This window comes from Trichosurus vulpecula, chromosome 8 (assembly GCF_011100635.1).
Source record: "Trichosurus vulpecula isolate mTriVul1 chromosome 8, mTriVul1.pri, whole genome shotgun sequence".
In the NCBI taxonomy this organism is placed as follows: Eukaryota; Metazoa; Chordata; class Mammalia; order Diprotodontia; family Phalangeridae; genus Trichosurus; species Trichosurus vulpecula.
The window spans coordinates 211,766,634-212,054,991 of NC_050580.1; the positions used below are offsets into that span (position 1 = coordinate 211,766,634).

General features: G+C 37.5%; 2 protein-coding genes and 1 pseudogene across 2 annotated transcripts; 1 reads left to right on the forward strand and 2 right to left on the reverse strand.

Moving 5' to 3' along the window:
* Positions 1 to 88,186: 88,186 nt before the first annotated feature.
* On the reverse strand, positions 88,187 to 89,455 carry LOC118830280 (annotated as a pseudogene).
* Positions 89,456 to 113,318: 23,863 nt separating this feature from the next.
* On the reverse strand, positions 113,319 to 178,209 carry EXOC5 (exocyst complex component 5). The gene is made up of 18 exons (XM_036735556.1): positions 177,911 to 178,209; positions 164,738 to 164,832; positions 163,793 to 163,940; positions 156,649 to 156,843; positions 146,422 to 146,486; positions 145,875 to 145,903; positions 139,181 to 139,290; positions 138,395 to 138,439; positions 138,150 to 138,290; positions 137,091 to 137,173; positions 135,869 to 136,078; positions 134,000 to 134,147; positions 123,894 to 124,002; positions 123,386 to 123,506; positions 118,743 to 118,829; positions 116,587 to 116,695; positions 116,186 to 116,401; positions 113,319 to 115,475 (listed from the first exon to the last, which is right to left on the reverse strand). Exons 1-18 carry the CDS (start codon positions 177,935 to 177,937, stop codon positions 115,287 to 115,289), a joined length of 2,127 nt encoding a protein of 708 aa, XP_036591451.1. The 5' UTR covers positions 177,938 to 178,209; the 3' UTR covers positions 113,319 to 115,286.
* Positions 178,210 to 178,348: 139 nt separating this feature from the next.
* On the forward strand, positions 178,349 to 206,023 carry AP5M1 (adaptor related protein complex 5 subunit mu 1). Its single transcript, XM_036735620.1, has 8 exons — positions 178,349 to 178,775; positions 183,743 to 184,382; positions 187,077 to 187,304; positions 198,180 to 198,319; positions 200,018 to 200,103; positions 200,187 to 200,305; positions 202,953 to 203,049; positions 205,240 to 206,023. The coding sequence occupies exons 1-8, from the start codon at positions 178,702 to 178,704 to the stop codon at positions 205,320 to 205,322; spliced, it is 1,467 nt and encodes a 488-aa protein (XP_036591515.1). The 5' UTR covers positions 178,349 to 178,701; the 3' UTR covers positions 205,323 to 206,023.
* Positions 206,024 to 288,358: the final 82,335 nt, after the last annotated feature.

The following is a 288,358-nucleotide window of genomic DNA, read 5'->3' on the forward strand; positions in this document are numbered from 1 at the left end:
AAAAAAAATTAATTTATGTGAATTGATGGATTCCAGCTCATTGTGTTTTACTCAGACAGATCTGGGTAGAAGTGGATTCCCTCTTTTGTCTAGATCACCCTAGACAGGATGATATGGATATAAATAAATCTCTTTGACCAAGACTGAGTGATAGGAGTAGTGGCCACCAGACCTTCATTAGAATAAGCTCACCTCTCATTATAATATTCATTCTCTCATTAATTGCTTACCAGTTGATTGCCACTCTCAGCAATACCAAATCTTCCAAGAGCATTTAAATGTTGAGTGGGTTCCATAAGGGGTCTTTGGCTAGTATGATTAATAAAATGATTAATTACCCAGAAACTATGCCTCTCAAACTCGTTATATGTCACACATTCAACATTTACTTATTGGCCACCAGTGGTAAGTCATTTTTTGTCATGAAATTTAAAAAACATTCAAAGATACTCCACCCTGACTCCCACCCCATTAGTAGTGCTAGGGAAGATTTAAGTCCCACCTTTTTACTCTGGGATTAAACATATCTTCCATATATCTCACTGTAGTTCTGAGTGAAATGAATGTACCTTCCTTAAAATATGAAACAATTTACAATTCTCAGAGAAATGAATTTGCCCTGGTAATCTGACATACTGACTGTGTGACCTCTAGCAAGTCCCTTATCTCTCAGTATCATAGACAACACTCTAAAACTATAAATTCCAAAGAAGGTATTGTAACGGGGGTTTTGGACATGCCAGATAACCCAACATGGGGGTACCCTGGCTCTGGGAGAAGACATCCTGCCTTTCCCTATCACATGGGTAGCAACAGCCTCTTTCCATTGGCTGTATAACCAGAACAGGCTGCATCTTTAAAACGGCCAGACTGGGACAGTCTCTCTCTCTATTTTCCTGCTGCATTGAAAAAGGGTGAAGGTCCATGTTCACCCATACCAAGGCCATCATGCACTGGCTGGAGGAAGGACTGTCTTTCTCCCCCACCCCCACTTTTAGGAGCTGTAGCTCTGAGAAATGGGCTTGGGGTTTGGGCTTGTTCTGTTTGATTTGCCTTTTACTATTCAAGGCACAGGCAGTGGAATTCCCACCGGCCTCAAAATGGAGCCACCGAGAGCTTGGAGGTAGCATCTCAAGTGTGATATTGCAGCCAGCCAATCAGGGAAGCCCTAAGCATCCAGGATGCCCAGGACTTGAGCTGAAGGTGGGCTTTGGACTTGGGATTTGGTAGAAATGTCTTATGTATGAACTGAGAAAAATTGTAAATCTAGTCACTCTTCCTCTCCCCAGAGACTGAGATGGTTCAAGAGGGGACCATGCCCCCAGGTATTGGAGGGCTATTTATAAGTTTATTCTTACTATGCTTTTAAAGTAAATATTCCTTTGTAGAAGTTAGTCCAACTGTTAAATGGTTAAATGGAACTGGGGTGCAGGAGATGCCTATAATGAGGAGAACTCCATCAGTCTCTCCATCAGAGAGACCAGACAAGCCCCTCCCCCCATCTCTATTAAGGATCCTAGAGAACCCTGGGGGAGGAGGAGGATCTAAGTCACCTGATGTTCAAGACGTGAGGACCAGAGTAATCACTGTTATGCCTTCATAGGAAGTCTGGGAGATTTTTATAATAGAAATCACAGGTCAAGTCCCTATCCCTATTTCAATTTCTAGTTTATTTATAGAACAAAGCTGATTTCTGCCTCTTCGCTTTGCTGGCTTCCTTTGAGTCTCAGTCAAACTCTCTATTTCTACTAGAAGCCTTTTTGAGCCCTCCTTATAAAACATCCTGTCTTTACCTCACATATACATAGTTGTTTTCATGTTGTCTTCCTGGTTAGACTGTGAACCACTTCAGAGCAGGGTTTGGGTTTTTTTGGCCTTTCTTTTGTATCCCCAGAGCTTAGCACAGTGCCTGGCACAAAGTGGGTGGCTAATAAATGCTAGTTGACTGACCAACAGTTATAAAGCTAGGTGATAAAGCTACAACCTTAGTTTTCTGCAAATTTACGCAGAGATAACTCTGGATACGGAAACTGCTTGCCATTCAAAGAGAGACATTAAAGAAGTAATCAGAAGTATACCCAAACTAACATCAGCATTTATTCCTAACTCCTATTTTTTCTGATTTCCTGTTATACAAGCACATCCGAGAATGATCTCTCCTTTGTGGGAAGGATAAGAGCTATACAAAAACATTAACATTTTTAGCATTATTTCATGCAATGTACAATTGAAGCTTCTTTCATAACTTTCCTAATCATCCTCGTATCCACTCTATCCCACCCAAAATAATTAGTCTTATCTAAATTAGTTATCAGTTTACCAAATTGCCTCCTTCTTGAAAAAATCTTATTGCAATATTATAGGTGTAGCCATAGACAGTACCAGAACTCTTTGCATGCAGGCATTTTGAGAGAGATAATATTCTTAATCCTAATTAGAATTCTCCTCCTTTTCTACATGAACTCCTCAGACTCGGTAGTGACCTTATTTTCCTTTGGATAGACACATTGTAAGCAGCTGAATTTCATTTTGGACTATAAATATTGCACCTCGAATTCAGATGCAGACAGCAAGATGTGCTGGAAAGAATGCTGAACTTGCAGTCAGGAGATACCTGGATTTGAAACCCACCTCTGACATTTATTCGCTCCGTGATCTTGAGCATGCAGTCTAACTGCTTGAAATCTCAGTTTCCACATCTATAAAATGTAGATAATACTTATCCTCCCTATCTTACCAGGTCAATGTCAAGAAGGTACTTTATAAATCTTGAAGTGAAATAGAGAATGTGTTTTTATTGTTCAAGCTCTGAGTGCTTTTCTAGCTTTTCAATTTTTATCTCTCCTCTACTAATCATATGTAACTGTCATGGAATCATGGGATCACAGGTTAATAGATGCTAGAGCTGAAAGGAACCTTGGAGGGCATTTAGTCTATTTTATAGAATAAACTGAGTCCCAGAGAGGTTAAGTAATTTGCCCTAGGTCAATAGATAATGATCGATGAATTGGCTCCTGGTGGCTGATGCTAGAAATCCCTGATACCAGGAGGGTGGAGACTTGTGGATCACCATGATGTAAGGCTAAGCTGTGTTATGTCCGTATAAATATGGAGAGTGTACTGGAGCACTGGGCCACCAAGCTACCTACCTGTGGAGGGGCAAATCAGCCCAGGTCAGAAACGGGGCAGGTCAAAATTCCCATACTGGGCCAGACTGCAGAGACTGCTACATCTTCAGCCTGAAGACTCAGTCTATTCTCCCTCTCTCCCAAATAATAATAATAAAGGACAGAGACCAGATTTCTACAACATACAATCTAGCACATTTTAAGGATTGATTCATAGTTTTGAAGAATCAAATTCTCTTCTCTGTTTTAAGTTTTATAGGTTGTTGTTGATTTTTTTAACATCATAGTAATTTACAATATGCACCCCCAATCCCTAGACCCCTCTCTTGTAATAAAGGAAAAATAGTCAAGCAAAATCAAACACACAGCAACTCTTCTATCACTATATGAAATATTCTGCATCTACACCCTATCCCTACCCTTCACAAGGCGGGGGCAGGGGGTTCATTTCATTATCTGTCAACTGGAACCAGTACTGATCTTTGCATTTAATCTAAGTTCTGCTGCCTTTTAGTATCTCAGATAGCAATCCACTCATGCCTGAAAATCCTGCAAAACTCTTGTAAATGTCTTTCTGTATGTTCACCCTGGGGGGGTCTGCCTGATGTGCTGGAGGCCTTGCTTACTTTCCTTTAATATTTTGAGCATACCATGGAGGAGTTATGCCAGTGAATGGCAACTCATTAATAAAATTAAGCATATTAAAAACAAAAACATCTCAAACCACATGATTATATCAATATATGTAAAAAAAGCTTTTGACAAAATACAACACATTGATTTCTGCTGAAAACCCTAAAAAGCACAGGCATAGAAGAATTTTTTTGATACAATAAAAAGCATACATCTAAAACCAAAAGCTACCATTAAAAGGAATAAGGAAAAATTGGAAACATTCTCAATAGACATGGAAATTGAGGATAAATATACTGGGAAATGAAAGTTAACATCTGCAAATATGACAAAAATTTAAATTATAATTGTTGGAGAGATTGTAGGGAAACCAGTCACACTAAGGTATAATTTATGGAGTTATGAATTGATCTCGCCATTCTGCAAAGTCCTTTGGAAATATACCCAAAAGGACACTGACTAAACCCTCTACAGTCTGGCTTCAGACTCAACTGAATAAGCTTTCCAAAGTTTCCAATGACCTCTAAGTTGCCACATATTGTCTTTTCTCAACCATCATCCTCCTTGACCTCTCTGCAACTTTTGATTGAAAAAATTTGATTGAAAAAACCCTATAGGTTTTTGTGATATTACTCTATCCTGGTTCTCCTCTTAGCTGTCTGACTGCTCCTTCTCAGTGTCTTTTATTGGATCTTTATTCAGGTCACATCCAAAAACTGTAGACATTCCTCAAATGTTTGTGCTCAGCCATCTTCTTTTCTCCCTGTTTGCTACCTTACTTGGTCATCTCGACGGTCTGCGTGATTGAACTATCTCTATGCAGGTGATTCTCAAGTCTGCTGATCTAATCATAACCTATCTCCTGAACTTCAATTTCACATCACCAAACTGAATGTCTCAAAGGCATTGTGTCTGGAACAGGTGCTGTATAAATCTTAGTTATTATCATTACTATTATCTTGCCAATCCATCGGTATCAGGATTTTTTCCTTTGATATATTTTGGAAATTTAAGAAACAATCTACCAATAAACAGAGTTTCTTTCTTGAATAGCCTGTTGTGCCAAGTATTTGTGAACATATAGATATGAGCAGCTTTTCACTCAACCATCCTTTTGTTGCTTCACAACTACTCTGGGAAAATCTTGGAAATCACTGTTGCACATGACTCTGAAACTCAAATGAACAAAGACATTTCAAGAAATACTTGCGGAATAATAACTTCAGAAATTTATCACAGTACCACTCCCAAACATCCATATAGTGCTCAGGAGAAATATGGAAATTACTGATCTTATTTCATTCCCCTGTATTGATACATAATGAAGTTCTACTGTGCACAGTGCTTGGCACATAGTAAGTATTTGATAAATATTTATTGGATTGGATTTATTGGATTAGATGCAAAAAATTAGGCATCATGTTTAAATGTGGCACATGGAAGACGGTAACAAATGGAGAGAAGTCAGAAGCACCCACTCTTGTTGTATATTTATTTTTCAAGTAAGGAGAATGCATTTCAAACTGGGAAGGGAAAATCAAAAGTGGCTAGCCAGGAACTGGGATCCAAGAAAAATGAGAGGGATAAATAGCATCTAGTTGTCCTCACTGAGTTCATTAATAATTATAATAATCCATTTATAGATAATTTTTTTTATTTATAACTCATTTTACTCTTGGCAACTCTTAGAGATAGAATTTTATCCCCATTTTACAGATAAGGGAGCTGATGCTATGAAAGGTTAAGTAGCTTGCCCATGAACACAGTTGCCAGGCCCCAGCAAAAGCTTTACTATTTCATGTAGTTAAAATGATCTATATTATATTTTGTGACTACCTCTATTCTTTTTTTTGGTTAAAAATTCATCTTCTAGCTATAGCTGAGAAAAGTATATGATCTCTTTCTCAAGGGTGGAATATTGGATATATGGTTTGATTTTTTCAATATACTGAAATAATTGAAGATTATATTGCTATTTTTCCTATCTTCCTCATTTTTGCTTTAAAAAATACTTTGTTATAGGCAATAGATCTCTCGGAGGGGAGAAGGGACATTAAAAGAAAAGGTCATATATATAATATGAATTATATGCATACATATACAATGTATATGTATGTGCATGTGCATATGTATATGTATGTGCATACATATACGTATACATGTATGTATATGTATATGCATATGCATATGCATATGTATATGTATATGTATATGTATATGCATGCCAGTGTGCCACAGCACTCCAGGGGAAAAAGCTTACTGCATCCACAACAGATAGCTAGTGCTGTGGCAGGCAGTGGTTTGTGTTGCAAAAGATCTCTGCAGGAGAGGACAGAGGAAAAGGGGTAAGACACATATTTGAACTTAAAATAGAGCTCAGAACCATACCACATCCTTCTTCTCTCCTCCCAAAGCCTCAAAGATGTAAACTACAGAAATGAACCCTGCAATATCAGCATGGCAGCTCTCTGAACAAGCCAGACAACTGAGGAATAAAGGGAGTAGGACAGGATGCCAGAGCAGGTCATTATGTTTGTACAGGTTCACTCCACTAATCCTGAAAGAAAAAGCTAAGCATCCACATGACAGCAGAAGAAGCAGGAGAAAGGTGGGGAGAAGAAAATGAAAGGAAGAAAGAAAGAAAGAAAGGAAGGAAGGAAGGAAGGAAGGAAGGAAGGAAGGAAGGAAGGAAGGAAGGAAGGAAGGAAGGAAGAAAGAAAGGTCGTTTGGGGCAGAGACCTAGGCTGGTGAACCATGATTAACCAAGTACGGGAGAAGGCTGAAAGGCTTTGAGATTCATCCCCCAAAGAAACCACTGTCAGGGGGAAGGGGTCAAAAAGTGAACAATAATGGGGATGGGGAAGGTATTTGGGGTGGAGGAGAAAGGTTGAAATTACCAATGATCTCAAAAAAAAAAAAGAAAGAAAACTCAAATACCTTGAAAAGGCAGATAAATCAACAGGGAAAACGTTACCCACAGAAGGAAATATGGCCTCTAGATCTAGTAAGCAAGATATCTTATGAGTAAATACTGCAAAACAAAGAAAAACAATCCAACATTTGATGAGACAAAGGGCCCTGTGGAATGCAAGGAGAATTTGTTACTACAACATGTTATTTCTGAGTGGTTCAAAAGATAAATGAAAATTATGAGAAGAGAACTTACAGCCTGCACAGCAAAAATAGTAGACACAATAGAAAAACTGGAATCTGCAATGGCAAGTCTCGCCAAACAAAAGAGAGAACAACAGAATAGGAATGCAAACACACAAAAGTGAAGGACAATCTAGAAGAAAAAAAGCAAGACACAGTAATACTAAAAGAAAATATTTTCACTATGCAAGCAAATCATACTGGCTTCAAAGACAGTATGTGTAGACAATCCAAGGATCATAGGTCTTCCAGAACATAACAAGACAAAAAACCTAAACACTACAATGGAAGAAATAATACAGGAAAACTTCCCAGAACTTCTGAACACAGAAAATGAAATACCAATTGAAAGAATTTTTAAATCACCTCCATGAGCTTTTTTTTTTTGAGTCTTAGGAAGCTCATTTATGACCTGTTCAATTTCTTTTTCTAAAATAGATCCATTTAGACATTTTATTTCCTCTTTTGCTAATCTAGGCAATTTATATTTTTGTAAATATTCTTCCATTTCACCTAAATTGTTAAATTTATTGTCATGTAATTGGGAAAAATAACTCCTTATAATTGTTTTAATTTAATCTTTATTAGTGGTATATTCACCTTTTTAGTACTGGTGATTTGTCTTTTCTCTTTTTTAAATCACATTAGCTAATGACTTATCTATTTTATTGGGTTTTTTTCATAAAACCAACTCCTAGTTTTATTGTTAATTCAATGGGGTTTTATACTCAGTTTTATTACTGTCAACTTTAGTGTTTAGAATTTCTAATTTAGAAAAAAAAAGAAAAAAGGCTTCAAATAATAGCAACAATGATGATGATGATAATTAATATCTATATATGCCCTACTACGTACCTGTCACTGTGCTAAGCACTTTACAAATATTATCTCATTTTATCCTCGCAACAACCCAACAACCTAGGTAGGTACTATTATAATCCCCATTTCATAGATAAGGAAACAGGTTAAGTGACTTACCCAGGGTCACACTATTAGTAAGTATCTGAGACCAGGTTGCAACTCAAGTCTTCGTGACTCTAAGCCTGATGTTCTAACTACTTTGCCACCTTAGCTGCTCCATAATTTTTTTTAATTTATTTAATATACTTAGTTTTCAGTATTGATTTTCACAAAAGTTTGAATTACACATTTTTTCCCCATTTCTACCTTCCCCCCACTCGAAGGTGGCGTATATTCTGGTTGCCCCATTCCCCAGTCAGCCCTCCCATCTGTCACCCCACTCCCCTCCCATCCCCCTTTCCTTCTTCTCTTGCAGGGCAAGATAAATTTCTATGGCCCATTGCCTGTGTATCTTATTTCCTAGTTGCATGCAAAAACTTTTTTTTGTTGTTGTTGTTTTTGAACATCTGTTTTTAAAACTTTGAGTTCCAAATTCTCTCCCCTCTTCCCTCCCCACCCACCCTCCCTAAGAAGGCAAGAAATTCAATATAGGCCACATGCGTATCATTATGTAAAACCCTTCCACAATACTCATGTTGTGAAAGATTAACTATGTTTTGCTCCTTCCTAACCTATCCCCGTTTATTGAATTTTCTCCCTTGACCCTGTCCCTTTTCAAAAGTGTTTGTTTTTGATTACCTCCTCCCCCCATCTCCCCTCCCTTCTATCATCCCTCCTTTTTTATCTTCTTCCTCCTTCTTTCCTGTGGGGTAAGATACCCAATTGAGTGTGTATGGTATTTCCTCCTCAGGTCAAATCCAATGAGAGCAAGATTTACTCATTCCCCTCACCTCACCTCGTCTTCCCTTCCTACAGAAACACTTTTTCTTGCCACTTTTATGTGAGATAATTTACCCCATTGTATCTCTCCCTTTCTCCCTCTCTCAATAGATTCCTCTCATCCCTTAAATTGATTTTATTTTTTTAGATGTCATCCCTTCATATTCAACTCATCCTGTGCCCTTTGTGTGTTTATATATATGTACATATATATATACCTACATATATACATACATAGACACACACATATGTATATATATATATATGTATACACACACACACACACACACACACATATATATATATATGCATATTCCTTTCAGCTACTATGATATTGAGGTCTCATGAATCATACACATCATCTTTCTATGTAGGAATGTAAACAAAACAGTTCAACTTTAGTAAGTCCCTTATGATTTCTCTTTCTTGTTTACCTTTTCATGTTTCTCTTGATTCTTGTGTTTGAAAGTCAAATTTTCTATTCATCTCTGGTCTTTTCACTGAGAAAGCTTGAAAGTCCTCTATTTTATTGAAAATCCATATTTTGCCTTGGAGCATGATACTCAGTTTTGCTGGGTAGGTGATTCTTGGTTTTAATCCTAGCTCCATTGACCTCTGGAATATCATATTCCAAGCCCTTCAGTCCCTTAATGTGGAAGCTGCCAGATCCTGTGTTATCCTGATTATTTTTCCACAATATTCAAATTGTTTCTTTCTGGCTGCTTGCAGTATTTTCTCCTTGACCTGGGAGCTCTGGAATTTGGTGACAATGTTCCTAGGAGTTTTCTTTTTGGGATCTATTTGAGGAGGCGATCTGTGGATTCTTTCAATTTCTATTTTACCCTCTGGCTCTAGAATATCAGGGCAATTCTCCTTGATAATTTCTTGAAAGATGATATCTAGGCTCTTTTTCTGATCATGGCTTTCAGGTAGTCCAATAGTTTTTAAATTATCTCTCCTGGATCTATTTTCTAGGTCAGTGGTTTTTCCAATGAGATATTTCACATTGTCTTGCATTTTTTCATGCCTTTGGTTCTGTTTTATAATATCTTGATTTCTCATCAAGTCACTAGCTTCCACTTGCTCCAATCTAATTTTTTAAGGTAGTATTTTCTTCAGTGGTCTTTTGGACCTCATTTTCCATTTGGCTAATTCTGCCTTTCAAGGCATTCTTCTCCTCATTGGCTTTTTGGAGCTCTTTTGCCATTTGAGTTAGTCTATTTTTTAAAGTGTGGTTTTCTTCAATATTTTTTTCAGTATTTTTTGGGTCTCCTTTAGCAAGTCATTGACTTGTTTTTCATGGTTTTCTTGCATCATTCTCATTTCTCATCCCAATTTTTCCTCTACTTCTCTAACTTGCTTTTCTAACTCCTTTTTGAGCTCTTCCATGGCCTGAGACCACTTCATGTTTTTCTTGGAGGCTTTTGGTGTAGGCTCTTGCACTTTGTTGACTCCTTCAGGCTGTATGTTTTGGTCTTTTGTCACCAAAGAAAGATTCCAAAGTCTGAGACTGAATCTGAGTGCTTTTTCACTGCCTGGCCATGTTCCCAGCCGGGGTATAACTGCTTGTAGAGCAAAGAGTACTTTGTTCCAAGCTTGAGGGGATGCCCTGTTGATTTCAGAGCTATTTCTACAGAGCCAGCTGTGCCACCCCAGCACTCCTCCTTCCTCAAGAACCACCAACCCGGACCTGATGCAAATCTTCAGCAGGCTCTTCACTCCTGCTTTGATCTGCCACTTAATTCCTCCCACCACGTGGGCCTGGGGCCGGAAGTAACTGCAGCTGTAGTTCTGTAGCTGCACCTCCCCCACTGCCCCTGTGGCGGTGGCCGAACTGCGAACTCTGTCCCCTGCAGCTTTTCCCACTAACCTTCTCTATTGTCTTTGGTGTTTGTGGGTTGAGAAGTCTGGTAACTGCCACAGCTCACTGATTCAGGGTGCTAGGGCCTGTTCTACCCAGCTTGTGGTCTGGCTGGTCCTGCTGCCTCCCATGCTGAGCTCCGCTCCCCTCCACTCGGTGCGCGATAGACCTCATCCAGCGACCATCCAGGCTGTCCTGGGCTGTATCCCTGCTTCCCTCTGCTATTTTGTGCGTTCTGAGCTGCTCCATAAATGAAAAAAAAAAAGATGGACATTCAAAAATAAAGAGGCATCTAATACATTTTTAGAAAGAAAACTAAAACTGAAGAGATTGCTTCTCAAACACACCATACAAAAGAAATGCAGTGAATAAATGTACAAGGGGATAGGGGCAAAGGCAGAAGTCTGAAGAGGTGCATTTGAAGCATTGTGCACATAACTTGGCAACACCATGTGTATAGGTAGATTTCCGTTTTGTGTAGGACTAGAATACACAAATGGAAGATGAATGGAAGGAGGGGAGGGAAATATGGGGGTAGAAAGGAATGTGTGGTGTACCTGGGTCATATTAAAGGCTAGTAATGAAAGGAAGGTGATCCTTGCAGTCTCAAGAAAAGGAGCCTTCAGGGGAGTGGGTGAGGAGGAGGGGGAAATGATTTAAAAGCGGTGGGGAGGAGGAAGTTTGATTTGCTTTGATGGTGAGAGGAGATTCCACGGATGAATGTTCTTATGGGTGTTCTGTGAAAGGAGATGAGAACCTTGCTCTGGCTGTGGTCTGGGGGATTTAGTGCTTGAAAAGGAAAACAAGACACTTGTACTTCCTCAGGAAAGGAGGAAGTTATAACCTGTGAGAGCAACTGACTTCTGGAGGAATAGGAAGACAAGGACCCCCAAAAAAGATTGAGCCAAAAAGGTGGGGGGAATGTAACCAGAAAGAGGCTATAGATCAGTGGTGGGCTGCATAATTAGGAAATGATGGGAAGGGTGGGGTTAGCTTGGAGAAATATCTTCTCTGACACCACCCAAGAATTGGCATTGTTCTGGAAGTGGGGCACAATGGAAAAGTAAAATCCCATTAAAAAACTACAAAATTCATAAAATATCTGGGGGTTGACCTAACATGAAAAACACTTTTATAGATTCAATTATAAGGTGTTTCTTAGAGAACCAGAGAAAAACTTAAATAGCCAGGGGAATATTCATCATTCATATCTGAGTCATGCCAATATCATAAAAATGACCATACAACCACAGTTAGTTTATATTTTGAATGGTGTACCAATCAAATTACTAAGAGCATATTTTCTTTTCATTTTATTTTTGTTTTCAGCTTTAAATTCTATCCGTCCCTCCATCCCCACCCCTCCCATTGAAGTGGTAAGAAATATGATATCCATTATACACAGGAAGTCATGCAAAACACATTTCACATTAGCCATGCTTCAAAAGAAAAAGAAAGGACATAGACAGACAGACAGACAGACAGGTAGATAGATAGATCTAGATCTATCTGTATATGTGGTTATATTATATACACATACATATATGTGTGTATATATATGTTTCAGTCTGCATTCTATCAGTTCTTTACTTGGAGGTGGAATAGCATTTTAAATTATGAGTCTTTTGAAGTTCTGGTCAATTATTGTACTGATCTGAGTTTCTAAGTCTTTCACAGTTGATAATCTTTTCAATATTGCTTTTACTGTATATATTGTTCTCTTGGTTCTGCCCACTTTACTTTGCAACAGTTCATGTAGGTCTTCACAGGCTTTTCCAGAACCATCCTGCTCAAAATTTCTTATAACACAATAGTATTCCATAACATTCATAAACTATAAATTGTAGGCATTCTCTAATTGATAGGCATTCTTTTAGTTTACAATTCTTTGCCACCCTAAAAAGAGCTATGAATATTTTTGTACATATGAGCCATTTTCTTTTATTTCCCTGGGGCATAAACTTAGTATTGTTGGGCCAAAAAGTACACAGTTTATAGTCCTTTGGGTATATGTCCATATTGTTCTCCAAAATGGTTGGAGAAGTTCATAGCTCCAACAATGCGTTAGTGTACCTATCTTCCTACAGTCCTTGCAGCATTTGACATTTTCTTTTTCCACCATGTAAGCCAATCTGATAGGTGTGAAGTGTGGTTCCTCAAAATTTTTTTAATTTGCACTTCTCTGATTATTAGTGATTTAGAGCATTTTTGTATGACTATTTATACCTTTGATTTCTTTCTTTAAAAACTGCCTGTTCACATCTTTTGACCATGGCTTCTATTTTTATATATCTGGTTGAGTTCTCTACATATTAGAGAAATGAGAGTTTTATCAGGGAAAATTGCTGTAACAATTTCCCCCAGTTGTCTACTTATTTTCTACTTTTGACTGTGTTGGTTTTGTTTATGTAAAAACATTCTATATAATCAAAATTATCCATTTTGCCTCCTATGAACCTTTCTGTCTCTAGTTTGGTCATGATTCTTCCTAAGGGGATACTTTATCAAATTTAATAAAATAATAACAATATTCATTTGGAAAAACTAAATATCTAAAATACCCAGGGAAATGACAAAAATAAGTGAAGATGAAGGGGGTATAGTCCCTTCAGAAACTCAAACTATATTATAAAGCAGTAGTGATCATAACCATCTAGTACTGGTTTAAAAAGAGAGATAGTTCAATAGAACAGACTAGACAAGGGAGAATAAAAAACAATAGAACTCAATAAACCACTTTGATAGGTGGAAAATATAAATTACCTAGGAAAAAACTCCTTATTTAATAAAAATTATTGGGAAAACTGGAGAGCAGTATGGTTTACACTTAGCGATCTAAGATTAGAACAACATCTTATGCAATATTCCATAATATATTCTAAATGGATATGCAATGTTAATATTAAAGATGATACAATAAAAAAGTATAAAAGAAGCAGAACATATACCTCTCAAAAATAAGGTAGGTGACACATTCTGAACCAAACAAGAGATAGAGGCAATTAATTACAAATGATAAAACAGGAACCTTTGATTACATGAAACTAAAAAATTTCTGCACAGTCAAAATTAATGTAACCAGAATAAGAAGGGAAGTAGTCAAATGAGGAAAAAAAATCTTTGTATCAAATTTCTCTGATAAGGGCTTAGTGTCCAAGATTATAATATAAATATATATACATATGTTATAAATGTATGGATATGTGTGTGTGTACACACAGCTACTTCCCAATAGAAAAGTAGTCAAAGGTTGTGAACAAACAGTTCTCAAAAGAAAAATCACAAGTATTCACAAGCACATGAAAGAAAGCTCCAAATTGCTAATAATGAGAGAAATTCAAATTTTAAAAGCTCTGAGGTTTCAACTCACACCCTGAAAATCAGCAAAGATGACAGAAATTGCAATAGTCAATGTTGCAGGCATTGGGGAATGATAGGCACATGATATATTTGTTATTTAGCTGTGAAATGGTATGTTTTAGAAGGCAACTGCAAACTGTACAAATAAAGTGACAAAAATGTCCATGGTCTTTGAATCAGAGACTCCATTACTGGACTTATCCTTTAAGGAAGCCATTCATAAGAAGAAAGTCCCCATATATACCAAAAATATTTATAGCAACACATTTTGTGATAGCAAGTAATTGGAAACAAAGAAGATGTCCATCAATTGGAGACAGCTAAATAAATTGTGGCACATGAATGTAATGGAATATTATTTTCCTTTAAGAAATAATGCATGTAATAAATAAATTAAAGCTTGGGAAAACTGACATGAACTAATGCAGAGTGAAGTAAGCAGAGCCAAGAAAACAATATACACAAGAACTACAACAATGTAAATGTAAAGAACTATACACCCCCAAAAATCGAAAGTTGAAGGTAACAAAACTATAATTAACAAAATATGACTCAAATGAAGAGTTTTGAGAGAACACCCTCAACCCACCCCTATGTGGAGGTGGGAGTTTCACAGGTATCATATGTTTTCTATTGTGCGTGTTTTTGGACTTTTTCAAGGCATTGATCAGTTGTGTTAATTTTTTTCCTCCTTAGGAAATATTATTTGTTATTTAGGATGGCTATATGGGAAGGGCAAGGAAAGGGAAACTTGGGGTAACTGGGATGAAGACACTAATAAAGCTTATTTAAAAAATAAATGCAGCATTTCTATATACTACTAATAAAATCCAGCAGGAAAAGATTAAAAAGATAAATTCTATTTAAAATAACCACATAGGATGCTTTCAGAAAAACCTGGGAAGACTTACATGAACTGATGCAAAGTGAAATAAGTGTAACCAGGAGAACATTGTACAAAGTAACAGCAACATTGTAAAGATGATCAACTGTGAAAGACTTAGCTACTTTGATCAAGAAGATAACCCAGACAATTCCAAAGGATCTATAATGAAATATGCTCTCCACCTCCAGAGAAAGAACTGGTGGACTCTGAGTGCAGATTGTAGCATACTTTTTTTTTAACTTTTCTTGTGTTTTCTGTGAGTGTGTGTGTGTGTGTGTGTGTGTGTGTTTTCTTTTGCAAGATGGCTGATATGGAAATATGCTTTGCATGACTTCAAGTGCATCATTGATAGTATATTGCTTGTTTTTTCAAGTAATGGGGGAGAGGCAGGAAGGAAAGAGAATTTGGAACTCAAAAAATTTTAATGAATGTTAAAAATGCTTTTACATGAAATTAGGAAACACTTAATGAAATAAAATATATTTAAACTGAAAAAATGAATGAGCATATAGCTTTTGTCATGACTCCAATTTGATGGTATGAGATGGTTTCACAAAATTGTTTTATTTTGAATTTCTTAATTATAAAAGTTGAGTTTTAAATTTGTTTTTTTGACAATTTGTCTGATAAGGGCTTAGTCAGGAGGACCCAAGTTCGAATCCAGCCTCAGACACTTGACACACTTACTAGCTGTGTGACTTTGGGCAAGTCACTTAACCCCAATTGCCCTGCCTCCCCTCCTTCAAAAAAAAAAAAGAAAAAGAAAAATTTGTCACCTCAAAACCATATCTATTATCAACTATAGACTGGATCACCTTTGTAGTTTTTGATAATTCCCTTCTTATGATAGACATCAATTTTTATTTGTCATATCTTCCATAACTGTTTTTTCCAATATTATTTTTCTTTTAAATATACTGGTTTTTTCTTGTAAAAAAATTTTTATTTGAATACAATTAATCAAGTCTAGCTTCTCCTTAATAATTCCTTCCTTTTGTTAAGTAGAAAAAAGGAACTTTACTCCACAGTGAAGATAAATTATCCAATATTATGCCATCTTTCTATGTTTAAATCTATAATCCCAATCAAATTCACTGAGGTAATTTATCTGAGATGTAGTTCTAAACCAGTTTCCCACTAAATTACTAATCAATTTCTCAAGAGCATTATTTGTTAAAAAATGATTCCTCTCACAAGTTTTTATTTTTATAGATTTATCAAAGAGTAATATTACACACATAGTCAGACAAATGTTTAATATATTCATTTTATTCCATTTATTTATTCAGGAATAGATAGTTTTCTATTCAGCAATAGTTTTGCTCATAGTTGATTTGTAATAAATTTTAAAGTCTGGGATTGCATTAAAACTTTATTAGGTTTTTCTTTGGTAGCATGTCCTTTGTTATTTTCTCACATTTTTTCCCATATAATTTTCATGATGGTTTTGTCATTTGTATTTTTAAGTCTTTCACATTTTTGGTAATGAATTCAACATGTGTGTGTATATGCACATACAACATGTATACTATGTATATATATAATTTGCATGTATGTAAAATTGTAAATATGTATATATAAATATATAATTTAATGGGTATTATAATTTGTACTACATTATCCAACCTATCCATGAGCATTGAATGTCTCTCCAATTTTTTAGGTTTTCTTATATTTCAATTATTGGATTCATTCATTGCATCCATTTTCAAGACATAACCTGTCCTTGCTGAATCCGTGCTGTCTTTTTTGATCACTGCTTCCTTTTCTAGATTTTCATTAATAATCCCTTTAATAATACACATTAGAATGTTTCCAGGAATTTAAGATATGGTTACTAGTCTATAGTTTGAAGGTTCCACTCTCTTACTTTTTATTGAAAACCGAGGAAATATTTGCCTTTTTCTAATACTTTCCCCACAATCTATTTAAAACACTAACTCCTCCATTGAATCTGCAGCTCCCCATTATTATTCTCATTGGAAATGTTGCTCTTCACGTTTTCACAACTTGAGAGCTTCCTGTCTCTCCCAGCTCAATTTACCCAACGGAAATTTAGTCCAGAGGATCCTACCTATATTTCTATAAATCTTTTGAAATTTTCACCACCACCACCCCAAAACTAGTGTATGTGTCAGATGACCCCTGACTTTTGTCTCATCTCTAACATGAATTCTAAGATGAAACAGTCGCTTCCTTCCAAACTTCCCATGATTTTCACACATACCCTTCAGCAACCAAAATTCTTTTTTATGGCTGAAAATCACCTCCAGAAACTTCATTTTTTGGTTAAACCATTATTTGGAAGAACAAATTATCATCTCTTATTTTTGGTAGAGGGAGCTCCAGTAGATATCTGGATAACTGAAGTCCTCCATCTTAACATAATCATTTGGTATGACAAATGTGTGATATGTTTCCAAAAATGTTCATTTAATTCTTCCTTCTGCCCAAGAACTCTGTTCATTTATTCAAACATTCAACATCCTTTACTAAACACCTACCATGTGCAAAGCCTCCAGAGAAAACTGATTAACTCTGAATGCAAATTGAAGTAAATTTTTTTTCATTTTAGTTTTCTTGCTTTTTTGTAATATGGCTAATATGGAAATACGATTTCATGATTTCACATGTATAACTGACATGTTGCTTGCCTTCTTAATGGATGAGAAGGGGAGAGAGGGAGAGAATATGGAACTCAAAATTTTTTAAAATGTTAAAAATGCATAATTTAAAAAGTAGAATAATTCAGCTTAGATTTTGAGAGCTCCATTTTCAATTTGTAAATGTGTTTACATATGAAAGAGTCAGGAAACATAACTGAGGATTGGGAAAGGCAATGGATTTGACCCTGCTTATAGTTTGCAACTTATTGTATACTGGCATGAAGTAACTGAAATGACATATTGCACACACACACACACACACACACACACACACACACACACACACTATAAAATATAGGTAAAGATAAAAAGAAAAAAAATATATCCCATAGTTCAGGATACCATTCTTATCTTCATACTCTCAATCCCAGGACTCTGGGCTCACATTGGCTTCAATCCAGTCATGGGGACCTGACCCCAAAAGATAAGTTTCTCTCTTTGGCTCACTTCTTCCACCTCAGAATAAAACTCTAAAACAATCTAGGTATGGCTCAAATATGGATAATAGGATCCCCAACTGCCATATACATATTCAATGTATAATATTGGAAAAGAGTATTGGACAACCCTCCATAAAAATGCATATGAAATAAAGGATTCTCAAGTGCCCATGAAGAAATAAAAAAAAGCCATAAAATCTCTAATGGTCCGTTAGACTCTCCTCAGAAGGTAAAGACATTTCATGGGAAAACTGAACAAACATTAATCCAGTCGCTTCATATCCCTACAGTCTTAGCAGCTAGTAGTAATTTCTGGGCTTTTTTGTTTGTTTGTTTGGTTGGTTGGTTTGGTTTTTTTGGTATGTGTGTGGAAGAATCCCAAGATTCAGTTGTCCTCGTCTGGTATCCAGGGAAATCCTCTGTGAAAGTTCTTTTTCTTCTCTGGGAAGCACTCTTAAAGAAATCATCTCCCTCTGGGACATACGTGCCCATCTCTCAAACTCAGGATCTCTCAAACTTTGTGACTTTCAAACTCAGGAATCCCAAAAGCTAAAAGCCTCTAGTCTCAGGATTGATCATCTCTAATCTGTGCTCAGAAAACAATATAGAATCACAAAAGGCATCCAGAAACCAGGAATTGAGAAACTCATCCCTCTCAGGCTTGCCTGGACAAACACAGGTTGTACTGTAAGTACTTCTCTTAAAAGTCACCATTTTCTGTTCTGTTCCTGGGAAATCTACACTTCTCCTCTACCCCCGCCCTCAATGTAAATGAATTGTTTTGGAAGTTAGAGGGATAAAAAAGTGCAAAAAAAAAAAAAAAAGAAGAAAAATAGTCTGGACAAATGTTTGGTTTCTCCAATAAGAATCTATCCCCTGACTCTTAGTAGCCAATCATCTTGGAGGCTTCCATAATCACTGGAGACCAATGAAAGGATTAGCCTGTTCACTCTGAAAAAGGTCTATGCTACATGCCTACCTCTCTGAGAAGTGCCCCCTTTTAACAAATGTCCATGCCCTGGAATTTTATCAAATTGATGGAGGGGCATCATATTTTATAAGGGATTCCCTTGCTTATCCTTGCTTCTCACTTATTAATACATGCTGTTCTGTGGAGGAACATTTCTATCCAAGTCTGAGACTTCTTGGTTCTTGAGTAGAAGTTGTCATTGTGCCCTCAAGAAAGAAAAGAAGGAATTGGACATAGCTACCACCTTTCCATTTTAGGGAATAATTTTGTAGGTGAAACTGCTTATCTACCAAACTTTTCCTATTACAGTCCCACTATTGAAAGCATCTAAAAATTTAGCAGTGAATTTCCCAAAATTTCAGATGCATAGAGAAAGAAAGGGTCTGGGTTAGCATAATGTTTGTATGAGATAAAAATTTAAAACTGTCTATTCTTTTTAAAAAATGAAATTACCCAGCATATACCTAACTGACTGCCAAAATCCGGAGATGTAGGTTTTGTCTTCCTTCTGACTGCTGATACCAGCTTCCTTCAAGGCAATTCAGGACAGCATCTGGCTTACCTTGTGGTTCCTTGAAATGCAACTCCTGCAAAGCAGCCTAGAGATGACATTTAGAGAGAACTAACTGTTCTATGGAAAGAAAGAAGGGGAGGAGGAGAAAGGAGGGATGGCACAGTGGTGTTAATGCAAATGTATTCCCTGGGTTTATTAGTTGGCAGAGAAAGTAGACACCCAGTTATCTGAAACCAGGCCAGAGAGTTTGGCACATCTCTTACTGGCAGGGCACAAACCTGGTGCAGCATCCTGCCGCTATTGGCATCTATACAACTGTCTTTCTTCATCTTGCTCTTCCCACTACAGCAGCCGACTCAACAGGTATTGCCAGAGACACAGTGTGTTTGGCAGCTGTACACCCTCAATAATAATCTCTGGAGTGTATCCCTCTCCATCTCTTTACCCCTTTTCTGCCTAGCCACATGCCTGCTCCAAAGAAAACCCAAACCCAGCAGCATTTGGGTCTCTTTCAAAGAGAACTGTAAACCCAGGATGCCCCCTGACCAATTGGAAAGAGAAAGTACAGGACAGCCATTTTTTATGTGTGCTACTGTCACAGTTATCTAGTTAGTAATCAAAATTTATCATAATTTATTTCCATTTTGAAGCAATTACCCTCTTTCTTTTTTTCTCCTGATCCTATTCCTTCCATTTCAATTAGTTCTTTCTTCTTTCTTATTCCCTGTCTCACTTTTAAATGTATCTCATTATTCCTGGGTCTCTAACATCTAGAAGATTATAAAGATTTTGTGATATCCCCCTTGAGGTAGGTTTTCTATGTGCTGGATTCTCATTCACTATGTCCAGAGAATGTCAGTTTCATAGGCCTACGTACACATATCTTTTAAAGAAAGAAGTTAATCCTGTAGAGACCAATATAGGAATGTCTTACGGGTAAAAGAGACAATGAAAATAAACTTAATTTAGAAACTGAAGACTTTCAGATTAATCACTCTTTTTTATGCAGCACATCCTTTGGGTTATTGCCTTCACTTTTATCTGCCAGTTGGGTCCCAAGAGTACTGTGGCTGGTACCCTAGATTTCTAAGGGTAACTCTGTGGTTAGCTAATCCTAATACTGTAGTTCTTGAGCCCCCACCAATGTGTGTCTCACTGACCACCAGCCAGTAGATTAATTAGTTTTTAGCAAAGATATTTACTAAGATAGTATTAATAAGAGCAGTTGATATAGAACTTTCCCCCAAAAGTTTAGGATATTTTCCTACAAATACCCAAAGTGACCATGGGAAAATGAGACTCATACTTAAAGTTCAGAGCTAGTGGAGTGTATGTGTAGAATATATATCTGGCAAAGAATAACTCACAACTTCTGGTACAACATGGTCTAGAAGTCCTTTCTCTATTTGTAGAATCATCATACAGTTCTCTGTGCCTACTGTCTTGTATTCGGCGAGCGACTCATCTGGACTACCAATGTATTCTCTTTTCTTGAATCTGTAGCCAGTCCCTTCTCTGATGAGAGGGATCATGTTCCTTGAAGCTGTTTCCTTCCATGGATGAATGTCTCTCTACATCCATGTTTGAACTCTGATATGTGTTTCTGAAGCTGGATAGAACTACTGTCTCCAACTGGTTTGGTAGGACTTATAATGAAGTCAGTGGGGGGGTGGGGTGGGAAGAGAGTAGAAAGAAAATCTCCTTTCCTTCCCCTTGAAGGTATAAGGAAAGGGGTTTACCTCTGCAAAGTTCCTGAATTCTTCTCTGATTAATGTTTTGTTTCTTTTATAACTAAGATAATGTTTGTAAAGCACTTAGCATAGTGTCTCAGCAAGTCACAAGATGTTTCTTATAGGCTGTCAGTTGCCTTTATGAAATGGACATGGCCCAATAATCTTTTTAAGTTGATTAAGAAACTTATCCACATATTGTTGCAGAGTTTTAAAAAAATTCTTTAGTACCTACTTTATACTTTGCAATTATATTGTGAACCCTCTGTAACCACATTGGTTTGGATGGGGAGAAAAAGCCCTTCCCTTATCTTTACTTATTGGTTTGTCCTGATCATAAGGCTACCTTCTCTGCTAATTTGGTTTGATCATGAATTCTAAAAATGTTATAAAATAATCACAAAATTTTGAGCTATAAAGGATAGTAAAAATCATACCTAGGAACTATGTGAAACTGGGGTAACACGTTTCTTTTCAATCCCAATAACGAGCCTGGTAGCCACACAAATAAACTTGAGAAAAGAATGAAAAGGCCCAGTGGAGTCAACAGAGCTGAAAACCTCCACTTTAGCTCTTTGTCTTCCATTCCCAAAACCAATAAAATATATGATTGCCCTCGATAAAGATGAGAAAACTGAATCCTCAAGTTTAGTGACTTGTCAAAAGTTGTACAACCACTACAGTTAATGGCAGACCTGGCACTAGAACCCAAGTTAGATGATTCATTTACTGAACCACAATACTCTCGGAAACCTTAGAATACCCTTAGAACCCTTCCTGAGCATTTTAGGATTTTTACATTGTTGCTCATCCTTCATTCTCAAAGAGAACCAATGACATCATGAGAGCGATGTCTTGACTTGCACACGAATTGGATTTGAGTGAGGCAGAGCTGTGCAAAGTCATCAGCCTCATCTCCTCCAGTCATTGGAGTCTAGTAGCAAGACAAAGGTCAACGTGAGTCAGGATTTTTACCACGCAACCTTTGAAAGGAGAGGTTTAAATGGTCTTATAATGTGGTTTATTGCATGCTTAGGAATAAAATGTAGACAGTGTTTTTCTGTAGGTCAAATAAAAGTACAATGTGCGTGTGTGTGTGTGTGTGTGTGTGTGTGTGTGTGTAGTGTAATGAGTACAATGAGGATTTGCTCCAGGGGTCTAAATGATTTTTTTTCTTCTTATATGTAAATCTCTTTAAGAATCGCTGTTCAGGATCAATATTAGCCCTAAGCAGTTAGGAAAAGTTCATGGAACAATATGTTATTCTCATTTTTATAAAAAGGTCATAGCTATATACTTATGGGAAATAAGTAAGCATTCATAGATCCTCTTGTGTTGGATCCTTATAAAATGGTAATCAGACCAGGACAGCAGAAGCAACTGCTTTATTATGAAAACCTACCTTAATACTGTAACAGCCATCTTCCCACTCTCTAATGTTGCCATTAATATGTAAAAGCTTAAGCTTGCTAAAGGGATTATTGCACATCCTATCTGATTGTAAACTGGCATTCCAATGATTACATGTATCTTTTTGTCATTTTCTCATAAAACATCTTACTCTTGAACAGTATAATTGGACTCCTACTAATGTTCAATGAGTGATTAAATCAGCATAAATGCAACATAGGACTCCAAGTGGAAAGCATGCTTGCAACCTCCAGGGAGATGGAGGTTAGACATGGACGTTAAAATTCTACTAATAATATGCCCTTCTATCTACACCGTGACTTCTCAATATAGCATGAGGTGGGGAAGAAGCATATCTTAACTATTGGACTTTTATTTTCTTCAACTAGCTTCTGCATTGATTATTGTGAAATTGGCACAGGGTTCTCAAAGTCTATGCTGGCCAAACCTAGGATCTTGTAAGTCCTACCTTGACTGAAAAGCTTCAAGTGCAGACCTGGTGATGGTTTCCATGTCAATTGTCCAAGAGCAGTTACACTAGGTATGGAAAAACTAATCACCAGGTTGATTATAATGTTATGAATCTTATAGATATATCTACTTTTATTGATCATCTATCTTATCAAGTGCTAGAGGCACTGTGATCTGTGTTGGTGGTGGTAGCACACACACTTGGGAAATTCCTAATATTTAAAATATTATGCTATACAAGATTTGTATATATATATGTATATATATATATATATATGCATATATAAAACTCTGATAAAAATTCTTGTCATGCTTTTTCAACAAAGGCTATCATATATTTTCAAAGGATGTGAATAGTTCTCCAAAAAATTACCTTCAAGTGTCTCATTTTATTCCATTCAAACTTAAACTATCTGGGGACTGCCTGAGTCAGGTCTAGCCTTACAAAATAGACTTAGTTATGCAAGATTGCAACAGAATCATCTCATGCAAATGTGAGATAGACAGTACAGAGAAAACATGGCCTCTATACTTCTGATGATACCTCTAGAGATGCTAGCTGCTTAATAAGGTGTCCCTCATCTCTGGGAGATTAGAAAATAAACTATCTGTGACCATTCAGCAAGGAGAGATTGATGCAAATATATTCTGTATTATTAAGAATCACTCTGGATGGGTGGTCGTACAAATCAACAAGATGGCAGACTAGATATTTTCTTTGATCCTTACAATCACTCAGACTTCTACAAAAGAGAAATTCTGTACTAAAGATAAAGCAATACAAGTTGTCTCCATGGTCTAGTACTCCTGGAACCCAAAAGAACTAGGAACTAACACCTACCAAGAGATCACTTAGCACCCTTTCCCCACTACTTACCACACTACGAATCCCAAGACTTCACTAGCTAACCTGTTCATGAGCTTGCAATGAAACCCAATCCCATATTGTGGTCCCTCCCTCTTTTCAGTGCCATGGAGATCCAGGCAGCAGAAATTTGCTTGGCCTTCAGTGACCAGTGCCTCGATAGCATTCTGTATTGCAAAAGATAGGAGAGCAGACAGAGGGAAAGTCAGAATATATGTCTGGGTTTGGAATAGAGCTCAACACCACCTCAATTCTATCCCCTCCTCCCAGAACATTGGAGATCCCAACTTCAAACAACAAAAATTAACCCTAGTTCAGTGCTGTGAATTACTAGGTCAGGGAACTGAGGATAGAGAGAAACCTCCCTATTCGGGGTGGGGGAAAGGCTATGTAAGGCTGTGCAACACACTATTAAAAGCCTAAAGGAAAGAGTATAGCATCCAAAAAGAGGTAGCTATATCCTTCTGCAAAAATGACACTGGTAAAATAAAGAAGGGAATGGAATAATGCAGAGCAATAGAGATCATGATATAGCCCAGAGTAACCTACACTAAAAATTTGAGCTTAATCATAAATGAAGAAATATAGATGTTCAATAATAAAGAGACATTTGAAGTTTTCTTAGAAAGAAAACCAGCCCTGAAAAGAATATTTGCTTCTCGAATACTCCAAACAACAGAAATTCAGGAGGGGTGAATGTATACAGCAGCCAAGGTCAGCAACTGCAACAGAATGACATCAGAGTGACCAACAAGAGACATTTCTAAATGTACACAAGGAAACAGGGATGAAAGTGGGCATCAGGGAGAGGTAATAGTGGAGAGGCAGACCTAGAACTTTAAGGGGAGAATCTTAAAATATTTTGCCTACAGGGTAATCAGTGTATTCTTGTCATTATTGTTTTGTTTGTGGGACTACTTTACAAAATGGGAGAATGCAGGAAAGGAGGGAAGGGAAGAGGAAGATAGGAGGAGTATGTGATGTGCCTGGGGCAAATTGAGGACTAGAGATGAGGGGAAGGTGACAATAGTGACAGGATACCATTAAGGAATCCCCTGGCTTTGAAAAACCTAGATGTTGGTGCTTCTCTCTCTGGTAACTACATATGCAATATCTTGGTCAGATGGCTAGAAGCCTGTCTGTTGATTTGGGTTATTTTGCTCTGTTTATATAATTTCTGCTTGTAATTTCTGTTTCTGTTTTCTCTGAAGTTCAGGGTGCTGACTTTTTCCCTTGAACTATGTGAATGATATATGTATGTTTAATTAGAGTGAGATTGTTAACCCCTTAAAGTTGCTTTCCTTAGAAAAGCAGATCAAAGAACCTGTGCTAGTAGTCCTCTTGTGTGCTGGTATTATTGTCACAGTAGCGACAAGTAGCATCGTTGTTACACCAAGTTGGTTGACTTTTCTTCTGTTTTTCCCTCTTTCCTTCCATGGTGAGCAAAAACTCACAGATTCTGAATCCTTGTGATCAGGCTGTATCCCATGGGAAAAGGAAGTTAAACTTTTATAGACTCTACCACTGAGGACTATACAACCAAGTACTAATCTAATCCATAAGTATTAATACACTGATTGGATACAATTCTCAATCAATAATTAATAAAGAATAGAAAATAAATTGGGGTATCAATATTCAATTTCACTATATATGTATATGTGGGTATATCTGTGTGCATGCATGTGTGTGTGTATGTGTATATGGTGAAGCAATATGTTTAAACTCAACAGAACAAGGCAGGACTGGAAGAGGGGACAGAGGGCTGTAAGAGGAGGACAAGATGGGGAAGGGACATTTACAAGTAAAGCAACTTTTAATTCAGAAGGTGAATAATAAAGAGAGTATTAAAAGAAAATAAAGTACAAGAACTAGTGACAAAGGCTTAGGCAAAGGGAAGAAAGAAAGGGTAATGAAGTGGAAGTAAATAACTTCAATTATGACAGCTAGTATTAATCACATTCCTTCTTTTCAACCACTTTCTTCTGCTCTTTACAGAGGAAGATGAGAGGGGAAGATCAGATATGATGTAGCAATCAATTAACAATTATAACTATGAATATAAATGATATGAACTCACCCATAACATGGAAGAAGATAGAATGGATTGGAAAGAAGAATCCAACAGTATATTTTTCAGGAAATATACTTGAAACATAAAGTTTTACAGAGAGTTAAATTTGTGGACTAAAGCAGAATTTATTATACTTCAAGTAAACTAAAAAAAAAGGGTAGCAATCATGACCTCAAACAAGAAAACAATAAAAACATACATGATTCAAAGAGATAAATGAAGAAATTACATAGACCATGAAATAATATCAGTATTTAATATATAGGTACCAAATGGCATAGCACCTAAGTACTTAAAAGAAAAGCTAATCAGATTATGGGGACAAATAGTCAGAAAAACTATAACACTTGGTGAAATATTGGTGAACTATTATGTAGTTGGTGTGCCCTCTTCAGACCTGGACAAGTTTAACAAAAAGAAAAATAAGATAGAAGCTTAGGACATGAATAGAACATTAGAGGGTTAAATAGCATAGATCTTTTGTGTCTATTAAATGAGAATACGTGTGTATACACATAACATGAATGTATGTATGCATGCATGTATGTATATATGTGACAGTTAGGTGGCACAGTAGATAGAGCACCAAGCCTGGAGTTAGGAAGACTCAGCAAAATAGATGGATATAAAAGAAAGCCACGCTAATCATTAACGTTTCTGCATATTACTGTCAAAACATGGCAGAAAAAGAAACTCCATTCAAAATAGCAAGTGTATCAATTTATAAAATATTTGGGAGACCACTTACCAAGACATATGAAGGAATATTATGTTAATACAACTAGAAAACCCTCTACTTTTTTCCCCTCTTTTTAAAATAGTATTCTTTTATTCCAATTATATGTAAAGAACATTTTTACATTCATTTTTACAAAATTTCAGTTCTAAATTTTTCTCCCTCCCTCCCTTCCCCTCTTCCTATATAGATCATATGTGTGCAATCACATGTATAAAAATTTCTATAGTAGGCATGTTGTGAAAGAACAAACAGACGAAAAGGAAACAATCATGAAAAAAAGTGAAAATAGTATGCTTTGATGTGCATTCAGAGTGCATCAGTTCCTTCTCTGGATGTGGATAGCATTTTCCATCGTGAGTCCTTTGAAGCTGTCTACATCATGTACCCATTTTACCTTATCTTTGTATGCAATGTAAAATATTGATCTATACCTAGTTTCTGACATATTGTTTTCCATTTTCCCAGCAGTTTTGTCAAATAGTAAGTTTTTTATGCCAGAAGCTAAAGTTTATCAAACTTTGGGTTTAAAAAACAGTACATTACTATGGTCATTTACACTGTGTCTTGTGTACCTAATCTATTCCACTGATCCACCACTCTGCTTAGCCTGCACCAGATAGTTTTGATAATTACCACTTCATAATATAATTTGACATCTTGTACTGCTAGGCCACCTTCTTTTAATTTTTTTTCATTAGTTCCCTTGATATTCTTGATCTTTTATTCTTATAGGTGAATTTTGTTATTTTTCTAGCTCTATAAAATAAATTTTGTTCATTTGATTGGCATGGCACTGAATAAGTAAAGTAGTTTAAGCAGAATTGCCTTTTTTATTATATTGGCTCAACCTATGCATGAGCAATTGATATTTTCCCAATTGTTTATACTGACTTTATTTGTGTGAAAAATGTTTTGTAATTGTGTTCATATAGTTCCTAGAAAGCCCTCTACTCTTTATAGAAATAGACAGACTGAAATAATTGAAGAATATTGATTGCTGTGCCTTTATAACAAAGATGAGAAATTCACTTCTAAACTAATCAAACTACCAAAGGGCTACTTTATACATTTAGAAAAAATAAAATCTGGAGGAACAAAAGGTTGATAAACTCAAGGATACAATGAAATTTTTAAAAGTGGGAAAGAATAGGACTTACCAATAGCAGTTCTCATAATATGTTATAGAGGAGTACTCATCAAAACTATTTTGATATTGGTTTTAAGATAGTTTTTAATCAGATCAGTGGAATAGATTAGGAACCCAGAAACAAACGAACATAGTAGAGTAATGTTTGATAAACCCAAAGACCTCAGTTACTGAACAGGAAGCTCAGTACTCAGCAAAAATGTCTGAAAAATTGTAAAACCACATGGCAGAAATTATTTCCACTAGTAGTTCCCACCACGTACCACACTAAGCTCCAAGTAAACAAGTGAATTAGTTATAAAAAGGTCATATTATAAACAAATTGGAGGAGCAGAAAAAGAGGTATTTTGCATAATTATTAATAGAGTGGTCATTGATCAAACAAGGGATTGAAAGGACTGTGAAACATAAAATGGTCAATTTTGCTACATAAAATTGAAAAGATTATACACAAACAAAATAAGTGAAGTTAAAATCATAAAGGAAACAGGGAAATAAAAATTTTTCAGTGAGTTTCTTCGATAAAAGTGTGACATTCAAGACAGAGGAGAAGCAGTGCGATGGTGGATAGCAAGCTGGCTTCAAAGTCAGGTAGACTTTCCTTCAGGTCCAGTTTCTCACATGTACTGGCTTTGTGATCCTGTGTAGAGTCACTTAATCTTGAAGTACTCTAGGCAGCTCTCCAAGAATTTAAGTTGAAGAGAATGTGCCAACCTAGACTGGTAAAGGGACCCAGAATTTCCTTATACTAATGAAATCATAGGTCCAGGCCCTATCTTATTCCTGTCTATTTTATTTGATCCCATGGGGTATATGGGATGTTCAGGGAGGATGAGCACCCCTGGTGTGAGGGTTTGCCAAGCTCTTTTCAGGGTTGCTTATCCACCTTTGGTGTCCACCACCTCCCACCCAACTCTCACCTGTGGCTCCAAGGATCTGTAGCATGTGCAGCAGCCACACTCTAGCAAAACCATCTTGGCAGGCAGGCTAAACCAGGTTGAGGGTAACCTGTAGGCCTCAAAACCATTGATGAGGTAGAGGGATGTCTACCCCAAGCATGTAAAGAATTTCCCTGGTGGAATGGGTGGATGAGAACAATTTGTCCCAACAGCCATGAAGGTGGCTAAAGCAGGCTCTGTGGAACACACTTAGAGCTTGGACTGAAGATGCCAAGGTCGTCTATTGCATGCCCAGCTATCACCAGTAATCTTTTTGCTATGGGATTTCAATGACTTTGGAGGGGAGAGTGATGCTGATGACTATTTAACTCTGCCTTGTTTAAACCCAATTTATGTGTAAGTCAAGACATTATCCATGATGTCATTGGTCCCTTTTGAAAATGAAGGCTGAGCAACAATTTGATCTCATGGCTCAGGTCAGAGCAAAGACCCAGGTTCAAAGATTTACAGGAAATTGGTTCTTGAGAAGCTAGCACAAAGTATGAGCTTTATTATGATGTGGTGCTCTAAGTAGACTAAAACAACACACATGCGTATACATGTATGTGTATATATGTGCATCTATATACACACAAGCTCTCTGTGTGGATATATACATACATACACACATGTGTGTGTGTGTTATCCAGACAGACAGAGATTTATCCACATATAGAGCCCTGGTCACTCACTTGAGGGGGACATACTATGGCAAAGATCTCGATGGGAGAATGCATTCAGAGTGGGGTCTAAACCAGAAAATTTATTAAAAATGAGCTTGGGTGAGAACAGGTAATCAATGCCAGATATGAAAAGGCCATACCTAGTCAGATCGGGATATGGTAGGGAAATTCTGAGTCACCTATCAATACCAGACTAGGATGGGGGTGTTTCATAATCAAGACCAGAAACTGGGTGAAGATTCAAATTGGTAATTAGAGATTCCAGGAATGGGTACTGGCACACAGCTGCTGCTGTTAGTCAGGAACCTCAGCTAATCAGTAGCCATAGTCACTTACATGTTTGCCACAGGGTCAGAATGACTCAGGACAGTGGAAAAGTACAGTCTGCCTGCCATTGCTTTTATGATTATGGTCATAGTGATCCCATAATGAAATTCTAGCATTTATAACCATAAAATCAAATAATCTATTTCAAAAATCACAGTTGTCACACATTGTCTAAGATATATAGGGAACAGAATCAGCCATAGGAGAACACTCCACAGTAGATAATTGGTCCAAGAATATGAGCAGGTAGTTCAGAAAAGAAGAAAAACAAGCCATACATAATCACATGGGAAAAAAGATATGGGTGACTAACAATTAGGGAAATACAAATTAAAACAACTCTGAAGTTGCATCTTATACAATCAGGTGGGCAGGAATGACAAAAAAAAGGAAAATGACAATTGTTAGAAGAGCTGTGGGATACTATGTAAAGGCGTAGGGGTTGGGGTGCTATGAATTAATTTACCAGTTCTGGGAAGAAATTTGGAACTATATCTCCCAAATCACTAAACTATGATTTAGAAATACCAGACTTACACCCAATATGCTAGGTTTATATCCAAAAGAGTTAAAAGAAAGAAGTGAAAGACCCATATGTACAAAAACGTGATGACACTTTTCATTGTAGAAAAAAATTGGAAACTAAAGAGATGTGTAGCAATTGGGAAATGACTGAATAAATTATAGTAAACATACAACTGAATATTATTACACTATAAGAAACTGATGAAAGGGAAAGATTCAGAAACAATATGTTTAAGAGCATGCGTTTTAGGCTACAGCAAAGCTTCAAAAGGGGCAAAGAGTCAGCTAGGTGATGGAGTGTATTGGCAACCAAAAATGGGCTCCTTAGCACTTAGTCAACAAGTGCCCTTTACTAGTTTGGCTTTTTCCCCCTGAACTGAATGCTGTTTGTATGTTGGACTGGAGTAAGCTTGTCGGCCCCTTCACCTTGCTTCCCTTGCTTAAGCTGATGGAAAGAACCTGTGCTTTCCCGGTCAACCCCTTCACCTTGCTTAAGCAGATTGAAAGAACCTGTGCTTTCCCTGGCGTACCTTACACCCCCGCAGAAGCTGGATGGTTAAAAGCAGCTCCCGTTGGAGCCAGAGGCTGCTATAGCTATAGCCACAGCCGAAGCAGGAGCTGCCAGTAGCAGAGCTGACCTACGGGAGGAAGCTGAACAAAGACTTCAGGCCAGTGGGTAATCTTTTTTACCATAGAGGGGGAAGCATGATTTTGCTTTACGCAATCATGCTTCTCTGTAGCCTCCTGGTTACTCTTTCAAGGCGTACTTATTGGGCCTGGAAGCTTTTGATCAATATATCAAAATGGGGTTGCTGGTTCATGGGTTGGTTACTGTGGAGCCTAAATATATGTTTTGATTCTTTTGCCTTCTACTTTGAGAGTTTCTTATATCCGGTGGTTTCGAACGTTTCAGACATGTTTATGATCCTCTTTGAGATTATAAACTCTGCCCTCCTATTACATTTGGCGACGAGGATGGGATCGCTAGGTATAAGATCTCTATTTAGAAGCAGAAAAATTCCAGAGGAAGAGATGAATATCCCAGGATGGGAGGATCCATTTTATTCCTCCCTAGCAAAAGAATTGGCTAAAAAAGCTGGACCCTGTGAAAACTGGGAACCAAGGCTACGGAGAGGAGATCCTAGGGATTTGGAAAAGTGTTTACGAGAAGTTGGGATTCAGTCAGGGGCATCACTATCTAGGCAAAGCTGGATAGTGTTATCAGCCTACCGGCTAGTATACGAAAGATTGAGATTAAGTGAAAGACATGGGGGCACTCCTACCCCACAGGAAGAAGGGGAATCTCAGATAGCAGGAGACCAAACTGACTCAAATGAGAACTTTTCTATTAATGTGGCTAAGAGCAACAGGAGACCAAAAAAGCCCAGAGTGCATTTCAACCCAGCCCAGAAAGAGCCTGACTGCCTGCTTCGTCCTAGCCATGGTGGCAGAGGAAGTGAGTGGGGGGAAAATGAGACAATGTTAGGGGCTGAGGCACAAAACACTACTGGGGTTCAGGATGTGCCTCACACAGAGAACAGGAGATGGTTAAATGATCAGACAAGGGCTCGACCCATACAAAGGAGGAAGACAGAAACCCGAGGTGAAGATTCATTTACAAGGGAAATTCAGGAAGATTTCTCACCGCAAGAGGTCACAGATATTTTGAGTAGATTCAGCCAAAGAATAGGAGAACCATTGATATCTTGGATGGTAAGACTCAGTGATCAAGGTGCCAGTGGAATATCAGTAGATAGGACAGACTGTATGAGATTCATAGGTATCAGCCATGATCCTCTAGTTCAACAAGCTTTTAGGGAACATCATCAGCAAGGAGATGGTGATAGCAGGACTACTCTGTTGGCATTAGCCGCTGTGGGATGCAATAAGAGATATGCTACTGATTCTATGTGGCCCACTGAGCACAGACCCTGGTATTCACTTAGAGATTGTATCATGAGACTAAAGGAGGAGGTGATGAAGACTGCCATTATGATTGGAACCGCAGACAAATATTACAATGATCCAATGGGACTGCCTCATAGGAATTTAATAATTAGGACAGCTCCCCCTGCTTATAAACAACTAATTTTGAATTTATTACTTGGAGAAGTAGGGAGCCGTCTTACAACAGTGATAAATAAGATTTTACAGTTACATGACTTAGGTGACTGGGGAAGGGATAGATCTCCTCGAGAGAGAAGGGTGAATAACCAGCAAACTTGGCGCCAAAGGAGAGTAACAAGGAAAGAAATGTTTACTGCTCTATTGAGAGCAGGGGTAGGTTTTGAAATGATAGATGGAATTCCAACCAATGAATTATACAGAATGTATAGAGGACTTGATAACACGAGAAATAGGGAAATAAGAACTGCTCCTGCAAGCCCACAAGCCACTCAGACTGAAGGTGACCTTGTGTGATTAACGGATGAAAACTTGTACATCTGGGGAAAGGCTGGGAGGACAATCCTAGTCTCTATCTAGGATGGGATCCTCTTAGTTTAATTTTCCCATTGTGTTTCCTTGTACATCTGGGGAAAGGCTGAGAGGACAATCTTAGTCTCTATCTAGGGTGGGATCCTCTTGGCTTCCTCATTATGTTCCTTTTGAAAAGAAACATTTCCCACCTGAGTTTGGCTCTGATGTTGGATCTTTGCATAATTGAAATCTCAACCAAACTTGAGATGATTTTATTTGAAGAATAATAGTCCATACTTGTCTACTCTTTTTGTCCTTTGTTTTGGCTAACGTTGTTGCTAGTTCTGTTTCCTTTAGGCTTAAGCACCCTGCACTCTCTGGTGACTGCCTAAGCACATAGCATTCTTGGAATTCCTGCCAGCTCGTTAAAGAACTGACCTCTGGAATGGGACTTTTTGGGGGCAGGGCCATCTCTACATCCAATTTCAGCATGAAGAAGCTATGGAAAATGAGATCTTCACCCCTTGCCCCAAGATTTTGAGCCCCAATCGTTCAAGGGGGGTGGGAATGATGAGAGTGTTCTGTTTACTTATTTTGTGTTATCCTTGCTGTGTTGTTTTATTGTTATGATATTATTGATCCTATGTAATGGATACAAGGATCTAGGGGTGGACATTTGAATTATTAATAATTATTTTTGGGATGATTGATTGAAGAGATTATCTTGCTGGGACCTAGGGGTGGATCACATTTGAATCATAAACCAATATTTAGGAATGTCACCAAATGATATGTTTTGCTTTATAATGAATAATATGTTTTAGTTTCCTTTGTAATTGGATCACGATGTATGTTCTAGGATACATGGCTGATTAGATTATGTATCCTATAACAAGGGGTGGAGTGTATTGGCAACCAAAAATGGGCTCCTTAGCACTTAGTCAACAAGTGCCCTTTACTAGTTTGGCTTTTTCCCCCTGAACTGAATGCTGTTTGTATGTTGGACTGGAGTAAGCTTGTCGGCCCCTTCACCTTGCTTCCCTTGCTTAAGCTGATGGAAAGAACCTGTGCTTTCCCGGTCAACCCCTTCACCTTGCTTAAGCAGATTGAAAGAACCTGTGCTTTCCCTGGCGTACCTTACACCCCCGCAGAAGCTGGATGGTTAAAAGCAGCTCCCGTTGGAGCCAGAGGCTGCTATAGCTATAGCCACAGCCGAAGCAGGAGCTGCCAGTAGCAGAGCTGACCTACGGGAGGAAGCTGAACAAAGACTTCAGGCCAGTGGGTAATCTTTTTTACCATAGAGGGGGAAGCATGATTTTGCTTTACGCAATCATGCTTCTCTGTAGCCTCCTGGTTACTCTTTCAAGGCGTACTTATTGGGCCTGGAAGCTTTTGATCAATATATCAAAATGGGGTTGCTGGTTCATGGGTTGGTTACTGTGGAGCCTAAATATATGTTTTGATTCTTTTGCCTTCTACTTTGAGAGTTTCTTATATCCGGCGGTTCCGAACGTTTCAGACATGTTTATGATCCTCTTTGAGATTATAAACTCTGCCCTCCTATTACATGGAGTGGACAGAACACCAGGCCTGGAATCAGAAAGACCTGAGTTCAAATTCCACCTCCAACATTCACTAGCTGTGTGATCCTGAGCAAGTCACTTAGCCCTGTTTGCCTCAGTTTCCTCATCTATAAAATAAGCTGAAGAAACAAATGGCAAATCACTCCAGTATCTTTGCCAAGAAAATCCCAAATGGGGTCATGAAGAGTGTATACAACTGAACAACAACAACAAAGGGGCAAAGACAGACAATTAAATGTTAGGGTGAGATCCTTTCAGATGGTAAATAATTCTATGGCATATAAAAAGTCCACTAGACTGAAGGAGCTTACCTTGGGGCATATACTGCCTCAGTAACTTTGTCCCTAACAATTCACTTGCATAAGACCCAAGAGGAATCTGGGAAATGTACTGGGTAGTCATAATAATGTTCATTGGGGTAGAGTGTCTAACTGAGCAAACCCAATTCTGAACCAAGAACAATGTTCCAAAGGAAGGTCTATACCTCTCTCATCTCCTGCCTGAAAGGGGAAAAAAAACCAAAACCTTAAGGTCATGTACCTGAGGGAATAGAACAGGACAGAATTCTGCTAATTCTAGGCTAAGGGTCTCTGGGCATTCTGAAAGAGCACAGCAACACTCCAACTGAAGAGGGTAATGTTAACACCCCAAATGAATGAGCATAATAATGCCTGGCTGGGCTGAGACTAGAAGCAGTCAAGATTATAGCTGCCCGTTGAAGAGTAAGTCCAGGGAGCCCAATGGATAGATTTGTCCAACATATTTAACACAGCGTGTAAGCAACCATCAGAGCAGAACAAAAAACCTCTCTAGTACAACATGTCCAGCCAAGGTGAGGTGTCCTGTAAGTAGCAAGCCCAGTCAATCTAGTTGCCTAACTGAAATACTATGCCCTCTGTAAAGCCAACCCAGCCTAGCAGTGTGATGATTCATAGCATATTCTACAGGGAACTTTCTGAGATTTTCCAGAAAGAGAAAAGATAGTGACTAATTCTGGAATTGTGAATTTCCCTGGCCACGTGTGCTTCTGATGTGTTCTCACTAGATTAGATTAAATTCATGCCCACTCTCCCCACCCCCAACTTTGTGTATCTTTGTGGGAAAGTGTTTCCTAGGTTGTTTTTTTTTAAGGAATCCTTTGTAACTACTGTTCTTGTCATGACTGCTGAGTAAATGATTTTGCTCAGAACTAATTGACTCTACTGACTGGTTGTTGATGGAAAGCTTGTTAGGAGTAGACATCCACAAGATAACCCCTAGAACTTGACTTAGCATTCATACCCATGGTAGGCAATCCAACCTTCTAGCGAGATTGTATATTGGAGGATTGAGCCCAGAAGGAATGCTACACCTGGGAGGACTTGTATGAACCAATGCAGAGTAAAATGAGCAGAAACAGGACAACAATTATGCAAATAAAAATTTTGCAAAGAAAATTCTGATCAAAGCAATGGTCAGCTATGATTCCAGAGGACTGATATTGAAATATGTTTCTCACCTCTTGATTAGAAGTGAAGAGACAGTTTCAGACATGGCCAATGTAGATTCATTTTGCTTGACTTTGGTTGGAAATGAGAGTAGATAATTAGAGGGAATAGTGCAGGTAATAATTGTGATGAAAAAAAATTGATTGGAGGGTGCCTCTCCTGAAGTTTGCCCTGGGCACCAGAATTGCTGGCTAGGGTTCTGTCTATTACCTACCTCAAGGCTATGCTAATCTACCATGAGGTTTTTAACATGTGTCTTCTCTCTTGGCCATCAAACAAATCAAAACAAAAGGAAAGAACACTACAATGTGGTTGTTGAAATCTCACCCAATCCTATTAGCCAAAGAAACAGATAAAAACAATTTTCTTGGAAAGACTATGAATAGAGTCATCCCAAGACTTGGAAAATGTATAGGGAGTATTATATTTCACGACCTCCTGAACAAGTGTAATCAGGCTGGATACTTGACCTAGCCTGAGAGTTACTGCCAGTCAAACTGAAACCCTCCAACATTTCTCAGATTATTCACATGTCAATTACTTTTTTTTGCCACTCAAAGTGAATTTAGTTAGCATCAAGTTACCCAGTTGGGAATGGAAAAAAAATCAGGTGCTGTCAAAGGCTAACTTCTTCAAAGGGAACTATCAAAGCTTGTCATCTTGTTTGGTTTGCCACAGGACCAGAAAACTAAACTTACAAATATGTTTTGCTTCCTAACTCCTCATAGCAAACTAGAATCAACACTTGCTTGAGTCGCTAGCTTGTGGCAGCACGCTTATGCGGTGAAGCTTAACCTCAGCTGGAGAAAAAAAATAAACAAATGGAACTTAAAATAATTAGCATCCGTGCAGAGCAACTCTGTCCTTAGAAAAACTGCTTTCAGCATTTCTTTTAGCTAAATAAATAGGTTAGTGGGCAGGAATAGGAGTTTGAGATACAAGTCAGGAATTTCCAAGGATTTTGAAAGGCCAAACTGAAACAAAAAGATCATTGCAAGACTCACTGACCATTGGAAAATAACGTTCAAACCAAACACTCATTTGCAGATATGAAATTTACTGTGTTTTCTGGGATCTTTTATCTAACTCAGAAGAGTGGTTTGGTTGGCAAATGCTTCTCAAATAAAAATGTTTTGTTTGATCCCCCTGATGAAGGCTGAGCGTTTATTTTGTTGCTGGGGGATAACTAAAGATTTTGGCAATAGTTTTCTTGGGCTAGCTTTGACTCCAGTCTTTCCTATTAGCTCTATTGTTACTTGGTAGTAGTTAGGAGATTTTAATGGTTAACTGATAAACATATTTGCCACAAATAAATATTTGTTGTGGTAGTCAAAGAGAACAAGTATACTTTTGCCTCACATTTGGCACAGGTGCATCATCGGCTGGTTTACGTAGGATAGGCCAGATTTATTTTAATTGCAGAAAAAAGCTTATCATTGTTACTCTTCTCTCTAATTTGAGTTTAGTTTTAATCTTTGTTCTGACATGTGGGTTTTCTGACAATATAGATGTAGATTATAGATATAGTTACGTAGCAAGTTACACTGGCCCCAGGGACCTGGGGTGACATCATAATGTAATGGATATATTTAGATAGCTATAGACTGCCCCACCTGATGTCTGTCAGGAGATGGGATTTCCCTTTATGTGGAGAGTAGAAGGATGGCCATGGCTGGACAATTACTACCAGTTTCTTATCTTTAAAAGGGTGTTGGGTTAGAAGTATATCTATCTATTGCACATTAAACATTTGCAGTCTAGTAGTACAATGCTCTTCTGGGGTTCAGGATAAAAGCCATTTCCCCTAGTCACTCCAGGTGGGAAGTAATCCCATCTCATGCTGGGATGATAACAGCTTAATCCCAGGCAGTTTAGTTCTCCTTCCACCAAACACTCATTACACAAAAGACAGTCACAGATAGTAAGCACATTTATCAAAGCAAGAAGTCAAACAGAAATTGGGGAAAGACTACACAAGAGTAAAGGATCTCTGTGACTCAAGATTAAGATGAAAAGTCAGCTCAACCAAGGAGAGAACAATATTAACCAAAAATTCTGCACTTAATAGTCTTGGGGGGTACAGAAATTGGTAGCCAAGGGATATATTGGAGTACCAACTTTACCCACATATCTGTGGTTCTTGGGAAGTCTTCCATTTGCAACTCAAACCTCACATCTTCCTCCTCTCATCTTCTTTCCCCTTCTTCCTTCTCCTTCTCCTCCTCCCTCTCCCTCTTCCCCCTCCTTCTTTCTCTCCCCTTCTCCCATTGCCCCCTCCCTTTTTGCTCTCCCTCCTCCTCCTCCTCCTTCTTCTTCTTCTTCTTCTTCATCATCATCATCATCTCTATTCATTTCTTTATACATGATGTCACCCCAGGTCCCTGGGGCCCAGTGTAATTTGCTATATAACTATATCTGTCTCTGCCTTATTCTCTTCAAAAGGGTACCAAGACCTAATATTTATGGATGATATAGGAACTCTATGATTTTAGCTATATAAATATGGTATTATAGTTATTATATTTCATGTCGCATATTGTTTTGTGATCTTAAAGATATCATCAAGGACCATGTTTTATACAGCTTTTTTATTCTTAGACCCTAGCATAGTAGAACATAGTAGGTGCTTAATAAATGCGCTTTTTAAAGTCCTCTGAGAAAACAAGTGCTGTTGGGATCACAGAATCATAGAAATCTTACAGATAAGAAGAGCCCTAAAGATTATCTACTTTAACTGCTAAATTTACAGGCAAAAAAGAAAAAGATAAGGCCTGAAGTATGACTTGCTCAAGTCCACACAGCCAATTCCAGGCAAATTTGGAAATAAAACCTAAGGAGGAAGGAAACGTCTTTCCTCTTTCCACTCCCCAGTTGGACATATCATTGGAGGTTAGACCAATGGAGACAATGAATCAAGCCACAAACCAAGAGACTAGCTAGGAAAAGAAGGATGTGGAGAGATAGTCATCTAAGGGAGGACATAGTTTGGAGGAATGCAGCCTCTCATGGTAGAGGGAAGTTCTAGTTATGGACTAAAGAAAATAGTCAACCCTGACAATGTGACATGGCAGTCCACTCAGCAGAGAGCTACACCTAAGAAGAACTACATGAAGACTGTACGAAGAAAGAAAGAACTTTCAGCACCAAATGTTATGAATTGCCTTTTGCATCGTTCTCTCTCACTCTCTCTCTCTCTCTCTCTCTCTCTCTCTCTCTCTCACACACACACACACACACACACACACACACACACACACACACAAACGCATTTGTGTGTGTGTGTGTGTGTGTGTATCACAAATCTGTATGTGTTTGTGGAAGAATAAACCTTAAGTTTTTGAGGATAATGTTTGATACCAGTTGAAAACATCTTAGTAAATTCCTTTGCTAAAAGTTAACTAAGTCTATTTTTAATGGGAAATATAGGAAAAACAGGGAAATACAGGTGGAAGATCAGAAGCTACAGTGTCAGAAGTGTAGCTTCATCTGGCTACCCCTAGAACCCTGAGGTAAGTAGTAAAAGTAAAAGTAAGAGTGGGAGTTGGGGAATAATTGTTTATGTATGCTCTTTATATCTCTTCTTTGGTCATGAATTCTTTCCCTATCTATAGATCTCACAGGTAATTTTTTTCTATGCTTCACTAATTGGCTTATGATATTACCCCTTATGTCTAAATCATGTACTCACTTTGAGGTTATCTTGATATGTGGCGTGAGATGTTAGTCTATGACCAGTTTCTGCTAAACTTCTTTCCAGTTTTCCCAGTAGTTTTGTCAAATACTGAGTTCTTACTCCAATAGCTGGGAATTTGTGTTTATGAAACAATAGGTTACTACACTCATTTGTTTCTGTGTGTGGCGTATTTAATCTTTTCCACTGATCAACCAATCAATTTTTTATCCTGGGTGGACTGCCATGTCAGATTCTCAGGGTTGACTATTTTCTTTAGTCCATAACTAGAACTTCCCTCTACCATGAGAGACTGCATTCCTCCAAACTATCTCCTCCCTTAGATGACTATCTCTCCACATCCTTTCTTACCTGTCTCATCTCATGGTTTGTGACTTGATTCATTGTCTCCTATTATCCTAACCTCCAGAGATATGTCTAAAACAGTCCTGTTTTGATAATTATAGCTTCGTAGTATGGTTTGAGATCTAGCACTGGTAGGCCTCCTTCCTTCCTATTTTTCTTTCATTGATTCCTTTGATATTCTTGAGCTTTTATTCCTTTATATGAATTTTGGTTTGGTTTGGTTTTTTCTAGCTCTAGAAAGTTGTTCTTTGGTAGTTTGATTGGTATGGCACTAAATAAATTATTTTAGATACTATTATATTTTTATTGTATTGCCTTGGCCTACTCGTGCAAAATTAATATTTCTCCAATTACTTATATCTGTACTTGTGTTTTGTAATTGTGTTCATATAGTTCTGTGTGTATCTTGGCATAGAGACTCCCAAGTATTTTATACTGTCTGAAGTTATTTTAAATGGAATTTCCCTTTCTATCTCCTCCTAGTAGGGTTTTTTGGGGAGGTGGGATTGGGAGAAGGGCAATACATAGAAATACTGATGATTTGTATGCTTTATTTTATATACTATAACTTTGCTGAAGTTTTTAATTGTCTTGGCTCAATGGTTCTTTAAGTAAATCATCATATAATCTGCAAAAATGTTATTTTGTTTTCTTGTTTATTGTGCTTATTCCTTCAATTCCATTTTCTTGTCTTATAGCTAACATTTCCAGTACAATAGTGAATAAAAATGGCAGTAATGAAATCTTTATCCCCATTGCAAACAATGTTTGTTCTTGGTTTTAGTTATTCAGTCATGTCCAGATCTTTGTTATGCCAGGGACCATACTGTCCATGGGGTCTTCTTGGCAAAGATACTGGAGTGGTTCACCATTTCTTTATTGGATTTAGATAGATACTATTTATCATTTTTTAAAATTCTCCCATATATTCCTATGTCTTCTCGTGTATTTTTTAAATAAAGTTTTAAAAGTATGCTTCAATCTGTACTCAGAGTTCATCACTTCTCTCACTGGAAATGTGTATAATTTCTAATCATGTGTCCTTTGGAATTATCTTGGATCATTGTCTCATTCAGAATAGCTGTTTTTCATGGTTGATCATCACTAAAATACTGCTGTTACTGTGTACAATGTTCTGGTTCTGCTCACTTCACTCTGCATCAGTTCATATAAGTCTTTCCAGGTTTTTCTGAAACCATTCCTTTCATAATTTCTTACAGCAAAATAATATTCCATCACAGTCATATAATGCAACTTGTTCAGCCATTCCCCAATCGATGGGCATCCCTTCAATTTCCAATTCTTTGCCAGTACAAAAAGAGTTGCTATAAATATTTTTGGATAAATAGTTCCTTTTTCCTTTCCTTTGATCTCTTTGAAATACAGATCTAGTCATGGTATTGCTGTGTCACAAGATATACACAATTTTATAGCCCTTTAGGCATAATTTCAAATTGTTTTTCAGAATGGTGGGACCAGTTACAACTCCACCAACAATACATGAGTGTTCCTATTTTTCCACATCCCTCTAGCACTTATCATTTTCCTTTAGCCATTCTGATAGGTGTATTTCATAGTTGTTTTAATTTTCATTTCTCTAATCAATAGTGATTTAAAGCATTTTTTTCATGTAACTATTGACAGCTTTGATTTCTTTTACCAAAAACTATTCATATCCTTTGACCATTGACCAACTGGGGAATGGCTTGTATTTTTATAATTTTGGCTCAGTTCCCTAGATACCTGAGAAATATGATCTTTATTAGAGAAATTTTCTGTAACTTTTTTTTCCAGTTTCATGTTTTCCTTCTAATTTTGGTTGTATTGGTTTTGTTTGTTTAAAAAAAACTGTAAAAAATAAAACCAATATTTTTAATTTCATGTAATCAAAATTATCCATTTTACTTACTATGATCTTGTCTACCTCATTTAGTCATAAACTTTCCCCTTAGCATTTGCTGTTTTGCTTTGTTTTTCATTTTTTCAAAATTTCTTTTATTTTCAGTTCACAGAACAAAACAAGCATTTCCATAACACAATATAATAAAAAAGATGATTGCACATGAAAGTGCAAATCTGCCATGTACAACTTGCTATTCCCTCCAAATATACAACAAAGTTACCATATAAATTTCTTTTTTTCTTCCCTCCCTCCACCCTCACCATAGAGATGGCCTTCTAGTATTTTTAATAGGGATGAAGATTGTATTTTATGAAAAGCTTTTTTCTGCATTTCTTGATATGCTCATATGATTTTTGTTGGTTTTGTTATTGATATGGTAAATTATATTTGTAGTTTTCCTAATGTTGTACCAGATCTACATTCCTGCTATGAAGCTAGCCAGGTCATAGTGTATGATCTATGCGATATTTTGTGTTGTAATCTCCTTACTAGTATTTTATTTAAAATTTTTGCATCAATATTCACAAGGGAAATTGGTCTAAGGATTCTTTCTCTATTTTTACTCACTCTGATTTAGATATCAAGACCATGTTTATATCAGAAAAAGAATTTGGTAGAGCTCTTTCTTTAGCTATTTTTTGAGTTTATGTGGTATTGGAACCAGTTGTTTTTGTTGTTCAGTCATGTCCCACTCATCATGACCCCATGGACCATAGCACACCAAGTCTTTCTATGTTCCACTATCTCCCAAAGTCTGTCCAAACTCATGTTCATTGCTTCCATGACACTATCTGTCAGTCTCATCCTTTGCCATCCCCTTTTCCTCTTGCCCTCAATCTTTGCCAACATGAGGGTCTTTTCCAATGAGCCCCATCTTCTCATTACATGGCCAAAGTATTTAAGCTTCAGATTCAATATTTATTCTTCCAATGAATAGTCTGAATTAATTTCTTTAAGGATTGGCTGATTTGATCTCCTTGCTGTCCAAGGGATTCTCAGCAAATATGTAAATAAAATGTAAATAATTCAATATTAATAAGTCCCTTATGATTTCTCTTTCCTGTTTACCTTTTCATGCTTCTCATGATTCTTATACTGTCAAGTCCAACTTTCTATTCAGCTCTGGTCTTTTCATTAAGAATGCTTGAAAGTCCTCTATTTCATTGAAAATCCACTTTTTTGTCCTGGAGTATTATACTCAGTTTTGCTGGGCAGGTGATTCTTGGTTTTAATCCTAGCTCCTTTGACCACTAGAATATCATACTCCAAGTCCCTAATTCCCTCAATGCAGAAGCTGCTAGATCTTGTGTTATCCTGATTATATTTCCACAATACTCAAATTGTTTCTTTCTGGCTGCTTGCAATATTTTCTCCTTGACCTGGGAACTCTCAAATTTGGCTATAATATCCCTAGGAGTATTCTTTTGGGGATCTTTTTCAAGAGGTGATTGGTGGATTCTTTCAATTTCTATTTTATCCTCTGGTTCTAGAATATTAGGGCAGTTTTCCTTGATAATTTCTTGAAAGAGGATGCCTAGGCTCTTTTTTTGATCATGGATTTCAGGCAGTCCAGTAATTTTTAAATTATCTCTCCTGGATCTATTCTCCAGGTCAGTAGTTTTTCCAATGAGATATTTCACATCATCTTCTATTTTTTCATTCTTTTGGTGGTTCTGTTTTATAATTTCTTGATTTCTCATAAAGTCACTAGCTTCCACTTGCACCATTCTAATTTTTAAGGAATGATTTTCTTCAGTGAGCTTTTGGACCTCCTTTTCCATTTGGAAAATTCTGCTTTTTAAGGCATTCTTCTCCTCATTGGCTTTTTGGAGCTCTTTTGTCATTTGGGTTAGTCTATTTTATAAAGTGTTATTTTCTTCAGTATTTTTCTAGGTCTCCTTTAGCAAGCTGTTGACTCATTTTTTGTGATTTTCTTGCATCATTCTCATTTCTTTTCCCAATTTTTCTTCTACTTCTCTTACTTGATTTTCAAAATCCTTTTTGAGCTCTTCCATGGCCTGAGGCCAATTCATATTTTTCTTGGACGCTTTTGGTATAGGATCTTTGACTTTGTTGTCTTTTTCTGGCTATATGTTTTGATCTTCTTTGTCACCAAAGTAAGATTCTGTAGTCTGAATTTTTTTATGATGTCTGCTCATTTTCCCAGCCAATTACTTAATGTTTGAGCTCTTTGTCAAGATACGACTCTGCTTCCGGAGTGGAGAGTGCTCTTTCCCAAACTTCAGGGGGTTTGCGCAGCTATTTGCAGGGCTACTTCTAGGCACCTGTAAATTTTCAGTTCTTCTAAGATAGTATGATCCAAGGAGAGTTGTTTCCTCCTCTTTTAGCCTGTTCTCTCATCTGTGAGTGACCCTAAGCACTCTTTTCTGCCTTGGAACTGCTAGGAGGACTCCCTCTCCACAGCTACCACAAGTTCTGCCACACCTGTGCTCCTCCTTACCCCAGGACCACAAACCAGGACTGCGACCCAGATCCAAGCAGGGGAAAGCAAAAGACTCCTGCCTCAGCACCAGCAAAGAGATCCTTGCACTCCCACTCTGATCAGCCACTTGATTCCTCCCACCAACTGTGGGCCTGGAGGTCCAGAAGCAGCCACTGTCACTGCTGCTGCACATGCCACCATTGCAGCCACTGCAGCCACCTGCCCTATCTGGGGCCGGGGCTAGACCATGCCCTTCTCTCACCCAGGTCCAACAGAGTTTTCTTACTGATCTGTTACTTTGTCCTTGGCCTTTGTGGATTGAGAAGTCTGGAAACTGCCAGACCTCAGTGATTCAATGCCCTGAGGCCTGCTGGCCTGGTCTGCTCTGGCCAGGTCAGTGCTGGCACAGCCCACACTAGGCTGCACTCCACTCCCAGCATGGTGTGACAGACCCTTCCCAGTGACCATCCAGGATGTCTTGGAATGGAGATTTGTTGCACTTTGTCATTTTGTGGGTTCTCTAGCTCTAGAATTTGTTTAGATTCATTTTTTACAGGTCTTTGGAGGGATTTGAGGGAGAGCTCAAGCAAGTCCCTGCTTTTACTCTGCCATCTTGGCTCTAGCCCCCCAACAAGAGATTTTTTAAAATCCTTCTTCATCTTCAGCCCTCAGAGTGCCATCATCTGCATATCTGAGATTGCTGATATTTTTCCCAGCAAGAACAAAATCTTAATTGTTCTTTACATGCTTGATAGAATCCATCTGGTCCTGGAGATTTTTCTTAAGCATCTCATGTAAAGTTTGTTCACTTTCTTTTTCTTAGATAGGATTATTTAAATATTGCATTTCTTCTGTTAATCCAATGTTTAATTTTCATAAATATTCATCCATTTCATTTAGATTGTCAGTTTTATTGGTATATAGTTGATAAAGAGAGCTAATTTATTTTATTTTATCTGGTTTTTGAATTCACTCTTTTCATTTTTGTTATGGGTAATTTTGCTTTCTTCTTTTTAAGTCAAATTAACCAATGGTTTATCTATTTTCCCTTCAAAATAACTCCCAGTTTTATTGTAGTTCAATTTTTTACTCTCCATTTTAGTAATTTCTCCTTGATTTTTAATTTGGTATTCAATTAGGGATTTCTAATTCATTGTTTTTCAATGTTTATAGTCGCATGCTGAACCATTGATTTGCTCTTCCTTTCTTTTATTGATGTGTTTAGAGAAATAAGTTTTCCCCTGAGGCTGCTTTGGCTGCATTCCACAAATTTTCTTATGTTATCTCATTGTTGTCATTATCCTTAATGAAATTATTGCTTCTATGATTTGTTCTATAACATACTCATTCTTTAAGATTAAGTTATTTAGTTTCCTATTAATTTTTAACCTATGCTTTAGAGGCCTTTTAATGAATGTAATTTTTATTGCATTATGGTCACAAAAGATACATTTAATATTTCTGTGTTTCTGAATTTGTGAAATTTTTATCTCTTAATACATGGTCAACTTTTGTGAAGGTGCCATACTCAGCTGAAAAATAGGCATATTTCTTTCCATTCCCATTCAATATTTTCTAGAGGCCTAGCATATCTAACTTCTCTAAAATTCTATTCATTACCTTAATTTCTTTCTTGTTTATCTCATGGTTAGATTTCTCTAGGTCTGAGAAGGGTAAATTGAGGTCTCCCACCAGTGTAGTTTTACTATTTTCTCCTGTAACACTTGACTTTTCCTTCAAGAATTTGAATGCTATACCTTTTGAGTGCACATGTAGTTAGTATTGATATTAATTCATTGTCTATGACACCTTTTAGCAAAATGTAGTTTCCTTGGCTATCTCTTTTAATTAGGTCTGTATTTCTTTTGCTCTGTCTGAGATTAAGATTAGTATCCTTGCCTTTTTCACTTCAGCTGAAACATAATAAATTTTTCACTGCTCCAATTATTTTAACTAAATACATATTTTTCTGTTTCAAGAGTATTTCTTTTAAATGTCATATTTTTGGATTCTGATATGGCTCCCCTTGGTTTTGGTCTATTTCCCTAGTTTATTCCACTGCAGATTAATATGCTGGACTAAAGATAACAACTGAGTCCCCCTACCACTCCTCTGTTCTCAGGCTCAGAGCTATGTTGCTGGAAGTTGTTCCTTGCTCCTTTCAAAGATAGGGCCCTGCAACCCTCATGATCATAACCACTCTTCTCTACCCTGAAATTGTGACCTGTAATTAGATAATGGGTAAAAGAGATGCCAGATAATACCAGTTACTAATACAAGGGTTTCCTGAGATCTCTTTCTGCCTAATTATTCAATCCCCTTCTGATTTTAGATAGGCCATTTCTTCAGTAAGGTTTACCACTTTCTCTTTTTACTTACTTATTCTTCCAATTCTTTTCTACAGACCTTTTATTTCTTTTTTTAATCTCTTGCTTCATGTTTTTCAAGGCATTCATGAAGTCACATGAAAAATCCACTTTTTCTTTGGAGTCTCTGCTTGAATTTATGGAGTAACTTATTCTTTATTTGAGAAAGGGAGAGTAGATTTCCAGATTTGCAATATTTTTTTAATGATTAGTGTTTTCTTTAACTTACTCATCCTTCCAGTTCTAACTTCCAGGCACAAGTTCTACTCCATTCTTCACTGTTAGTCTAGTCTCATCTCTTCCTGGGTCCCCTGGGTGCTTCTACTGATCTATACCACCTGGGGTTAGATTCCTAACCCCACTGGGTCTTTGCAATTCAGATTAATGGATCATCAGGACCCTCTCTATCATCTCAGAGCAAAGTGTTCAAGACCTCAGAGTTCCTGGGCCTGGGCTATCCCTGTCTAAATACTGTGGCACCATGCTTGTTGCTAATTGCTAATTGCTGCTGTCACTCCCCAAAGTATCTGAGGCCTCCCCCTTAGGCCTGGAGATTTCTGATCACTCTGGGCTTTCTGACTGCCCTAGGGATTTCTCATGGGAGATTTCCATTCTGGCTGCCTTTGGACACAGTACTTTGTATGCTACATATATAGATCCATCTCTGATTGCAACAGGAAGTTGTCCCACACTGGAGCTGGCTTTGCTTGTGCTCTACCTTCCTATCATCTAAAGGCATCTGGATAAATTTCTGTGCATTTCTGAAGAGGAAGAAGTCACATATTGTAGCATGTAACCTGAGCCAGGACAAAAGAGAACCAATTAGGAGGCCATTATAATAATGTATATGAGAGGTTATGAGGGCTTGAAATGAGGCAGTATCTGTATAAATAGAGAAAAAGGAATAGATGAAAGAGATGTGTGATGAGGAGGAAGTATGTCCCAGTCATAGAGTGAAGGTAAGGAGCAAATTTTCAAACATATTGAATTTGAGATGCCTCTGGGACATCTAGTTTGAAATGTCTAACAGGCAGTTAGTGATGATGGATTGGTGTTCAGGGGAGAGACTGGGGCTAGATATGTAGATCTGGGTGTCATATGAATAGAAATAGTAATTAAAATCATGGTAAATGAGAAGACAGCCCAGGAGAGATCCTCAGACACTTACAGTTATGGGCCATGATATGGATGATAAGACTCAGAAGAAGCAGTTAGACAGGCAGAAGGTGAACCAGTGGCATGAAACCCCAAAGAAAAAGGAATTTTCAAGAGGGAGAGTATGGTCAGCAATGTCCATTTCTTCTATGTTTTCATTCTTTGATTTTATTTAACTGATTCTTGATTTCTCATAGAGTCATTAGCTTCTACTTGCCCAATTCTAATTTTTAAGGAATTACTTTCTTCAGTACCTCCTTTTCCATTTGGTCATTTCTACTTTTAAAGTAGTTTTTTCTTCAATGGATTTTTCCCCATTTGGCCAGTTCTTTTTTTTTTTAAGGAGTTGTTTTCTTCAGTCAATTTTTGTGCTTTCTTTTCCAAGCTATTGACTCTTTTTTTCATAATTCTCTTGCATAATTCTCATTTCCTTCCCAAGTTTTCTTCTACTTCTCTGTTGCAACAATTCAGCTAGCAGCTGTTGTGGGGGTGAAAGACCAACACAAGCTCAACAACAAGAACGCTGCCAGCACAGGTTCTTTTGATCTGCTTTACTAAGGAAAGCAATGTTAAGGTGTTAACAATCTTACTTTAATACAACATATACATATAAACTCACTTAGTTCAGGAGGAAAAGCCAGCAACCTGAACTTCAGAGAAAGTACAAACAAATTACAAACATACACAATATAAATAGACCAGATCACAATTCATAGTTACCAAGAAAGCATCAACATCTGGGTTGACAAGCCAGGGAGCTCTTAACAATGGCTGGCCCAGAGTCACGCACTACTCTTCCTGTGGCTCAGAGCCCCAAGTGAAAATGCCAGCCTCTGGGTTTATATATCTTGTTTAGGGTCAAAAGTGAGTCACACATGCGACTCACCCATGTGACCTAAAAGTGTCACAAAAATGTTACTTAAACCCATGTGGTCTAAAAGCCTCTGATATCACAAACATATCACTCAAACACGTGTAAACTAGGCTTTCCCTTGAGGCAAGGAGGTCATCAAAGACTCCTAATTTAATCAAGGAAACAAAGGCCAAACTCTTCAAGGGTTCTTGATTGAATAAGTGCTAAAAGCCCATCTTAATTACCAATACTTGATTTTTAAGATCTCTTTTGACTTTTTGGGCTTTAGACCAATTCATATTCCCCTTTGAGGCATCGCGTGTAAGCATTTTGACATTGCTGTCCTTTTCTGAGCTTGTGCTTGGATCTTCCCTGTCTCCATAGTATCTTTTTCTGGTCAGGCCTCTTTTTTTTTGTTTTTTGTTCATTTTTAAAAGTTGGGTACAAGGGGTACTGTCTCAGACTTCTTGCACTGGATGTCAGGAGCCTGGTCACTGGCTTTCTGTGTCAGGGCCTCTGGGGCTGGTGGCTTGCCCACTGCCCTAGGGTGGCCTGGCCAAGTCATGCCTGTTTCCCTGGGTTCTAAGGCTGGCCTGTTATGCTGGGCCTGGAACCCTTATAGCTGGCCTGCTGAGCCAGTACCATGGGGCCTTACGTGCTGATTTGTGCTGTGGCTAAAAGCCTCCCACTCCTGCACTAAGCTCCATTTCCCTTTTGCCCAAGTGAGACAGACTTTTCCTGAAGTCCTTCTATATCTTGGGCTACAAAATTGTTTCACTCCATCTTTTTGTGGATTCTGTTGCTCCAGAGTTCTTTTAGATGCTTGATTTAATGTTGTTTCTGAGGGAATCTGGAGAGAGCTCAGGCAATTTCCTGGCTTCTCTCTGCCATCTTAGCCCCAGCCCCCACCATTTTGCCAGCAATGTCAAATGGAGCAGAAAGGTAAGAATGGTAGAAGACTCAGGGGGAAAAAAATCAAATTTGTCAATTAAGGGACAACTGATAACTTTTGAAAGAGCAGTTTCAGTTGTGGTGAGAGCAGAAGCCAGATTGCCAAGGACTGAGATGTGAGTGAGAGGAGAGTACATGAAAGTAATGAATAAACAGGATTTTTTTTTCTAATTTGTCAGAAAAAAGGAAATAGAGGCATAGAATAATTATTTTGGAGCACAATAGGGTCTAATTCAAATTTTAAAGAACAGGGAGAGGTTAGATTGTTAAAGACACTAGGGAAGAAATCAGTAGAAAGGGAAAAGTTGGAGATTAAAGAGAGGGAGAGATGATTAAATCTACTAGAGAAAACGGGAGAAAGGAGCATCAAAAACACATGGAGAATTTGGAATAGACAAGAAAAGAGACCATCTCATTATTGGTGGCTGGAAGAAAGTAGGAGCAAGGGATCATTTTAAGGAGTTTTCAACAAAGAAAAGGGAAGAAGAAGGAGTTCGTGGCAAATCAAGTCAATTTTCTCAGTAAAGTAAGGACTGAAAGTGGGGCAGGGGAAGGTTTGGTAAGCTTAAGGAGGAAAAAATAAGATTTGGAATAGCTTCTGTTGAGAGTAAGATAGGGAATCAAAATAGGAATTTATTGCTTACCCAGTCAACATGGTTGTGTAACTTCATATATATCCATCTAGCAGCAGGAAAGTAGAAGTAAAGAAGCCAGATGCTGGGAGAAATCCAGGGCTAGTGTTTGGCAACGGATGAATAAAGATAGGAAGGGGTAAGTAATTTGAGGATAGAAGACAGTGTGAGGCTGGATGGGTTAACTATATTATCAATTGTGGGATGTTAGAGAAGCGAAGTCATAGTAAGGGAATGGCTTAAGAGAGTGAAGAGGAATGGAGGAATTGAAAGTAGAACTGAAAATAAAGAATAGACTTAAAAGGGGTGAGGATGCTAGAATATTAGAGTCAGAGAAATGACAGAGGTTTTGATTAAGGACATGGAAGACTTGTGGGTAATAGTGAGATCTATGGTGCGGTCATCCCTATGCATGATATAGGTGGAGTGAAGGAAATCATGGGATTGAAGGACATTGGAGAAGTGGGAGGTTAGGAAGTTTGTGGGGATATCATTATGTGAGTTCAAATCCCTATGTAGAAGGGAAGGAGTTGGAAAAGTAAGAAAGATAATGATCCACATGCTTAACTCTTAGAGAAAAAAGGGAGAATGACCTAAAGAGTTGGCAAACAATATTCACTACAATTTGATTATCACTGGAAAATTTTGATGCAGTGAGTTTCCAAAGCAGAGTGATGATGGTAAAAGTAGAGTTTGGAGTTGCAGTGGGGAGCAAGGAATATCCCAATTCCCCCTCTAGTTTCAGTGTGTCAGTGAAGATATAACCCCAATGTTCAAATGGACTATTTGTGCCCAACCTGTGGTAGAACATTCTGAGCTCATATTGGTCTGATCAGCCACAATGGGACACACTGAAACTTGACTCTAAAATAGTGATGTCATTTTCATCCTCTTCCAGGATGAAGGAAAACAGCCAACCAACCAATTAACCGAAGCTATAAACAGTGCTGATTAAGGGAATTTTATTCACTATGGAACTAGAATGACAGAGGGCACAGAGGAATAACTGGGCAGTATTGGAGGGGTATACATGGGTGGAGTAAGGTTGAGGAGGATGAAGATGAGAAAAAGGGAGATGGGAGTTGGAGACAGTTTGTTCCTATATGGTCAGCAATCAAGTTATATAGAGATAAAGAGAGTCAAAGGTGGTGGAAGTTTGCTAGGGTAGAGGTAGTAATTATAATGCTTATGGTCTCAATGGGGTATTGTTGCTAGGTTAGGGATGGGGTTTAGGGTTGTAGTCACTCCACCTGCCACTCTGGGCTGGATGGGTATTGAGTAGAGAAGGACGTTGGTGGTTTTGCATCTAGGCCACAGAAACAAAACAAAAGAAAATAAAACAAAATGCTGGGAAACTTAGAACACACTCAGTGTACTGGAATCTATTTTTCAAATGATGAATGCAGGTTACAGAACAGCATAACAGCACCAACGAGCTATGTGCTTTTCTGTACACATGGATATTCAGACCCTTTGTAAAACAAAACAAAATTTAAAAAAAAATCTCGTGCTGAAGCATTTCAATTAACAAAGTGGGATGGTTTACCTGATAAAATGCTCCCTGTGTGAGTGTAATTACGTATTTATACCCCACAGAGATTTTTTAATTTCTGTTTAGTTTGTTTGCCTAGAAAGTATTTGTCACTTGAAGTGTTCTTGATGTATACTTTTAAAGCAGTAATTAGCCAGCTGCACCATTTGTTTTCATTGTGGATTCATTACACTTTGAAGATGACACTTGGTTTCCATACATAGATACACAGAATTGATCATTCAACCAGAATGACAATTCATCAAAACATAACAAAAGAAGATGATTCAATACCAGTGTTTTCATTCTACCTTAATATATTTTTTTAGTCTATCAGAAGTCTCAGGGAAGTCCCCCTCCAATGTTTTATCACAGGGTAGAAGTGACCTGGAGTACTCAAAGGCTCTACCGGCAGAACACAATCTCTAGTAGATCCTACAAAGTTGAAAAGGCTTTCAGTACAGATCCAGACTGTATATTTATTGTCTGAATACTTGCCTAAGAAATGTCGAGAAGCTCATTTCCAAGTTGTTTACAGCAAGATTAAACTTTTAGCCATAGTAATTCTTAAGCATTCTTTCAGTAAGTCTTAAAGGAATTGCAATCTGTAGAAACAGAGGTATTACAAACACGTGATCTTTGAAGGTCTTTCCATTCCATCGACAAGCTGAACATAGGCAACACATATGGACTTATCTATGCTACATCACACTTTTCTTTTTTTTAATTAATTTATTTAATATTTTTAGTTTTCAGCGTTGATTTTCACAAGAATCTGAATTACAAATTTTCTCCCCATTTCTACCCTCCCCCAACTCCAAGATGGCATATATTCTGATTGCCCCATTCCCCAGTCAGCCCTCACTTCTGTCACCCCACTCCCCTCCTTCCCCTTTTCCCTTACTTTCTTGTATGGCAAGATAGATTCCTATGCCCCATTGTCTGTATATCTTATTACCAAGTTGCATGCAAAAACTTTTTTTTTGAACATCTGCTTTTAAAACTTTGAGTTCCAAATTCTCTCCCCTCTTCCTTCCCCAACCACCCTCCCTAAGAAGGCAAGCAATTCAACATAGGCCACGTGTGTATCATTATGCAAAACCCTTTCACAATACTCATGTTTTGAAAGACTAACTATATTTTGCTCCTTCCTATCCTATCTCCCGTTGTTCAATTTTCTCCCTTGACCCTGTCCCTTTTCAAACGTGTTTGATTTTGATTACCTCCTCCCCCTATCTGCCCTCCCTTCTATCGTCCCTCCTTTTTTATCTCCTTCCTCCTTCTTTTCTGTGGGGTAAGATACCTAATTGTATGGTATTCCCTCCTCAAGTCAAATCCAATGAGAGCAAGATTCACTCATTCCCCCTCACCTGCCCCCTCTTCCCTTCCTACAGAACTGCTTTTTCTTGCCACTTTTAGGTGAGATAATTTACCCCATTCTATCTCTCCCTTTCTCCCTCTCTCAACAGATTCCTCTCCCATCCCTTATATTGATTTTATTTTTTTAGTTATCATCCCTTCATATTCAATTCACCCTGTGCCCTCTGTCCACACATATATATGTATATTCCCTTCAGCCACCCCAACACTGAGGTCTCATGAATTACACACATCATCCCTCCATGTAGGAATGTAAACAAAACAGTTCAAACTCAGCAAGTCCCCCGTGTTTTCTCTTTCTTGGTTACCCTTTCATGCCTCTCCTGATTCTTGTGTTTGAAAGTCAAATTTTCTATTCAGCTCTGGTCTTTTCACTGAAAAAGCTCGAAAGTCCTCTATTTTATTGAAAACCCATATTTTGCCTTGGAGCATGATACTCAGTTTTGCTGGGTAGGTGATTCCTGGATCCAATCCTATCTCCATTGACCTCCGGAATATCATATTCCAAGCCCTTCGATCCCTCAGTGCAGAAGCTGCTAGATCTTGTATTATCCTGATTATGTTTCCACAATACTCAAATTGTTTCTTTCTGGCTGCTTGCAGTGTTCTCTCATTGATCTGGGAGCTCTGGAATTTGGCAACAATATTCTTAGGAGTTTTCTTTTTGTGATCTTTTTGAGGAGGCAATTGGTGGATTCTTTCAATTTCTGTTTTACCCTCTGGCTCTAGAATATCAGGGCAGTTCTCCATGATAATTTCTTGAAAGATGATATCTAGGCTCTTTTTTTGATCGTGGCTTTCAGGTAGTCCAATAATTTTTAAATTATCTCTCCTGGATCTATTTTCCAGGTCAGTGGTTTTTCCAAGGAGATAGTTCACATTGTCTTCCATTTTTTCATTCCTTTGATTCTGTTTTATAATATTTTGATTTCTCATCAAGTCACTTGCTTCCACTTGCTCCAATCTAATTTTTAAGGTAGTATTTTCTTCAGTGGTCTTTTGGACCTCCTTTTCCATTTGGCTAATTCTGCCTTTCAAGGCATTCTTCTCCTCATTGGCTTTTTGGAGCTTTTTTGCCATTTGAGTTAGTCTATTTTTAAGGTTATTTTCTTCAGTATTTTTGGGGTCTCCTTTAGCGAGTCATTGACTTGTTTTCCATGGTTTTCTCGTATCATTGTCACTTCTCTTCCCAATTTTTCCTCTACTTCTCCAACTTGCTTTTCCAAATCCTTTTTGAGCTCTTCCATGGCCTGAGACCAGTTCATGTTTTTCTTGGAAGCTTTTGATGGAGGCTCTTTGACTTTGTTGACTTCTTCTAGTTGTATGTTTTGGTCTTCTTTGTCACCAAAGACAGATTCCAAAGTCTGAGTCTGAGTGTGAGACCATTTTCACTGCCTGGCCATGTTCCCAGCCAACTACTTGACCTTTGAGTTTTTCATCTGAGTATGACTGCTTGTAGAGTAGAAAGTACTTTGTCCCAAGCTTGAGGGGATGCACTGTTGTTTTCAGAGCTATTTCTATACAGCAAGCTCTGCCACACCAGCACTCTTCCTCCCCCAAGAACCACCAACCCAGACTGTGACTCAGATCTTCAGCAGGCTCTGCAGTCCTGCTCTGATCAGCCACTTGATTCCTTCCACCACGTGGGCTTGGGGCCAGAAGTAACTGCAGCTGTAGTTCTGTAAGCAGCCTCAGACCTGCACCACCTCCACTGCCCCCAGGGCAGTGGCCAAACCAGGAACTCTTTTCACTCTGTCACCGCAGTTTTTCCCACTAACCTTCTCTATAGTCTTTGGTGTTTGTGGATTGAGAAATCTGGTAACTGTCACAGCTCACTGATTGCTAGGGCCTGTTCCACCCAGCTCTGGTCTGGTTGGTGCTGGTGCAGCCCATGCCAGGCTGTGTTCCTCTTTGCTCCCAGCTCCATGTAATAGACCTTACCCAGTGACCTTCCAGGCTGTCCTGGGCTGGAGCCCTGTTTCCCTCTGCTATTTTGTGGGTTCTGCAGTTCTAGAATTTGTTCAGAGCCATTTTTATAGGTGTTTGGAGGGTCCTAGGGGAGAGCTTTAGGCAAGTCCCTGCTTTCCAGCCACCATCTTGGCTCCGCCCCACTGCATTGTACTTTTCAACCATTTTTTTGACATCCTTGCTTTAACATAAATCTAACTCTTCCCTGAGGACATCACATTTTTTGGAACCCTCTCTACTAAGACTGGGCAGCTAGGTTGCACAGTGGTTAGAGCACCAGGTTGAGAGTCTCAAGACCTGAGTTCAAATCTGGCCTCTGATGCTTACTAGCTGTGTGCCTCTGGGCAAGTCACTTGACCTTTTTTGCCTCAGTTTCCTCAATTGTAAATAAGCTGGAGAAGGAAACGATAAACTACTCCAGTATTTTTGCCCAGAAAACCTCCAAAGGTGTCACAAAGAGGCAGAATGACTGAAAATGACTATCATTGCCTCAGTCTCCTCATGTGTAAAATGAGCTAAAGAAGGAAATTGAAAACCACTCTAGTATCTTTGCCAAGAAAACCCCAAAAGGGGTCACAAAAAGTTGGACAAGACTGAGCTGACTAAACAACAACCACTAAGACCCCTCATTCCATTCCTCCAACTCTCAGATCCAGGATGGTTTTTAACTTCCTTTAATCACTTCCAGATCATTACTCTACCAAGAGCCCTCAACAGTCTTTCATCTTTTTAGAAATATACAATCTAAACTACTCAATGGCAACAGCAACAAATATTGATGACCCTTCTGGAAACCATACCACGAAATTCTGGAACTTTCTGTTCCAATGAACTCCTCCACTTGATTTTAGTCATATACCAACATGATCACACCTTAGACCACATCACAACTCTCCATTTTACAGAATTGCACCTTCTCTGAGACCAAAATATATGAAATATGATTTCCATCAAAAATCCCCTTTTCTCCTACTTTGTTCACTCTGATTCTAAATCTATGCTTTATCCTCAGCATGATTCCTAGTACCTTGATTCATTCCTTTTCTATAAGTTCATTTCCCTAAATTTTAGCTTTATATATTTCTATGTCTTGCCTTGACTACCTAGCCTGCCACTTTAATTTGCTTTTAAATTTTCATTTTTTTATTCTCTAGTCAACAAATATATTTCAATATACAAAGAAAGGAGAGCTGCATATTAAACTACAAATCTCTTTTCTGTACAGGTTATATATATTTTAAAGCATATGTATTAGTTTTGATGAACTATATTTTTCCCCCTTGTTTTTAATTCTTTGTTTAGAAAAAGTTGCTTCTTTGGAAAGAGAGATAGAGAAGTAGATTGTCCCAAAACTCTTACTGCAGTTATAAATTTTCAGACATCCTATATGGGGAAATATAGGCAATGGAAAAACAAAAGATTTTAATAAAAATTCGTAGTGTAGTGTCTGGGCTCATCAGGCTTCCACTACATTGGCAAGCTACGTTTCCGTAGAGAAGAACATTGTTGCTTCCCTCAGGGGTCTAGGGATAACCATCCCTAAGGAATTGTAACTTCCAATACTGTTGCTCATAAGCTTCCATCCAGTGTGCTCCCCAATATTAATCAATGGATAGAACTCTATTAAATTCTTAAAAAGGGCATTTACTGAGAAGCTACATCAAGAACAATAAAATCTCCTCTTCACTATAGATAAGGTATTGAGGAAACAAAACTCAAATTTAAAAGTACAACGGGAGTAAAGTGCTGATATCAGGAACTCATGCCACCAAGAGGCATTCCTGAACTCCTGTCCCTGTAAGTATTTTTTCTCCCTTTGTGGAGTCCTTGGAGACATAGCTCTCTGCAGGGCTCCAAGGATCAATACCATTTTAGAGTTCATAGTCGATAATTAACTCTGTCACAAAGGGTCATAATCCTGGAAGTTGCCATTGTCCTTAGGAGAGTGTCTTTCCATTTCTATCAGCAGGTGCTTCCTTTGTCATCATTCATTACCACTCCAACAGACTCTGACACCAACTGCAGCTGTCTGGGCATTGCCTTCTCAGAATATTCATTCACCTTTTACGTGCATACTTAGGAGAGTCCAAGCCTCTCCTGAATCATCAATCCTTTTGGCTCTAAAGCCAATTAGAAAGCTTTTTGTCACCAAACAGTATCAAATCTTTAATCACTCATGGCCAGAGATTGGCACTGCAAAGTTCCAGAGGTTGGATTGGAACCAGGCAATGAATATCTGCTACATTCTCTATATTCCACCAAGAAGGGCAAATTCAAGCACATTCTAAGGGCTGGATCCTCATTGGCCCATCTACCAATATACTTCCTCACGTTAATACTACTGCTGAGGATGGCCCATCTTGGAGAGAGGCATTGGCAAAAAACCAAAATTATAACTGAATATAATGTGGGTTTGGAGCATATTCAAACCCCAGGAGATGGTATTTCTCCACATGGTAGATGCTAATGGGCAATTCTATACCAAGAGAATGATGGACACAAGAAACCAGTTGTGTTTGCCAGCAGAGGCTTGAGTTATAATGAAATCTATTACCCCATCCAAAAGCTTGAATTCCCAGCTTTGAAGTGAGTGTGAACTGAAAAATGCAAAGACTATGTGTTTGAAAGAAATTTTTAAGTGTAAAATGACAATAATCCACTGACCCATATTCTGATCAGTGTCAACCTAGATGTAGTCTGTCATAGTTGGGTGGCAGTACTAGCCAACTAGGAATTCAATATACATTACTGATCAGGGAAGACTAACATGGATGTTGATGTCCTGTCCTGAAATCTATGTAACACTAAAGCTGCTTATAATCATCTAAAGGAGTGAAGGCTCTCTGGGATATCCAAGGAGAAAAATTATAAGCAAATGGCAGTACAGCTAAAAGTTTGGAACTCCCACCAGACTGCTCGCCAGCATCATGTATAAAACTTGTCGCATCAAATTAACCATGTTTGCCCCAGTTGTCTGTTAATAGTGAGATTTGTGCTGATTGTGTACAAAATATTGCTGCTATTACTGTCACCTCTATTGTGATCTCTCTTTAATTCTCTTCTCATGTCTCTCTAGAGAGCTTTTGAAACTTCTAGATGCACCGGAAGTTCTTTCCTCCAGTCCCGATTCCTTCTCAGCCTTCTTCCCAACCCTGCCTAGCCAAAGGTTATGACTGGAGTGAAAGTCCTTCCTGAAGGGAGGAGTCAGGAACAGAGTGGCAATTACCCACACGAGCTGGGAGAGAGGTCTCAGAAAAAGAGAGTGGATACTTCTCTTCTTCAACTAAATATTTCCTATCCCCAGAAAACATATAAGGATGGGCTCTCCCTCTACTGATGTAGAATACGACCTCTTTACTTAATAAATGGTCCTTGGAGGAATCAGTGTAGCCAAACAATCATGTCCTTGCAGCTCACATGGGGACAGTCCTCTTTCAAATTTAGACTTGTCTTTGGAAACATATGCAGTTCATCTGTGTCACCTGCCCCAGTTCAAAACCTTCCCAGTTTGGTAGGACATACTAGAGTATATGTTCAGCTAGGTGGTGCAGTGAATGGAGTGCTGGTCCTGGAGTCAGTCAGACTCATCTTTCTGAGTTCAGATCTGGGCCTCAGACACTTCCTAGCTGTGCCCTGGGCAAGTCAGTTTCCTCATCTGTAAAATGAGTTGGAGAAGGAAATGGCAAACCACTCCATTATCTTTGCCAAGAAATCCCCAAATGGCTTCACAAAAAGTCAGACACTACTGAAATGACTGAACAACAACACTAGAGTATCTGCTCTTCTGATATGACCTTAAACCAGAGTAATCTTCACAACCTGGGGTGGGGGTGGGGTTGGGGGTGGAATCAGAGCAGGATTATGGTGGCAGAAAACAGAATTCCTAGACTAAGGCATCCTAATAATGAGATCATTTATTCATTGGCTTATAGATCATTGAAAACATAACCATATTTTTATTCCACTTTCATACCCCCAACTCATTTTGCCTGTGTACCTTCTCTATTTGAAAGAAGAAAAAATGTCATTATCTGAGAAAAATCTAAGTGGAAAAAGTATTCTCTTTGGAGTCAGAATCATAGGTTCTAATCCAAATATATAGACATAGTCATTTTTGTAATGGCCATTCCTCTGCAGCCCTAATCTTTCTTGCCGTGAAGTGCAATGGGCTGGAAAAAAGGAAGGAAGTGATGGACATGTGGGTAAATACAGATACACACAGGTAAATACAGGTATATGTAGGTAAATACAGAAAGCTGCTTACTTGAGGTCAAAGTTTGAGAGGGCTGCTGGGGGGAATGATGGCAGTATAGCTTGTTTCTGCAACTGGCTGTCATGTGTAACCACCCTGCTCCATGAGAGGTTATCCAAGGCGAGCACCCAGTGACCAGACAGCTGAGATGGGGGATAGCACCAGTGCTCACTAGATCCAGCTTGCATCATCATGCTTCAGAATTCCATTCTCTGGGCTAAGCCAAAATCCTGAGTCTAGAGTTTCAGTCTCTTTATCTATTTGCTTACCTTGCTGCATACATGAGTCAAACTTTTTGTGGAAACTATGTGGTTTGAAATCCTTTACCCAACCAAAGGAAGATTCTAGAACCACCAGATCAGAATGATCCTGTGCCTGGGGACTTCCTAGGTAGAGCACAGTTGTGGGCAACAGTAGTACCCACCTAGTCATTGTTTAATAATTCATTATTTTCTTATGTCTGTTTGCTTACTAATTCTATGTTGAGTAAAACCAGCTCCATATCTTATCTAAGCATGATCACTCCTATGAAGATCCAACTCCATTAAGCTAAAGTCACATGACTAGGGCCCACTGAAATTTAGCAAGATCAAAAACTGAGAGTTTGGCCAGTAGGTGGGGTCTCAGAACTTATTCTTATCATCATCATCGTCATCATCATCATCATCATCATCACCACTATCATTATTCTTAACTTAAAAAAAACTAACAAAATGAACACTTCCATACAACAAAAGAGGATTAGACATATAACTCCAAATCCCTATTATGTATAGCTTGCTTCTCCTTTTAAGTTTGCAACAAATTCAACTTATAGCTTTCAAAGCTCTAATGCTTTCTTGGAACTCATTTCTGACTGGGCATGTCAGATTAGAACAGTACTTGAAAGTTAAGTTACTGGATCATGTTTTAAGTATGTTTTTGTCAAATATGTGCATGAGTGTTGTGTGTTTAGTATTCATTTTGTGAGTAGGAAATAAATGACTGTCCCAAATCTGACAATGGGTACCTCTTTAACTCTCCCTTTGGGGGAAACCCTAAATATAAGCCTAAACCTAAGTTTTAAGAAAATCATCCCCAAGATACTGGGGTGGGGATTAATGAACCAAAGAGTAAGAAAAAAGGATTAGATACCCTGCCCCCTTCATTAGAGGCCAGCATTCCCAAGATGGAATCTGGCTCAATTATGTACATGAGTCCAGAGCAGAGGACCTTTAAGAAGAGAGAAAGTGGCTCTAAAACCTGTATGCCAGAGGCTTATTAAGGTTATACTTAGCATTCAAAAAAACTCAAGATTCTCATTCCTATATTTTGTGTTGGGGGGGGGTGGGCAAAGAAAGCATACTGCTGAGTCTCCTAAGGAAATTACAAGTGCAAATGTATTGGCTGTTTGTAAAGAGTCCAGAAGCTAAGACAGGTAGTTGTTATCAGCAGTGTTTGAATGAAATTGTAAAATCTTTGTATTTAAGTATATTTATTTAACCATAGAGAGTTTACACAGCTATTGTGTAGAATTATTATGGAAGAAATTCAATTTCTTTTGCAGCTTCCTCCCATTTCACACCTGCCAATTGTCCCAACTTCAATCTTTCAGGGCTTTAGTGATGCTTAAAAAGATTTGAAAGCAGTCATTCAACAATAACAGCTGACATTTGCATAGCACTTTAAGATTTGCAATGCACTTTGAATAAATTATTTCACTTGATATTCACAACAAATCCATGAGATAGGTGCTATTATCATCCTAGTTTACCAATGAGGAAATTGATACTTAAGGAGGTTAAATGATTTGATCATATCTACCCATGATCACAAAGATAGTAAGCTTTAAAAGCATCCTCATTTCTTTTTTGTTAGAACCAAAATTCTTCGAATCTTGTAATAGTAATCTTATAATAGAATCTTGTATAGTAATAGAAGAAACCCTATTCAATGATCCTCTAATAATAAATGTAATTTGAAGCACAAAATTAGAATATCTGTTGCCAAAGGTATTCCCCAATGTGATGGAAGTGATCAAGAGAAGATCCCAGAACAGTGAAATATTCCCTGGGGATAGTGAGCTCCTCCAGATGCACCTGTTTGTAGATGACAATATTTTGATTGTGTGAAGTTCCAAAACATTGTAGAGCCTCTTGAAAGAGTTGCATAATCCTGCAAAGGAGTTTGGTTTGGAATGGTTACTTAATCCTGCAAAGGAGCATCTCTCCACAGAAGAAAGATCAAGTGGAAGAAGAATGTCCAGATTTCAACATACCTTTGGATGGAGATCTTATACTGTTTGTACAGTCATATATATGTATAAATGTATATGCATATGTATGTGTATATATGTGTGTATGTGTGTGTGTATATATACATGCATGTGTGTACATATATACATATATATACATACATATATATGGGGTGGCCGTGGGGGGTGGGGAGGTGTCTGATACAAGCCAAATGGACAATTTGGGTTGGACCCAGAGTTTAAAAGGACAGCAGTGAACTTAATGGTTGCAAAGCTCTTTTGCCCACCTCAAGCTTCTCATGAAAGCAAAGGCCCATATTTTCAATAATAACACTTTAGTGGATGGATTGGAGTTGCTCCAAATACCCAAAGATAAATACCACAAGGAAGGCAATGGAGAGAGAAACATGGTGGGTGTGAGATGGCTGTAAAAGCAATCCACTTCACAGTGAGGGTGCTCCACTTGTACATTGGCTATATTGGGAGAAGAGATGAAAGCTCTCCAATATGTTTGAGGATCCCCTCCTCGGCAGGCTTTTGGGAGGACATGGACAAGAGTCATCCAAGATTGGCAAGCAAGGGGAATTTTTAATCTGCCCTGTTGGAAAGAGCTACAAAATCTGTGACTTCACAAATCCATTTGGACACTGGAGAGAACTAGGGAAAAATGCAGTGGATTTAATTAAGTAATTTCCTTCCTCTCAGCTCTTACCCCTACCACCCAGCATAATGCTCCTTAAGGAAATTTTAGAAATCAGGCTCATGCTCTGCCTTTACCTGGCAAGTAGAACACCAATAATTAGAAGGAAATCAAAGTCAACAATTCTGGTTCCCAGAAACACAATCTTCTGGAAACATGAATCTCCCAAAAACATCCCTGCCAAATGGTCACTCCAGTCACTGCTTCAACTATTTTAGGGACTAGATTTCACTTTCTCGCTGAGTTGCATTCTTCTTTATTAACATCTCTAATTGTTAGAAAGTTCTTTATTATTCTAAGGCAAAATTTACCTCCTAACACACTGGTCCTAGTTCTTTCCTTTGGAGCCACATAGAACCAATATAATCTAATTTCAATGAAATAGGGCTCTGGCACATATGCAATCCCCACTAACTTGCTCAGCTAATACAGTATCTCCAAGTCGAGGACACTAGGGAGTTATTTCTGGAAGAATCTTGACTCTGTGGAAAGGAAGTTCCTTGGAGAGACTAGGGCATGCACAGACATTCTTTACCTGGTTCCAGTTGGTTAACCACATAGTTAAGAGGAGGGTGTTGGGTTTTTTTATTGTCTGTATAGATGGAGCTGTCAGCATATTTAAAAAGTCAGATTCAGCTGCTTTGTCTTTGCTCCATTTATGTCTGAAGAAGCTCAGTGATTCTTTCTCTCACAGCATCCAATGAGAAACCATATGTTGAGGAAAGGGCTTTAAGAATTTTCTCCTCTTTGAGGCTATTTGGCTCCCAAGAAACATGTCTCAGTCCTTGGGGAAAAGAGAGGAGTGTTATCCTACCAATCTGAAAATAATTTTTTGAGCATTCCGCCAGATCTAAGATTTTAGATTCTATGATTATCTCATTAATGCTATTAACCAATGAACTATTGTGGGGAAATGGATCCTGGGAAGACAGAGCAAAAAAAATAGATATTCTTTTATGCAAAGGATCAAGTTAGGGGGAAAAAAATCAGAGAATAGGTTGCTGTCTAAGTATGGCAGACCAGGGAAGATGTATTAGAGCGGGGGAAGGAGCCTGGGCAAGCCAGAGAATAGCATCAAGGGGGTGGGGAGTCCCATAAGTGGGAAAAGGGACTTTAAATATGAAAATAAAAGTAACATTGAAGAAAGCTTTGCCTACTCCACAATCTTTCCAATATTGTTTTCTCCAGCCCTACTTCCCCTCCAGTATAGTCTGGAAGTAGAGAAACTAGTGATTAATTTGGGACTGATTCTAATTTTCATACATCGTACCCTAAAGGATAATAATAACACAATGTTATGATTTTCACATGTATATAGAGTCAAGGTTGTGTGACTTGGGCTCAGTGAAATATAACTAACTCAGGAAGAAAATGGAGTTTTAGTCATGTGGGAGCTCATACCTATTCAGTTTGAGTAAATCAAGATCAAACACCAAGTTTTTTGCATTTCCTCTGTACTCCCTGTTGGTAGACTGGAGCACTCAACCACCGGAGTGAGCATGGGAATACCAAGGATTGGCCTTTCTTGGGGAATAGGAAGAGATTAGTGACTAGCAATGCCTCTTCATTTCCTGACTGCACTCTTGGACCTCTCCATCATATCCTTCCCCCAGTACCTTCTCCCTACTTTGTTTTTCAGTTTCTTTTTGTCATGCCTTTCCTAATGGATGATAAGCTTCTTGAGGGCAGCAATCATCTTTTGCCTTTCTTTGTATCCCCAGTGCTTGGTACAGAGTCTGGAACATAGAACTTAATAAATGTTTTTCAACTGACTGAATAATAATTCTTACACTACCTAACTCATGGGATTGCTGTTAGAAGATTTTATAAATTTCAATATATATGTGAGTTATTGCTAATTCATTCTTTCTCATCAAGGACAAATTTATCAAACAGTTATTTCAATGAGTACCAACATAATTTACAAGCTTTTAAATGTTTTGAGATGCTCTGGGAACATTCATAACCAGCTTTGCACTTGGATATACTAATTGCAAGAGGCCTTGATGGCCCTGGCAAAAAGTTAATTTCTCCCAATAGTCTGCGGGGGAATTTATCCCTTTAACATTTTTGCAACAAGAGAAAGTATACTTGACAATCCTGCCTCATAACTTAGCATTATGGAAATTTGCAGACTGTAAGACCCTGCTCAACTCCACTAATCTTTGTGAATATGATTGCCCCTTCTAGGATCTAAATTCATGTAATCTAATAGTATCTCAAATCCAGAACCATTGTTCAATGAGTAAAAAACATGCCTTAATTCGTGGGAACCAATAAAGAATAATTGCCTAGATTTTACCATAATACTTTCTGTTGCCACATTACCAATAAGATGATGAAAACCTAGCAAGTTCTACTTCAATATTTCAAATATGGATTTATCAAATGGATGAACTTTCTCTATCAGCATATATTGTAGTCCCTACTTATTTCAGTAGAAGCATTTAATGAATTGTTGTAACTAAAAATAAAATCATCACCTGGTGGCCAGCCTTCTGGTGTTGAGCCTTTCTAAACTTAGCTGTGTTTGTTGGTCCTCGAAAAAAGACACAATTTTTCACAGGATCCATATTCAAAGCCTTTCCATCATGGTAGTATCTAACAGAATTTTTGCCCTTCTTGCATAACCTTCAAGAACCCATTTCCACATAAACACTATAATGAGGCATCAAAATAGCACTTTTGTGGGGGAAGGGATATGTTATACAGAACAGCACTTAGCTACTTGCCGGTCAAGGGGAACAAGCAATTGGTAAGTGCCTACTATGTGAAAGATGCTGTTAAGCACTTCGAAAATATCTCATTGTGTACTGAGGGCTCTGTTGATGAGATTGGGGCTTTATCTATCGTTCACATTATGTTGATTCATTCTACAGTGCCCCCAGAAGACAATTGAGTAGTTTGAAATAAGCACGTTTATACTATATCAAGGTCAAACCTTTTACTTGATGTACTTAACTAACCATGCAAAATATTACATCAGCAAGCCTATGAGGCACTTAGAGATATATTCATATTTGCATAATGTCCTCTGTAAGTTAGTCTTTGGTCCTTAAGGGTGTTTAGAATAACTGCATGCAAGAATATACTTAATCCAATCTCATTTTAGCTTTTGCTCTTTTGAGATTTCAAAATTAATAAATCCTCCTGATACTCCAAATTACCGTGAGCTTTTATAAGCATAACTTTGTAACTTTAACCCATTTATGAACATGCCCTACAGGCATATGTACTAATGAATAAGAAATAACATTAGAAGTTTAAAAGATGGCCTCTTTATGAAGTAATGTAAGAAAATCCTGTTAGCTGGATCAAGTACAAAAGTGCAATTTCTTAAAAATAGAAAATCCTTCACAAAATTACATGTAATTACAATAACCAAAGGATAAAAAGTAAGAATAGTTTAAGTACTATGCATTATTTAACTTAGTACATGTTATCACTTGTATGCATATGGATGAAAGCAGGAAAACAGAAACCTGCTGTAAACTCTACCCTGGGGCTATACGGATTGTTGTATTTGGTACATGACTCTTGTATGTGAATACTTGACCAAAGGCCATCAAACATCCTTATAGCTAGAATACGCTTCCAGCACCTTCAGTGAATAATATGCCACTCTGCTAATACCCCTAATTTACTGCATACCTCCTCTTCACAAGGCTATGCCTTTGAATAAAGGCTTGTGCTGTCTATTTTTATCAACTCTTCAAGAACTGACCAAACCAGCCTGGTCAGCAAGCACGTACGGTCTCTGCTTCTCAAGTCAATGAACTTACTCTTGGGAAGTTATTGTCACTCAGATGTTTGCATAGGGACTCTTATTTTGTGACTTATTTTAGAATTACCTTTATTTAATGACTAAATACCAAACTATCAGGGTTAGTGGTCACATGAATCCCTTGTTTATGGGTGGGGAGAGTGAGGTATGGGGAGGATAAATTATTTGTCTGATAGCACATGGTAAGCCTGTGAAAGAGAAGAGATTATAATTCAGAGTCACTGAGATTCCAATCTCATTTGGCTCACTGAGCTAACATCAAAAACGAAGATAAAGTGTTGCCACTGACAAATCTGAAAGAAAGAAAATCAAGAGCAAGAAATAATACTGCCAGATAAGGCTTGGAAAATGGAAATCGTGCCTGCTTAGCTTAGTGTTACAGAATGCTCCACTGCAGAGCTAGAGGCCATCATAAAAAATATCAGTGTTAAAGCCGAACATCAAATGCAGTAGTACCTGAAAGCTATAATTGAAAGGATTGGGTTGTCGCTGAAGGAAAAGAAAGAACGAATAATTTGTTTTATTCTCGGGTTGCAAAAGAGAGGGATGATTTCTAAGGGAAGTCGGAATGCAAATCCACATGTTAGCTGACAAAACTGATCAGTCAGGTAATTCAGCTCGACAAACATTTATTAAACACCTACTGCATACGTCAAAGGCACAGTTCTTTTAACCTACCTAATCTTCTCCCAGAAACAAGGCCTATATTTCTAACTCTGAAATTTGTAAGTTGTGGGTTTCCCAAAGCAGAATGAAGAGATGTATAGTGGATGTAAATAGACTACAGAATTTTATCTATAAAAAGTTATGTGATGTTAAAGACATTATCTAAGAAATGTACAAGTAAGAATGAAAACAAGAACAAGGTATGATCCACAGTCAGACTTGTTGAATAGGATGAGGAGCAGATAACTATCTCCATCACTGGTCAGAGTACCTACGTCCATGAAGCCATAGATCCAATAAAGTCTTGTACGTACCTTGATGGTCTGTATTTTCCAAGCCAAGGTAAGTACTAGGAATACAAAAATGAAAAATTACCCAGTCTTCTGCCCCCAAGGAGCTTGTAGTCTAATATGAAGTGATATATAATATAACTTAGGAAGAGAGAATAACTTGTATAGTATTTATTTCTTAGTAAATACTTAGGATTTACTTTTTTAGTTATATTTTAGTCAAGACTTCAGAAAAAAGAGAGGGGATTATGACAATGTCATAAGGGTGATAATATAGCTGACAATAAGACAATGATATAACTGGAATTGGAAAGGCAACTAGGTGGCTCAGTAGATAGAGTAATGGGCTGGGAGTCAGGAAGATCTGAGTTCAAATTCAGTCTCAGTCATTTACTAGCTGTGTGACCCTGGATAAATCACTTGATTTCTGTTTGCTTTAATACACTGGAGAAGGAAATAGCAAACAATTCCTTTATCTTTACCAAGAAAACCCCGAGGACAGTCTTAGAAGCTATGGACCGTAGGGTCATGAAGAGTTGGACACAGTTGAACTACTGAACAACGATGTAACTGGAATTAGAGATTCATGTTAGGGCGCAGTAGAGGAGATTAGACAATTAATATAGAACCACATCATGGAAATCAGCTCTGAATACTGGGGTGATGCTTTTGAATTGAATCCAATGACAAATCAGGAGAGGTATCATAGCTTTTAAAGCAATGGAATGATGTAGTCAGACTGGTGTTTCTGGAAAATTAATCTGGCGCTGTTGTGTAGAATTAAGTGGAAAGAGGAGAGATTTAAGGAGGTTAGATTATTTCAATCATCCAGTCTTGAAGTAATAAGAATCTAAGCAACAGTGATGAAAATGGTAACAGAGAAGGGGAAAATCCACAGATTATTTTTAAAAAGACATAATTTAAGAACCGACTAGACAAAGAAGACCAAAGAAAGGGAGACATCAAAGTTAACTAAGATTTCAGACCTTGAATATTATGAACAGAAGTGGGGGAAATGGATAGGGAAGCTAGATTTTTCTTGCACAAAGTGTATCAAGCGTATATTATTTTGAGGACTCAGATAGTGCTTTGTGCCATGGAAAGCAGAGATTCAAAATCAATCTTAAATACTAACGTTATTATCAAAAATAATGATCACTTTGAATGTGGCGTATTCTGCCAACACCTCGGAGCGTTGGATTTGGGGTAAAAAAGCAAACAAACAAAAAACTCTGCATCCAAATCCTGTACTCTATCCATTGTGCCACCCAGCTGTTCTTAAATGACTTGTTCAAGTCATACAGCTAATAAGCGGCAGACCCTGGATTCAAACCTAGGTTCCCTAGAGGGAAACAAGCCTGTGTCCAATAAGAGAGACTGAAAGAAACAGAGACAGCTACGGGGCGCAGGGAATAGAACTCCAAGCCTGGAGTCAGGGTGACCTGAGTTCAAATCTGGTCTCAAACACTTACTAGCTTTGTGATGCTGGGCAAGTCACTTTACCCTGTCTGCCTCAGTTTCCTCATCTATAAAATGAGCTGCAGAAGGAAATAGCTACCCACTCTAGTACTTTTGCCCAGAAAACCCCAAGTGGGGTAATGAAGGGTTGGACATGACTGAAAATGACTCAACAACAACAACAATAGAAAACAGGAGCAGGAACCAGGGCCAAGGTATCAAAGCACCGAGAAGTCAGTCAATCATGGCAGGAATCAGAAGGCAGGTTCTTGTCCTGCCAATGATTTAATTTTCAAGATCATTTTCAGGATTTTCACATTAGCCTCCCTTGCACCACACCTCCCTCTCAAAAGACCAGCTTTCTATATCTAAATTTCATTTTCTTAGAGCTGGGAGGAAGTATCTCAATTGAACACTCTGTGATGTTTCCACGTGCTATTACTTGAAAGTACCTCTCAAATGTAAGTCAGCAATACACTAATCTAGCCAGATTTTGGCTCACTAAACATTTCAAAGATGGACATTTGGGGTTGTACACTAGTATCTCCCTCTCTCCTCTCCCCCGCCCCACCCCGAGGAACAAAAAAAAAAAGGCATCTAGTATTTTGGATAGGTCCATTGGATTTATGGGAAAACAGGGAGTCATGGAGGGAATACCGACACCAATGAAATCATGAAATCCTCGAAATGCCCAAACATTTCAAAAAACTGTAAATGCATTTTGAAATACCTTTCCATCCCTGATCCCATCTCCACCTTCCCATTTCTCCATTGAAATCTATTTATATTCATTTATTGATTGATTACTTTTGTTTTTTGCATCACAGCATTGTAATCATTATCTGATATACTCCATCCCCAAAGAAATAATTAAGCAAAAGCAAACAGTACCATGTTAAGAATATGCAACATTCTCTGCCCATAGTCTTTCTGTTCTCTCCTGAGGGGAGGGAAATATGTTGATTTTTGCATTTAATCCAAGTTCAGCTGCCTTTTAGTAGGAGTTTCATTTATTTTAGCTTAGTCATTATGTGTCTTGTTCTCCTAACTCTCCTTTTTTTACTCTCCAAGAGTTTGTTGAATTCTTCCTATGTTTCACTGATTCCCTCATATTAGCTGTTTTCCACCTGTAGTTTAAAATAAAAGAGTGCACACATTTGCTTAAAATTCAGTCACATTCAATGATGTTGCAAAGGCTAGTTAAAATCCAAGACATCCAAGGATTTCCCTTTGCTGGTCAGCTCAAAACCAGTAACCAAAATATGTTCGACTCCAAGGAACTATCTATGGAAGGAGCAAATACCCCATATAAGGGAGGGTGGGGGTGGGAGAAAGGTTTACCACTATGTCTTCATGAAGAATAGCTCAGGTCTAGGAGGAGTCAATCATGCCAACTATGTAGAGAAAATCCCTTTCGGTCTGTAGAGAGGGTTTACATTTTGGCCAAATAGTCACTTGCTTAAAGAATCGCATATGGCATGGAGTCATTTGGCTTTGTGGTGCCCCGAGTATACATTCCTCTCACCAAGCAAAGCCACAGAGTTTGCTGTGTTTCAGGTGCTGCTATGAAAGGAAGCCATCCCTAAGAGACCATTGATATCTGCTGGCAAAGGCTGAACATGAGTGTCACGCATGAGTAGTTTCCTTGCTAATGTTTTGGCATGTCATGATTACACACTGCTAGGTCTGTCAGAAAGCTACCTGTTGCCAATATGTGTTGTACATGCCTGTTTTTATTAATTTTCTTTTTTTTCTTTCCACTATAGAAATCATGATCTATTGTCTTTAATAAAAAGAGAAAGCAGGAACACTGGGGGTTCCTGACAAGCCCATTTGTGTGCAAAGGGGATCAAGGGAGGGGAGGAGGAGGAGCTCCCATCCAGACTCAGAGAGAAAAGTATATCATCACAGCCTTTGAAATTTGTGTCATGTAGCTTGATCACAAGAACCTAGAAACTGAATATTTTATCTTCCTGATCAAGACTAAGCAATATAGCTAGTGAATAACTTTAAAAAAAATTAGTCCCAAGGAAAACACAACATTTTCACACCATATTATTGCTTGATTTACTTAATGTCCCAGAGGTTCAAGGGGGTTTACGATCAAGTGGTGAATAGGAGCCACAATCATCTTTATTTCTATATTGATATATCTGGAGCTGTCACTTCTCTTTAAAATCCCAGCTCTGAAAATATTTTCCAATGGAATCCCAGACAAGTCTGTGAGCCTCTCCTTCCGCCATCTACAAAATGGGAAAATTCTGCCTGAGATTAATTCTGGCCTGCATAGTACTTTAAAGATTAAAATGCACTACACAAAAGAGCTAAGCATTAACAATACTGAAAGAATTGGGAAATATGACCAAGTGCAGAGCAATAATAATTAATGAATACACTAGAAGATGAGCCTTTTCTAAAAATAGTCTAGCTATGTGGTTGATATAAACTTTCAGGTTAATGTTGAATTTTCTATGATAATCCCTAAAGGATCTATGTACTGGTTTACCTGAATGTGGACTCTAGCAAAAAGCAAATGGCTTGACAATGACATGGTGCGTTATATAAAAAGAGGCAGCTCATTTTAAAAATTAGAATAATCCAAGATGGTGGGCATGAATATCTTAAAGCATAAAGCACCATTCTCAGACTGTTTATGGTTGAGACTACCCCAGTTGTTTATCTTTGCTTTTTAATCTGTCAATCACCTCATTAAAGTCAGCAGACAGTATGTATCGTGGACTCACTTTTTGGGTTATGACACAATAGCCTAACTAGTGTTGCTATTGTAACAGGAGAAGTGGACCCCAGATGCATAGAGAAGTCCACCATTGGTGAGGGCTGTCATTGTGTAACTCAAAGGTAAGAAGAACAGACTTCCCATCTTCTTTTCCTCTGCCCCTTCCCCAAAGGAGACTTTAATTTCTGCCTGTAAGCCGAAGGTTGGGGCCAGAGGACACTGCTCATCTCAGAGAAAGGAGGGATTGGGCTAGAAATATATCTGCTCCCTTAAATATGGTTTGTCAAGAGAATATAATTATATTTGAGCTAACTCCTGGTTGTTTTGTCATTTCTGGGAGTAAGAGGAAACCTTTCCTACCAAATACCAGCTCCACAATGAAAACACAATTACTCAAATGGTAGGGAAACTGAAATCAGAGAAGGTATACATAGGAGAATATATACCAGACAATACTGAGAGAAAGGGCTCTCCCATTGGGAGTCAGATAACTTGGTTCAACCAAGAGAGAGTATCCTGGATCTCAGCCAAAGAGAAACTCCTTTCAGTACAGCAAGCTGGGAATAGGGATATGACAGAGACTGCCAGTTCTTATGTCTTCCTAGTCTTTTCCTTCAGCAATCTGAAATGGGGTTGGCTTCTTCCATTTTCTCTTTCAAAACTGGATGCCAGATGTGACTTGAGGAAGAATCTCCAAGGGGGACTGGTAAAGTCTAGAGCTCTCTCACCTTTCATGTAGGGCAGGGCCTTTATCTATAGTATAGACTCTAGGAGAAAGTCTCATATAAATGGGCCTTGAGACAGGAGTTATACTTTCCTGTTGAAGGCGAAAGGAAGAAGGCCTAAGAATTTTCTACCCCTAAGAGGGTACTCCATGCATGTAAACTTTCAACTTCTGGAGTTTGAGATCACTATTATCCAACATTCTCTGAGAGTTATAACTAGAGAGAGGTAATCAGGCCTTTGCCCCTAGGCACCTGAATTTAGAAGATGATGACAGCACTTGTGCTCCTTCAAAAGGTAGAAACTGAGTTTAGCACCTAATTAGCAAAAATAGTTATTTAAAATAGGAAGCTTCCATTGCCATTTGGCACTCCATCCCTACCTCAAGCATTTGTACCCTGAAAGATCTCCTTCTCTTCCTAGCTCTGCCCCACTCAATCCCTTGCGTCTCTACAGTAGTCACCTAGGTCTTTCCCCTTGTAGGCCTTTTGTCCCAAGGCCTCCAGCATCTTGCCAGAGTCTCTTCTCGCCATCTGAATTTGTTTTCAAAAGCTGATTTGAGGGTGCCGTTCATGCTGTTTGCACTAGACACAGTATTGCTTACTCCATAAGCCAGTGTAACAAGTCTTTGTTTTGCATTCTCTCCAAAAAGACAAGAGAAGCAGACCTTGTGATAATGAGACAATGGAAGGTAGTCAAACATAAGGGTTGGGATCAACCATTAGTAATCAGCCATGGGGCATGGGATAGGTCAAATTCAGAAGCAAGAGGAATGAGTACCAAGAATAGACAACCAAGAATCAGAAGAACCAAGAATAATCAGAAACAGAAAAATCAATCAAATGACATGAAGCTTGGGCAGACATGACAAAAGAAATGGGTTGCCATGCAAGTGAATTGGAAAATACAGGCTCTTTTCCCTCTTACATCCTAAAAGGACCACCTGGCTAGGATTCAGGAACTGAACAGACATGACTAACACCAGATTCTATGCTCTCTGGACTGTGGTCAGAGATTAAAGAAAGACTTCAAGCTGTCTAGAAAATGGTACAAGACTTTATTTATGAAACATGTTTTTATATCTATTGTCCAGTCTGCTGCCTCATCATTCCAAAGGGATGCCCAGTAGTCTGCTAACACACCTTACAGAGATGTCCTGTCTCAAGAAGGAAAAAAATCTCTTAACTTTTGTTCTCACAGAAAGCTGGGTGAAGAGGGGGCAGCCTCAGCATGCTCTGATTAGTCGAGGGATTTCTTTTACCTGTGTAGTAAACCAAGATTGAATGAAAAACAAACAAATAAACATACATACATCAGTTTATATCCACCACATGGATCAATAAGTTAGGACTAAGGATAGGAGAATGGAACTCAATGACCATTTTTTCTTGGGCATAATTTATTTTGAATAATTCAGTTAAATTTATCTATCTGTCTTTCTATCTGTCTGTCTTTCTATCCATCCATCCATTCATCCATCCATCCTCTATCTCTCTCTCTATCTATCTATCTTTCTATCTATCTATCTATGTTATTCAGTCATTTCAGTCACATCCATCTCTTTGTGACCCCATTTGGGATTTTCTTGATAAAGATACTGGAGTGGTTGTCATTTTCTGCTCCAGCTCATTTTACAGATGAGGAAAGTGAGGCCAACAGGATTGAGTGACTTGCCCAGGGCAAGTGTTTGAGCCTGGATTTGAACTCGGGTCTTTTTAACTTTTTAACTCCAGGCCCAGAGCTCTATCTATTGTGCCACCTAACTGTCTGTCTGTCTGTCTATCTATCTATCTATCAAGACAGTCAAACAGAGAGACAGAGAGAGATAAAAAAGAGAGAAATAGAGACAGAGAGAGATAGAGATACAGGGACAGAAGAGGATGAAGTAGAAGGTCTATATTTTTTTAGGTGAAAACTGAGATGTGGATGATGAAATTATAGGAAGACTTTGGACCTGTAAAATGTAGGGAATCACCAATCTAATTTCTGCAGACCAAGAGCAATAATAAAAGGAAACTTCCTTGTTTCTGTCATGTTAATAGTTGCCAGAAACTGTCAACCTAAACCTTTCTCTCCATACCCAATGCCCTGCTTTGATCATCACTACTGGTCTCTTAACTATTGTCCATTCATTCATTCATTCAGAATGTATTGGGTCTGTTATGTGTCAGGCATTGTGCTAAAGTTGAAACAGTCCCTGCCTTCAAGGAGCTTACAGTAGACTTCAAATTGAAAGACATCATTTTTCATAGAGCATAAAGTCTTTCGAGATCATGCCTGAGTAGACCAACCTGTGATCAGATTTTTTTTTTCTATACGGCCTGATATGTCCAGTGATCAAAAGCACTTTGGCACTGTAACATCATTAGGGAAATGATGTCTGCTATGCCAATACCCTCCCCACCTCCCTCCAATTGTCCCAGTCCCATGCATCCTTTAGGGCCTAACTCACAGAATCACAGAATTTGAATTATAAAGGACCTCAATGGCCATCTAATTTAGGAGTTGGCAGACTATGATCTGTGGGCCAAATCCAGTCCACCACCTTTTTTGTACAGCCTGCGATATAAAAATGGTTTTAAAAAAACATTAGCTTTTAGTTCATGGACCATGCAAAAGCATGCCATAGTCTAGATTTGGACCAAGGCCATAGTTCGTTAATCTCTGTTCTCATCCAGCTCATACCTAAAAAACAATTACCACTATAAAATACAAAAAGTAGCAAAAAATGATATTATAACAGTAAGATTTGAAGCCAAAGCCTGTGTTCAAATCTGGCTCAAAGCCTGGATAAGCCATATAACCCTGCTGGTCTCAGTTTCCTCATTGGTAAAATGAGGGAGGTTGGTGTAGATAACACCCAAAGGGTCCTTCAAGCCCAAAATCTATGATCCCATCATATCCAACAAATGGTTCTGCAGCTTTTATTTGAAGGCCTTCAATGAGGGGGAGCTACCACATCATGAGGTAGTGCATTCTGCTTTAGGATACATCTAATTGTTGGAAAGTTGTGTTAGGAAGCTTAAATTAGCTTCTTTGCATCTTGTACCCATTACTCCTGGTTCTGTCCTCAAGTTCCAACTCCAACTACTGGTCAGTTTCTCCTTTGTATGATCTGTCACATTTACTATCTGTAAAATGCCCTTTAGCACTTGATTGTTTATTCCCTTATACATCAAAAGCCCAGATACTTCATCTTTCATCTCTTGGATCAGATTGTGAGCTCCTCAGTGACAAGGACCACAATGTATACTTCTTTGCATCTCCCTCCCTCACCCTTCCCTCTGCCAAGGACTTAGTTCAACGCTAGGCATAAGATCCTGGGATCATAAATTTATAGCTAGAAGGAACCTTGGAAATCATTAAGTTCAGCACCCTTATTTTATAGATGAGGAAATTGGGGAAAGATTAGGTGACTTGTGCAGGGTCACACAGCTAATGTAAGGCAGGATTTAAACCCATGTTTTCTTGACTTCGATCAAGCCCAGTGCCTCATCTGTTGTGCCATACTCCTTCTCAGTATTCAATACATGTTCATTTACCTGGCTTAGCAAAATGTCTTGATCAAACTATAATTACAATAGACAGTAAAGGAAGATACATCACTTCCACAGAAGACAGTGTTGAAATAACAATAAAAACTTCTTGATCCTCCCCCTTTTCTTAACCCAAATTCTTTTAACTCAAATAATGAGTTATAAGCATGATTTTTTCCTTTTTTAGGAAAAGATCCCAGATATTTTTTGAAATCTCGGCTCTTAATTTTTGTATCTAGAACAGATGATTTGGGGAGAGAAAAGAACATGCAGAGATGTACAAGTCGTATGTCCTTCCCAGGAGGGGCCAACCAGCATAAAAGTCTGAAATGCGCTTGGCTTGGTAACCATCACAGCAAGGCATTCAAAGTACTGGATTTTGTGTTGTGCTTCCACAGATATAAAATTAGGCCGACAGAAGTCTGGATCTGGGCCCTTCCTCCATCCTGCTAACTTGTAGAGCACTGGTAGCCAAAAGCTTCTGGAACAGTTGTCTCTCCCTAGATGCTGCCATTCATTTCTGTGGGAATAGGACCACTTACATCTAATTACAGTTTCTGCTCAAATTTCCTGGACAGATATGACAGCAAAAACTTCTGGCTAACTGGTGGGGAGACCTTTAGCTGACACAGCTTATGAAGTAGCTGGCTTTTAGTAGAGTAGCATCAACTTTTAAAAGCAATTTAAAACTCACATGATTACATTCTGCAGTATGTAAAGGGGAAAAAGAAGCAAGAGAGAAGGAAACCAAAAAACTACAGAAAAGAGAATCAAGTGGCATATGTACGAGATTGTTTGAGAACTTATGTATTAATACTATGGCAGTTTTTTTTAAAGCATGATGGTGAGAGACAGAATGGTTAGAGCAAGCCTTGAAGCCAGGAAGACCTGTGTTCAGTTCACACTTCTGATGTCTATTGGCTGTGTGACTTTGGGCAGGTCACTGAATATCTTACTGCCCTGGGGAATTATTATTAAATTATGGAGACATTGCCAATCTTCATTAGAAGATATTTCCTTATCCAGAGTTCCCTGTGCCAATGAAATTCCAGGTATGATAAAAAAAAAAGACAATAGCTCAGAAGGTTTTGTGTTTCTTCCTAACCTCTAGGGAGAATATATGAGCCAAGCTAGGAACCCTCCACCTCCAAACAATAATGACTGTTGGCCAGCTAGGACTTCGCTAAAGCTGGTGCGTGTAACTCCAACAACAGAACATGCCCCAGGTGGCTGTGGTGATCATGCCACCCCAAGGTGCCTTGAGGCTAAAAAGCAGTGGCTTTCTAGTCTACTGATAACATACTTTTTCTCAGTTCCCCTTCTTATTACTGAGTCAAAAGAGAAATAATTCTAATGTAGACCATAAGCTTTGAGCGTGTCAGGTCTCCTACAGCAAGACTACCTTTCCCCTTAAAGGCTTTAAAGGTACCTGTGAGGGGTTGGTGACAACTTCTCTAATGCTATCAGCTTGAGTTGACATTAATTAGTGTTTATTGTCCAAGGGTCATTTAACCAACTAACTTAAATTAGCTTTGCAAAGGGATAGTTATTGTTAATGTATAATAAGAATAGAAGTCACAAAATATTTCCACCCACCACCTGGGAGCACATTCTCTCCTGTATCACCTCAATCCCTGGAAAGAATGGGACCAAACTTAAGAGAGTTTCTACAAAGCATTTGCCTTATCAAGTTTACTTTTAAATTAAGCATAGCCAATGGATAGAGTTGCTGAACTGCTTCTAATACCTGTTATCTTGGCTTTGGGGGTCAATCAGCTGCTGAGCTGTTCTGTCAAACCAGGTTTGCCTGACTGTAAATTCCGGAATGGATTCTAGATCTGGGACCTCTGATGACTCACCATTCTAAACTTTAAAAACTCTCAAGGTTGTATCTTCATTATACCTTCATCCAAAATTGGGAAAGGACAAATGCAAAGAGACAAAGACCAGAGGAGCATATTCCTGGGCCACATGTCAGCCCAGCTGCATTTTTGAATGCAACCCAGTTCTAGTTTAGCAGCCAATCAAATTCAATTCAATAAACATTTATTAAGTACCTACAACATGGCAGACATTGTGCTAAGTGCTAGAGATATAATTTTTAAAAAAAGATAGTTTGTGGCTTCAATGAGCCTACAATCTAAAGTGAGATGCAACACAAAAGAAAGCAAGAAAGTATGTTGGGTAGGGAAGAGATAGGACATCAGGATGTATATATACCCAGAGTTGGGGTTTCTTGTTATATGGTGCTGAAGCCAGGCAGGGCAGCAGATACAAGATGGAGTGATCTGAGAGTCCAGTTTCAGCCCTCTAAAAAGGAAGGCATTGAGCGGTGTTTAACACTCCACCCTCTAGATTTCCAAACAGAGTGGAAAGGAAGCTAAGAGAGGTAGGGTAAATCAAGGCTCAGGTTAACAACATGGTGGTGAATTTAGAAGCAATGAGCTTATTCTGAGAGGGGAATCGTGTTCTGTGGAATTGAAACAAATCCAGGTATTAGATGCATGTTGGAGTGGCCATTATTCCAATGATACAGAATAGAGTCCTAGGGATGCCCCATCCTGACCCTCCACTAACCACCATAGTGCCTACTCTATGGCAGCCCTCTTGACTTCTTCCCAGATGTTTAAGGCCAAAAATAGTGTGCCCAATTAACATAAATACCTTCATCATCATTTTTCCATTGCAACGACCATGGGTGAGACAGAGCCAGGTTACGTTCCTTTCCAGAGCCAGAAATTTTGCAGTCCCTTACAAATTCAACTGAGGTATACTTGACACTTGTCAATAGACATCACCATTATCAAAATAACATTAACAATTAAAATAATGAGGTGATTATCCCAACATCCCAAGTAATCATCCCATTGGTACCATTTACAACAAAGATATAGTAATATTACATTGCATCATGCTGAGCATCTCTGGATAGGCCTCTTCAGTAATTAAATGTCTAAATTACAAGCAAGACATATTTCAAGTATACTTCACACCAGCACATGCAAATCCAAAGTACACAAAGAAATAAGCATAAACAGCAACAAAAAACTCTAGCAATACTATTAATAGCCCTATGTAAATGCAAAATGTATAAGCATTAGTGTATATGCAAATAAACAGCAATATAATACATAGGTAAAAGAAAGACTTCCTAAACTAAATAAATAACATTGTCACAAAAACAAACATGAACGAAACAGAAGTATAATTCAGAATACACAGTCATTAACACATGCACCAATTTGTTGTTTTTGTTCAGTTGTTTCAGTTGTGTCTGATTCTTTGTGACCCTATTTGGGGTTTTCTTGGCAGAGATACTGGAGTGGTTCACTATTTCCTTCTCCAGCCCATTTTAATGATGAGGAAACTGGGGCAAACAGAGTTAAATGATTTGCCCAGGCTCACATAGCTAGTATCCGAGGCCAGATTCGAACTCAGGAAGATGAATGTTCATAGAAGGCTAGCATCTCTGGTAAGAGGGCTTGCTACAGCCTTTCCAGGACTGCTTATCTCCCTTTGGTGTCTATCTTCATCCCAAGGCTCCTTTGCTACTCCAAGACGTTGTAGCATTCACAGTGGCCAGATCCCAGTAAAGCCCTCTTGGTAGTCGGGCTAAACCAGATTGAGGGTAACCTACAGGCCGCAAACCCATCCGTGGGTTAAGGAGATGTCCACCCCAAGCACGTAAAGATGTCCCCTGGTAGAATGAACCAACGAGAACGATTTGTTCCAATAATCATGGAGGCAGTTGAAGCAGGTGCTGTGCAGCAGTTAGAGCTTGGTCAGACATCAAAGATGCCAAGGTCATCCACTGAATCCTGGGCCATCACCAGTTGTTCTGACTTTTATCTTGCTGCTGGGCTTTGATAACTCTGGAAGAGAGAGTGAGGATGATGACTGTGCAACTCTGTCTCACTTAAATCCAATTTACAAACAAGTCAAGACATTACCCCCATGATGTCATTGGCCCTCTTCAAAAAAATGAAGGATGAACCACAACAACAATAAATACATTAAATCACATGCAAGGCAGCCATTGCATGGGCAAACATTAGCATTGTCATCTGGCTACATGTTTTAGCTGTGACATTATAAGTTAGTCTGTTCGTGTACAGCATAGACCTAGCCCTCTTATGACCAGCTGAACTGAATGCCTCTAAACTGATCTGATTGATAGTGTATGATGAATATCTTCATCTGATCTACAGGCTTCCATTACTGAACCTGAACTTCTCAAAGGCTAAGATTGACTACAAAATTTTCTAGGCTCTGGAGAATGTCTTTGCACCTTCAGAACTCTGTACTTAAAGTTCTAGGTAGGAGAGGTGCTGCCTCTGGGTTATCCAGGGGTGGGGAACCTGCAACCTTGAGGCCACATGTGGCCCTCTAGGTCCTCAAGGGTGGACCTTTGACTGAGTCCAAGTGGAGGCAGCAGGTTCCCCACCCCTGATTGGACTCTTCTTCCCTAGAAGCATCATTTTCTGAGTCAACTAACTCTTATAACTGGTGGTGGGTCTTTTTTACTCAGAATCTGCTATGTAAGTTGTCCATCACTTCTTTCCTCCTGCTCATCAAAGAGTACAATTAACTGCATGGGCATTAAGCAAGATTGTGATTAGTTTTTCTTTACAGGGTCCTTGACACTCTCTTGAGCTGTTCTATAAGTAGGTTATCTTGTTTCTCAACGATTCAGTAGGAAGTAGTTTTACATTAATCTGCTAACTTGTGTGCCCCTTAAACACAAAGGTCTCTCAGCAAAACTGTTTCTTTGTTGAAGGTCTTAACAATGAACTCAATCAAGGGGTGCCCATTTGTTCTGTCAGAACTCTTCCAGGTTGTAATCATGCCTAATTGGTAAGCTTCCTTCAACCTCTCTCTCAGCTGAAATATGTACTGGTTGTGAGTTCTTGAATATTCTCCAATTTGGAGACTCCAGATGACACAAGTCAATAGGTAGGAATGGTTCTTAGCCAAACAGCAACAAGTATGATAAAAAAAAAATGTGGCATCATTCCTGGTAGAATTTTATGCATGTACTAGAAATGTTATGGGATGACTCCGCTGAAATTTTTTCTTCTGGTCTCAATATTCCTAACCCGTTCAGTAGTGTATTATGCTAGATGTCTCCTTGGGGGTGGAAAAGTATAGTTATAGACTTCTTGATGTTTGCTAATGCTAGAATTTCCTGAAGTGGTTTGTTCAAAAGTCTCTTCCTTGGTCCCAATGGATACTGGTAGGGGTTTACTATGCTGTAATAGTAATTAAGGTGGGACTTTTTGCTGTTCCTCTCTTAAGTGCCTTTAAGGATTCTGGCCTTTGTTTGAATGGGGCAGATAAAGTAGGATTTTGCCTTGGAGTGTTTCTCAGCATTAAGAAAATCAGAGAGTCATTGAATTGTATATGAGGTGATACTGAGGATGGGGAACTTTCACACACCCATGGGGTGAGGTCAGAACCCTCAGGGCTCTGAACAGGATATAATTGAGAGGAGCTTAGCATCTGACTTTTAGGGCACACTCATGGAAGGAGAGTTGAGACTCTGGGCAAGCTGCAACTGCCCCCCAGCTTCGCAACCCAGATATTGGTGTTTCTCTGGTAACAATGAATTGTGATTTGAATCAGACAAGGTCTGTCTGTTGATGTTTGTAACTTCTGTTTGTATTTGCCTTGAAGTTCAGGGGGCTGATCTTTCCCCCCTGAACTGTGAATGATATTTGCATGTTTGATTAAACTGAGCTTGTTAACCCCTTAAAGTTACTTTCCCTAGTAAAGCAGATCAAAGAACCTGTGTTGGCAGCTTTCTGTGCGCTGAATTGTGGTGGATCTTACACCCCTACGGCAGCTGCTAGCAGATTGTTGCTACATATGCTGAGAATGACTTAGCTTTCTAATTCCTGTCTGTGTATACCTACAGTATACCTGTCAGTATAGCACTGACAAACAGGACACTTTTGAAAGTGCCACGCATGGTACCAGAAAATAGTCAGTGTTTCCAAGCACACATTACTCTAGGGCCACAAAAGCACTAGTGACTGCTTTCTTTTTTTAAATTTTTGTATTTAGTTAATTTATCTATTCATTTATTTGTGTTTACTTATTTATTTGTTTATTTATAATTTATTCATTTAGTCAGTGAATCCTTTCTAGTAGCAGATATGGGATTGATGAGGGTTTGGGGTGAGGGGTGCTAGACACCCCAAAGTACCGACACACCGGTGCCCTCATCAGGATCAAGCATAGTTCAGTACAATACTAAGGTGCCTAGCTCTAACTTCTGCCATTGTCTCAACAGAAAGATACTTTTTAGAGATTGGAACATGGGTCATTTAGCATTTTTAAATTTGTTTTTTATTCTAAACTTGAAAGGAGGGGGGAATATCCACATACACAAAGAAAACAGAAGAGTCTATATGAAAGCATGACTCTACCATGTGCATTTTGTAAACTATACAATAAATTCTATAAGTCACTTTCAAAAGTGTCTTGCTTGTCTTTATTTTCTTTTGAAAGTCTTCCTATTCTCTTTTGTGGGTTTTTAAAATAATATTTTATTTTTCCTCAATTACATGTAAAAACAATTTTTAACATCTGTTGGGTTTTTTTTTTAAGTTTTGAGTTCCAAATTCTATTCCTCTCTCCCCTCCCTTCTCTACTCCCTGAAATGGTGAGCAATCTGATATGGATTGTAATTGGGCAATCATCTAAAACATTTCAATATTAGTCATTTTGTGAAATAAAGAAAGAAGGAAGGAAGGAAGGAAGGAAGGAAGGGAAGGAGAGAGGGAGGGAGAGAAAAATAGAGTGGATGGAAATAGTATGTTTCAATCTGTATTCAGACATCATCAGTTCTTTTTGTGGAGGCAGATACCATTTTTCATCATGAGTCCTTTGGGATTGCCTTAGATCATTATATTGCTGAGAATGGCTAAGTCATTCACAGTTGTTCATTGTACAATACTGCTGTTACTGTATACAGTGTTCTCCTGGGTCTGATCACTTCACTCTGTAACAATTTATGTAATTCTTAACAGATTTTTCTGAAACCATTCTGCTCATCATTTCTTAGAGCACAATAGTATTCCATCATAATCATATGCCACAACTTGTTCAGCTATTCTCTAATTGATGGGCATCCATTCAATTTCTAATTCTTAGCTACCACAAAAAGAACTGCTATAAATATTTTTATACAAGTAGGTTCTTTTCCCTTCTTTTTTTAAAAATCTCTTTGCAATATAAACCTAGTAGTGGTACTGCTGGATAGTTCCAAATTGCTCTCCAGGATGGTTGGATCAGTTCACAACTCCACCAACAGTGCCTCAGTGTCCCAGTTTTCCCACATCCCCTCTAACATTTATCATTGTCCTTTTCTGTCATATTAGCCAATATGATAGATAGAGGTGGTACCTTAGAATTATTTGAATTCAAAATTGCCTGTTCCTATCCATAGACCATTTATCAATTGAGGAATGACTTACAAGTCATTCTCATAAATTTGACTCATTTCTCTATACATTTGAAAAATGAGGCCTTTATCAGAGATACTTGCTATAACAAAATTCCCCAGTTTTCTGCTTTCCTTCTAATTTTGGATACATTGGTTTTGTCTGTGCAAAAACTTTTTAATTTCATATAATCAAAATTATCCATTTTACATTTTATAATGTCCTCTATATCTTATTTGGATCCTAAATTCTTACCTTGTCCATAGATCTGACAGGTAAACTATTCCTTGTTCTCCTAATTCTTCTGTGCATTTTAAAAAGTATTATAATTGCTTTGTAATTCTTGACATCATTGCTATCTTCTATTTTTTCCCAATTTTTATGACTATGTTTTCATATTCCTTGCTGTCTAATGGAGATGCTTTCTCTTCTAAACTGCTTATTCTCCTTTCAATTCTTTTCTCCAGAGCTTTTATTTCATTTTTTAATCTCTTGTTAAAGGGTGTTAAAGTCTGAGAATTATGGCACTCTACTAGTTGCTGGTTGTCAGCTGATTTTCCCCAGGACTCCAAAGTTCCATACCCTGGGTTCTTCTGACCACTCTTAGGCTTTCTCAGGGGAACTTTCTGTTCTTTCTGTCTCTGAACATAGAGCCTTATAGGCTAAACATTTCCCATCACTGCTTATGCTTGCTTTGCTTCAGGTGTCCCATTTTCTATGACCCTTAGGTTTCTAGCTGACTTATGCAGTTCTAGCATGGAAGAGATACTCGTTGTTGTTTCTTATTGGATTTTTTTGTCAATATTTGGTCTGGTGTGAAGTTCAAGTTTTTGCTGGAGTAGGTACAGGGGGAGCTGGGCAGCCTATCTCCCCTTCAGGTATCCGTCTTGGCAGAAAGTCCCATTTAGCATTATGTATTTTCTTAACTGGGGCAGGTAGGTGGCGTAGTGGATAGAGTGCTGGGCCAGGAATCAGGAAGACCTACATTCAAATGTGGCTTCAGACACTCACTAGCTGTGTGACCCTGGGCAAATTGCTTAACCCTATTTGCCTCTGTTTTCTCATCTGTAAAATGACCTGGAGAAGGAAATGGCAAACCACTCCTGTATCTTTGCCAAAAAATCCTCAAATGGGGTCATGAAAGTTGGACACAACTCAACAACAACAACAACATGGTGGAGAAGTCAAAAAAAGTCCCCAAGTAAAGCACTGAGGTGGGAAATGAATGGTGTGTTTTGAAATTCATGACTGCACTCTCCAATCAAAGGGGAAAGAAGGTAGTAATGAGGTGTTCTAAAGAGCTCAAAATTTCCAAGTGAGCTCTCAATAACCTTTCCCAAGAGTTGGCGAGCAGAATTTTCACACAAGAAACACAGAGAAAAGTTCACAGGAACACAAAGTCATTGGGATAGGATTAGACCTTGGACTATATTAGGTGCATCACAGATTTTAATACAGAGATGGAATCAAGAATCTGTGACTTGTTATCAATATAGTGGTTGAACAAAGATAATTGATAAATAGTATATATTAACTGGATGAGAATGAATGTTTACAGAGAAGTCAAATCTCAAACTATCCAAAAAGCTATATAGATAAGTAGTGTTTACTTATCAGCTGAAAACACCATTTTTGCAAAGGGGTTGATCCTTTAAAATAAAACATTATGAGAAACGAGGTCCATCCAGATATTAACTGGGACAAAGGAGACAAAAAAAGAGGATGGAAAACAACTAGGTGAACATGCTAATGATGAGGGGGGTGTGGTGGGCTCAGGAAAAGCTGGGGTGGGAAAACTGCAGCAAAGCATTCCTTTTATTCCTCCCTAATTGATTCCCTCTCTTGCTCTCCACAAAGGTATTCCACACTTTCTCTTCCTTGCTCAAGCCCACCACACCTCCCCTCATCCCTTCTTTCTGCTAAGAAACTTGCCTTTTACCTTACTGAGAAAACTGAGGCCATTCTAGTTGAGCTCTCTCTTCTCTCTTCATCTTAAAGCCCCTTAGCGTCATCTCCCTCTTTCTCTTCCTTTCCCCATATCTTTGACAAAAAGGGCACTTTTCCTTGTCAAAGCCACCCCTGTCCACATGTGCCCTTGATCCAATTCCCTCCCATCTTTTCCAGCAGATTTTATTTTCAATCGTCTCCTTTGTCAAATCATCAACCTTTACCTACTTACTGGTTTCTTCCCTACTGCCTTTAAACGGGCTCAAGTCTGCCCTATCCTTAAAAGTCCTTCACCATCTATCTCCTCAAGCAACTGTCCTATATCATTCCTCCCTTTCGCGACCTTGAAAAGATTATCTACAATCACTTCCTCTACTTCCTCTCTTCTCACTCACTTCTCAACCCTGGGCAATCTGGTTTCTGATCTTATCATTCAAATGAAACTGTTTACAGTTGCCAACTGTGATTTAATTGTCAATTCTGGGGGTCTTTTGTCAGTGTTCAGTCTTCTTGAACAATTAGCTATATTTGATATTGTTAACCTCTCTTGCCAGATATTTGCTCCTCTCTGGGTTTTTAATGGCATTACTCTCTCGGTCCTTTTCTGTCTGACCCTTCCTTCCCAATCTCCTTTGGTTATTTACCATCATACCCCATAACTGAGAGTTCCTGGAGGATCTGTGCCAGACTCTCTTCCCTACATTCTCTTTCATAGTAATCTCATCAGCATTAACTATCATATCTATGCATTTAGCTTAAAGATGTATACATATGTGAATGTGTATATAAGTATGCATGTGGGTAAATGTACATGTATATGTCTACATATACTTATGTATATGTATGTATATGTATATCCAGTTCCAGACTCTCCCCTGAACTTTAATCTCATACCACCAGTTGCTTATTGACAATTCAAATGATGTTCTAGAGCCATTTTAAACTCAACATGTCCAAGCCTCAACTCATTATCATCACACCCCACCCCAACCCTCCATTCTTACATATTTCCCTATTTCTGTCAAAGGAACTACCATTCTTTCAGCCTCCCAAGTTCATTACCTCAGTGTTATCCTCACCTCCTCACTTCCCATCATTCCACACATTCAATCAATTGCCAAATCTGCAATTTATGCTTCTAAAACCAACCCCTTCTCCCCATGCAAAAAGTCACTACTTTAGTTTATTCAGTTTACTTCTCACCTAAATTTCTACAATGTCTCCTAACTGATCTCCAACTCAAGTCTCTTACTTCTCCAATCTACCCTACACATGGCTGCCAGTGTGATTTTTCTTAAACAGAGATCTGACTGTGTCACTTCCTCATTCAATAAATTCCAATTGCTTCCTATTGCTTCAAGGATAAAATATATACTTCTCTGCTGAGCTTTAAAAGCCCTATACAAAAAGATCCCATCTACCTTTCCAGGTTCACTGGGGCATCATTCTCTGCAATCACATCACACTCTGCAATCTAGCCCAACTGGCCTCTGTTTCTCACACAGGAGGCTCCATTTCCAGTCTCTTTATCCTTGCACTGGCCACCTCCTATGCCTGGAATGCACTATCTCCTTGCTTCCTCCTCAGAGTTCCTCTCTTTCTTTAAAATAGAGCTCAGATGCCATCTTCTGCATAAAGCCTTTCCAGCTTTCCCCCAGCCTCTAGTACCTTCCCCACAAACTACCATATATTTAACTACTTTGTATGTGTTTGTGTTTATTCACTTTAAATTTATATTTATATTATTTATAAATAGTGATTTATACATGTCTTTTTGTCTCACCCATTAGAAGCTCCTTGAAAGCAGTTCGTCTGAACACCAAATCTCAATTATCAAAGAATACCTATATGCTTGTCTATAACTAACTTTGGCCATTACTGTTTTCCTGGAGGTGATTTTCAATGGCCAAACTCGACAAATTCTTTCCAGACAGAAATTCCTGCACTGAAACTTATGTATGTAAAGAGGATATGCCATGGGCAACATCCCCCACTGCAAAAGTTCCTATGTCTAATAGCCAAAATTTAGGACAGATGAGATCTAATAACAGACTTTCTTCTAGACATTTTTAGGGCCAAGTTATAAAAATCGAACAACCATGAACATGGAAATATTTTTACTTTCCTAGACATTTTTCTGAAATGAGACTAACCTGTCTCCGTGTCAGGGTCCTTCGACTTTAACTACAAGGGTCCCAGATCCCCTGACAGCAATGTCAAAAAACAATCAAGATCTCAAATTGTATGGTCAAGAATACATCTGTCATTTAATTTATGACCCAGAGCCTACTGTTTCTTTGTGCATATGTGTGCATGCACACATGTACATGCACCTAAGTTTACATCAAATACCAACAAACGATTTCTCCAGGGAAACATAAAATTCAGGATATGTCAACCGGGACAGCAGAACTATACTGGCCCTGCCCCAAAAAGGCTTCACATAGTTCTCTTGTTTGCCTTTCTTTCAAAATATAATGCTATGTTACTGCAGTATAATTGATCAACCTAAACATAGGCCCAGAAGTTTGTGCTCCCCTTCCTTTTGTATGCTGTTCTCTAGCTAGGCATCCTCCAAGCATGAGAGTCTGTAACCTTCATTAGGGATATTACCAATAGGTGTTGCTTTCCTGCCTTTGCAGAACTACCTACTGCCTTGCCTCCCAAACTTCGGGGTTAAATTGTAAGTAAGATCAGTCTTCTTTATTCACAGAGTTACAGCCTAATGAGACTACATATTTGCAAGTTTATTTAAATAACCAAGAATATCATTTTTATACTAACCTCAGGGGTGGTTTTCCTCACTCTCCAATTCTTCCAGGGAGGAGAGAGAAGAGGAAAGAAACAGTAATTAAAAAGCTTTTCTCTTCAAAAGGAAACATTCTCTATCAGAGAAATGTTATGTTATCTGTGCATACTGTTAAGATGTATACAGAAAGAATGGCTCCATATCTTTATTCATCTCCCTAAAATCTTGGCCAGGCAAAGAAATTAATTCTAAAGCATGCACAATAATAAAAGTGAAATATACTCATGTTTCTTTAAACCTAAATAGAGTAGGAAGAATGAGCTCCGAGTGCTTGTGCTATATTGGTTTTGGGAGAGGAGAGAAACTGGAAGCTGTGAACAACTTATTGCTTGTAACTATGATCAATAGCTCTCATGTCTTTATGCACAAAGCACCAAATGTGGCCTCTCCTTCTTTGCTTTTTGTTTTTTAAAATAGAATATTTATTGTGGAATACAGCATAGCACAGTAAAAAAAAAAAAAAAAAAGGACTCGCATAGCTCAATGAGTACCCCACTCATCCTATGTGAGTAATATGTTAATAAAAATCTTTGCTCATAAAGGCCTACTAGAACATGTATGCCCTTCAGTTCTCCTGGTGTTATTATTTCAGGGGGTCTGGAAAGTTCCCACCAACTCTCATGAAAGCAACATGGTTCATTTAGAGATAGAGTCCATCTGCGTTGCCTTCTAATTTCTTATAAAGTACATTTTCTTTAGAAATTTTTGTGAAGTCTTCATTTGTTACTTTCATTCTGCATTCTCTTAGGGCCATCAGACTAGCTTCTGCACAAACTACCTTGATGTCTGCTCCAGACAAGTCATCTTTAACTATGATCAAATCATCTTAAGTTACATCATCCTCCAAAGTCATTCCGCTTATACGAATCTGGAAGATTAGTTTCTTGGTCTTTTCATCTGGTGGAGGGAAGTCAATCTTCGGGTCACTATGCCCGGTCTGATAAGTTCAGAATCTAAAGTTTCTATTTGGTTTGTAGCCACAATCACTTTCACTCCTTTTCTAGAGTCAAAGCCATCCAACTGGTTCAGCAATTTCAACATTGTTCACTGAATTTCTCTTTTTCCTCTTGAATTTGAATACCTTTTGGTTCCAATGGCATTGATTTCATCAATGAAGACAATTGATGGAACATGTTCCTCAGGTACCACGAACAATTCTTGAGCAAGTTTGAACCCATCTTCTAAATATTTCTGTATAGGCTCAGAGCCAAGAATTTTGAGGAAGGTCACTCAAGTCTGGTTTGCTACAACTTTGGCTAACAAGGTTTAATCTGTGCCAGACAGGCCATAGAGAATGACTCTTTTAGAAGGCTTAATGCCCATCTGGATGAGAGGGAGGAAGTTCCACAGATGGCTTAATTTCTTGAACCTGCTTATCCAATCCATTAATATCAAGATATGTCTTCTGTGAGGCTTTCTTTACTTTCATCACTGTAGTGACAGGATCTGCATCATCTGTCAGAACTCCTATCATAGCATGAACCTTATGGTTGAGGACAGAACGTCCTAGTTCTAGCAGACCCTTGTCTACAAATGATAGAATGCTGACTTAATGCTCATATCCCACTGAGGTCCCCCAATGCCATGATTATCATCATTGATCTCCTCCAAGGTCCCTACAGACATTGGGGTCCTTCTCAGGTCATCTACCTCTGAATTTTCTTCCTCTTGCTTTTCTTCCAGTGGTTTCATTTGTTCTTAATTTTTCCTCTCTCCAATTTAACAATTTTAGCCTGCATTGTCTGTGAAGTGCTACCACTGGCAATTTGCTGGCTGCATATGGTCATTTTGTTTTCTTCTTCTTTTTTCCTTCCCTAGTCAGAGCTGGCAACTCATATTTCTTTTTTCTTGTCCTTGTCATCTTTCTCGTCACCCCCAGGACCCGTGCACCACTCTGACTTTGACCCATGGTGCTCCCAGCTCCCTTATGGTCTCCAAATGTGGCCTCTTCTAAGCCCGATTCTCAGTTTATTCATTTACTTTCCTAAAAAAAAGCAGTTTTATACGGTTTTAGCTAATTATAGTTCCTCTTACCTCTCTTAATATTCTTACTATAGCAAAGAAATACAGTAAATCTTAAATTTACAACAGGTCTCAGTTTCTCTCTTTTCCAATCTTCTCTGCCTACTTGCTTCCATTTGTTAGGTGCCTGCTCTGTGTAATGCCATCCAACATTCATTTTTCATGACTCAGTTTGAAAGAGCATGGAAGCTGTACCTTGGTTTTAGTCCCAATCCTGTGATTGGTCACTAGAGTAACCTTGTCCTTGGCTGTTTTGTGTCTCAGTTTCTACACCAACATGGAATAATAGTCCTTGTCCTATCTGCTCCACAGTTTTATGAGATTACAATAATTTAACAATTATAAAAACACTCTGAAAAACTAAAAGCCGCCTACAAATCAAGTAACCAAGGAATGTCATTAAGTGTCAGACAACTAAAATAAAAAAGCAGAAGAGTAGTTAGAAAGCTTAAAAACAAAAAGAGGGAAAGAAGTGGAAAGTAGATGACCACAACATCTCACAGATTCTAGCGGCAATACTCTTATAGTAAATGGCAAATATTTGGACTGGCAGGGAAATAAATGCAAGGAGATAGCAAAATTTGGATAAAGGAATAAGTTCAGGGGCATTATGGTAAATGTTTGAAGATGAGGTGTTATTTATTTTTAATGTACACAGGATACATTTTTAAGTTTGATCTGCTTTAATAACACTCTCAAGTCTAGAAATCAATAAAGTGATAAATAAAACAATCAACAAATTAAATTATTTTTAGTCAACTGTAGCTCTGCTAGGCTCCAACCAACCCTATGCGGGAGATTGAGCTCCTCTCAGACCCCCTGGAAGGCCACCTTCTTTACCCATCCCTTGAGGTACAATTTACTTGTATTATGTGCTGACAGGAATACTGGTGGAAGGGCCCCAAAGTGTGCTTATGCTGCCCCATCCTGTGTCTCTGTGCAGTGTCATATAGGGGACTGACACTATCACCAACTACTACTCTGATAGGTCAGGGCTAAGATCCCACCCTTTGAGGACCCATTTACCTGACTTTGTACGGTCTTCTACCTTGCCCCATTTATATCCCTCTTCCAGTATTGTACAGTGCTGGACTGAATGAGAGGGATTGATGGCCTTTCTCTTCCATCTACTGCCCTTTAAATCTTTGCTAGAGTGTGGTTGGGAAGGCTGGTATCCTCTAGGTCCGGATCTTTTATGTCATCAGCTAAACTACGTCGCCTCAAAGTACTTAAAAAAACCAAACCAACCAGAAACAGATCTACAACCCAAATTGGGGCAATATATGGCCAGTGTTCTTTCAGTAGTCACTCAGTTAGCAAAAGAGAAATTGATGGAAAAAATAATTTTGTTTCAGTCCTAAAACTGTCCCAATTTAAGCTACTAATGAGCAAATAGAAAGACTGTCTAAAATTGATGGGCTTAGAGGATTTTTTTTAAGTTGTCTGCAGGGCTATTCAACCTGCTTGTCCATTTCTAGTCCTACTGCAGTTTACAAACAGACACATAAGAAGTCACAGAACAAAATTCTAGTTTCTTGAACTTGGGTCAGAGGAGAAAAGCTACTTTCCTGCTTCTCTCCAGGTCAGTTAGCAAAAGATACATTTCCAAAGGATCTTTGGATCAATGTCAGTTCAGAAAGTAAGAGAAGCAGAAGCCAGGAACTCCATGCAAAGCTCTGAGAAATCAGCTGTCTCAATGGAGATCTTAGAGTTGCTGAATTTGGCTGTTTTCAGTTTGTAGTTCAGTAAGTAATTCTTCTTTCACTGGACACTTCAAGCTCTAGTCACATCTGTTTTTGCTGCTCTGAGATTGGCATTCTCTGTTATACTGATGAAAGCTAAAATGATGGTGCCAACCTTCAGGACAAAAGCACCACTTTCAGGATTTTCTTCCTTTCTTTTCCTTGATGCTTACATGTACAAGTTTCCCTAGACAAAAAAATGATAGAGTTAGAGGAAGGGGGGGCAGGATTGAGAAAAAGTGTTACATGAAGTAGCTGACAGCCAATTGAGATCGATGAAAAGTGCTAGATGAAAGTGAAGAACTAAATATTACAGAATGTTAGAACTAGCCATGATCTTTGCCATTATCTAATTCAACGGTCTTAATTTACAAATGAGGAAACGGAGGCCCAGAGAAGTTAATTAATTTGCCACACACACCATACATACCTGCCATACACATACACCATACATACCTGCCATACACACACACCAAGAAGGGGCAAAACCAGGACTAAAATCAGTCCAGTTCTTTCCACTGCATTGCTCTCAGAAGTGTTAAGAAGGCATAAACAGGGATGTTGATGTTCGGTAGATTTTAGTTGTGTCTGACTCTTCATGGCCCCATTTGGCATTTTCTTGGCAAAAATACTAAAATGATTTAGCCATTTCCTTCTCCAACTCATTTTACATATGAGGAAACTGATGCAAGTAGGGTTAAGTGACTTGCCCAGGGTCATACAGTGAGTAACTAAGGCTGGATTTGAACTCATGAAGGTGAGTCTTCCTGATTCCAAGATCAGTGCACTAACCACTGTCCTACCTAGCTGCACATAAATAGAAATAGAAAGTGAATAAAATTCCCTATGTAGAAAAATAACTTACGTTAAAATAGGCTATCATTGTTCCATTTAATAATAAAAATAACTAGCATTTATATAGAAATTAAGGTTTGCAAAGCACTTTACAAATATTATCTCATTTTATCCTCACAACAGCCTTGGGAGGTAGGTGAGTCAGACAAAGGTTAAGAGAGTTGCCCAGGGTCAAATAGCTAGTAAATGTCTGAAGCCAGATTTGAACTGAGTTCTCCCTGACTCCAGGTCCAGTGTTCTATCCACTGTGCCTCCTACCTATTTCCATATAGTACATCCCCTACCTAGACTCCAACATTGATTTTCAGTTACTATTCCCATCCAAGCTCTGCATATATTTCAGCCAGCTCTCCTACAGTCTTCAATAGCCTAAATATACACAGAATGCATCATTTTCAAATATTTCCATGCATTCCCGATCAGTTGCTCCTGTTTGTTTATTTTTCCAACCTTGTATGCAGCAAAAGCACAAGGTACTTGTTATGCAGACTGTTTTCCCCACTCACCCTGACTCCCACCCCAGTTCATGTCAATCCCCTGCCACCAGAGGTGCTGAAAGCTGTCATTCATCGTTATACTCGTGTCCACTTGAAGCAAAGACAAGGTTACTAATTTCAGCGACCTTGTACCTTTTCATCAGTATAGCAGATTATGCCAAACTCATACCAAATGTGGCTTCCCTGGTACTGTGGCAATGAGTCACACCTGGACAATTTTCTGGAGGTTTCTCTTTCATGCACAGCTATGGTAGGGTCAACTCCTAGAATCATTACTTAGAACAAACCGAGATGGAAACAAACGTCACACCCAGCATGTGCCTTTACATGGTAGAGACGTAATAAATATTTGTTGAATTAAAGTGAACAGGTGACCGCATCCTCCACAAGCCATTAGTATATTCCTAGACAAATATTAGGGGCTTTGGAGAGGAATGAATAAAAAAATCGCTTAATTTACTTTTCTTTCCTAAGGAACTCCAGAAACCCTACCTAATTTCAATCCACTTTGGAGAAGCTGTGTAATTTTGTGGGTAGAAAATGATGCTTCGAGTCAATAAGTCCTGGCTCAAATCCTGCCTTTGACGCATGTCATCTGTGTGGCCATAGATCATAGACAAGTCATTTAACATCTTAATTTCCCAGGAAACTTTCTAAGACTAGACTTTAGAGGCTAGTTTTTGATCTGCATTTGTAGGAATTTCTGCCTTGGGCATTTCTTACACAATTGAAGGGGGCAAAATATAATCAGTCAGTCAATTAGTCGACACATACTTATAAAGCTCTTACTATGTGCTAGGCACTGCACTAAGTGCTGGGGTTACAAAGAAAGGTTTAAGAAAAACCTATAGTCTCTTTCAATATTCTAACAGGAGACAATATATTATGAATAACTAGGTGCATGCAAGAAAGATCCAGATGGAAGTAATCTAAAAGTTCCAATGTCACGCTGTGAGGACCAGGGATTCCTTCTGTAAAGAGTGGGATTTGATCTGAGTTTGAAAAAAAAAATCCAGGGAAAATAAGAGGCAGAGGTGAGTGAGCAAAGCACTCCAGGCATGAGGGACAGCCAATGATAAGGCACAAAATCAGAAAATGGAGTTTCCAGTTTGAGGTATTGGAAGTAGACCAGTAGAGTTGAAGGATAGAGTTCATGGAGGGGAGTGAGGTGTAAAAAGGCTAGAAAAGTAGGAAAGGACCAATTTATGAAGGTCTTTAAATATCAAATAGTCATTTATATTTTATCTTAAAGGTAATACGAAGCTGCTGAAAATGATTGGGCAGTGGTATGGGTTGTTCTGTGGTCAGACACAGGTTTTAGAAAAATCACTTTAGGAGATGAATGAAGGATAGAGTTAAATGGGGAGAGATTTGAGGCAGGATGCCATTACAGTAGTCCAGGTAATATGTGAGGGAACCTGAAGTAGGGTTGTGGCCATATCAGTGAGGACCTGACTGGAGCATCTATGAAATTTTGTGAAGGTAGAAATGACAAGATTTGACAACGGATTGTATATGCAGGGTGCATAAGAAACCAAGGATGACACCAAGGTTGCAAGCCTGGGTGACTAGGAAGGTGATGGTGCCCTTCACAGAATAGAGAAGTTTGGAAGCAGAGAAGTTTTGGAGGATTTAGAGGGAGGAAGACAATAAGCTGCATTTTGGACTGCTCAAGTTGAGATGTCCAGTCCAAGATGTCCAAAAGGTAGCTGGAGATATATGTCTGTAGCCCAACAGAGAGACTAGGCCTGGATATATAGATCAATCACATAGAGACACAGATTATACCTGTGGGAATTTATGAGATCATCAATTGAGAGAATATAGAGAGATAAGAGGAGACCCAGCCTAGACTCTTGGAGGATGCCAATGGTTAGTGAGTGTGATGTGGTCAAAGAATCAGCAAAGGAGAGCTTTTTTTCTTCCTAGGCTGCATTCAGGTGAAGAGGGAGTAAGTACAGTAAGCATCTTGGTAGAGAGAAAATACCATCGGCTTGCTCTCTTTACCCAAGCCAACATGAAGCCAAATGCATGACTCTAATATTGACTCTGTGCTTGTTTTGTTTATTTCTTTCCTGCCTTCAGTGAAGAAATTTTGAGCAAAGAATGGACTAGGCTATGACATCATGAACTTGGAAAGATCACAACACTGCCAGGGGTTCAGGAACTGGAGTCCATTCCAGAGTCTGCAGACAGCCGGTGTTGGCAATGAATGAAGCCCCTAGTGGTCTGCATGACCCAGCCTACATGGGATACTACAGTGAGACACTGGTTTCTGCAAAAAAAGGGGCAACTTCATCTATTGGGTACTTTGGGAAGTAGATACCCCATTTTACAGATGAAGAAATTGAAGCACCCTGGTTAAGCAACCTGTCCATAATTACACAGCTAATAAAAGTCTGAGGCTGAATTCGAACTCAGGTATTTCTGACTTCCCTCTAGCATTATATCTGTTGTGCCACCTAGAGACCTGCCTTCAAATGATTAGGGTTGCAATTAAGTAGACCATAGCAGGTAGAGAATGCACCAACTGGACAATACAACTGTTCTCTAACTTGCTTATTGGTTCTCTTTTCTCATCACAAGCTTATAAAGTGGCATTTTTTTATAAATATAAAGTATAAATCAGTCACTTATGAGTTCGATTAACATGAATCAATTCAGGAAAGGCTTATCATCCTTTAGTAAATTTATAAAATTGAGCTTTTGAAGCTTATTGAGCTGAGGACCCAGATCTTAAACCTGCAATGGGTACAGGGGACAGCAGCTCCATAAGATCTGACCTGACCCAGCCAGTTAATCTTATACATTTGTGCTACAGGTAGGTTTGAAAGCTATCCACATCACAAACACTACATTAGACTAATATTAACTCTTTCCTACCTACATTCTATAATGCACAGACAGATGCTTATTGAAAGTATATGATGGTGGCCTAGGAGAAAGGATTTTGCTGTGTGTGTGACAAGGTCATGGAGTATCCTCTGCCCTTCCTGGTAGGGTCACAGAGTGTGAATAACATGGGTGCTAGATTTCCAGTCCTGCTTCCAGGACACCACATGGAAGCTTGGGGGTAGGAAGGGGCCCTACTTCCAACCATGCTCAGGGTCTTGAGTTTTGTGGCAATGAAGAGTCCTATGATTTACTACTGAGCTAGGAGAGCTGATCACCCAGGAAACCTTTCCAAAGAGGAGCCAGCTTCCAGCTCCAGTCTCTTGGTTGTGCTCTCCAGGCAAAAGGATGAAATTTAATAGAGATAAATGTAGTCCGGCACTTGGGTACCAAAAAAAATCAACTTCATAAATATAAAGTGGAGCAGACATAGTTACACAGCGATTGTCCTGAAAAAGATCTAGATTTTAGTGGGCTTAAAGTTCAATCTGAGTGAGCAGTGTGATGTAGAAACCAAAAAAAAGGTAATTCAATCTTGAACTGCATTAGTTGGGACAAAGCTTCCAGGAATAGGGAGCTGATAATCCCACTGTACTCTGTCCCTGTCACACGTCATCTGGAGTATTGTGTTCAACTCTCGGCTTCTTTGTGGTTTAAGAAGGACATAGATAAACTGGAGAGTATCCAGAGAAGGACAATCAGGATGATGAAGGGTCTTGAGCCCATGTCCTGTGAGGGGTGGCTGAAGGAATTAGGGATCTTTAATCCTGGAAAGGGAAGATTCGGGGAGCAAGGGGGACAATAGAGCTGTCTTCAAGCATTTGAAAGACTTTCATTTAGAGGAGGGATTTGATTTGTTCTATTTGGTCCTGGAGGGCCAAACAAGAAGCAGGGGGCAGAAGCTGCAAAGAGGCCAAATTAGATTCAATGTCAGATACAATTTCCTTGCAATTAGAGCTGTCCAAAGGTGGACTAGGCTGCTTTGAGGTGGGGGGTTCCCCCTTTTTGGAGGTCTTCAAATAGAGGTTAAATGGACACTTGTCAAGTATGTTCTATAGGGATTCTTTTTTGTGTTAGACTAGGCGGCCATTAAGGTCCCTTCCAACTCTCAATTTTTTTTGATTCTGTTACCCCAAGTCAAGAAATCTTGGTTTGGCTCTGACAGTGACTGCCTTTGGGTCACCTTGGGCCCTCTACCTCTCTAAGACCCGGTATCCTTGTCTATAAAAATAGAGATAATAGGAACTTATATTTGGAGTTGGAAGAGGCCACCTAATTCAATCCACTTATTTCTCAGATAGGGAAACTGAGGCCCAGGGAGGGTGTGACTTGTTTAAGATAATTCAGGTTATAAATGACAAGGATGGGATTTAAACCCAGATACTATGATTCCAGAGCCAGTTCTCTCTCTGTTTTATAACAATTTCCCATAATAACTTCACTGTCTCAGTCAGTGTTGTAAAGAAAGTGCTTTGTAAACCTTAAAAACAAGAAAAAGATGTGAGTTGTTCCTCCTTACATGCTGATTCAGATTCAAACTTTATATTTTTTCATTATTGTCTTATAAATCACTCGACACTTGAAATACCAAAGAAATCTAGGTTTTGTGCTTCTGCTACTGAAAGATGAACCACCTTTAAGTTTATAATCTTTAAGTTAGGAGTATACCTCAAAATTGAAGGGTCACTTCACCGTATAGAAGCAAAATCCGGCTGATGTGGTTCAGAAAGCAGTACTTGTAACGGAAGCCTGCACAACCTCCCCACCAGTGAAGCTAAGGATTTTCCCATGCAGCATCCTGCCTGTCTCTGCCACAGCAGAAGAAACAGAAAAAAAAAAAAAAAAACTTCTACTAACATCCTGTCCATTCTCCACATGGCAAGATCAGCTGCTAACACAGTTTATTTCTTGTGCTCTTGTGTATGTCTCTTTGCCCTTCTGTCTGTATCCCAGCCTGGCTTCTTCTAGAACTTTTCTTCACTCCTCACAAACCTGCTTCTCTTGGACAGGGATAGGTTTATGCAGTTCTGGTGAGCAGAATTTAACTGCCTCTGCCTCTTAGTCACACCACAAGGAAAGGGTCAACTTTTGAACTGCCCACTTTAAAAGTTTTCAATAATTTAATCAATGATCCCTGGTGTTTTGTGGTGATTGCTAAATTCATTTTTAATAATATTCTTCCCTGGGTTGTAAATTTGTTTTCCAGAATTTACAGAATACTTGAATTTTAATAATATGAATTTTTAAATCTGCTTTGCAATAATGGTATGAGATAAACAGTATAGGAGCAATAAAAATAAAAGAAAGAATTGTAACTATCTCTTTATTTTCTTCTTACATCAGGCTGAGTCAAGTCCCTATATCCAGAGTAGGAGACTTGAATTTGGTTCACTAAAATTTCACTGAAGTCCTAACATCATAATGAAAAATCACAATGTGAGTAAAGGGCAGCATTTTGATAACTCAGAAATACAAAGATATTGTAATGATTGGATGAAGAACAATATAATCTTTCAGACTGCTTCTTTTCTGATAAGTTAAATTGCTTTTTAAAAAAAGTTATCCCTTGGTTGTAGTCTTACTCAGCAAGAATTTCAGTACTAAATTTGCATTTTAGCACCCTTAAATTTCAAAGAGATAACAATGATTGTGGATACTGTGTCCTCACGCATCTGTAAATAGACTGCCCATCCAGGAATCACTTCTGAAATGTGGCATCAATTGCATGGGCTCCCATTTAGTTTGAGATGAATAAAAGCCATACTAGATATACAAATAACATCAAACTTGTCGGTTTAAAGAAGGGCACCTCATACTCAAAATCATGATTGTCAATCATCACCCAGGATTAAGGGATATATTTTAAAAACCTAAAAGCAAGCACTTCCTTTTAACTTCTGCCTACTGTGCATTTTGGATTATTGCCCAGAAACAGCATTACTTAAAACAAGACTGCCTCCCTCCTACCATCTATGAGAAGTGCATTGTTACCATCTGCTGCCTTCTATTTGGAATAAAAGTCAGCAAGTCATACAGTTTAATTTAGGGTTTTTTTTATGGACTGTATTTGTAGAATTCAACTTCTTGTTTAATTGGAGATGATTTTAAGGTTGCTTTCCCTCCCCCAGGACATTGATATCTTTCCAACAACAACAAAAATTAAGTTAGCTTTAGGTGTATCACTGTTTATTTTTCATATAAAGTAGAAAGTTTCTAAAGGCATAATCTGGCAAATTCTATCAATTTATCTTTCTTATTTTATATTTTCTCTTTATAGACATCTTCATTATTTTAATATAAGAGGGCATGATTTAAAAGGATATGTATGTATGTATGTATGTATGTATATATATATAACTTATACATACATATTTGTATATGTCTATTCTTTATTAGTTACACCTGAGTTGAAATGGCACAAATGACCCAAAATATTTAATAATGTATGTTTCTCTTCGTTTAATTGAAATAGGCATAATACCAAATAGATTATATGACTTTGAAGGAAAATGAATACTAGTTCTTTAATCAAAATTAAAAAAAGAAAATAACCCCACAACATTCCAAGGCTAATCTTATCAACATATAACCTCTTAATAAGATTACCGAAACCTGTTAATTTATGAAAAGTTCAACATTCTATTAAATTACTAACAAAACACTGAATTACAACCCAACAGGTTGCTTCATTGAATTCATTCAACCACTACTGACAAACATTCCAAATTTGAACTTAATTAATATTCCTACTTCTGGTTTCCATAGTTTCTTTTTAAACACGAGTACCAGCAGAAACTGGCAGTAACTTTGCCCATATTCTCAATAATAACCCCCCTCTGACTGTCAATATGTATGAAAAGAAAAAAATTTTGCATACCCAGAACAGCCTAGCATTTTCATGTCTTTTGTTTAAAAAAAATGCTGGTAACATTTTTTCCCCTTTCCCACCCCACCCCTATTTTTTTTTTGCTTGAGTTGTTTATTTCTCTGGCTGTGTTATATATATAAGGTTCAAACAAAAAATTAATGACTAAACTCAAGAGTATACCTGTGGGTTACCATTCTCAAACTATGAAGACTTCAATCTACTTTCCCATAATCACAAAACCACAACAGAATAATTTTTTTTATTAGGAAAGGATTTTGGTGGATGGAGCACTTCTCCTTTTCAAATGATCACAAAAGTAAAAATCAGGGGTGTTGTGAGACTCAGAGGAGTTAATAGATGTAAAGCACTTTGCAAAGCTTAAAGTGCCATATAAATGCCAGTTATTATTAGCCTCCAGTCACCAGTCCTCTAGTCTGGTAACAATAATAGTAATAAATTGCATTTATATAGTGCCTACTATGAACTTTCTAGCTATACCAGTCAGTCAGTAAGCATTTATTAAGTGCCTAGAATGTGTCATGCCCTGTTTTAAATGCTGGGGATATAAAAAGAGGCAAAGGAGAGTGCCTGCCCTCAATGAGCATATGGTCTAATAGGGGAGAGAACATGCAAACAACTATGTACAAATGGGCTATAAACGGGATAAATAACAAATAATTGATAGAGGCAAGGTCTTAGAAGTAAGAGAAATTAGGAAAGACTTCCTGTAGAAGACGGAATTTTAGTTGGGACTTGGAGGAAGCCAGGGAAGTCAGTAGGCAGAGATGAGGAGGAAGGGAATCCCAGTCATGGAGAAAACTCCTGGAGCTGAGAGAGGGAATGTCATGTTTGTGGGACCACAAGGAAGCCAGGGGAGAGGAAAGTATAACAAGACTGGAAAAATAGGAGAGAGCTAGTTTGTGAGGGACCTTGAACGCCAAGCAGAGGATTTTGTATTTGATCCTGGAGGCAATAGGAAACCACTCGAGTTTATTGAACAAGAGAGTGATGTGGTTGGACCTGTGCTCTAGGAAAGTCACTTTGGTGACTGAATGGAGGACGGATTGGAGTGGAGAGAGACTTGAGGCAGGCAGACTTACCAAGGGGTTATTATAGCAGTCCAGGGACAAGGTGATGAGGACCTACCCCAGAGTGGTGGTGGTGTTAGAGGAGAGTAAGGAGCATATCTGAGAGATATTGCAAAGGTATAATTGACAGCACTTGACAACAGATTGGATATGGCGGTGAGAGATAGTGAGGAATTGAAACCGAGGGATGGGAGTATGGTATTGCCCTCTACAGTAATAGGGAAAGTAGAAGGGGAAAGAGGGTTTGGGGAACAGATAATGTGTTTGGTTTGGGGCATGTTGAGTTGAAGAAGTCTCCTGGACATCTAGCTCAAGATGTCTGGAAGGCAGTTGGAGATGCAGGATTGGAGGTTAGCAGAGAAATTGGGGCTGGAAAGATAGATGTGAGAATCATCGGTATACAGATGATACTTAAATCCATGGGAACTGATGAGATCACCAAGCAAAGCAGTATAGAGGGAGAAGAAAAGAGGGCCCAGGACAGAACTTCGTGGGACGCCTGTGGTGAGAGGACTTGACAAGGATAAAGATTCAGCAAGGTAGATGGAGAAGAAGTGGTTGGAGAATTAGGAGGAAAATCAAGAGGGTAGTGCCCTGGAAACCTAGAGAGAAGGGAATGTTAAGGAGGAGGGAGTGATCACCAACATTAAAGGCTGCAGGGAGGTTGAGGAGAATGAGGATTGAGGACAGGTCATTGGATTTGGCAACGGAGAGACCACTGGTAACTTTTGAGAGAGCAGTTTTGGTGGAAGCCAGATCATAAGGGGTTAAGAAGAGAGTTAAAAAGGAGGGAAAGTGGAGGCACCTGTTTTATATATATATGTGTATGCACGTATGTTATTTGTATGCATGCATGCATGTATATACATACACATACACATATGCATATACATACACATATACATATACACATACACATACACATACACATATACATATACATATACATACAGGGTGTCCATAAAGTCCATGTGCAATTTGCAATTAGCTGTAAGTTTAAATTGCACAGGGACCTTATGGATATATATCCATATGATATGATATGATATGATATGATATGATATGATATGATATGATATGATATGATATATGATATGATATTGTATTATAATATGCTATGCCATGCTATGCTATGCTATACTACACTGTACTACACTGTACTATATTATACCATATTCTATTCTATTATATATATTATAGGTGACCTTTTCAAGGATTTTTGCCACAATGGGCAGAAAATATATAGACATATAGGATGATAGTGGGGACTGAAGTATCTGGTGAGAGTCTTTTTGAGGATGGGAGAAACATGGGCATGTTTGTAGGCAGTAGGAAAACAACCAACAGTAGGAGGGGAAGAGGAGAGAAGAGGGGCTCACAGCAAATAACTTCGTTTTTTTTTTTTCTGTAAAATATGAGGGAAGATTCTCAGCTCAGAGGGGGAGAGAACCATGGAAGGTTTGAGGAAGAGTAAAAAGGTTTGAAAGAGCCATTGTGGAGAATGGGATAGTGAGTTGATAAGGGGGGTGTAGCAGGATTGCCTAACAGCAGCGAGGGCCCAGTGGAGGTTGTATAACGTACCCAATCAGAATGGTTGTATGATTTTCTCCATCTTCATGCAACAGCACATCCATAGGAGCAAAGGGGATAGAAATTTTAGGCAACTAGAAGGACAATATGGCAAGTTCTATTTTGCCTCAATTCATGTCCTACCACATACAATGATTAGTGACTACACAATCTTGGTGTATATAGTATAATATGTTTGCTGTGTGTTTTTTCCAACTATTATCCAACCTAGAGTATTGTTAATGAAGAAATTTATTCCTTTTCTTCTATAAACGGAGTCAGGTTGCATTACAAGCTATGAAAAAATATAGAGACACACAAAAGTTATTGTAACAGCCTTTTCCAGGTTATATTGAGTATCTCCTCTACTCAAACCCTACCTAGTCCAATCCCTCATTGTGGTGTAAAGGTGCCCTAGGTCCTTGAAGGCTGTACAAGGCAACCAAAAGCTATGGCAACAAACAAGCATTTATTTAGTATTTTTTTCCTTTTAAATATATTTTTATTTCATTAAATATTTCCCAATTACATGCAAAAATTTTTTAATTTATTTTTGAAATGTTTCCATTCTAAATTCTCTTTCTCCCTCCTGATTATATATGTGAAGTTACACAAAACATATTTTCATGTTAATCATGTTGGAAAAGAAAATGCAGACCAAAAAACCAAGAAAAAGTTTTTTAAAAGTGTGCTTTAATTTGCACTCAGAGTTCATCAGTTCTTTCTCTGGAGATGCATAGTATTTTCATCATTCATCTTTTGGTATTGTCTTGGATCATTGTCTTGATCAGAGTAGCTAACTCTTTCATATGATTATCCTTACAATATTGCTGTTACTGTGTACAATGTTCTCCTGGTTCTGCTCACTTCACTTTGCATGAGTTTATGTAAGTGTTCACATGTTTTTGTGAAACAATCCTTCTCATCATTTCTTGTATCACAATAGTATTCCATCACAATCATATACAACTTGTTCAGCCATTCCTCAATTGATGGGCATTCCTTTAATTTCCAGTTCTTTTCGACTACAAAAAAAGAGTTGCTATCAACATTTTTGTACATATAGGTCCTTTTACCTTTTCTTTGATGGCTTTGGAATACAGACCTACTAGTGGTATTACTGGGTCAAAGGGTATGGGTAGTTCTAAATTGTTCTCTAGAATGGTTGAACTAGTTCACAACTCTACCAACAATGCATTAGTGTCCTAATTTTTCCATATCTGCTCCAGTATTTGTCATTTTCCTTTTCTGTCACATTAAGACGATTTGACATGTGTGAGGTAGTACCTCAGGGTTGTTTTAATTAGGATTTCCCTAATTAGTAGTGATTAGAGCATTTTTCATGTGACTACTGATAGCTTTGATTTCTTCTCCTGAAAACTGGCTTTTCATATCCTTTGACCATTTGAGTAATGGCTTTTATTTTTATAAGTTTGTTTCAGTTCCCTATACATTTGAGAAATGAGCCCTTTATCAGAGAAACCTGCTGTAAAAATTTTTTCTCCTGTTTTCTGTTTTGTTTGTGCAAAACTTTTAGTTTTCATGTAATCAAAATTATCCATTTTACTTTCCATGATCTTTTCTATCTTTTGTTTGGTTATAAATTCTTCCCTTATCCATAGATCTGATAGGTATATTTTTTTCCAAAGCAAGTATTTATTAAGTACTTACAATGTACCAGGTGCTGTGCTAATCTAAGGTCCTGGCATATTTGAGAGGTTTTGAGATTATGTGTCTGTCAACTAGGTCCATCCTGTTTGGATAGTCTTGTCCCCAGAGGAATGAGCACCAGGTGGTGGATTTTTCTTTTTTGCCATAAATACACATTTATAAGATGCGTACCCACATGAGTTAGTCAGTTCATAGAGGGCATTGATAGATATCTGTGGAATCTTCTCCACCTTTCTCCAAGTCTTTGCTTTCAGGGGAGCAGGAAACAGGTCACAAGGGTGGATATGCTCTTTTCTCCAGTTTCTTAGCTGAGTACTAGACTAGAATTATATCTGTTTGCCCCCTAAATATTGCTGGTCTAGGCACACGACTTTTAAATTTGCCCTAAGCTTGCACCTGTTGGCTTGGCCACTTCCCACCAAACATTGGTTACACAAAGACTTTTTTGTTGTTGTTTAATTGTGTCTCTTTGTGACTCCATATGGGGTTTTCTTGGCAGAATGGTTTGCCATTTCCTTTGCAATTTCCTTCTCCAGTTCATTTTTACAGATGAGGAACTGAGGCAAACAGGGTTAAAGGACTTGCCCAGAATTGTACGACTAGAAAGTTCTGAATTTGAATACAGGAGGATGAGTCTTCCTGATTCCAGGCCTGATACTCTATCTATTGCGCTACCTAGGGTTATACAAAGGACTCACAAATAACACATGGTCAATAAACCCATTCATTCAAGCAGATAGAAAAGAAAAATCATAGGAGTTATACCAATTAGAACATATCAGAAAATAACCAGAGTCAATGAGGTCTCCATCAGGAAGTGAGATATCTCCATTCAAACCAAGAAGCCCCAGTCTCATATAAAGGGAAATTTTTCAAAATCTCTAGGGAGATGAGAGAAATCGGGAATATGTTAAGAAGTAGGCTTCCTTGACACATCTGCAGTTTACAAAGTCTTTTTTTCTTTCTCCATGTCTGGAGTTGGTCCCAAAGAGGGTCTTATACAATGCATAATGTTTCTCAAAGAAACAATATCGCTTCTCTCAAAAGCTCTTGAACCAACCCCACCATTTATATGTATGGTTGAGATAATGAATGCAGACTCTCAACACCCTAAACTACAGTTACAGCATGTATCTTGTTCTCTGGTCATGCTCAGCAATTTCTATGTCAATCTGGAGCTACTGAAGTAGCAGCAAACAAAACATATCAGATTTGGGTGGAAGCCTGGTTGTAACAGAGACTCTTGAAACCTATTAAAGCTTGGAGGAGTTGTAATTTTCATAGAAAGAAAACTCAATGTAATGAAATCTCAAGTTTTTGAAATATTAAAAGATTGATGTAGTCTAATTTTAAAGTGGCAGGACCCTTAGATTAGATTGTGAACTACTTGAGGGCAGGGACTGTCTTTTGCCTTTCTTTGTATCCCTAGAGTTTAGAACCATGCCTGGCACATGGTAGGCATTTAATAAATGCTTATTGACTATTGGCTCATAAAATAAGAGTATGCATACAATTACATGTAAAGAAAGTTATTTTTATCTGATAATTTATTTATCATTCAAGTTCTCTTCTCAACAAAGCATAATTTGAAATACTTGTCTGTTCCCATGACTATGTATCATATGTGTATACGTAAATATATATGCAGAAGAAAATCCATTTCTTCAGTTTTTAAGCCACAACTCCAAACTCAAGTGACATTCCGTAGACAATTAAATGAAGAACATGGTTATTTCATATGTTTAACAATTGATTCCATGTAAATGCATTTATCCAGTCAACATTTGAAAGCCTACTATATAGAAGACACTGTTCATCCTCAAGAATGCCCTTTTTTTAAACAAATGGCAACCATACATTTAAATTAGCTAAAACACTTGACATATGAACCGGTTTTTGCATATTAGTACCTACCTCAAATATTTTGAAAACTTTCAAGTATTCATTTAAGCTAGATACAATGAAATTCACTTTGAGTTCTTTGGTTTTTCTTCCAGAGAAGATATCTTACAGTTTCCCGAATCTTTCTAAATTGTTTGATATGTATACATGCATATGTATATATATATGTATATATATACATATAAATTTTAAAGCAGAGCAAATCTTTAGAGAAGAAAAATGCCAGAGAACTCCAACTACATGTTTTGTTTGACACCTTGAAAAAAAAACTTAGAAAGAGCCACAGAATTCACCTTATACACAATGCAATTTCAATGCTAGGTGTCTGAAGTATCTGCCACCCCTATAGAAATAAAGCAGGAGACAGAACATTTTGTCTAAGAGAAAGGAAAAAGATGCTTAGTCATAACTGTAGTTCAGGATGTTGAGTTTGCATTCATTATCTCAGCCATCCAAGTCAGATTTTCTTGATCTCAATCCTGAACTGGGTCAAGTGAAAATAATTCTTGAGTAGTTCAATCAAGGTGGGGGTGGGGTTCTTCTAGCAGAGAAAATTTGGGCAAAACTGTCTTGCTGGAGAATACATTTTGACAGAGGATATGGGTAAAGAGTGACTGAAAACTTTAGAATGGTCAGCACAAAACAGCCAGGATTGGGCATGTTCATAAGCATACACGTTAAAGAAAACAGCTTGTCTTGCTTCAGTGATGGAGTTCAAGCACAGTTCAATTAAAACATAAAGATGTTTTGTTTATATCACCAAGAAAAAATCTATTGAAAAATACTATTACACAGATATATGTAGAAGTGTAAGCACTTTTTTCTCTTGCCATGACTGCTCTCATAAGCTTATTTGACTAGGGAAAACACCTCAAAATGACATATTTTCAGAGAGAAAAAACCCCAATGCCACATAATTTGCTATAATATTTGTGATTGGGGTTTATTAAGAACTAATACTTTCTTTTCCTTCCTTCCTTCCTTCCTTCCTTCCTTCCTTCCTTCCTTCCTTCCTTCCTTCCTTCCTTCCTTATTTTCCTTCCTTTTTTCTATCCTTCCTTTTTCCCTTCCTTCTTTCCTTCCTCTCTTTCCTTCTTTCTTTCTTTCATAATGGAATCAGTTCTCCCCTTGCTCAGCCCAACCTGGTGACTACAATGCAGAGAGAGCTCTAAAGGATTCTCAGAGTTCTGTGTGTGAAGCTCTATTTCACCTGGTCAGAAATCCACATCGTAGCTATCTCCAAACTATATATTCAGAGCTTGTGATGGCTTAGAACAAATTGAGGAAACACATAAGATGCTTTGTATTCCCAGCACTTAGCACAGTGTAAGCACTTAATAAATGCTAATTGGCTGATTGCTCAAGGGTTGATGGATTTTTCATTTTGGTTTACTCCAGCTTTGTGTGATTTTGAACAAGTCTTTTCACCCCCTATGGGCCTTAGTTTCCTGATCTGTGAAAGGAGAGAGTTGGACTAGAATGATCTGTAAAGTACCTTGCAACTCTAAAATTCCATGATTCAATCGACTTCTGGTAAGAGTGCTTCATAAATAAGGTTGGGGAGAGAGGGACCTTTCATGAGGTACCAGTGGCGTTAAGAGATATAAATTGAATTTACAGGAAAAAAAACCAATGCTGATCATGAACAGTCTTCCTAATCTTTAGCTTTCTGTCTTAACTTTAATTGTTAATAATCCACAGTGACCATCTAGTCGTGTGGAGAAAAAGTAGCAACTGTGGACGACAAAAACAGAGGCATAGCTATCCAACATGAACTTGCAAATACCCCAGCAATGCATGTTTTAAGAATCTTTCTCTTTTTTTCTGTAAAAACCGAAGCACCTTAAGGAGGGCAGCTTCCACTATAATTATAGTATGAATGAAAAAAATTCAGTAAGAATTTGTTATGTACAAAGCACCACATCAAGTGCTGGGGCTGCAAGCAAGGTGGTCTTTGCTCTCAAGGAACACACATTTTAATAGGGGAAAGAACGCATATAAGAGATTTCAGCTACAAATCAAATAGAAAGGTCCCATGGTTCTTAGGGTGCAGATGGTAATATATCTTAGCACAGTGTCTGGCATATTTATTGTTCAGTTGTTTTCAGTTGTGTCTGACCCTTTGTGAACCCATTTGGGGTTTTCTTGACAAAGGTTTCCTTCTCTAGCTCAGGTTATAGATAAGGAAACTGAGGCAAACAGGGTTAAAGGATTTAACCAGGGTCACACAGCTAGTAAGTGCTTGAGGCCAGATTTGAACTTGGGAAGATGAGCCTTCCAGACTTGAGGACCAGCACTCTATCCACTGTGCCACCTAGCTGCCTCTTTAGCACAGTACCTACCATATCATAGGCACTTAATAAATGCTTATTAATTATTGATTGATTGATATTATTTCCACAATAGAATCACATCCATTTCTGATGTTAAACTATTTAACTGTGGACGTTGGTGGTGAGAACTTTCTTTCAAGGGTCCAATGTTTTATCACAAAGTAATCATGGGTTCTCAAAGATAAAGCCTATGGGTTGGGCCCTCAAACAGACATCTACCATTTGAAGACTAGTCCAAAGTCAAAGAAGCTTGTCACTAGAAGCATCATCGGGTGATTTTTTTTCCAACCACAGAAACTCAGAAAGACTATCTATCCATGAAGGGGTAGAGGAGAAAGTAATCTTGCCTAGGGGGTGGGAATATCCACCCAGACGAACTCAGAGTTTTGTCACAGTATTAAAGATGAAGAGGAGGATGGTAGTTTGTGCTCTCTCCACTCTAGCATACAAGAAACCTTCTACAAATTGACACTGAATTATAGATGAACTGAAGGCATGGAGAAGAAAGGTATATATATATATATATATATATGCCACGTCACTGCTCCTGGAAATGATTGGTAGCAGTATTCCTCATGGCCTGGTTGGTAGAGATTTCTTGGATGTATACACACACACATGCACATATGTGTGTGCATATATATATATATATGTATGTATGTATATACACCCATGTGTCCATATACACACATATACATATATACACACAATACACATATATGCATGCATTATAAACATACACTTTTTGGGGGAGGGGGGTGTCTGTTCTTACTTGGTTCAAAACTTCTCTGGAATTGTGTTTTTGGAAGGGGCATTTTTCCCTGCTGCAAATCACTCTCTTCACTCCAATGGCAACCCATCACAATCATAGCAAAATTGAATCTAACATGGGGTTGGGCATTAGTTCTCAGGTAATTAAGAGCCTCAGATATCACTTTGTTTCCTTGTGCCCATCTACTTCTGGTATTGCTATGAGCTCTTAATACAGTCAGTGTGTTTTCCTGAGGTGCTTGCTGATACGCTCCACATCAAAGAATCCTAGAATGTTGGAGCTGGAAGGGACTTTGAAGATAAGCCTAGTGCCAACCTCTTCATTTACAGATGAGAAAGATGAAGCTCAGAGATGGTGAAGTAAATTCCCACAAATCACAGAGGTAGTAATAAGTAATCCAGTTTGACCCACGATGCTGAACCAAATAGTGAAATGACCAAAAGGCGTTGCTCTTTAAGTCAACAGAATATAAATATTATATCAATGGTTAATAAAATAGCTGGCGCATATGTGTGCATTAAAGTCTGCAAAAAGTAATTTACATACATTACCTCCCTTGATCCTCAGAACTGGGGTAAATACTAGATACTGCAGTATATATAGCCATTTTCTACACAGTGAAACAAGCTCAGACAGGTGAAATACCACACAGCTAGTATCTGAACCCAGGTTTTCCTGATTCCATGTCCAATGCTATCCACTAAGTCCCATGATAAATATTTTTAAAAATGAATTTTAGGGATAAAAGCATATGAGTAAAAGTAGACGGGTAAAGAATCATGACATTTATATAGTATTGTGATGTTTACGAGGCGCTTTTGCTAACTTCTCATTAGATCCTCATAACAATATTGTGGGGAAAGTTCTACTGAATTATTGACCCTGCTTTCCAAAAGAGAAAATAGGTCCTGGGACTCAACTATAAGTCTTACAACTAGCACCAGAGGCATCATTTGGATCTAGGTCTTCCTAGTCTTCTAGCTCAGCATACTTTTTTTCCACAATGCCACCCTGCATCTTAAAACACATACAAATTTTAATGGTGTCCTCAGGAAAAAGTTCCTTAAAATTACACTCATTTTTTTATTGTGATATATTTGGAAAAATCTGCTCCAAACAACTGAATTCACTGGAGTTAACACTATCCAGCTATTGTTCTTGGTATGTATGTTGTATATATGCACGGGTAATCTTAAAAACTGCCATAGTTTGTGTTGAACGTTCTGGCTATTGTTTGATTCTCCCCTTTCTTCCCACCCCCCCAAAAAAAAGCACAAGAAGATGAACTGCTAGAGAAAAATCAAGACACCGAGAGGAGATGGCACACAACAAACCTAAAATATTTATTATTTTGTATTATTTATATTATCATAATGATGATTTTTCTTGGTACAAAAGCAAATATGTACTTAAATTTACTTTAGGTTAATGATGTGTCTGTTGGTAAACGATGTTGTGCTTCATGGGGTTTTTAATTTAAAAGAAACTTCAAAAAGGCTCTAAATTAAAACTTAGCATATAACCATAAAAACCTAGTAGACACACAAATTCTCCCCCTGGTGGCTCAAAATGGATATGCATCAGAATTTACAATTGTACAGTTTCAGAACTGCTAATCACCCTGTCTTCAATATTTCACTTAATATAGTTACTCTGTCTTTCACATCCCATGTAGAACCCACATTATCTAGTTCTAAATGTCATGTAATGTGGGCAAATGGTGGACACTCAAGAAGCAGCATTTTCTGTCATTGCAGGTCAGGCACTATTCAAACACACACCTCCGAAGGTCCACTTGTTTTAAGTAACCTACAACAACAGAAAAAGAGACTATTCTCAACAAATGGACTGCTTATCCGTAGATGCTTCTGGCAACTGCCTACCTGAGGAGAATTTATTGGGCTATCTTTCTCCCACTCAAGCCCCTAACCTCTTCCCAACTGGCCAGTCATGAGGCCTTTAATTCGATCATTGAGTTAAAGTAAGTTGGTTTTGAAGAGTTCCCAATTAAAATGCAAATAGCCCTGGGAGGGGTAAGATTCTAAGTTTTGGCCAGCTAGTAACAGCTTGGTCATAGTATTAATCAGGTGAGCCTGCCAAGTACTTGAGAGCTGGGACTTGTGTTAATGGGATGGTCAAGGGGATTAGAGGTAGAGGGTATGACAACAGAGTTGGGGTAGGAGGGGGGAGGATATGAGCAGCAAAGGAACGATGAGAGGATTCAGACCGGGGAAAGGATATTCAGGGAGTAAGTTACTTGGGCAAAGGAGCACTGCATTGTAGGACAAAAATGGAGGTCCCTCCCTGCCCCTCCCCCCCTCCACTCCTGTCCCACCTGTTGCCAACTATTGTTAATTCTATTATCAAGTGATTGTCAGGTCATTTTGAAGGTAAAATTATTTCTGCTCTGAAACTTTTGAATTAAAACTAGCTCAACTGGATACTGTCTATAAAACAGATATATAAATATTACCATCTTAGCTGAAATGAATTGACAATTTAATACATGTTACACAGTACATATTAATATAGGAAAGTACATTATAATCAGTGTAATGTTGACCAAGTACTAATCCATTCCACCTACTCAAATATTGGTGCAAATAATTATATATTTGTAATGCATCATTGCTGCCTCATTCATATCATGCCTTCTGAATAAGTGCTTTTCTTCTGAAGTTGTTTGCTAGTTTGAGTATGTTATATATTCATACTTGAATTACTTTGGATAAAGTAAACTACACAACCTTTGAAACTCACTTGACAAAGCCTTACCAGGTAATTTTAAGGAACCATGGATCAAATAAAGTTATTAAGCTGTAAGAGCTAAGGTTAATTGTTCCCCTCAGCCAACAATGGTAAAGAAATATATGAAGAGGAAAAAAAAAGTATTTTGCATGACTGTTGTCAGCTTACGATGCACACACACACAGAAATTGGTTTATGAATCCCTTCAATATGATTCTCTCTGTGCCCAAAACCTGATTCTTCTAGCTTGTGTTCTGAACGAGGAAGAAACAAAATTTAACCAAAAACAATTTTCAAAGATCCTAAAATGAGTTTTCTCGTTCACATACATCTTCATTATCAAAATGGGCTTTTGTCTCACATTTTAGTTACAGGCCCAGTCCCTATATAGTAGCTTTCATTTATATACTGCTTTAAGGTCTACAAAATGCTCTCTTTACAACCACCATACAAGGTGAGTAGTGAATGTAGTATCAATCTCAATTTACAAACTCAGCGACTCACAAAACGTAAATAAGGAAGTCAGAGCCTGAACACAAATCCAATTCCAAATTCACTTCTATTTCCCCTCCATCACAATTGTCTCTTTCTACCTGTTGCTAATATAGCATCTCACATAAGTGGGTATTTTCTTTACCTGATAAATATAGGGATTCCAAACTGGTTTCCTTGTGTCTTCCAAGTGGATGTTTATTTTAAGTTATACCTTCAGTCAAAGCTGGGAGGGAAGCAGCTGATAATGGATAACAGAATCAGGATCCAAAAAAAAAAATCTCAACATGCTGTAATGACGAACAAAGCCCAGCAACACAAAATTCAACAGGGAGAAGTTTGAGACTTAAGTTTGTTGATTACTGTTGAACTGAACTGAAAAAATCAACTGTATAAGTACAGGATGGCTAGATCTATTTCACGTAAAAAAGACCTAAAAGTTTTTACTGGATTGCAACTGAGCCAACAGTACGAGCCAAAGAAGGTGACAGAGTACTAGGGTTTTTGTTGTTTCTGTCATGTCTGTCTCTTCATGACCCCATTTGGGTTTTTCTTGGCAGAGATCCTGGAGTGGTTTGCCATTTCTTTCTCCAGCTCATTTTTACAGATGAGTAACTGAAGCAAATGGAGTTAAGTGACTTGCCCAGGGTCACACAGCTAGTAAATATCTGAGGCTAGATTTGAAGGCATGTCCTCCTGACTTCGGGCCTAGTACTTTATCCACTGTACCCACCTGGTTGTCCCCAAGTACAAGGGGTATCCCTGTTGTATTCTGCTCTGGTTAGACAACTGTGCTAAGTTCAGTTCTGGGCATTACACTTCAGGAACGAATAAGTGTGGGTTGGTTTTGCTGAACTGCCTTTCCCTACCCATTCCCCTTTTCCTTTATTTCTGTGTTACAAGGGATAGTATTCTATAGAGATGGTAAATGAGGAGAGGGATATGCCAGGAAATGAAGATAATTTTAAAACAAAAGATAGCTGTAACAGGAATATGTTTAAAACAAATGTAAGATCAATGGGAAAATAGGAAAGATATGTGGAATGTGATGGCTGTAAAAGATGACAAAAATTGTCTTGAGTTTTAATTAGTTAATGAATGTATGTTATTTGCATAATATGGATAAGACAGTATTTGGAAGCTGAATTCCCAAAGACTGGAGTATGTCTGGAACCTGACTTTTGGATGAAAGTTAATATTAGGAGAAAAATTTAAGCTATGAAATCTAAAGGAAAAAGTACTTTAAAATTTTCTTTAATAGAATTTATCAAATGGAATATGAAAAGATTTAAAAGAAGAGAGAAATGAAATAAAAAACGAGTTTAGGGAATCTGTTTATTGAGCAAGGATGTTTACATGTCTAAATTTTAAGCACTGTGGGTTTTCTGTCACTATCTTTATAATGGATATAATGAAAATATTGCACAGAACTCAAACATGGAAAATATAGCTAACAAAATATTTAAACAAGTATACATTTTACATCTTTAAAATGAACTCAAACATACAAAATAATTTTGAAGCACAGCTATGATTTGAAGTCTTAAAATAACATCTAATGTTTTATTTAATAATTGAAGTGTTTACAAATTGACACAGCATACAAAGATTTTTAAGTGGCCATTAAAGCCAATGCTTTAAAATTGTTGGCTTTAAGTAACAGAGGTATCATTTGAATTCATATCAAAGCTTTCTAAAATGGCAATAGTACATTTATGTGCCTTTTTCTAGTATCCAAAACTTGCTGTGGCTCTGTCTTCGCTAAGAAACAGAACTATACAGCTGTTTAAAGCTGCCAGTTTTCCAGAATGATTTCATAAAATCTGGCATGCTTTATATTTCCCTTGCTTACCTTGATAATACTGTGCTAAGAATAAAATGAAGACAATCCAGTCAACAGTGACTCGTATTATATCTATCCCCAGGATTTAGAAATTTCAAGAATTCGGGTAAGGACAAATGAATGTTAAGAAATAACAGATTTTTCAGAAGATAAACTATTTCTAAAAATAGAAAAGAGAAGCCTGCGGTTGTTTTAAAAGATATTAGCATAAGTTAAATATTGAAGATGTTCTATTCCTTAAAGACCAGGAACAGGATACAGAGATTAGTAAAAGAAAAAGGCCAATATAGAATGTTTTCTTACTGCTCTTAAGCAGAGCAATCGCTCAGCTATATTCTAAATTTCCACTTGGTGGCAAAGCTATCCTAAGTATCTTAATCTACTATTACTACATTAGATTGGCTCAATCATCTGTCCACAACAGGAATCCATTTCAGAAAAACCTTAAGGAAGGAGACAGGCAGAAGTTGTGGGGTCTGGGCCACCAGTCTTGGTAATGAATTTGTCTAAAAGATTAGTTGGCTGGCTGCATATGAACTTTCAATTCAACTACAAATGGAAGATAGACTTTCTGAATATTCATTCACTTTTTAAAGATAGAAATCTTTAAAACAGCACTACTCCTAAAAATGAATATTTTCATGTGTTTAAATTATATCTCATCCTTTTATTTCCCTTATAATTTTAAAATAAAAAAGTAGTCCTTTCTATAAAGATACCCCCCCACCTTATTCCCTAGAGTAACAAAATCTAAAATGGGGTGGCTATATATATGTATTTCTTGATAGGACATGTTTAATATTTATGTACCAAACAGGATATTGTAAACCTTCTTGAGTTAAGCCAAAAGCAAATACACTGTTGAAGTCCCCTGACTAATATCTATATAAAAGAGCTTCACCAATTTAGCTTATTACAGTGTTTTTAGATCAGTGTTATGTTATATCTCAGAAAAATTGCAGAAATTATGCAAAGTAGGATAACATGTTAGACGATGGAGAATTAGTTATGAACACCTAAAAGAATTTGATTAACAATTGGCTGTAGTGAAGAAATCATTAAAACCGATGAACAAATGTATTTTGGCATCAGCTTTAAACCTGTGCTAAGCATCATAGTTAAAGTCACTAAATGGAATCGGATAAAAAACAAAGACAAACGCTGGTAACATCTTATTTGCCTTCCCACATAAATAACCTGCATGGTGAAAACAGTGACAAGAAATTTACAATACAAGGTTTGGCTGAAATCATTAGAGAAAAATTGCAAAATGTGACTATCAGTCTCCATTTCCCCCAATAAAATCTCAAGTTTAAATATGGCTGCCATATTGTTCCGAAAAGTCATTTTCCTGTAAAAATGTGGCTATTCAGTAAGGAATACTCTGTGCTTTCTAATAATCAAGGCTTGGGCAAAGTACATCAAGTTTCTCTTTCAAAATCAACCTCAGCTGAAGTGCCGGGCCAGGCGGGCAGATCGATAGTCAGCCCGGAGTTGCACAAAGGAGTGAAGTATGTTCTTGTCCAGATTGGCAAGTTGTTCTCCAGAGCAGACCTGCTTTAAATTATCTGGGGCTACTACCAGAAGGTTGCAAAGTGCATGCAGCGTATCAAAAAGCTGTAATACCAGTGGAATCTGAATTGAGAGAGAAGAAAAAATTATTAAATAGAATAAATATTAGTTTGATGAGAAGACTGAAAAACTATTTTCAATTATTACCCCTCATAAGAAGGTTACCCATCAGGGTTTTGTTTGTTTGTGGCAAATGAGAATATTTAAAAGCAACTCAAACTTCAAAACACAAAGCTTTCTAACTAAATTTTAATTCTTTGCAAAGACTCACAATTAATATCAACCATAATCATTCCCAGAAATATGTTTACTGAATAGGACTAGTTATGATTAAATGTGCCCTTTCCCTGACTAAAAGGAAATATGAATTGAAAAAATTTAGTTGAAAACTTCATAAGAAAATGATTTTAAAATGTACTGAAAAGAAATTAAAAGATAGGGAAGAAATAAGGAAAAAAAACACTAACTAAATTACGGATCTTTTTCTGATGCATAATACATACTGTATGCCAGTCAGGCCTATCAGCATGGACATATGGACCTGAAAAAGGCTAGGCCTAAGTGAAATCAAGTATCCAAACAAAATATTCAGAAAATAGGAGCCAAGAAACCAACAGTCTGCTTCCTTAAGGCCATAATACCTACTGTAATGAAATTCATATCATCAACAACATGCATTATAATGATCAGAGAAAGTAACACAGGCTAAAAAAGATTCTGTTGGGCTGAAACACTTTGGGAACCCGTTTGCAAGGCTTCGTAGCCGTGCTCACCTTGAAGTCTTTGGCACATTTCCTGTATTCGGCCACATCACAAATTGCTAACATGCCACCCATACAACTATAGGAATATTGTTGGAGATGTTCATAAATAAGTCGATGAAAACGGACTCCAAATTCCATCAAAACTGTGTCCACATTCTTTCCATCCATGGAATTTCTTATCTTTTCCACTTGCTTCCTGACATAACCACAGACTTTAACACATGCCTGAAAAAATTTTGTACAATTATAATAAAAAAAGTCTATCAGATCAATTAAAAAAAAATACAGGCTCTAATTTCAAATAGGAGAAAGTATTATAGTAAAACAATATTTTAAAAACATGTATTATCTTTCAAAAGTATTTCAAAGCACCTATAATCATTAACAAAGCAAAAGTTGACATCACTCACATTAGTATACTGAATCAGAACATTATTTTCATCTTCTGGCTTAAAGTCAGTCTTCTTTTGTTCTGCAGTCAAGATATGCTTCATCTGACCAACCATACAATTCAATGTCCTTCAAAGTTGAAAAAACAACATGTTTGATTTTTTAACTAGAGTTCCTTACAACATTAAAACTATTTTAATTTGAATTAGATAATTCCGCAATATTAAATTATCTCTGCTTTATTATTTGCTTGCTTTAGAAGAGAGAAAAAGTCATCATTTACACAATATTTTAAGACAACTGTCATATAATTCAGAAAACCATCACTATAGAAAAGGAAAGAATTAGGCAGAAAGGATTAAAACACTTCTAAATAGGGAACAATTCATTCCCTGTCTTTCAAAGTTAGAACTTCCCTGCCCTTGTTCACACATCCTATTCATGAAAACAAAATCTTTTTATTTCAATTTTTTGCTGATAAAATCATACTAAAATGTCTACTTTTCTGTCTTGATAAGTACAGTTTAGTAGCTGTACAATAACTAAATCTCTCTTTGATGTCCTGTGATTTGTTTCTCACCTTAGCGAAGTGATAAAACCAAATTCAATTAATGAGGATTCTGGTTGATTGAAATTTAACTGTGCATTGTGAGGCAGTACAGATCAGTGGAAGGGGCATATAAAACCAGGATCTAATTCTGGCTCTGCAACTAACAAGTGACCTTAGTTAAGTCACTTAACTGATCTAGACCTCAGTTTCTTTGTCTGTAAAATGAAATTAGACTAGACGAGACTTTAAACTTTAAATTTCTGTGAGTCTGTACAGCCAAATATTCAAAAGAGATGGGGCAGGCAGAAAGTACTGATAATGAATATGAAATTGTATAGGCAATTAAAATGATGAGACAAAGTCTCCCAATATAAGGGTCTTAGAAATGAATGACAAATTAGAACGAGGCAGCATCAGGCTTTTGAAGAGAAGAGAATATTTACTTGGGAGACATATGGAAAGACAAGGCAGAAGAGAAAATATGGCTGATCAGCATTTGCATAAAAAGAATTTTAGTTGATCAGGTCAGTACCAATGAACACAGTGATTCAAGCTGTACTATAAGATATAATGTCCAAAAGAAGCAATACTTTATATCTGATCATGAGAGTTGCATTTGAGTAGGGATGCTGACTAAGAGACACTGATCCTACATATGATCACCCTGACCACTACTTGGAGCAGATCCTCTTAGCAGGCAGACAGCAGCTTAAACAGCTTAGTTTTTAAATGTAAACGGCACAAAAGGGTGAAATTTAAAAGCATGCACACATAAAACCGCATAAAAGAAACCAAAACAATTAACATGATGGAGAATAATACCTATAGAAAAAGCTTGTGAAGTAGGATTACTTATAGAGAAAGATGGCTGGGAAGTGACTTAATAAATTTTTTTACATATATAGGAAAAATTGTTACATAAAAGATAACTACAGTTTGGTCTCTTCTAAGAAGAGGAAAAAACTTCAGTTGTTAGTTACATGAGGGCTTTAGTTTAGACCACAGAACAATTCTGTCCGGGAGGATAACTCAAAACTGTAAAGTTTACATTACAGTACCACAGTTTCTCTTAGATTTGTTATGGTCCAATTTAAAAGCAGTAGACTGAACTAGGTTATTTATAAAGGTTCTTCTAAGCCAAAATTCTGTCAAACTAATGTGGTCTATTTGTCCTAAGCATAATTTCTTACATCTTTTCTTTGATGCCAGATGTTATGTGGTATAAAAGAGACCACAAGTCTGAAATTTAGTTTGGAACTTCTTTTTGTTCTCTCCTCTCTCCTCCCTCCCAATTACCAAACACACAGGATGCTTTTAAGGAATTCATTTCACTGGTTGTTCAAAATACATATAAAAAAATCCTAGAAATTTAAATTGCAAATTAAATCATCCTTTAAAAAATGTTGTAAAGGAGGTTTTTTGTTTTTGTTTTCTCTGAAGGGGAGAGGAAGATGTTCTTAGAGGGACACCTTAGAAGTAGCCTTTAGTAGGAAATAAAAGATAAAGAGCTTTCAACTGCAACTGTTTTAAAAATGAATTCTCAACAATTTTCCAAAATTAAAAATAATGACATCTTACGCAAATAACAAACACTTCAAGAGTAAAAAAACTGTCAATACAACTTGCCTATCAATACCAGTATCCAGTTTCATCTCCATTTGTTCAATTATGTCTTTTTTCTTCTGAAGGCATTCAGATAACTTAGGAGAAGAACTATTAAATATTAAAAGAAAAAAATTCAATGTTATTATTTATTTGAAAAATCTAAAATCTTGTTTTTTAAAAATAATCTAGCCTTAGCACCCAAACAGTGAGCAAACGCGATGAACATTCTTTCCCATTCACCAAATTAGGGCATTTACAGAGACTACGGCTAGGTACAAGGCTCTATATAACTCAATAACAGTAAATGAATATGAAATGAAATGAGTATGAAAATATCTAATTTCCAAGAAAATAGCTATCTAGGTATAAATATCTTATGAGAGGTAGTATACTATAAGTTATACTACCAGTTAACATCTCAAAGATGTACCACTCAGAGTTTCAGGATCACATTCTGAAAAATCACTCCTAATGTTAGCACTAAAGAGAGTCTCTCTTCCTGTGATAAGACTTGTTTAAACCATTGGACCAAATAACCACACACCCCACTGCACACCCCCCCGTCCCATAAGATTTTGATGAGATGTGATGTATTTTCCAAACTGAATTCCAAATTAAAAGCACAATCATTCAAAAAGCAGTAGATTGGTGCATGGTGGGCATAAAGTAAGATGAAACAATCCCTGAAACAATCCAAACAAGAAACCAGATAAGAGAAACAACATACTATCACCAGAGAAATGTATGACAGGGAAAATAAAAAAGCTAATAACATAATAAATATTATATATGGTGTCCTCTGGCCAGCTTGCAATGCTACAATGATATGTACACAATGTCAAGCAGGCTGGAGAAAAGCTTCTAGGACACTAGTTGGACTTTTGGGAGACCACAGGAAAGAGTCTCATGGAATGGAAAGGCTTATCTCTATTACTGAAGAGAATAAATACCTACACATTGACCTATATAAATAAAATTGCAGATTCATTATCAAAATAATTTGGAAATTACCAGAATGATTTGGTCTCACTCCTAAGACAACTAATTCGTGAAACAAAAAATTGTGCTATATTATTCAAAAATCAAAGAAAATCACTAAGTTAAATGAGACTAAGAGGTTGGCATCAGAAACTGGATTCACTTTGGAAAAGGGAAAAAAAAAGACTTGGCAGTTATAATTCCCCTATGAGTTACCTACATATACATCACATCTCATCAAAATCTTACGGGACTCGGGGGGTGTGTGGTAGGGTGTGTGGTTATTTGGTCCAATGGTTTAAACAAGTCTTATCACAGGAAGAAAGACTCTCTTTAGTGGTAACATTAGGAGTGATTTTTCAGAATGTGATCCTGAAACTCTCAGTGGTACATCTTTGAGATGTTAACTGGTAGTATAACTTATAGTATACTACTTCTCATAAGATATTTATACCTAGATAGCTATATGAATATATGATGCTCTGATAAAACATAATTGAAGAATCAATCTTCTTTTTAGTGCCAAATCAAAATTAATACTACTACCTGACCCCTCTGCTCCCCCCTTTGTTGCACCAATAAAGACACATGGGGATTACTGGATCTTTTGCAGCTCTAGAATGATCTGAACCATTAAAAAGTGTGTCATAAATCTAGCACTTAAAATCTATTCATTAGATAAATCATGTATTCTAATAATACAGAGAAGAGCTAGCTCATTTACTGGTGGAGCTATCATTGTAATGTGGCATCCGGGCTAGGAATTAAGGATGAGTAAGACTTCTATAAATCTAGAAGCTGGGCTACATTAACTCCCATAAACTGCCAGATTCTTTTCAATCTAAGATATTATGATTTATAAATTTTTTTTTGCCTTCCTCCTTCCCAACCCCTCTCCTGTGGGAGGTGGGGAATTCCAAGTATAATGAATAGTATGAAGGAAAGCAGTACAGTTTTTGTTTAGAGTATAAGAGGCAGAATACCATGAAAGAAGGCTGTTAAGGTAGCTTGGAAACAGATTATATAAGGCTCTGAATACTAACATGGGCTCTTATTTATTATATTATGTATAAACACTAGATATTTTGAGCAGTGGAATGATGTAAGCAGTTTTGCACTGAAAAGATTAAACTGATTAGGGGAGGGAGGATGGTACTGGATGGCAAAGACTGTAGATGCAGATAGCAGTTAGGTCACTGTTACTATAATCCAGATAATAGGGACTGACGGAATAGGTCAGGATTGTGGCAAAGCTAACAGCAAAGAAAAGATGGATCCAAGAGTTAATGGACAGGAATTCACTACGTATGTGAGGAAGAGAGACAGAGGGGAAAGAGGTGAGAAGAGGGAAAAAAGAGGCAGGGGGAGAAATGGAACTTATCTGATCCTTGTAACATCCTGGTGGGGTATGGCAAGTACAACTATCCAGATTTTATAGGTGAGGTTTAAAGAGTGTAAATAATTTGCTCATAATCACAGATACTAAGTGGCAGAGCTAGGACTCGAACTCAATTCTTCTGACTCTAAGTAGAGTACGCTCTCTTCCAAAGCACAATGCCTCTCAGCTAAAATATCTCCAGAAATACCAATGAATAAGCATTTATCAAGCGGCTACCACATGCCAAGTTAGTGGGACACAAAATCAAGAACATCAAAATCCCTGTACTCCAGGAGCTTACATTCTATAGGGAAAAACAACAAGCATACAAACTGTGTACAAAGTAAATATGAGGTAATCTGGGGAGAGGGAGGAGACAGGCACAAGCTTCAGGGGGAGATCAGGGAGGGCCTTGATGAAAGATAAAGGGCAGAGGTAAGGAATGAGGTCATTCCAGGTGTGGGGGAGGCTGCGGGAGAAGGCAGACTGTGTAAAGGCATGAAGATGAGAGACGGGACTACTGCCTAAGACCTATTGGCTGGACTGTAGAGTACGTGAAGGGGAGTTATATATAATAAGTTTAGAAAGGTAAATTAGAGCCATATTATGAAGGGCACTAAATGCGAAACAAAGGGTTTGTATTTGATCATGGCAGCAACAGGGAGCCACACAGCTAAACTCATGTTTTAGATATATTAGTCTGTCAGCTATAGGGATGATGGATTGGAGAGGGGAACGCTTTATGGTAGAGAAAACAATTAGGAGGTTATTGTAACAGTCCATATAAGAGGTGACAAGAGCTTGAACTAGGGCAGTGTCAATGTGACTATAGAGAGGCAAGCACATGTGAGAAATGTTACGGAAATAAAACTCATAAGAGTTGTTAAATGACTGGATATGGTAACTGAAGAAGACTGAGCTGAGAATCAATCAAGAACATTTATGAACTGCCTTCTACGTACTAGAAACTGTGCACAGAAATACCAAAAAAAGAAGAAAAAAAATACTCTCAAGGAGCTTAGTCAAATGCGAGAGGCAGCAAGCATCTAAGTATCTAAAGAAAATAAAGATTAAAGAGATACAAGGACATGAGCAGTTGAGGGGAATCAGGAAATGCTTTACACAGAAGGTAGTGCTTTAGCTGCCTCTTGATGGAGGAGAAAGGAATTCCCTAAGGTAGAGGGGAAGAGGTAGTGCCTTGAAGGCATGGCGGAGGGGGACAGTCAGTTCAAAGAAAGAAGGGAGATGGAGAAAAGAGGATGGCAGCCTGAGAGAATGGCAGGATCTAATGAAGGTTTTTTAAGGAAGGGGAGACTCTGGCATGTCTGAAAACAGTACAGAAGGAACCAATGGATAAAAGAGAGGTTGAAGATTAAAGATAGAAGAGATGTTTGAGAGGCAATTTGCTAGAGAAGATGTTATCCAAAGGAACATACAGAGGGACTGATCTTGGCAAAGAGAAGGGTCACATCATCAGTCTGCAGGACACGAGCAAAGAAAATGGCATAAAAATTTTTTTGAGATGAAGAGAAGGGGAGAAGGAGGAACTTAAAGGAAATGGTCTAGATTCTTTCAGTAAAGTAGTGAGGGTCCTCAGTTAAGAAACTGGAAAAAGGGGAAATATGGAGAACTGGGGAGAAGAGGTTTGAAAGAGCTCCTATAAAGAGTGAAGTGATAAGGAACCAATCAGGGAGGAATAAAAGGATCCCTTTGCTGCCATGAGAATACAGTTAACATAAATTATGAAACCAGTCTTCTAGCTCCATTCAGCAGAAGATAACAGTAGTAATCCAAGGCTTGGTTTCAGCAACTGAAGAAAAGCCACAGGAAAAGGGAGTAATTCAAGAGTAGAGGAGAATGTGTAGCTGAAACAGTTAACTAGGGGGTATAGAGGGTCTCCCAAAAGTCTTAGCAAAATTTTAAGGTTTAGTAGTTTAAAACTTCACTAAGACTTTTGACTTTTGTCTCATATACTATGAGGCTGGGATTATGAATATGGTAATGGGAAGGATGTAGTACCCTTGACAGAAATAATAAAATTAGGGAGGCAGGTTTCAGAGAAAATGGACTCGATTTTAGATATATTGAATTTGAAATTCCTTCAGGTCACTCAGTTGCAAACATTCTTTAGGAAGCTGATGATAGGATCTGACAATATGGGAGAGTAGCTTAGCTGTGGAGCTACAGCTGAGCACAGAGATCAGCACTCATAGGATCAAGATGTAGAGCTGGACACCTTATCTATGTAGAAATAACTGAACCCATCAGAGCAGACAATCACTAATATGAATTAAAAGATTTGACTGACCTTATCAGTGGCATAAGGTGATCATTAAATTGCTTGTCAAAAAGGTGAAAAATAGTGTTGGCCTGTTGTACAACATCCAAAAAGTAGAGATTTGCATTTTTAGAATCTGAAGAAGGAATTCCTAAAATGTAAGTGAATGAATATTAAAATCAGTTATTAAGAGAAATGAATATCTTGCACCGTTATAAATGTGTCTACATAGTTGATTAAATAAATATGTATTAAACACCTACTATTTTAAGTAGAAAGAGTAGTAAATCATCCTTTTTAAGATAATACAGAAAACATTATTAAAATTAAGATCATTAATCATCTTATAAGACATTTCAGATTTAACTTACACTAATAATTTTTAAAATTACACAATTTTGATAATTTTACTTCTCAAAAATATTTTAGCATACTGCATTATCTAAGTCTAAAAATACAGATTTTATATATAAAAATGTCTATTATTTCCAATACTTTTGGTGACTATTATGCACACATTAAGACAAGATATACTTACCAGCAAGTCCTGTTTCCAAGGCATAATCAATATGCTCAATACACAAAAATTCCACAAGAACAGTAAAAATTCTAAAGGCATTCCTTGGCAAATCAGATGGGTCAGAAAGCTTTTAAAAACAACAACAAAAAATATCCACATCAGCTTAAAATGAAATTAATTCATTTAACATTACTGGACAGATAAAGCCTTATGGAGCTTAAAAATAATAAAACAGTTCCTTCGTGGAACTTATGATCTAGTAAAGGTAAATAACACAAGGAAGCATAATACAAAGTATTACAATAACCAGTTACCATTATAAATTATTTAGTAGTTGAAACAAAATTATTTAGTAACTTCATAAAAGTAAGAAGAGTAAAAATAAACATATACAAACGATTGAAATAATATAATAAAATGAAAATCAGTTTCAAAAACAGAAATAATGATTTCCACCATAATACACATGCTATTTCTGTGATGCTCCAAATCTGTCTTGCCCTTGAGTGAATGGCTATAGCTTTCCTGACTTGGACCAGGACATCACGGAAAACCCAAAATAAACTCAAGTATATGACTAGCAACTGCTAGTTACTGCTTTTCTAGCTACTTCAAATACTACCCAATAACAAGAAGTAACTATGGGTGCCACAGAACATACAAGACTATTATAACTCTTTAATGCATGATAAGGATCTCGGGCAGTCAAAATAGCTATTATAAATGAATTTCTTTTTCCGAACCCATTTCTTTTCACCCCATACAAACCTCCAGAATAAGGTTTCCTATTATTACTATATTATCCATTATGTTCATTTGGTCTCTAAGTGTCAAAGTATAACCTACTCCTACCCCCATCCACCCTGTATTTGGGGATTCAGGGGAAAAGGTCAATATTTATCTTAAGATTTTTGGCCTTTGTCTTTATAGAATATGAATTCTAATCCAGAAATCGATACTTGGGACTTAAATATTAATTAACAAGCATTTATTAAGCACCTATTATATGCAAACTGCTGTGTTAAGTAGACGAAAAGTACAAAAAAAACCCCAATCTCTACTCATAAGAAGCTTACATTTAATGGAGGCCAGAAGTACATATATAAACACATATATAATAAATATAAAGTGAATAAGTACAAGTATATACAAAGTACTTAAATACATGTATTTGGGAGGAAAAAGGCACTAGCAGCTCAAGGGGAAGCCCAAAAAGGTTTCACATTAAAGATGGTGCCTAAGTTTCATATTAAATGAAGATACTCTACGAAGCTGAGATGAGGAGAGACCTCACTCCAGGCAGAATGGATAGCCAAAGCAAAGGCATAGAGCTGGGACACAGGAAATTATGTGTGAAGAACAGAGAGAAGGCCAATATCAGAAGAGATGAAAATATTGCATGATTTCATGTCCTCAATTCCAACCAAAATTAAAGGTTAATCTTCTTTATGACAAAAGTAATTTTTATGTACTTCACTCACATTTTGATTTCATTATTTAATTCAAACCTTTATTAAATTCTTAGAAAAATTTTATCATATTCTGAACTTAAGAAATAAAAGACTGTACATGAAACTGCAAATCTATTATTTACAACTTGTTATTCCTTTTAAATATATAAAAAAGTTATCATGTAATATATTTTATTTCCTCTCCTCCTGCCCTAGAGATGGCTACCATTAGACACAAATGTGTACGTGTATAAATATCCTCACTCATACCTACATACACATACATACATACACGTACATATACGTATACACAGACACACACACATACGTATATATAAGTTTTTACAATGTGCTAAAGCACTAAGCAAAGCACTGAAGAAAGATAAATTTTTAAAAATTTACTTTTAGTTTTCAACATTCACTTTTATAAGATTTTGAGTTTTAAATTTCCCCCCCTCCCTCAACTTCCCCTTCCCCTTGACTGCATACAATCTGATATAGGCTATACATGTATGATGATATTAAACATATTTACATATTAGTCACGTTGTAAAGAAGAATCAGAACCAAAGGGATAAACCATGAGAAAGAAAATATCAAAAACAACCAAAAAAAGAGAAAATAGTATGCTCTGATCTGCACTCAGACTCCATAGTTCTTTCTCAGAATATGGATAGCATTTTCTATCATAAGTCTTTTGGAGTTGTCTTAGATTACTGCATTGCTCAGAAGAGTTAAGTCAAACCAATTCAGTCATCACACAATGTTCCTGTTACAGTGTACAGTGTTCCCCTGGTTCTGCTTACTTCACTCAGCACCAGTTCATGAAAGTATTTCCAGGTTTTTCTGAAATCTTTCTGCTCACCATTTCTTATGGAACAATAATATTCCATTACATTCATATACCAAAACTTGTTTAGCCATTCCCCAACTGATGGGCGTCACCTCAATGTCCAATTCTTGGCCACCACAAAAAGAGTTGCTCTGAATATTTTTGCACATGTAGGTCCTTTTCCCTTTTTATGATCTCTCTGGGATACAGACCTAGTAATGGTATTGCTGGAGCAAAGGGATACACAGTTTTGTAACCATCTGGGCACAGTTCCAAAGTGTTCTCCAGAATGGTTGGATGAGTTCACAACTCACCAACAATGCAATAGTGTTCCAATTTTCCCACATCTTCTCCAACATTTATCATTTTCCTGTTTTGGAATGTTAGCTAATCTGATAGGTGGAAAGTGATGCCACAGAGTTGTTTTAATTTGCATTTCTCTAATCAATAGTGATTTAGAGCATGTTTCCATATGACTATAGATAGCTTTAATTTCTTCCTCTTAAAACTGCCTGGCCATATCCTTTGACCATTTATCAATTGGGAAATGACTTGTATTCTTATAGATGTGACTCGGTTCTCTATACATTTTAGAAATGAGGCCTTTATCAGAGACACTGGTTATAAAAATTGTTTCCCAGCTTTCTGCTTCCCTTCTAATCTTGGTTGCATTGGCTTTGCTTGTGCAAAAGCTTTTCAATTTAATGTAATCAGAACTGTCCAATTTGCATTTCATAATGTTCTTTATCTCTTATTTGGTTATAAATTTTTCTCTACTCCATAGATCTGACAGGTAAATTATTCCTTGCTCTCCTAATTTGTTTATGGTATCACCCTTTATGTCTAACTCATGTACCCATTTTTAAAAATTTTATTTTTTATGTTTAGTTTACAACACTCAGTTCCGTAAGTTTTTGAGTTTCAAATTTTCTCCCCCTTCTTCTCCTTTCTCCTTCCCCCAAGACAGCATGTAATCCAATATAGGTTCTACATATACCTTCACATTAAACTAATTTTCACAATAGTCAAGTTGTAAAGAATTATTATAACCAATGGAATGAGCCATGAGAAAGGAGAAACAAAACCGAAAGAGGAAAAAAAAGAGAGAGAGCAAATAGTTTGCCTCAATTTGCATTCAGATTCCACAGTTCTTTCTCTGGATATGAATAGCTTTTTCATCATGAGTCTTTTGGAGCTGTCTTTGAACCTTGCATTGCTGAAAAGAGCCAAGTCTATCAAAGTCAGCCATCACAGATACCATGTATCTGTAATCGTGTATAATGTTCTCCTAGTTCTGTTCCTCTCACTCAGCATCAAATCATGTAAGTCTTTCCAAGTTATTATGAAGTCTGTCTGCTCCTCATTTCTTATAGCACAATAGTATTCTATTACATTCATATACCACAACTTATTTAGCCATTCCCCAATTGATGGGCATCTCCTTGATTTCCAATTCTTTGCCACCACAAAAAGAGTTGCTATAAATATTTTTGTACATAAAGGTCCATTTCCCACTTGTGTGATCTCTTTGGGATGCAGCCCTAGAAGTGGTATTGCTGGGTCAAAAGGTATGCACATTTTTATAACCCTTTGAGCATAGTTCCAATTTGCTCTCCAGAATGGCTGAATCAATTCACAACTCCACCAACAATGTAACAGTGTTCATATTTTCCCACAACTTCTCCAGCATTTATGATTTTCCTGTTTTGTCATGTTAGCCAATCTGACAGAAGAGATGTGGCACCTAAGAGTTGTTCTGATTTGCATTTCTCTAATCTATAGTGATTTCAAGCATTTTTTCATATGACTATAGATTGCTTTAACTTCTTCCTCTGAAAACTACCTGTTCATATCCTTTGACCATTTATCAATTGGAGAATGACCTGTATTCTTATAAACTTAACTCAGTTCCCTGTATATTTCAGAGACCAGGTATTTATCAGAGACACTGGTTGTAAAAATTCTTTCCCAATTTTCTGCTTCCCTCCTTATCTTGGTTGCATTGGCTTTGTTTGTACAAAAACTTTTCAATTAATCATAATCAAAATTATCCATTTTGCATTTCATAACGCTATTTCTTGTTTGGTCATAAATTCTTCCCTTCTCTATAAATATGACAGGTAAACTATTCCTTGCTCTCCCAAATTGCTTACAGTATCAGCCTTTATATCTAAATTGTGAAGCCATTTTGACTTTATTTTGGTATATGGTATAAGATACTGGTCTATGCCCAGTTTTTGCCATACTATTTTCCAGTTTTCCCAGAAATTTTTATGGAATAGTAAGTTCTCATTCCAGAAGCTGGACTCTTTGGGTTTATCAAAGAGCAGATTACTATAGTCATTGACTACTGCATCTTGTGTACCTAACCTATTCTACTGATCCACCACTCTATTTCTTAGCCAGTACCAAGTAGTTTTGATGATTGCTGCTTTATAAAACAGTTTAAGCTCCGGTATGGCTAGGCCACCTTCCCTAGCATTTTTCATTAATTCCCTTCATATTCTGGACCTTTTGTTCTTCCAGATGAATTGTGCTATTATTTTTGCTAGCTCTATAATTTTTTGGTAGTTTAACTGGTATAGCACTGAATATGTAAACTAATTTAGGTAGAATTGTCATTAGCTTGGCCTACCCATGAGCAACTAAGGGGTTCTCCAATTATTTAGATCTGACTTCATTCATGTGAAAAGTGTTTTGTAATTGTGTTCATATATTTCCTGGGTTTGTCATGGCAGGAAGACTCCCAAATATCTTATATTGTCTACATTTATCTCAAAAGGAATTTCTCTATCGCTTGCTGAGGGGCTTTGTTAGTAATATATAGAAATGCCAATTATTTATGTGGGTTTATTTTACATCCTGCAACTTTGCTTAAGGTAATTATTTCAAGTAGTTTTTTTAGTTGATTCTCTAGGGTTCTCTAAGTATATCATCTTATCATCTACAGAGAGTAATAGTTTTGTTTCTTCATTGCCTATTCTAATTCCTTCAATTTCTTTTTCTTCTCTGATAGCTAAAACTAACATTTCTAGTACAATAATGAATAACAGTGGTGACAATGGACATCCTTGTTTCACCCTTGATCTAATTGGAAATGCTTCTAGCTCGTGTGTGTGAGTGTGTGTGTGTGTGTAGGTACCATGTACTGCTGAGAAAAAGGTATATTCCTTTCTATCCCCATTTATTTTTCTCCAGAAGTCTACCATATGTAACTTTTCTAAGATTCTATTCATCTTCTTAACTTCTTTCTTACTCATTTTATGGTAAAATTTATCTGGCTCTGAGATGGAAAGGTTGAGGTTCCCCATTAATATAGTTTTACTGTCTATTTCCTTCTGTAATTAATTTAACTTTTCCTTTAAGATGATGTCTAGGCTCTTTTTTGATCATTGCTTTCAAATAGTCCAATAATGCTTAAATTACCTCTCCTCAATCTATTTTCCAGGTCAGTTGTGTTTCCAGTGAGAGATTTCATTTTTTTTCCTTCTATTTTTTTTTCATTCTTTTGATCCTGTTTTATTGTTTCTTCATGTCTCATGGAGTCATTAGCTTCTACTTGCCTAATTCTGATTTTTAAGGAATGATTTTCTTTATTAAGCTTTTGCCCCTCCCTTTCCATTTGACCATTTTTGCTTTTTAAGGAGTTATTTTCCTCAGTGAAGTCTTGTACCTGTTTTTCCTTTAGGCCAATTCCGATAATTATCAGTTCTAATAAACCAAAGGTTTATCTATTTTATTGGTTTTTTCATAAACCCAGCTTTTAATTTATTAGTTCAATAGTTTTCTTAATTTCAATTTTATTAATCTCTCCTTTGATTTTCAGAACTTCTAATCTGGTATTTTATTTAGTTGGGGATTTTCAATTTGTTCTATTTCTAGCTTGTTTAGTTGCATGCCCAATTCATTGATCTCTTCTTTCTCTATTTTATTCATGTAAGCATTTAGAAATACAAATTTTCCCCTAAGAACAGCTTTGGCTGCATCTCATAAATTTTGGTATGTTGTCTCATTACTGTCATTCTCTTGGATGAAGTTATTGTTTCTATGATTTGTTGCTTGACCCACTCATTCTTTAGGATTAGATTTAGTTTCCAATTAATTTTTAGTCTACTTTTCCACAGCCCTTTATTACATATAATTTTTATTGCATCATGATCTGAAAAGGATGCATTTAATATTTCTGCACTGGATTGTAAGGTATTTAAGCCCTACTACATGGTCAATTTTTGTGGAGGTGCCATGTACCACTGAGATAGAGGCATATTCCTTCCTATCCCCAAACAATTTTCTCGAGAGGTCTACCATTTCTAACATTTCTGAAATTTGATTCACCTCCTTAACTTCCTTCTTGTTTATTTTGTGGTTAGATTTATCTAGTTCTGAAAGGGGGAGGTTAAGGTCCCCCACTAGTATAGTTTTGCTGTCTATTTCTTCCTGTAACTCACTTAACTTCTCCTCTAAGAATCTGGATACTCGGCCACTTGATACATAAATATTTAATGTTGATATTACTTCATTGTCTATGGTACCTTTTAGCAAGAAGTAGTTTCCTTCTTTATCTCTCTTAATTAGACTTATTTTTGCTTTTACCTTTTCTGAGATCAGGATTGCTACCCCTGCTTTTTTTTAATTTCAGCTGATGCTCCAGCCTTTTACCTTTATTCTGTGTGTATCTCTGCTTCATATGTTTCTTGTAAACAACATATTGTAGGATTATGGTTTTGAATTTACTCTGCTATCTGCTTCCACTTTAGGGAAGAGTTCATCCCATTCACAGTTGATTACTGTCTTTCTATCCTACTTCCCCTCCCTCCCTGTTTATATTTTTTGTTCTCCTTTCGCCCTTTCCTTCCTCACCAGTGTTTGCTCCTGACCACTGCCTCCCTTAATCTCCCCTCCCTTCTATCAGCCCACTCCCTTTTCTTTCCCCTTCTGGCTCCTACCTTCCTAAAGCAACCAAATGAACGTGTATGTTATTCTCTCCGAGTCCTATTTGATGAATTAGGTTCAAACAATGCTTGCCCCCCTTTTATTCCTTTACTGTAATGTAATTTACCCTATTCTGCCTCCCCCTTTCCTCGTCTCCCAGTACAATCCTTTTCTTTACCCTTTTATTTTTATTATCACATCAAATTCAACTTATTCCCACACCCTCTATGTATACCCCTTCTAAATGCCATAATAAAGACAGCTCTCAAGAGTTACAAGTATTATCTTCCCATGTAGGGATGTAAACAGTTTAGCCTTACTGAATAACATCTTTTTTTTTCCTTTCCTGTTTACCTTTTTATGCATGAGTTATGTATTTGAAGATCAAATTTTCCATTGAGCTGTTTTTTTTTTAAAAATCAGGAATGACTGAAAGTCTCCTATGTCATCGAATAGCCATCTTTTCCCCTGGAAGATTATACTCAATTTTGCTGGACAGTTGATTCTTGGTTGTAATCAAAGCTTCTTTGCCTTCCAGAATATCATATTCCATGCCCTGCCTTTCTTTAATGTAGAAGCTAAGTCCTGTGTAATCCTGACTGTGATTCCAAGATATTTAAATTGTTTCTTTCTGGCTGCTTGCAATATTTTCTCCTTGGCCTGACAGTTCTAGAATTTGGCTATGATATTCCTTATGGTTTTCATTTTGGGCGTCTCAGGAGGTGATCAGTGGATTCTTTCAATGACTATTTTATCCTCTGGTTCTAGGATGTCACAGCAGTTTTCCTTGATACTTTCTTAAAAGACACTGTCCAGGCTCGTTTTTTTGATCATGGCTTTCAGGTAGACCAATGATTCTTAAACTATCCCTCCCAGATCTATTTTCCAAGTCAGCTGTTTTTCCAAAGAGTTACTTTACATTTTGTTCTATTTTTTTCATTCTTCTGATTTTGTTTGATTGATTCTTACTGTCACATAAGGATCATTAGTTTCCATGTGCCCAGTTCTAATTTTTAACGAATTATTTTCTTCAGTTAGCTTTTGTACCTCCTTTTCCATTTGGCCAATTCTACTTTTTAAGGAGTTTTTTTCTTCAGAGGGTTTTTCTTTTTTTTTCCATTTAGCTAACTGTATTTTTTTTTTGGCTTTTTGGCAGGACAATTGGGGTTAAGTGACTTGCCCAAGGTCACACAGCTAGTACATGTGTCAAGTATCTGAAGCAGGATTTGAACTCAGGTTCTCCTGACTCCAGGGCCGGTGCTCTACTCACTGCGCCACCTAGCTGCCCCAACTAACTGTATTTTTTAAGGAATTGTTTTCTACATTCAATTTTTGTCCTTCCTTTTCCAAGATGTTGACTGTCTCATGCATACCTCTTATTTCTTTTCCCAATTTTTCTTCCACCTCTCTTATTTGACTTTTAAAATCCTTTTTATGCTTTTCCAAGAAGGCTTTTTGGGCTTGAGACCTGTCCCTGGGACCTCAGGTGCTGGCTACTGGAGGATATAGGGTTCTGGCAGCTTACCTGGTGCTGAGCTGGGGTCCTAGTGTCGGTGTCTGGTGTGTACTGATGCCAGGTGGGGTTTTTCTGCATTTCCCCAGGGCTGGACTTAATCATGGGGAGGTCCACCTGCTGGAAGATGCCTGCCCACCTGGGGCAGAGCTGAAGCACATGGAGGCCCCCTGCTGGAGGATAACTGCCCACCTGGGGCTGCGCTGAAGCACAGGGAAATAGCTGCTGGAGGACAACTGTCCGACCTGGGCTGGACGCATGGGGAAGTCCAGCTGCCAGAAGACGTCCTCCCAGCCAGGGCTTCACTGAAGCATGGGGAGGTTTGGCTGCTGGAGGGCACCTGCCCACCCAGAGCTGTGCTGAAGCACAGGGACCTTCTGCTGCTAGAAGATGCCAGCCTTCCTGGGGCTGCGCTGGTGCACATAGTGGTTTTCCCAGCTGGAGTATGCCAGTTCCTCGGGCTGTGCTAAGGCACATAGAGGTTCCTGGTGTTAGTATTTGCCAACTCCACTGCTCTGGGGCTCAGGATCTCCCACTGTTTTGTTGAAGTAGAGCCTGAACTTGCTAGAACACTTCCTGTCCTGGACTGTGCTCCCTTTTTACCCGAGTGATATGGACCTTATGTGCCAATCCTCTAAGTCTCCTGGATCAAAAGACTGCTCCACTCCACCTTTCTGCTGGCTTCACTGTACTAGGATCTGTTTTGAGGTGCTGTTTTTATAAGTGTTCAGAGATGAGAATGGGAGAGGGACAGCAATCTACTGCTTACTCCACCTTCTTGGCTCCCAAAGTCTCCTCTTGAAAGAATTTGTTTTTTTAAATGTACAGGTCTAGAGTTTAATTTAAAATTATAAGAAATGTCCTATAATGTAAACTCCTAAAGCAATTTAGCATTAATTTTTTTCTCTAAAACAATGTTACAATTTATCTTCAGGATTAGAGAAAACAGTTTTTTTCTGTATTTGAGAGCAGAGATATTTATGCGGCCTATTGCATGGAACACTGTAATTTCCAAAGAAAATTATGGATAACACAAAATGAAGTGGAGAGATACACAGTGTGTGTCAGCAGGTTATAGGATATGACAGATGGTACAACAAGAGGCTTGAATATATCAAGGAAGTATGTAATTAGTAAGAATGGAAAAATAACAGATGAGACAGCCCCAGAGCTGCAATGGCATCCATAGAATAAATGTTAAGAGACCTAGAGAGGAAGGTCTTCAATATGTAGACTAGATCCTTGAAGATGAAAGATTTATAGAAGAACCTGTACAAGACTTGCACAGGGTGAGGAGGTGCAAATAGCTATATCAAAATAGCAAGCACCCACACTGAGGAGCTAAAGGGGCCACTGAAATATAGTTTGTGCAAAATTAATCTGCAATCATTCTTACCCTATGACATCTTTCAAAGGCTTGCTTAGTTTCCTGTAAAAGATTAACTACAACTTCTTGGGAGAGGAAGGTTTCACCATGTGTATCAATACTGGGCCCAAGAGGTAAATTGGTCCGTAGTCTGATTCTCTCTTTCAGATCTTGAATACTAGAATAGCATATAACACAAAGATATTTCCATTAGACACAGATTTTAAATTGAGAACTACAATAAATATGCTACTCAATAAATGTGATGGGATGAAAAGCCTTAAAGAGGGAGTGAAAAGCTCTGGATTCTACTTCTGATTCTTCCAGGAAGGAAGGAGTTGTATGATCAAGGGCAAGCCAATCAAGTCTCTCTAGGCCCCAGTTTCCTTATCTGTAATTCAAAAGCATGCAACAAGGTGCTCTCTTAAGGTCTCTTCCAGGTCTAAAATTTTGATATTGTAACTATAATACCTCAATTACTGAGCATCTCTGAGGAATGAGCTACCCAAGTATATTACCAGCCAACACAGTATTTTAAGTCCTCAAACTTATTTTGACTATTTAGACCTTTCTAAAAAATGTGTTAAAGTTCTCTGCCTTCTTAAATACTTACTAACCACCATTCCAACTTATCTCTAATTACAACTGTGATGCAATGATGCCTTCAAGGGCTACTGAGAAAGGAAAAGCTGTTTAAATGGCCTCTCCACTAAATGTCCTCAGACTGCTATGCATATTGTATCTGTTCTTAATTTCATCTCTGGTTGTTAGAGTATCAATCATCATTTATTCTTATTGTCAATGTCCCTGTTTACAGCATCTCCTGATGCATGCAAATTTCTAAGATACACATATCCTTTAATCTATTATGTGCTGGGAAACAAGATGATCAACTTTATTGAGTTTCTTTTATGAATAAAATACATAAGCTTTACTGACAACTAATCTGCATACTCAAAAGTCTTTTTTTTGCTTTTTCCTTGAATTTCAGTCATGTTTCAGGTGGATCAGACTGCCAGATAAATGAGGTATCACTGTAATCCTAAAGTTTATACAAAACCATTTTTTCTATGAGATAATAATCTAGCAGTGACTGGAGGCCTATTATAGCTGCCATTTTATTTACACAGCAATTTTATAGCCAAAAGTCATTACAAATCTTATCAACATGAAGACTACCTTGGTATAAAAAATTCCTGAAGGCTTATTCAATCCAACACATGTTAATTACGCATTTACTATGCATATAGCCCTCCACATCATTCCTGCTCTGATGCTTCATCATGAACTGGAGAAAGTGGCTGAAAATCCAAAAGTCTCCTAGGTCAGTATAAGCTATGGAAGAAAGGGCTCTTTAGTAATAGGTCTAGCAAGGTACTTTATATCTATTTTCTTAGGACTAGCCTCGCTATGTTTAATAAAGCTCATTACCAGAAAATTCATTATCAGGAGATAACTGTCATCTAGGGTACGCAGCTATTACATTTCAAGAGGTTTTATTTGCCTACTAGTACATCCAAGTAAGTGTTACCAAAAGAATTCTGTAACACATGTTTTCAATGAATCAATATTATATAGAAACCTCTTTTTGCTCAAATATAAGTTTAGAGGCTAACAGAATAGAGAGGTACCTTCAGTGTCAGAAAGACCTGGAATCAAGCCTTGCCTCAGACACTTGTTTGTCTTACTGGCTTGTGTGACTCTGAGCAAGTCACTTAGCTTTTCAATGTCCTGGGCAATTATTTAATACCATAAGTTGCAAAGAGAAAATGGCAATTTGCATTGGTAGGAAAAATTTTTCAGCAGAAAATTTCTACACTATTCTACACTAATAAAATTACAGCCTCAGTCCAAAAAAGAAAGCATTTTTGTATGTATAAAATTCATTTTGAAACTTACCCTCCTGTGCCAATGGATCTCTTTTGATGATTTTTTGAATCATAATAGCGTTGTAGGATCATAGCACTTCTGCTTTTCAAATAACCAATCTCCACCTCAATATAGTTCTCCAAATAGGAAATGAAAATGCATTTGATAAGCTTAGACAAGAAAGTCTGTTTATCAGTACCTAAGTTAAACTCCATCAACTTGCTGGAAAGATTGGTAGTTCTTTTCATAGAAGGAGGAAGGAAAAAAAAGATTAATGTATGTTTGGATATAGTAGCAAAAGTAAGGACTATCTATATTTCTCTAAGTAATTTTGGTGAATTATTTCACACTAACACTTCTTATAGCTGGATGGGGTGGATTAGGTAGTAAGTAATCAGAAGTTCTAAATGGTGCACTTGAGGTAGGATGGACTATCAAATACAAATAATCTGACACCAGCAATTGTGATTTCTAGGAATCAAATTAGAGAGCCAGAAAGCATACTAAACGGGGAGGATGATGGCAGATATCTCTTAATTGTTCCACATACATGACACCTAAGATAAATACTAAAAAGGGACTTCAATCAAGAGGCTAACTCCACTTTCCCTATAGGTCCTTCCCCTGCCTTCTTTCTCAGCCTTCCTCTAACTGCCTCCAGCCTAACCTTGTGCTGTTCACTATCCTTCCTGTCTGATCCATCTCATGAAGACGCTCTTTTGCACTGCTGTAGAAATTATGGTAATGGTGGACAAAAGACATTCTGATCAGTTACTTCTAGAGAACTGGCTTCTATATGGGGAATTATCATAAGGAGAAAATATTTAATGACCGTTCTGAACAAAGTTTCACTCATCATAAGGGTAGCAATGACCCTAATAATAAAAGAGGAGAAATTTTCATAATCAGACCTAAGACTGTCCTTCACCATAAATACGACACTTTCTTATTCAATTTCAAAGATTTTAAGCAAGATATACTTTTCAAATACAGTCATACAGCAAAGTGTTTTTTAAAAGGCACCTTCTACATAAATTAGGAGGGAAAATCTCCTATTTTATATGAATATGAATGACACCAAGATCCTTTCCCACAAGCACCTTTAATGCTACTATCAACTACTTTAAAAAACAGTAAATAACACTGCTACTCCCTGATTTAGTCTGCTACTTTCTACGTATTGCCCTCCCATGACAATACCCACAATTTCCTTTATATTATAAAAAAGTATAGAGATCATATATATACATACCTTGTATAAAGATCATAGAGATTTTTAAGATATTGTTCTGCATCAGACTTCCTACATTCTTCTAACTGGTCTTTCACAAAACTCTAGAAAAAAAATTATACATACAGAAACCTAGATGTAAAGTATACAATAATTTGGCAATTTCTTTTTTCTCAATAACTTTATTTTATCCAATTACATGTAAAACTAATTCTTAACATTTTTTTTTTAAATTTTGAGTTCCAAATTCTCTTTCTCCTTCCCTTCCCTCCCCCTCCCCCCTTAGAAGACAAGCAATTTGCTCTAGATTATACATGGGCAGAAATAAAAAACATATTGCTACATTAGCCAATATGGCAACTTCTTAAGATAATTTCTCCTAAGAAATTACTAATTTGTGTTTAATTTTCTTCCTTACTCAAAAATACAAAACAGCTATATAGAAAAGTAACTGATTATACAAAAGAAGCAACAATATCATTTTCAATTTTTTTTCAAAATTTGCAATATTTCAATTTTGTTAAAACTCTAATAATTCGCTATATTTTTGAAGATTTTGAGAAAACTAAGAACTCAACAATCCACTTTTCATTTTAAAACAATCTACACTGCTTCATAAAATACACCAACTTTTACAAATCAGAACTGATTGATTCAATTAAAGTATGGTTGTTAATGATATCAAGATCACAAATTCAATTCTCAGAGTTGTTGTTAGCTTCACACTGAGAAAAATTCTAGTCAAAAGTCATAGGTTGCAATTCTAGCTTGCCAACTTCACAAAAACCAACACTGGCTATGAGAGTAAAACAACAACAAAAAGGCGGTGGATACCTCTGTATCATCCATACCTATTACTAGAAAACAACTCAATGCATATATCTTTCTGACAGTGTAAATTTACAGTAGAATGATAACTGGTACTTTATTTTTTTTAAATTAAGTAGGAGGTGACTATGTCTAAGACTAGTCTCCAGTACGCATAACTTTTATAAGCTACAATCTTCTGAATCAGAGAATATTTCCCCTCATAATATACATAGTAAAAGACTATTTAACTTATGAGTGTTTAAAAATTACCTGCAGTTTGATTTCAAACACATTTTGTATAAGTTTGGCCAGTACTGTTTCTGGACTACTAAATATATCTCCAACTTGCTTATTTACACGTTGGCAGAGTATTGCTGTATCTTCAAATATATCACTTCTCAAATTAGCATTCTAAAGAGCAGAGCAAATTAATAGTTTTACACATCTTTAAAGAGCACCAATTAACATGAAATACTACAAAATCCAAAAAAAAACCCAAAACCCTGGGATATTACCTCTTGGCATTGCTTTATATATACATCAACACAGTGAGAATAACCCTGAGAAAGGGAAAAACAAGGAAAGTATGATATCTGGGTAAGATGAATTTTTATAACAGATAAAATCTCATTACAAGGAAGGACTCTACATAAATTCATTAACCCTAAAGACTCTAACATTTTTCAAAATCAACTCAGAACTATCCTCTCAACCCATCCAACAAATCAGAACACCAATTCAAGAAAGACTCAGGCGAGTGGAGGAAGGCTGGCTTGATAATATATGTTTGGTACCTCTTTCCTTCCTTTCCTAAATTTCAAAGCACTAATTTCCATTTGCTAATTTATTACAAAGACACCGGTCTTCAGAGTTGGCCCCTAAAATTTGGAAACATGATTTATTTCTATCTACATGTTCATTCTTAAACTTGAATGTCCCCTTGAATTCATTATGACTTTTGCCCACAGCAATCATCATATATACAGAGAAATTAAGAAATCTAAGCAACACACATTTTGATCACAAGTCTATAAAAGGTATTTAAAATAGCAATTTATTATTTCTTGGTGCCTGATATTTAAGATTATTACTGCAAAAGACATAGTACATATTCTCAAATCACTGAGAATTCAAAATGACCATTCTGAAGCACTTACAACTTAAATGAAAAAAAAAAAAAAAACCAGAATGTTTTATGACCAAATGAAATAAAAGATTTCAGAAGTCCCAGAGTTCAGTCTTAAAAATATACAAACAATTAATTTAAAATGTTAAGCTTTTTGAAAAATTTAAGTATTTACCTTAAAGTGAAGTAAAACTGCTGCCACTTCTCTCATTCTGGAGATTTCACCTCTTTTCTGAGCATTGGTAAACTCCTGAATAAGTTGGCATTCTAAATCATGGTACTTACCTAAACAGAAAAAAAAAAATCAATCGGCTCTTCTTAGTTAGATAAGTCGTGCAAAGAGTTAAGTATATATGCTTCATAAGAGTGATAGTGAAGACAGATATAGCCCTATTTTAATGAATATTAAAATTGGAGAATAGAAAAAGTATACATTATATAAGTGTAGGGTAAAATTAGTGTATCTACCATATAGAAAAGTTGATGTTTTAAGGTCAGAAATTTTCCACAAATCAAACATATACCACATAGATTAACAACTGAGTCCCTGGAGCCCTGGCAAGAGGAAGTTGTCATAACCTTGCCAGAAAGGAGGTAGAGAAGAGAGAAAAGAAAGAAATAAGAAATGGAGGGTTTCTGTATGGAAACAGAAAACAATGAAGAAGAAAATGATGTTTTTGTCTGAACACTTAACTGATCTGATCAAAAAGGCTTTAAAACTAGAAAGGAAAGAAAAGGGAGTAAAATACCTAGATATGGCAGGTAACAGCAGACATAAGAGGAAGAATAAAATACAAATATTCATTAATTTATAAGATACCAAAACCAGGAACAGGAGAAGAAATAAGACTCATGCCCTCATAGCCAACAAGACAATTATCAGCACATGGGAAATAAACAAAAATGAACAGCTATCAGAACAAAGAAGCAAATATGACCTCCACTGACTTTTGTTTCATGATAAGAACATGGCAGGACAGGTTCATACCGTTCAACCAGAAAAGATTAAGTAAAAAAGGAGGAAGAGTGGAAGTGTACATAAAATTATTCAAACCTATTGAAATACATGAAACCTGAGGAGGGAAACACAGGGAAGTTTTTAGATGAAGACAAAAAAAGGGAAAAACAAAAGTGATATTGTGGTAATAACCGAAAACTAACTACAGATCATCCAACCAGCTGAATTTCAGAAGCAGACCTAAAAGCTGACACAGAAACAGTAAAAATGTTTGCTGAACTGAAATTAATATAGTTGTGGTGGAAAAGCTGGACATTTATGAGGCACCCCTTCTGCTAAAAGCAAAACATCTAATAAATTCTTGATTGGCCTTGCTCAATTTCAAATTTCAGGAGGAGGAGGCAACAAATAGAACTACTATTCTGGACCTGATGCTGCACAAGGATGAATTGCTTGGTGATCCAGAAACGACAGGAACTTTGCCAGGTGGTAACCACATTATCATAGTCAGCTGTAGGTAAGAAGCACCAGACATGCATGATCAGATGCGTGGTATAGCATGGTAAATTTTTAAAGAGGTGCAACACAGGACTGAATGGCCTCACACTTTAAATAAAAGGGAAAGCATAAGAGCACTGAGAAGGCATCAAAAATGACACAATAAAAAATTACATGGAATAAAGGGGAAAGCCATTTAAAGACACCAATGTAGCTGGAAGGGAGTTAATGAACAAGCTCAGACTCAGAAAGAAAATGAACAAATGACAGAATTCAGGACAAGTAACTGAGAATGAATATTAAAAAGCATTATAGTTCTGTAACAAAAGAGTCAGAGAAACTGCGGCTGGCAACAAAAGCTACGAACAAAGAGGATTTTGTATGTATTTGTTTTGGTCATGTTGGAATTAAGAGGAAGATCAAAAAAGGATAGCACTCTTGCTTGCAGTGTATACAAAAACTGTAATGGATAATTGTGGGAAGGAACTAACTCCAATTTTAGTTGTGTTGTTTATACAAAGGAGAGTAATCTTCAGAATGGAGATAATAGAACACACATGGCTAACAGGGAACCGGACCCCTGGATAAGTGAAGATATTAAATCACAGATCTGGATTAAAAAAAAAAATCACACATGCAACAATATGTGATGAAAGGTAAAAGAAAAGAACTAGGCATCTTTTCCTGAATGGTATTCTACAGCAGACCAAATCTTTATAGTCGTACAACTGTATGAAAAATGTAAAGAACATAAAAATCCATTAGTTTTTTTTTTGTTTGTTAATACAAAAAAAGCAATTTACTCAATAGAAAAAAATGCCACCTTAAAGGCAATCCTCTAACAAAAGAATGTATTAAAATCATAAAAGATAACCTTGAAAATTTTAACAACATCAATAACTATTTTTCTATGGTATGCTGATAAATAATGTCTACTAAGACATTAAGTCAGGAAGTATGCCTGCCAAAGGGATTTGCTGGAGAACATCTAGCACAAAGTCCAAATCAAGAAAATGAGAATCTCCAGATGCTCCTGTCTGTAGATGACACTGCACTAACTTTAAGCCCTGGAACAAGAGATATAATCATTTGGTCCATCCATCAAGGAAAGACCAAATACATAAAGAGGGTTTACTGTCTAGATTTCAACATGCCTTTAGACAAATACCATATAGATTTTGTCCAACAGTATACGAGTGTGTGTCTGTATTTTTTTTAGATAAATAATACAGATGGACATGGACAAGTTGGGCCCAGAATGAAATGGGGGAACAGACTGGAATGCTATAGAGAATTTGAAAAGTTCTTCTACTAATCCCAAGCTTCCCATGAAAGCTGGCCCATCTTTTTATAATATTTTACCAGTGTTGCTATATGGGACACCATGCCTCCAAAAAACTAAATATAAGTAAGTATCACAAGAGAAAGCAATGGAGAAGTACATTTGCAGGGAAGACAGGCACCAACATATAACTGAAGAGGAACAGGAGTAAAGGATATCATCAAGAAACTGTATGATAGAAAGAGAAGATGGGTTGGTCATGTGGCAAGAGTAAAGGATGATAGCTGGATGGCCAGTGTTCAGCTGGTACCCTTGAGATGGTGGGAAAAAATAAGGAAGACCTCCAGAAAGTTGGGAAGACCTCATGGCAAACTTCTGGGGAAAACATGGACCAGCATTGCACAGGATGTGCTGCTGCCTATGTCATTACGAGGAACTCCCAAATCAATGAGAGCACAGAACCACTTGAATATCAGAGATGCCACATGGCTATAAATCAACTACAATCTCTGAAGAACTAAAGTTGTAGGCCATTCAAAAAACAGTGGAGAAGCATATGGTAGGTGTTAGTATGCTGCAGCGTATCACCAATGAAGAACTTCAAAGAAACAGAACAAAGGATATCATCAGAGAGATGCATGACCAGAAGAGGAGTCAGAGCAATCATGTAGGGAGAGTGTGAGATAACTGACAAGAGAGCCCACATGGACCACTGGTAACCATGTAATGTGAAAAGAAGCCCTGGCACACCGAATAAAGTACCTGCACAGGAGTTACAGGGGGATATGAACAAAAGTAAATGGGAATGAAAAGGAAACATCTGGTTATTAGAAACTCCCTCCCCCTTCAGAATGCTCTTCCCATCTCATCTTTCTGCCCCTCAAATGTGAGTATCTTATAAAATTTTGCCTTTGGTCCTCTTCTATTCTCTTTCTACATTCATTATTTGATGGTCTTTACCTACTGTTATGGCTTCAATTATCATTTCTATACAGTTTATTCTCAAATCTACATCTTCATCCTAAATGCTCCCAAAATTGTAGTCCCATGCTTCCAAGTGTCTACCGAGTATCTCTACCTGGATGCCCCAAAATGAAGTCACTATTTTTCCTGTAAAGCTTGCCTTTCTCCCTAGCCACCTATTTCAAATGACAATGTGAAACCTGTAATCTCAGTATTATCTTTGGCTCTTCCCTCCTATTCATTCCCCATATTTAATGAGTTAGCAAATTCTAATTGATTCTACCTTCATCATAATTTCTAGCACCTTTCTTTTCATTAACACTGAAAACAGGCATTATCTCTTCTCACCTAGACTATCTCAATAATCTCTTCACTGGTCTTCCCACTAGCCTCTCCCTTCACCAATTTATCCTTCACATCACTGACTGAATAATGTTCTTAATGTATGCTGATTACTTCAAAAACTTTCAGGTGGCTCCAGGAATGGTCAATTTTAACAAACATTTATTAAGTACCTCCTACCTTCTGGATGCTGCAGCAGGTGTGGAGCATATAAGTACAAAGAATGGGATAATCCCTCTGCAAAAACTACTTGTGCTCTTCCAGTCACTTCAAAATAAAATACAAACTTCTGATCATACCATTCAAGGCCCTTTAACTTAACGGCTCCTGTTTATGTTTCTAACCCTATACTATGTCCCAACAAAACTCAACTGCCCTTCATTTTCCTCCTGCCTACACTCATTTGTTGCAATTACCTTCCTTCCTGTAAAGTTAATGGAACAGGAAGATCTTCCCCATCCATTAACAGGCCTATGTAACAACATGTGTTTAATCACAGATGTCTTGCTGCTTTGAGTTCTGGCCCAGTCCACAGCTGTGACACATCCTGAGTCACACAGAGCCCATTGTGGGATGGACTTGCCTAAGAAGGAGCTTGCTTAGGGGAAGGCTTGCCTGTAGGAAGGCTTTCACACCTTTTGGTACTAAGCTGATTAGGCAGTGAGTCAGGAGGGTTGTGATGCCTTCTGGCTCTGAGAAGTGTATACATATTCTGAGGTTGGTATTTTGCTTTGGGGGTTTGCTTATGAGAAGGACCTTTTGATTCCCTGGACCAGACTCTGAGTAGCCATTTGTTCAGATCCCTCCCAACTACTCAGATGTATCTGTGTTCCCCTGATCTGGTGGTGTATGTGGGTGGTTGTATTACCTTGTTTAAACATCTGGAGCCCTGTCTGTTGGTCTTTGTGCTAATTTTTCTGCTCATATTTTCTCCACATTCAGGGTGCTGATCTTTCCCCTGAACTAGTAAATGTAATTAAAGTAAGATGCTGACCCCTTTAAAAGCTGTCTTTCCTTCAAAAGCAGATCAGAGAACCTGTGCTAGCAGGCCATCCTGGACGTACCAGGGTGCTTGCTGTTACACTTCCTCATCTCACCTTCTTTGGTTCCCTCTCAAATTTTCCATAGCAATTTGCTCAGACCTCTCCTTTGAATTACTACATGTTAATCTAGTATCAGTTAGTTCTGCACATATACTTTACCATCACCATCACCACCACTACAAGCCCCTTAAAATCAGAGACTGTGTTGGTTGGTGCCTACCTTTGTAAACACGGTGCTTTGCACATAACAGATTCTTTAAAAATGATTGTTGATTTAAAGTTTACCCAGAAAAAGACCTTTATTGTACTAACAGAACATTTTCCTTTTGACTGTCTTCTTTTCAACATTGCAGGATGAAGGTACATACATGAAATGTTTATCAAATCTGTGGATAACACAAAGCTAGGAGACAGCCTAATGTGCTAGAATGACAGACCAAAGGAAGACAGCTGGTAAGGCAGTGAGTGTATAGAAGGCTGGGCCTAGAGGCAGAAAGAACTGAGTTCATGCTCAGATGTTTACCAGATATGTGACCCTGGCAAATTATTTATCTCTGTCTACCTCAAGTTTCCTACGCTGTAAAATGGGGATTATAAAAGTTCCTACCTCACACATTTGTTGTGAGGATCATATGAAATACTATTTGTAAAATACATTGCCTGGCACAAAATAAGTTCTTCATAAATGTTTATTCCCTCCTTCCTAACCACTCTAAACCTACAGAGCTGATAATTAAATAGCACTGTATGATTTACAAAGTAAGTTACACACAGTACTTCACTTGATCTTTGCCATGACCCTATGTGGCAGATATAACAAGAAGTATCATTTTTTCAAAGAAGGAGAAACTGAGACTCAGAGATACTAAGTGACTTGTTTATGACTACACAGTTAATAAAGGATAGGTAGAATTTGAACACAGGTCTCTCACTTGACTCCAAGTACTTTACTACTCCACATTACATGAAATTTAATAAAAATAAATTTTACAGTACCATACTTAGGTAAAAAAAAAATTGCATACATATATGATGGAAGAAGATATGCTCAAATGTTTATTAAAAATTTTTAAAGAAATTTAGGGAACTTTAAGCTCAATATGAATCAACAAGCGATTTTTCAATGCAAAAGTCAAAATATGTAATGCAATCTTATGCTGCACTGACAGAAATATAGTAATTAGAAAGATACTGTATCACTTCTACAATATCATAACAAGTTCTGAGTACTATATTAGTTGGCATTGATGAGTCTGAGCTTATTCTATTGTTATAACTAATTTAGAGCCCATTATATGGTGAATTTGATAAACAATACTGCTGAAGTTACTAACTTGATAGGGCTTGGCATAGGACTGATCCAAGGAACAACAAAGTAGACCCTGATTACCAGAATTGTCTCCCAAGGACAAGTATGTGGTTTCATTGTTCTTTTATGACCCAATCAAATAGTGACCAGGTTATAATGCATTAACACATGGTATCCTGGAAAGCCAATCCAGGATTGACTCTCGGTTAAAATCAACCATTAAGACAGAAGTTAATTACTCTCAGAAATGTAGTGAGTCAGAACTTTTCAAATGCTCTGACTTGCTATGATGAGCATCTTTATATAGGGAAAAGAGTACTGGCCTGGACATCTAGAGACAAGGGTTTAGACTGTGTCAACCACTGAAGGTCTCATTTTCCTCATCTGTACACTCAGATTAGATGATCTATAATGTCTCTTCCAGGCCTAAAATGCCATGCTTCTAAGTAGAAAAAAACAGTGACTTTCACTTACTTGCTATTTTTGATTTTACTTCAGAAAATCTGTAAAAAAGAAAAAACAAAAAAGAGATAAATATTAATGCATCACTAAATGGGAAGACCGAAAAAATTAAATACTTACAGGGCAAACACTTTATATCATTGGAATTACAATCAATTCTCAAAATCTATGGCACTGAGGGAATGAGAGATAACAATATGGCCAAACAACTTGTAACTTTACCTCCTTTTGCTCAAAAACTGACTGACTTAAGTTCTCTCCCTTTGTGTTATACATAGACACCTTTTGGTATCAAAAGAGATAAAAATCATAAAGAAAGGAATGAGGACCAAAAGATCTAGAAAATCCCAAACTATAATTGATACTTAAATTTTGGTCAATTTTATCATTGAAATATTCTAGAGGATTTTTTAAAAAACTTACCTAAATAGTTGCATAAGTTAACAAGAAATTTTAAAATACTGTTACTTACCTCAGTTTTTTAAAAATCACATAGGAAAAATTATAGTTTACAATAAAAGTTCTTATATCCACTGTAGGCTCTGACAAATAAACTTACCTATCAAAGGGTAACTCCTGAGCAATTAGGTGTAACTTTTGAATAATGTCAGCTGCCTCCTTTATCTGGAAAAAAAAAACAACAAAAATTCATGTATTTCAAGAAAAAACTACATATTTACATTACACAATCTTATCCTATAAAAATACCTTTAAAATTATTTTCAAAATTCAACATATAAAAGCCTTCTAGGCAACCAAATATTTATAATTCAAGCCTAGAATTATCTATACCTATTTACACCAGGACCTCACCATTCCAAGCTTAAATTTTGGCTTGTTATTTGACCAAAACTTTGGGTTTCTTAGGCTTCCACAGCAAAGGTATGCATAAGACATCTAAATTATTCTGTCTCACCCACTGACAGAACTAAATTTAGCCCTCACATATTCTTCTGGCTAAATCTTATAAGCTAGTCAGTATACTGTATATAAGTTGGAAGGAGATGAGAAAAGAGATAGGAGACAGAGGAATGGAAATGAAGAATGACTTAAGTAATTATATGATATAAGACTTATATGTATCACAATTGTAATATTAGGTTATCTTACACAAGTCTATCACATTAGTAAATAACACATACAAAGGGAAGTAGGTATTCCCTGTGAGAATTTTAGGATATATCCTCATTTCTATAAAATTGCAGAGAAGTAGGGATAATTTAATTCTACAGGAAGCCTTGAGTTTGTTACCTTTTTCACAATACCAGTAAAGATTTTATCATAGGAATAGCGTGTCTGTGTCTGTCTGGGTGTTTAAGGGGAAGAGAGAATGTGACCAAAAAACATGCAGAGAAACGAAAGTAAAAGAAGGAATTACATATTAATAAATAAATCTTACTATAAAAATCTAAGTGCTCAACAAATGTTGATGACAGATTGCTACTGTGGTTCAGTGATGGCAGAAAATCTGTAGTCAGATAGTAACAAAAATAATTTCTGGTTTTTTCATTCCAGGACAGCTTAGAAGAGGTAGATTTCTCTGTTCCTTATGCCCAAATCTAAAAAAGTTTTTAATGATCTGTATGTCAGAGCTAAGAATCTTTCTTTAGAGATTCTTCTCTCCCATACATATTGACAAATTTTGACAGTTTAACATGAAAGTAAATGTAAATGTCCTAACAAAATTTAGTAATTGAGAATGAAGACCAAAAGAAGTGATAAATCTATCTCAGAGAATACAATTTTAACCAACATCAGAGTGAAAGAAAAATGAATATACGTATGGGAATTCAAAACACTGACCTCTAGTTTCTTTGGAAGCCTTGATCATGACACAAGGTAAGTGTTAATTTGCTAATATTTAAAAATAAGATTACCCTTAAAAAATACCAAGAAGAAAGAAAAACCAGGTTTCAATGCTTGTTAAGTCCTATGCATAATGGAAGCACTAAAAATTTGATTCATTCTTTCTGTATGAGCCCAGACATTAAAAATATTAAAGCCAGTAACCAGATAATTAAAAAAAAAACACTTCACGGTACTAAATATAGACAAAGAAGTTTTAGTATTGTGATAACTATTTCAATATAATTGTGTTTCCTTGATAATCCTGTGCATTGTATTTTATGCATTTAAAAATATTATTCTGAGACAGGGGCCATAGTCTTCACCAGACTGCCAACAGAGTCCATGACACAAAAAGATTAAGAACCTCTTGCCCTATGGGTTTCCTTTGCTCTGCCACCATTAAATCAAAAAGTTTAACCAAAAGGTAGGACTTATCTACCTGCCTAGGAGTAATTCCTAGAATGGGACAAACACTAACATTTCCAATTCATAATAATTGTTTTTAAAAAACTGTGATGAACCAAGATTTTGAACAAAGTGTTCTATTTGTAGTCACTTGTTAGATAATGGCAAAAGTAGCTAGAGGTCATAATCAGGGGATGGTGAAGTAGACAGAATAAGCATTTCCAACTCTCTGTTGTGGAAATCATTTCAATTGTGTGCTTTAACAGCCTTCTCACAGATAGAACGTGCAATTGTAGTTCACCTTAAAGAAATAAAAAGACCACACTTGCTCAAAGTCAAAACTACAAGATCATTCTCAATTTAAGATCCTAATCTGGAAAAATGGTCTTTATGAAAATGTTTCTGGTGATACATGGTAGGTGTAATGAGATAGAACTATGTCCTGTATTTTATTAAGTACACAAATGTGTAGTATCTCTTATGGAAAAAATAAATAGATTTCAACATAAAATTGCTGACAAAGTATGGCACAGAAATTTATGCATTTATTTAAGTTTTCAAAATTTAGACAAGGATTCTAAAATTATAATTTAGGAATACTATCGATATATTAGGTGGTGTTCATTTTTATGTTTCCAATTAGTACTATGAAGTTATTTTATTGCTGTTCAGTCTTTTCACTCATGTCTGACTCTTTGTGACTGCACTAAGGATTTTCTTGGCAAAGATTCTCAAGTGATTTACCATTTCCTTCTCCAGCTAATTTTATTTTTTTAAAAAGAATTTTATTATTTATTTAATATTTTAGTTTTCAACACTGATTTCCACAAGATTCTGAGTTACAAATTTTCTCCCCATTTCTACCCTCCTCCCACTCCAAGATGGCATATATTGATTGCCCCGTTCCCCAGTCAGCCCTCCCTCCTGGCACCCTATTCCCTGCCACATCCCCTTTGCCGTTATTTTCTTGTAGGGCAGGACAGATTTCTATGCCCCATTCCCTATATATCTTATTTCTCAGTTGCATGCAAATACAACTTTTTCTTTTGAGCATCTGATTTTAAAACTTTGAGCTCCAAATTCTCTCCCCTCTTCCTTCCTATCCACCCTCCCTAAGAAGGCAAGCAATTCAACACAGGCCACATGTGTATCATTATGTAAGACACTTCCACAACACTCTTGTGAAAGACTAACTATATTTCCCTGCATCCTATCCTGTCCCCCTTTATTCAGTTTTCTCCCTTGACCCTGCCCCTGCCTCTTTTCAAAAGTGTTTGCTTTTGATTACCTCCTCCCCCTATCTGCCCTCCCTTCTATCATCCCCGCTTTTTTATCCCCTTCTCCCTACTTTCCTGTGGGGTAAGATACCCAATTGAGTATGTATGGTTATTCCCTCCTCAAGTCAAATCCAATGAGAGCAAGATTCACTCATTACCCCTCACCTGCCCCCTCTTCCCTTCCAACAGAACTGCTTTTTCTTGCCACTTTTATGTGAGATAATTTTCCCCATTCTATCTCTCCCTTTCTCTCTCAATATATTCTCTCATGCCCTATTTGTTTAGGTATCATCCCTTCATATTTACCTTATCCTGTGCCCTGTCCGTATGTGTGTGTGTGTGTGTGTGTGTGTGTGCGTGTGTGTGCGCACGCGCCTGTGTGTATGTATTCCTTTCAACTACCCTAATACTGAGAAAGGTCTCATGAATTATACACATCATCTTTCCATGTAGGAATGTAAACAAAAGAGTTCAACTTTAGCAAGTCCCTTATGATGTCTCTTTCTTGTTTACCTTTTCATGCTTCTCTTGATTCTTGTATTTGAAAGTCAGATTTTCTGTTCAGCTCTGGTCTTTTCATCAAGAATGCTTGAAAGTCCTCTATTATATTGAAAATCCATATTTTGCCTTGGAGCATGATACTCAGTTTTGCTGGGTAGGTGATTCTTGGTTTTATTCCTAGTTCCTTTGACCTCCAGAATATCATATTCCAAGCCCTTTGATTCCTTAATGTAGAAGCTGCTAGATCTTGTCTTATCCTGATTGTGTTTCCACAATACTCAAATTGTTTCTTTCTGGCTGCTTGCAGTATTTTCTCCTTGATCTGGGAACTCTGGAATTTGGCTACACTATTCCTAGGAGTTTTCTTTTTAGGATTTTTTTCAAGAGGTGATCGGTGGATTCTTTCAATTTCTGTTTTACCCTCTGGCTCTAGAATATCAGGGCAGTTTTCCTTGATAATTTCTTGAAAGATGATATCTAGGCTCTTTTTTTCATCATGGCTTTCAGGTAGTGCAATAATTTTTAAATTATCTCTCCTGGATCTATTTTCCAGGTCAGTGGTCTTTCCAATGAGATATTTCACATTGTCCACCATTTTTTCATTCCTTTGGTTCTGTTTTGTAATGTCTTGATTTCTCATAAAGTCACTAGCTCCCACTTGCTCCAATCTAATTTTTAAGGTGGTATTTTCTTCAGTGGTCTTTTGGACCTCCTTTTCCATTTGGCTAATTCTGCCTTTCAAGGCATTCTTGTCCTCATTGGCTTTTTGGAGCTCTTTTGCCATTTGGGTTAGTCTATTTTTTAAGGTGTTATTTTCTTCAGCATTTTTTTGGGTCTCCTTTAGCAAGCCATTGATTTGTTTTTCATGGTTTTCTTGTATCTCTCTCATTTCTCTTCCCAATTTTTCCTCTACTTCTCTAACTTGCTTTTCCAAAACCTTTTTGAGCTCTTCCATGGCCCGAGACCAGTTCATATTTTTCTTGGAGCCTTTTGCTGTAGGCTCTTTGACTTTGTTGACTTCTTCTGGCTGTATGTTTTGGTCTTCTTTGTTACCAAAGAAAGATTCCAAAGTCTGAGTCTGAATCTGAGTCTGTTTTTGCTGCCTGGCCATGTTCCCAACCAACTACTTGACCTTTGAGCTTTCTGTCAGGGCATGACCACTTGTACAGTAGAGAATGCTTTGTCCCAAGCTTTAGGGTCTGTGCTGCTGTTTTCAGAGCTACTTCTATTCCACTGTCACCACAAAGTCTGCCACACCAGTGCTCCTCCTCCCCCAAGAACCACCAACCAGGATTGTGACCCAGATCCAAGCAGGGCAAAGAGCTCCTTGCACTCCTGCTCTGGTCTGCCTCTTGATTCCTCCCACCGTGTGAGCCATAGACTTCAGAAGCAGCCACAGGAGCTTCTTTCTGCTGTTGGCTCCACCGTGCACCACCTCTACCACCCCCAAGGCTGGGGCTGGACTGCTTTCTAACCCCATATAGCAGTTTTCCCACTAAACTGCTCCATGTTCTTTGGTGTTTGTGAATTGAGAAGTCTGGTAACTGCTACAGCTCAATGACTCATAGCCCTAAGGCCTGCTCCGGGCAGACTCCCAGTCTGGTCTGTCCTGGTGTGGCCTATGCTGGGCTGCGCTCCACTCCCAGCACCGTGCAATAGACCCTTCCCAGAGACCATCCAGGCCGTCCTGAGCTGGAGACGCTTCCCTCTGCTATTTTCTGGGTTCCACAGCTCTAGAATTTGTTCAGAGCCATTTTTACAGGTGTTTGGAGGGATTTGGGGGAGAACTTAAGCAAGTCCCTGCTTTCCAGCCACCATCTTGGTTCCTCCAGCTCATTTTATAGATGAAGAAACAGGATTAAGTGACTTGCCCTGGGTCACATAGCTAGTTAGTGTTAGAGGCTGGACTTGAACTCAGGTCTTCCTGATTCTAGGCCTAGCGCTCTAGTCACTGTGCCACCTAGCACATTTTAGCATATACAATAAACATGTTAAAAGCATGACTATGAGAGAGGTGATACTAATGGTATCCAATGGTTCTGCTGCTTTCCTTTTAAATGTTTCTTTTATATTTAAAAATAATTATTTCTGAGATTTGTATATAACTGATATTTTTACTGAGTATTCATATGACATCGAGTAAACAACCAGAAATGTCAAATGCAGGGCCTGGCGCTATTTCTCTGTTCTTCTCACAGACAACATAGCATGTGTTTGAGTCACTGACTCTTCGGCAGCTCTGTGAATGCTGTTTCCCAGCAACAACACTTGTGCTTACACAGTTCATGGAAGTATCACTTAGCTCCAACATAATGGTTAAGCCATGGCTAACCACTGTTGGGAACTATTATCACCTGCTTTCTTCATAAGACAAGCACAATGACAGATTACTATAAACACTGGCACTGAATGACTAAACTCCTCAAAATTCTATATTGGTTATTTTGTCTTGCTACTAAAAGCTAAATTTACCACACAGGATTTACTGATATAATTTATCTAAAGCTGAATATGACTGGTTAACATGTATAACTAATCACAAATTAGATTATTTCTGTGTTGACATTACTGTTCTCAACCTAATGGTTTGTCTTAGTTTAAGGGATCATTATTCCAAATATTAAATGTTAGCAAACGTACTGCTTGCTGAATCTTGCAAAGTAATAAACTATGCTTGCTCTTACTTAAGTTCTGTTAATTAATTGCCACTTTAATGTCTAAAGCATTGGAATTTATATAGTGACAGGATGATAGATTTGGAGCAGCAATGTAGCTAAGAGGCATCTTATTAGAGTGAAAAGAACAGTGACTGGAGCTGGAGGACCAGAGTTTTACCTCCTATGTTTACTAGCTATGTGACTTTGAGCAAGTCACCACCTCCCCAAGCCTCCGTTACCACTTCTGTAAAATGAGGGAGGCAAGGGGGAGGGAGTGTCAGATGAGATGGCCTCTGAAGTCCTTTGTGACTCTAGGCTAATAGCTTCATTCCAAAGATTTGGAAACTAAGACATAGATATGATGATTGATTTGCCCCAAGGTCACAAAGGTAATAAGTAGCAGGCATGGAATTTGAACCCAGGTTTTCTGAATCCAAATACAATACTTTTTCTGTAGCACTGTACACCAGAGATGCTATATCATCTCGAAAGTCTATTTATAGGGCTAAAAAAATCTACACAAATACAACATACAAAGAAGCATGGTAATGGTCACATGGCACTCTGATCGTATCTTACCATCTAAATATAAATCAAGTTCATAATAACAAACTTGCTGGAAAATATAATAGAATCTTTTTTTTTAAAGGAAAGACTTGCATATATTTTTATTTTAACAGAAAGAGGAGTGATCAGAATAGGTTTAATTCAGATTAGTGGTTCAAAAATACCTTTAAAAAATAAGACTTTAAAAAGGCAGAAATTGCTGGGGAGTAAGATGCAAAAGAAGTGAGATATATTAACAGTTTCCTGACTGTCCTTTTTGTTTTCCCTTATATCGATCACACACACTCATGTCAGCATCTTCAGCTATATGGATAACTTCTGTTTTCCTTTCTTTTTTCCTAAACAGTGGCTGGTACACAGCCTAGGAAATGCCACAGCTATCTGGCAACCTAATATGTGAACTCTTGAATATAACAGATTATGATATAATCTGAGCTGGGAACAATCCATGATCAGCCACTGCCAATCTAAAGTTGGTGGGAGAGGGAGACAGAAAGAGAAAGTATAAATGATAAAAGGGAAACAGAGAAGCAGAAGAAAAGAATTGGGGACAGGACTGAGGACAGGTAAGCTACAGGGAAAAATGGCAAATCAGTTTAATAATTCTGCATAGCCTACACTTCTCAGGCACAAAGCAATTAAGTGAATCAATCTAATCAACAAGCACTTACTATGTGCCAGGAACTATGCTAATTGCTTGGAATAAAAGAAAAAGGAAAAACAACAGCTGCCCTAAAAGAACTTACCTTCTAATGGGATAGACAACAGAAAAATAAATTAATATATGCAAGAAAAATACAAAGTAAAGGGCAGAAAGGGCTTAGGGGACCAAGGAGGGCCAATGGTAAAAATGGTGCTTGAGCTAAGTCTTAAAGGAAGCCAGGAATTCTGACAAATTGGATATTAGGAGAGAAAGTATTCCAGGACAAATAGGGCAAAGGCAAAGAGAATGGAAAGGGAGGAAAATATGCAAGGAACTGCCAAGTAAGCCATAATGGTTAGCATGGAGGAAAGTAATGTATTAAAAGATTGGAAATAAAAGACTGAGACAACAGAAAGAGGCCAGATTGTAAAGAGCTTTAAATGCCAAACATAGGAGTTTATATTTGATCCTAAAGGTAACAGGGAATCTCTGAAGTTTTGTGCGTGTGTGTGTGTGTGTGTGTGTGTGTGTGTGTGTGTGTAATGAGTGGCTGGGGAGCAGGGGAGCTCAGTGTGTGTGACATGATCAGACCTACCCTTTAGAAAAAATCACTTTGGCAGCCATGGGGAAGACGCACTGAAGAAGGGAGAGATTTGAGTAAGGTACTCCATGTAGAAGACAATTGCAATATTCCAAAAGAGGTGTTAGTTACCAGCCTAAAGTAGAGTGGTAGCTATGTAAATGGGAAGATACATAACAGATACTCTAGAGAAATAAATGACAAGATTTGCAAATGACTGGATATGTTAAGTGAGTGAGAAAGAGGAAGAAAGAGGATACTAAAGTTGTGAACTGGGGTGACTGGAAAGATGGTGGTACCACTGACAAAAATTGCCAAGTTCCAAAGTGGGGTGAGTGTCAGATAATGAGGTCTGCTTTGGACAGGTAGAGATTCAGACACCTACAAGATATCAAGTATGAAATGCCCAACAGGCTGTCAGTAGTAAAGAACTGAAGCTCACTGACAGACTATGTCTGGATGTAGAGGTCTGTGCATCATCTGTACAGAGAAGATGGAAGCTATTGATATCATCAAGCGAGAGGGCATAGAGGGAAAAGAGAAGAGCCTTGGAGGTGATACCTACACTTAGTGGGTATGAATTAAGATTCAGCAAAGGGAGACTGAGAGGAGCAGTCAGAGGAGAGCTGAGAGGGTAGAGAAAGGAAAACAGAGGCAACAGGGCCAAATGCTCCAAAGAGGTCAAGAAGAATGATGATAGAGAAAAGCCTACTAGATTTGGCAATTCAGAGGTCGCTAGTAATTCCGAAAGGAAGTGTCAGCTGAAGGATGTGATTGGAAGCCAAACTGCCAAAGGTTTAGAGAAGAGTGAAAAGGACAGGAAGCATAGGTGCTGAGTATGTGAGACAATCATCTAGGATGTGCAATTAGAATGTAAAATGCTCACTTCTCTTTTCACAGAGCTCTCCAAAGATTAAAGAGGACATGTACACAATATTTAGAACTTCATGATTTTTGATGGATAATAAAAAGATTAAAGGAAACATAATTAAAATTAAGTTAAAACCTTACAACTTAATCCAAATTTGATCCCTAGCATGAAGCCATAGGACCTGCCTCAGCTTGATATGCCTTCTTTCTTTAGCTTTATTCTTTACTGGATGACTGTTCTGGCCTGCTTGCAAGAGGCAGGCCGGTTCACATTAGGGAAGATGACTACATCACAGATATAATGGAATATATGCACACAGAAACACGTTACCCTTTTATTTACCGTATAGAATTAGTTTTATAAAGTTAAAACCCCACATTTAAAGAAAGTAGCCTGCGCTACTATCTTACATGATCACCAAAATACTTAACTTTTCTTCTAATCTAATTCTACTATCTTATTTTACAGATAATACGATGGGAATTACACATATTAAAGGTCAATATGTCTACAAAGATATGCACTCACATATAATTGGCAAGGCATTAATTTTCTGATTTTAATAAATTGTCAATTTTATGGTTTTATATCGCCTACACATACATGGAACAAGAAGACAGTTTTGCTGACACTGAATTTTACTGCCATTTAGATAAAAATCACTCCAATATTTTTGGTGACAAAAACCACCCCAACACTCACAGGGTACATTGGAACAATTCATTAGTATTGAATTCAAAATAAATTCTTAGGAAATACTTTTGCATGCATATGCCATCCACAAATGTGTTCAAGTTTTCATGCATTTTGATTCTTTCCCTGAGGGGAAAAAAGTGAGCTAAATTTACTTTCTTTTCAAGACTGTAGAGCAGCCAATACCATGCACCCTTAGACCAGGATTAAGTGACTAGTGCCATGAAAAGGATTAACATGAAATAGTTAATTGAGATTTTTCATTTTCCAGGGTCTAAACTCTATACTCTTAATTCTTTATAGGATCCCTTTGGTTAGAAAATGAAGTGTCTTGGACCAGATCTCTGAATTATATCAGTTTAATACATAGAAAAACTTTCCGATTATAAGTTATCTTGCTCATACCCCTTCCCCTCATCCCTCCAGGAGGCCATATTCCAAACACAGATGAATTGTGGAAGAAGTTTATGGGAAAGGACTGCATTCTAAAACTGACTGTATCAGCACTTCTAAAATCTCATATAATTTCACAAATGAAAAACGTCAATATTACCATATAAAGAATTACTGAACATAAATGCTTTATCAGCAATCTACAGTAAAGTGTTGATTTCTACTTCAGAACAAAACTTTTCATAAGTCAGTCACTCTTTGGTTTGAAGTCTCACCATTTAAAGTCACAATAGCTTGTAATTAGGGCTGTGCTGTTTAATGAACTGCTTTTATCCTGCTGACAGCTCTTACCTTTTCAGAGTTTTTAAAAACATCAGACTTCAACTCTCCATCTAGAAACTCATTAAAGTATTTCATCAGTTTCTGAGCCTCCACAGCCCGTTGCCGTGGTGTGTTTACCCCCTCCAGCTGGTCACCAAGGTGACAGACCTTAGTTGCTACATAGCTGATATGCTCATCTAATTCTTGGAAATGTTGAAAGGCAACCTATAAGGAAATATTGGTAAAAGCAAAAAAAAAAAAAAAGGTTATTATTAAACAAGTACATAAACTAAATCTTTATTCTATTTTCCTAATTCAGATGATTAAAAAAAATTTTAAAACAATGTTTCAAGTATTCTATACTAAAAATAACCCAGAGTCAGGAGCCAAGATGATGAGGTATCAAAAACAAACATAGCAGAGTTCCCCTCAAATGTCTCTAAACAGATGGGAAAATGGATTAGACCAAGTTCTGACTGGGAAATTCAAAACAAAACTCACAGCAAGTCATTTTTCCAGCACAGGCCAACAAAGGGAGACAGAGAGGATCATGGATGCTGAGGACAGGGGTCTAGCCAAGAAGGGCCAGAAGGGAAAGGCTATGCACCAGAGCAATAAGAGGTTCCAGACTGAGCACAGAGAGGCCTGACCTTGTCAAGTTGTAGGAATAGATGCCAAATGACAATTCAGTGTTCACTACCCAGTTCTAGGTCACAAATCCAGGGCTGACTGAAGAGGGGATCCGTGCCTAGAAGTGGCAGTCCAGGGTAGGATAAATTGTAGTCTCTAAGCTGTGTACCAAGAATGAAGTAAGTTCAGAAGCAAGCCACAACTACATGGCTTAGATCCCAGGAGCAGAGTAAGGTCTCAGTGAAAGTTTCTTAGTCTAAAGTCATTACTATAATTATCAGGTCAGAAATCTCAAACCTGAACCTGCAGAACATAATGACTGAGTCCAGCAGCAAACTATTAGAACATCAACTGGGGCAAGCTCGCAGGTGTGCAGTTCAGAGGCAAACCCACGTCAGCAACCTGAAAACCATAAAGCCAACTCTGTCCTGGATAAGCCCACTTTGAGAGCACTGAAAACTGGCAGGTCCTGAGTTGTCCCTGAGATCCTAGAATAACTTAATACTCAATACCCTCCCCCCAAGAAAGCAGCAGTAGGATGAACCCAGATATTTCCTCCATAAATGTGTAGAACCTGAATCTAATTTAAGAGTCACCGGACAACCTGAAAGCAAAGATAAAAAACCAAAAAAAGAATAAAGACAACATAAATGAAAACTGCCCAGAACTCTTAGAACCAGAGGGCAAAATAGATATGGAAAGAATTCACCAGTCACCTCCAGGAACTTCAAAATGAAAACTCATAGGAACATTATAGCCAAAACTCACAGTTTTTAGACCAAAGAAAAAAATACTACAAGCAGTCAGAAAGAAAGACCTCAAGTACTAAAGGAACTACAATAAGGATCACACATGATTTCATAGCCATCAAGAGCAAAGGGAGCTTAGAATATGATAATCCAAAAGGCAACCAAAAATAATCTATCCAGCAAAACTGAATATAATCCTACAAGGGAACAAATTGATTTTTTAATGAAAAAGACTTCCAAGCATTCCTGATGAAAAGACCAGAGCTGCATGGAAACTCTGAAGTGCAAACATAGAAGTTAAGAGAAAAACAAAAAGGTAAACATGAGTGAGCAATCTCAAGAGATGAAGAAGGATGAACTGCTTACATTCTAATATGGAGAGATGATGCATGTGTCCCTTCAAGACCCTAATATCATTAGGAGGAAATTTAATTAGACAGAGGGCCTGGGGGTAGTTCTGTTATGTTTTGATGGTCATAAAATAACCATGCAAAGGGCAGGGAGAGAATCTGAAAGTGAGGAAGGGAGAGGAAGGATGAGGAAAGTCATATGTACAAGCAGAAGTCTATACAAACAAAGAGGACAGGGTAAGGGGTGCACTTGATATTTCTCACTCATCTGAAGGGGTCAAAGGAGAGAAAATGCACATACACAGATGAATAAAGAAAGGAAAAAAAAACCATTTTAACTTAAGAGTTAGCCTTGGACCCAAACAGGAAAGTCTCTCTCAATTAAAAGTCAAGTGTTCTCCAGATTATTGCACAGGTAGTTAAAATAACTGCTTTATTATAGTTGAAAAAAAGTATTAAAATACAAACAAATCCTTGGTACAGCTCTAGTGGTAAATAGGATAACAAAGATGATATGTACCTTGTATTATTTTTGCATAACTTTAATTTCTATATATGCTGAAAACTTTTCATTCTCAGAGATTATGAGCATTTGGTATGGCAATCACCAGCACGATAACAATCCGTCCCAGGACCTTTCTACTTGAACCATATTGAAAAAAGATAAGATGATATGATAACAATGACAAAATAATAAGAAAAGGATAGCAGGAGGATAGTGACTTGTCCCAGGACTGTTTTTAACTGAAACTCATCAAAAAAGATGAGAAAAACAACATTTCCAACAAAAAAAGAGAATGTAATAATAGCTAATGTTTACATAGTGTTTACATAATATTGAAAAATATTTTCTATCTATTGTCTCATTTGATCTTAACGACTATGTAAGTTAAGTACCCTAAGTATTACTATTATCACTTTATAGACTGGTATGGTAAAAGCAATATCCCAGGCCCTACCCCACACAGACTAGGTTAGTTTTTCCCTAAGATTTTTAAAATTATTGGCTCAGGAGCCTGAGGCTCAGATTGCTTATGGAGCTTTCTAGTAGCCTAGATCCAGAAAAATCAGATAAAAAGAATCAACAGCTACTCCCACACTCAGGATCCTGATGAGCAAACCAGTGTGGGCAACACAGAACAGGCAGCTATACCTAACTGAATCAGTGTTGTTATCTTTACTGAATCTTCTTTCCCTGCTATGATTAAAGAAACCTTTAGTTAACTGTCAGATGTTTTAAGAATTTTTATTTCATTGCAAAGACAAACCTATTCTACCAGACTGACCTGAATCAAGCCTGGCTAATAATTACATTGAGGGAACTAGGACTCAGAAAGATTAAGGAACTCAACTATAGTCACACAATTGTTAAGCACCAAAAGCAGGATTTACACTTAGGTCTACCATGACTCTAATGCTGTTTCTACTCTACCACACTGTTTTTCTCAATCAACGAATTACAGTAGTAGAGAAAACCTTGCAGAGAGCCCCAGGACAGCTAGTGAAAAGGGAAACAGCACCAAAAAATCCAGATTCTGGGGAAAGTAAAGGAGCCTAGATATCCAGGCTTTGTAATACAAGGATACAGACCTGCCAAGCAGAGGCTGTCCTACAGAGCTTGCTTAAACAGACAGGATCTATCTGTAATTACTGCTTTAATTAAATGCAAATAGGGCAGGCTTAGAGGTTTGAGGTACTATTTTAAGTAGACTAAACATTTCTTCCACAATCTTAGCAAAACTATTGTGATGAAGAACACAGTACCTTGCATACAGGCACTTAGTAAGTGTTCATTATATTTGAATTTTCAATACATGAAAGTAAAATCTGAAGTAATGAACTTTTTATGTCTAAAAATATAAGAACTGGGGGGCAGAGTCAAGATGGCGGCTGGAAAGCAGGGACGTCCCTACAGCTCTCCCCCAGGACCCTCCAAACATCTATGAAAAATGGCTCTGAGCAAATTCTAGAACTGCAAAACCCATGAAATAGCAGAGGGAAGCAGGGCTCCAGTCCAGGACAGCCTGGATGGTTGCTGGGTAAGGTCTATCACACACAGGGCTGGGAGCGGAGGGGAGCAGAGCACAGTGTGGGATGCACCCAGACCAACCACACTGGGAGCCAGGCAGAACAGGCTCCAGCATTGTGAATCAGCGAGCTGTGGCAGTTACCAGACTTCTCAACCCACAAACACCAAAGACAACAGGGAAGGTTAGTGGGAAAAACTGCAGGAGACAGAGTGAAAGGAGTTAGGGTTCGGGCCACTGCCCCAGGGGCAGCGGAGGAGGTGCAGCTATAGAACTATAGCTGCACTTGCTTCTGGCCCCAGGCCCACCTAGTGGGAGGAATTAAGGGGCTGATCAGAGCAGGACTGCAGAGCCTGCTGAAGATCAGAGTCACAGTTCGAGTTGGTGGTTGTTGGGGGAGGAGGAGTGCTGGTGTGGCAGAGCTTGCTGTGTAGAAATAGCTCTGAAAACTACAGCACAACCCCTCAAGCTTGGGACAAAGTACTCTCTACTCTACAAGCAGTCACACTCCAACAAAAAACTCAAGGATCAAGTAGTTGGCTGGGAACAGACTCAGATTCAGACTCAGACTTTGGAATCTTTCTTTGGTGACAAAGAGGATCAAAACATACAGCCAGAAAAAGTCAACAAAGTCAAAGAGCCTACAACAAAAGCCTCCAAGAAAAACATGAACCGGTCTGAGGCCACGGAAGAGCTCAAAAAGGATTTGGAAAAGCAAGTAAGAGAAGTAGAGGAAAAATTGGGAAGAGAAATGAGAGAGATACAAGAAAACCATGAAAAACAAGTCAATGACTTGCTAAAGGAGACCCAAAAAACACTGAAGAAAATAACACCTTAAAAAATAGACTAACTCAAATGGCAAAAGAGCTCCAAAAAGCCAATGAGGACAAGAATGTATTGAAAGGCAGAATTACCCAAATGGAAAAGGAGGTCCAAAAGACCACTGAAGAAAATACCACCTTAAAAATTAGATTGGAGCAAGTGGAAGCTAGTGACTTAGTGAGAAATCAAGATATAATAAAACAGAATCAAAGAAATGAAAAAATGGAAGACAAGGTCAAATATCTCATTGGAAAAACCACTGACCTGGAAAGTAGATCCAGGAGAGATAATTTAAAAATTATTGCACTACCAGAAAGCCATGATCAAAATAAGAGCCTAGATATCATCTTTCAAGAAATTATCAAGGAGAACTGCCCTGATATTCTAGAGCCAGAGGGTAAAACAGAAATTGAAAGAATCCACCAATCGCCTCCTGAAAAGGATCCCAAAAAGAAGACTCCTAGGAATAGTGTAGCCAAATTCCAGAGTTCCCAGATCAAGGAGAAAATACTGCAAGCAGCCAGAAAGAAACAATTTGAGTATTGTGGAAACACAATCAGGATAACACAAGATCTAGCAGCTTCTACATTAAGGGATTGAAGGGCTTGGAATATGATGTTCTGGAGGTCAATGAAGCTAGGATTAAAATCAAGAATCACCTACCCAGCAAAACTGAGTATCATGCTCCAAGGCAAAATATGGACTTTCAATAAAATAGAGGACTTTCAAGCTTTCTCAGTGAAAAGACCAGAGCTGAATAGAAAATCTGACTTTCAAACACAAGAATCAAGAGAAGCATGAAAAGGTAAACAAGAAAGAGAAACCATAAGGGACTTACTAAAGTTGAACTGTTTGGTTTACATTCCTGCATGGATAGATGATGTGTATAATTCATGAGATCTCAGTATTAGGGTAGCTGAAGGGAATATACATACATACATATATATACATACATATATACATACGCACGCACACACACACACACACACATATATACATATATAGCTAGACAGAGGGCACAGGGTGAGTTGACTATGAAGGGATGATATCTAAAAAAATAAAATCAAATTAAGGGATGAAGAGGAATATATTGAGAGAGAGAGAAAGGGAGAGATAGAATGGGGAAAATTATCCCACATAAAAGTGGCAAGAGAAAGCAGTTCTGTAGGAAGGGAAGAGGGGGCAGGTGAGGGGGAATGAGTGAATCTTGCTCTCATCGGGTTTGACCTGAGGTGGGAATAACATTCACACTCAATTGGGTATCTTACCCCACAGGAAAGGAGGAAGGAAATAAAAAAGGGGGGACGACAGATGGGACGGCAGATAGGGGGAGGAGGTAATCAAAAGCAAACACTTTTGAAAAGGGACAGGGTCAAGGGAGAAAACTGAATAAAGGGAGAAAGGATAGGAAGGAGCAAAATATAGTTCGTCTTTCACAACATGAGTATTGTGGAATGGTTTTACATAATGATACACATGTGGCCTATGTTGAATTGCTTGCCTTCTTAGGGAGGGTGGTTGGGGAGGGAAGAGGCGAGAGAATTTGGAGCTCAAAGTTTTAAAAGCAGATGTTCAAAAAACAGTTTTTGCATGCAACTAGGAAATAAGATATACAGGCAGTGGGGAGGCACAGAAATCTATCTTGCCCTACCAGAAAGTAAGGGAAAAGGGTATGGGGGGAGTGGGGTGACAGAAGGGAGGGCTGAATGGGGAACAGGGCAATCAGAATAAATGCCATCTTGGAGTAGGGGGAGGGTGGAAATGGGGAGAAAATTTGTAATTCAAACTCTTGTGAAAATCAATGCTGAAAACTATAAATATTAAATAAAGAAAAATATAAGAATTAATGAAATCTTTGCATTAATGCTTAAGAACAGGTTGCTCAAAATTTAAGATACAACTATGGCACCAAAGCTAAAGGATGTTCCCCATCCTCAAATCTCAAAGGTTAATCTAGGTCCAGACAAGTTATGAAATTGGTCTGTGAAGGGCTAAAGGGTCTTCTCTGGCCTAAAGATAATGCAGGGGCTTGATTATGTTCTAAATTATGCTGACCTAAGGGGGACAATCCTTCCAAATATGTATTCCCTAGACTTTAGACAGAAGTTTCCTAGCTTTGAAAGAATGAAAAGGAACATAAATTTTTCTGAGACAGATACCTCTCCCATCAGTTTATTTCCCAGACTGAGTTTGCTTTAAGTGAAAAGGTTATCAGGAGACCCCAAAGCAATAAAGGTCAACTACAAGGCCATCCTAAAGTCTTGGATCTGTTTAAAAAGAAAGGGCCAGTTCACTGGAGAAGTCTTACTAAAAACTAAGGACAGCTCTAGGATTAATCAGCTTCCTAGGTTAGAATATGTAGTCTGATTTGGCACCAACATTCACTATTAAAGCCAACAAGGGTAACTGATTCCAAGTCAGCAATTTTAGATCACTACTTTTTTTTTTTACTTCGCAAGCAGGAAAATATCAATAAAAAAATAATCATTCTCATTGTATTAAGTTTTTTTTTTTAACTGAGCATCAGAAAAAATATTTTTAAAATGAAGTACATGTCTACTTCTTTATCCTTTAGACAACTTATCCTAATTTTTACCTGATTGCTTTTCTGGAGTTCTTGTACTTTCTTAGCAAATTCCTTGGCTTCTTTCTGACACTGCTGTTCTAGTTTCTCTACCCTCCTCTGAATCCTTTCATCCATTATCTGAAGTTCTTGAATATGGTTTACAAATTCTTCTAACAATCTGTCAAAATAAAATTATAATAAAGCACAAAAACAGTTATGTCCAAACAGAATCGACTAATAAATCAATTCACATATATAATCCAAACCTAAGTAAACTCCACAGGATATTTATTTCTTTACAATCTTCTTAGGAAATTATTTTTAACAACAGTATTTAAATCTTCCCACTATTTCATACTTTTTTTTTGGCCTTGTTCAGGGCTTAAAACCTTAAAAACATGTATGTTATTTTAGAAATACATCTGGTTGTTGAAATGAAAATTATTGTTCCATAGATAAATCATGCTGAAAGTTTAACTCTGGGCCCAACTGCCCACCAATCATGAGATATGCACCCAGGAACTACAAAATAATTTTAATATAAGTCTAACGAAAATCATCAGGAAGATAAAATGTGTTGCAAATCATATAATACATTCCAAAATGCAACATATATTAATTCTTGATGACTTCTACAATTTGCAATGCTCAAGTTTGTTCATATCATTGAAACTGATTGTATTTAAGACATGTTTAATATATTTCTGTTTTAGAAAGGCAATATCTATAATATAACTTATTTTAAGTTTTCGTTAAATGATCATGTCAGTAAACCAGATGAAAGTCTTCAAAATGAAGTCATCACACAAATTCAAAAACACTGACCATTTAAAAGAAAACATCTCACTTCTGAAACACTACAGATTTTGTTTATGTTTGGTAAATTTAAGTCAGATAGAAATTTTATTTTGAAAGCAAAAAGCAAAAATGTAGCCACACCAAAAGATAGACTGATGTAGAAAATTTTCACTTCACCTTTTGGGATCAAAAGCTTCAGGTCCTCCTCGAGAGCCTCCTCCAGGAGTTCTCCATACCAGACGTTCAATGTACTCATCTGCCACAAAAGGCTCCTAATTTGTAAAATAAATATTTGTTGACACAGCTCCAAAGAGAGCAGTTTGATAATACTATTAACAGGGTCTTAAGAGTTGGATTTTGAGAGTTTAAAAGGTAGTTAAAGGAATGCGCAATAATTATATTACCAAATATTTAAAACATAAATTCTGGAAGAACCTGTTATTAAAATATAATGTTTTGGGGCAGGTAGGTGGCACAGTGAGTACAGCACTGGCCCTGGAGTCAGGAGGACCTGAGCTCAAATCCGCCCTCAGACACATGACACACCTACTAGCTGTGTGACCTCGGGCCAGTCACTTAACCCCAACTGCCCGGCCTTCCCCCCTCAAAAAAAAAAAAATACAGTGCTTCAACAAAATGTGCACACCTACTAACAACATCTGAATCAAATATATAACTTTTGGAAAGAGGACTTGTGAACTATTCTATCAGTCTAAGTTAATGCTCAACCTCAGCTTCTATACCTTTTTAGAATGACAGTACCAACATGTGTCCACATTTCTGTACTACTGTGTATATATGTATACACTCACCCACTATTCCTGGTCCTGACCATTTGGAGTTCCTCTTTCATCACAAATAAAAGCAACATTAAAAAAAAAATCTGTGCTGATGTATTTCATTTTCCTGTCTACTGTCCTGTTTTCATTTTAAAATGCTGTTGGGATAATCTGATTGAAGTGGATTCAATGCCAAGTTCTTTGTAGGCTCATTTGTTGTTATTTTATTACGTAACACTACACACACACACACACACACACACACACACACACACACACAGAGTTCCCAAAATAATAATAATCATCTTTGGACTGAGAATAGGAAAAAATGGCTAACAGAAACCTAAAGTCCTTCGTTTCATCTCCTATCAATGTCCCAAGGACACCAATGTCTCTTCTTTCCTCTTATCCTCTAGCGTACAGATAAGGAAAAAAAAAGCCTTTTTTGTTGTTTTTAGCATTCATCAGCAGGGTCATTTGAGCTTCAATGGTAGAGTTTTTATTCTTTGAGATTCATAACACTCTTGTGTTCATACAGAGTTACCTCTCCTTGCTTCAATCTTCCAAACATGTCTGTTTAAATTCTAACTTAGACAACAAATTCTCTACATATTAACAGTGTCAGTTTATACAGTCCATTCTCTTCATCCGAAGCACTTGTATTTGTCTTCAGAATTTCATTTGTTTCAAATGTTTCTTTGCTCAGTAAATTGAGATAATATCAGCATCTCAGTTTTTTCTATTTTTTAAAAATGTTTTAACGGCAAACCATGGATACAGTGACCAAATCTAACAGTGTATTCAGTAGAGAGAAGGGAAATATTTTTCAACATTAGTTCAATCAAGACAGGTCATTACACAGATCTGAATTTTGGTGTGAAATTCAGTGTTCTTTCTTTTACTCTTTTGTTCAGTATGCTGTATATGTTGTTCTCTTAATTTTAGCTACTTCATTATGAATTAGTTCCCAGAAATGTTTCTGAACATTTCTGAATTTTTTCATATTTATCATTTCTTATGGCATAATCATATTCCCTTACCATATACCACAATTTGTTCACCCATTCCCCAATCAACTGGCACCCATTTTCCTTCTGGCTTTTTTGGTATCACAAAAGTTATCTCACAATTGCTCAAAAATGGTCATTATCTGACAAGCTTTTTGTTTGCTTATGATACGTCTGAATGCATCACTGAACCTTTTAATGTTACAAAACAAATCCTCTCCCAAGCTGGTGTGAATTGCTGTACTTGTAGCTGAACCTTAAACAAGATAGCTTCTGAAGCAGCTCCATATGCCTGCTGTTTACACAGTTACTAATGAATGGAGATTAATAGAGGGTTGGGTAGAAACCAAGGCTGAGATAATCTAGGACAAGGGTGAACCTCTATCATAAATACAGGTTAAAACTCTAATTTAACCAAGGTTTAATTTTCTTAGATCAAATCCTTTTTTCATTTTTAAATTTTTATTGACATTTTTGTTGGTTTTTATACCATTTTCATTTCCAAATCTTCCTTAAAACAAAAAATAACAATTTCATTCTTTAGAATATTCCATTCTTTTGTATACTTTTTTTTTGGAGGGGGTAAGGAACGGCAATTGGGGCTAAGCGACTTGCCCAAGGTCACACAGCTAGTAAGTGTGTCAAGTGTCTGAAGGCGGATTTGAACTCAGGTCCTCCTGACTCCAGGGCCAGTGCTCTACTTACTGGGCCACCTACCTGCCCCTCTTTTATATAATTTTGTCCCTGGGATCTTACCCACTCTTTCTCTGAAATGTTTAAAATTTGCAGTCCTCAAACTTGAGATACGCATCAAATTATGCCTAGCTTTCATCTACTTATCTTTAAATTACTCTAATCTTTCTAATCCTAATAATCAAATCCTTCCAATATTTCCATTATTTCTATTCTGACAACGAGTTCCTCCTTATTGATCGCAAATAAGTTAAGGACAAGCAGTTCTTCATGTCATTTTGATGAATGAAATTATAATGGCAGGAAGTCACTAAAATAATAAGCACCTTAAGAGCAAGGGCTGTTTCATTTTTTTGTCTATATTCCCCCTGACCACTACAGTGTTTAGCACATAGTGGGTGCTTAATAAATGCATAATAAATTGAAATGAAATTTAAGAATACATCAGTCGCTCTTGCTTTTTAGCAGAAAACTCCAGATTAATCAACACACTTTTACTAAGTGCCTACTTTGTGCCAGTTCCAAATGGCTGAAGTCCCCTGTGACTACTATCTGTGCAGAAAGTTTGATCAATTTCCTGAACTCATCATCTATGTCTTCTGGATAGGCCATGTATAAGCTCCCCATACAATATCACTTCCTTTTTCTCTGCACTGATCTTAGTGTAAACATTCTCTACCATTGTTCCCAGATTTCCTTACATGAGCACCCATTCCTGATATGTAATGATGCTGCCCCTTTTATTACATATGTTCCTTCTGAATAAGGAATAACCATCCATTCCCATAGTCTAACAAGGAATCATATTTTACCAAACGTCCATGATTAGAGGCTTGAATTATAGTTCTTAAGCGATGATCAAGTGCATCTTATTACCTATATTTTATGCATTTTTGTACAGATATATGGGGTCATAGGTTTGATTGTTACCTCCCTTTAGATAGAAGCCTTGGTAAATTATCAGCCCTCTCTACTGACCTTCCTATGTTGCATTTGCTACTCTTATTGAATCTGGTTTGTTAGTTGTATGTGTGTAGCTTTTTCCCCTCTGATTTCCTCTGCCATTTTCAATTGATGCTATAAACAGTACTTAGGTCACTAGATCAGCCCACAAAAGCCAAATTAACCCACAATGTTTCTTAAATATGATACAAATCCTCCCTCTTGCCCAATAACTAAAATAGCCCTTTTCACTGTCCTTAGCATGCATAATTATCCTCAGCTTACTACGAGCTTTAGTGTTCCTGTTACTTAAGTTAACCCAAGTTAAAGTTTCTATAGAAAAAGGTCATAAAGAGTTCCAACTTGGAACACCAATTACATTCCCACTGAAATGAGATTATGTCCTTCCCTTTTTCCTCCTTTTGCCTGGCTCTGGGAATGGAGTCCCAAGCTATTGGTGATCACTCTTATAGATTGGGCAGATTTTGGCAAAGTAAGAGCAGAAATCTCTCAAATCAGTATAAATACCTGGTAACAATTCTTGGTCCCAGAGAGCTTTCTGTTCATTCCCCTTCTTTCCAAGGGTCTCAAAAATTGGCCTACCAGTTATGAACTGAGCCAGTCATTCTGGAGAGCAATTTGGAACTATGCCCAAAGGGCTATAAAAATGTGCATACCCTTTGACCCAGCAATACCACTTCTAGGGCTGTATCCCAAAGAGATCACACAAGTGGGAAATGGACCCATATGTACAAAAATGTTTATAGCAGTTCTTTTTGTGGTGGCAAAGAATTGGAAATCAAGAAGATGCCCATCAATCCGGAAATGCCTAAATAAGTTGTGGTATATGAATGTAATAGAATACTATTGTGCTATAAGAAATGAGGAGCAGACAGACTTCATAATAACTTGGAAAGACTTATGTAATCTGATGCTGAGTGAAGGGAGCAGAACCAGGAGAACATTATACACGATTACAGACACAGGGTATCTGTGATGACTAACTTTGATAGACTTGGCTCTTCTCAGCAATACAAGGCTCAAACAGAGCTCCAAAAGACTCATGATGGAAAAAGCTATCCATATCTAGAGAAAGAATTACAGTCTGAATGCAGATTGAGGCAAACTATTTGCTCTCTTCTTTTTCCTTCTTTTTTGGTTTTGTTTGTTCTTTCTCATGATTCATTCCATTGGTTATAATTCTTCTTTATAACTTGACTACTGTGCAAATAAATTTAATGCGTAGAACCTATATCAGATTATATACCGTCTTGGGGAGGAGGATGAAGGAAAGGGAGGGGGAGAAAATTTGGAACTCAAAAACTTGTGGAACTGAGTGTTGTAAACTAAAAATAAAAAATAAATTAAAAAAAGAAAAGAAAGAAGAAAGGAGAGTACAGGGAGTAAAAAAAAAAAATTCTGGCCTACCTAATTCCCTTTCTATTGCTACCACCTATTGCTTCTGAATGGGGTTTCTCTTCCCCCAGGTTACTAAAGTCCAGCATATACCCTAATAACTTTTCCCCTATTTTCCTGTCACTAAAATAAACACACAGTTTTGGAGGGTTTTTTAATATTTCTTATTAGTAACAATGGGGAAATGGAATAAAAAGCCTCCAAGAGGTAATGAGGGGGAAAATATTCCATATACAAGAAATAGTCAATGAAAAAGTAGGGGCAGAACATGTAAGAAACAACAAGGCCAACCAGGCTAGTATGGTGGAGGATAGGGAGTGTAAGGAGACTGGAAAAGTAGGAAGGAATCTGATTCTGAAGAGTTTTAAATACCAGAAAGAGCTTACTTATATTTGATCGGAGAGGTAATAGGGAGCCACCACACTTTCTGGGTGGCCACAGGGGGTAGGCGGAGATGGTGGAAAGAATGACATGAACAAATAATAAAAGCACTCGAGTGCTTACTACGTTCAGGTTCTGTCATAAGATCAGAACTGCATTTAGGAAAAGTGCTTTGGGGCAACTTTTTGCAGCGGCAAGGGGTTAGAAATCGAGAGGATGCCCATAAATTAGGGAATGGCTGGACAAGTTGTGGTGTATGATTGTAATGGAATACATGGACTCATGATGAAAGGTGCTATCCACATCCAGAGAAAGAACTAAAGGAATCTGAATGGAAATCAAAACATGCTGTTTTTCACTTTTTAATTTTTGTGGAGGTTTTTTGGTTTGTTTTGTTATGTCTTCTTTCACAGCATGACTAGCATGGAAATATTTTTTGCATGATTATGTACATATAACAAATTGCTTACTGCCTTGGGGAGGGGAGAAGGGAGGCAGAGAATTGAGAACTCAAATTTTTTTTAAAATAAGTATGAAAAATTGACTTTATGGACGTGGAAAAATTGAGATACTAATGCACTGCTGGTGGAACTGTGAAGTGATCCAACCATTGTGGAGAGCAATCTGGAATTACGCTGAATTATGCCCTCTGACCCAGCAATACAACTATTAGGTCTTTTCACCAAGGTGATTGGGGAAAAAGGAAAAGAATTTATATGTTCTAAAATATTTATAGCAGCTGTCTTTGTGGTGGGAAAAAACTGGAAATTGAGGGGATCCTCTTCAATTGGGTAGTGGCTAAACAAGCTACGTTATCCGATTGTGATGGAATGCTGCTGTGCTTGGAGAAATGATGAGCTAGTTGGTTTTAGAAAAACATGCAAAGACTTAACAGGAAATAATGGAGAGCGAAACGAGCAGAACAAAGAGAACATCGTATACAGTAACAGAAATATTGTTTTAAGAACAACTGTGAACGACTAAGTTATTTTGAGTGTTATAAATGCTCAAATAAATACACCTCTGGAAAAAGAACTGATAAATTAGAATCATGAATAGCAAGGCTTTCCATACACACACACACACACACACACACACACACACACATATATACACACACACATATCTGTGTCTAATGGTGGCTGTAATGGCAAGCGAAGTGGGACTTTTTGCTTTTTTTTTCTTTTGGAGTGCTTCTCAGCATTAAGGCAATCAAGTGCCTTTGATTGAGTCTTGCCTTTGAATCAAAAGTCTTTGATTGAATCAAGAGTCCTTGATTGGAAACAGTATATATACTCTGAGGTTAGCATTTTGCTTTGGGGGCTCACTCATTGGAAGAGTGTTCATGTGATTTGGCCAGACGAGACTCTGGGTAGCCATTAAGGAGACCCTGGCTTTGAAAACCCAGATGTTGGTGCTTTTCTCTCTCGTAACTATGTATGTATTGCTATGGTCAGATAGTTAGAAGCCTGTCTGTTGATTTGTGTTATTTTCTCTGTTTATAATTTGTTTGTATTTTCTCTAAAGTTCAGGGTGCTGACTTTTTCCCCTGAATTAAGTGAATGATATGTGTATATCTAATTAAAGTAAGACTGTTAACCCCTTAAAGTTGTTTTCCTTCATCAACTTTCTGCAATTTTACTTCTGGTTATTTATACATATAAGACCTCAGAAATTTACGCTAATTTACTGCAGGCAGACCCCACACAAATGAACTTCATTCTGATTCTGGTTATCCTCCTCCTAACTTTCTTTTCAAGACCTGCCTGTCTGGGTTTACAGTCTCTCTCTTCAGGGTGTCTTGGCTTTAAGATATCACTAACATAACCCCTCTAAGTGTTCTCCCAGTCCCTGGCTCAAGACAAGCACCATAACACTGATAGGATACAACTAAATGTAACAAATGGAGAGGGGAAGTGAATGAAGTAAACAGATATTAAGGTCAGGCACCTTGTGACTACAAAGTCATAAAGCAAGGATACCTATAGACAGATGGAAAACTGGCTTTGAGGAAAACTTACAAAAAAGAATTCCAAAACTATTTTAAGCAAAAGTAACTCAATTGAGGGACAGTGGTCACATGAATGGCACCTTTGGGGGACAGAGGGATAACATGGCACAATTGTATAGGAAAAATAATAAAAATTAATTCTAAACAACATTGAAAATTTTGCAAAGCACTTTATATCCTATCATTTTGGTTTGTTTTAGTTCTCAAAACACTGTTGTAAAATAGTATCATCCCCATTTTACAGATGAAGCAATCGAGGATCAGGAAGAGTAACTAGTTTACGAATAGTCACAAAGCTATGAAGTGACAGAAGGGGGATCTGAAGCCAATTTCCTGACTGAAGTTCAGCACTACAAGCAATGACAGCTCCATTCCTTTGTCAACAAAACAGAAGGAAATGATGAAATTTAAATGTGTGTGGGAAACAAAGACAGAAAATTTGCAGTCCATTAACCTAAGCTCCTCCTAGGGCTCTCAGCTGAAATTACAAGACTTGATTTTATGGTTTCAGAATCACAATGTGGTATAACCCTAATACCACCAAACACCATCCAAGCCAAATCTTTGTGGCATTTAAAAACTGTGATGCAATACCACTGTCTTGTACATGCTACTTTTAGTGTTTAATAAATGAACGTGCTTTGTATGTTTTGTATAAACCTATGTGCATACTGTCTCTTGTCGGAACAGTATTAGCTCCTCATCTGTCACCCCGGCACCTAGCACAGAGGATAGCACACATTAGGCACTTAATAATGCTTGTTGACTAACGTCTGGACAAATGAACGAGGGACCAAAGGCCAAAAAGCAGTTTACTATGTACTTCTTTATGTCACATTAAGTTTCGAGACTATAACAGTTAGAAGGGATCCTAGCCCAATCACTTCATTTCACAGATAGGTAAAAAACAGGATCTAAACCTTTTATTTCTTCAAGTCCTGATTTTTGCTCTTATCTTTCTTCTTTTGCAAATAACCTGCTTTCCTATCCATCTTCAGCTCCTTCTCCTTTCCTATTCTGCACCTCAAAACCCCTCTACATCTCCACCTGCCCTTCCCCTCTTTTTTCTAGTCTACAAAAGTAGTCTTCCTTGCCAAAGTTAATGCCTCTACTTGTGTCCTTGACACCATCTTCTCCTATGTCCTCTAAAAACTTGTTCTATATCCTTCCTTCTCTCATTTTCAGTCTCTCTTTATCTATGGACTTCTCTCTTGCTCTCTATAAACATACCCAGGTTTCCCAAAAGCTTTAAAAGAAATCATATGACTAACACTGATTCAAGCTATTGTTGTTTCTACCAAAAAAGAAAAAATCCTAGAAAATCTCATTTCTACTCACTGACTCACTACTATAGTCATCCACTTTACAATGCAATCAGGCTTGTGATATGACTGTACTCAAACTGCCCTCTCCTTGGTACTTAATGGTCTCTTAATGATTAAATCTGATGGCCTTTTGCAGTCCTCATCCGAGTTGATCTCTTCATAGCTGGACATCTTTGACCATTACTCCTCTTGCATATTCTATCTTCTTGTGGACACTATACCTCTTAGTTTTAGCTGACTTCAGTTTCCTTTTCTGAATCATCATGCATTTCTCACAATGGCGGCGTCCCTCCTCAAAGCACTGTCCTCAGGTTTCTTTCTCCCTTAAAGAGCTCGTCTGGTCCCACAGGTTGAATTATTATCTCGATGCAGATAAACTCTGTGTGTGTGTATGTGTGTGTGTGTGTGTAGATAAACAGATATAGATCGATATATATACATACACATATATATATATACACATACACACACACATCTTTATTTCACTTCTGAACTCCAGTTCTACATTTACAACTACCTTAACAACTCACCAGCATTTCAAACCTGTCAACAGCAGCAGCTTCCTAGTCATTTTTCAACCTCATAGTCAATCAGTTCGAAAGAGAATTCTATCCCCACAATCTCTCTCATATTTAACACCTTCTCTACATTCAAAACACTACCATCAAAATGAAAAGATGATGATGGTCTCAACAGAAAAAAAATGTTTTGATGCCTGGCAGAATTACGGGAAAAAAAATAAGAAATATGATTCAAAACCTTAGCATGATTCTTAATTCTTCCTCCTCTCTCATTCCATCTATCTATATAGTTGCCCAGCCTTATACCCTTCTCTTCACTCACAGAGGCACCATCACAGTTCATGCCCTTCTCTCTCACTTGGACTACTAAGAAAACTCTCACCTGTGGCTCCAAGAAGCTGTACATGCACAGTGGCCACCCCGGTAAACCATTGGGCTAAACCTGGTTGAGGGTAACTGAAAGGCCTTAAATCTGTCGATGAGTTGGGGAGATATCTACGACAAGCATGTGAAGACTTCACCTTTTGGAACGGGAGGATGAAAACAATTTGCTCCAACAACCATGAAGGTGGCTGAAGTAGGTGCTACGGAGAGCTTAGAGCTTGGTCAGGCAACTCTCCATGACTATAAGCTGAAAATGCACCAACCAAGATTGACAAAGGGACCCAGAATGTCCTTATGCTAATGAAATCATAGGTCCAGGCCCTATCCTTACTCCTATCTACTTTATTTGATCTCATGGGGTATATGGAGTGTTCAGGAAGGACTAGCACTTCTGGTGTGAGGGCTTGCTTTTCAGGGGTGCTCATCTGTCTTTGCTGTCTATCTTCACCCAACCTGTGGCTCCAAGAAGCTGTAGAATGTACAGTGGCCACACCCCAGTAAAAGCATCTTGGCAGGCGGCCTAAACCAGGCTGAGGGTAACCAACAGGCCTCAAACCTGCTGGTAAGTTAGGGAGATATCTACCCTAAGCACATGAAGACTTCCACCAATAGAATGGACAGATGAGAACAATTTGCTCCAACGACCATGAAGACAACTGAAGCAGGCACTATGGAGCACTGAGGTGAGTCAGGTAATGAAGACACCAAGGTCATCCACCGCATCTCAGACCTTCACCAGTCATCTTGACTTCTGTCTTGCCACTGGACTTCAATGACTGGAAGAGAGAGTGAGGCTGAGCCAATTCACAAGCAAGTTAAGACATCACCCATGATGTCACTGATGCTCACCCATGATGTCACTGATGCTCACCCATGATGTCACTGATGCTCACCCATGATGTCACTGATGTTCTTCCAAAAACAAAGTATGAACAACAACAACTACCACAGCTCACTCCTTTATTGCCTCTCAACAGGAATACTGGTAAAAAAGAGGTTTTTGAAAGGATGAGGGCACTGAATGCAAATCTGCACATTGTTTTCAAGGCAATACAGAAGGAATCGATGGATAACGGGAGACTGAAAATTAAGGAGAAAGAAGTGATGAGATTCTAGACTAGGACGACTGTGATGTGAAGGAAGACAGCAAGGGCAAACCTGCGAAAGAAAACAGTAAAGAAGGGAATCAAAGCTACAAATGTGCGGGGGTGTTTGGTACTAGCCGTAAGGGCCGTTTCATAGAGCCAGTAAGGATAGGACAGGGAGTTACGCTGCGGTGACTTGAAGTGTGGAACTGGAAGATGAGGAAACTTACAACTAACTCAATCTTTTCTGGGAAGTCTAGGTTAGTGTTTGGAAAAAGGGTAGCAACAAGAGAATGATTAAGCAAAGGATTCAGGAGGGCGGTGTAAAATTGAACTGGTTAACTAAAGGACAGAGATTGTGAAGGAGGAAAAGTGAGGCCGTATAGAGTGAATATCCTGGGAAAACAAGGAGAAGAGCGACTAGAGACTGTGGTGATATGAGGTTATTATGAGAGGAATTTCACAGTTCTAGACTACAAAAATGAAACTCTTGTTGGTGATGACAAGAGAAAAGGAAATGTAGATAAAAAGCTTTAAGTCCCTCTGAGGAGAGATAAGAATATCAATTAAGCTTTAGTTTCTTAAATAAAAAAAATTTACTTTACCAATGAAAAATTGTTTTGATTTTTTTTACTGTTATAAAATGTTTTTCCAACATTAAATTACTAAAATAATTCTTCAGAATCAAATGTAAACATTAAAAATGACTTTTAAAAATGTTTAAACTGATGAAGCGGAAAGCTAATATAAAGAAGAAAAAAAACAAAAGTTAAAATGAAGCTTTATATGTAGGATCGCTTTAAGACTTTGGACTCACACAAACATCCTGCTGCTATCATCACTAGGTAATATCAGGCAGAATAATGCTCTATGATGTTATATCCCTTAAATGACAAGTTCCAAGACAAGAGAGACATTTTTTTAAGAAAAACAAAACCAAAAAATCACCACCTAAATATATTTTCAGTGAAATCAGGAAGGCTCACTTGACTAAGTATTTGTAGATAATATAAATACTCATTTTAACCTGTAACCTAAGTGCCAAGAACAGATCCAGTAATTGCCAAGTTCCAAGAATAAATCCAACAGGAGTTGTCAAATCACAAATAAAATAATCATCAGTCAAATGCTATCTTGCATATTTCTGATTTGCTGAAAACCACAAATTTTGACAAGCTGAAACTAGGCACCTCAAGTAACTTTACAAATACTTTCCCTCTTTCAAATTGCATATAGTTTAAAAAAAATTTTTTTTAAAACCCACTTAACTAGCTAGCATGACTACAAGGTCTTCTGCCTTATCAGATGGCATGAGGCTGTTTAACATAATAAAATTAATCTGATGTTTAAAGACTGTATCATATTAAATGTCAAGTGATAATATTCCTCTTGTGATATGAGGAATTATGTAGCTACATGAATTATGTAGCCAAACTGATTTGAGAGAAAAAAAATAGCAATTTTGTGAGTAAATTTCATCTGGCAAAACTCAGTACTTGAGGTTTTGAATTTGAAATAACAAAAATTATAATTCAGAGGAAGAACATAATTTCTTGCTGCTGCACAAATTTTCCAAATATAAATTGCACAGAGTCTCCAGTACAAAATAGTTCTTCCGCTGTCTTTCACTTATTTTTTCTTATTTTTCCAGGAGGAAATCAGTAAAAATAGAGTTTCACAGGTGAAGAACCCAATCTATTTTATAAATACCACCCTTACATCCTATCAAGTCAAAAAAAAAAAAAACAACCAACAAACCTCTAAGTGATATGGTGACTACATTTGATTATGCTAACTTCTGACTGTTAAACCCTAGCAGCAGTGAGGTTTTATGATGTCTTGGGCAGCTAAGTGGCCCGGTGGACTTGGGAGTGAGGAAGACCAGAATTCAAATCCAACCTCAGACACTTTCCAGCTGTGTGACCTAGGGCAAGTCATTTAACCTGTTTGCCTCATTTTCCTCAACTGTAAAATGGGGATAAACAAATAGCACCAACCCCCCCCCCCCCCCCCCCCGGTGTTGTAAAGATCACGGGATAACAATTGTAAAGCGCTTAACACAGTGCCTGGTACACAGGCACTATATAAACACTAGCACTATTTTTTTATCATTACTATTATTAATGCTCTTTAGCATCCTTAAAACACCAGTGAGTGAACAACTTTGCGTTTCTCTCTAGTTTAATAGGAGGAAAGTAGGCCCCTCCCAAAGACAGAATTTCCACAGAGATGTACTGTCTACGTTCATGCTGCTTCTACTACAACTAAAATGACCAATTCCAGCCCAGAAATGTACAATACAAAAACATGAATCTCAACTCAGAGTCAAAATGCCAGGGGGGTCACTTAAAGCTTGGATGGCTCTCCGATAAGTAACAGTATTCAGGGATTCAACAAACTAGCCCCGAGGTTTCCCCAACTTGGAGGCCGCTGTCATTTTCCCTTCCTTCCTTCCTGTATCGTAGTCAGCCCTTCCCATTTCCTCCAGTGATCTGGAGGCTTCTTCGAATCAGGACGTCAGCCTTTCCACATTCCCATACCCCCGTAAGAGTTACAGAAGAGTTGATCAAGCTGTCTCGGAGAGATGCAGCCCCCTCCCACTCAGGGACCCAGCCCCTCGCCGCCCTCCACAGTCCCAAAGACACCCCTCCCCCATTTCGTGTTTCCCCGGCCGTCCCCTCCCCCAGCCCCCTCTCACAGGTGCTTCCCCCACCCCCCACCCCACGGTAGGGGCAGCCGGCCCGGGGAGCGCCTGGACCAGTCCCCGGACTCCCTTACCCTCCCTCTCCACTGGCTGAAAACCCACCTCGAAGAGCTCCGCCGTCGTAGCCATGCCGACGGACTGTCCGCCTGGCTTTAGCCGCGCAGGAGGATCCCCTTTTTATTTTTCCCCGCGCGGTGGGCTCCCGCTTCACATGCTGCGCTCTCCCGGCGCTCCGCACAGCCCTCCTGCTAGTCCACCACCACCGGCACTGCCGCTGCCCGAGCCGGCCCAGCGGGGCGGGAGAGAGGCCATAAAACGGAACCGCTAACGCCCCTCTCAACGGCCACCTCCCAGCGCCGCCTGCGCCGCTCAGATTGTCACCGCCTCCGCACGCCGGAAGTGGAGCTGCGCCCGGCGGGGCCCGGGGAGGGCTCTTCTGGGGAGGGGGGGGCTGGGAGGGGCAAAAGGCGAAGTGAAAACGAAAAGAGGACGTCAGATGGTGTATTGGAAACTGATGAACTATGAGCCTTCTGGGCCACCATCCCGGAAGTGGAATGGGGAGGAAAAGGAGCTGAGTTCGGTAGTAGAAGTTTTCGCTGGGGCTCCTGGCTGATGGGATTTTGCTGGGAGATTTCTTTGGGGTCTGTCATTCCGCCTTCTCTGCGGACGCGGCGTGTGTTGGTCGATGCTGTCGTACCAGCTTTAGCACCAGTACCGTAGAGGGAGCCTATTTCCCCGCTGGGCCGTAGCCATAGGTGGCAGGGCGCGGCCGGCAGCTCCTGGAGAGAGCCCTCAGGGGCTCCATGAGGATCTGGCCCTTTGGGAAGCCTCCACCCGAGTTTTCTCATGCGGTGACGGAGACTGGCGATGAATTGGTCCATTAATGCCCAGTCATGGCCCAACGGGCGGTTTGGCTGGTGAGCCACGAACCAGGAACTCCGCATGGTGGGACCGTGAAATTCTCCAGGTAAATGTGAGTGGGCACCCGCAGGCATCGTGATTGCTTAAGAAAATACCAATTTAAGCTCATTTTGTCTTTCTGGACCGTGCTTCCTTGAGAGGCTACACAATCCTGAACTTTAGGTCCCCGGGGCACATGAAAATCAGAATCAGAAGACCTTATTTACATGTGTTTTTGCACGTCGTTGCTACTTATTCTTCCCCCCAACGTTACTTTTAATTAAAACTTTAATGCTGCTCCCTCCATTTTAACCTTTAGAAAGTGTTATGTTTCAGCCCCAGAAATCCCACATTACAAATACTTAGTATCTTGACAAGATGTTTGGTTTATGGCTTGACGGAATAGTACAGAAAACAGTGGAATGAAGACCGTGATATAAAGGAAAGAGACTAGATTTGGAGTCAGGTCCTGGGTTCAAATCCCAGTTGTGCTGCTTACTTAAGACCTTGGACACGTTAGATCATTTCTCTATGCTTCAGTTTCTTTTTTTTTTTAATTAGATTTTTTAGTTTTAGTTTACAACATTTAGTTTTACATGTTCTTGAGTTTCAAATTTTCTTCCCTTCCCCCTCCCTCCCAAGACGGCATGCAGTCCGATATAGATTCTACATAAACCTTCGCATTAAACTTACTTACACAATAGTCAAGTTGCAAAGAAGTTTTATGACCATGACGAATCATGAGAGAATGAACATGAGAGAAGAAACAAAACCAAAAAAAAAAAAGAGAGAGCAAATAGTTTGCCTCAATCTGCATTCAGATTCCACAGTTCTTTCTCTGGATGTGTTTAAACAATTCGGCTAGCAGCTTCTGTGGGGTGTGTTAAGATCCACAACAACCAGCATCCAGAAAGCTGCCAACACAGGTCCTTTTGATCTGCTTTACTTAAGGAAAGCAATGTTAAGGGGTTAACAATCTTACTTTAATCCGGCATACAAATAACATCCACCTAGTTCAGGGGAAAAAGCCAGCACCCTGAATTACAGACCAAATAACAATTCCTAGTTTTCAACATCTGGGTGTACAGCCAGGGAGCTCATTAGAACAGCTGGCCCAGAGTCACAAGCCACTCCTGCTGTGGCTCAGAGCTCCCACTGAGAAAGCTAACCTTTGCACTTATATATCCTGTTCAGGGCCCCAGAGGGCCCTGACCTCACCCAGGCTGGGCATGGAGAAGTTCCCCACCCCCAATATCACATCAGATACAAATCGATGACTCCCAATTGTCTCAGTGCTGAGAAATACAAAAACATCCTACTTTATCTGCCCCATTCAAACAAAGGCCAGAATCATTAAAGGTCAACAGCAAAAAGTCCCACCTTAATTACTATTACAGGATGTAGCTAGCTTTTTCCATTGTGAGTCCTTTGGAACTGTATTTGAGCCTTGTATTGCTGAGGAGAGCCAAGTCTATCAAAGTTAATCATCACAGAATCAATATGTCTGTGGTTGTGTATATGTACTCCTGGTTCTGCTCCCCTCACTCAGCCTCAGATCATGGAGGTCTTTCCTGGTTATTATGAAATCTGTCTGCTCCTCATTTCTTATAGCACAGTAGTATTCCATTACATTCATACACCACAACTTGTTTAGCCATTCCCCAATTGATGGGCATCCCCTTGATTTCTAATTCTTTGCCACCACAAAAAGAGCAGCTGTAAATATTTTTGTACATACCGGTCCCTTTCCCACTTGTGTGATCTCTTTGGGATATAGCCCTAGGAGTGGTATTGCTGGGTCAAAGGGTATGTACATTTTTATAGCCCTTTGGGCATAGTTTCAAATTGCTCTCAAAAATGGCTGGATCTGTTTACAACTCCACCAACAATGTATTAACGCTCCAATTTTCCCACATCCTCTCCAGCATTTATCATTTTCCTGTTTTATCGTGTTAGCCAATCTGACAGGAGAGATGTGGTACCTAAGAGTTGTTTTGATTTGCATTTCTCTAATCAATAGTGATTTAGAGCATTTTTTTCGCATGCCTATAGATATCTTTCATTTCTTCCTCTGAAAACTGCCTGTTCATATCCTTTGACCATTTCTCAATTGGGGAATGACTTTTATTCCTATAAATTTGGCTCAGTTCTCTGTATACGTTAGAGATGAGGCCTTTATCAGACACATTGGTTGTAAAGATTTTTCTCCCAATTTTCTGCTTCACTCCTAATCTTTGTTGCATTGGCTTTGTTTATGCAAAAACTTTTCAGTTTAGCATAGTCAATATTATCCATTTTGCAGTTTATAATGCTCTCTATCTCTTGTTGGGTCGTGAATTCTTCCCTTTCCCATAAATCTGACAGGTAAACTATTCCTTGCTCTCCCAAATTGCTTATAGTATCAAGGCTTCAGTTTCTTAATCCACAAAATGAAGGAGTACTGACAGCTGGGTGGTGGAGTGCTGGGAGTGCTTAGGTGATCAATCATTAAGGACCTTTTTGTCCCTATGATTTACTAAGAGATGAAAATCCAAATATTGTGCTTTTGGAGTGAGAATTAACCAGTCTGCTGGTTGAATAGCCAGCATTTTATCCTGGTAAGCATGTGAAAAATGGAAATAGATGGGAAAGTCAATATAATCAAGTGAACATTTGGTTTGATGAATAATTCCATCTTTTTCCTCAACGAAAAACAATAATTAATTTTATCCTTAGTTGTTTAAGGAACCACAGCAAAGTAATAGCCCTGAAAAGAGGTTGAGGATTGATCAAGACTAATTCATTTAAAAACCTAACAGTTGACATGCATTTATTAAGGACCTATAACATGTCAAGCACTGTGCTAGACACTGGGACTATGAATACAAAGAATTAAAATAACCTCTAATCAAAAGAGGTTTATAGTCTAACAGGAAAAGAAATACATTTATAAGTGGATATGGAATAAATAGACTAAATGTAAAGTTAAGAAAGGAAGAGAGAATTAAGAAAAGACTGGGGAGAATTAAGAAAGACTTGAGGAATGTTTCACTTTAAAAGGAAGAGAAAGATTCTAAGAGGAGATTGTGAAATAAAACAGCTTGGCAGTGCAGAAATGAAAATGCCTGGTATTTGACACAAAGAATTCTGCTTAGTTGTTTTTTCTTTACTAACTACATTCTAGACAGGTTTAGTTTTTAATCTTTTATTAAGGTTGTTTTGATTTGGAGTCAGAGGATCTGAGTTTTACTACCTCTGTGATTCTGGATTAGGTGTTTATAAGCTCTAGGCCTCAGGTTCCTCCTCTGTAAAAGAGTCAAATGATGACCTCTAAGGTCCCTTCCAGTTTTAAACCTGTGGTCCTATGAAAAATGAAAATTTACATAGTTCATTTTGGTAAGATAAATAGGATGGGTTTTTCAAGTCTTCATTGTTCTTACAGTAGTAATTCACAAGAAAAATTCATATGTAATTGGATGAGTTCTTCTTCAACCATTTATATTGAAAGTTAGCCAGCCATTGGTAGTATTTAGTGAGACAAATTATTCTTAACCTAGCAAACTACCCTTCTTACAGCAAAAGCTGATTTAGTGCCTTTTAAAGCCTTAGAGATAAGTAAATCAAGGTTAGGGCAGCTAGGTGGCACAGTGGATATAGCGCTAGGTCTGAAGTCAGGAAGATCTTCCAGAGTTCAAGCATGGCCTCTGACTAGCTTTGTGACCCTGGACAAGTCACTTAACGCCATTTGCCTCAGTTTCCTCATCTGTAAAATGAGCTGGAGAAGGAAATGGCAAACGACCCCAGTATCTGCCAAGAAAACCCCAGTTGGAGTCACAAAGAGTCAAACTTAACTGAACAGCAATGACAAATCAAGGCTGTCTTGGTTCTTATCTGTCCTATAGCAGCCCCAATATCCTTGAACCTATTAAAATCTTGTAGAGTAAAAACCACTAGTTTTTAGAATCGGAAGATAGATGGGTTTCAAATTCTGTAATTTTGGTTGTAGTCAAGAGTCCTTGGCCAAGAGTTCTTCATTTTTCTAAGCTTCATTCTGAGGGTGTTGGACAAGGTTATCTCAAAGGTCTCTTTCAACTCTGACATTTGCAGCCCATTTCAAGGAAAGCCTAGAATCCACCTGAAATGCCCAAGTTGGGCCTAGAATTGATTTTGATCATTCAGTCAGTTGGCATTTATTAAACACTTACTGTATGCCAGGCACTCTGCTAAGTACTGGGAATAAAAAGAGAGGTAACAACCAGTCCCTGCCCTCCAAGGAGCTCACAATCTAATGAATTTTTACCCCCTATTCAGTCATAGAATTTTAGAACTTAAAAGGACTTTCAAGAACTCCTAATTCAGCCCATTTATTTTCTAGGTAAAGATACCAAGGCCTAGGAAAATTAAAAGTCTTACCTAAAGTCATTCAGCTAGTTAATGATTGCAGTATTTGGGACTGCTCTGTACTCCCATAGGTGGTAGCAGAGAACTTTTAAAACTAAGAATATATAATATTTTAGAACATGTGGAAGTCAAGTAAAAGTATCTTACATATTCCCCCCAAAATGCATTAGTCCTGTGTCTGGCATTGTCTATGAGATATGCAAGTCATAAAGAATTTTTTAAACCCTTAGCTTTCTACTGCTAAGCTGTGTTCTTTGGGACCAGATCTTTTTTGGGGGTGGGGGCAGGGGGCGGGGGGAGGAGAAAGAAGAATGTGAAGAGTGTTAGTTTAATTTGTAAGTTAACAGTAATCTTCTCTGTCTTCTACTTTTAAATCTACTCATTGCATTCAGAAGTTTGAGCTTTCTGTTTAGAACTGGGTCAGATTCCCTCCATTTCTACAACAATAAAACTGTATCATAAAGAAAACAAACTTGTTCAAGTTTTTACTTTTTAAAATGGCAGTTCATCTTGTGAGAGAATAAATAAAACATAAAGGAGAGATAAAGAATGTGTTAGGAAGTTAATGATTTTTTTTTCTTTTACTTACTTTCCTCTATTATGACTGTGAATAGATAGAATCAGCAATAACTAGCTTCTCTTTCCTTGATGCAGAAGGTTTCCCACTGTTGAAAAACGAGCTAAAATCTTCAATGGATCGAGTTATGTGCCTCTACCAGAAGATGGCCCCTTCTGTAAAGCTCTGCTTTTTGAACTCAGGTTATTGGATGATGATAAGGACTTTGTGGAGAGCCGTGATAGCTGTTCACGAATCAGCAAAGCTTCAGTCTATGGACTTCCAATAGGAGGAAGAGAACTGTGGCCCGTTCTTGCCTTTCAGAAGAATGGCTTGGTTTATGTTAGTGTTCCACTAGTTGAACAAACTTTGTCTCCTTATCCACCACTCATTAGCATTAGTGGAATCTCACAAGCCTTTGATCTACTTTTTGGGCTGATCGATTTTCTGGACTCAGGGCCCAAAACTGAAGCTGATCTAAGTACTAAAGTGAACCAACTACCTGATTTGCTCTTACATGTTTGTCCATTTGGCACTTTGTTGGATACCACCTTTTTATTAGATAATTTTAGTAATCTTTCAATAAATCAAGCCCCAAAACAACCAGCCTGGAAAACCGGTACTTACAAAGGAAAGCCACAAGTTGCTGTTTCTATCACTGAAAAAGTTAAATCCATGCAGTACGATAAGCGGGATGTAGCAGATATGTGGCAGGTCTACGGAACTATAACCTGTAAGGTGAGACTTTCTGGTACATGTTCGGTGGATCTATTTTACATATGTTGAGAAAAGTAAAAGTAACTTTACTTTGGTAAATGGAGTACTACAGCTTACATTTTATCTTAAGTGATGGTCCTTAAATGCCAGAGTGATATGAACTATAAATTTTATCACTAATGATAGACAAATCATGTTATCATTTTCCACCTGAGTTTCTTATACAAAATAAGGGCTTTGGACTAAGTGATCTCTAAGGTCTCTACAATCTTTAACACTCAGTGATTCTATTACATGCACCACCAATTTTCTACTAGATTTTCTAGGAGGTAAAACTAATCTCTAAATTGGTACCTAAAGTCATTAAAAAGTCTTTTTTTTTCTCCTATTTTGTTTTGCTTTAAATGAACCATTAAGTAATAATCACTCCTACTGGAATCCTATTTAAGGTTAATGATTGCGAAAAGGCAATGGTGATGTTAATACAAATGCAAACTTTTAAAGTCCATCTTTAAATCTATAAATAATCTATAAATATAGATATATAAATAATATGCCTATATAAATAATAAATATAGTAATATAATATACCTATATAAATAATATATCTATAAGTAAACATCTTGTAGCTATTATTAAATGACATTATTTTTAGATTATTTTATTCTCAGATTTCTTCCTTTAGTCTTTATGCTTTAAATCTAGAAAGGTTGCCTTTCTAAGTTATTTTAATAGTACTGAATATTGTTGACAACATATTAATATGATAAAATACACTGCCATGTTCATTGGGCATTTCGTTTTTTTGGTTCACTTAAAGGAACTCACTATTTAAAGGAATCTTATTTTGAAATTTTTTGCAAGCAAAACGGTTTGCTCCCTCCACCGCCACCCCCAAAGGGAAAAAAAAACCAACACACATAATTTATCTTTTGAGTATAATAGAAAGAGTACTGGATAAAGTGCCAAGAGATTTGGAAATATAGGCTTGGTCCTACCACAGACTGACTTTGAGCAAGTCCCTTCTTTCTCTAGTTCTAGTTTCCTCTTCTTCAGGAGAGTTAGACAGGTTATGTTTAAGGTCCTTTCCTTAATTTGAAATGCTGGTGACTCTCTCTCTCTCTCTCTCTCTCTCTCTCTCTCTCTCTCTCTCTCTTTCTCTCTCTCTTTCTCTCTCTCTTTCTCTCTCTCTTTCTCACTCCTTCCCTCTCTCTTCCTCTCCTTCTCCCTCTCTCCCCCTCCCTCCCTTCATCCCTCTCTTCATATACATACATACACACACATATACACACATAGACATATACATATATGAATAAGATAAAGAGAGCTTAAAATGAGATGCACTTATATCTTACAAAGTGTAATTTCCCCTCCCCTTTGGTAGGGGGAGTGAATGTGTCAAAAGTATTTGTTTTTTCAAGAGGTAGAAATTTCCTTTACCCATTTAGATTGACAAATCTTCATTGTATATTCTTAAAACGTGAGAGGTGAAGCCTGTGTTCTCACAGCTAGTATATGTTGGGGTAGGATTTGAACTCTTCTAGACTCCAAGATTGATTCTCCTATCAGTTATACTGTGCTACATCTCTGAAATGTATTGCTTGTTGTAAATTACAATGATCTAGTCATCAAAGTGAACATAGTAGCTAATATACCAATGAATAGTACAAGGAAGCAACAGTGGTATTTTTTTCATCACTAAGACTATGAACAACTAAATTACATGCACAAGGACTTAACATCCACCTCTTTCTTAAGTGTAGCTCATTAGTGTCACTTGGTTGCTAAGGAATTAGAATAAATTAAGGGAGAAAAAAGAGAAGCAATGTAGATGGTAGATAGAGTAGCTAGAGAGCCAGTTTCAGGGCCAGGAAGTTCTACTTCTGACACAAGTGAGTGTGTGAATCAGACCAAGTCACTTCACCGGTGGTGCCCTCGAAACTCTCTAAGACACTAAAGACCAGAGAAGGTACTTACCTATATTGGGAAGAGTTACCCGTACCAATAAAATCACAAATCTTTTCCATATGAAGAAATACATGTTTTCACTCTTGTATACAAACCCATCTCAAATTTACTTTCATTTGTAAATACATCATAATCATTAGAAAGCATTTATGAAGGACCTTTTTATGCACGGTGCTGTGCTTGATGCAGAGAAAATTGCTCATAGAGCTGTTTTCTGCCTGCAAAGTACTTATGACCAAAAATAGACACATTGATGTGAACACCCGTGCAGGGTATTTACAGTAGATTGAAATTTTTTAAACATGTGTATTTCAAGGAGCAAATGTGTATTTTAGGAGCAAAAGCAGGGGTAGGTCATAATATGAGTTGATATTAGACAAAGTAATCATTGAAGTTTCATACTTAGACTCAATAAAGCAGAGAAAAGCAATCAACTCTACTCTGCTCCCGCTGGAAAGGTTTCACAGAAGTAAATAAACTGTTCAGGAGATCTGGATTTGAGTCCTATTCTGGACACTTGAACCTCAGTTTTCTCATTTGTACAATGGGGAGAATGCCTGTAAGTCTACCTCAGGGTTATTGTGAAGCTCAAATGACATAGCATATAAATGTATATAAGGCATATAAACATAAAGTATATATGAAACACATTGCAAATCCTAAAACATTATCTAAATGTCAGCTGTTATTGTTATTATCATCTTTAGGATCTTGTTAGTAATAATTCTGTTTGTTTGGTTTTTTAAGTGTGATTTGGAAGGAGTCATGCCAAATGTTACAGTCAGTTTGAATCTCCCCACCAATGGATCTCCACTTCAGGATATTCTGGTGCATCCTTGTGTGACTTCCCTTGACTCTGCCGTTCTTACTTCTAGCAGCGTTGATATAATGGATGATTCTGCGTTTAGTGGGCCTTACAAATTTCCGTTCACTCCTCCTCTAGAGTCATTCCACTTGTGCTACTATACATCTCAGGTAAAGTATGTGTATGTGTGTAATATGGCTTAATGGATAGACATCTGGTCTCTAGCCAGAAAGACCCAGATTTAAGGCCTGCCGCTGACACAGCTTACATAATCTGGACCAATCATTTAATTTCTCAGTGCTCCTAGAAACTCTTGAAGAACAGGTGGCAATCTGCTTAGGTAGAGGGAGTTACCTACAGGGGTAGAATCACAGACCTGATTTTTTTTAAAATTACTAATCTGTATAGCTTATAGATATTGTTAATAAACAAGCAATGCATGTGTGTTTCAGAGCAGAATTTTCATAAGGTTATATAAGTGGTAGATGAGTGAAAATGAAGGTTTAAAATTTCATTGAGAGTTCTTCTGAATTCTGTAAACTTTCACAATATTAAATGCTCTAGCTTAAAGGTCACTTCACTTAGTTGTTTAGAGCAATGTTCTGTCACACCCTTATCAGTGAAAAATCTGTGAACATAGACTTTCCCCCTGTATATGTATATGTTTATCTATAAATAACAGATATAGTACTATATTTACTAACATATTGCATTTGTTGTAAAACAGTGGTGGCAAACTCAAATAGAAACAGATCCCTGTGGGCCACATTTGATTTAGAATGTCACAAATTAACATTATCTATGTTTCTGTGTTTCATTGTATTTTTATTTATTCTGTTAAACATTTACCAATTGCATTTTAATCTTGTTCAAGCCACGCTCAGGAGTTTGGCAGAATTTGCCCTATTGTAAAACATGTCACTGAAGTAAAATATATGCATATAGACATATACAGATATATACATCTGCGTAGACAAGTATATAGATATACACACTGGTATAAAATTTATAAAAAATATAAATTATACACAGAAATTAAGATAAAAGATAAACAGTATTTCAAAATATCTTATTAAGAATTTAAAACCCCTTTTTGCCCTCACTAATAATAAGACTGATTTTTGTTGTTTGGTCATGTCCAACTCTTTGTTACCCCATTTAGGGTTTTCTTGGCAGAGATAATGGAGTGGTTTGCCATTTCCTTCTCCAGCTCATTTTATAGATAAGGAAAGTAAGGCAAACAGAGTTAAGTGACTTGCCCAGGGTCACACAGCTAGTAAGTGTCTGAGGCCAGATTTGAACACAAAAAGATCAGTTTTTCTGACTCCAGGGCACCACCTAGCTGCTATATTTGACTGGTTAGACTTGATTATTTTTTAAATTTTGGCTTACCATTTTGTGATACCATAGTTCTGAGATCCTGAGCTAAATCCAGTTAATCCCAGTAGTTGGCTTTAATGACTGGTCTAGCTGAAGAAAACACGTCACAAAAATTACGTGGATCCAATTGAAAAGAAGTACCTCCGAGGCTGCACTTAAGAAATCTTGAAACTCATATTTCTATTTCACCCACCAGTTATGCAAAGATTTTTTGTTTATCGTTAAAATTCTACTAGCAAACTTCTGCCTTCCCTGATATCAGCCGTTTGTGCTTGCAAGCTGATTGGAAGGTGTTGCATTTTTTTTTAAACAAATAGACTCAAAACCCACTGATACTCTTCATTTGGAAGATGTTGAAATAGGTTAGGAACATCCTTTCCTAGGTTTTTAAGTGTATAGATACAAATTTTTATGGGCGACATTTCTAGGACAAAAGTTTAGCTTTTAGGTGTTTTCGCAAATCTTGATGGCCTTATATACTATACCAGCCAAATATCTTGATGTACAGTATACACTTAGCGTAAGGTTCATTGTTAATATATAAATCCATATTTCAGATCATCTTGATAATTTTGAAGTTTTTATTTTTGCCAAATGCTTGCCAGAACTGATTACATCTTTATTGTCTTTTGTGATTCATTTATGCTTACATTATTAGCATTATCTTCATGGTTTAAGAATTTTTTAAGCCACTTCTCCATTTTGTGGTGGATAGTTTAGCAAAAACTAGATAACATAATCTGTAAATCCACCTAACCAAGCACATGTAAACTATGATGTATCACAATATCCTAAAATGAACAAATGAGTAAAGTTATCACCATCATATATATCATATTATAAAACTTCCTCATGATACACTTATATCTAACAAGTAACGTTAATTTCTTATTTGGAATAATAATAAACACAAATAAAAGTCATATTATTTTCTTCATGGTCCTCTTTTGGGAGACCATTGTGGGGTGCTTCACTTAATCCATGGTCCTATATTGTACGTCTGACCTTAAGCAATAGCATCCTTATTTTGATCATAACAGATGAGAGATTTTCCAGGAAAGACAGGTAGAAATGTATTTAATAAATATTCTTTTTTTGTTAATATATTTTCTTTTTTATTTTTTTCCAACTTTTTAACATTTTTAAAGTTTTGAGTTCCAAATTCTTTCCCTTCTTCTCTCCCTGAGAGAGTAAGCAATCAGATATGTTATACATGTGCAATTATGTAAAACATTTCCATATTAGTCATTTTGTATAAGGCTTGAATAAAAGAAAAAAAATGAAAGAAAGTGAAAAATAGCATGCCTCAGTCTGTATTTAACCAATATCAGTTCTTTCTCTGGAAGCCGGTAGTATGCTTCATCTTTAGTCCTTTGGGATTGTCTTAGATCATTGTATTCCTGAGAGTAGCGAAGTCATTCACAGTTCTTCATCAGACAATATTGCTGTTGTGTACAAAACACAACTCTGCTCTCTTCCTATATTATCTCCATCTTTTCTTAAAGATGTACTTCCTCCACCTCTAAAAATCTCTATGCATCAATTCTTGGAAATCTTTCCAGGTTTTTCTAAAATCATCCTGCTTGTAATTTCTTATAGGACAGTAATATTCAGTTACATTCATATACCACAGCTTGTTTAGCCATTCCCCAATTGATGGGCATCCCTTTGATTTGCAATTCTTAGCTACCACGAGAAGAGCTGCTATAAATATTTTTGTACAAATAGGTCCTTTTCCCTTTTTTTGGATGCCTTTGGGATATAGACCTAGCAGTGGTATTGCTGGATTAAAGGGTATGTACAGTTTCATGGCCTTTTTGGCATAGTTCCAAACTGCTCTGCAGAATGGTTGGATCAGTTCACAACTTCACCAACAGTGCATTAGTGTCCCAGTTTTCCCACATGTTCTCCAACATCCAACATTTTCCTTTTGTGTCATATTAGCCAGTCTGATGGGCATGAGGTGGTACCTCAGAGTTGTTATAATTTGCATTTCTCTGATAAATAGTGATTTAGAGCATTTTTTCATATGACTGTAGGTAGCTTTGATTTATTTGTCTGAAAACTGCCTGGTCATATTCTTTGAACATTTATCAATTGGGGAATGACTTTTATTTTTTATCAATTTGACTCGTTCTCTATATATTTGAGAAATGAGGCCTTTATCAGAGATACCTGTTGCAAATTTGTCCCCAATTTTCTGCTTTCTTTCTTCTTTTGGTTACATTGGTTTTGTTTGTAGAAAAACTTTTTAATTTTATATAATCAAAATTAATCTATTTTACATTTTGTAATGTTCTCTATATCTTCCTTGGTCCTAAATTTTTGCCTTATCCATAAATCTGATAGATAGATTATTCCATGCTCTCATAATTTGTTTATGGCAGGGGTTGGGAACCCGTGGCTTCAAGCCTTCATGTGGCAGTCTAGTCCTCAGGTATGGCCCTATAACTGAATCCAAACTTCACATAACAAATCGAGAATTTGTATTAACCTGCTACTTCAAGGCCACATGTGGCCTTCTAGGTCCTCAAGTGAGACCCTTTGACTGAATCCAAACTTCACAGAACAAATCAGGAGTTTAGACTCAGTCAAAGGGCTGCATTTGAGGACCTAGAGGGCACACGTGGCCTCGAGGCTGCAGGTTCCCTACTCCTGACCTATGGTATCACTGTTTATGTGTAAATTATGTATCCATTCTGACCTTATCTTGGTATACAGTGTAAAATGTTGGTCTATATGTAGTTTATACCATACTGTTTTATAGTTTTCTTAGCAATTTTTGTCAAATAATGAGTTTTTGTTCCAATAGCTTGACTCTTTGGGTTTATTATATACTAGATTACTGTGGTCATTTAGTATAATGTAATTTGTACCAAATCTATTCCACTGATCTGCTACTGTATTTCTTAGCCAGTATCAGACTGTTTTGACAATTACCACTTTATAATACAGTTTGAGATCTGGTACATCTGTCACATTTTATTTCATTGACTCCCTTGATGTCCTTGACTGTTCTTTCAGATGAATTTTGTTATTATTTTTTCTAGCTTTAATATTTTTGATAAGTTTGATTGGTATGGCACTGAATAAATAGATTAATTTAGATAGAATAGTCATTTTTTATTATATTGGCTCAGCCTACCTGTGGGCCATTAATATATTTCCAGTTGTTTAGATATGACTTTTATTTGTGTGAAAAGTGTTCATATAGTTCCTGGGTTTGTCTTGGAAGGTAGTCTCCCAAGTATTTTATATTGTCTACAGTTATTTTACGTGGAATTTCTCTTTCTATCTCTTGCTGCTGAATTTTGTTGGCAATATATAGAAATGCTGATGATTTATATGAATTTATTTTGTATCCTGCAACTTTCCTAAAGTTGTTAATAATTTCAAGTAGTTCTTTAGTTGATTCTCTAGGATTTTCTAAGTATACCATCATATCATCTGCAAAGAGTGATAGTTTTGTTTCCTCTCTGCCTATTCTGTTTTAATTTCTTTTTCTTCCTTATTGCTATAGCTAACATTTCTTTTTTTGGAGGGGGGAAGGGCAATTGGGTTTAAATGACTTGCCCAAGGTCACACAGCTAGTAAGTGTCAATTGTCTGAGGCCGGATTTGAACTCAGGTCTTCCTGACTCCAGGGCCAGTGCTCTATTCACTGCACCACCTAGCTGCCCCCATAGCTGACATTTCTAATAAAATATTAAATAATAGAGGTGATAATGGGCATCCTTGCTTCACCTCTGATAGTACTGGGAAGGCTTCTAACTTATCCGCATTGCCAATAATGTTTGCTGATGATTTTAGATAAATAGTACTTATAATTTTAGAGTAAGCTCTATTTATTCCTATGCTTTCTAGTATTTTTAATAGGAATGAGTGCTGTATTTTGTCAAAAGCTTTTTCAGCATCTATTGAGATATTCATATGATTTCTCTTGGTTTTGTTATTGATATGGTCAGTTATGCTGATGGTTTTCCTAATGTTGAACCAGCCCTGCATTCCTGGTATAAATCCCACCTGGTCATAGTGTATGATCCTTGTGATATGCTGCTATAATCTCTTTGCTAATATCTATTTAAAATTTTTGCATCAATATTCATTAGGAAAATTTGTCTATAATTTTCTTTCTGTTTTGGCTCTTCCTGGTTTATCAGCCCCATATTTATGTTGTAAAAGGAATTTGGTAGGACTCCACCTATTTTTCCAAGTAGTTCATATGATATTGGGATTAATTGTTTTTTAAATGTTTGGCAACATTTGCGTGTGAATCCATCTGGTCATCAGCTTCTAGTCAGCTTCAATTTTACTTATTAGTTCTATGGTTTTCTTTCAATTTTACTAATCTCTCCTTTGATTTTTCAGGATTTCTAATTTGGTGTTTAATTGAGAATTTTTAATCCCTTTTCTATTTGGGGGGGGTGGTGGTGAATTCATTGATCTGCCTTTTCTCTGTTTTATTGATGTAAGCAATTAGAGATATGAAATTTCCCCTAAATACTGCTTTGGCTGCATCCCATAAATTTAGTTATGTTATCTCATTATTTTCTTTAATGAAATTATGGCTTGTTCCTATGATTTGTTCTTTCACTTACTTGTTTTTTAGGATTAGATTACTTAGTTTCCAATTAATTTTTAATCTCTCTTTCCATTACTGAATATAATTTTTATTGCATTATAATCTGAAAAAAATACATTTACTATTTCTGCTTTTCCACATTTGGTTGTAAGGTTTTTAATGTCCTAATATATGCTCAGTTTTTGTGTAGGTGCCATGTACTGTTAAGAAATAGGTATATTCTTTTCTATTCCCATTCAGTTTACTCCAGAGATTTATCATATCCATCTTTTCCAGAATTTTATTCACCTCCTTAACTTCTTTTTTGTTTATTTTTTGGTTAGATTTATCTGCTTCTGAGAGGGGAAAGTTGAGGTCACCTCTAGTATAATTTTATTATCTATTTCTTCCTGTAATTTATTCAACTTCTCCCTCAAAAATTTAGATGCTATACCATTTGGTGTATATATGTTTAGTATTGATACGACTTCATTGTATTTCTTTTAATTAGATCTGTTTTTGCTTTTGCTTTGTCTGAGATCATGATTGCTACCCCTGCTTTTTTTTGCTTCAGCTGAAGCATAATAGATTCTGCTCTATGCCCTTACCTTTACCCTGTCTATATCTCTCTGCTTCAGATGTGTTTCTTGTAAACAGTGTGTTGTAGAATTCTGCTTTTTAATCTGTTCTATTATCTGCTTCCATTTTATGGGTGAGTTCATCCCATTTACATTTATAATTATGATAACTATTTGTGTATTTCCCTCCATGCTGTTTTTCTCTTCTTTATGTCCCCCTCTCTCTTACCTCCCATTCTTTCCTTCCACACAAGCATTTTACTTCTGATCACTGCCTTCCCCAATATACCCTCCCTTTTATCAATCCCCGCCTCTTCTATTATCCCTGGCCCTTTTTACTTCCTTATAGGGTAAGATAGATTTCTGCATCCAACTGAACGTGTATGTTATTCCCTCTTTGAGCCAATTTTGATTAGAGTAAGGTTTAAGCTTTGCCTACCACTCTATCTTCCCCTCCATCATAATAGCTCTTTCATGCCTCTTTTATGTGGTATAATTCAGTCTCCTCCCATCCTTCTTTCAGTGCAATTTTCTTTCTCACCCCCTTATTTTGTTTTTTGGGGTATCATCTGTATCAGGCAAGATTCATGACCTTGAGGATGACCATGAACATGCCTGAATGATTCAGAATTGCAAAGTATGAAAAACTCTCTAGGTAGAAGGTAGAGGAAATATAACATTTATTTAGACACCAGAGTATCCAGTCCCAAGACCAATAATCCCAATTCAATATAGCAGTAATTATATTCCAAAACCAGTTAGCCCACCTCAATGTAGCAACAAGGAAATTATAACACAGTATTATAGGAAGGAATTATAGCAAGGAACCAAGTCATCCTGTAACCTTCCCCCCTGCTAGGGCCTTCCTGTAAACAATCACTCATGAATCCTAACTCTCCACTCAGCACTCTTCTGCGGCTCTATTGATACTGGCTCTCTCAATGTCTGCTCTTCAGTGCCCTCTTGATGTCTGCTGCCTCCGTATCTTCTTGATGTCTGCTTCTCAGATCTGCTTCTCTTCAGTTTTGGTTCTCTCACACTCTGGGTTCTCCTTATATACAGTCCTAGGCAGTGTCTGCTTGGCTAGAACTTAGGTCTCTGCTTGGCTGAATTCATGATTGACTAGAACTCTGGTCATAGCAACTCCCCTTAGGGCCTTGAAGGCTTCACCCTCAAATCAGCTTCGTACCTGGTAAGTAGAGGCGTTAGGCCTACTTACAAACAAAGATATAATCAAGCTTTCCCACCTAGCCTGAGGCCTATTGAATGGGTGGGGAAGATCTTTGATCACATTAATACTACATACATAAAGTAACCTTATGTATACCTTCTGTCTACATATACTCCTTCTAATAAAGTTAAGAGTTACAAATATTATCTTACTAATATAGAAATATAAAGTTAACCTTATTGAATTTCTTATGTTCTCTCTTTCATGTTTCTTTTTTACCTTTTTGTTTCCCTTGAGTCTTGTATTTGGAGGTCAAATTTTTTATTTAGCTCTGGTCTTTTAATTAGAAATTCCTGAAAGTCCTCTATTTCTTTCAATGTCAATTTTTTCCCCTGAAAGATTGCATTCAGTTTTGCCAGGTAGGTGATTCTTGGTTGTAATCCTAACTCCTTTACTTTCTGGTATAGCATATTGCAAGCCCTCCAGCTCTTTAATGTGGAAGCTGCCAAATCCTGTGTAATCTTAACTGTAGCTCCATAGTATTTTTCTTTTCTTGGCTGCTTGCAATACTTTCTCCTTGATCTGTGAGCTCTGGAATTTCGCTATGTTGTGGTTGTCCTGGGAGTTTTCATTTTGGGATCTCTTTCAGGCAGTAGTCAGTGGATTCTTTCAATTTCAATTTTGCCATCTGGTTCTAATATATCAGAGCAGTTTTCTTTGATAATTTCTTGAAAGATGTTGTCCAGGCTCTTTTTTTTAATTATGGCTTTCAGGCAGTCTAATAATTCTTATATTGTCTCTCCTGGATCTATTTTCTAAGTCATTTGTTTTTCCATTAAGAAATTTCACATTTTCTTCTGCTTTTTTTTAACTTTTTTATTTTTTTTATTGTATCTTGATGTCTCATAGTGTCATTAGTTTCCATTTGTTCAATTGTACTTTTTTAGGAATTATTTTCTTAGTGAGCTCTTGTACTTCCTTTTCCATTTGGCCAGTTCTATTTTTTAGGGAGTTATTTTCCTCAGTAAATTTTTGTATATCTTTTCCCATGTTGTTAACTCTTTTTTCATTCTCTTGTATTACTCTCATTTCTTTTCTCAATTTTTCTTCTACTTCCCTAGTTTGCTTTTTAATATCCTTTTTAAAGTCTTCCAGGAATTCTTTTTGGGCTTGAGACCAAATTACATTTTTCTTTGAGGCTTCACATGTAGCTATTTGACACTGTTGTCTTTTTCTAAGTTTATGTCATAGTTAATTTTCTATAGTCAGACTTTTTTTGTTTTTCACTCATTTTTCTGCCTTTTTTTTGTTTTTTTTTTTTGTTTGTTTGTTTTGGTTTTTTTTTTGAGATTTGGTATTTTTATATAAGAGTTGGGCTCTGGTCCTGCATTGTCCCAAGCTTTTTGTGCTGGAGTTCCGGGTCTTAGTGCTGGCTTTCACTGGACTTCAGGGCTTAGTTGCTTGGCCGTGTGTCTCCCTGGAAGTGGGGTTTAGCTATTGGCCTGCTCCAGGGGTGGGGCCTTGCTGGGTTGCTATGGTAACAGGCCCTTTCTGGTAGCTGGGCCTAGAGGAGGGATCTTGTTGCTGGTCTGCCCTAGGGGTGGGGCCCTGCTGCTGGGTTGCTATGGAAACAGTCTCTCTGCTGGTAGGCTGGGGTGGGGGGCACGGTTCATTGCTGGTAAGCAATGGGGTTAAGTCCTGGCTGTTGGCATGTGCTGGGGTGGGACCTTGCTGTGATACACAGACTGCTTACTTGCCTAGGGGGCTGCTTGTTTGCAGGAGGGTGGGGCCTGGCTGATAGATTGCCCCAGGCCTGGAGCCTTGCTGCAGGCCCCCTGCTAAGAGGCTGACTGAGGCTGTTTTGGGGCCTGTTCCCCTCCCACCTCAGTGAGATAGACCCTTCCTCTACTACTGGTAAGCTGCTTCCCTGCTCCAGATCAATCCTGAAGAGTTTTCTAGTTGTTTGGAGGGGAATTTGGGAGGCCTTCAGCAGGTTCCTTCCTCACTCCAACATCTTGTCACCAGAAGTCTTTTAACAAATATTCTGCATAAGATATTGTGCTAGGTACTAAGGATAGGAAAAGAAATATGTAAGTCATGAACCAGTCAATGCAAGTCCATATCTGTGAAATAGCTCAGAGCAAATACCCTGTTCATTAATATCATAGCCATATTCAATGCCTTCAACAAGAATGAACATAGATAGGCTCAAAGTCAGTTACTGCACTGATGGTAAATTATTTAATTTGCAAAGGCTAAAGGCCAAGACTAATGTGGAGGGGGAGTTAGTACATGATGCTTTTGTTCACAGATGATTGTGCACTCAGTGCAACCTCTGAAGCTAAGATGCAACAAAGTTTGGATCAGTTCTTTACTGCTTGCACTAATTTGGCTTGACAATTAACACCCAAAAAACCAGGTTCTCCACTATCCAGCACCACACCATCCAAACATTGAACCGTCAGTTGCAGCAAAAGGAGAAATTATGAATACCGTAGATAAAGTCACTTGGCAATACACTTTCCAGGGATTGTCCACATGGGTGATGAGATTGACTCACAAATTTGCCAGAATTTGCTCAGTTTTTGGGAGGCCACAAAGGAAAGTATGGGGAACAAGAGGTATTAGTCTGTCTACCAGACAGTCATTGTGCTGATTTCATTGTTGTATGCCTGTGAAACCTCAATGGTAAACCAGCACCATGCCAAGAAACTGAATTGCTTCCATTTGAATTGTCTTAGGAAGGTTCTGAAGATCACCTGGCAGGATAGGGTAGTGAACAGTGAGTTCTTTTCTGGAGCTAAACTGCCAAACACTGAAATTCTACTGTAGGGAGTGAAACTGATGGGCTGGCCACATTGTTCAAATGCCAAAGAAATGTTTGCCTAAAAGACTTTTTGAAGAAGATGCTCACATGGTGGTCAGAAAAAGTGATACAAGGACACTCTTAAGGTCTCTCTGAAAAACTTTGGAATTGATTGTGTGACATGGGAGATGCTGGCAAAGGACCACCCAGCATGATGTACCCCCATCAAAGAAGGCACTGTGAAAGCAGAATTGCAGTACCTCAAAAGAAATATGAAATGGGCAAATTTAGACATCTCCACTCCACACGTTCATATAGACTATTTGTGCTCAACCTGTGGTAGAGCCTTCGAAGCTTGTATTGGTCTGATTAGCCACAGCCACACACACTATACCTTGACTCCAACATAGTGAAGTCATTTTGATCCTCTACAAGAACAAAGGACAACCATGAACCATGACAATACTATAATTAGTGAGTGGATTTGTCAATAAATAGTTTACATCTAGTAGCTGGAAATTATTTAATTTTTTAACTTTTTTGTTTTTAGGTGCCTGTGCCACCAATTTTAGGATTTTACCAACTGAAGGAAGAAAATTCGCAGTTAAAAATAACTGTCCATCTAAAACTTCATGAAAGTGTGAAAAATTCCTTTGAGTACTGTGAAGCTCATATACCTTTTTACAACAGGTAGGAATAATTTAGTGTCATGGTTTCTCCATTTTTGCACTATTCTCTTTAAAGAATATTTGTTTAGGCTAGTAAGGATTTTATGCTAATCTAGTGATGTTGGTTCTTAAGCTATAATTATAAAATCACAGAATCACAGGTTTTGAGAGTTGGAAGTGACTCTAGTAGTCCATCTCATCCAACCCATGCCCAAAAGCAGCCCCTACTATAACATACCCAACAAGCATTCATCCAGTCTCTGAAGACTCCTAAAGAGAGGGAACCCACCACCTATCCAAGTTGCCCATTCCACTGTTAGACACCTCTAATTGACAGGAAGTGTGGCACCTTTCCAACGTCTAGCCCTGCTCCTACTTCTGCCCTCGGGGACAAACAGAACAAATCCAATTCCTTCTTCACAGAATAGCCCTTAAAGTCCTTGAAGGGAGCTGTTATATCCCCCCACATCTTCTCTTCTTCAGTTTAAATGTCCCTAGTTCCCTCAGCTGATCCTCATATGTCATGGATTCAACGCCCTTTGCCATCCTGACTGCCCTCCTTTGGATGCTCTATCAATGTCCCTCCCTGTAAACTGTGCCTCCCAGAAATGAACCCAGTATTCCAGTTGAGATCTAACAAGGACAGAGTACAGTGGGACTCTCACATCCCAGTAACCCTCTAAATGCTGCCAGCAATATTAGCTTTCCTAACAAGTGTGTCTCATCCTGACTCATACTGAACTTGAGTCCACTAAGCTACCCAGATCTTTTTCAGAACAGCTGCTCCATAATCATGGCTTCCACATCTGATTCTTGCAAAGTTGATTTTTTTGTACTCAAATGAAAGACTTTAGATTTATCTCTATTGACTGTCATCCTACTAGATTCAGTTCAATGTTCTAGGCTTTTGGATTGCGACTTTATGATCCAAATGTATTATCTATCACTGATGATTTTGTGTGATCTTCACATTTTCTAAGTCACTGATAAAAATGGCAAACAGCACAAAGTTACATTTTTAGCTTTAATTTTTTCTCTATTTTTTCTGATTGTGGATGCCAGTCACTAATAAATATAAGCTGTAGCAGACGCCTGTTTCCAGAGAGTGCTCTCTCTTCCAGTAATTACTCTATATCCTTATATATATGTCTGGCCTTGCTGTCAACTAACCATCTGGTGAATTAAGCTGATTAGGTTTCAACGTTACTTCCTCGCCATTTTCTATTTTTAAATTTATTCTAAAATATAGTTCTCAAAATGACCTAAGTAGAGTCGTATTATGGTTTTCATTGTCCATATGTGTTTTTCTGATCATTTATAAATACATTTATTTCGTTTTCCAGTTTTTAAAATCAATGAAAGAATATATGAAATATTTGGGAGACTGTGGATACTTTAATTATATCAACAAGCTAAGTGATTTGGCCACTTAGAACCCATCATTAGAGCACTAATGTCCATTCATAAGAGCACAGTCATCTAGTCTGATGCCATCATTTTAAAGATGAGGAAATCAGTCCCCAAAGTCACAAAGGTAATGAGTGAACCAGAATTCAAAGTGAGGACCTCTGACTCAAAACCCAGGTTGGAAGCCAAACAAGTTAGAAATTTGAGCTTGAGTTGTCCTTATGTTAAGTATCAGTATCCAGTTTTTTGACTTTTCTGTGAACTGTGTGTAGCTTTATTTACATGACAACTTTTTAAAACTTTCTATTTGCAGAGGTCCAATCACCCATTTGGAATACAAAGTTAGTTTTGGCCAGGTAGAAGTATTACGAGAAAAAAGCTTAATAATCTGGATTATAGGTAAGTTGCTTTTTTCTCCGTTTTCATCTATTTTAAGTGCCTATTAAAATGGAATGGTTGGTTGATGATATTTCTATTTTCAGGGCAAAAGTTCCCCAAGTCACTGGAAATTAATCTTTCTGGAACTGTGAATTTTAATACTATGGGTCATCAAAAGCAACCAGTTGATACTGTTTGCGTTGGGGGTACAACCTATGTAAAGGTAAGTTATTGAATATATTTGTGGGAGTAAGCTGCATTAAAAACCTCTCCTCTGAACAAGAAAGACATAAAAAGAAAAGCTAAGGGCAGCTAGGTGGCACAGTGAGTAGAGCACCAGCCCTGGAGTCAGGAGTACCTGAGTTCAAATTCGCCTTCAGACACTTGACACACTTACTAGGTGTGTGACCTTGGGCAAGTCATTTAACCCCAATTGCCCTGCCATCTCCCCTCCAAAAAAAAGAAAAGCTAAGAAATTAAAAACAAAGAGTTTATCAAACAGCACAGTTATCTATGAAGATTATACAAATGGATGGGGGTATAAGCTACTAGCAGTCTATTAGCAAAAATAAAAAAAGAGAGAGCCCATTCCATAAGGAGACAAAAAAAAGATTAGGATAGATGTGCAGTTTAGGTGCAAACAGTTCTGTGCAGTGTAGTAGCCACTTATAGGAATTTTCCTAGGGATACCAAACGTAGTTCAGATACAGAATTTAGAGACAAACATTCCTAGATACATTAGTATAATCCTTACCAACTATAAAGGGCAGCCAGTTGGAGCAGTGGATAAAGTGCCAGGCTTGGGGTCAGAAAGACTCATCTTTCGGAGTTCAAATCTGGCCTCAGACACTTATTAGCTGTGTTATCTCAGACAGGTCACTTAACACTGTTTGCCTCTGTGCAATTGCCTCTGTAAAATGAACTGGAGAAGGAAATGGTGAACCACTCCAGGATCTCTGCCACGAAAACCCCAAATGGGGTCACAGAGAGACAGACACGACTGAAATGACTGAACAACAACAAACCAGCCATAAGACAGTTCTGTAGTTTAGCAGCAAATAGCTTTACATAATGTACTGCCTTTTAGCACAGTATGATAAATGATGGCTCTTATGATGATAAATCATAAAAAAAGTTTAGTGATATTTAATCTACTGTGTTTCTCCCTTCACAGTGTCTCCCATGTATATCCCCCTCCTTCCACTCATGTAGCCACCATCCTAGTGTAGACCCTCATCCCGTCTCTCCTAGACTGTGATGGCAGCCTTCTCATTGATCTCCCTGCCACCTGTCTCATTTGACCACAATCCACCCTCCACTTAACTTTCAAAGTGATTTTTCACAAGGGGTGTAGAAGATCTTCCTAAAGCATAGCTCTAACCAGGTAGCCCAGTCCCTGGCACATAGTAGGTGCTTAATAAATGCTTGATGACTAACTGATCTTGTGATTCTCCCACTCAGTAAATTCCAGGGAGTCTCCTTTACCCTCCAGGGTCAAATATCAAGTCCTTTGCTTGGCATTTAAGGCTTTTCACAACCTGACTTCTTTGTTACATTTTACTCCCCTGCACAATGTCTTCTATCCAGGCACACTGACCTATTTGTTATTCCTCCCCCGTGACCTGCCATCTTCCATTGCTGTGCCTTCACACTGGCTGTGGTCCCCGTCCCCATCCCCTGTTTTTCCCACTTCCCCCATCCTTTCTGGGCCTGGACTGCTCTCCCTCTTCACCTCTTAGTTCCCCTGGCTTCCTTCCAGGCTCAGGGCAAATCCCACCTTCTCTAGGATGCTCTTCTTCTCCAACTGCCTTCCCTTCTAATAGTTACTTTCATCAACTCTGTGTACACACACACACACACACACACACACACACACACACACACACACACACGTACGTACACACGTGTTCTATCATTGGAATGTAAGCTCCTGGAGAGTAAGGACTCTTTTTGCCTTTCTTTGTACCTCCAGCATACAACACAGTGCCTAAAATTTATTAAGTGCTTAATAAATGCTTGCTGACTGATATTCCATCGTGGCAGTGAAGTGACCTTGTATCCTCAAAAGCAGTGCCTTCAAAGAGCAAAGGTCTAGTAAGTCTTAGCTAGCAAATGAAGCTGTGGATATGGACCCACTATTAGATTATATGTCTGTTTAGAGGCAGCTGGTGGAGCATTGGATAGAGGGCTGGACCTGGAGTCAGAAAGACCTGAATTCAAACATGGCCTCAGAAACTTTCTGTGTGACCCTGGGCAAGTAACTTAACCTCTTTTTGCCTCAGTTTTCCTCACTTGTAAAATAGGGATAATAAAAGCACAAGGTTGTTGTGAGGATCAAATGAGAGAATCTTTGTCAAAGACTTAAGTGCTACTAAAAGGCTTATTTCCTTCCCTCCCTCCCCCGCTCCTGCCCCCTTCACCTGTCATCTCTGGAATAACTTAGCTAAGTTTGAAGAGGAGGTTGGCCAATAGGTCATAGACTTTTTTAGCCACATCAACTTGTGAAAGGCTTGCAGTCGTTGGTAGGCAGCATCCGTATCTTTGGCACTAAATTTGAAGTATCCCGTGTTTAAAAAGATCGGGCATTTTAAACTCATTTTAGAATATGTATTTATTATCCTTTGCTTTCACTACGTGAAAAGCCACCTCCTTTTTTTCAACCATACATTTCTCCTTCTTGTACTTCAGGAATCATTAGAAATATATGTTAGCCTACTTAATACTCATCAAAATACTTATACTATATCCTGGTTTTAGTGTTTGTAATTTTTACATTGTGCAATATGTGAGATGAAACCCCCAGAATCATGGGTGAAGAAATTATGTGATGTGTACTAAATGGATTTAGATACATTTTTACTTTCTTCCAGCTTTATTTTAGGATCCCAGATTACACGCTCACTGGGTGTTATGCAGATCAGCATTCAGTTCAAGTGTTTGCATCAGGAAAACCTAAAATAACTACATGTAAGTTTCCTAGTTTTAAACTGAACTGAAGAAAGTATAACAAAAATTTCATGTTGAGTAAGACTTCGTATATTGTGATGTGGTCCCAGTATATTAAATGTAAGTTGTTTGGAGTACCTTCCTAGGACACTTGTGTTCTTGTTCAGCCCATCACATTCTGATCTCTGCCTTCTTGTAGTTTACAGAGCAACCCGCTGAAACTGAATATATAAAGGAGGAAGAGCTATGATAGACTCAGCTGGATCAAAAATAGATTTTTTTTCTTCTTAGTAAATAGATTTTTTTTTGCAAATAATTGCTACTATAATCATGTAAATGGTTTTTTACCTTTTAAGAAAATATTTTTGTTAATCAGTATTTACTGAGCACCTACTATATCAGGCAAATACTAAATACAAATACATGATTCATAATCAGAAAGCAACTTGTCAACAAGTTTAAAATGATATGCAGGTTAAATATTGAAATGACATAGAAGAAAGAAGTAGTGACTTGAATTCAGTTAAACAAAATATATATATATAGTTTATACATTTTGAAAGAAAAGATTTTGTTTTTAATTTTTACCTGTATTTTTTTAAGCCGGTGGATAGAAATCCTGGGGGGGTCAGAAAAGAACAAGAGCAAAGGGAATGAGATCGTCATTTGAGAGGTCTCAGGGAGATTCTTGGACCAGAGTTACAAAATTCCAAAAAGCCATATAATGATGGGAACAGGGAATTGGGCACTGCATGTACAAGAGTAAGGTGGTCTCCCTTACTCGGTTGGCTCCGCTCTCTTGCTGTATTATCTCCATCTTTTCTTAAAGATGTACTTCCTCCACCTCTAAAAATCTCTGATTTGCTTCAAGATACAATTTAAGCGCCGACACAAAGCCTTTCCTAACCCCCAAGCTGCTAGTGCTCCCCTCCCCAAAGTTATCTTTAACTCATTTCCTACATATTCCATAGTCAGCCCCATTAGATTGGGAGCTCCTTGAGGCATGGATTATCTTTTGCCTCTTTTTGTATCCCCAGTGCTTAGCACAGTGCCTGGCACATAGTAGGCGCTTAATAAACATGAATTGGATTGAACTGAATTGTTTCAGTTGTGTCTTTGTATAGCCAGCACACGTAATAAACCTTGTTTGTGATCGATTTCAGAGAAAGTTGACCACTAAGGACACTGCAGTTTTTGTATTTTGTTAGAGATAAGTCATGGATGCTAAGAAAAGCCATTGTGGAAAGCTGACTCCATGTTGAAAACATTTTAGGTATTCACTAACCGTTAAAGTAATTGCAATATATTGAAAAATAATTTTCAGACTTATGTCCTGATATTAGGTGGGCAGTTTAACACACCTGTCATAATTTTAAAGTAAATGGAGACAATTTTAAAGGGACCATCATGTACAGACCAGTTTCCTTCCACTATTAGTTTCTAAACAGCTGCCGTAACAGTAACAATTATTCATTCTTTGGCCGTTACAAGCTATCACCATATTAGAATATTCAAAAGTTACAATATGTTTAGGAAAGCAGTAATCTTTTTACAGTGTTCTAAACCATGGTATTCTGTAGCTGGAATGACGAAAAATATTATGGGTTATACTTGTTTAATAAAAGCTGCAAAATTGAATTTTGCAAATATAGAAGGATGAAAGTTAAATTTTATTAGGGAGATAGAAAAGGGTCCCATGTGAGTAACTTTGTAATGAGTTATCAAGAAAGGTTATTTTAGCTGGGATGTTTTAAGTAAATGAGAAGGTATTGAGGTCAGAATAAGGGATACTAATCAAGAAATTGCAGTAGTGAAAATGGAAACTGATTCAAGTGTAAGTAAGGATGTTGCTATGAGGGTAAGGGGTTAGAAGTAGAATGTCCATGCTGAGGAAAATGGCAGGATTTGGCATAGCAAGAGTAAGGAATATTTGAGTAATACTTTGTATTATAAACTAAAAATAGGCAGATTAGTCAATGGGTATTAAAATTTATTAAAGCTTCTATAGTATTATAATGGTATATAGCATATTGACATACTGATAAATGAAATTAGTAAGATATACAAGAATATTGTTGAAATTATTTTCAAGTACTATTGGTATCATTTTTAAAGTCAGAACAGTATAGGTTTCATTTTTAAAGTCAGAGCTTCATAAAATAATTTGTGCATAAAAAAAATGTTTAACGTTGTCTATTGTTTCCTTTTTAGGCCGGGAATTGATTTCATCTGATTACTATATCTGGAATTCCAAAGCCCCTGCACCAGTAGCATATAGATCACTATTTCTGTAATTTTCTGGTATCTAAAAAGGGGAAAATTTAAGTCAAATTAACATAGTTAAAATAAAATTACTGTCTTTTACTTTTTAACATGTACTCTCTCTCCAATGGGAATGAATCATGGATCACTTTCTCTTTTAAAATGGCAATGTGTTTACTCTTAGGCGTTTTAAAAGAAAACATTTTAAAAGCTGATTTTTCTGCTCTGTTGCCTTTTCATGGTTTTCTTGAACAAGCTAAGCACACAATGGAAAAGAATATGGATTAATGGAGAGAGCCTAGGATTTGAAGAGAGAGGACCAGGATACAAATCCCAGCACTGCTACAAATAGGACCTTGGGCAAGTCACTTAATCACTCTCTGAGCCTCAATTTTCTCCCTCGTAAAATGAGGAAGTTGAATTGTAGAGCCTGTAATGGTGATTTTTAGGCCATGTATTTCAGTACCTTGCACAGGCCAAGCCCCTCAGTAAATGTTAGCTGGTGTTAGTAGTAGTGGCTACATTAGAAACAGTGGCTCTCTTGGAAACATAGTCTTATGAAAGGACAGAATTGTTTTAATGTGAAATTGTTGATGTTAGTCAGAACTTTCTTACTTACAAGAAATTGCATAATTCAGTTGAAGATGTGTGTGCTTATTCCCTAATAAAGTTTTTTCTTTAGAATGACACTGCATGTACCAAAAGGCAATAAAAAGCCCGCTTTTTTGCTGTTTTTCTGTCTTAATTTTTTTAAAGATGAATTCGAGTATATGTTGCTTCTGTGCATTTTTTTACTACAATCAAAAATTCAGTTATGAATGAATCGGTGTAAAAAAGTTAAAAATTACTTTGTGTAGATAGTATCATTTAACATTTCAGTTACATATAGCATATTGTTTTTCTCTTTTTCTCTGTTTCCTTTGATATCTTTTTTTCTCCAAAATCCCTTCATTCTTGCTATTCTCACCAGCATTGTTCTTTCTCTCTTCTTTGCTATCTTCCATATTCCTGGTAACTATTAGTAATGGTGACTTAAGGGTGAGAATTTAGTTTAAATTTCTCAAGCCTAAGTATTTTTACATGTGTATGTTTTTTTAAAACTAAATGTCAGAAACAACATAATACTTTAGAAAATGACTGAATACTAATGCCAAATATATTTGTGATACTTTGCTTTTTAAAGATTCTAATAATAAAAATGTTGCATATATCTACTAGCTCTTTTGAAGAAGAGCAGTGGAATGACTTGAGGGCAGCCTTGGAACCTCAAGATTTGAAATAACCTTTTTTTCATTATTGTTACTGATACTACCCCATTATTAATGACAACTGGCCTTTTTAGAAGAGAAAAAGCTACATTTTCCATACAGTAAGTTTGAGCTCTTTTACACTGTAGAAATATCATTGTTTAGGTCATCTGCAAACTAGCACCAACTAAGTGTCAACATCAAAAACTAAACTGTCTGGAAGGCTATACTGGTTTCTAACCACCTACCTAATTTTACATAAGTTCAGCAAAGTACTATGAGTTAAGTATGAGATTCATACTGGTTAGTGGGAAGTTTTTATGTAATTGACCTCTTTTTAGAAAACTTTAAATAGAAACCATAATTCTCTGGTTTGAAACCAGTTCTAGAAGCCTGAAGGAAAATATAAACAATATGAAAAATATGTGGGGAATGAAATGTGACACCATCAGTTGCCTTTCAGAATATTACAGACTAAAACCAATTCCTATTTTCATCCCATTGAGATCAGCTGAGTACACTGTGATACGTTTGATTTTGTCTAGAAACTTGTCACTTCAGGATAATTTCTGAAGACAAAGTCTATTTCCCATTTTGTAGGTAACCTGTTTAATGTTTTCTCTGTGTCTGGGAACTCCTTAGTGTAATTAGCGACCTTTGAACTCCACAACTAATCCTGAGCTATTTTGTATTCCTTACTCATCTTTAAGGCTGGACCTTTCTTTTCTTTAGAGTCCCTTCCACAATTAAAGAAGAAACAGCTGCATTTCAAAGGGATTCCGATTCTAGAAGCTTAATCGTGATTGACATGTTCTTATTCTAAGCTATAAGACGCTCTAAGAGTCCTTTCTTGGGTTAAAACTTCAATCATTTTCTAAAAAATTATCTCAATATGGATTTTATTCATTTTCTTTGATAACCATTCTTTGCATTTTTTTTTTAACTTGAAAGATGCTTTGGATTTCCAATGAATACAAGAATTGCTTTCAATGAAAGATTGAATCATATTGGACCTAGTCTAGATGCAAGAGTAACTAAATTACTTTTAGTGTCAAAATATGATTATGAAATCTGATGTCTCCTATATAGTTAGCTTCTTCAGGGTGCCTAATAGTTAAGGGAGGTATAAAACTTCTAGAAAATGACATGTAGAAAAAATATTTATTACACTGATAGTTTAATTTGTCTTTTTAATCTCTCTCACTCGCTCTCTCTTCATATATATATATATATATATGCATATATATTTTTTTAAATTTCTGAGGCAAATATCTATGCTCCAACCTTGGTCTTATGATTGCATCAACTAATTTCTCTTTTGGTCTCTCAATATCTGATCTGAATATCTTTACTTGTAAACAACATTATTTCTAGATAATGCCTGTTGCATTATTATAATTTCCTTATTATAGATGCCAGACTGCCTTAAAGTTTCAAACTGGTTTACAATGGTTGTGGTTTTCTGTGATATCAAATAATATTAAAATTTCAAAGCAGAGTTTATAACTTCTCCTATTTTTTAAATTAAAGACCTCAAAGCACTTTATAGATGTGGATATAACCTCACCTTTTAGGGGTAAGGTAGATAAGTAGAATGGTCTTGAAGAACCACAGGGATTGCTGCCAGAACACAACAGTTGTTTCTAAGACAAAGGTCAAAAAGGGGGGTGTTAATAAACAGTCCTCAGGTTTAAGGGACTTTTTTAAGGATTACATCTTAAATTCCAACAAATCAGATTTAGGAGTTACTACTGAAAGTGAAATTGATCCATCCCTCATCCAAACTTTGCAATACTTTCCTGTTCTGACATCATTTAGATAGTTAGCTGTATTATCAGATTAGAAACCATTGTACAGGGTTGCTGAAAGGAAAAGGAGGCAAAAAGCTAAACATGGGATGAATTCTGAACCTTTTAACCTGGCTGAAGTACGTGGTCCCTGTTATGCAAATACCTTCAATCCTCTGCTAAGTTCGGTGGAAATAATTTTCTTGAATGACAGGTTTATTCAGCAAGGATTCAGTTGGTGATTAATCCCCCTTTGATCTAGGGTATTTCACTTAACTACCAGTTACCTCATTCTGACAAAGTGCAACTGAGATTAGGGAGATCACTAGAACACTACCAGGGTGTGCGTTTATTCTTCATAACCTTTTAAAGCAAGGGCCAAGAATGCAATTTATTTTCCGTATTTGAAGTTGTAAAGTCCTGTCTACTAAGTTGGAAAGTCAATTGAATACCAAATGAAGTTTATTTCTTACTCGATGGAATAAACATTTCCCTTTGCTGGAAGTGTAAGTTTCTTAAAAAGATGTTCCACATACAATTTAAAATATTGTTTCACATACAAATATGAAGAGTGGAGACACCTAGGAATCAAAGGAATGAACCGTTACTTTAGATGAGGAAAATGCTTCTGTTTAGAAAAGTTGCACTGTGTCATTTCTTTTCTTGCAGATTAGTAACACGTGGTATATTGGAAGGAGATGTAGCTTGGAAAGAAATGTTTATAGTATGAAATTACCCACCATAACATTTACTGGATTTTATTTTATCTTGAGTGAGGAGAAAGGGAAAGTCTTCCCCAAATTGTCAAGAATGATTACATAAATTCAACATATAAACAAGGCAATAAATTTTAGAAAGAAAATGTACCATTACCAAATGCTTCTAAAACGTCAACTGTTTTACACATTCTTTCATGTAGTTTTCTCTAAAATATAGTTCTTCCCTTTGATGATTAATATGTTCTGTCAAATTTTATTCATAAATGTGAATTATTTCATATTTTAGAATATTGGGAGAACTTTCTTGATAGATGTAAAATAATTTCATTTTTTTCTAAAAAATAATAACCAGTTTCATTATTTGGAATGTAAAATTCTCCTTTTTCAGAGAATGTCTTCCAAAATATAATCACTATCCTAACTCTAGTTAAATTCCATTTTAGAATGTTAAACTTTTTTTAAGATAGTGTGAAATTTTTTTGTTACTCAAAAGTCAATTTTAAAGCCTAAATATTGATTAACAACTCTTAATTATATTACATTTAAACTTTAAGTGCTTCAACACCATTTATTAATTAACCAGTTTGCAGTATGGTATAAGTTAAATATTTAGAAATTAATTATTTTATGTGTTTTTTTCTTTTAGTAAGTCAAGCATTTATTAAGCCCTACAGGCACTCTGTTAATGCTCAAGGGATACAAAGAAAGGCGAAAGACACAGTCCCTGCTTTATTGCCTATTTTTATTTGGCAAATTGAATTTTCCCAACTCATCTCTAATGTTTAATTAATAAACTAGTATGGCTATATGCTCCCTAAGAGCAAATCATTTGAGTAACATTGTAGAATTAAAGGTTAAAAAAAAAACCCTGTTGATATACATAATTGCACTTATATATTAAAAAGGTTTTAAATTTTTTTCAATAATGTGTTCTATAGATTTAAAATTTAATTATAAAATGCTCTATTATCTAACTGCTGTATATTTGAAAACACCTAAAGAACCTACAATATCTGTCAATAGTCTACTTTAATTCACCAGAGAGCATTTATATGTAAGAGATAAAGTATCCACATTATGTGTCATTTCAGAGAAGTAAAGAACTAAATATTTGAAAGTAAAAGATTTTATTTCTTTAATTGAACTGCCCAAAATGCCAGGGTGCCAATCCATATTGAGATTTCAAACTTCTTAAATGAAACCATTACTAATCAAATTACTATCGTCATACAATTTGGATTTTATTAAATCAACTGACAATTTTAGCTTGGCTTAAAAATGTTCACCAGCTGTTTCTACTCACTTAATGTCATGTCTATGAGCAATTGCAGTGAGCAGCGATAGCCAAAAGAAATAGACTTCCAGAGGTATTTCAGTTATTACTACCCTTATAATGATATTGCTTTTATGCCCAACTTTATTTCAAATGCTAAACCAGTAGCCCCTGTCTAGTCTGCATGATTAAATTATGCCGTATTTTTTAAGTGCGATGCATATCCACATACAGATTAGGGAAGAAGTGCTTCAGATGAAGACCCCCTTAATGAATTTTCCTTCATATGTAGGTCATGGAATATTTTCTAGAGGGTGACCTATTTAAAACAACTCCATTTTCAAAGTCAGATAGCATGAAATCCAACCATTTTATGTAGCTTCCCCTGGAGAATTGGAATGCTTGACATTTTTAATAATAGTCATTAAAAATAATATATATTCAATAAAAATATTATGGTTCTTAGGGCAAAAAAAAAAAGCCCTTTTTCCTGCAAAGAACTTTTCTGCCCTCTGGTGGTTATAAGGAAAACGGTTGAAGACAAGACTCGAGACTACATTTCTATTTCTATATAATTGCTTAACTGTGTGTTACTGCCATTTTAAGGGAAGTTTGGTCCAGGTTATTTATAGACATCTCTATTGCTTTACTGAGGATCCATGTGGGTGTTTCTGGTTTAGTGTATCATTTACTGAGAACAATTGTAGCACCATTTAGCTTCGCAGACCAAGAGGCAGCTTCACTAAAACAAGCCATTTAAAAATTGGATCTGGGAAGAAATACATCATCTTTTTTTCCACATGTAGGAGAAAGAGAATATTGGGAATATTATTGGGGATGTAAAAAAATGGGATAAGTTATTACAGGATATGTATTTTAAATTTTAAAGTACTTTTCAAAAGACTAAAATTTGTTTTTTTGACATTTATCTAGAATATGAAGCAACTCTCCAGAGTCCTATTCCCTGTAGAATATGCACAGCCCCTAAGCAAGAAAATGAGAATTGTCTCTGCATTCAAAATCAAACTTTGATCAAAAAGTTATGATTGCATAAATAATGATTTGGTATTGTTGGTTGCATAGACCAAATAACTAGAAATCTTATTTAGCTCTTTCAAAGGAAACAACAAAACTGTATTTAGAAATACCAGTTGTTCTTTTTAATGTTTCCTTACTTCCTCAGCAGGTATAGTTGAGGTGAAATGTATCTGTTTCTGGAGTGTTTTTGTTTTGTTTTTAACTTGAAGTGGCAGAATTGCAATGCTGGTAGCATTTTTTATTTCAATTAATTTTTCCAAGGGAAGTGCCGAAGAAACTAAGTCTGACTAAAATAAGAGAAATTACTGGACCAGATTAATAGAAATAGATCTTTTTTCAGCCTCCATAATGATCCTGATCACCAACCTTGAAAAGCAAATTAGAACAAGCAAATTGCTGTTGAAAAATTCTTTCAGCACTGTGATGTTGCTACTCAGCTTGCCGTTGCTCAGTCAGAGGTTTCGGGGAAAAAACATTAACAAAGAGAACGTTAAAGCTAACATTTACATCTATTTATTCAAGTGTTCAAAGAATATTAGCTGCCGTCTCAAGTGAATTTACTGTTCTTCAGGCTATAGTCCACTGTAGCATTGATCAAAATGACTCATATACACAATTGGCTTATAAAACCAAATGTAACTCAATGTCTTCTTGCTTTTATTAACTGAAAAGTCATTAAAGCTTATATTAAAAATTCATCGTAAAAGGATTTTAGTATTTGGAAATGTATTTCCAATGAGAAAAAAATCCTTTAGCTTAAAAAACCTCTCTCAAAAAAAGATTCAAATGAAAATTCTTTCCAAGTGCTTTATGTTACTTTCATTATGGGAATTGAAATGCAAAGGAAATGCTCAATTGAAAATGATACATCGGACTTAAGATGAAAATAGGTGTGAATGTTGCTTAAGTGGATATATAATCAAATACACAAACTGTAGTTTGGGGAAATATCTGCTGATAGCATGTCAAAAGGATCTCTTCAAGAGCTAGAATTACCTGAAAGTGCTTTTTGAAGCCTAGCAGTGAAAGCACTATGAGCTGCAGTTGTGCAAATGTATATGTGAGTGTGATAATTTAAAAGATGTTAATTAAATGCCCTTAGTAGTGTTACTGTTAGAAAAAAAATTCAAATAGCAATCTAAAATTCAGGACGGGAAAGACACTATAGTGGCGGATTTGAAGGTTATGGGTGATATATGATGGTACATGGTAGGTGCTTAATAAATGTTTATTGGTTGGTTATTGATATGAGATTTCACAAGGGTTAAAATATACGTTTCTTTTTCAAATAGATTCGTCAGATAAAACTTGCTATTGGCCTGCTTTCATTCAAGTCAAATGTCTCTGCAGGTATACTTTCTATAGACTGTCTTCTTGAGAAGAGTACCTTATTGCTTCTGTTTCTATCCAAATGGGTCCAAATCCACTAGATGAATAATTAGAAGATCCACCTTTTAGTGAATCTATTATTTTCTAATCATGTCACCCTAAGCACATTGTCCTCTATTTAGCTGTAGTCTATTCATCTGTAAAATGGGGGCAGTAATACCTGCCCTGCCACTCTGGAGAACTCGTTTCAACCTTCTCACGTGACAGTGCAGCTTCTTCGGGGAGGTGGGACGGGGTTAAGATGGAGGATGTGAGAGTGTTTCGGAGGAGTCCAAGTACCATTGAGATGCATTTTTAATTACCCTGCACCTCTGGACACCCAAAGGTGCCTTTCCCTTTGTAGGTACTTAATAAATGTGTGTTGAGTTGAATTAGCATCAAGTAGCACTTTTACATTTGCAAAGCACTTAATGGGGAGAGTGATGAAAGTGGATGCTAAAGATCAGTAAATTTGTGAATTTTGTGGATGGAGGCCTTCAGTGTAATCCACTCAGAAACTGTAGTTTCAAATCAAAAGAAAAAATTTAAAATGATAAATATAGGCTGAATTAAAATTGTATATAAATTTATTGAACAAAATTGGATATTTTATAGGGAACATTATCTTAAAGAGATTTCTGACTTTGTTCATCATCTAGAAAGTCAATTTTTGAAAAATTTTAATTGGTCAAAATTTAGCCAAATCAAAAATGTCAGGTCCTAAACCAAACTTTTTAAGCTCAGGGACCAATATTCTTTAATGTGTGGAATTTTGTTAATTGAATATTTAAGTTAGCAGCACTATGGGGGAGTCTGGAGTCCCTGGCCATTGTACTTTCTCTTTAATAAATGCAGCCTTTTTTGTTGACTTCTTTGTGAGTTCAAGATCAGATACATTTTGAGGTTAGTGTTTACTTATGATAGGCAAGATGTGTTAATTTTGTAATTGTTATACTTACCAAACTATTCAGGATAATTTTACATTAAAAATATATAACATTTTATATAAATAATGTATAATTGCATATATATTGTATATCAAAATATAATACCGAGGTATATATTAAAATTAAAGCATTCCTTTATCTGAAATAATGTAGCATTCAAAATTTGGGGGCATACTACCTGTTCATATTCATTGCATTGTCCTATAAACCCCTACAGTTCATTTCTGGGAAGGAGATGATCTATAAAAATACAGCTTTTACAAATATATCAGTCCACACTTCCTGGCATAGCTGGGGAAACTATCTTTAACTAATATAAATCTTCACATTTTAGAGAAGGAAAGGACTTTAAAAAGTTAACTAGTCCAAACCCCTTGTTTTACAACTAAAGATCCAAAATGACTTGTCCAGGGTTACCTAGAAAGTAAGGAGCTAGGATTCAAAATCAGTCATACCAAGGTTAAGTTGACTAATTTGAGTCATTTCAACAATGTTCAACTCTCCATGACCCCATTTGGGGTTTTCTTAGCAAAGATTTTAGAGTGGTTTGCCATTTCCTGATCCAGCTTATTTTGTAGATGAGGAAACTGAGGCAAACAAGGTTAAGTGACTTATCCAGGGTGACACAACTGGTAAGTGTCTGAGGCTGGATTTGAATTCAGGTCCTTCCGATTGCAAGGCCAGCACTTTATTCACTAAAAAGACAAACATAAAATGTGAATAAATCCAAATATATAAGAATTTCATATTATAAAGAAAAAGATCACCTCCTCCTTTATGGGTACGTTTACCCATTTCTCCCCAAGTACACCAAATAATAGAACTAGATGTGGGATTTTGTGAGGAGTTCACACTACTATATAAGTGCAAGTCAAGCAGCTAGGTGGTACAGTGGATAAAGAACTAAAGAATTGGCCCTATGATCAGAAAACACAGGGTTCAAATCCAGCCTTAGACCCTTACTAGCTGTATGACCCGGAACAAGTCATTTGACCTGTGTCTGCCTTGGTTTCCTCAATTGTAAAATGGGGATAATGATAGCATCTACCTTATAAGGCTTGTTCTGAAGATCAAATGAAATATATAAAGAATTATGTAAATGCTAGCTGTTATCATTAATGGATCCTTTTATCTATTTGAGAAATAAGCTACTAGAAGCCTTTAAAGGAAAAGAGAATTGGTTCCTCCAATTCAGAAGCTTATATTTTAAAGGGAGAGACAACAAACATTTGTAGAAATAGTAGATATATACTAGACAAATGCAAAGCAACTTTGGAGAAGAAAACTTTAGCAGCTGAGAGGGACCAGGAAAGGCTTCTCAAGGTAGGGGGTACATGAGCTGAGTCTTAAAGGAAACCAAAGATTCCCAAAACAGAGATGAGGAGGGAGGGTATTCCAGGTATAGGCTCTCCCCAGCCCTTAGGATCTTGCTAACCCTTAGGGGTTGGAGTTGCTAGTAGTCTTACTCACAAGTCCCCATATGGTATACTCCCCCCATATCAGCCAACATACATCTCCCCAGTATCAACTGACCATTTGATATCAGTTAGCTTTTACCCTCCCAGACCAGGAGGCACACTCTCTCCTCTGTACACAGTCACCTGGAGAGAGTGGACTCAAAATGGTTGATAGAAAATAGTTCTCTCCCCACTCAGGGTGGGGAAGCCACTTTATGATCCTGGGAGTCCTTTCCTCCCTTCTCGGAGTCTATACCAAATTCACTTCTGGGTATGGCATGACCAATGGGTGAATCACTCCCTTGCTGAGCTGTCTCAGCTGCCTGGTGAACTCACTGATTGGCTATCAAGCAGGTCACTTCTCAAGGGTACACTGGCTCCTCCCTAGATGTGGCTACTGTTTCTACAAGCCCTGGGACTGTGATTGTAAGACTTCAAATAGTTTTGTTGGATTTCTCAGTCTCGCTTGTCACCTGAGTGCCTCCATCTCAAGCTACTGGTTCACCTATGATCAGTAAAGAATAAACACAGGAGAAGCAAAGGAAATAGGGGTACCGTGTGTTCACAGACATACGGCAGCCAGGTGGAAGATAGAAGAGTCTGCTTCTGCCCCTGCCCCTGTTGCTTAAGGCAATTCTTACTTGAAAGCACAGGGAAGAGTGCAAGAGATCATCTTCTCAAACATTATGTTCGCTCACCCAGCTCTGGTTAAGCAGGTAATTAGAAGACTTTTCCTCTCCACATAACAAGCTGACAGAAAACAGCAAATACCTGTGGGTGCTCTGAAGTAAGAGAGAAGAATCCTCCATGATGCATGCCTGGAAGCAGGATCACTTTAGTCTATGCATGAATTGGAAGCACTAGGGACATAATGTACATTTTCTAAGGACTGGACTCTCATTCATTGCTGACATGAGGGACAGCCAGAGCAAAAGAAATGAGAGATAAGGGGTCATGGGTGATGAAAAACAGGTAAACTAATATGACTAACTCATAAAGAATATGAAAGGAATAATGTATAAATAGACTGGAAAAGTAACAAAGGGCAGCCAGATCCCAAAGTGCTATGGGGGGGGGGGATGGTTTGGAGTGATAAAGAAAAACATACATACATACACGGATACATATAGAGATAGTATAGCTCTGCAAGGGTGTTTTAATTTTCTCCAAATTTGAAGGTTTGAATATTTATATCAAAAAACTGTCACAGAAAACAATTTGTTGGCTTATTGCAATTTCTAAACTAGCACATGATACCATGAAGATCTTCACTTACTTTGTAATTTATATAATAATAGAGAATTATCTGGGAAACTGAGAAGTTGAGTTCTTTCTCAGGGTCACATAGCCAATGTGTCAGAGGCAGTACTTGAACGTGGGTCTTTATGACTTCTAGGTCGTTAGCCTGTACTCTGTGTTATACTGTATTTCATCTCTACAAATATCTAAGTGCAAATACGTAAATATCCACACAAATTCCTACTTCACTGTTTCTACTGCCAAATTTAGAATTTATAACCATTAGGACAGTCATAGGGCTGGAAAGTTGGTACCACACATGAAGCTTAGGTTCTATGGGCATATTAAGAATATAAAAAAGATGGCAGAGAGAATGTTTAAATTATTTAAAGGAACACAATTTTTGAGCAGTTTAGAAGCATCATTTACAATCACTTGATGTGCTGATTACAAATATATTTAAATGGTTCCAAGGAAATCTACTAACTTTGTTACCATGGTTCTAATTAACTACAATACCTGAAAGTAACAAAATAGAAACAAGTGAAAAATTCTAAAGATCCTATATTTTAGAATGGGGTTGCACTTCAAACTAGTTAGATTTTAGCCAATTATGACAAGTATATTCAGGACCAAGTTTCCTTTCCATACTCAGCACATGTGAAATGTGTCCTTTGATTAGCATCTATAGTACTATTTGAAGAGTGCTATTGTGACACTGTCTCTCAGGCTTATTGTGAGCCCAAAGTCTTGGCTCAGTTCATTATGGCTGCAACTGCCTGGTTTGTTGGCTACATTCTTTCCCAGCCATCCACAGTTATGCCACATTGCTTGAGGTTATGCTTCAGTGAATCCTTACAGCATTTCTCCTGCCCTGCCTCATTTTGGTTACCCCACTTCAGGTCACTATACGACAATTATGTAGGTACACCATTATTGTCCCTTCATCACAAATGTCTAGTCCAACCCAAAGTGACCCTTCGTTGTTGTTAGATTGGCTCCATCATTTTTATAATTTTCATTGATAGGCTTTTTTCACTTGGAAGGGATTCCCAGATGTCCAAAACCACATAGTAAAAAAGTTTAAAGCTTTTTAAAATTGTTGTTTCATAGGAAAAATTTTCACATTCAAATGTAATAGAATTTTAGAGTTAGATACTTATAGTGACATACACTTTGGGAGGCCAAATTTAATGCAATTCAAAAAGCATTTATGAAATACATACTATGCACAAAGTTCTATGCTAGGTTTGGGGATGTGGAAATGGAAATGTGGGAATGTTTAATGTGATAGAGGAGAAAATAATATTTATGTTCCATGTTAAATTTTATGAATTGTCTTCCTCATAACATCCCTATGTGGTATATAGTGCAAATATTCCTTCTTAGCAGATAAAGACTCACATATCTAGTAAATATCTAAATGAGGACTTGAACTCACAGCTTCTGACGCCAAGACCATTGTTCTTCCAAGTGAGCCACAATTTCTATATGCCACTAATTGTTATGCAGATTAGAATATGATTAACTACACAGTAGAGGAGTTACCACCCAGCTAATTAATAGTTAGCTAGGATGAGAAGCCAGGTCTACAATGTAACAATCTGTAACTTTAATTAGAGCTTTAGTTAGCAAAAATTAGGTAAGTCCCTCTGCTCTTGGATTCGAGTTTATTGCTATATTGCAGAAAAGACTCGCAGAATGTATTTGAAAGGAGGCTTTAGAAAGTAGGGAAAAAAAGTAGAAAGATGTGAACTTAGAAAGAGGTTTTGTAAAAGTGTGATGATTAATCATTAGGGGAAGGGGAAACAGAGATGGCTAAAAATGCACACAAGGCAGAATAAAAAAAAATGGGTATTTTTCTGCCAAAAGTGAGAGTTAAGGAAAATGCAATTTACCTACAGAAACATTGAACAGATGCTGATATCCCTGCACATTACTAATATAGCACAATTAACCTCTATAAGTCTCTTCCCATTATTTTGCAACTAACTTGTTTCTTGCAACACTTCTTACTCCTGAATGTGGGAAGCAGTTAACAAGATGAACTCCTAATTATAGTATCTACTATTATTGTCAATTTAACTTAGTTGGGTGTCAAGCAAGAAAGCTAATTCTTTCAAAATACGCTCCATTAGGTGTTTTGAAATTCAAAAGATTATGTCTTAATCTAAAATGATTAATTTTTATACTATGTTATAGTAGCATTAGATCAGCAATGAGAAATATTAAAGACTACTTCTGAAGATTACAATTAAAGGTTTAAACACATCTTTAAAAAAAATAGACCTATGAGTTTCATCAGATTCAGAATTTGCTACATACAAAGCGAATCCCAAAAAGTAGGAGTTACAATCATGCTGTCATATCAATCAAAGCAAAAGCGAAAATGCCCAATACCAATAGACACATAAGGAAATTGTTATGCTTAAAGTAACCATAGACAATGAACCAATAACAGTGTAGAATATATATGTGATACATAATGACATAACAGCAAAATTCATAAAGGAAAATTAGGCTGAAGTGCAAAACAACAATAATAGTAAGAGACCATATGTTTCTCTCTAAATAGGTTTAATAAAAGGGGGGATATAAAACTAAACAAAGTATGGGAAAATTCCGAATCAAAAAGATCTTTGCTGTTGTCTGAATAGGAACATGAAATAGGAACCAAAAAAAAGTTATGATCCATTACAGACCACAACATCAAGAAGAAGAAAAAAAAATCCTGATATAGAGAGCACAAACAAAAGGCATAAACCTAAATAGAGATATTATAAGAGCATTCTTACAATGAATGATTCAAAGAACAAATCAAAGAAGCATTTAATAGCTATGTAAATGATACTGATGAGACAACATACCAAAATTTCTGGGACTCTACTAAAGCAATCCTCAGAAGAAAAATCATATCCCTTAGAACATATATTAACAAAATAGAAATAGAGGAGATAAATGAACCGAATATGTAATTTTTAAAGAAAAAATTAAAATAATATAATCACAAAAGAGGAAATCTTGAAAATTAGAAGAGAAATATATAAATGAGGACAAAACATAGAACTAATAAATAAAACTAAAATCTGATTCTTTATGAAAGCCAAAAAAATTGATAAACTAACTTCCAGCCAAAATGCTTACCTGATTAAAGGCTGACTACTCAACTCCCAAAACTCCAGCAAAATCTAAAAATTATGCCAGAACAAGAAGAAACTAAAGTAACTCCTTCAACCTCAGAACTATACAAACAAAAGTCAGCCAAAAGCACACAGGTTGTTGAGGGTAGGGAGGTGTGGGATGGGGAACTAAAGCTGGTAGATTGCTTAAGTTAGGGAGTGCTGAGCTGCAGTAGGACTAAAACCTATCAGATATTTGTACTAAGGCACCAAGATGGTGAGCCCTGGGGAGTGGAGGACCACGGGGCAGGCAGAGAGCCAAATTGGCCCAGGTCAGGATGATAGAGCAGATTAAAGCTTTCATGCCAATTAGTATTAGGATTGGGCCCATAAATGGCCACTGAATGGCCTGGGTGAGTTAGGGGGATCTAGTCTCAAAAAAAAAAATCCTGGACATCATATTTCAAGAAATTATAACTAGAAACTTCCCTGATCTATTAAAACCAGAGGACAAAGTAAAATAACAAGAATGCATCAATCCCCTCTAGAAAGAAACTCCGTTTTTGTGGTGGCCAAGATTGAGGGAAATGGTCATCGATTGGGGAATGGTTGAACAAGTTGCAGTATATGAATGTAATGGAATACTATTGTGCTATAAGAAATGATGAGCAGGCAGACTTCAGAAAAATCTGGAAAGACCTATATGAACTGATGCTGAGTGAAGTGAGCAGAAACAAGAGAACACTGAACACAATAACAGCCACATCATGCGATGACTAACTTTGATAGATTTAGCTCTTCTCAGCAATGCAAGGATCTAAGACAACTCCAAAAAACTCATGATGGAAAATGCTGTGCACATCCAGGGAATGAACTATGGAGTCTGAATGCAGATCGAACTATTCTATTTGCCCTCTCTTTTTTCTTTCTTTCTCATGGTTTCTCCTATTCATTCTAATTCTTCTTTACAACATGACTAATGAAAATATGTTTAATAAGAATGTATATGTAGAGCCTTTATCAGATTGCATGCCATCTTGGGGAGGGGAGAGGGGAGGAATGCAGAGAAAATTTAAAACTCAAAAGCTTATGGAAGTGAATGTTGAAAACCAAAATTAAATAAATCAATTTAAAGAAAAAAAAGAAAGAAACCCCAACAGGAAAAGCTTTGATAATATCATGGCCAAAATCCAACTTCCACATTAAACAAACAACAAAATAAATAAAATAAAATAATACTGCAAGCATCCAGAAAGAAGGAAATACCACGGGAGCACAATCAGGGTCACACAAGACCTGGCCCCCTCTATGATGTCAAGTCAACTCAAAAAGCATTTTTTAGGCATTTACTATGTGCCAGACACTGTGCTAAGAACTGGAGATATAAATACAAACAAAAAGAAAGATAATACCTGTCCTAAAGGAGCATGCATTCTAATGGAGGAAGACAACACATAAAAAGGAAAAGGAAATACTCACTAAAGGTGGTGGCAATATCCAAAGAGTTCAAAGCAGAAGAAGGAGAGGAATGAAGGGTGACTGACTCCTCTAAATTAATGTTAGGAGAGGAACTCAACAATGGGAGAAGAGAAACATGGGAGGAGAAGGATTTAATAGGTTAACAAGGCCTCAGGGGTTGGGGTATACTTGCAGGATTAAAAAAGAGCTGATTCAGTAGTGAAATCCAGGGAGCTAGAAGTAGAAAATGAGACAAAGAGATGAACAATAAGAGATCTTGTAATACTATATTTCAAAAGACAAGAGGTAGGCTTATAACCAAGAACAACTTACTTAGATTTTTCATGGAATATAGGATTTTTAAGCATTTCTAATTAAAAGGCCCCAGCTGAGTAGAAATCTTGAAATACAAACATAAAGGTCATGAGAAACCTTAAAAGTAAATTTATTTCAGCAATCAGAAGGAGCAATATTATGATATAATGCTAATATTCTTTGAGAATAATTTGTTTATTTAATATTTTTAGTTTCAACATTGACTTCCATAAGATTTTGAGTTACAAATTTTCTCCCCATTTCTACCCTCCCCCCCACTCCAAGATGGCATATATTCTGATTGCCCCATTTCCAAGTCAGCCCTACCTTCTGTCACCCCACCCCACCCCCAGTCCCCTTTCCCCTTACTTTCTTGTATGGCAAGACAGATTTCTATACCCATCACCTGTATATCTTATTTCCCAGTTGCATGCAAAAACACCTTTTTATTTTTTTGAGCATCAGCTTTTAGAACTTTGAGTTCCAAATTCTCTCCCCTGTTCCCTCACCACCTACCCTCCCTAAGAAGGCAAACAATTCAACATAGGCTACACATGTATCATTACGTAAAACACTCCCACAATGCTCATACTGTGAAAGACTAACTATATTTCCCCCCATCCTGCCCTGTCCCCTTTTATTCAGTTTTCTCCCTTGACCCTATCCCTTTTCAATAGTTTGCTTTTGATTACCTCCTCCCCCAATCTGCCCTCCCTTCTATCATTCCCCCTTTTTCATCCCTTCCCCCTACTTTCCTGTAGGATAAGATACCCAATTGAGTATGTATGTTATTCCCTCCTCAAGTCAAATCAGATGAGAGCAAGATTCATTCATTCCCCCTCACCTGTGCCCTCTTCCTTTTCAACAGAACTGCTTTTTCTTGCCACTTTTATGTGAGATAATTTGCTCCATTCTATCTCTCCCTTTCTCCCTCTCTCAATATATTCCTCTCTCACACCTTAATTTTAATTTATTTTTTAGATATCATCCCTTGAATTCAACTCACCCCGTGCCCTCTGTCTATGTATATGTATATTCCCTTCAACTACCCTAATACTGAGAAAGGTCTCATGAATTATAAACATCATCTTTCCATGTAGGAATGTAAACAAAACAATTCAACTTTAGTAAGTCCCTTATGATTTCTCTTTCTTGTTTACTGTTTCATGCTTCTCTTGAGTCTTATGATTGAAAGTCAAATTTTTTATTCAGCTCTGGTCTTTTCACTGAGAAAGCTTGAAAGTCCTCTATTTTATTGAAAATCTATATTTTGCCTTGGAGCATGATACTCAGTTTTGCTGGGTAGGTGATTCTTGGTTTTAATCCTAGCTCCATTGACCTCCAGAATATCATATTCCAAATCCTTCAATCCCTTAATGTAGAAGCTGCTAAATCTTATGTTATCCTGATTGTTTCCACGAAACTCAAATTGTTTGTTTCTGGCTGCTTGCAGTATTTTCTCCTTGACCTGGAAACTCTGGAATTTGGTAAAAAATTCCTAGGAGTTTTCTTTGGGGGATCTTTTTAAAGAGGCATTTGGTGGATTCTTTCAATTTCTATTTTACCCTCTGGCTCTAGAATATCAGGAAAGTTTTCCTTGATAATTTCTTAAAAAGATTATATCTGGGCTCTTTTTTTGATCATGACTTTCAGGTAGTCCAATAATTTTTAAATTCTCTCTCCTGGATCTATTCTCCAGGTCAGTGGTGTTTCCATTGAGATATTTCACATTATCTTCCATTTTTTCATGCCTTTGGTTCTGTTTTACAATTTCTTGATTTCTCATAAAGTCACTAGCCTCCACTTGCTCCAATCTAATTGTTAAGGTGGTATTTTCTTCAGTGGTCTTTTGGACCCCCTTTTCCATTTGGCTAATTCTGCCTTTCAAGGCATTCTTCTCCTCATTGACTTTTTGGAGCTCTTTTGCCGTTTGGGTTACTCTGTTTTTTAAGGTGTTATTTTCTTCAGTATTTAGCAGGACATTGACTTGTTTTTCATGATTTTCTTACGTCACTCTCATTTCTCTTCCCAATTTTTCCTCTACTTCTCTTACTTGCTTTTCCAAATCCTTTTTGAGCTCTTCTTTGTCCTGAGACCAATTCATATTTTTCTTGGAGGCTTTTGATGGAGGCTCTATGACTTTGTTGACTTCTTCTGGTTGTATGTTTTGATCTTCTTTGTCTCCAAAAAAAAGATTCTAAAGTCTGAGTATGAGTTTGAGTCCTTTTGTGCTGCCTGGTCATGTTCCCAGCCAACTACTTGACCTTTGATCTTTTTGTCAGGGTATGACTACTTGTAGAGTAGAGAGTACTTTGTCCCAAGCTTGAGGGTCTGGGCTGCTGTTTTCAGAGCTACTTCTACTCCACCATCACCACAAGCTTTGCCACAGTAGCGCTCCTCCTCCCCCAAGAACTGCCAACCAGGATCTCGACCCAGATCCAAGCAGGGCAAAGCAAGAGAACCTGCCTCTGTGCCCACAAAGTGCTCCTTGCACTACTGCTTCAATCTGCCTCTTGATTCCTCCCACCATGTAGGCCAAGGACTCAGGAAGCAGCTGACACTGGAGCTCTGGAAGCAGCTGCTCTAGCTTCCTGCTGCTGCGGCTGCTGCCACCGCAGCACCACCTCCACCACCCCCAGGGCTGAGGCCGGACCACTCTCACCACAGTCCAGCAGTTTTCCCACTAACCTGCTCTGTGGTCTTTGTCATTTGTGGGTTCAAAAGTCTGGTAACTGCTACAGCTCAGTGTTTCATGGCCCTAAGGCCTGCTCCAGCTGACTCCTGGTTTGGTCTGTCCTGGAGTGGCCCATGCTGGGTTGCGCTCTGCTCCTAGCATGGTGTGATAGACCCTTCCCAGCGACCATCCAGGCTGTCCTGGGCTGGAGACCTGCTTCCCTCTGCTATTTTGTGGGATCCACAGCTTCAGAATTTGTTCAGAGCCATTTTTTACAGGTGTTTAGAGGGATTTGGGGGAGAGCTTAAGCAAGTCCCTGCTTTCCAGCGGCCATCCTGGCTCTGCCCCCTAATGCTAATATTCTAATGGGGGGAAGAAACAAGTGTCTCTCTAGAATAGTGGTTGGCAAATGATGTCCTATGGGACAGATCTGGCCTGCTACCTGTTTTTGTACAAATGTAACAAAAGCAAAACAGCATTCTTAGCTTGCAGGCTGTACAAAAAGCACACCAGCCAAAGTTTAGTTGGCTGAGCTCTGCTTTATAATATTAATATCTTCATTAATGTCATTGAGGGTGTTAAATTAGGAGAAATAGAAGACCTGGGAATTGATTGGTTCTGTTATGAGGTTTTGAAGAGGGAAAAGAAAAATAAGACCTACACTAGTATAGAAAAGAGGAAGGGGTGTGTGAAATTTTCTATTTCTCATAATTGACGTATGTGAGAAGAAGAGCATACAAACATAGGAGAAGGAGAGGGAGAAGGAATAAGATGAACTTCGCTCTTATCTGAAACGGACAAAGTACAATTGCTAAGAAGGAAAATACCAGGGAGGAATTAATAGTCAGCAAAACAAGCTTCCTGACTGATCCCAAAGTGGGAGGTGAGGGGTGGGGTGGGGGATAAGAGGGGGGTGTAGTTGAGAGGGGAAAAAAAGAAAAGAGCTAGAATCTAAGGACATGACAATCAATTGAAGAATGACTGAAAATATTGTGGTATATGAATGGAATGAAATATTATTGCTCTGCAAGAAACTACTAACAAAGGGATTTTTTATTTAGAATCTTGGATAGCATGAACAGATTATGGAATGAAGTGAGCAGAATCAGGGGAACAATTTATATGAGGACAACAATACTATAACATTAAGAACTCTGATCGATGTCATGATCAAACATATGATTGATTTTGCTTGATTCAGATGGCATAAGGGTGTTTTCTCTCTCTTCATTTTTAGTCACAAGTAGAGGTTGAGGGGAGATGAGGGATTAAAAACAGTGATCCCAAAAAAGGGGACCACTGAAACATTTTTTAAATGCATAGAAGACATCACATGGAAGTTCAGAAGGAAGCATAGACAAGCAGGACAATATTGAAAGTAACATGAAGAATTAATTATATGTGTATATATATTGATATATTGTTATATATATTACATTTATTCATATTGCTTTATACACATATATAAAGAAGCAAGATGAATCAGAGATTCAAGGTTTCATATACAATCTTTTTATTGTTTTTCTGCTGTGTATAGAGATATGCTCATTCTTTGGTGTTTAAATTCAGAATAAAAAATTAAATTAAAAAATAGGCAAACCTTTAGCCAACCTGATTAAAAAGAAGGGAGGAAAATCAAATGAACAAAATTAAAAAACAAATAAATAAAGTCATAGCAGAGAAGAAATAAAAAGAATTATGATCTACTATGCACAGTTATATGCCAGCAAAATTGTGAATTTTAAAAAGAGGCTTCTATAAGAGAATGCAAAAGGCCCAAATTAACAGCGCACGAATAGGAATCTTAAATAATCCAGTTTCAAGACAGGGGAAGGGAAATCAAACTACATTTAAAGTAACTTAAAAAAAAACCTGGTCCACATCAATTTGCAGAAGAATTCTGTACAACTTTTTAAAAAAACTACACAAATTATTTTCAAAAATTAATTTTAGAAATTCATCCAAACTACTCCTATGGGATAAATTCACTTTTAATACATAAAGCAAAGAAAGATAGACCAGTGAAAGAAACCATTGACCATTATAGTTAATGAATATTGACTTACACAACTTAACTACAGATATGGCCTGATGATTTTCATCATAGTTCCATTGGATTTATTTCAAGGATAATAAAGTAGTTCAGGAAGACAACACTATCACATTAAAAACAAAATTATCCAAAAACCCATGTAATTATAGCAATAGATGTCCCGCCAAATTTAAAGAAAGGTCGACACTCACTTATGACTTAAAAAAATCATACAAAATACAGGTATGGTGAGAATTTTAATATAATGAAGCTTATATCTAAAATCAAAAGCTAGGATTATATGGAACTGGGAAACACTAAAAGCTGTGTTCTGGGCTAAACCTGACTCCTATGTAAAGTGGTAGAAGGAGCTGTGTAAGGACAATCAGGGCTATGATGGATCAATTATTAAGTTCTCTGTTTAACTTTTAAAGCCCTTCACAATTTGACATCTTCCTACCTTTTCAAGTCTTCTTATACTTTCTCCCCTTCATAGGCTCTATATTCCAGCTATGCTTACTATTTCTCCCATAAAATATTCCACCTCATGACTCAATGCCTTTTCATTGACTGTCCCTCATACCTGGAATGTTCTTTCTCCTTACCTCCACCTTCTGACTTTCCCAGCTTCTTTCAAGATTTTGCTTAAATCCTACCTCCTATAGGAAGTCTTTCCTAGTTCTCCACTATCATTCCATTGCTTTCTTTCTGAGGTAACCTTCTATTTTTAAAAATGTAAACCTTCTTCAGGGTAGGGACCATGGTTTTTATTTTGCTTTGGTTTTTACCACTTTTTGTATCCACAGTACTTAGCAAAATGGCTAGCATATAGTAAGTGCATAATAAATGTTTATTAACTGAGTAATCTCTTGATTAAACCTCTGGTGATGAGCCCTGCCACTTAGCAAAGCTAGTCTGATAAGAGACATCACCATTCAAAGTCCTATTCAAAGACCCCTATTCAAAGTCTCTCCCTCTTAGGCAGAGCCTCTAAAAGGGGGGTTTGTACTTCATTGGCAGCTTTTTGTGTTGACAAGGGGTCAGCTCCATGCGATGATGAGACTTCAGAAGAGGAAGGATAAGGTAAGTTCAAGAGTTTATACTAAGGAAAACAATATCAGCAAAATTAATTTGATCACAGCTGATTAGCACCCAAGACAAATCTTAGTTACATTATTATTCAAAGATCTCTAATTTTTAGTACATTCTGTCAATTATTACTTTATAAAATAATTCAATTTGCAAAATGTGACTAAAGTAGTAAGGTGTTTTTCTAAAGAAACATACTGAAACACGATGTCACAATGAGTATTGTTCTTAAAAGAAGTCATCTGAAGAGGTTTTCTACTTACCTGTTCATACAGCCATTTTTTCAAAATATATTTGGATCTCTTCTTGCCATTACTTTCAAGAACATTTTATAAGCCAAATAAGAAATGACCTCATGCTGAAGTCACATGTTTATGTTTTGTTTTCTTTTACCAAAAATAGGATTACCAATTGATCAGTGTACAGGGTGTCCCTAAAGTCTGGACATGTGGGCAAAAATGTATATTTTCAAGAAATGAAATGAATGAAATTTTCAAGAACATTTTATTTAATTGGAATATTAACAAATAACATCTTCAATATGATTTCCATCATTTGTGATGCAAAGGTTGATATGCTTTGCAAGATTCACGTAAACTCGATGCAATAACTCCACATTGCCGTCAATTTTAGCGCATTCACTCTTTATGCGTTCAATCAAGTGTGTTGCATCTGTGATTTTCATTGAGTACACCTTCTCCTTTAGCATACCCCAGAAAAAGAAGTCAAGGGGGCTAAGGTCTGTTAATATTCCAAATATTTCAAAATATGTATTTTTTGCCTGTGTGTCCAGACTTTAAGGACACCCTGTAGTACTGGGGAACAAAAGCTGGACTGGGAAGAAAAAAAGAACCTCAATTAGAATCTTAGCTTTGACACTTAGTATGGCAAGTCCCTTGACTTCTCTGGGTCTCTTCTAGCTCTAAAAGTGTGATCCTATGATCACCCATGTTATTCAACAAATTTAGTTCCACATGATACTGGATTGCTTCAAAACAGCAAATTCACTCTCAAATGACCAATAATTGCCAGCACTGAATATATTCCAAAAAATGTGCCAAAGAAACTGATAGCAGTTCAAAAAATAATTCCAATACTGTCTTGAATACTGTCAACATGGATGGAATAAATGTAGTCTGCCCCCTAAAGAAAATATTTTGAAAAGAAATGCACATTTGGATATGTAAGTTCTTCTATTAAAAAAATCAGATACACTTCATCCACATAATTCTCCACCTTCAAAGGAATCCAGAAATATTTCCAGTGCTAGATGCCGAAGTAAGCTCATAGATTATAAGTCAGACTCAACCTAAGGGTTATCTAATCTAATCATCTAGATAAGAAAGTTAAGGTCCAGAGAAATAAAGTGATTTTGTCAAGGCCATATCAGTAGTAATAAATCCAGGTCTTTTTACTATAAATCCAATACTCATTTGATTAGGTCAAATTGCCTCACCCAGCAATTTGGGTTTTGCTACCTAAGCTATAAAAAAATTTATAAACATGATCATATTTGGGGGGTCTTTTTCACTATACATACTCAGTTTTGATGCCCCAAAATGATAAAACTATTAAACATGATGCTACTTAAAGCAGAGATGAAAAATAATGGGCTGTTCTCCATTTGGATCTGATATCAAGGAAGCTTTTAGGTATCTTATTAACCCAGAGAGTCTCAGTCTTAGTGTAACATTGTAGTTATTATCATCAGTATTCAATATTTTCTAACATTTTGATTTTGATTTTTAGCTATTTGCCTACAAATGTACTGAGCTGAAATAATTACCCCCTTTTACTTCACAAAAGACATGTATTTACCTATTTGCTATAAGGCTTTTCATGTTGTCATGCTGTTGCTGTGACAAGACTACTTTGAACACACAATAGGCAAAATAATATTGTATATTGCACAGAAACCTCAACTAAATGGAAATTTAACCTATAATAACAGCATAGTAATTATAATAATAATTTCTTATCTCTAAACCAGATTAAAAGCAAAACTCTTTATTGTCACGTAGTATTGGTTGAGGCCCAGAATATTAGAATAATGGTAACCACCTAATAGGCCAAAGGAAAATTTGGATGTGCCCTGAATACTCATGCACTTCTCTAATTTTAAAATTTTTTGCACTTTCTTAATTTTTAAAATGGTGTTAAGTTGCTGTTAAGTTGTTTTTCAGTCACGTAAGACTCTCTGTGATGCCATTTAGAGTTTCCTTGGCAAAGCTACCGGAGTGGTTTACCATTTCCTTCTCCATTTTACATGGTAGTCATGACTGACTCCGTACTCTCTTTGGAGCTAGACAACTTTCTAATGACATCTTTCATTCCAATACTGGTGTAAAGTGGGGAGGGTAGGTTTGGCTTCTTTGTTCCTGAAACATAACAGGCTCGTTGGAGGGGGAGTTGTGTAAGACCTCCTACTCCCTTCAGGGAACAACTTCCTGAGTTCCTAACTCTTTACTAGTTGTGGTGGTGACTACGCAGTTGGAAGGGAGTAACATTTTATACACTTTCTAGGGTATGAATTCTGCCCTGCCTATGAAGTGACCATTTTTGACAACAGTCTGTCCCAGGAATTCCTCATATCTTCCAGTGGGGAGGAAATGTGTGTCATTATATGTTCACTAGATTCATTGATTTCCCCCTTCCCTGACCCTTCACCCTTGTCATTACTCAGAATTAGCCTTCCTTTTAGTGATGTTTTCATTTATGCTTTTGCAGCCATTGTCTATATTGCACTCTCATTTTCATGTTCTTTTTATACCAGAGATTTCATGAAGGCCAAATTCTGCAAAATTACTCAAATTAATCCTCTGCATCTTTTTCCTGATTAGGCTGGTGTATGAACATTACCCTGTAGATTTTTCCACCTTTTTTGGTTAACTTTAATCTATGTGAACCTCATCACTTTTGCTAACCATGACATTCAAACGATACATGCAATCATTCTATATATGCAATCTAAAGATGTTGTGTAGGTTATCTTCAAAATTTAAAAAAGCCCTTAGCTTTAGCTCCCTCAATTTTCACAAGGAAAGACCTTCTTCAAATTTTATTGGCAAATGGTGAGAAACTAGAAATGAGATTCTTTGAAATCTTTGAATCTTGAACACTTTGGGTTCAAGGAATTTACATTGTAGGGGCTAATTGTCAGAAAGTTTAATTGTTACTCTGCAACTCTTGCTTCCCTTATGTGCTGGTGGCACGCTGTGGGAGCTAATAGTGAGAAAATGTGTATGTTGCTCCGCTGCTCTCTCTTCATTAAGCTAATGGCACATTTTTCTCTCATTTTCTCCCTAGGGTGGCTGTAGGAGTACAGCCTTATAATTGTTGCTCTTACTGTAATTGGAGGTGGTAGGAGTATATATAATCTCATTGTCTTTCCTGTGTGGTGGTAGGTTTATTTATGACCTATTGATCGTTTCCAGCCGCTGCTGAAAACTCAGTGAGTATTACATTAGCCTTCCCTCCGAGGAGAGTGATGACTGCCAAGGGTTGCACTACTAAATAAAGACTATTATTAACTAGAAAGACTATAAACTAGAGATGGCCCACTGTACCAAATATAAACTTAAGCAATAGCAAACAAAGGGACTAGTGACTTCTGTATGTTATAAGCTTTCTTTTTTCCCCCCACTATAAGATATGGAGCCTTGATCTTTACCTTTCTTTAGATAGATGAACTAAATGTGCTTTTTTTTCTTTTAAGATTCGACATACAACCTCTTGCCTCTTGCTGTTCCCTACTCTTCTTCCAGTGGAGAATTTTGAAATCCTATGCAGTTTAATTTGAAAGAACCCTCAAGTCACAGGGATGTGAGAGAGGGTTTCTCACCTTGGCTCAGAGCTGCTAGGAGCATACTGAGTGCTTTGATGAAATTACTTTAGGGAGCATTCTATCCTCATTCTCTCAGAGTGTGAGGTTGGCTACATCTGCCTCTCAGGGTTCTAGGGGGTACACTTGAAGGGTTGAGGTTGGTTCAGCATCATTGGTTTTATATTATCTCTCCTCTCTGACTTTCCTACCTATATCCCCAAAACTTAGGTGAAAACTTCTATAAACACCACTGTAAGTACAAAGTAAACTAAGCTCTCCTCAGAGTCTACCAAGAATCCAGCCCTACGATTCTTTCTATTCCTGAGAAAGTCTTCCAAAATTTCTGATCTTGGCAAGGCCATACAAAGTTTCTGTGATTTCCAGGAGGCCACCTAAGGTTTCCGTGATGCCAGATCTCAGTAATCAGGGGCTACATGTAATTGGGATTGATTTGCTAAACTGACTATTTCCTCTGGAGTTAAGTTCTTGTGTAAAGGAGTCTTGCAAAGGGACATGTGCAATCAGAGGTCTTTGGTTGTTCTCCCTATGCACAGCACCACTATCCTCCACCTTGATCATGGATGAATAAGGGACTTGCTTTGTCATGTGAAAGTATCAGTCCATGGGGAACCAATAAGAGGTTGCTGCATCATCCCAAAGTGAAAGTCCTTCAACACTGAGCCAGAGCACACTTTTCAGATGTGGTCCAAGGTTTAGAAAATAGTGAGGGAGGTTCTCCTCGATTACCTTCCATTACACGTACATGTACAAGCTTAGGCTTGTCTGAAACCTTTCGAGACGAGATTAACAAAGTTCTACCTAAAAGGATAGATATATATATATGTGTATGTGACCTTGTGCTCTTTAGTCTTAATTTTCAATCCTTCTTCAGCCTTTGGTTCTTTCTCTGCTACCTACAGACATGCCCCACCTCTAAAAAGCTCTTATGTGACCTTACCATCCCCATAAGCAAAGTCTATCTATGTCTGTATCTACATGTAATCTCAATTTATTTTCTCAAACTTCAATAGATGCTTAAAACGCAAAAGACACATACACACTCAATGAAAAATATTTAAAGCATGATATAATAGGGTATCACTCCTTTTATACACTCTCTGGAGTTTGATACTTAAAACATCAAATATGAAACATTTTTTGAGACTACCAAATAGGTATTTCACTTTTACCTTGGACCTATACTAGCCAAGAAACTCCCTCAATGGTCATATCTTCTGGAAAAACAGAACATAGCTTGGGGTTCATCCTCCTGGTGGTAGTCATCTTCTCCAAATATCAGTCAGTCAGTCAATAAGCACTTACTTTGTGAAAGATATGTTAAGTACTGGGGATACAGAGAAAGTCAATCACAATCTCTACCCTCAAGGAAATCACAATTTGAATAGGGGAGACAACATGTAAATACCTAACTAAAATCAAGATATACACAGAATTGATGTAAGATCTGAGGGGAAGACATTAGCAGCTTGGAGGACTAGGAAAGACCCTTTGAAGAAGGTAGGATTTGAAATGAAACTTGAAGGAATTCAGTGAAACTCAGAGGGAAAAGTCAGAATGGAGAATATTCCAGGGCTATGGAAGAGCTGTGGGGGACAGGCATGAAAACAACTGTCTTCTAGTGTTATGTTTTCTAGTGTTATGTGTGAGGCATAGCAAGTAGATCAGTGTAGCTACATTATAGAATGTGTTGAGGGGAGGAAAGTATAAGAAAATAGGAAGTGTGGGAAGGTTCCAGGTGGTGAAGAACTTTGAATGCCAAACGGGGAACTTTGTATTTGATTCTGGAGGTGAAGTCTTTTCCTACCAAGATAAGTCCAAAGGAGAGGAGGGAAGAGTTCCAACACACTCAACAATATTGAGGACTTCAACAATGATTAGATGGATTATTTCAACATCCTCCTGGAATTTCCAGCATAGCGGAGATCCCCTCAGTTTTTCAGCCACATTAGTGGCTCCTCACCAACGACTTGAGGTTTTATCCTCTCTCTCTGCTCCCCACCACCAACCCTTTTCCAGCTTCCCTTTATGTGTTATCTGTGCCTTTTAGAATGTAATCTCCTTGAAGATAGGGACTGTCATTTTTTCTCTTATCTGGCACTTATTACAGTGCCTAGCACATAGTAAAAGCCTAAGAAATTATCTATCTCAAGAGTTCTAAGCCAGCTACTTCAAGATTTGGATGGAGAAATATTAGTAGTTTAAGATATGAATGGTACAGAGAGGAGAAAAAGAAAGAAAAGAAAAAAGGATCATTGAGGCCTTTTTCAAAAGAAATTGAAGAAAAGAACAGAAAGAAGCCTGGAAAGAAGCACAAGCAGGAAAGCTATTAAAGTTATAGATTGAATTTATTATGAATTTAAGAAGAAAAGCAAGCTATACATAATAAAAGAGAGGCAGTTTCGTTCCTCCTTTTCTACCATGTATATGGAAATGTCCATTTTATTTGGTATTTGCTAAGTTCAGAAATAAAATGAATAACTTTTAAAATTCATTACTCATAGATAGAATTAAACTGTTTAAAAAGCCCCTATTATGTGCCTCAGAACTTAATATAGGACATAGAATACATCTTATTATTCTTAGCATGCATCTTTATTAGGAATATACAGTAAAGATTTTAAAATTCTGAATCATTTGCAATATCTTTCCATTCCTTATCATGGCATAGAGGTGACCCCAGGTTTTTGAAAACTATGTCAGTGAAGTGCAAACATTGACAATTTGTACTGGAAAAGCTTCAGGTGTAATTCTAGAAACAGACTATCCCTACTGTCTAAATGCTGAACTAGGCAAGTATAGAGAGGCCCACTACCAGGAAATAGGCTACTAGCTTCTCCCGCCACCTTTTTTTAAAACCCATGGCCAAGTTTGAAACAAACAAACAAAAATTACCAAATAGCCCTCATTCCTCTAGGCCTCCCCCTTCCAATTCTTCAGCGTCTATGACAGAGTGATGGTGGCATGGTGCTAAGAATTAGATCATCCATAAGCATTCATTGTTGATGTTATAAATATGAGATCCTTGTCCAACAATTAATGGACCAACAGCCAGATGATGGAACTGAACCATATTCATTTTGACTTTCTCATTTTAAATTAAACCAAAAGATAAAGGAAGTTGATTGTAAATGGAAGAAGGATGGCATGCAGGTTTACCTTAGAGAGAAAAATAAAGGAGTTGGTGGAATCTCTATTATTATCCAAGCTTTGTTGATGCTGTGCTTAGTGGGGTTTGAGAGATACACGCTTTCCATTTTCATCCAGGGCCACCAACCACATTAGGTCAGGACTTTTTTTCTTGTACTCTTTGCCTCTTTGTGACCCTATCCAAGAGTCTCAGGGAAAATTGCTTAAAACTTAGGTCGGGTTTTGTGCCTAGGCTCTCCCCAATATAGGCAGTAGAGTACAATGTAGACCAGGAATAGGATAGCTATCTATTTCTGTTACACAAAAGAAATCCTAAATACACAATACCAAAGCTCATATTGACAAAAATCAAAATTTAAATAAGCAGACACAGTAATATAACTATCTTTTTAATCTTCCAGGAAGTCAAAACTTAAGTTTCACAATATGAATGAATTTGCAGGACTGCTGCATGGACATTTAACATTTCACTTCAGTTCTACACTATCCAAATAAATACCTCCAGGTTCAGGGCTTTTGGCAAGCCAAACAAGGGATTGGGGTCATTCTCTTTCTGAAGAAAGAGAAACTCTTCTGTTGAATTGCGGGAAGGGTGGACCATTCCCCCATCCTTAATGGGAAAATCAGAGAGGGAAAGTTACTTTTAGTTACATGTTGAATTGAAGGAGAAATAAAATGCTAAGTCACTCCTTTTTTTGTTTATCAAACGACATTATTTGGTTAATAGATTTAAAGCAGGATTGAAATGATATAGTGAAAAAATAATCTAATACTCTTCTTAAATTAAGTTTTATAAAAGCAACTGTACTTTTGTGTGTTTTAAGGTCTGCCTCCCAATTTATGAGTTTTATAGATTGTGCCTTCTCTTCAAATGCTTTTGGTTCCAAATCCACCTTTTACTTTATGAAGGATTGGAAACAAGTAAAGTCCATTAGAACCATGCTTAATCCTATGCTAGTAAGCACTGTATCAGGTTGATCAAAATTGGAATCTTCCTTTTCTGTGCTCTTTCAAATAGTACATTTGCTAAGAAAAGCAATATGATAGGATAGGAATGACTAGCTGTGTTTTTTTTCTATCATTTTCTATCACTAACTCTTTTAGAAAAGTCAAATTGCTAATTGAGAAAAGTTTAATGAATTTTACTAGCATTTTTTAAAGCTGTGATTGCAATATATTAACAATGTACTCATTTGAGAAATTCATTACATTTATGTATTATGTTTTCACATAAATACCTTTGCCAAAATGTATTAGCAAGGAATATAATATTATGGTTCATGGTTCATGTAATATCTGAAAGGAATAATTGTATAACTAATCAGTGAAAACAAAGTAAATGTTCCTCTTGAGCTTATAGAATAAAACCTGAATTAAAACTATTCAGGCTCAAAAATGCAAATATGGCATGTTTCTACCAAGAAGAAAATAAAATGTTAATAGGTAGAACTTTTAGGTAACAGTGTTGCAGTTTTTCCTGGTGTCTCAGTGTGACTATATGATATTTGTTAAAATGCAAGAAAATATTTCATTATTTTGAAATAGTAAAATTATCATTCATTCTCCTGAACAAGTTCACTGCTATTCAGAACACAATTATGCGAAAATAAATGCTAATGGGTTCAGAGCAGGAAATATTATAGTATTTTCTGTATTAAAAAGCTATCTGAGATTAAGTCAGCAGTAAACTCAAAAACAAGTAAGCACTACACTTAAACAGTTGGAATCTTGAGATGGATAGAGGGTAAAAGGGTAGAAACATTCTGAATCCTGAGTTTCCAAATCCTAGGAAAGATAATGAGTCTTGTATTAGAAAATAGTAACACCTAGAAGCTACCTCAACAGGCGTCTTTGGAGATTGCAAAGAAGGATGATTAAAAGCAGTAAAGGAAATAAGTGGAGATTATCAAAACTAAGTAGCACACCCTAGCCCTAACCCTAACTGAATCATTACTTAATTGCATTATCCACAATCAACCTGGCTACAATTGATGTCCATTTATGTAATTCAGAAGCTTAATTCAATCTTTAGGAGCAGCTAAATGGCACAGTGGATAGAGTGCTGGGTCTGGAGTCAAGAGAACTCATCTTCCTGAGTTCAAATCTGGTCTCAGACACTTACTAGCTATGTGACCCTTTGCAACATATTTTCCTCAGTTTCCTCTTCTATAAAAAGAGCTGGAGAAGGAAATGGCAAACCATCCTAGTATCTCTGCCAAGAAAATCCCAAATGGGGTCATGAAGAGTTAGACATGACTAAAAATGACTAAATAACAACAAATTCAATATTTAGAGATTTAAATTATTTCTATAATATGCCCAGAGAGTAGGATGTACAGAAACATCTTAGCAGTTAATATTAAATTCTTTGAATAAATCCATCTACCAATACTCATAGGATCAGATTATGAAGCATGAAGCTAGAAGGGGCATTAAGAACCAGCTGCATTCTATTACCTCTTTATAGATAAGGAAACAGATTGAGAGACATTAAGTGACTTGCCCAGGGTCATACATCTAGTAAGTGTCTAAGGTAGGATTTGAACTCAGACTTGAAGTGAAACACTACCACATATTTCACCACATAATTGTCACACCCTGTGTTGTTGTTGTTGTTGTTGTTTTCAACCCAAAGACTGTTTTATGACCTTTTGTTGCATGGTATAATTCTGTTCATCATGCCACTTAAAAGGTAAACAGAGCAGCAATGTATTCACCAGTGTCATATGGATATGCATTCATCTCTCACTCACTGCAAGCTACGAGCTTAGAATTCTCAACAACAATTCTCAACATTGTTAGTATATTTCTGAAAGTTGACTTACGTGGTTTGTTTAGAGCACTACAGCATTAACAGTATTGTCACTCAACCCAGTGAAAAGCCACAGGCTCAAGAGAAGTAGGTGGGCAGACGAAGTTGCCATGAGTAAGTCACAGGATATGGTAAGATTTACATCTTCCAGTGCTAGCTAAACTGTACAGTTCATCTGCCAGCAATACATTAATGTGCTAAGCATTTCTTTCAAATTATGGGTAAATATAAAAATTATTCTGTAGGCTTCAAGCTGAAAATGATTGTGTTCACCGAACAACAGGGAAACAGGTGCAGAAAGACAGTTTTCAGTGAGTGAAAAGTTAGTGCGAGACTAGTGGAAACTAAAAAAAAAGCTAAAAAACACAAACCTTTCTAGACATGGGTTTAGAGGTCTTAAAATGGGCAAGTTTCCACAAATTGACGAAGAAATATTTGTGTAGTAGTAATACTGGCACAATTTTTTTTAAAAAAAAAGCTTCACGTAATGGTTGCAACCCACTTTTTTGCGAAAATATTTGGCATAAAATCTGCTGACAATTTTGTAGTAAAATATGGTAAATACTTGGATTTAATTCTGCTTGGACTCATTTCTTAATGGTTGATATATTCCCACCCCCTAATACTAATTCCCTTCTGAACACCTAGCTGCTAAAGAAAACATGTGCTTCCCCAAACCCAGTTGTCTATTCCCTTATTCACATCTACTTCACCCCTCTCTACCCCTCTATCCCCCCATGATATTACACTACAGATTAGCCTACCCTTCTACTGTACCCTCTGGATTGCCTGCTCCACAATTTAAAAATATCCTTTCTTTTTTGTGTAACCAGAGTCCTAAAGCCCATTGGTGTGGGACTCTCTCCTCATTGGTGGAGAGCAATTCCCTGCTCCTACATGAAGTTCCAAGCTGAAAGTCAGAGAAAGGAGAGCTGTGCTTTCTCTGAGTCTCCTCAGGCTCTTTGGATGCTGCAGTCACTTTGGGCACTTCGGTCTTGTAGCATGTAGAGAGAATATGGACACTGCCAACTCCACTTCAGATTGCTGAAGGGAGAATAAGACTAAGAAAAAGCCAACATAGAGGCTAGCAGTCTCCATCATATCCTTAACCCTTTACTTGATCCACTACAGACTCTGGGGAATTTCTCCTTGGGAGAGATCTGAGAGTCTCTCTTGGTTGAGCAGAATTATCTTTTCCCCAATTTGACAGTTCTTTCAATCTGTATTGTCTTATGTATACTTTCTCTGATTTTTGTTTTGCCATTGACTTGGATAAATGGATTTCTTTGGTAATTGCTTTGTATGTTCATTGTGGAACTGATATTTGGTGGGAAGGGAGCCAAGTCTTGCTTATAAAACTTGGGGACCTGTTTCCTCCACTAATGAACAGTGATCAGAAGTTTAACCTGAACCTGCAAATCACATTCCCTAGACTAATAATATTTAAGGGAATATATAGATGTAATTCTAGCCTGGTACCCTTCTCTCTAAGGGGAGCAGGGCAGCCAAGCTTCTGGCCCCAATTTCCTGCTTCCCCTCCTGGAAGAAAATAAAGTCACCCTTGGACAAGGGTGTGTAAAGAATAGGTTAGAGATGTCTATTATGCCTCCCTTTGAGCCACACAACACCTCTGCACTAGATGTGGAGGACTGCCTTTGAAACATTTAAAAAATAACTTTTCATAACTTTTGTTTTTATATAACCTAATTTTCTCCCCTTACTCACATCCACAAATCCATCCTATATAATAAAGAATACTTTTGAAGAAAAAACAGAATAAGAAAAATTTTCAAAAATCAGCAAAACCAACTAATACATTGAAAAAGTCTAAAAATTCATGCAATGTTTCAAACCTGTGGACCTCACATCTTTGAAAAGGAGTGCATACTAATATCTCTTCTTTAGGGTTATGTTTGTTCTTTGTAATTCTGCAGCATTGACTTTTGATTGCTTCTTGGCTGTTAGTTTTCCATTTACACTGTTGTAGTCAGTTATTTTACATATTGTTTTCTTAGCTCTGCTCACTCCACTGTGTATCAGTTAATTTAGGTCTTTCTTTTCCAGGCATCTACTTTGTTTCCAATTCTTTGTTAACACAAAAGTGCTACTATAAATATTTTGGTGCATATAGTACTTTTTAAAAAATCAATGACCCACATCCTTGGGATTTATGCCTAGTAGTGGAATCTCTGGGTCAAGTAGTATGGATATTTTAATCATTTTTAATAAATAATTCCAAGAATACTTTTGTGTGCCTTTCCACAACCTAGCCAACATTAACTATTCCTGCCTTTTGTCATCTTTGGTAATTTATTGGTTGTGAGGTAAAACCTCAGGCTTGTATTAATTTGTGTTTCTCATGTTATTAGTGATTGAGAGTATTCTTTCGCATGGCTGCTTATAGCTTCCCATTCTTTTAAGAAATGTTTATTCATGTCTTTTAATTGTTTATCTATCAAAAAATTGCTCTTTCTCATACACATACAAATATGTATGCAAATATGTATGTATGTGTTTATGTATGTGTATATATTATATTAATCATATATAAACATATGCATGATACATATGCATATATGAATGTATGTATGCATGTGCATGTGTGTACTTTTTAGTTATCTATACATTTTGGATACCATACCCTTCCCTTCTTGTCCTAGACCTATTAATTTTGTTTTTATAAAAGCTTTCCAATTTTATGCAACTAAAGTGGTCAATTTTATCTTTTGTAATTATCTCTCTCTTTATCTGCATGAAAATATATCTACTACACATAACTGTGGAAGCTACATTATCTACTTCTCTTAAAAAAATTTATGGTATGATCTTTAATATTAAGATCACTTACTAAATCTATTGGAAATATGGTATAAAATATTGAGCTAATTTCAGTTTTAGCCAGACTGCTTTCTAATTTTCCCAGAATTTTTATCCAATAGGGAGTTATTTTTAATTAATTTATGTTTTCCAGTTTTTATTAAATTTCATGGGAAGAGAGTGGGCACCCTTGCTTTAGTCTTGCGTTTTTGGGGGGGAAAGCTTTTAACGTATCACCTTTGCATGCAATGTTTACTTTTGGGCTTGGGGTTTTTTTTAGTAATACATAAATAATGGCCCTTCCTATACTTTGTGATTTTTTTCTTTAACATAAATGAGCACTGTACTTTGTGGAAGCTTTTTTTTACATTTACTAAGATAACCATGTAATTGGGAATGTTATTGTTTGAAGTATGTTTATTTAAGTTGAACTATCCTTGATTTCCTGTTGTAAATCCAACTTGGTCATGATGATTGATTTTTCTGGCTGAATGACTCTAGTCTAAGACAAAGTTTTATTTAATTAGTATTCATTAATGATCTGTTCTTCTATGCTTTATTTTTTCCTAATTTAGGTATTAAACTAAATTTACCTCATAATGGGAATCTGGTATAATGCTTTCTTTCTTAATTTTAAAGAATAATTTGTATCATAATGATATTGATTGTTCTTTGAAAGTTTGATAGAATTGTCCTTTGAATCCATCAGGGAAAAGTTTTTTTTTTCTTTTTTAGCTCCTATGGTTATATTTCCTTTTCTAAGTTGGGAATTTTAATTAACTGCTTGACCTGAGAGAAAAAGAGAGAAGAATTAGATAACTATATAAAAGAAGTAAATAAAAAGGAATTAATAAGTTAAATAAAGCTCCAAAAATAAGGAAAGGAGTGAGGGGAGGGAGAATTAAGGGTAAGGGGAAGAGAGCCTATAGGAATAGGATTGCCTTAAAGTAAAATAAATAAAAATAACTGGAGTAAAAGTGTTGTCATGAAAAAGGAAGCTGAATAAAAATCCCAATTCTGAAAAAAAAAAGTAATATTAGAGGCAAATAGAGGAAAAATTTAAACCTAACTCTCATAACTTTAAATGTGAATGGATTAAGTAATCCAATAAAACAAGAGTGGCAGATTAGATAAGAAAATAAAACCCCACAATCTGTCTCTTACAAGAAACATACCTAAAAATCAAAGACATACACAGTATTAAAATGATGGGCTGGAACAAGATTTACTATGCATCAGGTAAATGAATAAGAGTAAGAGTGACAATGATGCTATCAGTCAAAGCAAAAATAAAGATTCATAAGGTGAAGGTAAGGAAGTAAATTACATTATGCTAAAAAGAATCATAAAAACAAACCACTGTCAATATTGAACTTATATGCTCCAAACGTCATAGCATCTAAAGTTGTAAAGGAAAAAAATGAACTGAATTAACTGAAGACATAGACAGCAATACTATAATATTAGGTGATTTTAATGTCTTTCTCTTGGATTTGTTCAAATTTAGCAAAAATATAAATGAAAGGGAAAATATAGAATTGTTTAAAATGTAAGAGAAACTAGAACTAAATACTTATGGTGTCTTCTAAATGAGATTACCTCAAGAATATACATATTTCTCAGCACCACATGAAACTTTTACAAAAATGGACTGTGCATTAAGGCAAAATATTGGAAATAATGTAAAAAGAACAGAAATAGCAAACATAGCAGCTAGGTGGCAAAGTGAATCTGGCACAGTGCCAGATCTGGAATCAGAAAGACTCATCTTACTGAGTTCACATCAGACACTTACTAGTTGTATGACCCTGGGCAAGTCACTTAACCCTGTTGGCCTTAATTTCCTCATCTGTAAAATGAGCTGGAGAAGGAAAGGCAAACCACTCTAGTATTATTATCAAGAAAACCCCAAATGGGGTCATGAAGAGTTGGATATGACTGAAAAATGCCTGAGCAACCGCATGCTTAACAAACGATAACGCAATAAAATAGTAATCAGTTGATAAACACAAACAAAATAAAATAACCCAAATGGAGACTTAAGAATGGAATCCAAAATAATAAGTGACACTAAGAACAAATCATAGAAACAATAATCACTTGAAAGAAAATGATCATGATAAAAAATGTACTAAAATTTCTGGGACATAGATAAAGCCATCCTCATGGGGAAAATGCATCTCCCTAAAAAGAAAAAAAAACCGCACATTATCAAAATAGTAAAAGTAGAGGATTAGAAAGCCAACCAATAAAAGAGCATAAAAGAATAAATATTAAAAATTAGAGGGAAAAATAGATAAATTGTAAACCAAAAAGGTTACAGAAATAATCAACAAAACTAAAAACTAGTTAGCAAAATTGATAAACCTTTTATAAACTGACTAAAAAGAAGAAAGCAAAAATCAAAATAACAAAACAGACAATAAATAATTTTTAAAAAGAACTAAAAAGAATTATCACTATCTACTATGTACAGTTATGTGCCAACAAAAGTGATAAGACAAAAGAAATAGAGAAATACCTTAAAATACATAAATACCCAAACTGACAGAAGATCAAATAAATAATCTAAACTCAGAAATGGAAATAGAACTAGCTGCAAATGAAAAAAAAAAAACAACTACTATTTCTGATGGATTCTTGGGAGAATTCTTTCAAAAATTTAAAGAACAATTAATAATAATACTAAACAATGTATTCTTTAAAAATTGAGGGGGGAAGCACCCTACAAGAATCCTTCTATGATATAAACATATTTCTTAAAATTTAAACCAAGAAAAGGTAAAGTAAAGAAAAATAGTTTGAGGTCTGGAAGTACTTTTCTCCCTTCATCCCTATCTCTTTTTTATTATTTCCCATGATATTCTAGAACTTTTATTGCACCAAATGAATTTTGTTGGTTATTGATAAATCAATATCATTAATAAATACTAATTTTAAAAGTTTAAATAAATGTTGAATTGACTATAGCAATTCATCCAAGACCATGCATTCAACATGACTAGGCTAGATTTAAGTTAAGGATACAAGAATGTTTCAACAATAGGAAAACAATCAACACAATCATGGGAACAAAAACATCTTGAACCACATAACTATCTTGATTTCTAAAAAAGAACTCTTTGATGACACTGATTCTTGCTAAAAATTCTACAAAATACAGGATAGAGGGACCTTTGTATTATCATAAAAAGTATCTATCTTAAAACCAAAATCAAGTATCATATGCAATAGGGGTACACTAGAACTCTTCCCAATAAAGACAAGAGTAAAGCAAGGATGTTCATTCTCCCTTTTCTCCCCCATTATTTGATATAATTCTAGAAATGCTAGAAATAGCAATAAGACAAGAGAAAGAAATTAAAGACTTAGAGATATGTAAAGAGGAAGTCAAAAATATCTCTATTTACCGGTGACAGTATGGTTTATTTAGAAAGACCTCTGGAATCAGCAAAGACATTAGTTGAGCAAACAGCTTCAGATAACATTCAGGTCACAAAAGAAACACATAAAAATCAAGAACATTTCTATCTAATAATAACAAAATCTTAGAGACAATAATGGAAAGGGAAATCCCATCCAAAAAAACTTAAAAATGCACAAAATACTTGGGGATCAATCTACCCAAACACAAAATACTTCTCTAGATTAAATTGCTACGTGCTCCCTATGAAAATCAAGAACAACTTAAGAAGTTGGCAGTATATTCAGTGGTCATGGCTTGGTTGTGCCATTATGATAAAAACATTATCAAGGTTGATTTATAGTTTCAAGGCTATATCAAGTAAATTATCAAAGACATACTTTACAGAATTTGATAAAATAGTAACAAAATTCATTTGGCACAATAATGTTCTAAAATATCAAGGGAAATAATAAAAAAGAGGTAGAGATGAAGGGGGAATAGCACTGCTAGACCTTGAACTATGTTATAAATCAGCAATCATCAAAAATCACTTGATAGTGGTTGAAAAATAAGTTACTAGACTAGAAAAAGGAGAATCAGGGGGAAAAATGCAGTTCAATAACCCAGTGTTCAATAAACCAGAAAATATGCATTACTTAGGGAAAAATTTCCTATTGGGGAAAAAATCCCCATTGAAAAGCAGTCTGGCAGAAATTAGGCTTAGACCAACAAGTTACACTACATTACACAATATAGTCTAAATGGTTACAGAACCTTAATATCATACTCTCAAAACACTGGAAGAGAAGCAGATCATATAACTTTCACAGCTGTAAGTAGTAAATGTATTCTTAACCAAACAAGGAATAAAAGCAATTTAAAAAGATAAAATAGATAAATAATTACATGAAACTAGATAGATTTTGCATGAGAAAACACCTTGGATAAGAATTGAAACTGTCAAATAAAAAAAATTGAATTTCTCTGATAAGGGATTGGTATTTAAGATATATACACAATTAACATAATCAAATGCCTCCCCAATAGATAAGTAGTCAAAGGATATGAACAAATAGTTCTCAAAAGAATTACAAACTATTGACACACATTTTAAAGAACTCTCCAAATCACTAATAGTAAGAGAAATGCAAATAAAAACAAACCTGCATTTTCACCACACACCATACAAATTGGCAAAGGTGACAAAAGATGGGAATGTATATTAAAGGGTTTATGTTTGTTGATGTTCATTTTCCATTGGGACTGAATATATAGTACTATACTCACTAGATAGATATAGATAACCAGATATAGCTACAAATGGACTAGCTTAACAGGGGTCCATCAAATTGAATGTTATTGTTCAAATGTGAGGTACTTTTTATAGAATCTCAGAGTTGGAAGAGACCTTAAAGTCCACTCAGCTGATCTGGTACCCAAACAAGAATTCCCCTGTATAATATGTCACCTAAACTTTTCTTGAGGACCTCCACTGTTGGGGAACTCATAATTTCCTGAGGTATGATACTCTACTTTTAGATAGCTCTTGTTAGGAAGCTTTTGTCTTACTCAAGCTTAAGTTTTCCTCATTGCCACTTCTACCTAGTTCCAACCTCTGAGACCAAACAGAAGTGTATGAACTTGCTCTAACCATTTTGGAGAGTAATCTGTAATTATGCCCAAAGAGTTATTAAACTACTTATACCCTTTGAACCAGCAATACCACTACTTGACCTGTTTCTGAAGATAACTAGATAAAAAGGAAGAGAACCTATGTGTTCTAAAATTTTTATAGCCGTTCTCTTTGTGGTGGCAAAAACTGGAAGTTGCTTGGCTCTTCTCAGGAATACAATGATCTAAGACAGTTCCAAAAGACTCAGGACGGAACATACTATCCACATCCAGAGAAAGAACTACGGAGTCAGAATGCAGACTGAAGTATATTATTTTCACCTTTTTTGTTTGTTTTTTCTTTCTCTTGGTTTTTCTTTTTTGTTCTGATTCTTCTTTTACAACATGACTAATATGGAAATATGTTTAATATGATCATACATGTATAACCTATATCAGATTGCTTGCCATCTTAGGAAGAGTGACAGCAGGAGATGGAGGGATAAAAAAGTTTGGAACTCAAAATCTTATAGAAGTGAATGTTGAAAACTTTCTTTACATGTAATGGGGAAAAAATAAAATACTATCAAGATCATGCAAAAAAAGACGCATATTCTAGAATTGTCATGCAATGGTGTAAAGGGATAGAAGGAAGAAAATGAAATTACATGATAATAAGTAGCCATATAACTACATAAATCAAGTATATAAATCTTAAATAATAGTATGGCATTAAAAAAAGAACTGGAAACTGCAGGGATGCCCATCAGTGGGGGAATGGCTGAACAAGTTGTGGTATATGATTGTGATGGAATATTATTGTGCTATAACAGATGATGAGCAGGCAAATTTTGGGGAAACCTTGAAAGACCTATATGATCTGATGCTGAATCAAGTGAGCAGAACTAGGAGAACATTGTACACAGTAACAGCCACAGTGTGAGATGACTGATTTTGATGGACTTAGCCCTTCTTGGCAATGCAAGGACGTAAAATGTTTCCAAAGGACTCATGATGTAAAATGCCATCCACATCCAGGGAAGGAACTATGGAGTCGGAATGCAGAGCGAAGCAGACTCTTTTCTCTTTTGTTTTGTTTTCTTTCTCATGGTTTCTCTCATTCATTATAATTCTTCTATGCAACATGACTAATGTGAAAATATGTTTAATAGGAATGTATGTGTAGGACCCACATCAGATTGCATGACAGCTTGGGGAGAGAGGGGGACAGAATTTAAAACTTAGGGAAGTGAATGTTGAAAACAGAAAATAAATAAACTGAATATTAAAAAAAAAGAAAAAATAGAAATGATGGGCTCAATGATTTTAGAAAAACATGAAGAGATTTGCATGAACTAATGAAGAGCAAAATGAGTATAACCAAGAAAACATTGTATACAGTAACAGGAATATTGGTTGAAGAATGACTTTGAACGAATAAGCTAATTTGACCATTATAAACACCCAAATTATAAAGGACACATGAAGAAAGACTCTACCTGAATCCAGTGAAAGAACTGATAAACAGAAGTGTGTATAGAATAATTTTACACACATATATACATATATGTATATGTATCCATACACACACACCTATTTGTGCTAATGATAACTATCTCCGGGCAGGGCTGGGGAGAGGAGAGGGAATCAAAAACAAGAAATTTATATGATAATTTTGTCATACATTTGAAAGGAATAGCAAGTTGTACATAGGATATTTGCAGTTTCATGTGCAATCATCTTTTTATTGCAATATGTTATGGAAATGCTTATCTTATTACACAAATTAAAAATAAAATTTACTAATAAAAAAAAGTCTAGACAGCTCACATGTTTATCACCCAACCTCCTCCCAAAAGTGTTCTCTTCTCAAGGCTAAGTGTTCCCAGTTCCTCCAACCAATCATGACACAACATGGTCCTCTGGATGCTCTCTGGTTTGTCATTGTCCTTCCTAAAATGTGGTGCCCAGAAGTCAATTATTGTCTAGTCCCTGACATGATGCCTCTCATTTTCCACTTTATTTTTCCAGCACGGCTTTTTAGGCCAATTCCTTTTCTTTGGCTGTGAATCTCATTTACAAGGCCCTGTAAAATTCTAGGGATTGATGCAACTATCACAATGTCATTTGCAATGAGGGAAATGTGTGGGGAATATCACTATCTTTATTGTTTATTGAACATAAAATATGATTTGTCTCTCATCTGAAAGGTTAAGATCGTACGATATTCCACGAGAGATACAAAAACAATATGAAAATTTGACAAAAACAATTTGACAATATGGTGGTTATTCATTATTAATCATGGCATAAAAACAGAAAGCTATATTCTGGTCAAAGGTGTTTGCCACTATCATGAAGGATGTATGGTATGCCAGAGAAAAAATAAAAGAGGTCTCTTCTACCGATAAAAGTGAAAAAGAATGCTGGGCCTGGGGTCAGGAAGACCTGAGTTGAAAGCTGATCTCAGATACTTACTAGCTGTGTCCCCAGGGAAATCACTTAACCTCAGTTTCCTCAACTATAAAATGGGAATAATAGTACCTACCTCCTAGGGTTGTTGTGAGGATCAAATGAGATAACAGCACAGTGTCTACCACATAGTAAGCACTATATCAGCTATTTATTATTATTGCAGAGACCCCATTTGTCAATAACATTGTCATAATCACCAAAACAAGTCATTGATAAAGATTATGAAATCCTGTTCTATGTAGCTTTTATTTAAAATGAGAGAAAGAGGGAATGGATGAGATGATCTCTTCAAGTTACTTGCTGAAAGCTTTGTGATAAACATGGGTGAAATATGTTGAAACCAGGCACTTTATTTTTGATCTAAGAAGCCTAGGGAAGAAGTGGTTTTTTAAGATTTAGAATTTTGTGATTTTTCTGGATGTCTGACTTCTTCCTGTATCTTCATTACACAGCTGATTATGTAAGACACAAATTATAGAAGATACTGAACCCATTAACAAAAAAGGGGGGAGGGGGCTTTATGCAAGCAAATAAATGTCTTGTTTGTGGGAGCATAAAATGATTTTTGATTATTGGATTTTATAAATATATCAAACTGTCTTCATGATCATAATCTAATCTGTCATCATTATTAAATATTGCAATCTGATTAGTACAGTAGTGAAATCATTAACAAAGTATTTTTGTTCTATATTTCTCACTAGTTAGCAAAGTGAACAAATATAAGTCATCTCCTAGGTTGTTCTGATCCTAAATATCAGTTTATATTTCAGATGGCACTGGAAAAACTGTGCTCTCTGGGCTGCAATATGAGAGCTGGTGGTGGCATCAGGAATAGAGAATCTTGATGAGCTTAGAACTGGACAGCTAAGTGGCTAAATTACTTATGCTTTGTCAGGGATAGAATATCTAATCAAACTCCTGAAATTATATTACTAAAGCCTTCATTCCTCCAATCTCTGTTTAAATGTAAACCCAACAGGGAGAGGGAATACATTAAGCTGTTAGACACCATTTAAATTCGACTACGAGAGTGTTCCAAAACTTTCTGAGAAGAGGTTTTTTGTTTGTTTGGTTTTTTGTTGGTTTTTTTTTTTGATAGAGAGGGGCATTTTCTCTGGTTGTCCACTGCCTGGAATGCTTTCCCTTCTCATCTCTACCTCCTGGATTCCTTTAAGTGCCAAATAAAATGCCATCTTCTACAGGAAGCCTTTCTCAGCCCCTCTTAATTCTAATGCCTTCTTTTAAAAAAATTATTTCCAATTTATCCTATATATAACTTGCTTATACATATTTACTTCTTGTCTCCATTAGATTGTGAGCTACTTGAAGGCAGGAACTGTCATGCCCTTTTTTTAACTTCCAGAGCTTAGCACAGTGCCTGGAACACAGTAAGTGCTTAATAAATGTTTATTAACTGACTGAATGAGAACACTAAGCTTCTAGAAGGAGAAGAGAGTCTGTGGGGAGGGGTGGGGAGAGGAGTGGACAGAAGGAGGCAAAAGGTGAAGAATTCTGAATGCCAAAGATGAGCTTTGTCTAGTTCACAATTCTGCCTAGAGCCAATGCTGTGGAATTATGTTGTGCCCAGCCTAAGTACATTTTACAACTCCTGGAACTTAAAACAAGGCTGTGCTAAAGATGATAACCATTGCTCCCTGCTCTGTACCAGGCAGCTGTGTTATGATTCTGCTCCCTACTTCTCTGAAGTAGAGAGCCCCATGTGGAAAGGTGGGAGAAGTGCACCCAGAGAGACAAGAAAAAAAGTAGGAAGAAAAAGAAGGGTTAAGGAGGTATGAGGTAGGCTTTCTTGGACTAAGGTGCCAAGCCAATGACCCCAGAAGAATGTATGTAAGAAGTAAGGATTTCAGGCCATTTCTTTAGCTTGCTAATTTCATCCTCAGCTAATTTCCAGAGATGAGAGCAAGTGGTTCCATTTAAAGCTACAAACTACTAAAGATTCTTACTCCATGCCTAACATAAAGGAACCACTATTGGGAGCTTAGGAGCTGAAGAACCCTCTCTTCTCTGTCCTTACCCATGCTATAATGGGTTCCTTACTAAGGGAGCTTTTCTCTAATTAGAGGAGGGATTCTTAAACTTTTTGTGTCATTGACCTCCCTAGAAGATGCTTATGGATTTCTTCTCAGAATAATATTTTTAAATGCATAGAAGAAAATCCATGCAATTACAGAACAAAGCAATTCTATTGAAATGAAGGTGTAATTGTTTTCCCCCGGCCAAGTCCCTAGACACCTCCACCCCAAAATCTATCCATAGACTCTAAGAGGTCAATGAATTTCAGATTAAAAGCCCCTAAATTAGGAAGAGTAGGCTCCCCATTCTAATACACATTGGTTGGTTAACAAATGCCCAACCCAGAGTTCTGAGGGCAATGCTAACTGCACAGGGTGTCTTAAAGTCTGGACACATAGGCAATAGACGGCAATGTGGAGTTATTGCACCGAGTTCACGTGAATCTTGCAAAGCGCATCAACCTTTGCATCACAAATGAATTGAAGATGTTATTTGTTAATATTCCAATTAAATAAAATGCTGTTGAAAATTTCATTCATTTCATTTCTTGAAAATATGCATTTTTGCCTATGTGTCCAGACTTTAGGAACACCTATAGTTTAAGTTGTAGTTCCTCTCTCTGGGTCTCCCCAAAGGGGAATGTAAAAGAGGTACCCAATGTATGATATAAATTTGGGGATGGGGCAGGTAGCTTATTTCTATTCAAAAGAAAGCCAATGCCATGCGTAAGAGGACTTCGGTACACATTAATAGCGTAAATAGAACCACATTCAGTATCTTAACTTATAACTATGGTTACAATCAGTTGAGAAGCTAATATTTTAAGCCTCATCAGAATGTAAAACAGTTGCGTAATGCTGCCAGTTAGACACTTTACATTTCACCAGGCACTGTCCATTCGAACAGCCAAGCCTAATACTCTTTCTCGTGGTTTCTCTCTCCATACAGTCACTTCACTTTCTACCAGCCCACTGCTTCAGTTGCTACAGTTGTTCTGGCAAGCCCTCCTAACCCAATTCATGAAGCCATAGACCTTACAAGTTCACAAAGTTACTTGCTGAAGGAAAGGAAACCTGAAAGAAACATGGGCTTCCAGAGTTCGGGCACAATCTCATCTAGTTATGACCCCCAGTGCCAGGGCCACATGAGCAAAGAAAGGATCCTTTCCTTGCCTTTCCCATCCCTTGCCTTTCCCATCCCTCACTGGAGTTGCATCCTGTACCTAGAGAGTAAGCCAGAAAAGGTCTCTTTTTAAAAGGTTCATTGAGTGCTTTCCTTTCAGTAGCCAGTTAGGGGGTTCTTCATCATCAGTAATGCAAGCCCCTCAGCAATGAGTCATACATAACAGAAAGCAGATACCCTGAGCTCCCACATGGTAAATTGGAAACTTGTGTTTGGTGGGAACAAACCCTCATTACTCAAGATTACATGACAAAGTAGCAATGCAGTTCAGAGCGGCCTCTCAGTCAGCTCCAATATACAAATGTTGGGTGTCAGTATATACATTGCTATCACAATTTCTTGTTTTTAAAAAATCCATTTAAAATTATAATCGGGGCAATTAGACAAAGCCACTTGACGTTATTGTAAAAGAATTTCGTTTTTATTTCATGACCATGTGTTATCCTTGAAGCACTCATCAAATAAAGTGAGATATTCCTTAAAGAGATGTGAAATATAATGTTTTAAAAGATAGGTCGAAAAAATTTCCAAACTGAATACTGAAGAAATTACAATGTAAGTGTGGATATTTATGCTATTCATGAACTTCAAAAATGGCAAACTGGGGAATTATCAAAGTTTCTCAAAAAGTCTTTGGGCCAAAACAAAGCCCATAGGATTACTGCTTTGTGCACAGCCTAAATGCGCCTCCTGGCTTTATGGAAAAGGGGAGCTAGAAAACTCTCACAAACAAATAAAATAAAGGAGATTTTCCGGCAGGCTATAGTGAATGACATAGCATGAAGATTGTTAAAAGCTTAACCAATGCATTCATGCTGGCAACTTCCTAACAAAGTCGTTGAAATATTTATTTTGATCAGGAAGTTGTGAACCTGTGAAAGGCTAGCTAGTCTAAATAGAAATAACCTAGACTAAAGGCTGCACTACTAATAAGAAGAAGCTTGAGATACAGTAGAGAGAGAGCACAAGGGCAGAAAACCAAGGGGAGTCTATACTCTGAATCAGCGAGTTGTCACCTCAGAGAAATCACCATTTTCCTTATAACCCCACAGTGCTTTTTTACTCCATTTCAAATACCAACGAGACAACCAACTGTTTGAAAACACAGCCTGTCTGCGTTAGAAATGGTAGGATAGTGTGTGGAAGGTACAGTTTAAGAGTCCTGTACTTTCATGTGAGAAGTGCATGTAAGGCAGCAGGTATTCAGGGTAGGAGTCGTGTGTTCCAAAGATGTCCAGAAACATCAAACGCTATGTTCTCCACAGAAAGATAGGCTCCAGCCTTGGCTGCTGTTTCTTTGGACTCAAGCTGAGTCCAAGCTCTACACAAAGAATAGACAAAAGCCAGCAGATGACTGGCAGTCACTATGGGGTGCACAAAACCAATGACTGCTAACTCCAGATATTATTCCATTGCTTTTTAGAAGGTTGCCATTTCAGAATAACGACTGGCTTCACCTCCAGTTTAAGGCTTAGCCACAGCTGTTCACCTAGTATTCTGAAAAACACCAGAAAGAAATCTTACTCTGTCACTACAGTGTGGAATTCTAGTTACTTCAGAGAATTTATTATATATTCTTACCAGTAGAAGTAGTTATGTTAATTTTATGCTTTTACTCAATAACAAATAAGGTTGAGAAGAGAAGGACATGTTTAAAAACAAAAAGAATATATATTTAAATATATTGATATGGCTGTTTAAAAAAAGGTTACTCAGGAAAACCGGGTGGTTAATCCTATCAGTTTCCTCACCTAAGTAAGGTAATTGACCTAAACAATAGCTAATTCACATGAATTCAATTCAACACACATTTATTATGCTGCTACTGTGTGCCAGTCCGTGGAGGTATAGATCATTCTTGTTGTTCATTCTTCATTCTCGAAGTGGATCAATGACATCAGGAGGGCGATGTCTTGACTGGCAAGTGACTTGGATTTAAGCAAGGCAGAGCTGTGCAAAGTCATCAACTTCACTCTCTCCTCCAGAGTCATCAGAGTCCAGTGGCAAGACAGATCAAGACAACTTGGGCTGTAAAGACAAAAATGAAAAGTCTTTACCTTCAAGAAGCATACATGCTAGTGGGTCCATGCCAACACAACATCCTATAACTATCAGCATCCTGAGTCATGCTGAAGGGCAGCACATCTTAATGGTTAGAGAACAGGTCTCAAAGCCAGGAAGACTTGGGTTCAAGTCCTGCTTCTGATACATGCTGGCTGCATGAAATTGGGGAAATGATTTAACCACTCAGTTTTCCAGGACCGAAAGTTATAGAGAAAGTACTGACTTGAATACATAGGGAGTTTCACTGGTATAGGAATTTTCCACTGCAATGAAATGACAGGTCAGTTCTCTAACTTTGTCTTCTTGAGTCATTTATGATTCTTTAGATACCCATAACATAGCATGCATATAAAGCTAGAATAGAGGCTAGAACTTATAGGGGTTTAGGCTACCAGCCCTTCCTACTCTGTATCCTGCCACGTTCTTGTATACTAGTTCATTTCTCTAGGGTTGCCTGACTTCTCACAATGAGAAACTGGATTCTCAATCCTTCATTCCACCTCATTCTATCCTGGTTACCCTGAGGAAAGTTGCTACTTGTGCTAAGTATAGAAATGTTTATGGGCTCCACTGCATGGTTTTTCCCCAGCAAGGAGATTAATATAAAAAAAAAATCCAATGTACAAGGATGAATCAAGTTTGAAATAGGTAGTTTATTCCCAAAGAGAAGAAGAAATGCTAAGCAATAAAGAATTATAGAATGTTTAGAACAGAATTTGGTAATTTATCACTATTAGTATTGTATACTTAAGCCTCTCTGAAACATAGCTAGCTCTTTTACATTTCCCATTTGGACTAGCATTTTATGGTGAAATACCAGATGGGATCTTCCTTCTGGTGGTCTCCCTTTCCAATGCTGATGCTTTCTTGTTGCTTTGCTTGTCATAAGCCTAGTTCTGCCACCACTACTACTGCTATAACTGCCTTTGTTTTCAGCATCCACAAGCCTTCAAGGTTCACAACATTGATGTTAGAGGAAAAGAAACACATAAGGAGAGAAAATGGAGTCAGGCAGTTCTACTACAATCCCAGCTAATTGAATTCCATGCTTCATATGGCAGTTGAGGCCTAGTTTGCCTTACCATTATGCCAAGGTAAGGAAGGACTTTTCCTCTACCTCCTAACTAGCATTGCATCCTACCAGACAGTGTGGAATCCTGAGTCATCAGCTTTTCTGATTCAGCAACCAATCGGGTGGGAACTAAATGCAGTCATGAGTCATATGTAAGGGTGACCATTGACTGAGTCAATCAATAAACCACCTCCATCCTACTCAAATATTCTGGCCCTGACACCTTTTCGAATAATATCTCTACTGAATCAATCACTCAAGGGCATTAAATTAATTTATTACCTGTCACATCTTGTGGGTCTTCTAAAATAGCAAACCAGTTCAGAACCCAGCATTCAAGTGTCTGGTGGGTTAAAGGACACTGCAGTTCCAGTCAAGTTCCTGAGAAACAATTACTTGGGGGAGGAATATAGAGCTTTCCTCTCTTTCACTAGAGGAGACCTTATGAATTTCAGAGGATCTGAGGATTTGGACTTCTCATTGGTATCCTAGAACTGTCCTTAAAATGGTAATAGTGACAGCTATTGGCAATGTCTGAATACAGAGCCAAAAACAAACCAGACACACTGAAGAAGGTGGCTTTAAGAAAATGAGATGGCCTACAAGTAAATGAGAAGAAAGTGACACTCTCCATAAGGAGAACTTCATAAAGGGCCCATGAAAGGAAGATAAAGACTTCCAGCAAAAGGACTTCTAGAACTCTTACTCACTTCTACTCCCTTATGAATTACCATTCTTCACAAGTACTCTTAAGTTTGAGCCCAATTTTTAGACTTTGTAGGTACTTGTGGGAAAGTGTATCCCAACTTGGAAGGGATGTTTGTAGCTACTGTTCTTAATCTCCCACCACTGTAAATACAGATTTCTCAAAATCTGCTCCTCTGGTTGACTGATATCAATTGATAATCATTGAAGGGACACACTGATAGAGGGTCATGAACTATAGCTTAGAAAGACACCCTCCAGCTCCTCAGAGTTTATCCCTACATTCCTGAGGGAAGAAACAGCAGTACGCTTTGGAGATCCAAACTGCAAGTGTGAATGGGTATTTGGGAGAATGAGCTCAGACCCTGCAGTTTACATGTGTAGCCACAAGTAGGCAAAAGATATCTGGACATGTTTAAATTTTCAAATGGTACCCCAGGAGCAGTGTCTTATATCTTATGTCTTATATCTGTATATACAATGAAGGAGAAAAAAAAGGGCATGTACCTAATTGGAATAACGTAAGGTAGGAACCCTTGTTCTTGAGTCATTTTTGACTCTTCATGATCCCATGTGGAGTTTTCTTGGCAAAGCCAATGGAGACTTTTGCCATTTCTTTCTCTAGCTCATTTTACAGATAAGGAAACTGAGGCCAAGAGGGTTAAGGGACTCACCCAGGGTCACACAGCTAGGAAATGTCTGAGGCCAGATTTGAACTCAGGAAGATGTCTTCCTGACTCCAGGGCAGGCATTCTATCCACTACTGTGCTACCTAGCCACCCAGGAATTCCTGAATCAAGCCGACCTAATACATTTTCTCTTGGTCCATGCTTCCCTCTGAGTGCCTTTTTTTCCAGTTGACATGCTATGTCTCTTGAACTTTTGAACACTTTTCTTTCCCTAATAATATAGGAGCCAGTAATGATAAGGTGTAACAACAATGCTACTTGCCGCTACTGTGGCTGTGTAAGACCAACAACACCAGCACACAGGAGGGCTGCTAGCAACAGATTCTTTGATCTGCTTTTCTGAGGAAAGCAACTTTAAGAGCTTTACAATCTTACTTTAAATAAACATACATATATCATTCACTTAGTTCAAGGGAAAAAGTCAGCACCCCGAACTTCAGAGAAAACACAAACAGAAATCACAAGCAGAAATTATCTAAACAGAGCAAAATAACATAAATAAGCAGACAGGCTTCTAGCTATCTGTCCAAGACATGACATACATAGTTACCAGAGAGAAAAGCACCAACATCTGGGTTTTTCAAAGCTGGAGAGCTCCAATGGCTACTGAAAGTCTCGTCTGGTCAAATCACACAGCACTCTTTCAGTGAGTATGCCCCAAAGCAAAATGCTAACCTCCAAGTATACATACATACATATATATACACACACACACATACACAAACATATACATATGCACATATATGTGTATATGTATATGTATGTGTATGTATATGTATGTACATATGTGTATATATATGCATGTATGTATACTTGGAGGTTAGCATATATACACACACATACATACATACGTATATACACACTTCTTCAGGGTCAGAGGGTGTCACAACCATTCGACTCAAACTCATGTGACTTAGGCTTTCTTGTAACTCAAGCAGGTCATCAAAGACTCTTAATCCAATCAAAGACTTTTGATGGAAACAAAGGCAAGGCTCAACCAAAGGCACTTCATTGGCTTAGTGCTGAGAAGCACTCAAAAATAAAAGGTAATAAAAAGTTTCACTTTGCTTGCTATTACGTAAGGTCTTGCTGATCTTTGGGGCATCTACATTGAAAACATTTCTACATGGTGTTCCTTTTCTGAATGCTGGACATTTACAATATTCCGTTACATTAAAAAAAGAGATCTTCTTTTCCTCATCTTATAAATGAGGCAATTGAAGCACATAAAGGTCACATGCTTTCTTCAGGGCCACCCATAAACAGAGTTGAAAGGTGGCAGCTAAGTGCTACAGTAAATAGAATACTGGTCTGCAGTTAGGAAGACTTGAATTCAAATCCAGCTTCAGACACTTACTAGTTGTGTGACCCTGGGCATGTCATAGCCTCTATCCTCCTCAATTTCCTCAACTGTAAAATGAGGATGATCATAGCATTGATCTTACAGCATTGTTGTGAGGATCAAACAAGACAATAACTGTAAAGTGCTTAGCACAGTGCCTCATACATAGTAGATGCTTAATAAATGCTTAAAAAATCCTTCCTTCCTTCCTTCCTTCCTTCCTTCCTTCCTTCCTTCCTTCCTTCCTTCCTTTTTTCCTTCCTTCTATCCTTCCTTCCCTCCTTCTCATTTCCTTTTCTATGTATTTCTATGAGCTGGGTAGCAGAACAGGGTAAATTGCTTCACTTTTTAGAGAATGTCTGGGACCTATGTTCCACACCTTCAAAGCCACACAGCTGTTAGGCATCCTCAGAGAGAGTCTGTTCCTACTTTTATGTAAACCTGGAAAAATCTTTTTTTCTTGAATGATATATGGATTATGTTCCCTGACATTATCAGTATTTTATAGAAGAGGAGGTTGTATTTTCACATGCAAAAGAATCTCCATGCAAAAGAGAAGCTGTCCCTTCATTATCTTAAGGGTATATAAAGCAAAGCAAATGTGCTATTGTGTATTTCATTGCCATGGTACATTACCCAATATTAGCTCTAGGCAACATTTTCTCATGGTGGGAGGCAAAAGATAAAATAATTCCCACAATTACTGGGAATGCAGTGTTCTAAATTTGGTAGGGTGTAAATGGAACAAGCTTAAATAAAGCTATTTCTTAAGAGTGCTATATGTAGAAATAGGTTAATGAAGTTTTTCAAAGAAATTATAAGCATGAGTTTGACATGTATTGCTACTGCTGCTGTTACAATTCATATTTTTCAACATAATCATTGTGCTAGAATGTGACAACCCATTACAATGTACACTCCTGGAGGGCAAGGACTGTTTTTTTTGCTTTTCTTTGTAATCTAATGGTTAGCACAGTGTCTGGCACATAGTAAGGACTTAATAAATGCTTATTGATTAACTGACTGAATGACTATGAATGTGTGGACAACTAATTTGGAGTCTTTTATTAGTCCAAGGACCACATAACAACGAACACTGGAAAAGAAACAGAGAAGTTGAAGTTGTTGTGACTTTTACCAAAGGCTCAGTTAATACAGACAGTGGAATTATCAAATACGGTGAAAGATACGAAGAATACCACAGACAATAGAGATGGCAATTCTGAGCTCATAAGTATCACCAAGATTTAGTGGCATAGAGCTCAGTCAATTCAACAGCTATTTACTTAGCCAGTGCCATACCATGTGTTAGAAATACAAAGACAAAAAGAAAAGAGTCCTTTCCTTCAAGGATATTACATTCTAATGGGGAAAGAAAACATGTATAATGATTTTAAAAAATTAAGAAGGGAAATATCATTAGCAACTGGAAGGACTGGAAAAAAAATTGCCAATATTTTCAAGTTTGAAATCAGAACCATAGTTTTTTTCTTGTAGTTAGAATTTCTGTTTTCTTTTTTTCCTGTGAGAGTTGTTTAAAATCCACACATTGGCATTGTCTGAATATTTACATCTCATTCTGTACCTCTAATTCATCACCTCTCTGGTAGGAAGCATGATTCAATATTCCTTCTTCTGGAGTTGGTTTTGGTCATTGTATTGATGAGAATTCTTAAGCTTTTTACAGTTATTTTCCTTTACAAAGTTGTAGTCATTGTACAGACTGTTCTCCTGCTCCTGCTCAATTAACTGTATTGGTTTATAAACATCTTAAGTTTCTCTAAATTAAAAAAGAGAGTGTTGTTTAATTTTATTTTTTAAAATCTAGCTTATTGTTTGAGTGGTAGATTTTTAAAATTTATCTTATCATTAATAACTTTTCTGAAATTGAGGGACTTCTGTTCATATTATTTTCTGTGGTTTGAAGAGAAATTAAATCTACAAAGCCTCTCACTCTGTCATCATCCCAAGATTTCTATTTGATTTCTCCTTATTTTTATATCTTTCTTTGTGCTTGTTTTCAGAGTATGAATTTATTTATTTAAAAAAATTTTAAGTGAAAAAACTGTTATTTAGTTTTTTCCCCTTTTATTGATGTAGAGATTGTATAGTTCTCTATCTCTCTCTGAGTAACTTTGGATGCAGCCCACAAATTTCCTTGTGTTTACTTACATATACATATATGTGTATATGTATGTATGAGTTTGTGTGCACATATATGTGTGTATATATATATATATATATATATACATATATATACATACATATATATATATATGAGAGAGAGAGGGAGAGGGAGAGAGAGAGAAGACTAGAACACCCTATTCAAAGAAATCATACAGGAAAATTGCCAAAAATAGCAGAAGCAGATGACAAATATCAGCTGTATAGACTCCAAAGAACATCAACAGAAAATAAAGTTGAGTTTAAATCACCAAAAAACATTGTTCTTAAATGTCAGAACTACAATAAGAAAAACTAAATCTTGCAGCAAACTAGGAAAAAACTCTTCAAATACCATGGAGAAACAATCAGAATAGCCTGGCATTACTCCATAGCCTCAAGAAAACAAAATTAGAATGTGAAATTTATTGACACCAAAAAACAACCTGGCCTATAAAACTGAGCCTAACCTTGGTTCAAGTTCTGTCTCTGACACATACTATGTAACCTTGGACAAACCACTGAATATCTCAGGTTCCATGGAAATCCTCTAAAACTAGAAGGTACTGACAAGATACTGATCTGCCTTAGTGGAGAGAATTTCCATATTAGGAGTTTCTTACATTGCTAGAGTCATGAGTTTGAACCAAAACAAATATATACATAGTGCCCACATATACATATCAGCAGTAACAAGGCTATGATCAAAAGATTCAGGCCATTATGGAAACTAAAAACTAATAATTTGTTGACTAATGACTAATACTTATATGACTTCAAGCAAATCTTTAACTTCTTTGCTCTCAAGTTTCCTACCTATAAAATGATGGTTGAGACTTAACGATCCCTAAAATCCCCTTCAGTTCTATTTCTATGGTACTATCATTCACACTGAAAATAATTTAATTTCTCAGTGGAGCAAGAAGTTCTCTAAGCTACAGAGCAGGTGCTCATTTGCATTGGGAGAGGGATTTTCCTCACTGGAAGTTCATCAACCCAATAAAATCAATATTAGAACAAATTATAAAGCATGTTATATTAAAGAAGACCTTCCCTATCCTCCTTTCTTTATATTGATAAAATATGCACATTTGTGTGTATACATATACATATGATATATGGTCTAAATCATCATCTTCTTCCACCTCCTCTTTCTTCTTTTTATTTCATTTCCCTTGTTGCCACAACTTTTACTATATTATGATTTCAAAAATAGTTTTAATATCTGCCTTTCTGAATTTATCTGCAACTCAATTGTATATGGTATATGGTTGGCTGAATGACTGTTTCTTCTGTATTAAAAGAAAAATCAGGGAATTTATGTCCCCTACTCCTTTCTTTAGTTGCTTACATAAAAATACCAAATCTGGTTTTTTCCCAGCACTCTACTAAAAATGGCAATTTCCCCTCTTTTTTTGGTTTTAATTTATTACGTTCTTTTAGCAGAGTGTTGAAATTTTCCACTCATTTGTTTTGTGTGGTTGTGCATATTTTTGTTTTTCTATTTTTCTTTCTCAATGTGGGGAGGGAAGTAGGAAGTAGAGAAAATAAATGCTTGTTAACTGAAAAAGTTCTATGACTTTTCAAAGATCATTGACAGTGGCTTAACAATTATATAGCTTAAAAATACATTCAGAATTTTGAGCCACCCCGTGTTTACTTTTCTTTTAATTTTCCTGGGCCTGATAATATCAACTTGTCAAGGACTAGAAGGTATTCTTTTCCTGACTGTTTAGCTTGGGTACTAAGTTTCTACTGTATATTTCTGTCCTACCTTTCCAGACTGATGCTCATTCTCTGTGAGAGCTATTAAGTGAAATATTTGAGTAATTAAGCCTTCTCTCTTTCATCTGTTATCATCGTCTCATGACCCCAAGAAATAATCCAATATCCAATCCTTCTTTTGATTATTCTGTTTTCCCCAATGTATTATAGTGTGTGTGTTTGTGTGTTTGTGTGTGTTTGCTATGTAAGTTATGCTAAATTATATGTATGCCTATATGGGTTGTCTATAGGTGGCTCACAGGGAGACATAAATAGATATCTCTGGAATCTATCACACTCCTCTTCAAGGTAGAATTTGATTCCCACCTAGAGGAGAGCAAGAGACTAAATCACAAAGCTAGCTTCTCTATTCTCCTTAGAAAGATGGAATACCAGACTAGAATTATATTTATTTATCTGCTTCCACCACTCTGGGGAAATGATCTTTAGATTCAAACTGCTTTCCTGACTGCTATCCCTTAAAGAACAAAGACTACACTTTATATATAAAGGTTTGAACTCCTTCTCAACAAGCACTGGTCATATAAAAGACTATCACAAATAGTAAATACAAATAAACTCAGTTATCTAAGCAGATAGCAAATAGAAGTAAGTGAAATATACAGATTAATATAGAGGCAATACACAAATTAAACTCTCTTACTGGGACCAAGATACCTTAGTTTAACAAAAACAGACAGAGACAAAGGGAGGGACAGAAAGAGAGACAATTCCTGATTTTACCCAGTGTGATATTCTCCAGTCTCCATGGAAGTAAGTGGAAAATCTGGGACATGTTGGAGATGAAGACACTAGATATTTGCCCTTAAATTTTCTGTCTGGATTTCTTCCTGGAGAAGTTCTAGGACACATGTTCCCTTTCTTGAAGCAGAAAGAAAGCTCTCCAAAGGTCTCATGCCAACATAGTCTCTCATACAGACACGCAGCATGGAATCATTCTGTCAGTAAAGAATTTTATGAATATAAACCAAGCTTGAATATCAAATTACAATAGCTTTTTAAAAACAATTTTTCCCCACTCCTTTGAATTCCTTCCTATACTAAGCTCACTTTCAGTTTTGGTACATTTGATAATATTTTTAAAGGATTGTTTCATGTTTTTGTATTCATCATCCACCATCTGGTTCTAAATTTTCTTTTTGGTCAGTGAGTTCTCTATGCATTCACATTGTTTTCTTTAGGTAACAGCTCCTTTTCTTCTATATCATTTCTCTATGTCTTCAAAATTTTATTGTTGAGAGCTTTACATCCCTCCTAGTCTTCCTATGTTTTCTCTGAACTTTTTGAAATCTGTTCTCCCAATATATAGAATGCAACCCAGCTTTCCTATCCTTAATTTATCACAAATTCTAAGATAGATTGATCAAGTCCCTCTAAAACTCCCATTATTTTTTTAAAGGGTTAACAATCTCAGTTTAATTAAACATACATATGTGATTCACTTAGTTCAGGGGGAGAAGATCAGCCCCTTGAACTTCAGGGAAATACAAACAGAAATTACAAACATCAATAGACAGATCTTGTCTGATTCAAATCACAACTTATAGTTACCAGAGAAGCATCAACATCTATCTGGGTTACAAAGTGGAGGGTGGGGGGTGGAGGCAGGGTTCAACAGCTTGCACAGAGTCTAGTCACCCACATTCTTTCAATGAGTGCAGCCCTAAAACAAAACACCAACCTCAGATCTTATATACCGGTCCCAGGGCCCTAGGGCACTTGATTACCTCAGTGCTGAGAAGCACTCAAACAAAGAACAGTGAAAAGTCCCATTTAGGGTGTGGGAAAGTTAATCTCTAGTACCACCTTACACATTGTTTCCAATCAATGACTCCCAATTGTCTTAGTGCTGAGAAACATTCCAAGATAAAAAAGATCCTACTTTACCTGCCCCATTCAAACAAAGGCCAGACTCATTAAAGGCACTTAAGAGAAGAACAGCAAAAAACCCCACCCTGATTAACATTACATAATCTACCCTTTCCAGGATCCTTGGCATAACAATATCTAAATTAAATGGCCATGGATGCTGGAACAAATAGAAGCATTATACATTGTAATCACATTCAGGGAACTAAATCATAACAAAACATATCATTCAGTATCATCCCCAAAACATCATCCACCCCTAGGTCACAGTTACAAGTTACAAATTCCTCAGTCAACACAGAGTATCCAAGTAAAGTCCTTCTTGAGGGTGTGCCTTTCTCCCCACACTGCCCTTGCAAGCTTCCTCCTGGAACCCTCACCCTGCATGCTTTAATTAGCAAAGTCCCAAACAAAAAAGTCCAAATAAGTTCTCTTGGGGATGTGTCCTTCTCCCCATGCTGCTCCAGCATCCCACTTCCAAGTCTCGAGGGGCAGCTGGGCAACAAAGCCAACAGGGTGGGGTCCTGGGGGTCTACAGCACTTCCTCCCACCCACCATAGTCAACTCCACCCTCCCCCTGGGTCCCAAACCTCCCAGGAGAAGGCAGCAAAAAAGCACACTTGGTGCCTTGCTGCAAAGTTTCCATCTTGCCCCAGGGCTGAACTCCAAGCTCCTGGGTTCCTGGTCATCCAGCTCCTGCTGGCCGCTCCTGGCTTCTGCGGATTCCAGCGTAGGCAGCTGTCCACCTTTGTATTCACCTCAAGAAAGTGAGCTCAAAGGCAGCTCACTGCTTTCCATCTTACCTTTCCAAAGTTCTCACACTGGCAGTCTTCCACTTTGTCTGGGTCAGTATGTAGGCAACCGTCATTCATTTGTAGTCTCACCTCACCAACTGCTCCTATAGAGTCTAGGCCCTTCTCCACTCCTGGTTCAAAGTTGCACATACAATACAATCTCAGGACATTTACCCTTCCAACACAGTCTGGAGCTGAGCTAATCCACTCAAGCCCTGGTTCTGGCCATCCCCACCTCCTGCAAGCCTCTGCTTGTTCTCCTCCCACAGCTTCTGCTCTGGCCTGTCTCCTCCAGAGTGCTAGTGGGGTACAGAGTGGGAAAGACAGGTTATCTCCCAGGGCCCCTGCACTGGGTTCCAAGGAAACCATTCCTGTCACTGCTACTTGCCTGTTCTCTTTCAGGCCTCTGGGGCTCCACAGAAAAAATAGCCACCATAAGTACAAAGAGCAGCCTAATAACTGGGACACATCCAACCACTATCTCAGTACACAAAACTCCATACTTTCCTTTTAATCTGCAGATCCTGCCATGACTATGCCATTTTGTAACAACAATGTTGCTACCAGCTACTGTGACTGCTAGCACAGAAAAGGGCTGCCAGCACAGGTTCTTTGATTTGCTTTTCTAAGGAAAGCAACTTTAAAGGGTTAACAATCTCAGTTTAATTAAACATACACACATCATTCATTTAGGGGAAAAGATCAGCCCCCTGAACTTCAGGGCAAATACAAACAGAAACAGACAGACCTCATAGTTACCAGAGAAGAAGCACCAACATCTTTCTGGGTTAGAAAGCGGGGGGGGGGGGGGAGGGCAGGGGAGGTGGGAGGTTGGTTCAACAGCTTGCCCAGAGTCTTGTCACCCACATTCTTTCAATGAGCGTACCCTCCAAAACTCCCATTATTTTTACCAGTTCCTCCTTATTCCTCTCTCTTCCCCCTTCTCCCACCTTATCCTTCTTTCTTGGCCTTCCATTTTTCTTTTGAGATCATCCCAACATAATAAACTCTGACCCATGCTACCTGTCTAAATAGATTCCTTTTAACTGGCCTAATGGTGATAATGTTCTTGAGGGTTATACATACCATATATAAACAGTTTAACCTCATTAAGTTCCTCCTGATTTCTCACATAAGTTTACCTTTTTATGTCTCTCTCAAGCATTGTGTTTGAATGTTAAATTTTTTATTCAGCTCTGGGAATGCCCAGAAGTTCTCTATTTCACTAAATATCCATTTTCCCCTGTAGGATTATACTCAGTTTTACTGGCTAGGTTATTCTTAGTTGAAATCCTAACATTTTTGCCTTCTGGACTATTATATTCCACCCTCTTTGCTCATTCGTTATGGTAGCTGCTAAATCTTGTACAATCCTGATTGATGCCTGTAATGGTAATCAGGCAAGGATTTTTTGCCATCAAGTGCCTTTAATGAGTCTGGCCTTTGTTTGGATGGGGCAGGTAAAGTGGGATCTTTTGTCTTGGAATGCTTCTCAGCACTGGGGCAGTGGAGAGTCATTGATTTGTATATGATGTGGTGCTTTCCCACTCCCTGGATGGTGAGCCTCAAGCCCCCAGGACCCTGGGCAGAGTATATGTGTTGGAAGGTTAGCTTTTCACTTTTGGGGGAACACTCACTGAAAGGATGTGGGTGACAAGACTCTGGGCAAGCCATTGAAATAGCCCTCCCGGCTTTGAAACCCAAATGCTGGTGCTTCTCTGGTAACTATGAATTGTGATTTCATCAGACAAGGTCTGTCTGTTGATGTGCTTGTAATTTCTGTTTGTATTTGCCCTGAAGTTCAGAGGGCTGATCTTTTCCCCCTGAACTAAGTGAATGACATATGTATGTTTAATTAAAGATTGTTAGCCCCTTAAAGTTGCTTTCCTTAGAAAAGCAGATCAAAGAATCTTTGTTAGCAGCCCTTCTGCATGCTGATGCTATTGGTCTTACACAGCCACAGTAGCTGATAGCAACATTGTTGTTACAATGCCACAATATTTGAATGATTTCTTTCTGACTGCTTTCACTATTTTCTCCTCAACCTAGAAGCTGTGGAATTTGGCTATAATATTCTGGGGAGTATTCTTTTGGGGATCTCATTCTGGAGTGACTAGTAGATTCTTTCAAGTTCTATTTTGCCCTCTGGTTCTGAGAGATCTGGGCAGTTTTCCTCTTTAATTTCTAGAAATATGATGTCAAGGCTTTATTATTATTATTATTACTATGGCTTTCAGCTTGTCCATTATTAAATTATCTCTCTTCGATCTATTTTTTAGGTCAGTGGTTTGTCTGATGAGATATTTCACATCTTTTCTTTTTCTCATTCTTTTGGTTTTGTTTTATTGTTTCTTGATGTCTCATGGAATCTTTTGCTTCCACTTGGCCAGTTCTACCTTTTAAGGAGTTATTTTCTTTAGTGATGGTTTGTACCTCTTTTACCAAGTTAATTCTCTTTTCATAATTATCTTGAATAGCTTTAGTTTCATTTCCCAATTTCTCCAGTACTTCTATTATTTGATTTTCTATATATATATATGTGTGTGTGTGTGTGTGTGTGTGTGTGTGTGTGTGTCTGTGTGTGTGTGTGTGTGTATGTATGTATAATTTATTTTCAGTTTTCAACATTCACTTACACAAGATTTTGAATTCCAAATTTTCTTCCCAATTCTCCCCTCCCCTCACTCTAGGATAGCATGTACTCCAACTGCCCCTTGCCCCAATCTGACCTCCTTTCTATTACCCCACCTTTCTTCCCTCCCCCACCCCTCTATTTTCCTGTAGGGAAGGATAGATTTCTGTACCCCATTGCCTGTACATCTTATTTCCCAGTTGCATGCAAAAACAATTTTTTTAACATTCATTTTTTTTAAAGCTTTGAATTCTGCATTCTCTGCCATCCTCCCTCCCCATCCACCCTCATTGAGAAAGCAAGCAATTCGATATAGGTCATATATGTGTAGCCATGCAGAACACTTCCATAACAGTCATATTTCCCTCTATCCTGTTCTTCCCTCCATTTATTCCACTCTCTCCCTTGATCTGCCCTGCCACAAAAGTGTTTGTTTCTGATTATCCCTTCCCCCAATGTGCTGTCCCTTTTATTATCACCCCTCTCTTATCCTCTTATCCCCTGCTTTCCTGAAAGGTAACATGGATTTCCATACCCAAATGAGTGTGTGTTATTCCTTCCTTAAGCCAAATCTGATGAGAGTAAGGTTCACTCATTGCCTCTCACCTCCCCCCTCTTCTCTGTTGTAAAAGCTCTTTTTTGCCTCTTTTATGTGAGATGATTTGCTACATTCTACCTCTCCCTTTCTTTTTCTCCCAGTACATTCCTCTCAACATTTAATTTTATTTTTTAGGCATCATTCCTTTATATTCAGCTCACCCTATGCCCTCAGTATATATGTGTATAAATACACACACACACACATACACATATACACATACACACATACATACACACACATATATACATACATACACATAAATCTACAAATATATATCTACAAATACATATATACACATACATATATATTTTATATATACATACATACACATATATGTATATGTATATGTATAGATAGATAGATAGAGATATACATATATAGATATATATGTAGCTATATTCCCTCTAAATACCCTAATACTGAGAAAGGTCTCATGAATTATGCACATCATCTTTCCATGTTGGAACGTAAACAATACAACTTTAAGAAGTCCCTTATGGCTTCTCTTTCCTGTTTACCTTTTCACATTTCTCTTGATTCTTGTATTTGAAAGTCAAATTTTCTATTCAGCTCTGGTCTTTTCAACAGGAATACTTGGAAGTCCTCTATTTCATTGAAATTCCATTTTTCCCCTGAAATTTTATACTCAGTTTGGCTGGGTAAGTGATTCTTGGTTTTAATCCTACCTCCTTTGACCTCTGGAATATCATATTCCAAGCCCTGCAATCCCTTAGTGTAGAAGCTGCTAAATCTTATGTTATCCTGATTGTATTTCCACAATACTTGAATTGTTTCTTTCTGGTCACTTGAAATAGTTTCTCCTTTACCTGAGAACTCTGGAATTTGGTGACAATATTCCTAGGCATTTGCCTTTTGGGACCTCTTTCAGGAGGTGATTGGTGGGTTTTTTCATTTTCTATCTTACCTTCTGGTTCTAGAATACCAGGGCAATTTTCCATGATAATTTCTTGGAAGATGATGTCTAGGCTCTTTTTTTATCATGGTTTTCAGGTAGACCAATAATTTTTAAATTATTTCCCCTGGATTTATTTTCCAAGTCAGTCATTTTTCCAAAGAGAAATTTCACATTGTCTTCTATTTTTTCATTCTTTTTGTTTTTGGTTTTGTTTTATAATTTCTTGATTTCTCATAAAGTCATGAGCTTCCATTTGCTCCATTCTAATTTTTAAGGAATTATTTTCTTCAGTGAGCTTTTGGACCTCTTTTCCATTTGGTCAATTCTGCTTTTTAAGGCATTCTTCTCCTTGTTGGTTTTTTTGGAGCTCTTTTGCCATCTGGGTTAGTTTATTTATAAAGGTGTTATTTTCTTCAGCATTTTTGGGGTCTCCCTTAGCAAGTTGTTGATTTGTTTTTCATGGTTTTCTTGCCTCTCTCTCATTTCTCTTCCCAATTTTTGCTCTACTTCTCTTACTTGCTTATCAAAATCTTTTCTGAGTTCTTCCATGGCCTGCGACCATCTCATATTTTTCTTGGAGGCTTTGGATGTAGGAGCCTTGACCTTGCTGTCTTCCTCTGGTTGTATGCTTTGATATTCTTCTGGTTGTATGCTTTGATCTTCCTCACCACCAAAGACATAAGAAAAAATCTTTTCACCAAGAAAGTAACCTTCTACAGTCTTATTCTTTTTCCTGTGTTTGCTCATTTTCTCAGCCAATTATTTGATTTTTGAGCTCTTTGTTAAGTGGAGTGTGTTAAGGGGAGGGACCTGTAAAATCTCAGTTGCTCTAAAGTGGTATGATCAAAAGAGAGGTGTTTATTCCTTTCCTGGCCTGCTCTGGTCCATGAGCAACTACAAGCACTCTTTTCTGCCCTGGAACTGCAAGGATGGTTCCCTCTCCATGACAGCCACCAGCTCTGCCATGCCAGTGTTCCTCCTCACCCCAGGACTGCCACCCAGATCAGATGCTTGGTTCTCCCACTGTCTGTAGGCCAAGAGCTCCAGAAATAGCTGTAGCAGTGGCTACCACCACCCTGGGGCTGGGGCTGTTGCCCGGCCAAGCTCCTCTCTCACCCAGGTGATAGAGCTTTCCCACTGACCTCTGAAACTGTTGTTGGCGTTTGTGCGTTGAGAAGTTTGGAAACCACCACAGCTGCCAGTGATTCAGTGCCCTGAGGTCTGCTCCAGTCCTGTCTGTGTTGGCATGGCCCAGGCTGGGCTGCGCTCTGCTTTGAGCACAGTGTGATAGAACCTTCCTGTTTGCCTTTCAGATTGTCTTGAGTTGGAAATCTGTTTCACTCAGTCATTTTGTGGCTTCTGCTGCTCTACAATTTGTTTAGAGTCAATTTTTACAGGTATATTGAGGGGTTTGGGGGGAGAACTCAACTAGGTCCCTGATTCTACTCTCCTCTTATTTGATTTAAAAAATTTTTATTTGATCTTTTTTAAAAATCTCTTTGTTCTTGGAATTCTTGTTGGGCTTGTGTCCAATTTGCAGATTTTTACCCCCTTTGAAACTTTTTCTTCTGAATTTGTGCCTTGAGCTTCCTTGTCACCAGAGTAGCTTTTGATGGCCAGGTTCTTTTTGTTTGTTTGCTTGCTTTGTCAGCCTATCTCTTGACTTTAAACATTACGTTAGAGTTAGGTTTTGTTTAGTCACTGTCTCAAGCTTCAGGCTTTTTCACCCTGCTATTTTCCCAGATAGTGCCAGGAGACTGTTAAGTTGTCAGTTTTTCCAAGGTGGTGTGATCCAGGGAGAGATGTGGTAACTGCTCTCCTGGTCTGTGCTCTGGTCCTTACCCAGGTAGGATCCCTGCTCTCTCATAACTACAACTTCTCTCTGTGCAGAAACTTTGATCTAAAGCTGGGTAATGGGTAACAGAGTTGCCAAATGGCACCCAGTCCTTTACCCAGTGCTAGTACAAGGATTTCCTAGAATCTTTTTCCAGCCAAATGTTCAGTCCCCTTTTGGCCTCTGGGCAGTAAGAGTTCCTGGTGCTTCTTGCTTCTTCCTCCACAGCCTCCAAGGCCCACAACTGGTGTTGTTACACTGTACTCCCCATTCAAGTCCCACAGATATCTTCTGACTTTTAAGTTACAATACATTGGAAAAACGTCTCACTCCAACCCTTTTTTCATTATGCCACTTTAAATTTGATTTAAATATTGAATTCTGTGTTATTTTAAAGTTTTTTAGAGAGGAACATTGAAAGAGTTCAGCAAGAATGTTCCCTTTACTGTGCTATCTTGGCTTTGCCTCCCAGGTTTTTTTATGTTGATAGGAATTCGAGGAAGAATTGAAATTCTCTTCATTAGTTCAAAAGATAAATTTATAATGATGATGCAATTATCATCAATGCAAGTCAACAAATTGGCCATTCTTCCATGTGATGACGGACAGTTGTATTCATGGATTAGAAATCTAAATCTCATTCTAAGATAACTATCTGTTTAACCTGTTATTCAATTTCCTAATCTGTCATTGTCTTCTGAATCCTTTACCTTCAACAGGACAAAAAAACACTACCCATACCTCTTGTTTCCAGTTTCGTGAGCAGCATTTCATAATCCCTACCCACACTTACTGGGTACCTTGCAGTGGTATCATTCATATAATCAGGAGAATTTGGCAGCGTTTGTCAGAGCTATCAAATTTCAGGATATTCTACTTAACACTTTTATATGTGCTGTAGGAAGACAACACACCTCCCTGTTATTGACTTCAAGGTAACATATGCCAACATCAGCACCTCTCAGCAAGGAGTAATCAACCATTGCCAACCATCTCTTCTTCTTCTATCTACTACTAAATGCTTTCTCTCCAGGTATTGCCTTTGAATTTTTATTATCATCCCTTTAAGCACAAAAGTAGCTTCCTCTTTAAGGGGCAATTCGTTTCCGAATTTTTTTCTGTGAATTTCCTTTCTTTTTTCATTATATTACTATTTGTCCACTTGTTCAGCTGCCTTTGATGCAAAATTTATTGAATTCTGCTGACATAAGTCAGAGTTCTAGCACAAACAGAAATTGTTTTCAGAACAATAGTTTTATGAAAAATCCCAACTTCTAGGAAATTCTCACATTGCATCTTCCTTTCTCTTCTCTCCTCTCTCTGCTGTTTAGACTTCAGCACAGCATCTATCCCCATCTTCTTTCTTTACTATCTCTGTGTTTTCATCTTCTTAAGTATCTTTGGCAGTTTGTGTATTGGTAATTAGGGTGGGACTTTTTTTTACTGTTTTCTCTTTTGGAGCATTGTTGTAATCAAGTGCCTTTGATGAGTTTGGCCTTTGGTTTTTTTTTTATATTAAATTGGGAGTCTTTGATGACCTGCTCAAGAAACAAGAAAGCCTACTTCACATAAGTTTGAGCGGCATAGTTGTGATAGCCTCTGATCCTGAACAAGGTATATAAGCTCAGAGGTTAGTGTTTTGTTTGGGACTCTCACTCACAGGAAGAGTGTTGTGTGATTTGACCATATGAGACACTGGGTAGCCATTGTTAAGGAGCCCCTAGGCCTTGAAAAATATGCAGATGTTGGTGCTTCTCTGGTAATTATGTATATTGTCATTTGGTTTGACAGAAATGTTGATCTGTTTATATTGTCTCTGTTTGTAATTTCTGTTTGTATTTGCTCTGAAATTCAGAGTGCTTGATTAAAGTGAGATTGCAAACCCCTTAAAGTTGTTTTTCTTAGAGAAGCAGTTGAAAGAACCTGTGCTAGCAGCCTTCCTGTGTGCTGGTGCTGTTGGTCTTTCACCCCCACAACAGCTGCTAGCAACATTGTTATTACAGTTTGTCACATGGTATAGCAGGTATTAAGAAGCTAGGATCCAAATGTGTTTATATGTTGATCTGGTGAATCAGTATAGTAAGTAAGAAAATCTGTTCCATTTCAAGTTTGTTTTCCTGTTCTCCTTTCATCTATAAAAGCTCTTGAGATGATTCGATTTAGCTTTATAGGTTCATTCTCTCCTCATTGACATTTTCTTTTTTAAATAAGATAATTTGGATTATTGTCTTCTGTTATCTATCATGTTTTGTAATTTAACTTGTAGAATCAAAATTGCCCTTGACAGCTGTATCCCTCTGGCAAGAAGATCTGTTTGATGACAGATTGTTTCTGGGTACTTTCACCACCTTCATTGTGGTGACCATTTTAGCAAATAATCAATTGTTGATTGATTCATTAGCTCTTTATTAATTTATTTATTAGCAAATTAATTAATTAATTAAAGTGATTAATTTTCTAAGAAATGGTACTAGAGTAAAAGACAATATCTTTGCTTTTGTCCATCTGCCATTTTTCAGAGTTAAATTGAAGCTGCTACAGTTGTATTTAATGTCCTTTTAAATTTTTCTAAGGAAAGCAACCTTAAGAGGTTAACAATCTCACTTTAATCAAACATATATATATATATGTGTATATATATATATGTATATATGTATATGTATATGTATATGTATATGTATATGTATATGTATATGTATATGTATGTATAATTCACTTTAGTTCAGGGGGAAAAGCCAGCACCCTGAACTTCAGAGCAAATTCAAATTACAAACAGAAGATATCAACAGATCAAATAATGCAATTCAACAGACAGGCTTTGTCTCATCAAGACATCATGTACATAGTTATCAAAAAGAAAAGCACCAACATCTGGGTTTTCTTCAAAGCTAGGGGGCTCCAGTGGCTGCCCAGAGTCTCCACACCAAAACTCTTTCAGTGAGTGAGTGCCCCAAACAAAATGCTAACCTCTGAGTTTATACACCCTTCTTAGGACCTGAAGGCTTCACACCTAATCAGCAAAAGGGTGTGGTTCTGGGGCTTTGCATCTAGTAAGACTGAATTACTTTAGCACCCTAAAAGAGAAAAAATTTTAAAAAAAAAGTCCCACCTTAATTACCAATACACTCCACCCCTTTCCAAGATCCTTCTGTTTACACAATCTAAATAGCCATGGATCCTGGAACAAACAGAAGCATTATACATTGTGATCCAATCAAGGAACTAAAGCATAACATTCACAATGTAACAAAACATATCATTCAGTGTCATTCCCAAAACACTTGTTTACAAAACAAACACCATACACCCCTAGGTCACACAGCAAGTTACAATCTTCATTAGTAAATACAGAGGTACAAGCAAAATCCTTCTTGAGGGTGTGTCCTTCTCCCCACACTGCCCTTGCAAGCTTCCTCCTGGAACCCTTGGGTACCTGTATGCTTTAATTAGCAAAGTCCCAACACAAACAAAAAAGTCCAAATAAAATTATCTTGGCGGTGTTTCCTTCTCCCCACACTGCTCCGGCACCCTACTTCCAAGTCTTGAGGGGCAGCTGGGCAACAAAGCCAAAAGGGTGGGGGGGGTCTATAGTACTTCCTCCCACCCACCATAGTCAACCCCACCCTCCCCCTGGGTCCCAAACCTCCCATGAGAAGGCAGCAAAAAAGCACACTTGGTGCCTTGCCGCAAAGTTTCCATCTTGCCCCGGGGGCTGAACTCCAAGATCCTGGGTTCCTGGTCATCCAGCTCCTGCCGGCTGCTCCTGGATTCTGGCAGAATCCCCACATGGGCAGTTCTCCACTCTCACCTTTCCAAAGTTTTCATGCAGGCAGTCCTCAGTTCCAGCTGCATCAGTATGTTGGCAGCTTTCTGCTTGCTGTCTCACTTCACCAACTGTTCTTACTGAGTTTGCATGAAGGCCATTCTCCACTCCTGTTTCAAAGCTCCCCACACTGAACCCACACATAGTATGAAGACTGAGTGTAGAGAGTCCTATGACACATTTATTTGTCATCTTCCTTCCGTTTTCAAGTATGTGTGTTCTTTGTATTATGTGGCTTAGTTTGATTTCATGCCAAGCTTTCTACAGGCTTATTTTCCCCTCCACTGCACTTTTCTGTTTTATGAGGCAATATTATTCATAATCTTCTATCATCCCTTTTTGTAATATTTTGCAAATAAATGTGGCTTCCAACCCAGTGTCACCTCTGGCTCCACATCTCTTCACTTGGTGAGAAGATCAAATATTTTTCTAGGCAGTTTTTTGCTCCTTTGGCCTCCTCATTGTGTCAACTGTCTTATATCAGTTAAAGAAATGTTGATGACTCACAAAAGTAAGATTCAAAAGAAATCTCACAAGAGAGCTGCACTTACTCCAATGGAGCTTTGATCTCATTAATGTGGGTGCTCCCCCCCACCAATGATAATAACCATACAGCTAGCATTTATACGGCATTCTAAGGTTTATAAAGTGCTTTACAAATATTATTTTATTCCTATAACAATCCTGAGAATTAGATGCAATTACTATCCTCATCTTACAGAGGCATCTAGTGGTTAAGTGACTTGTCCAGGGTCATACAGCTAGTGCTTGAGGCTAGACTTGAACTCAGGACTTCCTGACTCAGGATCCAGAACTCTATCCACTGAAATCATGCAGATTGGGGCAGCTAGGTGGTACGGTGAGTAGAGCGCCGGCCCTGGAGTCAGGAGGTCTTGAGTTCAAATCTGGCCTCAGACACTTGACACATTTACTAGCTGTGTGACCTGGGGCAAGTCACTTAACCCCAGCTGCCCTGCCTTCCCCGCTGCAAAAAAAAAAAAGGAATTGTACTGATTTCAACTCATTAATAAATGAGATTTTTGTCCTTGTCAGCACTGTGAATTGAGGGATGGGCCTAGAGTCAGGTAGACTTGCATTCAAATTTAGCTTCAGACACTTACTAGCTGTTTGTCCCTGGGTAAGTCACTTAAACTCTGCTTGCCTCAGTTTCCTCAACTGTAAAACGGAAATAATAATGTTATTCATCCTTTGTTTTCAAAGAACAGAAATGACGTCAGGGGGTGATATTTTGACTTAGGTGCGAATTGGATTTAAGTGAGGCAGAATTGCACAGTCATCAGCCTTACACTTTCTTGTGGAATCACCAAAGCGCAGTGATAAGAAAAAAGTCAAGACCACCGGTGAAGGCCCAAGATGCAGCGGATGACCTTGATGTCTTCTATGTCTGACCAAGCTCTAAGCACTCCATAGTACCTGCTTCAGCCTCCTTCATAGCCATTGGAACAAATTTTCCTCATCTGCTCATTGAAGTCTTCACATGATCAGGGTAGACAAGGAGTAACAATAGCACACACCTTACAGGGTGGTTGCGAGGACTAAATGAGATCATGAAATAATCTTCACAACACACTTAGCACTGTGCCCAGAACATACTAGGCACTATATAAATGCTTATTCTGTTCCACTTCCCTTGCCCACAAGGGATTCAGCCAGCATACGAAAGCCTTCCTTTCTTTCATTTGATATCAGAAGGGTATTGATGTACCAAACATGTCTTTCAATAATTATCCCTTACTCTTGCTATATGATCAAGCTATCTTCTTTTCTCTCAGACATTTCTTTGAAGTTATCCTTTATTCCACTTTTCCTTCATAATTGTGTGTTATTTGTTGAGGCCCATGTACAACCACCCATCCCCACCACTACTTGTTTCTCTATTGCCATTGCCACTGAATGATAGTCAATTTTATTTTTTCAGAGATTGTACTCTTCCAGGACTTCCATCTGTATATTACCTCCAGTAGAATCCTGTTAAAATGATAGATGTTCCTTTGTTTCAGGAAGTTTGGGGTCATTAAAGAGCTCTGAAATTTCCCATGGGCAATCTAGCCTGCTGCCCTCCTCTTAGTAAATTATGGGCTCTACTTGACCATTTTCAGTTTTGGTCTAGGGTATATACTGATGGATAAAATCTCTATAGCAAAAGTTCTTAAGCTGGGGTGTGTGTATTCAGTTTTTAAAAAGATGGATAGATAGATAGATAGATAGATAGACAGATACATAGACAGACAGATAGACAGATACATAGACAGACAGATAGACAGATAGACAGATGGATAGACAGAAAACTTTGTTTCAACACAGCTATACTTTGATTTATTGCACTTTATTGTGCTTTGGATAATGCTTTTTTTAAAAAACAAATCGAAAATTTGTAGTAGCTCTGCATTAAGTAAGTCTATCAGCACAACTTTTCCAACAGCATGTGCTCACATAATGTCTCTTTGTCACATTTTGGTAATTCTTGCAATGTTTCAAACTTTTTCATTATTATTATTATATCTATTATGGTGATCTCTGATCAGTGATCTTTGATGTTACTATTATAATTGTTTGGGGCACCACAAACCACACCCATATAAGAGGGCAAATTTAAAAAATGTTGTGTGTGTTTTTACTGTTCAGGTGACCCAGCCATTCCCTGTCTCTCTCCCTCTCCTTGAGCTTCCTTATTCCCTGAGATACAACAATATTGAAATTAGACCGATTAATAACCCTGAAGTGTTCAAGCAAAAAGAAGAGTCAATAGACTCAGCAAACTTCATTGTAGTCTTATTTTAAGAAATTTAAGAAATTAAAAAATTTAAGAAAGAAGTTAAGAAATTTTAAGAAAGTCTTGCTTTAAGAAATTAAGAAAAAAACTTTTGCAATCATCACCCTGATCAGTCAGCAGCCATCAATACTAAGGCAAGACCCTCTACCAGCAAGAAGATTATGACTTGCTGAAGGCTCAGATAATGCTTAGTATTTTTCTTTTTAGCAATAGAGCATTTTTAAACTAAGGTATGTACATTTTTTAGACATAATGCTATTTCACACTTAATAGACTACAGTACAGGGTAAACATAAGTTTTATATGGACTGGGAAACCAAAAAAAAATTGTGTAACTTTCTTTATTATACTATTTGCTTTATTGCAGTAGTCTGGAACTGACACGCCAATATCTCCATGGTATGCCTATATAATTCACTTCCTTTGCAATTCTATATATTTTATTTCATGCATTTAAAAACATTATTCTGAGGAGTCTATGAGCTTTACCAGACTGGACTTTACTACATAGAAAACAAGCATTTATTAAGTGTCTACTAGGTGGCCCAGTGGATAAAGCACTGGACCTAGAGTCAGAAAGACTTGAGTTGGGGAGGGGGGGCCGAGCCAAGATGGCAGCTAGAAAGCAGGGACTTGCCTAGGGCTCTGCCCCAGGACCCTCCAAACACTGATAAAATGGCTCTGAACAAATTCTAGAACTGCAGAACCCATGGAAAAGTGGGGGGAAGCAGGGCTCCAGCCCAGAACAGCCTGGATGGTGGCTGGGTAAGGTCTATCACACAAAGCTGGGAGCGGAAGCGAGTGGAGCCCAGAGTGGGCTGTGCCCGGACCAACCAGATAGGGAGCCAGGTGGAACAGGCCTTAGTGCCCTCAATCAGTGAGCTGTGACAGTTACCAGACTTCTCAACTCACCAACACCAAAGACAACAGAAAAAGTTAGTGGGAAAAAACTGCAGGAGACAGAGTGAAAGGAGTTTATGGTTGGGCCCCTGCCCTGGTGTCAGCTGGGTTGGTGCAGCTACAGAACTACAGCTGCAGTTGCTTCCCACCCCAGGCCCACCTGGTGGGAGGAATTAAGTGGTGGATCAGAGCAGGAGTGCAGAGCCTGCTTAGATCTGAGTCACGGTCTGGTTTGGCGGTTCTTGGGAGAGGAGGAGCGCTGGTGTGACAGAGCTTGCTGTGTAGAAATAGCTCTAAAAACAACAGCACATCCCCTTAGCTTGAAACAAAGTACTCTCTACTCTACAAGCAGTCATATCCCAACACAAAACTGGGAACATGGCCAGGCAGTGAAAATGGACTCAGATTCAGACTCAGACTTAGGAATCTTTCTTTGGCGACAAAGAAGACCAAAACATACAGCCAGAAGAAGTCAACAAAGTCAAAGAGCCTACAACAAAAGCCTCTAAGAAAAACATGAACTGGTCCCAGGCCATGGAAGAGCTCAAAAAGGATTTGGAAAAGCAAGGTAGAGAAGTAAAGGAAAACATGGGAAGAGAAATGAGTGATGCGGGAAAATTATGAAAAACAAGTCAATGACTTGCTAAAGGAGACCCAAAAAATACTGAAGAAAATAACACCTTAAAAAACAGACTAACTCCAATGGCAAAAGAGCTCCAAAAAGCCAATGAGGAGAAGAATGTCTTGAAAGGCAGAATTAGCCAAATGGAAAAGGAGGTCCAAAAGACCACTGAAGAAAATACTACCTTAAAAATTAGATTGGAGCAAGTAGAAGCAAGTGACTTGATGAGAAATCAACATATTATAAAACAGAACCAAAGGAATGAAAAAATGGAAGACAATGTGAAAGATCTCATTGGAAAAGCCCCTGATCTGGAAAATAGATCCAGGAGAGATAAATTTAAAATTATTGGATTACCTGAAAGCCATGATCAAAAAAGGAGCCTAGACATCACCTTTCAAGAAATTATCAAGGAGAACTGCCCTGATATTCTAGAACCAGAGAGTAAAACAGAAATTGGAAGAATCTACCAATCACCTCCTGACAAAAATCCCCAAAAGAAAACTTCTAGGAATATTGTCACCAAATTCCAGAGCTCCCAGATCAAGGAGAAAATACTGCAAGCAGCCAGAAAGAAACAATTTGAGTATTGTGGAAACACAATCAGGATAACACAAGATCTAGCAGCTTCTACATTAAGGGACCGAAGGGCTTGGAATATGATATTCTGGAGGTCAATGTAGCTAGGATTAAAACCAAGAATCACCTACACAGCAAAACTGAGTATCATGCTCTAAGGCAAAATATGGATTTTCAATAAAATAGAGGACTTTCAAGATTTCTCAGTGAAAAGACCAGAGTTAAATAGAAAATTTGACTTTCAAACACAGGAATCAAGAGAAGCATGAAAAGGTAAACAAGAAAGAGAAATCATAAGGGACTTAATAAGTTGAACTGTTTGGTTTACATTCCTGCATGGAAAGATGATGTGTGTAATTCATGAGACCTCAGTATTAGGGTAGCTGAAGGGAATATATACATATAGAGAGACAGAGGGCACAGGGTGAGTTGAATATGAAGGGATGATATCTAAAAAAAATAAAATCAAATTAAGGGATGAGAGAGGAATATATTGAGAGAGGGAGAAAGGGAGAGATAGAATGGGGTAAATTATCTCATATAAAAGTGGCAAGAAAAAGCTGTTCTGTAGGAAGAGAAGAGGAGGCAGGTGAGGGGGAATGAGTGAATCTTGCTCTCATCAGATTTGACCTGAGGAGGTAATAACATACACACTCAATTGGTTATCTTACCCCACAGGAAAGAAGGAGGAAGGAGATAAAAAAAGGGGGGATGATAGAAGGGAGGGCAGATATGGGGACAAGGTAATCAAAAACAAATACATTTGAAAAGGGACAGCGTCAAGGGAAAAAATTGAATAAAGGGGGACAGGATAGGAAGGAGCAAAATACAGTTAGTCTTTCACAACATGAGTATTGTGGAAAGGTTTTATATAATGATAGTCATGTGGCCTATGTGGAACTTCTTTCCTTCTTAGGGAGGGTGGGTGGGGAGGGAAGAGAGGAGAGAATTTGGAACTCAAGGTTTTAGAAACAAATGTTCAAAAAAAAAGTTTTTGCATACAACAAGGAAATAAGATATACAGGCAATGGGGCATAGAAATCTATCCTGCCCTACAAGAAAGTAAGGGAAAAGGGGATGGGCGGGAGTGGGGTGACAGAAGAGAGGGCTGATTGGGAAATGGGGCAACCAGAATATATGCCATCTTGGAGTGGGGGGAGGGTAGAAATGGGGAGAAAATTTGTAATTCAAACTCTTGTGAAAATCAATGCTGAAAACTAAAAATATTAAATAAATAAAAAAATTTAAAATAGAAAACAAAAGACAGACTTGAGTTCAAATCTGGCTTCAGACACATAACTATTTGATACTGGACAAGTCACTTAATCCTGTTTGCCTCAGTTTCCTCATCTATAAAATGAGCTGGAGAAATAAATGGCAAACAGCTCCAGTATCTTTACCAAGAAAACCCCAAATAGGGTCATGAAGAATCAGACATAACTGAAAAAATGACTCAACAACAATGCACCAGGCACCATGCTTTTACAAATGTCTCAGCTGAAACTAACAACTCTCTGAAGTAGGTACTTTTATTAACCTCATTTTATAGCTTAGTAAACTGAGCCAACAGCGGTTAGGTGACTTGGTCACACACTGAAGGTGGATTTGAACGTAGGTCTCCTTATAGGTCCAGCATTCCGTCCTCTGCATTAAATATTACAAAGCCCTGCTCTAGGGGTTGTGTGTGTATATATATGTGTACATATATATGTATATACATATATGTATATATATATTTGATATTAATTACATATATTTAATTAAATTGCATAGTCTGAAATCTGGATACCAGGCATTCTTTATTTACTTGTTTCTTCCTGCTTAGATGATTAGCTCAAACTCTTTTGAGTATTTATGGATCCCAGCAAGGAAGCTCCAATGGACAAACTCTGTATTCTGTGTGTTTGGGGAAAAGATCTCCCCAGAAATAGTAGCCTTAGAGGTCAAAGAAATGTACCCTGCAGGGTTGTGTAAATAAAGACTTTCCACTCTGATTTCATGGCACAGGGAGGCCTCTACTATCTTAGACATCTGGTCCCACCTAGACATTCTAATGGTAAACCAGGGATAATAATAGCACCTACTTCCCAGGGTTATTGTGAGGATCAAAGAATAGCATAATTGTAAAGCACTTTGCAAGTGTCTGGCACAAAGGAAGAATTATCTAAATATTAACTATGATGATGATGATGAGATTAACTACAGGAAAACACCTCTATCCCAGAAAAGACCAGATCTTGGGCAGTACAGAGGTCACTCCAAAGATATGACCTTCATTGTTCCCATATCATCTGATGTCATTCCCTTTATATTACTCAACCTCCCAAGTAAGGAAGGTTACTGAGCTACCTCACATGAGAGGCCCCTTTTTCTGCTTGCCCTAAAGCAGAGAAAAAATAAATGTCTATCTTCCTCTGTTCTTTGGAGTTGCTAGTCACTTCTCTGTTCTTTCTATTTTACCTACTTATTTTTCCACAACCCTTCCAACATTGACTGACCATTTTTTGTCATTTTTGCCAATTTGCAAGATGTGAGGTAAAGTTTCAGGGTTTTTTTGATTGGCATTTATTTTATTGTTAGCTGGAGCATTTTTTTTCATGCAGTTCTGAATAATTTGCATTTTTCCTTCTGAGAACTATTAGTTCATAGCTTTTGATCATTTATTTGTTGAAGAAAGGCTACTAGTCATATAGTTTAGATACAAAACATTTATCAGAGAAACCTGATAAAAAGATTTTTTTCCTATTCAACTACTTCCCTTTTTTTATCCTAGATGAATTCATTTTGTCTGTGCAGAAGCTATTCAGCTTCAAGTAATCAAAGTTAGCTATTTTATCTTTTGGAATTGCCTCTACCTCTTGTTTGGTTAAGAATACCTCTCCTACCCATAGCTGTGAGAGGTATATGATCTGTTTCTAATATTTTTATAATATTATCTTTAATATTAAGGTTATATATCTATTTCTAATGCACTGGCTCTCTTTCCCTTTCCCCCAATCCCCCCATCTCTTCCTCTTGTTTGTTATCCTTTTCCATTTAGGATCTTACTTATTAGTTGCTTTTTTTTTTCTCTCCTGCTTTTATATGGTTATATAATTCTCGCTCCTCCCCACATCTTCCTCTCAATTAATCAAGTAGATTTCTCCTTCCTTCCCTTCAACTACTCTTATTCATTTGTTTTTTAAATTTCTTTTTTTTGTGTGTGTCCCTTTCCAAAAAAGGATTTCACTCTCTTCATCATCCATCTTCTCTTTCAGCTTACTCTAGAGCTGGGATGGGGAACCTGTGGCCTTGCCCACCCCTGCTCTAAGTTCTCATTCTATGATTCATGACCCCTGTAATTATCAGGTCTCTTTCTTCTCTCTGTAATCCTCATGCAATCAAAGTATCTAGCTAATTCTCTCCCCCAAGTGGTTTCTGCCACTGCCTTGAGGAGCATGTCTCATGGATTCCCCTTTTCCATTTTGCCTCATTCCCACATGTTTAATTATTGCAAGTAACAAAGAGGATACTGTCCCTTGAAAAGACCTCTCCTGAACCACATCCATTATTATGCAGCCTATCACTGATCTATACCCTCCCCTAGTTACCTTTTCTCCACATTTACTTCAAAATGTCCTCCTTGGATACATGCTTTCTACTCCCAAGGTGCCAGTTGGCCCAATGTCCTCCCCTCCCAGTGTAGAATGAGTAGACTTTTCAAGCACCAAATCCCCCAGGCCATACCCAGTGTATCATCTCCAGTTCCCTTCAAAGATCATCTTTCTTCACTCATAGGAGTATCAGCAGAACCCTCTCCCGCCACCAAAGTTCTCCTTCTTTTCTCTCCCCCTTTTCACCCTTCCCCCTACTCCTTATCCACTCCTCTTTTCTTTCTGAGACCATAGAGGTCACATTCCCCTCACTGATAGCCTTTGATTTGACCCCAACACATCACACACTCCTCCCTATCCCCCTGCCTCTCACCTTCTTTCATATACTCTTCATGTTGTAATATAATCTCACGAAAAATGATCTACCAGCAGGCAAGGTGCTGCTAGCTTCTGTCCAGAAAGTCCCATCTGCCTCTTAGAGACCTTAGCCTAAAAGTGCCAGGGTCTCCCAATGCATCACCAGTAGTCCTAGTGAATATCAGGCCACTGGCTCTGATGGGGTGCTTGGGTGCTTGTGCTTGGACCCTAATTCTAACATCATATTTCTCCTTAGCCTCTGCTTGGGTGCCTGTGCCTGGAACCCAGTTCCAAAACCACATCCAGTTCTAAAATCACATCTCTCCCTAGCCTCAAAATACTGTCTCAGGTAGTTCCTCTCTAGTTCAAGGGCAGTATGCCTTAGCAAAACACTTATCTCTCCTCCTGATACTGCGGCCTATAGAATTTATTGTCCAACTCCCTGTGTACGTGCTGAACTGGCCATGTACTTGGTCATAAAGATATTCACTACTCACTGGCCTATCATGTGCATGCTAGACCCAGACATATGTATACTCCCTTACATTCATCTTGTCTAGCAAGACATTTGATGGAAGCAACCTGGATATTTCCAGTCAGCCCAGATTGTTAGTTGACAATGATGTTTCAAGGCAAAAACCACACCTTCTTGTCACCGCCCCCCCCCCGGGGCTATTTCCCAGTGAACTCTGGGTAAGATACCTGCGCAGTAGATACAAAAAGTGCATGTTCCTTTAAGAACTGACCACACCTTAACCATTCCCTAATCCCACCCCAAAACACCTAATTGATATGTTTCACCCCCAAATCTCCTATAAAATCTTTCCTGCACCCCTGTAAGGTTGCAGGTTTCCTGAGAACTCTTGCCCACTGTAAAGCATAATAAATCTTTGCCACCTTGACTTTGCCACCAGATGGCCCCAACCTTCTCCAGTACTTGGGTCCTTGAGGGGTACTCCCCCTTAATGACCCTGTTTGGGAACTCCAGTCTTGGGGTTCCTGGACTTTGGCTCCCTCAACCCTCAACAGTCCCAGATGGCTCCGGAGGAGAAAGTGAGGCTGATGACCTTACACAGCCCTCACTCACTCAAATCAAAGTCAACTGCAAGTCATGTCACCATTTCCCTGATGGCATGGTCCTCCTCAAGAACAGGAGACAAACACAACCTTTCCATGTATGGTTAAGCTCAGATTTGCAGAGTAGGTCATTCTGGTCTGTGTTCTGCACTCCATTGCTCCTTGGAATGCATTATTCTTTTCCCTCCTGTTTTCTAGTGGGTGCAGAGTAGTGGTGCACTATTTGCTTTCCTTCAGAAGTTCTGGACAATTCTCTTCTCTTATTTCCTTCATTATGGCATTGACATATTTTGTTCTGTAGTGTTATTTTGGGAAACTGATCTTAGGGTTGTCTCCACTTATCCTGTCTTCAAGATCAGTATGTTTTGCTTGTATGAGCAAATTTTCTTTTGAATGTTATTTTTCTTTTGAATGTTATTGTTTTTCCCTCTCTTCTTCTGGAATGTCCTTCAGTTCTGTGTATTTATATTTCCAAACTATTGTTCTTTCTTTTGTTTTGTTAGTGAGGCATGCCATTGCATATTCCGGTTTTTTTTTTTCTATTCTGCCCCTTATTTTTACTATGCAGGCTATGAATTCTGCTTTCATACTTCTCATTTCTCTTTTGAACCACTCAGGAACAGCATATTGTAATTCCATATTCTCCCTAAATTCCACAGGAAATGTTTTCATTTGTTTTGCAGTATTCTTTCCTAGATGTCTAAACTTGTTTACTAGCTCTGAAGGCCATATTTCCTCCTGTAGTTACTGTTTTCCCTATTGATTTGTCTGTTTATTTTCAAGGTCCGTGAGTATTCTTTTTCCTGAAATCTTTGTTAATTTCAATCTCCCTTCCCCTCCTTTATTTTCCTTATCATTCACTTTCTGACTTCCTCTCCTCTGACTGAGGTTTCCTTGGGGGCTTGATCTCAAAGCTTCTCAGCTTCCTCCCATGCTGGGCAATTCAGAGTTCACTAGCCTAAGTCTCTGCCCAAACTGACATTTGGATGGTCAGAATTGTCCCCAGTAAGATTTCCCTCAGGCTTGGTGGAGTTCTGCATCACATCTCTCCACTCTACACGCACCCCAACACACACACACACACACACACCATGTACTTTCCTAGCGCCCTATCCTATGCACTCTGTTCCTCAGTTCAACAATTCACAATTTTCCAGTGCTAATGCTAGAGAGATCCAACACCCAGCAGGCTACAGCCTGGAGCTGAGGTCTCTAAACCATTGGAAAGAGGGTGGGGGATTTGGGTGGGGGTAGGTTTTGTTGTAAGCTTGTGTCCTGTTTTTGCTATTGTAGCCACAATAAGGGTAGTGTGAGAGGTGGAGGAGGGGTGCTGATTGAGCTCAGAGTAAATGAGAATCAGTTCATGGGTTGTTGCTGTTGGTTTTCTTTTTATCCTTTTCTTTTGGATTCTGAGTTTCCTAGACCATGGAAATAGCTGAAATTGCTTTATCTCTGTTATTTCTGTGGAGAGGTCTTGACCATCATCTTGTTACTCACATGACACAGAACATGTTTTAGGACTTAAAACTATAATTAATTTCTAAATATAGAGAGCTTTTAAAATAGAAGAATGAATTAAAATAGAAGTGCGCATTTTCTGCATATTCATACATGCAGATGTAATCATGAACAATTACTTTAATTTCCAAATACAGAGAGATTTTAAAATGGAAATATGCATTTTCTGTATATTCATACATGGGGATGCATATAAAAGGATCCAATGACTTGATCTTACTCATTCCCACTTGTTTTTTGAATGAGAAGGCAATAACTGCTGAAAGCCTCTTGGTGGGAAGAGTGCCACTAACTTCCTGGGTTCCCATCTGAATCAACATAAAGCCATAAGCTCATGGCCCTGCTGTTACTTCTGGCTTTAGGTAGAGTATTGAAAATTGAAAGGACCAGGCCATGACCTCATGAGCCTTGAAAGGCTGAGAGAACACTAAGACTCAATCAGCTGAGCCAGGTGAAGAGCAAAACCCTAGTGAACTTCTTGACCCAGTGCAACACTGAGTTAATACTGAGATGGTGGTTTCTGTGAACAAGGAAATGACTTTGTCCATGAGATATGCTACATTTCAAAATGAATTGGATGGGGAAAATACTTTTTAGCAACCCTTTTAAATTCAAGACTACTTTCCCCAGACACCAAGGTGATATAAAAGAAAGGTGGGCCCCTAGTTCAGGGAGGGGTGCCGTTTGTACCTCAGTTTTTGCTATATCTTCTCAGTGAATATCCCTTTGTAAAATCTAATTAGTGTTAATTGGTTAAGTGATACTAAGGCAATAACCGTTAGAGACTATCAAGGATATAAGGGAAATACTAAGTGTAATTGGTGATTGCTATTGGGGAGAACACATCAGAATTGAGGCTTGATCTGATAGTACTGTATTGGAAAGATATCCCATCTTCTCAGGGGTACCATGATATCCCTGAGGGGAAGATGCATCTTTGCTTTGGGAATCCGACTTGCCAGTAAGGGTGGGAATTGTGATAAAGAGTTCATAAGTGCTACATATATAATCTCAAATGAAAACTTGCCAACCTCAAACTATATTTTTGATAGAGGGAATAAATCTGTTATATCTGATTTGTGATGACCATAAAATCAACTGTGCTTTTCATTTGTGATTAAAGCAGCCCCCTTTAGCACATTCAGGTTAAATTATAGCATACTTATGAATTTGTGGCATGGCTTTGGGCAAATTGCTTAAGCAATGGCTGTTTCTGTTTCCTTATTAGGAAGATAATCATACCTCACAGGATGTCATGGTTACTAAAATGACATTTTTAAGGACTTCTGAGATTTTTAAGCATAAACTAATAGAAAGCAAGATAACACTTAGAAACATAATTTCCATCAAGATATCAATATTTATAAGACACATTTAGAAAAGATATTCATATAGAAGTTTATGTATAAATGCATAGACATGAAATTATGCTTTTGTATCCATTCCATTCTCTTACAGTCTTCCATGAAATGAAACAAAACAGGAATATTCTAGACATGACAAATGTTTAGGGAAGTCCTTCAGACAAACTAGCTAATGTATACACTGAAGAATACAAACAGATGATTTCCTCATTTAAATGCCTAGTTTAAACTTTCAGGATATTTTCTAGCTTATTCTATACCATCCAAAAATGCATATACCATAATTTCTTTTTGTAGACTTTTATTTAAACCTAAATTTCCAATATGTGTAGGTAGCAAAGTTCAGACATAGAAAAAGAGAAATTGTAGATACTCTGAATGTGACAGTTTAGCTATTAATAGCATTTAGCGATTAAGATGGAACACCTTGTTGTCTGGGTAACACTGTTCACCATGGCTTTTACAACTATTTCAAAGAGTAGTTGTTAATGGTCCAGTGTCAGCTTGGCAGGAAGTCTCTAGAGGAGTGATTCTAGTTATCTGTGCTTGGCCTGTAGTTTCATACTCATCTGGTTGGTTCTGTGGGATAGTGCACAGTCAACTTTTGTGAGGCATAGCAACTTTCAAGATTTTGGCTTTTGGAATTCATAGAAAAAGTAACTGGCAAGATCTTGCCATCCCAACTGTGGATATCTTTTCCTTTCTATTCCAATCAGTTAAGTCCTTTAGATAATGAGAGTCCTTACTTAGAATAAAAACTGACTTGCCATTAGGAAGTTCAGCCAGACACATTAGCTAGGAGAATGCCTCTCAGGTCAAAGAAAAATTGGCTCCAGTCTACAGGTTTTTGTTGATGATGTGGTTTTGTTTGTTTGTTTGCTTGGTTTTTGTACGAAGTTTGCCGGGGGCATGCCAGATTGTTTAACATGAAGACATCCTGTATCCCTTACCATGTGGGTGGGAATAACCTCTTTTGATTGGCTACTTAACCAAAACCTGTTAGCCATACCTGGACAGCCTCTCTTTTTCCTTAGAGCTCTTTGCTATTGTGAAGATAACATACCATACATGCATAGCACAAGGCACCATGAACTGAACAGGAAACCTCCCTTCTCCTTTTACTCCAGCTCTGAGAAATGAGCCTGGGGTGTTTGTTTCTTTTTTGTTTCATTTATCTTCAGTTTTTAGGTGTGGGATGTAGAATTCCCACTAGACTTAGGATTCCAGGTAGGGTGTTTGAGCCAGCCAGTCTAGCAGAGAAGCCAGGGTGCCTGGTACTCAAGCCCAGGGTGCCAGGGTACACAAGCTGTAAACCTAGTGCCTTTTCCTACCCCAGAGACTGATGTAGTATATGGGAGAATTATATCACATATGTTGGGGAGTCAGTTTGTATATTCGTGATCATACTTTTTGAAGTAAATATTTCTTTGTTAGTAACCAATCACAACTGGGGTGCAGGAGACCTACCCCTATGATCAGAAGGAACACCATCAGTGGGGACTGGAGTCATTTTCAAAGAGTCTAGATATACCCAAATTCCCTTTAGGGTACTGAAGAACCCTGGTAGGGGTGCGAGGGGGGCTGGGAGGGAGGTGTGTGAAATATAACATCCTTGGTCTTCAGGCAGTGAAGGTCAGGATACTTGGTGTTCCATTCTGAAGCAGTATCTATTATATTTGTGAAAATGATTCCATTTATATACTTTTGCATAAGTGTTTTAGTCCTTCAAAGCTTGTGAGTCCCTGATTTGAACTAGAACCACTTTCCATAATAGAAATAAGCCAAACATACAGCAATGAACAAACAGTATTTAGGAAGGGGGGAGGTGGTCTTTATTCCATGTGCAAGGTCCACTTCTGTATGAAAACCAACAGGAATTAAAAAAAAATTTCAAAGAGCTATCAGTCTTAGTTTGATGTCATTTGCAAATTTGATAGGTGTGACATTAATGCCTTTATCTGAGTCTGATAAAAATGAAAAAAACAGCATGGGGTCAAGTTCTTCATGAAGGACTGTGAGATTAAAATTGGTAGAAAAGCTTAATTTCATTTCGATGCATTTGTGTACAAACATCTATATAAGTGTACAATTTGAACATATGTGTTATAAATATTTATCTTGACAGAAATTGCTTTTCTAAGCATTATCTTGCTTTTTGATTATAGTTTATAACTAAAAATTTCAAAAGTCCTAAAAAATGTCATCTCAAGAATCATGGCACTCTGTGAGGTGTGATTATCTTCATTATACACACAGGAAATACAGAAATTGCTTAAGCAATTTGCCCAAAGACATGTCACAAATTCATGAGTGAGCTATAATCTAAAGAAGACCTTCTAAACTTTCTGCTTTAATCACAAATGAAAAGGACATTTGATTTTGTGGAGATCACAAGTCAGATATAACTGAGATTGAGGCTAATTCCCTCTGTCAACAATAAAGTTTGAAGGTGGCAAGTTTTCATTTGAGAATATATATACATATATCAATCCACTTATATATTTATAAGAAAATGCCATTCCTATTTTTGAATTTCTATATTTTTAGATATTAAAGTCACTTCAGTTTTAATTCCTGAAACAGAATTTAAAAGGATTGAAAACAAGAATTGTTTTTAAAATGTGAATGCACAAATTTTACCTTAAACCTTTATTTCCTTGAGATACAGGCAGTTAGAGAGGCAGAATAGCATAGTAGAGGACTTGGAATGAGGAATCTGCATTCAAGTCCTGCCTCTGACACATACTAGCTGGCTGATGACATGAAGGCATTTAATCTCTCAGTGCCCCTAGGCAATGCTATAAAACAATAAATTATAGATGGTAGTTGATCTGCATTGGTGGTGGTTGTTTCCACACCAGGAGTACTCAGAAATGATGAAT

What these genes read in the sequence shown, in the direction of transcription:
- EXOC5 (XM_036735556.1), bottom strand. Translation starts at nt 177,937, where the DNA reads ATGGCTACGACGGCGGAGCTCTTCGAG. An exon ending in GAAGCTTTTGATCCCAAAAG is followed by an intron (nt 163,941 to 164,737) that starts GTGAAGTGAAAA and finishes TTATTTTGACAG; the next exon opens with ATTGTTAGAAGAATTTGTAA. An exon ending in TTTTTAAAAACTCTGAAAAG is followed by an intron (nt 146,487 to 156,648) that starts GTAAGAGCTGTC and finishes TTTTTTTTCCAG; the next exon opens with ATAAAGGAGGCAGCTGACAT.
- AP5M1 (XM_036735620.1), top strand. Translation starts at nt 178,702, where the DNA reads ATGGCCCAACGGGCGGTTTGGCTGGTGAGCCACGAACCAGGAACTCCG. An exon ending in TGTGCTACTATACATCTCAG is followed by an intron (nt 187,305 to 198,179) that starts GTAAAGTATGTG and finishes TTTTGTTTTTAG; the next exon opens with GTGCCTGTGCCACCAATTTT. An exon ending in GGGGTACAACCTATGTAAAG is followed by an intron (nt 200,306 to 202,952) that starts GTAAGTTATTGA and finishes ACTTTCTTCCAG; the next exon opens with CTTTATTTTAGGATCCCAGA.